The following is a 287,397-nucleotide window of genomic DNA, read 5'->3' as shown; positions in this document are numbered from 1 at the left end:
TTCTTTCTCTTTTTCAACTTCATTTTTCTCTCGCTTTCCGTTCCTTTCTCGCCTGCAAAGAGTATCACTCTCTATGGAGATGCTAGGTTTAGAAACAATTCCATTACTCTCACTCAAGAACAGAATTGCTCTGTCTCTAACTCTTCTTCTAATTCTGGGGTTGGAAGAGCTCTCTATCGATATCCAATTAGGTTTGTTGATCCAAAAACCAAAAAGATTGCATCTTTCTCCATCCAATTCTCCTTCTCCATAATCCCATCTCCAACATGCTCTTTTGGTGACGGTATAGCATTCTTGATCACTTCTAATCCCAAATCTTTTAGCCTCTATAATGGGTACATGGGTCTTCCCGCAGGAAGGGCCTTAAATCCAAAAGATTCATTCTTTGCTGTTGAATTTGATACAAGTCATGATCGTTCCCTTTTTGATATCAACAATAATCATATTGGAATTGATGTCAATAATACAGTTGTATCTTTTGCTTCTGTTGATGTTGTATCAGAAGGGATTGATCTTAGAAGTGGGAGAAAGATCAATTCTTGGATTGAGTACATAGATTCTGATAAGTTGATTCAGGTTTGGGTTAATTACTTGAAAATTAAGCCTCCAAAGCCTATTATTGTGTCTAAAGTTGATCTTTCTGAGTACTTTAAGGAGTTTATGCATGTTGGTTTCTCTGCTTCTAATGGGGAAGGCTCTGCTGTTCATGTAATTGATTATTGGCGATTCAATACTACTTTGAATACAACTGAAGAATATGTTTGTTTCGTGGATTCTGCGGAGGCTCCAAATAATAATGATGACCCAATTGTTTTTCATGATAGAACAGCAGAGACTTTGGTGTTGGCTATGGCTTGTTTAGTTGCATATGCATTCGCCATAACTGTCATTTACTTTGTAATAAGGCAAAAGAAGTGTAATCTTGGCAAAAGAAATCAAGAAGATCAAATTCCCATAGCGCAACGAGGACTAAAAAGATTTTCAATTGAAGACATAATGATAGCTACAGTGGGGTTTTCTCCTGATAAAATTATTAGAGAAGGAGGTTCAGCTACAATGTATAGGGGGTTTTTTCGAGATCTAGGAACTTTTGCAGTTAAGAGGTTCCAACTTGCAGATTGGTTTCGCCACCAATCCATTTCTAAGTTTGCAACAATGGCCTATTACTTAAGACACAATAACTTGGTTCAGCTTCGAGGGTGGTGCTATGAGGAAGAAGAATTAGTCTTTGTCTATGAATACTTACGTAATGGCAATCTTGACGGAATCCTTCATAATAATACGAGTTCTCCGATTGTCCTCTCATGGAAGCATAGGCTAAATATAGTTCTTGGAGTTGCTTCTGCTCTTTCGTATCTACACGAAGAATGCGAGGAAGTGTTAATTCATGGAGATGTGAGAACCAGCGGCATATTTCTTGATGAAAAATTCAATGCCAAACTTGGAGATTTTGGTGTAGCATACATCTACAAACATTGTCCAGTTACATTTGAAAAAACGGGATATAGTGCTCCTGAATATCTTGATTTTGGTATTCCTTCTGTTAAAACTGATGTTTACAGCTTTGGTGTGGTTGTGCTAGAGGTTGCCACAGGAAAAAAGCCTATTGAAGATGATGGTACTATGCTTGTTGATTGGGTACGGAGGTTATTATACCAAGGAAAACTTCTTCAGGCTGCTGATTCAAAATTAGAAGGGAAGTTTGATGAACTGGAGATGGAAAGGTTGCTAGGTGTAGGAATTGATTGTGTGCATCCACATCCGCAGTTTAGGCCAAAAGTTAGAGAAGCCGTTAATATTCTTATAGGCCAAGCAACAAATCCTGACGGTCCGGATACCAATGAAGGGTCATGGGTGTCTCCGAGTAGCCATTTCAGCAGTGGGACAAGCAGAGAAATTTGAATGCATGAAAGAGATTACAATCTGATTTTGCGAAGAAAATAAAAGTTGCTCCTTTTGTAAATTGTTAGTCTTTTGTCATTTTTTTTTTTTTTTGGTTCTTCAAGTTGGTTTTCTTTTTCAAGACAGTTTATAAAATGATGGGGATAGTTTTGAGATGTTCTTGAAGGATACCTGATGAGAAATGAAATCATTTTGTTTCGTTTGGTTTTTCAATTTTCACCTGTTTAAGTCTATCTGTTTGGTTTGAAGTATATTCCAGTTTGTATTCTTTTTTCCTAGTAACTTGTTCAAGTCCATTGAGTTTAAGCCCTTTACTAACATCTCATCAGATTTCATTAAGAACAAGAGCCATGAACTATTCAATGGATAAAGAGAAAAGAAAGAACTATTCTAATGATCGATCTTATGTAAGTGTACTGTAGTGTTCAAAATTCAAATCTTGGTGGGTCCAGCAAATTTTCATAGCTGACCTGGCACTTCCTAAATTGGAAACAAGCTGGAAGGGCGGTGTAAAAAAAAAAACAAAAACTAAAAAAGTACTGCCCTTTCGCTTTCGATATGCAAGTAGAAGGCAATCAAGAAAACAGAGAGATGCACGACCAGAAAATTGCTACTGCCCTACTGGGTGTGGTGTCTGAACAGTAGTGACAGTATAATTTAGACCCATTAAAGCCGAATGATTTGAATGTTTTAACCATTCAAGTTGATGTTTCTCTCAGTTTCTTTTTGTCATTTAAATTATTTTGTAGTTAACAAGTGCTTGACGGTTGATGGGTTTTCACGGCACATTATGTAGTTTGTTGCTGCCAAGTTAACGTTTTTATAGCTTTTCTTTGTCTGGTTTCTTGGAAACTAGTGTAAAATAGGGAAAGGTTTGGAGTCTTTTTCCCCTCGGATTTTAAAGAAATCCGTGAGAAAATTTTCTGTTGAGTTAATAACTCATTTTCTCGGGAATCAATCAGGGCTAGAAGAGTTTGTGTGTTTGCTGAGGAACTGAAGAAGAAAATGAAAGCAGCTGTAGCATAATGCTCCAGATTTGATCCCAAATGAAAAGGTAAAGTAGAACAAAATTGTTATTATTATTATTATTATTATTATTATTTTGAGAATGCTGAAAAAAAATTATTTTTAGATTTTTTGTGGGTGGAACTGTGAGCAAAAGGGTCTTATGCAGCTTCAAATAAAATTTTGGAAACTATGTAATAGATCTTAAACAACCTTAGATCCGTGTATAAGTTGTTTCCATGTAAGTCCTCGAGCTTCCTTAAGATTCTCTTCAAATATCACCATTTTAGCGATGCTTTAGTTAAGGGTAGCTATATTTGTGTGCCAAAAAGCATCTTTCCTTCTCAAAATATATATGTTGTCCAGTTATGTAAACAAAACAAAGAAGAATACCACCTAAATGCAGGTTGCTTTTGTAGTGTGGTTACCTCTTGAGAGATGTTAAAAAATCCTCTTTTTTGGAACTTCTATCGTCAAAGAAAGTCCCATTTTCTTGGAAGAATTTATAGACTTAGCGCTTGGAATAACCATTTTTGTTGAGCAAGATTTAGGGCTTGGAGTCACATACTTTGCAGTTTCTAAAATTTGTAACTATAGATATCCACATGTTAGTTCTTGTTCTTGTTTGTCTTGAAGGCATTATTTTCTCTAGACTGATGAAGATATTACCCTCTCTTTGCCCTGGGAAGGAGTTTCTCTCTTCCTTATCCTCTTCTATAGTGACATTTTATGATAGGAAGCTGTTCCTACAGTGTTTAATTGGTCCGTGCTTGCTTAGTGTATTACGTTAACTTTTTCTTTGTATTCTCTTGCAGCCAGTGAGGCCAACAACCTCTCCCACAACTTATATTTGTAAGTGATTTCTCAGTTAGGTACATTCATGGCTTTCAATCAATTTATACATGTGTAGTATGTTAGTTAGTTAGTTAGTTAGTTAGTTAGTGAACAAGTGTCAGGATACTAGAAGTTGCAGTCTTGACTTAAGCTTTATCTAGCTACAGTTGCACAAAGAACTGCTTCCAAAATGCTTCCCTTTGTCCAACTAAGGAGAAGTCAACGCTTGAAGGATATCCAACCAGATAAAAATAGTTCAAATTTGGAGAAGAATAAGCCCTCCAGAAAACCTAGAGGACCAAGAAAATTGATTTCAAAAGAGCAAGCCTTGCCGTTGCATGGGCCACATCAGGACAACCAACCTACTGAGGCAATTTGTGCTTGTTCCTTATTAAATCAGGAGAAAGATATGGCCTTTTGCACAAAATGTGGAAGGCAGAGGAAATTTATTAGCTCAAAGAATGAGAGAAATTGCAAGAAAATGAAACACAAGCATGCTAATTTTAACAACCTAGTGGGAGGTACAGGTGAACCATCAAACATCATAAATCAAGATTTTAATGTTATTGCAACACCATTTAAGGATCCTACCTCGATGTAAGTCAGTTATTCTCTTTCCTTCTTTCAGTTTTCGTAGAGAAAGACTTGTGAATTGTAGCTTTTGATATTTAGCATTGCTGATGTAATTCTATTTATATAATCCATATATTCTTCTTAACAGAGGCAGCATCTGTGTCAATTGTAAAAATATTGGTACAGTGAATAGACTTGCAGCTCATATTTCAAGTAAAGCTGGTGCTAAAATGTTTGAGGTGGCACAACAGCTACAACAATTGCTTCAATTAGAAATGGTTTCTAGGCTAGATGTATGGCCTGTCAGTTTTGATACCTTTCCTCCAACTGATAATGTTATTGACCTTTACATTCTTCCAGTGGACAGAAGGTGATGTTTCCTTTCTTCTTTTCATAGTGTGATGCTTTGCAGTCTTGTCTCTGTATTATTGAGTTTCTTTGTGACATATTTTCACTTTTTCTACAGAAGTGATGGAGTTTTTGATAGGTTGCTGAATTATATGACCGGGAAAGACATTGTTCTTAAAGCTGTAATTGGTGATGTCTCTGTCTTGGTTTTTACATCCCTTCAGCTTACATATAAATACTGGAGTGAGTGAAAGCACCCTTATATAATAATAACATATGACTCAAATACATGCTATTTTCATACGTTTGTCTCCCCCTTTTCTTGATTTATGACATACAAATCTAAATTATATTTTTTAATTGATTTAAATTCTTTACTTCTTTTTTTTTTTCCAATGATTTATACTAGGAACAACTTCTGGGAGGTATTATTTATGGGCTGTGTTTCTTGGAAAGAATGCTTTCTTTCATTCTTTCCAAATCAACTGGATGAACATAAATCCATCTACAACTGTGGTTGTTCCATTGCCTTGAATCTTGTAAATGAAGTGCATCCTATTACTGAGTGTGAGAGAAACGTATGCACCAACTCGGATACCAGACAAGGTTCTTACTAATTTTCCTTTACTCCAACAATATGGAATATATGTCAAAAATATATCCCCATTTGAATGTTGAATTAACTTGGGAATAAGATAAAGTTGAATTCTGTCATTTGTTATATATTATGTCCTTAAGTAATTATAATTAATTCATGTTATGGAAAATTTACAAAACACAAAGTAATTGATGATAAATAACAGATAGAAGTAATGCAAATTGTTTAAAATCATATAATAAACACACTGTAGAAAGCACCTTTCTTTCTTTTTTTTTTTTTTAATTTTTTTTATTTGCCGATGACTTTTCTTGAATTGAAAATAGAGGAGGACGAAAATTTAGATATGAGTCGGGAGTTTGTTCTCGCGAATGATGGCGGCAATTTTTAGTCAGAATCTACCTCCACCTTGGCTGGAATAGAATTTTTAGAGCAGCAAGCTAGAAGAGCAGTCAATGAAAGCGTTGCTGAAGAAGGAATTTGCGGAATTATTGCTGATTCCATCAGGCAAAAAATTGGTGCAATAGAAAGAACTTCTTCGGATAAATATCCTGAAGGCGCAAGCAAGGAAGTAATCAGTGAAGAGACTTCTAGTGGTGTAATTGATGCATGTGTTGCTCTTACTGCAATTCATATTGGCTCTGCAGAGAGCAGATATAGGGCTGATCAATCTTCTGCTGAAGGCATTTTTGCCTCTCGTTGTCCAGACAGGGAAGATGCTTTGGATGAACTTAGCAGGGATAAGTCTGATGTCCTTGAGGCACCTTCCATTATTTATTTACAAGAATTTGTTCCAAACACTGCACTTCAATCATGTACTAAGGAACAAGGTGCATACAGCCCAGACAGATTGAGCATTAATAGTGTTGGCACATCAGTTATTGACATGGCAAGTACTTTTGATGATCTAACCGGCACAGATGAAATCAGATCAGCAGATAACTGTTACGAACAGGTGGGTCCTTATTCTATAAATCCAAGGTTTGCACCAGTTCTTCGTGCCATAATGGACAAGCATGGCGACATTGCACAAGAATATCCTATCAAATGCAGCAAAATGCTTACTTTTGCACTGGAGAGGGTTTGTGAAGCTGTTCAGGATTTGAATACTGTGCGATTCATCAATCTTCGAAGAAGTCATCTTCAGTCCTTGCATTCTGCTATTACTGATGCTGAGCTTGTTAGATGTAAAATGGCTTCGCAACAGATATGAAGAACTTGTGGAAGCAGTTGATAAAATTAAGGACTACAAGAACCTGAAAGTTAACAGAAGAAAAGACGAAAAAACTTGCTGCACTTAAGAAAAAGGCTTTCTTATTGAAGAAAACTGAGATATTGAAGCTGCAATCTGAGATTGTAACACTAGAAAGTGAAGTTGCTGAAGTGGAAGCAAAGAGTGAAAGCATTACTGGTGCTATTAAAGATGTTACTGTCAAATGTAAGCATTTCCGTCACAACTCACTAATGGATGGTTTACTTCAGAACTCTTTTGCATAAATTTTTATGCTTTTCTAAGACTCTGAATCCTAGCTGAAAGTGAGCTTGGAGCATAATTAATTACATAAGTTATTGTAGCAATCCCTTCATTTCCGTCACAAGTCTTTTGCATAGGTTTTTTATTGTTGAAAACATTTTTTTTTATATTCATTGCCAAATAGGATACTTGAATTGTTACGATCAATTAATTAGAAAAATTAGTTATTTTTGAAAGTAATTCTGTTTTCCATCCTTTATTCATTAAGCAAATACATATTTATAGGCTATATAATCTTATAACTAATACTATAAATCAACAATACAATCGCAAATAATCATAACAGAATATCTTAGTCAATATTTACATATTTACTATCACACCCCCGCAGTCGTAGGGTTAGGAGGACGAATGCTAAGGCTAGTCCTGAAATCTTCAAATAAGACACGGGGTAAGCCCTTGGTGAAAATGTCGGCAATCTGAAACCGAGATGGAAGATGGCGTACACGGATTTCCCCTTTACTAACTTTCTCACGAATAAAATGAATATCAAGTTCAATATGTTTGGTTCGTTGATGTTGAACGGGATTACCAGACAGGTATATGGCACTGATATTATCGCAATGAACCAGTGTTGCTTTGTCGAGTGGTAAATGAAGCTCAAGCAACAAGTTACGAAGCCAACAAGATTCGGATACCACATTGGCAACCCCCTTGTACTCTGCCTCAGCACTAGATTTAGAGATAGTAGGCTGTCTTTTGGAGGACCATGAGAGTAAGTTGTCTCCGAGGAAAACACAATATCCGGATGTTGAACGTCTAGTGTCTGGGCAGCCGGCCCAATCAGCATCAGTGTATGCAATAAGAGAGTGTAAGGAGGAGGACCTTAGATGCAAACCATAAGCCAGTGTACCCTTGATGTACCGAATAACTCGTTTCAAGGCATTCATATGAAGCTCAGATGGGTTGTGCATAAAAAGACATAATTGTTGTACGGCATAAGAAATATCTGGCCTAGTAAATGTCAAGTACTGCAATGCGCCGGCCAGTTTACGATAAAGTTGAGGATCAAGGCATAATTTCCCATTAGCAGCACTCATTTTTCCATTAACGGCAACTGGCGTAAAAGAAAGCTTACATTGCTCCATTCCGGCACGTTGTAAGATCTCAGTTGCATATTTTTGTTGAGAGAGGAACAGACCATGTTTAGTGTGTGTAACACTAATGCCAAGAAAATAATGCAGTCGGCCCAAATCTTTCATTGCGAACTCTGTGCCTAGAAGGTGGATTATGTGCTGTCGAAGTTCACTAGAAGAGGCTGTAAGTATGATGTCATCAACATATAAGAGTAGATATGCAATATTATGACCATGCTTATAAATAAACAAAGAATGATCTACTATGCTATGTTAGAACCCAATCTTGACAAAATCTGTGAACCGCTGATACCAGGCACGTGGTGCCTGCTTCAAACCATAGAGTGATTTCTGTAACAAGCAGACATGATCTGGTTTGCTCAAGTCTCGAAAGCCCAACGGTTGGTGCATATACACGGTTTCAGTCAAATGCCCATGAAGAAAGGCGTTTTTGACGTCTAACTGATGTATCTGCCAAGATTTGGAAACTGCAATACTGAGCACAGTACGAATGGTGGCCGGTTTGACAACTGGACTAAATGTTTCTGCACAATCAATGCCTGCTTTTTGTGAGCGTCCATCACCTACAAGACGAGCTTTGTAGCGCTCAAAAGAACCATCAGAGTTAAATTTATGTCTAAAAATCCACATGGAACGAATGACATTCACATTTGATGGCCGAGGTACCAACACCCAAGTCTTATTCTGAATTAGAGCCTCATACTCATCAGTCATAGCATTTTTCCAATTCGAATCATTAAGTGCACGGGCTGGATTGGTTGGAAGAGGAGAAAGTGGTGTGTGATGAGTGTGAAAAGCGTGGCTGTACTTTGGATTAGGTTTGGTAATGCCCCGTTGACTGCGAGTAGTCATATTATGTATTCTTTGTGGCGGCACAACAGCTAGAGGGAGAGGGGAATGGTTTGGTTGTGCTAGCGGTGGGTCCAGGGCTGGAGCAGTGGGCGAAAGGTGAGGAGTAGTATTTGGTGGTGAAGTTGGTAGGTGTAGTGGCAAGTGGGCTGGTATGGATGACTGAGGTTGCGGCATAATAGGTGTAGTAGGTGCAGAATTATATATTTGCTGCAAGAGTACAGGAGATATTGGGGCATCCAAAAAATCATAATGAGAGGGGGAAGATGAATTAATATCAGAAAATGGAAAACTAGATTCATCAAATGTTACATGACGAGAAATAATTATTTTCTGTGTTTGAAGATCAAGACATTTGTATCCTCTATGGTTTTTAGGAAACCCAAGAAAGACAAATGGTGTAGAACGAGACTGTAACTTATTTAGAGAAGACAACGGAAGCAAAGGGAAACAAGAACACCCAAAAACCCGAAGGTTGGACAACGCTGGAACACGTTGATATAAAACATGTATAGGAGTAAGGAAATTCAGATTCTTGCACGGCAATATGTTCAAAATATATGTAGCCATATCAAGGGCATGATACCAAAAAGAGGCAGGAACAGACGAATGCAACAAAAGAGTATGAACTATATTGTTGACTGTTCGAATTTTGCGCTCAGATTTACCATTTTGAGACGAGGTATAAGGACAAGAAAACCGACGAACAATGCCATTCGTTAAACAGAAGTTCTGAAGGGTATGATTATCATATTCTCGTCCGTTATCACATTGTAATTGTTTAATGGAAGTGGAGAACTGTGTTTTAACAAAAGCATAAAATCGAATAAACGTAGACACAACCTGGGACTTATGAGACAACGGAAATTTCCACAAAAAGTTGGTATAATCATCTAAGAACAAGACATAATATTTATGACCACATGAACTTTGAACAGGTGAAGTCCATACATCACTATGGATTATTGCAAAAGGTTGAGAAGTGAAATTCAAAGAATCTGAAAATGGTAAACGTACACTTTTACCAAGTGGACAAGAATTACAAAATGAAAATTTTTCTTTATTACAACTAATGAGATTATTCTTTCGAAGTGAATGAAGAACATTCCCACCTGGATGGCCTAACCGCAAATGCCATAAATTTGGCGAAACAGAACACACAGAAGCAGACAAAGCAGACTAAACAGTAGGTGCAGAAATATTAAACGAATATAGATCACCAGTACTCTCACATCTCAGAATTTTGGTCCCCGTCGGATATGCCTTCACAGAAAATCCAAAAGGATCAAATTCAACAGACACCCAATTGTCAGTGGTAAACTTTCAAACAGAAACAAGATTCTTTATTATCTTAGGGGCATGTAGAACATTAGATAATTTTAAAGGATGTTTGGCTTTAGTTAGGGGTACGTGCCCTAATCCTCGAATTGGAATAACAGCACCATTACCAACAATTATACCATTATTGGGGCTCAATTGAGAATAAGAAGTGAGCGTACCTTGTTGAGAAGTCATGTGGCATGTTGCTCCTGAATCCATAAACCACTGCTCCTCAGGTTGGTGTAAAGGCATGGTGTGGAGTGCTTGATCAATGTCAGTGGGAGCATAACCAGTTGTTGATGAACCAGTAACAGAGGGATTGTAACCCGAAACAGATGGTGTAACAGTTGCGGCATGAAACGCCTGTGGTGAAACCTGAGACGGATGAGGACCCAACACCCCCGGAGATCGAATTTGCTGCGCTGGTCTGGAGACCCATGGTGTGGAAGGATATGGGCAAGGCGGTGGTGGCGCCATCTAGGGTTGAGGCGAACTCCAATTGCTCCAAACCGGGTATTGCCAATAGGATTGCTGCGGAAAAGAGAGGGGCACGAAAGACTGTTGTGGAAATCGTGAATTTGGGCGATAACTATTATTCGACCCATTGCTGCGATTATTTTGGCCCCTTTCTGTTTTCCCATGTGCCGCTTGCCTTTTGAAGAAGCCCTAGAATTTTCCCCATTAGGATGGGACCCACTGGACTCGGTATCCACCCTCATCAGCATAGCAGTATGCGAAGATGTATTATTTTCTTGCTTCAGCCGTTCTGCTTTCGTGGTCTCTTCTAACAGGAGCATCGATCGAACTTGGGAAAAGGAAGGCATGGGGTTTTTGTTCTGAACAACTGTTACGAAACTCTCGTAAGCTTCGGGAAGACCGGTTAGGAGTCGAAGAACAAGACGATGATCAGAAACTCGTTCACCGACATTTGCGAGTTGATCAGCCAACACTTTGAGACGCCGTGTATAAGTTTTAGCATCCGAAAAATCACGGAGATGAGTATTGGCAAACTCAGTCTCCAAATGAATGGCACGAGCAGTTTTATTATCCTGAAATAAATCAGCCAGATGAGTCCACGCATCCAAGGCAGTGTCATCAGGGCTTATAATAGTATTTAGAAGATCATTGGATATCGTACTATATATCCATTGTCGAACAACATTATCAATTCGACTCCAAGTGGCTTGTTCCTCTGCAGATCGAACAACCGGAGTTGTAACCGGTGTAATGTGATCATGGGTGAGGGTAGCTTTGGTATGAATAGTGAAGAGTGTTGCCCAATTGCTGTATTGAGCGGACTCATAATCAAGAGTTAGAGGAATGGCTGTTCTGATATTGGTAATAGTGGTGGCTGGATGCACCTTGTCAGCCATTGAAAGGAAAGAAAATAGTAAGAAAGAAAGCAGGGAAAGAAGAAGAAGGAGAAAGAAGGGTATCACCTAAAGCTCTGATACCATGAAAGTAATTTTGTTTTCCATCCTTTATTCATTAAGCAAATACATATTTATAGGCTATATAATCTTATAACTAATACTATAAATCAGCAATACAATCGCAAATAATCATAACAGAATATCTTAGTCAATATTTACATATTTACTATCAATTTTATTATATTATGCTAATAGTTATATTTTTTTTCTTACTCATTATGTAATATTTATGTTGCTAAAAAAATTATAATTATTATTTATTTAACAAATTTATTTTTTTCCTACGTCATAGAATCATATATTTTCTCAAATTAAATATTTTACTCTTGTTTATAAAAATATTTTTATTCAATACTCTCAATTTTCATAAGGTTAAAAATATTTTATGCAATCTCTTTTCTGCTTCCACGGGCGGTTTGCGAATAGTCCTCAGATTTATTTTCAAATCTGAATTATTGTCACTGAAATATTAGGATTTGTTGTTACCCATATTTTGAATATTTTGAGATTTTGTTCTCAGATTTTGTTCTGAGTTATTGTTATCACTAGTATGATGATTTTGTCTAGTGTCTTTTATTATTTGGATAGTTATGTAGAAAGAAGTGGAGATCTCTTTTCCAGTAGAAAGAAGTGCAAATTTCCTAATAGAAAGAAGAAATTTGAAGGTAATAAGATCGGACCTGTAGAAAGATCATAAAATCGAACAATGGCAATGAATAGTCACCAAGTAGAGCAAGCGATCGTCTATGGCACAAATATTATGCTATATCAACTCGATTAGATACTTTAAATCAAGATTGTATTCTTTATTTATTTATTTATTTTTTTTTGTATAAGTGGTTTATCATTAGACTTTCTATACAAAAATATAGAAATATATTAATTTGTATCTCATATCTGTTTACAATTTCCAATTAATAAAATTTCTAGTTTGATTTTTTTTAAAAAAAAAATATCTTTTGAAATGGATTAGCAGGAAATTTTGGAGTTCATATAATAATAATAATATTTAATTTTACAACTAGATATAAATCAAAAAGTAATTTTACTTATCAAAGAGTGTTTGGGATGAATATTTGTAAGGTAGAGGTTAATAAATTTTTAATTTCAGTTTGGTTGGTAAAGCCATAAACATCGTCTAAATAAGTATAATTCAAAAAAATAACTTGATTTCTATATATATAAAAAAAAAAAATGGAATGCATGAATTTAATTGGGGAATACATTCTAGAATCTCTAACACCACACAATGGCCCGTTTGAAGGGACTATTGTGGGGTCCCTCTGACATGTGGGACCCACACACATTTGAAACGAAAAAAAAAATATAAAATACGTTTTTGTTTTAGTGGTAGTCAAAGAGAGACTGTCGAACAAAGAAGAAAAAAAAAAGCACGTTTATTTTGTTATTCAAAGGACGGTGCCAAACAAAGAAAGAAAAAAAAAGGAAAAGTGGACGCGTGATTAACGCGTCCACTGCGTTATTTTCACTTCAAAGCGTACAAAAACAAAATAAAAAAAAAAACGAAGATTATAATTTTAGGAAAGGGTTTCTAAAATTGGGAAAGAGAGAAAATAGTAAGGATTGTAATTTTTGGGGTGTTTTTGTTAAACACTTAGAGTGCCATTATTTTTTATAATCTCTTTTGTACCTACTATTTTTAGTAGAAGAATTATTCAGAGTTTTTGTCCCCTGGACGTAGCCCATAGCAGTTGAAGGGTGAACCATGTAAATCTTGGTGTTCTTATTTTTCATATGGCATTTACGGTAATTATTTAATTTTTACCGTGATTATTATTTCTGGTGGATTCGATCGTCAATATCCAATACGTAATTATTGGAGTATTTTTCGCGGGCCCCACTCGAGATAAGTTATAATCCAACAACTGGTATCAGAGCCTGGTTGGTAAATTCTGTCAAAGTTACTATTCATGTGAATAGTAAATTTCGTGAATAGTCAAATTTTGTCAGATTCAGAATTCAACATGGCTAACGACGGGGCAATGATCAAATTGACGGATTCGAATTATTCAATGTGGAAATCTAGAATGGAGGACTACCTCAATTGCAAAGATCTGTATGATCCAATTGAAGGTGACAGTGCAAAGCCAGAAGAAATGAAAGAAAGGCAGTGGAAGAAATTAAAAAAGCAGACATTGGGTACAATACGTCAATGGATAGATGCTAGCCTGTACAACCATGTGAGAAATGAAAAAGATCCCCAAGTTCTCTGAAAGAAATTGGAGAATATGTACGAGGCTACGAATGCTCAAGGAAAAGTCTTCATGATGCGTAAAGTCATGAACTTGAAGCTATCAGAGGGACGATCAATTACACAACACCTGAACGATTTTGAAAGACTCGTAACTGAGTTAGCAGTTAGCGGTATGTCCTTAGAAGACGAGATGCAAGCATGCCTACTGTTGGGATCTCTACCGGATAGTTGGGATACTCTTGTGGTATCATTGAGTAACTCAGCTCCAAATGGTGTGGTAACGATGTCTATGGTAAAGAATAGACTACTTAATGAAGAATTATGAAGAAGAGATGTTGCCAGTACCAGTTCACAAGCCCTTGTCACAGAGAATAGGGGCCGGAGCAAGAGTAGAGGTCCAAGGCATGTAAAGTCAGGTGGTAGATCCAAGTCTAGAGAGATGAGAAAATGTTACCATTGCGGTAAGGAGGGTCATCTCAAAAGAAATTGTCGTTTATTCAAACAGGATAATGCAGACCGAAGACAGGAGAATGACAGAAATACATCTGCTACAGTCTCAGGAGTAGATGGTGAGGTGACTTTAGTCACTCATGATGCAGATTATTGTCATGTTGGAGATGCAAATACCGAGTGGATAGTAGACTCCGGTGCTTCATACCACTGTGTTCCAAAAAGGGAATACTTTTTCACTTATAAAGCAGGAGACTTTGGCACCATTAAAATGGGAAATAATAGTGTCTCGCAAGTGGTGGGAATCGGTGATATCTGCATAAAGACAAGTGTCGGGTGCACATTAACACTTAAAAATGTGCGACATATTCCCGATCTTCGGTTGAACCTGTTGTCTGTGAGTGTACTGGACAAGGAAGGCTATCACCATCATACAGGTGGCGGTAATTGGAAACTCACCAAAGGGTCTTTGGTGGTGGCGAGAGGAAAATTATGTTGCTCGCTGTATAAGACGCACACAATAATATGTGCGGGTCAACTGAATACAGTTGCAGATGATGCTTCACCAAATTTGTGGCATAGGCGGCTGGCGCATGTTAGTGAGAGAGGGTTGAATATGTTGGCTAAGAAGTCTCTCATACCATTAGCCAAAGGTAAAACAAACCCTTGTGATTATTGTTTATTTGGGAAGCAACATCGTGTCTCTTTTTTGAAAAGCTCTAGACGGAGAGACAACAAGTTGGAGTTGGTACACTCTGACGTATGTGGTCCCATGGAGGTAGAATCACTTAGAGGAAGTAGATATTTTCTTACATTCATTGATGATTTCTCACGGAAAACATGGATATATTTGTTGCGCACAAAAGACCAAGTATTCAAGCACTTTCAGCAATTCCATGCAATGGTGGAAAGGGAGACTGGTGTGGCATTGAAGTGTTTGCGCACGGATAATGGTGGTAAGTATATCTCTAAGGAGTTTAGAGATTATTGCAGTTAGCACGGTATCAGGCATGAAAAGACAGTTCCTGGTACGCCTCAACACAACGGCGTTGCTGAACGGATGAATCGCACCATTATTGAGAGAGTCAGATCCATGCTCAAAATGGCCAACTTACCTAAGCCATTTTGGGGAAAAGTTGTCAATACTGTTGTCTACCTAATCAACCGACTACCTTCAGCACCATTGGATTTTGATATCCCGGAGAAGGTCTGGACAGGTAGAAATATTTCATACTCTCACCTGAGGGTATTTGGCTGCAAGGCATTTATGCATTTTCCAAAGGAGCAGAGATCAAAGCTTGACGACAAGTCAGTTCCTTGCACTTTTGTTGGTTATAGAGACGAAGAGTTTGGCTACAGGTTGTGGGACCCAGTGAAAAAGAAAGTTGTCCGGAGCCGAGACGTAGTATTTTACGAGAATGAGATCGTGGCAAATACAACTTGTGAAGAATCCACAAGTGATGGTGTTGTTGATATTACACCAGAAAGCATTCCTACAGATGATGCCACAGGAGGAGGAATGCCAGAATCAGAACAAGAAGAAGAAGAAGAACCAGTCGTAGGGGATCAAGAGACAATTGAAGATGATAACAGTGATGCAGAGGGTGTTGAGCAGGGGGAGCCAGAGAACCCCATTCCATCAGAAGGAGTTGAACCTCAGTTAAGAAGGTCAACCAGAGAGCGCCAACCATCTACAAGGTACCCTAGTTCTGATTACATTTTGATTACTGATGAGGGGGAGCCAGAGAGCTTCCAAGATGTGCAATCTTGCAAAGATAGAGATTACTGGACAAAGGCCATGCAAGAAGAGATGAATTCTTTGAAAAAGAATGACACGTATGAGCTGGTGAAACTTCCAAAAGGGAAGAGAACACTCAAGAACAAATGGGTGTACAAACTGAGGAAAGATGATGGCAACCTAGTGAGATACAAAGCTCGATTGGTCGTTAAAGGTTTTACTCAAAAGAAAGGTATTGACTTTGATGAGATTTTTTCACCAGTTGTGAAAATGAGTTCTATTCGAGTTGTACTAGGTCCTGTAGCCAATTTGAATATTGAGTTAGAGCAGCTTGATGTAAAGACCGCATTTTTGCTTGGGGATCTAGAGGAAGAAATCTATATGGAACAACCAGAAGGTTTCAAGATCAAGGGAAAAGAGGACATGGTTTGTCGCTTGAAGAAGAGCTTGTACGGGTTGAAACAAGCACTGCGACAGTGGTATAAAAAGTTTGATTCTTTCATGGTGAATCAAGGATACAAAAGGACAGATACAGATCCTTGTGTATATGTTCAGAAATTCCCTGATGGTAAATTTATCATCCTTCTCTTATATGTTGATGATATGCTAATTGTTGGACCAGATGCACACATGATTAGCAGGTTAAAGAGAGATTTGTCAAAAGCATTTGACATGAAGGATTTGGGATCGGCAAGGCGAATTCACGGAATGGAGATTATTCGAGACAAAAAGTCCTGTTATGGTTATCGCAGGAAAAATATATTGAACGGGTTCTAGAGAGGTTCAATATAAAAAATGCTAAACCAGTTAGCACTCCGCTTGTTGCTCACTTCAAGTTGAGTAAGAAATACTACCCATCAACAGAGAAAGAAAAAGGAGATATGTCAAATGTTCCATATTCTTCAGCGGTCGGAAGTTTGATGTACGCAATGGTGTGTACGAGACCAGATATCGCTCATGCAGTTGGCGTTGTGAGCCGATTTCTGTCAAATCCCCAGAAGACACATTGGGAAGCAGTAAAGTGGATCTTCAGATACCTGAGAGGAACTTCAAAGTTATGTTTAACTTTTGGAGATGAAAAGTCTGCACTTGTTGGTTACACAGATGTAGATATGGCCGGTGATCTTGATGAAAGAAAATCTACATCAGGATACCTATTTACATTCTCAGGGGGAGCTATTTCATAGCAGCCAAGATTACAAAAATGTGTTTCGTTATCAACGACCGAAGCAGAGTACGTTGCAGCAACTGAAGCAGGAAAGGAAATGCTTTGGTTAAAATGATTTTTTCAAGAATTGGGTGTGCAACAGGAAGAATATATAGTTTATTGTGATAGTCAAAGTGCGTTAGACTTGAGCAAAAATACTATGTATCATGCACGGACGAAGCACATTGATGTAAGATATCATTGGCTTAGACTTGCCATTGAAGAGAAGCAGTTTCAGTTGCGAAAGATCCACACAGACAGAAATGCTGCAGATATATTGACAAAGGTCGTTCCGAAGGAGAAGTTCGAGCTATGTGTCAAAGCAGCATGGATGGAGAGTCCCACCATGTAGTCGGGAGGGGGAGAATTGTTGTGGGGTCCCTCCGACACGTGGGACCCACACACATTTGAAAAGAAAAAAATATATATAAAACATGTTTTTGTTTTGGTGGCAGTCAAAGAGAAACTGCCAAACAAAGAAGAAAAAAAAAAGCACGTTCATTTTGTTATTCAAAGGACGGTGCCAAACAAAGAAAGAAAAAAAAAAGAAAAAGTGGACGCGTGATTAACGCGTCCACTGCGTCCCCTTCTCCTATGAAAAGGAAAAGAATTTTCACTTCAAAGCGTACAAAAACAAAACAAAAAAAAAAAAAACGAAGATTATAATTTTAGGAAAGGGTTCCTAAAATTGGGAAAGAGAGAAAATAGTGAGGATTGTAATTTTTGGGGTGTTTTTGTTAAACACTTAGAGTGCCACTATTTTTTGTAATCTCTTTTGTATTTATTATTTTTAGTAGAAGAATTATTCGGAATTTTTGTCCCGTGAACGTAGCCCATAACAGTTGAAGGGTGAACCACGTAAATCTTGATGTTCTTATTTTTCATCTGGCATTTACGGTAATTATTTAATTTTTACCGTGATTATTATTTCTGGTGGATTCGATCGTCAATATCTAATACGTAATTATTGGAGCATTTTTCACGGCCCCACCTCGGGATAAATTATAATCCCAACAGGGACGACTGCTTTTATTGTCTTTGTTGTTAAAGGTCTGATTGGTGTTTACGGGACTATGGATTCTTGAAAATCATCCCAAATTCTGAAAAGAATTATATATTAATGTAATAGTTTTGTCCTAAATCTCTCGTCTCAAAAGTAATTATGTGATGGGATTCGCACTTTAATTGAAATCGATGCATATTATTTCAAGTTCCATTACATTCAATCATGTCCAAAAAAAATGGTATTTTTGTCCTATTTTTATTTAAAATTCTATATATTTCCTTTTTTTTATGAATTTCAAATCATGTTAATAAAAATTATTTCATCATTTTTACTTTTAGTTTTTCAATATGAAAAAAATAACACGCAGTTTCCTAGCCTGACACAGCTGGTTGGCGTATAAATTGAATCAATTAATTAAACATAAAGATTTTTTCCTCTATTGTTATTATTTAGGACAATAACGAGAATAGGTTAAGCCTCTATAATCATGAGCCAACCACTCTAAAGATCTAGAGGGAAGCAAGACCACAGTTAGAACAGCTGGTTTTAATTTTAAAATTGTTGATTCCGGTGATAAAAAAGGTGAAACCTAAACCGAACCTTTTTAAGGCTGTTCTGGAATTGACATTTTCGATTTTTTTCAAACTTTGAACCAAAATTAAATCATTTAGTTCAAATTTTTTAAAATGCTTTTTTTAGATTTGTAGCTTAAATAAATAAATATTACTAGTGGAAAAAACTAAATCAATTTAATAATAATTTTTAAAAGTTACTTTAAAAAATTATAATAAAATAAAAAATAATTTGGGAGTTTCTTTATGAAATTATATTTTACGGTTTTAAATCGGGACCATCGGTCTCGATTTCAAAAATTAAAAAATCAGAACCAAACTTTAAGTATACAGTTTCAGTTACAATTTAATGCCGATTTTAACTAATTCGATTATAATTCGATTCAAGTTTGAAATCAAATCATTGTTGTCCCTACCCGGAGGGGATCGTCCAACACGTGAAGCCCCAAAGACAAAGAAGATGCATACGAAGCTAGTTAGTCCCCACAATAGTTAGCCTCGCAATACACATGCAACAAAGACTTGCTTTTTATATTGTCTTTTAAAAACATTAGTCTTTTTTTTGACGTGCAGATTTTTATTTTTTATACTTTTTTAATTTTTTATCTATATAATATTAAAACATAAGTTTTTGTTTATATTAAAATAAATACAATTGGTTAATTTGTATTAGATTTTAGCTTATAAACTACTTACACTGTTATTTCTTATGTACTTGATTCTATTTTTATATAATAAGGTGGTCTCAAAATAAAGTTTTATCCAATTTTTATTCCTAATCCTTCAGTCTCTAATTTATAAATACAGATTCTTAAAACCCTGATAGGTGCTCAAAAAGAAAATCAAGTGATCACTCAATCCCTAACCATTGCCCTCAATCCCAAATCAATATCTATATACTGCTATAATGAATAATAATAATAATAATTTTTTTTACTGGTAGGTAAAAGAAAAGAAATTAGAAGATGATTTAAATTAATAATGTTAATCATTTAGCTATAATGGTAATATTACTTATCCAGTGCATTAGAGAAAAGAATATATGAACATGTACAACAACTCTTGAAACCCAAAACAGAAATATACAGTTGTAGTTTTTTCAATTTCATAAACACTATTTTCTTTTAAGTCAAACATATTTAGGATATTAAAGAAAAAATATCAAGAAAATTAAAAATGCTTAATCAGGAGGCTATCTATTTATTGCAGGGGAGAATCTCTTACTAAATTAAAGTGATAGTGGACGAATTAATTCACTAACGAAAAATAAAATAATAAATAATAAATTTTTATTAAGAATAAAACGATTTTAAGAACTCAACATATAATAAAAATAAATTATATTAAAAAATTACCAATTTAAATTTCAAAAATAACTCTAGAAATGCTATAATAATTAAATTTGATTTTGATGGACAAAAAAAAAAAGTTAAGTCAATAAATGAAAATTACAAAGCAAATCATGCTAAGAGCCAATATTGGTCAGTTAATGAGTTTATTCAAATATTTTGTTTCTCTATTGTTTTAAGTTGCAAATTTAAAATAAATAAATAAGTTAATTAAGTAATAAAAAAATTACATAAAAGAAACGTTATATCCTCTCCAAATAAGCCCACAATTTTTTCTACAACCATACAAAAAAAAAAAAAAAAGAGCATACTTTTTCTTCTCTTTTATTATATATATTTATTTATTTAAAAAATAATTTTTAGAAATTATATTAAATCAAATTAGCCTAAGAAGGGATAAAGTGCTCTAAGTGAGTATTTGATCCATCTATGAGGATCGAACCCTCGACCTTACCTAAAGAAAAGAGTGTTGAATCACTCATCCAAATACTTATTGTCGTAAAATGTAATTTTCGAATTGGTACGGCTAAAACTATTTTTGAATATTCTAAATTTCATTAAGGATGATATCGAAAATTTCATTATTCTCCCACATTTTCATATTTATATATAGTATAGATAATTATTTTTATTGCTTTTTAATTGATGGATTAACTTTTCATTGTTAACTTTTTGTTTTTTTTTTTCAAAGAAGTCTTCTTCGGTGCGTAGAAAAGTTCTGTTTTCCTTTTTTCTTTTTTTTTTTTTACAAGTAATTGGTGACTTTGTTTTTTGAAAAATCTTTCTAGGGAAAATATTTATCTTGAATGATATTTTTTAAATAATTAATTTTCTATTATTTGGTTGTATATTTAATTAGTTAAAAATATAAAAAGTTTTAATTTATGATATTAGAAAAATATTTATAATTATAGGAATTTTGTATTATAATAATTTAATATTAAATATAAAAAGTGAATACTTTTCAAAAAAATGCATAAAATCAAAAATGATAAATCATCATAATTATAGGTGATTGGTGATGGTGGCGGATCGTAACTGGTGATGAATTAATAAATTTTTGTTATAAATTAATAATAAATTTAACAATATCCAGAAAATATTCTCTTCTTTTGAAATAGAAAGTCATTTTCCTTTAAATGGCTTAGTTTTTTCTTTTGTTAGAAATATTTCAATAGTGGATAGTTGTGTATAGCAATTTAAAGTGAAAGTATTTAGTGAAAATAGTTATTTGATTAACTGTTAAATTTAAAATAATAAAACAGGAATATGTAGAGCTTGTTAATTTATAAAAAAATAATGGATCTAAGTGTAAAACAATTATCTATTAATTATTCTAAAATACTATATATTTCATTAGACATTATTTTAACCTCTAAAAGCTATTATATTGATTACATTGCGAAACAGACCATTTCCAAAATTTTGTTGTATCTAAGGAAAACTGTATCATCTTCAACAAACTGAATGAATTACTTTCCAATCTGATATGATTCAGTTACCAAATACTATTTGCAATATTACTTTAGTGCAATCTTAGACAATGCTTATTATGAAATAAAAATTATGAGTGTCTAAAAATTCTCTCTAGTCTCTGCAATATCTAAATTTTCATTTTTTATTTAACATATCTCTCTGTTTACTTTGCTCTAGTCTCTTGTGTACTAAAATTAGCTGTTGCTACAATACAAACTATATAATCCATAGAAAGGGGATTCATTCAATTATCGATACATTCGTTAAATTTGACAGTTTTTTAGTTTTCAAAAGAATTAAGAAAATGATTGAATAACTTAAATTTTAGAAATTTTGTCCTATAATTAATATAAAGGCTAAATGACAATAAAAAAAAAAACTTGAATTTTGATTGTTTTTACAATTTTAGCTTTTTTTTTTTTTTGGCTATTGTGCAATGAACTTATTTTTTCATTGTGATTATGGCCTCCATCATCTGTCTGTTATGAAGTTGTCGTGATATTGCCATTAGTGGAATCCATATTTTCACACAATAGCATCACAAGAGCAAAAAAAAAAAAAAAAAAAAAAAAATGCTAAATGATAAAAAAAAAAAAAAAAAAAACCTAAACTCTAGCTTTTTTGCAATTTGAACCAATTTTTCCTTTAAATTTTGACAATGTCAGTTATTTCATAATATTTGCATATACATACTTACCACAAAATTAATTATAGTTTAATCCTATAAAATTTAGATTTTCTTGATTAATTCTCCACAGTATAATCTATCACTCTACCATATACAATTTATAATTTAATTATATGTTTAATTCAAAATACGAAAATAACATTACAACATTATATTATATATTTTGCATTCTACCTAAATTAGAAAATTTTGAAATTAAAAATTAAATTATCGTAAAACAAACTAATTTACTATTAAATTAAATAAATTTTTAAATTAAATAATTTTCAAAAATCTAAATGAAATAAATAAGTTTATAGCATTATTTGCCAAAATAAAAAGAATTGACTAAATTGCATAAACAATCCAAGTTCATGCTCTTGTTAGTTATTTAAAGTTTTTTTGCCGAGCGGCACGATGATATACCGCTAATGACGTCACAACATGGATCCCACTAATGACAAAGCCAACAGGCAACAACTTTTAAGGCACAAGCACGAATAGGGGTGAGCAATTTCGGATATAACCGAAAATTCAAACCCAAATGAGTAATTTTGGTTTGGTTCGACTGTTAATAGCTCAATTTTGGTTTGGATCAGTTAGTTATAAATATTAATTTGATTTTTCGGTTATGGTGCGATTAATTTGATAAAAACTTCGGTTAATCCAAATTAACCAGATTATTTTTTTTAGGAAAAATTATTATTTCGTCCCTGATGTTTGTCATAATTATTTAAGTAGTCTCCGACATTTATACATATATTTATAACATGCCTGAAGTTTGCCGCCGTCATATTAATTGGTCCTTCCGTAAAAAAAAAATACACTTTTTCCGTTAATTTTGAGAAGAAAAGACGAAATTATCCTTTGAAAAAATAATTATTTTGTCCCTGAAGTTTGCCATAATTATTAAGTAGTCTCCGACATTTATACAAATATTATAACGTCACTGAGGTTTACTTCAGTCATATTAATTGGTCATTCCATAAAAAAATATACACTTTTTCCATTAATTTTGAGTGGAAAAGACGAAATTATCATTTATAAGTTTTCATTGACATTATTATTAATCCATTTCCTCTAAAATATCTAAAACTCACATTTTCACCATCTTCCTCAACCCGACGCGGTCTTCATTGCCACCACCGTATCAATGAAAACTATCATCTCTATAACTAAATCACCACCAAAACTAAAACCCAACATCCAAACTCAATCAAGTCATCATCACCCTTCATCCATTTATCTCTCTCTTCTTGATTAGAGGATTTAGGATAGTTTAGTGAAATAACCCGAATTTTTATTTTTAAAGATTTTTCATTTAAATTTAATAAACTGACAGCGTAGAAACTGTATGTAATTATTTAAATGCAAATTAATAATTTGTACAGTGATAAAACGAATCGAAAACCAATTGAAAATCGGCAAATCAAACGAAAACCAAGATTTGGGCTGAATCGAACCGGACTCGAATCGAATCAACCCAAACCATCTAGAAACATCTCCTTTCTTTTTTTTTGTTCTTCTTCAACGCTCATCTCCCTCACCATTTTTGCGCCATCAGTCCACCATCGACACTGCCATCAGCACACTGCCAGCGCCACCTCCTCTTCTTCTTCTTCTTTCTCTTCTTTTCTTTCTTTCCTTCTCCTTTCTCTTCTGCGTTTCTGCTACTGGTGAGAGAAAGCCACAACGAACTGCGACTCCACCAGGCCAGGACGGATCTTCATCGCGCCGCCGTCACCACTGCCGCTCGATCTCTCTCCCTTGCGTTCATTCTCAGGAAACCCAGTGGCTCCGCTAGTGATCCTCGGACAGGTTGCGTCTCCATCCCTCCCTCCTTTCTCTGTTTCAGGCGAGCGAAGCTCTCTGTGGAGCGCACTCACCTGGACTGGTTCGGTCGCGACTCCAGCCACCCAGATCGAGCCTCTGTCGCACCACCAGCGATCTTCTTCTTCTTCCAACAGGTCTGTTCCGCCTTGCATGTGGCCACAGTTCGGTTGCCGCTGCTCCAGCACGATTCCGGCCACCCACTTGCACCTCCAGCGCATGTAGCTTTGATCCGGCACGCGTAAACCTCCGATCTAGCGAAATCCGACAAGAAAAATTATACTTGGGGTATAAATCAATTTTTGCTAATTCTCAGAATTTATTTTAGTAATTTGGGTATAATTTAACTTAGTAATTTTAGTTAATTAAATTAATTTTAGTAATCTTGATTAGTTAATTTAATTTAGCAAGTTTGATCGGTTGAATTAATTTGATTTAGTGTTGATCCGTGGATTAATAAAAATATACTTGATTAATTAAAATTAAATTCTGGTAATAAATAAAATTGTTGGGAAATTATGATTCATGGAATTAAAGAAAAATTAACAAAATATTGTTGATGTGAATAAATGTGGAGAACGGGACTAATTGACTGGATTGATTGTCCGATGGATTGGGCTGTGAGAACCTGAAAAATAATTGAATGAGTTAATTGATGGATAGTTAAATTTTTAGGAGAAGTGTTGCTGAAATTTTGATAGAAAATAAAATTAATTATAGAAATTAAATTACTTATAGAGATTAAATTATTTATAGAAATTAAAAATATAGAATAAGATTATTAGAGTGATAAATAAATATTTTGTCTGATATAGTTATTTTTCGGTGCCATGCTTAAATTTCTTAGATCGCCCGAATCCGTCTAGTGCTTCTCCTGGACAGAATCAAAGCTAGAACTTTGATTTTCATCACTGTGAGTAATAATAAATAATGCATATCAGCATTGCATTTGCATAGCATTTACATATATCTTATATTGTGCATTTTATACATTCTATTATGTCACTGGTACCGTATAAATATATTTTACGATTGCACATTTGAATGAATTGTTTGATTAATTGTGTTATGACTATACTGTGCTTTATTCGTGTGGAATTGGGATGAAGTGGGTCACCACGGGTTTGTGAGACCGATACTGTGATATGGATCCGACTGATATACTGTTTACTGTAATATGGATCCGACTGATATACTGTTTACTGTGATATGGATCTGTAATATTGATATACTGTTTACTGTGATATAGATCCGTAATACTGATATACTGTTTACTGTGATATGGATCCGACTGACATACTGTTTACAGTGATATGGATCCGTATACTGATATACTGTTTATTGTGATATGGATCCTGAAACTGATAATCTGAGAGGATGGGTCGTGTGATAGTACGGCTCGTCGGGGGTTTCGGTGACTCCACTGATTAATTTCTACGTGATGTGATTATTTGAAGGTGATATTGTTTGTGGGTACTGATATGATGGCATATGAGTGACTGTTGCGTGTTCATTCAGTATACTAGGGTGCATTTTGTGTGACTGTATGTGGTGTGTATTATTTATTATTATTCACTGAGTTGCAAAACTCATCCCCCCCCCAACAAACCTCTCAGGTACTAGGAAGCAGCTGACTCGACTGAAGTTTTGCAATCTTCACCGCAGAGTTATAAATGTAAACTTTATATTTCTGATGTTTAATTTTGGATGTATAAATTATTCTATTATCAGATTATTATTGAACTCCGCAGTTATAGGGTTGTGTATTTAAATTAGGCCTTTCCGTTTGCACCATGCTATAAATTAATTAGTGTGTAATTAACTGTAGATGAACCAGTAAGCCCATATTGCGGATATGATTTATCGTGAATAGACCCTTGTTAAATTTTATGTATCCTTGAGATTGGGCCAAATGGTTGAATATTTCTATAAACTTATATCGTAACTCATATGGGCTCACTGTTCTTAAGAAATTGGGAGAGCTATATAGATAGATTGCATAATTTAGGCTTACTACGGGACTCGGGGGCCTTAAGCTTACCTGGGCCCTAGTGTCGGTCCGGCCCATGGAAACGGGTCCTGACATTTAGTCATTCTATTAAAAATTAACAGCAAAAAGTGTGTTTTTTGGACGGAAGGACCAAGTAATGTGATGGAAGAAACCTCAGGGACGTTATAAATATTTGTATAAATGGCGGGTACTACTTAAATAAAACTCAGCAACAAAATAATTATTTTCCCTTTTAGTTTTGTTGGTAATCTGGTTATGGAGATGATACTTGATAGAGACATAGTGGTGGCAATGAAGACCGCGTTGGGTTGAGGAAGATGGTGAAAATTTGAGTTTTAGGTATTTTAGAGGAAAGGGATTGACAATAATGTCAATGAAAACTTATAAAGGATAATTTCATCTTTTCCACTCAAAATTAACGGAAAAAGTGTATTTTTTTTTATGGAAGGACCAATTAATATGACGGAAGTAAACCTCAGGGACATTATAAAGATTTGTATAAATGTTAGGGACTACTTAATAATTATGGCAAACTTCAGGGACGAAAGAATTATTTTTTCAAAGGATAATTTCATCTTTTTCTCTCAAAATTAACTGAAAAAATGTATTTTTTTGATGGAAGGACTAATTAATATGACGGTGGCAAACCTCAAGGACGTTATAAATATGTGTATAAATGTCGAGGACTACTTAAATAATTATGGCAAACCTCAGGGACGAAATAATAATTTTTCCTTTTTTTATTCTATACAATTGTCTATAAATTTATAAACATACGTATATAATTGTTTTAAGACTGTAAATTGTAAATTTGGAGACAGAAACACATATATTGAAAAATTTTGAATTTGAATATTTTCTCGTAATACTAATTCCGTTATCCGAACGGTTGTGATTTTTTGTAATAAAAATGCATACCAATGGATTCAGTTATTTTTAGTTTTATTTTAAATATGGTTTGAATTGGATAATAGATTTATGAAATTCGTCTATATTCGGATTGAGTTATTCAGTTTAGATTATTTTGGATTAGCCGAATGCTCACCCTTACATACGAAGGGTATAATTGCAATCCAAAAAATAAATCCACGGTCACCAATTGTCAAAATTAAAATAATTAATTGAAATTACAAATACAACCAAAGTTGATGCTTTTTTATTATTTAGCCAAATATAAAATGTCATTATTTTCTTTTTCATTATTTTTTCGGTTAATGTTAAATTTTCAAACATATCCTCCAAAACTCTAGCTAGGTTGGGTATATTATTGAAGTCTATTTGGGATTATAGTTGGGTTTCATAAGTTTTTCCTGGATTTTTAATAAAATGAATTTATTTTGCGGAAAAAAAAAACTATCCTTCAAAAAAAAAAATATATATATATATATATATATATATATATATATATATATATATATATATAAAATAGGTATACTAATATGCCAAAATTTAGACGGAATTGATTTGAATGAAAATGATTTAAATTCTTTAAACAAAAGATTAAGTATTTGATAATATTATAAACCTGACGGGCTATAAACTTTTTTTTTTCTATAGACTTGCTTTCTAAATTATTTATTATTCGTATCGGCTTGCTTTTTTTTTTTTTTTATTTTCATTTTTAAATCAAATGAAGACTTGCTTTTGATATTGCGTTCTTAATTATTCATTTCATGACTGCTTGTTATTTACGTTTTAACATTAATTGGTGTGTCCATGTATGAGAGATCATGGCCATATTGATACTGGATTAATTTTATAATTATCCATGTAAAAGTATAAGTCGCCAAATTTTACAATTCTCGTGCATTAGGAGTTAGCAGCCATCATTGAATTTACTTTATTTTATTTTATTTTATTTTTGATAGTGCAGTGCTGTCCATAACTTTTTTTTTTTTTTTTTTTTAATCTATAAAAGCAGTAATTAAATGACTCTCATGACTCGGTAATATTATCAATTAGCAATCCTAATCATCTATTACTGCCCCAATTAGTTTTCAACTCCCATTCATTTCCATTTGATTTTTTCAAAACGTGATAATGCATGACAATTACTACTCCCTCCAATGTTTCTCTGTGTTTGTTTTGCTCCTTCTAATGGACGTGAGACCAGCTTTTGCAGTTGGAAATGATTCTGTTATGTGCAAAGAAAGGGAGAGACAAGCACTCCTTAACATCAAACATGACCTTATAGATTACTAGCGTTACCTCTCTTCTTGGGAAAGTGAAGAAGACAAAAGAGATTGTTGCAAATGGATGGGTGTCACTTGCATCGACCGAACAGGTCATGTTACAGAACTTGATCTTAGTTTCATGCATTTGAGAGGTAAGATGAGTCATTCCTTGCTTGAACTGAGACATCTAACTGACTTGGATTTAAGTTTTAATGATTTTGGCGGCACTCAGTTCCCAATTGATCATCAAACTGGTTCCCTCACCAATTTGATATTCTTCGAACTCTCAAATGCTAATTTTGGTGGAACCATCTCTTCTAATGACATTGGAAACAACAAGTGGGTTTATGGTCTTTCTTCTTTAATCAACCTAGATCTGAGTGGCATTCTACTGATTAACCCCAATGATTGATTGCCAATACTTAACAACAAGCTCGTTCACATTCATGAATTGTGGCTAAGTTCTAGAATCCTTCGGGAACTTGTCTGGATTGCACATTCTAGACCTATTAAGTAACAAGTTCAACGTACAACTTTTTGACTTGATCTAAAATCTATTCGGATCCACTGAGAGATCACTGGAGGAATTACACTTGGACAAAAATCAAATAACAGGTACAATACCAAATGATCTTGCAAGATTTTCATGTTTATCAATTCCATCACTTGGAAACAACCATTTGAATGGAAGCATAAACAAAAGCATTGCACATCTGTCTAAACTCGTAAGTTTGAATCTTAGTTGGAATTCATTGGATGGTGTCATTGAAGACCACTTTTCAACTCTATTAAAATTACAACTATTGGATTTATCAAATGATGTATTTTCTGAAATGCCTCCCAATTATTTTATGAATATGCAAACTTTAATGTTCTTGAATTTAAATAATAACAATTTGTCTAATGAAATTCCTCCTTTTATAGGATCTCTTACCAAATTTGAAACACTAAATTTAAGAAACAATAAATTATCAGGAAAGTTATCTTTTTCTTTAAAAAATTGTATTAATTTAAAATTCTTTGACCTAAGTGATAACAAAATATCAGAAAACATACCCATTTGGATTGGGAAAAATTTATCATCTTTGCAATATCTTAGCTTGAAATCCAATCAATTCTATGGAAGCATGCCTTTGCAACTGTGCCAATTGATAAATATTTAGACATTAGATCTCTCTATAAACAGTATAAATGGAACCATACCAAATTGCCTTAACAATTTAATAGCTATGGCTACGGGGAATTCCAATGAAACCATTAATCATGAATACTTGTACATCGCGTCGAGTGGCATTACAACTATTTTTTAGTAAATTGACGAGGCATTGATTTTTTGGAAGGGGATCAAGTATGAATTAGATAAAAATCTTGGAAGGTTGAGGATAATTGATTTTTTAAGTAACAAATTAGAATGAGAGATTTCAAGAAAAATAATCATCCTCGCAAGTCTTGAACAATTGAATTTGTCCAATAACAGGTTGAGTGGTGTAATTCCTGGTGAAATTGGTGGCATGAATAAATTAGAGTCACTCAATTTATCTCAGAATCAACTATCAGATAGACTTTCTGCAAGTATGTCTCATTTGAATTTCCTGAATGCCATAAATTTGTTACATAATAATTTTTCCGGAAGGATTCCATCAAGTGCTCAACTCCAGTCCTTCAGTGCTTCTGCATTTAGTTATCATCCAGCATTTTGTGGACTCCCACTTCCACAAAAGTGTATGGGAGATGATATTCAAGATTCTTCCAATGGTGATGAAAGAGATAGCGAAGAAGATGAATTCAAGAAATCACTCTATTTTGGAATGGGGCTTGGATTCTTTGTATGGTTCAGGGGAGTTTTTGGTACTTTACTGATGAAGAACTCTTGTAGACATTCCTTTTGCAAGTTTCTGGATGAATGGAGAGATTGGTTTTGCATGCTAATAATAGTGTGTACTTGATGAAGAGATTGGTACAAATCAAGGTAAGATCTTTTCCTCTTTCTATTAAAATTTTTACCATTGACAATAATTAAATTTATATCATATGGACATACTTTCTTTTCTTTTCTTTTCTTTTCTTTTCTTTTTTTTTTTTTTTTTGACAATTCTGGATGCTGATTATGAAACATTAATTTTTGTGCAATTGTTGTACTATGAAGCATTAATTTAGATTGAAATTTTGGAATATAAAATTTAAAACGAAATGCATTATAAAAAATTGTTGTATGAAAATAAAATGGAATTGTAAAATAAATTCCATGTTCTAAAATTTTAATCTTAAATTTTTATTTATTTTTAAAATATAATATATTAAATTGAATGATATATATATGCAATAATATAATTTAATTTGAATCATGATACTTAATGGAGTAAACTAATATTTGAGATTTGGTAAATTAACAATTCAACCCATTTTTCAAAGTTAAATTATTTAAATGGTATTAAGATACACTGGCGAAGCTAGGATCCTAAAGTTAGTGAGGACACATATGTATAATATATATTTTTTAGTATAAGAAATTTAAAAATAAATTGAATTATGTAATAAAAATCTACAATTTTCATTCACAATACAAAAAACAATTATTAAGCAACTATTAAGATATAATCACATTTTTTTAAGATTAAGATATAATCACATTTATAAAATACCTATTATCTCAAAAATAAGTTAACTATTTATTACACTGTATAAAGTACATATTAAATATGATAAGAATATAATATATGTTTAATTATTATTTTTAATAAATTTTTTAATTTGATCGGTTATAATTATTTACTACAATTAACTTATTATTATTATTTACAAAATTGAAAATTGATTAGTAAGTTAGTAATTGAATTGGTGCTGCTGCAGGCGGCCATTTCCAATTTGTGGACAAAATGAGACCGGCTGTCTTTTGACAATAGCTAAGGTAATAATTAATTTAATTTTTCTTTGTAATTAAATTTACATTTAATTCATGATTCACTGTACTAATTATCTTTTCTTTTGACCTTGTTTCTCCTCCGTTTGTTGATATGGCTAACAGGAGTTGCTGCTTCTCAAGCGTGCGTTTGGGTTAATGTCAAAAAAAAAAAAAAAAAAAAAAGCGTGCGTTTGGGTCGGTTGTTTAAGTTCATTTCGTTGTTGTTCTTCATTTTGCTTATGCATGTGTTTATTTGTCCTAACGTACGTTCTCTTCTATGATTATAGAATAGTACCGTATTAAAATAACATTAAGATTAAAATATTATTTGATATTTTCGCATACTAAATAAAAATAATATTCCAAAATAGAAAATGTATTTTAACAGTACAAAAAATAATTAGTTATATAAAAGAAATTAATAATAGAGAAATTGAAAGATTATTTAAAATCATTCTAAATATAAAAAAATAACCATAAAACTGCAAAACTAATTAAAATAAAAAATAAAAAATAAAAATGTACTTTAAAAACTACATAACCATAGAATAGCTTCAAAAAATTGATCACGGGGATGTACTTCGTAAGTGCACAAATCGTATAAGTAATATAGAAAATATTATTGTCTTCACCGGATTAAATTGTTGATTATTAAACTATTATGTTTTCAATTATCTAGAATTCTAAAGAGCGCAATAGATAAACTAAAATTAAATAATTAATTAAAATATAAATAAAAATAAACAACTATAAAATATATGAACTAATATAATCTAAATTCTAGTCTTGGCAGGGTGAAGCTAGCATTTAGAAAGAAGGGTTAAACCATTATAAAACTTTATTAAAAAGATATTGTAGAGAGCTGGAGGGGCTAGTGTCTTAAAAGCTCCTGTAGTCAAGGTTCAAACTTTGATGTTGCTAAGAATATATATATATATATATATATATAGGAGGGAGCAATTGCCCCTCTTTTGTAGCACGTAGCTTCGCCCTTGGCTATTGGGAGTTGGTATCACATTAGCTAACAGAGGGCCGTTGCAAATATAAATTTTCCACTTTGCATTTGATAGATGATAATAATTAATAATTGCATGCTGGTAATAATGGTTTTCAAATTGACTGGAAGAGGCTTTTAAGATGATTGATGTGGTATCGGTTAGCACCTTAAACGTCTTCACCCATTATTTTCCAAACTTATCAGTACCTGCTTCGTGAAGGTAAGGCTCCACGTCCACTTCCAATTTACATTGATGAAGGACCAGTAGAAGAGGCTATAAATTTCTCAGGGAGACACTTAACTTTATGTCGCATGTTATCTTATGCTTCTTCATGCCAACGAAGAGGGTTAATTTGGCTCTCTGAAGACCATGTTTAATGCCTTCTCTTCAACAAATGACCCACTTGATTACAATATGATCTGGTATCAACAAGCAGTGTTGGAAGCAGTGGGCATTTCTCTTCGAATGATCTTCAAGTTTTAAAAAAAATGGAAAAAAACAGAAAAAGCTAAATATATAAATAACAAAACGGCAAATTAAAAAAAAAAAGGGCAAATGCACTTCAAAAGCTCTAATTTTATGTATTGTCGGTGTCTATTTTGAAGCTTCTATTTTTTATATATTTACTAGTTTTTTTTATGATGTGCATTGTGCATTTATTATACTCGTTATTTATATATATTTAATTTTTTTATTTACATAATATTAAAGTATAAGTTTTTATTTAGATTAAAATAAATAAAATATTTGTTTACATTACACTTTTCCCTAAAAACTACTTGTAATACTATTTCTATGTAATTCTATTTTATATAATGAAGTTATTTCAAAATGAAGTTCAACCTAACCTTTGAACCTAATTTCAGCTCCTATATATATTCTTGAAACCTTAATAGGTGTCTAAAAAGTAAATCAAGTCATCACTCAATTCTCAACTCTCTGTCCTCCAACCCTAAATCAACATCTATATATATTTATAAGGGAAAAGGAAAAAAGATACAAAAAAAATATTACTACTAGGTAAAAGAAAATAAATGAAAAACTGATTCAAATTGTTTAAAAATAACACCAACCAGAATAATAGTTGTAATCACTTTGATTACAATGACAGTATTATCTACTTAATGCATTAGAGAAAGAAAAATTATATAAATGGATTCTTGAGACCAAAAAAAAAATATATAGTTTTAGTTTTTTCCTAGTTTTTCAAGTACTATTTTCTTTTGAGTCAAACAGATTTAGGATATAAAAAAAAAATGTCAATAAATTAAAAATGTTTAATCATCAAGAGACGGTAGTGAAAGCGATAGTAGTTACAAATTGATTCAGTAACCAAAAAGAAAATAAAAAATAAAAAATTATTTTCAGAACTCAAAATATAATAAAAAACAAATTACTCCAATTTGAATCTTAAAAATTAGCCCCTTCTTCAATCGGGAAGGCAATAATTTAATGAAATTTGAGTTTGATGAATGAAAATAATAAAAAAAGACTAAAGTCAAGCCAATGAAAGATATCCAATCAAATTATATAAATATAAAGAAAAATAATATTAAAATAGAAGAATATATTTTTTCTTTTTTATCCATCTCCTAAAATAAAATATTTTAAATCACAATCAAATAATAAAATCAAACATTTAAAAAATAACTTTGAAAAGTTAAAAATTTAAAAATTTTCAAATGCCTTATTATCATATACATTTATTTAAATAAAATAAATTCAAAAAATTTAAAACTTACAAATTTTAAAAGGCTTAATTATCTACACTATTTATTTAAAAATTAGATTTAATACAAAATATCCAATAAAATCAAAGAAAATTTGAAAATATTAATTTTATATAAACTTAATTTTTTTAAAAAATAAAAATATAGAAATTTAGGAATAAATATTTTTTAAAAATAAATTAAAAAAATTAAATTTCACAGGCTTAACTATGTGTAGATTTATATTTAAAAATAAATTTATAAAGAAATCCAATAAAAATTGTAGAAATTGAAAAAAAAAATTCAAAAATCATTCTTAATCAAAATATTTTAAATTACAATCAAATATTTTATATTTATAAAGATTTTTCCTTATTCTTATCTCTCTTAATCAAAATATTTAAAATTACATTAGATCTTATAAATATTTTTTGAGATAAAATTTTTAATTGGCTATGAGTAATGTTATTTTAGAATATTTTAAACTTCACCAGGATATTTGAAACACCCTGAATTTTTATTTTCAAAACTTTGGAATTTTTATTAAATCAAAAACCCGAATTTTTGGATAGTATGGGTTGTTAAGACCGAGCAAGTTTAACTTGAGCCTGAATTTGAATTGGGCCCAAGCCCAATAACAGACTGTCCGGAAATTTTGATGAAATAAAAGGGAACTCTACGATATAAACTAATTATCCTAAATTAATTTATTATTATCATTATTTGTTGTACTATTAGAAAGTAAATTGAAGCGATGTTTTATGATCCAACTAAATAATTGGATAAATTAAACCGGACCTAAAAATCAATTAACTATGTCGAAACCACACGAATAATCGAAAAATCGAGCGAAAAACTCAAAAACCAAACGAAATGAGACCAAATCACTGAATCGGACCGAACCGGTTTGAATCGAACCGGACCGGCCCATTTCCTTTCTTTTCTTTTTCTTTTCTTTTCTTCCTTCTCCTTCTGCAGTAGCGTGACCACCTACTCCTCCTCCTCCTCCCTCTTCTTCGATCTCCTTCCTCCGGCCACCAAATTCGGCAAATGAATACTCTAAAAACATCTACTCAACGCGAGGAAGAAGATTATAGCGTAGATTTGAATTGAAATTGTGTCTATTTTGAAGGGGAAGAACCTGAAGTTTTGGACACCCTTTTTCCGGCGATTCACGCCGTTTCAGGCAAGCCTAGGGCTCAAGGTGAGTACCAAATGACTCCTCTCTTCTTCCTCTTTCATTTGATGGCCTCCTCGTCGACTGTAATGGCCGGAATCGGAAAACCCAAAATGGGTATCACCGAACCTTTCCGATCAATTTTCGGCCAAATAGTTCGTACCCACCTTGATTTGAATACATATTAATGATCTTCTCATCGAAACGAATAAAATGATATATTGTTTATTAATTTTGGTGATGATTTAAATTTCCGGCCACCGTGCACGGCGGTCGGCGGCGGCGGTTTGGTGACCGGCCGGCGGCACTCCGGCGAGGCCCCGAGAGACAGAATCCTCTTCTCTTCGCGCTGATCATGGAATCGTCGCCCGATTCCCAATGGGTATGTTCTAAGACTCAATTCTTAATTTTTATATATATAAAAAGAATTAATTGACTAATGAATTTAATCGAGTTATTAAATAGACTAAATTGAATAACAAGAAATTAACTTATTGAATTAACTAAATAAAAAAAAATATAAAATAAAATAAAATAAAAATAAAATAAATATATATATATATATATATATATATATATATATATATGAACATTTATAGTCCTTTGTAAATAAATTAGATTGATTAGTGTGCGTATTTGGATAGCGAACATGATTTGTTAACTGGTTTAGGACTTTAGAATAAACTAATTGTAAATTAGTTTAGAACATTGTCAAATAAATTACATGATTATTATTATGACTAGGTGATTTGAGGAGAAAGAATAAATTAGAATTAGTTAATTAGTTAATTAGATAACCATTAGATCAAAACTAGCCGATTGTGCATAAGAGAAGTAAGGCGAATTTTAGTTGGTTAACGGCTAGAATCAAAATTTGATAAATTAAGACTTGGGAGGCCTAGTCATTTTCGATATCGATATAAAAATCAAATTTTAATAGGTAGTAGTTATAATTAGTTATGGCTAAAATATGTTTTAGCTGTTTAACAAATTAGTTACCGTAAAACTAATAATTTAATTAATAAATGATCTTATATGGATATTATTAGAATTAGTTTGTAAATTGTTAGTTGAGTGTTGATATTGTTGTTATGGAAGGAGGATGGGATTTTAAATTGATTGATTGCCCGACGGATGGGCTGTGTGCATTGATTGAGAAAGAGATAATGATATTGTGATATTTGAGCAGGTAGATAGTCCAATTTTTAGGGAAGGTGCTGCCGAAATTTTGATAGAAATTAGACTAAATTTTAATTAACAACATAATTAATAAGTTTATTTAGATCAGTTCTATAAATTGGTACATAATAAATATAGTGCTTTGATTATTTATTATCTTTATTATTCATTTAATTATTTACATATTTATTTATTTATTTTCATTATTATTGTTAATATTGCTATTTATTTTATTATTGTTGTTTATTGTTAATACTATTTATTTATTTATTTATTTATTTATTTGCATTGATTTTGGATGTTTGATTAATTGTGTTGTGATAATGCTATGCTTTGTTTGTGTGGAATTGGGATGAAGTGGGTCACCATGGGTTTGTGAGACCGTTACCGTTATGTGGATCCTGATTACCGTTACCGTTATATATACCGTTACCGTTACATGGATCCATTACAGTTAGCCGGGTAAATGGGAGATCGGCGCCCCCGTGTGCACCTACCGTTACCGTTACCGTTAACCACAGGTTGGCTTCTCGTCGTTGCGCACCGGACAGTCTAGATTTGATCGCTGCCCGCAGGGTGGCCTCCTGTTGTGAGCGCTTGATGATCTAGATTGGATGGAGACCACCGGGTTGCCTCCTGTTGGTATGAAAAAGAAAAGAGAGGATAGAAAAACAATGAGAGGGCTGGTCAAGTGAGGATTAGACCGGTCGGCCAGTATGGGGGATCGGCTCCCTGGTGCACACGTGAGAGGATGAGCCATGTGGGAGGACGGCTCATCGGGGGTTTCGGTGACTCCACTGACCAATTTCCACGTGATGTGATTATATGAAGATGTTAATAATTGTGAGTGCTGGTGATATGCCAATTGTGTGACTGGCTGTGTGAACATATAACTAGTCGGATGACTAGATTGATATATTTATACATTTGTGTGAATGCGTGTGTTGTGCAATAATTATTATTCTTTAACAAACTCACATCTCTTTTGTTTAAATCTTTCAGGAAGTAGCTCTTTCTAAGTCCCAGCTATAACTCTACTCTTTCACTGTTAGAAAAGAGTTCTCTAATTTTAGTATCGATCTATTAAATAGATAAATGTCCGAAGACTTATCTGTATTCATTTGTTAGTGAACTCCGCAGTTATAGGATTTGTATATTTTTAGTCGTATATTATTATAGATGAAATCATTCTGTGAGCATATATTATAAATATTGTATTGTAAGCAGGGTAATTTGTAAATGTTTAAGATGTTTTAAATTTGGGCCGAGGTTTAATAGAATCTTGCGGTTTATTTTCCAATCAGTATGGGCTGAATGTTAAAAAAATTATATTGAGATAGTAAATTTTTAGTGTTTCAGGCTTACTACGGGCCTCGGGGGCCTTAAGCTTACCTGGGCCCTAGTGCCGGTCCGGCCCATGGATTCGGGTCGTGACAATATTATTGAAAATCACATTTTTCCTCCGTATTCTATAGTTATATATAGTATCAATAAATTAAATATAAATTTTTTTGAATAATTAAAAATAAATAAATTAAATAGAATAGGTTAAATGAACTAATAAATATTTATTAAAATTAATTTGATAAAATTTTAAAATATTTATTAGGCGAACTAAAAAATATTAAAATTTCTTATGCATGTGCATGCACCATTAAAAAATTTAAGAGTGTAGAATTTTTAAAAAACTAATGAAAAAATATTTAAATTTCAAAAACTTAAAAGTCATAATTATCTATTTATTTATAAATTATTCAAATATTAAGTGTGTATAGTATTTAAAACTTTAAAATATAAAATTTTTAAAAACTAAAAAAAATCTCTAAAATTCAAAAATTGAAAATTATAATTAATTATTTATATATTAATTATTCAAATATTATATATATATATATATATATATATGTATATAATTAATTAATTTTTTTTCGATTGACTATAAAATATTTCAGGATATCTTGAAAATTTATTAAAATGTTTTAGGAAATTTTATTATTTCTCTCGAAATCCTATTATATCCACATTTTACTTTGATTCAAGGTTGAGATACATAGATATTGTTACGTGCTCAGAAATTTATTAATTATATATTTAGATATTGTTATAAATTATTCACCTAAAGAATGCTTAATTCTTCTCAAGGATTTATAATAAACTCAATAATATAACCATCTCAATATAGGAATCAGTTTATATACCAATTTCAAGAGCAAAGATTCGAAATTGCTAATCACATTCGCCTAAACAGTAGCTGGATATATAAATTTCTGCAATAGCTCAAGTATTAGCAATAATAATTGCTGTCATAATCATTCTACACTCATTCTTTAACTAAGATTACCTTTAATCACACTAATATATTCACCAAAATATGTTTTAAATAAAGATAGAAAGAAATTAATTTAAAATTTCTAAAATATTTATATGAACAGTAGTATCTAAGGCTTTATTCTACACTAATTCAATTAATACATCAAATCCTATAATTATACTCAATGAATTCATGAAAAATATACCTAAAACGACCCAAAAATCTTTTTTAAAAATTTTACATTTAAAAATTTAATTGTAAATTTTAACCGATGAAATTTAGTAAAAATATTTTATTATTGCTAAACCAGATCAGTAAATCAATTTTAATTTTTCAAAAATCAAGTCAATTCACTAAATTGGACCAAATCGGTTCGAATCGAACCTGAAAGTCTAGAAACCCAGATTTTTATTTCTTCTCTCTTCATCTTCTTCTTCTTCCTTTTCTCTCCAGCGCCGCTGCCTTCCTCGCCATCGCCCTGCCACTGCCTCTCGATCTCAGTCTCTCTCTTTCTTGCGTCGTCCCCAGCGAGCTCGACGGCGTCTGCGACCTCCGTTCTGATCGCTGCTCGACTCCAGCCACAGCCTGACGCCACGCCTCCTGCTGCTCGCGACTCCAGTGTGCACCACGGCCTCCGGCGAGCGCAGCAAAGGTAAGCTGCTATTCCCCTTCGATCGACAGCTTCTGTCAATGCTTCCTTTGCTCCTCTTTGATTTTCCAGTGAATTCTACAGTTGGATAAGCCACATTTCGACCCTCTTAGATTTATTTTATGAGTTCTATGTCTCAGCTGAAGGATTTGAAGCATAAACTGATTTAGTATAGAATCTGAAACTCCTAGCTTCCATTTCTGCAGATTAGCTTAGAAAATCTTGATAAAAAAAAAAAGTTGCTAATGAAAGCTATAATCTGAGTTTCTATATGAGGGTGAGTACATTACTTTGTTTGCATCAAATCTCTGTATGGAGTGAGGGATTTAGTAGCATGGCAGCAACTATATTTAGTCATTTGTTCAAATTACTGCATTAATGAGATATAAAACACTCGGTGAACTATACTTGATCCTTTTCTACAAGTATTTAACCTATTACATAGTTTATTTGGGAAAATTGTTAGTAGAATTATGGATGAGAAGAAGCTAGGTTCCTGGATATTGTTCATGCTACTCTATTTAGGGAAAATGATTATTTTTAAAAAAAAAAAAACTGGTTTAAGTTATTAACTAATCTAATGAATAATTTAGCATGAACAAAATGATTGTAGTTTGGAAATCGATATAATATGGTTGTGGTACCGTTTATATGCAAATTTGAGAAATTAGACAGATTTTGATATAGTACCAGCTAACCTAATCATTTGTTAGGAATTAGTGCATTGGCTTGAAATATATGATATTATGAATCAAGTTTTTGTTGGGGAAGGAGTTAATGGGCAAGAAATGTATGGGTTTTAATAAGGAATTCTGATTATTAACTGCATCTTTTGCAAGTCACATATTTTGTGGGTTAGAAAATGAATGCTATAGTTATGTTAATAGAACATAAAGGAATTGGTGGTATTTTAGTTATTAATAAGCTAGCCATGTTTAATCTTGCTATTTAAGAAGTGTTGAAGCTGTATGGGAATCTTCATAAGAAATAAATTATAAATCGATTTCTTGCAAAAATAAGGATAAAGAAACTTATGGATTTCTTGCTAGCTTGGGTTTGAAATTTAAGGTCTGTTGGTGAATTGTAGCAGCCAGGTTGGAGAATTTCTTGAATTTTTGATTGAGTTCAATTAATAATAGTGCTGTGAACCCATTCTCTTCATTTGGTAGTAATCTTAGTAGTGTTTAATGATGGATGTTAGAAAATGGGAGAATCATGAAAAAGGTAACAAATAACTTGATTAATTGTTTAAATTTTCTTATGATAAGAAGAAAGGATCCGGCATATTGAAATTTTGATAAACAACAATTGAGCATATTCATGCAAGCTTTGATAAGGAGGTTATGATTTTCTTATCATGATAACAACTATACTATTTGTTTCCATGATTTGACAGTACTTAGATTTGATAGGAAGGTTGTATATTTATCATAATCGGGAAATGAATTAATTAGCATAGAGGTTATGGGTTTTAGTCAGAAGATTTCATTTCCTTGAATTAACAGCAGTCATATATATATATATATATATATATATATATATATATTTTTTCCAATATATCAGAGTTTTGATAATGTTGAGATTAGAAATGGCATGTTATATGAATTCAGGAGCAATCTAAAATACGGGTTATGAATTTCGAGTAAGAATTTGATTTCCTCTTCGATTGGTAGTAATTAGATGTAGTAATGCCATAGTTTTATTTGGAACAAGTAACAGGTTGATGTATTCTTGTTCTTTTCATGTTACTTTGAGCTCATTAGTTGTATTCGTCCTTGTTAAACAATTCAAGTTGGTGTCTACAAACCCTGGGTCTCAGACTTTAGCCTCCTATACCAAAACAAAGCAGAAATTTATACAATAATAGTTAGAATGTGGACAAGAGAAAAGATGTGGATGAAAAATGATTTTAATATAAGAAAACTTCGATTTCTACAGATTGGCAATAGTGATCTTGAGTTTTTGTGCTGTTTTAGAAGGACAAATATATATAAATCAGTGCACTTTCAAGATTCTATGCTAGTTGAATTATAAATGCTTATTTATGATTGATAGACGGTTAAAATGGGTTCCTCACCTATACTTGTGCTTGGTGAGGACGATGATACACAGATTATTAGGTTGTGTCTGGGATCTTAGGTATATAAGGATAAAGAAAAGAAAAGAAAGAGTGAATTATTGTTGGTATATGATTGTTTCACTTATTTGTACATATGGACAATTTAAACTAATAGGATCTGGAGGATAGGTAAATATTTATTTCCATTTGTTTATTATTGTATCGTGATTAAATATTGATACTATTACTTGGTATGGAGGAAGGGAAATCAATTTGTTAGATTGCCCAATGGATGGGCTGTAGGGGTAATAGTTGATAGATAATAGATATATAATATTGCTGATATCTAAACAAGTAGAAAATTTTACTTTTAGGAGAGCTCCTGACGAAATTTCGGTAGAATTTTGAATAATCATATTTAATAAAAGATTGTTAGCTTATTTAGAATGATTTCTTATTCGTATTAGGCCACATTATACATGTTATTTGTTGTATATAGGCCCAAATTTTGAATTAATTTGAGATATTGAAGTTGGGGCCAGAGAAAAGCAATCACTGGACTTATATGTAAAATAATGTATACTTATTAGAAATCCATTTGATGTGCGCAGACTTTGTAAGGCTTACTATGAGTCTTAATAGCCTTAAGTTTACTTGGATCTTAGCGCCGGTCCGACCCATGACAACGGTCCCGACGATACCGACGATACCGAAAAAGGTCAACAATCAATTTACCTAGTTATGGAATCAAAGTCTGGTTTTACCGTTCTTAACTTGGCTGGAGAAAGGAGCCGCGACATGCGACGAAGAGCTGGCGACGAAAAGAGAGCTGACTTCGCCGGCTGGTGGCTTATCTTGCCGGAAAAGCAAGAAGAAGCGACTGAAGGTGGCTGTGTTGATCAGCGTAGCATAGCCCAGCACCTCCCCTAGTAGCGCTAATCGAGACTGGGACCGAACAAGAGAGAGAGAGAGAGAGAGAGAGAGAGAGAAGGTGGCGGCGAGGCGGTGGTGACATGGAGAGGGTCCGATCGGCAAGGCTAGGGGTGATGTCGTCGGAAAAAGGAGACCAAGGGGATGGGGAGAGCTGCTACCGGCGCTGATGGGAAGGAGAGCAAATTTGTGTTAGGACAGAATGGATATTTTCCATAATCTAGGGTTTTCTAGTAAGATCTAGGATGGTTTGGATTTGATTTGGGTTGGGTTTAATCCAAATCATGATTTTAGCTTGGTTTTTCTACTGGTTTGTTGATTTATTTAGGTTTGAATTGGTTTAGAAAATTTGGTCTAGCAATATAAAATGCATTTACATTAAATAATTTCATAGGGTATTAATTAATTAATTTAAATATAATAATATTCTATAATATTATTGGGTTAGAAGTAAGAATTAAAATTTTAAATGAAAAATCTTGAAAATAAATTTCCGGAACGTTTCATCTTCGTATTGATTGCTGTGGGGAAATTTGATATTGAGGTGATATTGTAATTTTTAACCTTAAATCAGATTTGTCAATGGATAAAGAGTTGAGATATTGCTATTGATGATTCAAGTAGGTGATGGGTTGCCAAATGAGCAATCTGGCTTTGGTATTCACTCTCATTTCAGATTTGGGTGGGTTCGGGTTTTTTTCTTCATTCATGTGAAACGCAGAGTTTCACTTAACCCTCCCCTGGTTAAGTGAACTCAACTCAACATCCGTCTCTGTGTGTCAAGGATATTATTATTATATTGCTTAATTTTGATCAAAACCAAATTGGGGCTCAATGTTGACAAAAATTGAAAATAGGGTGCCTGAAGGATTAAGTTATATTAAGGTGAAATTGTGTTAAGGATATGAATGATTGTTTACCCGTCTATGTTGTAACAGCCCTTCAATATTCATCCTATTCACAAACATTCCTTCTTCTTTTATTATAAACCTATTGTTTAAAAAAAAAAATGAATATGAATCAAATCAACAAAGACAAAAATACCAAATACGTTATCTTTCTTGCTTTCAAATTTTTCTTCGTACTGCAATTCTAAATGGAGCTGGGCAGTTCTTAGTAGCTTGCACGGGTCGTTATCTTTCTTGCTTTCAAATTTTTCTTCGTACTGCAATTCTAAATGGAGCTGGGCAGTTCTTAGTAGCTTGCACGGGTCATTTTGCAGGGGTGCTAAAACCTCACATCGTAGAGGCCATCGGCCTTAGGAAATCAGATTGCCTGGGACTGGTTCAAGCAGTAACTACTAGTTTTGAATCTTATTCAGATTGGGCATCAGTGATAGCAGAGATTAAACAGCTGCTTTCTCAAATACCATCTTGTGAATTAGTCTGGGTTAGGAGGCAAGGCAATAAGCGTGCACATGCTCTTGCTCGTCTGGCATATTTATATCTTTGTTTCTATCTATGGGACTCGACTCCTCAATGTATTAACGAACTTATTTCTCATGATTTATTATAACTATATGATATTATTTACTATCAAAAAAAAAAAAAATTGTTAACGGGAATGAAAACCTTCAAGATTATGTAATTTTTCATCCCTGCTTTCAAATTTAAACTATTTAATTTTCAATTTGAAAATATAGGTTTTTTCATAGTCTTCGGATATGTACATGAACATCACTGTCTGTTGAACAACTTATGAGTTGATGTATCCAATAACTTTTCAGCTATATCATTAAAAAAAACAGAACAGCTTTTATTAATTCTATCCTTAACTTTGACATGTATTTCATATCAATAATATAACAAAATATATAAAACATATAACAAAAACTCATAAATAAAAGTAAAATAAAAAAATTGCAAGAGATGCAATTATAAACGGGTTTGGATATAAATAATTAAATGAATACTTAAACGGATATGAGATGAATACATAAAGTAAAATTTTAGGGTATTCGTCTGGTCCGATCTGTTTAAAAAGGATATAAGTAGTTATAAACGGTTTAAAAACGGATATAGATAGTGAAATTACTATTTGTAATGGATACGGACAAAATATATGTATAAATCTTTGAGTACTCACTATCCGTTAGCCGATATCCATTATTAGTAAAAAATATATTTTAAAAAAGTTTTGATTTCGATGGTTTAAGATTCTCATATATCTCATCCATTACGAGTTTAAAATTTGCGGATACGAGTACTAAAATAGATAATTAAACCGGTTTAAAACGGATACGGATAATAAGATTTTACATATATATGGATACGGATAGTTTAATATGGATAGTTTAAAATTTGCAGGTACCTGCTTTGCTTCTATCCCTAACGGCGTGACTGTCTCCCATCCCTACATCAAACTAGACAAATCTAACCAACGTAAACGCTCTGTCGTTTAATAATACGGCAAACCAAGAAAAACTTTGCGGTGGCAGTTACCCCGTCTTAGTGCCCCCGCCGTTTCTTTTTTATTTTTTTCCTTTCTTTTTTCCTTATCACGCGCTGTCGGTGTATACGCTCTGCGCCTCCAAAGACGACCATTCGTTTTTCTCCACAGAGAAAAACAAAATAAAATCAGGGCGAAAAAATTTAGTTTAAGAAACCCTAATTGTTAAACACTCTGATTTAAAAAGAATATTTTCGTAATTAAACACTCTAATTTCTCTGACATAATCTTTTGTGTTTTTTCTTGGGCTCTGTAAACGTATCTGATCATATTAAGACACCACTGTCGTGGTTTGAATTATTCCTCTTCGTCTTCTTTGAACTGAGGTCGTTAGATGAGTTCAGTTGCTGTCGCTTTACTTGATGGGTTCCTTTCGCTTTCGCTAGAGAACTTTGGAGGGATTTATGCTGGGTCCTTTGCTTCCTCTTCACTATGGTGAGTTAGTATTTTCTCTTTCTCACTTTTCTTTTCTTTTTCCGCTTATTTTTCTTTTTGAATTTGGGGAAAGTTGGGTACTTCTGATCAATGGGTTTTGAGTAATGTGTTCTGCGTGCATTTCGTGGTTAGATTTTTTTTTTTTTGTAATTATTTTTTTATTTGAGGCTCTTATTCGCTCGAGAGAAATTTTGGAGCAAAGTAATTTGTATATTACTAGAGTCAAATGAGAATATATGTGTATATTTGGACTTCAAATTTAGTCATTTAGTCGTTTCCCTTTTGTTTGACTTGTTGCTTCGCGAGATTTAGGGCAAACATGCTCCGAAAGGAGCAACTTTTTTGGCCCATATGTATGGAAGTTAATTTTGTTGTTCTAGAAATTTCTTCATGCTTTGTGAAAGTTCTGAAAGGGAGACAAATTTGGCCTATTTTTTATGTAAGTTGATACTGATACTATTGAAAGGATCTTGTCTGCTTGGTGTGTAATTGCTATAGTATGAGGTTGTGTGATTAACCTTACTAAGTGGCATTTTAGCTGACTATACATATTTTGTTCTCAATTATGTGCTTATCCTCAGACAAAATCTATTATACTGACTTCCCTCTCAGTTTCTTCCTAAATACCACTGTGGATAAACGAATACATACTTGTAATGTGTTTGCTTGATGTTTGTGGCATTTCCACCTATCAGTTATTCAGCTTCGGTAGTTTAGTTTGAGTTGCTTGCTTTTCTTATTGTTCTCTTCATACTTCATATGTTTTCACATTTTTTTATAAGCATAAGCAACCTATATAAAACTTTTGGTCTAAGAAAGGTTGAAACATAAAGATTTGCCATTCTGCTGGAGAGCAAACATTAGTATGCTTCACTGGGAAAACGATTTTACGTTTAATTCGTTTAGAAAAAGTGGTCTTTTTTGCTTGATACTATTAGTTTGTGGGTGCTTCAATGATATTGATGCTGAATTGGTAAGCTTGAACTTAGTTGTTGGTTGTATGCATATAGATGACCCTGAGTTGGTTAAGTTGGGATGAAATTCAAATCAATTTATACTTCCAATCTATGTGCACTCCTCTTGTTGTTTTTTTCTTTACTAATCCAATATGTCATGTTCTTCAGTGTGCATGTAAATAATAAAACTCATCATTCAACACCACATTATGTTACTACCTTGCTGTGAAGCAAGAGATATGTCATGTGCTATCTTTCCTTGTTACTGGGTGAAACCACTAGGATCTGAATGAGGGACTTTATAGAAATGTTATTTCTTAGAATGGAGTAACTTTGGCTGCATGTGATGTGGGTGCGTGGCCATTACCTATTTTATGTCAACCGTTTATGAAATTTCATAAACACATTGCAGTAACCTACACATTTGGTGTTGCAGATGACTATTTGTCAAACATGTGGTGACAGAGGCTTCTCCAATGCCTTAATTTTTTGTCACGAATGCCAGGTTTACGCTGTGCATCGGTAAGTAGCACTGTTGGCCATTTGATCTGTTTGTGCTATTAGCCAGAGCAGTGATGCTGGGTGATAGGTTTCACAATGACATGAAGTAAGCTGGTCTGATTATATTATTTGCCCTTTCTTTTACCCCAGCTATTGCTTAGATGTATTGCCAGCAACTTTTGATGAATATGTGGTCTGGTTATGTGAGGATTGTGAATCAAAGACTCTACAACTGTCCTTTCCTGATGAGCGTAGCCCTTTCCAAGTCAGGGAAAATGACTTTGAAAGTTTTGGAAGTGTTCAAGTGAAGAAAAAGAAAAATGTCAAGAAAAAATTGAAAAAGAAATCCAAGAGAAAAGACAATACTCAACGAGGTAACTCAGCAGTTATAGGACATGGAAAAAGCTCCTCTCTTCAACCTCAAGAGGTGCATTGCTCAGAGAATAGTGAGAGAGATCAAGAATTTGTAAGGCAAGATGTATTGAATGACTGCAACTTTGATGAAGCGGTCGAATCTCTTCAGAGTAAAAACTCTCAACTGGATCTTGGAGACTTTAAACCAGTTGAGATGAGTTGCTGTGAGGATGGAGAGATAGATGAGAAGCATGGAAGACAGGATCTTTTGGGTGAAGCCGACTTCCTTGAAGAGGGAGAATTTCTTAAAACTGAAAAATCTCTAGTAGCTGTACCCCTGAAGGCTAGTTCTTTGTATGAGGAGATCAATCAGAAGCTTGTAAGGCAGAACATTCTGCATGATGATTTTGTCTATGAAGACGCTAAAAGACTGAATGGTTTAAATAAGAGATGTGTCCACGAAGATAGCAATCCTCCTAAAATAAATGACAATCAACTGGCTAGATTTGATATCCATCCACTTGCAGTGGACTACAGCATGGATGGAGAGAAAGATAATAACCTTGGGAGATGGAATAATTTGGATGAAGGCAGTTGTTGCGAGGAGGCTGAACCTGAAAACCGTCAGCTAGTTATTTGTGATCCCTCAAACATTTTAGAACAGAATTTTGCTGTCCGTGCACAGCCAATAATAGATCAAATTTGGAGGTAAGATGCCCCCCAACCCCCCACCTAAAAAAAAAAATCTCTCTTTTCTCAAAAATTATTTTGGTAAATGAGAGTTGGTTTGTTTGTTTAACAGGGGAAGCTTGAGCGTTTTGGGTAAACATTTTGGTACAGTTGGACTTGTTGCTCATTTATCTAACTTGGCAGGCTCTAGTGTATATGAGGAAGCAAAATCATTTCCAACATTGCTTTCACCAGAATTACGACCGAGGTCTGCTATCTGGCCTAAAAGTTTTGCAAATAAAGGACCAAGTGATGAGAATATCGCTCTTTTCTTTTTTCCTGACAATGACAGGTGGCAGTTTCAACATATATTCAATACCTTTATGTCTTGGTTTTCTCTTTTCAGTTCCTTCTAAAGATTTGTCTGCTGTTATATTAGGAATGAAAAGAAATATGACAGCTTAGTGAATGACATGATCCACCATGACCGAGCCATGAGAGCTGTTCTTCAAAATGCAGAACTCCTGATTTTCACTTCTACCACACTGCCAATAGATTTTTGGAGTAAGGCCAATAATTTATTTGCCGAAAAGTTCTTCTGCCTCTATATTTTCAAAGATCATGGATTTAATCTTCCTCTTCACAAATTCATTTGCAGGATTCAAAGCGAAATTTTTCTTGTGGGGAGTATTCAAGGGAAAGCAGCCACTGCGCAAAGCTGGTGATGCAGCTTCTGTGGAGGAGAAAAGCCTCGTCAAGACCTTAACTTGTGATAGACACAAGAGTCCTGTTAGTCCATTAAGCAATGGTAGTTATGGATGTGGCTCTATTTCTTCTGCACTTTGTCCATCAACACTTTGAGCTGTTAATATAATATATATGGTGGCTAGTTTCTGCTAGTGGCAATGCCCATTTCAACTGTACAAAGGATAATAAAACTTGTCAATCGTCATTCAGCTATTTTTTGTGGGGAGGTGTTGCTGTCTTGCTATTATTGTGGAATTAAGAGTAAGGTAACATTTTTGTTACAAATTAAAATTTAAGAATACTGAAGTTTTTTGGTGTTATGTGGAGGTACCATGGGTGAAATCAACCCTCAATAAGTACATAATCGTGGTTGAATGTATTTTGGCATTAATTAAATCAGCTTTATCATTTTCTTTTAAATCAAAGCTTAAAATTAAGCTACGCATGACAAGGGTTGGATTCTAAATAGGAGTTAGAATTGAAATTAAATCTATTAAAATCAAAATCGAATCAAATCATTGTCAATTATAAATCTTGGTTTCAAAATGCTCCTTCTGTTTCATTTTGTTTGTCCCATTTTATTTGCTTGTTATTCCTTTTCTGGATGTCTCAAAATGTTTGCAAAGTTATTAAATTTGTATGTATAAATAATTAATTTTCTCATAATAACGTTTATAAAAGAGTTTTTAGTATTTTAATGTGTTATTAAGCATAAAGAAAAGCAAAATAATTTTTATTGACTAAATTCTCAATATACCACACAAATAAAATGGGACGGAGAAAGTATAAAAAAATTGGTGGATTGTGGTTTGCTTCTCTTTTCTTTTTGGTGAAACCAAACTTCCTTCTTAGTTTAACACAATATAAACTATGTTCCTGTTGATCTATTTATTTTTAGTTACCTATATAAATTAACTGAAAAAATTAACAATAATTTCCTCTTTTTTTTTTAGAAGAAAATGAAAATTCATTAATTAATCAAAGCATCCAGCATAATAAAAGATTCAACATGATCTGGAAGAACATTCCAAACCTTAAAACAAGCTTCTAAATAAGCGACCTTAGCCAAGCTATGAGCAGTCTTGTTAGCATGTCGACAAACCCAAGCAATACCAATCACATTTGCTTTGAGAAAAGGCCCTTACAGTCAGCAGCCAAGGCCCCAAATTCAGATATGTCAGTAAGTAGAATCTTGAATAGCAGTAACTATTTCCTGCGCATTAACGTCCAACATAACTGGACCAAGCTGCTGATGTTTCAACTAAGATAATACCTCCCTCAGACCCAATACTTCAGCAAAACGTGGGGACCGGATTCCTGGGATAAAACCAGAAACTACAGTCACTACATGGCCAAAACTATTTTTGAACACTGCTGCAAACCCCGCCGCATTACCATCTTGAGTAAATGCAGCATCTAGATTACCCCTAATAACTCCATGGATTGGGGCCTGCCACAACTTAGAAGTACGAACAGTGTTACCATGAGCCTCCCTTAACCGTGCTACAGCTCTCCAATCCATCAAAAGGTTTGCTGCCAAATTACAAATGACCGAAGCATCAACCTGCACCTACTGCCAGATATGTTTATTTCTAAAATACCATTTGTACCAAAGCAAAAATACTCAATTCAGCTAGTTTTTCAAGTCATAGAACCTTCGATACACCCAAAAACAAGTCACTAAAATCAATAAAAGGCATATTCAACTAGTGCAACCCATAAAAAGACAGACATGCAGATGCAGAAGAACACACCACCAAAGCATGAAACAAAGATTCAGGTAACCCAACAAACATCACAATATGCACAAACATCACAATCCCTCAGCACAAAGAATGAAAAGGTAAGGAGAAAGGGGGTCTCCTTGCCTAATACCCCTTTCTGGGATGATCGGTCCAACCTGAGTCCCGTTATACACCATCGAATACCGCAGAGAAGAAACACATAACAACATCCACTGTACCCATTCGTCACAAAAACCTATACGTCTCATAACTGCCTCCAAATACCCCCAATGGTCTCTGTTGTAAGCTTTGCTAATATCAATCTTCAGAGTAACTGACCCTCTTTTTCCGTTCACTCTCCTTTTCATAGAATGAATTAATTCAAAAGCAATAATAAGGTTGTATTCCACGCATCAATTGTTAAGCTCTCAGAAATTTGAGGTGTAATAAATTATAAATTAGTCTTTTTTGGTTTAATTGAAAATATTTATATTGGTGGAGAGATAATTATAGTTGGATTAAGATAATGGAATCCTAGTTTATTCGTTAGTTAAAGTTTGTTTTGGGATCTACTACCTTTTATTTTAGTTTTTTAGTGTATATTATTATTGTATATTAATAGTGCCCATGTAGAAATCTGCAGAACATAAACCAAAAAAAGGAAAAAAAAAAAAAAAAAAGAAGACCTTAAGTCTGCAATCACGATGTCGGTAAGAGAATGATAAATAGTTATAATTGAATGAGATATTATATTATCTATTGCATATATGTTGGGTAGATATTGTTTCTTGAGTAGGAAGTTTGATCCTTTTATATATATAGGTAGAAAGATTTTGATTAAAATTGTAGTTGGAATCCTTATTGGATACGTATTTGTGAAGAAATAAGAATAAAATCTCCTAATCCTATTCTGATTATATCTGAATTATAATATTTGGTCTTAAAATATAATTAGTCTTATATGTAAATTACAGCTAAATCTCTGATAAATATTTTTATTCTATCAAATATATTAATAATAGCAGAAAATAATGAATTAATAATAGCACGTGTTTGAAGAAAAATTAGATGATGCAATTTGATAGGACTGAAAATTGAATATATTTGTTGATGACAACAAATTTTATTAGATGAATGAATTATTTCTATCCATTGACATATGGATTTTTCTTCACCTTATTAGAAGGATTGAAATTTTAGGAACAAAAGTATAAAAATACAAAATATATTTTTTTATAAATATTTTAGTATTATATGAATGATTTAGTTTTAATCAAACTTAAGAAATAAATTTAATATTATATTATATACAAGTGAAAGACTATATGTGACTCAGCCTTACCGCGTGATATCTTAAATTACTTAAGTATAAAAATCAAATAATCAACAAAAGATCAAAGCCTTAAATAAATTTAGCTGAATAACTAAGTCTGATTGACACATTCTACTGTATAATAAAAAGAAATTATACAGTAGAGAGAGATAATTAGAAATTTAGTGTTGACAAAGTTACTTGAATGTTTCCATATGCATGTTTGTCAGGCTGACATAAGGTATGCATAATGATGGGTTTAATTAATTAATTAATTAAATATTAATCCAGGCTGTTAATGTCATGACAACCAAAATCTAACTTTAGTTTTTAATAATTACGACAACTTGATTAGTATAATAATCTCAATTCAATCTTCCAAGGCCTGGTTTTTCTTCCCTTTCCCTGTTCTTATTTAACCACTCCCATTTAGGCTTTTTCAATAATATATAATAAGGCTGCAAAAAAATTGGAGTTCTTTTGTCGTCTTGTGGCCCCAAATAAAATGCATCTCTTGAAACTCCAGGTTTGGAGCACTAATGCTTTGTCGTTTTGGGCAGAAAAAAATAAAAGAAATATTTATGATTATAGATTGTGTGAAAAAAATGTTTCTTTGGGAATAATCATACCGACCCATTCATCCACGTCTGCATGATATATTTAAAAGTATTGTTTTTAATCTAAATTTAATTTTGATTAATAAGAAAAGAAAGTTATTTTATTTTTATTAATTTAATTAACTCCATTGAATATGCTGATTAAAAATGGGTTAAATTTAAAGGATTAATATATACAATAATTTCTTTTTAATTTATTTTGGAATATGGACATGATATCATGTTAAAATAAATTTCATTGAAATCAAGGTCAATGGTTAAAAGCAGGCCAAGCTAGCTGCCCTAAAAGATGGGTTTGGTTGAATCTTTTAATCCAAAAACAACGTTAATTGTTAATTACTCGTAATTTAATTTATTTGCATTATTTATCTAGTAGGAAGTTTTGATTTCTTTTTCTGCAATTATAGATGGAACAGAATATATATCAAGGCACATCACTCTTTTGTCGTATCTCACTATCTTTGTATAATTTATCTTATATATTATGTCCAATAACTAAAAGGAAAGAATTTAAATTAATCCTAAGTTTAATCAAATTAGCACATGATTAAGAATCTTGTATTCAAAAACTAATTATTAGGTCCTTAATTTGTAATTGCATTAGTACTTTAGCCCTTCTGTTTTGAAATCCTTTTTTTATAAAGGCTAATTTCTTTTTTTCTTTTTAATTAATTGACAGTCAAAAGAGCCTATTTTAAACGAAATGGACAAAATATTAACAAAATTATAACTTAAGAATCTCTAGTTACATATTTGAAAATATAAACTTTATATAATAATTTTATTATAATTTAGAGACGAATTTATTTGTTTTTCTTACTAAAATGTCAAAAGAAAAGAAATAAAAAGACACAATTTCTTTCCTTTTAAATTGAAAAAATAGCTTAACCTACCTTCTCATGACACCATAATTGATGTAGTTCTATTGCTATCTTTATATGAATGATGGTCATAATTCTTTCTTAATGTAAATACTATATAGGAATAAGGCTTATGAATAATAAAATTAGAATTAGTAGATAATCTTGGTTGGATTTGTTTTGAATTAAAGGTAATTAATTAATTCAAATTTATCATTTTGTTTTAAATAAATTCTCAAAACATATTCTTTTAATTTCATCAAATTTGTCAGCTTTTGACTTTTTACAAAAATAAAGAAAACTATAGAATCACCTCAATTATTCTAATTTCTCAAAGTGATAAATATTTATGAACAAAAAACTTATTTTAATATTTACATTATGAATTTGTATTGTTGAATTGTTGAATACAATGTGAAAAATTTGGATCTATTTAATCCATGTGATTGGGCAAAATTTAATTAATTAACAACCTAATATATAAATCTGGGTAGCTGCCGAAGCTACATTGATATTGACAAACTTTTGCTCACAAAATGTTACATTTTCATAGTATTGAAAGACTCAAACATAAGAAAATTGGAATAGAAGGTCAACAAATTGAGGAACCAAAATGTTATTATTGTTTTAAATTACATGCCATAGGGTACATGACAAAAGAATGGTATCAGAAAAATTAAAAAAAAAATTAAAAAAAGGTCCTTAACAAAGTACAATAGAGCAAAAACTTGCCAATCAATGGACCCACTAAAATTAAAATTAGAAGAAAAAAAAAAAAAAAACATAATGCCATTAACAAGTCTCCAACTTGCTAACCTACCAAAAGAAAAAAGATCATCAAATTTCCACTATTTGCACTATTACCCCTCCTCTTCTTCTCTTCTTCTCTGTCATCTCTCCACCATGAAGTATGAAGAAGATGATAATAAAAACCAAAAAACAATATAACTAACAAGAAAATATATAAAACAAAAGAAAACCCTAATCATTTCTAAAATGTATTCCTTAAAAAATCAAAAATCGAAATTGAAATTGAAATTGAAATTATTGAATAAGTCTATAGATGGAGTTGGAGAAGCCATTAAGCGAGGAGATAGGAAAGTGGAAGGACTAGGCATGAAACTTCCTTCCATAAAATTTCTATTATGAAGAACCGGACTCAAGTCATGGAAGAAGCTAACCATATTTGGATCCGATTGCGGAGAAAAAAAATTCTGATGTATTGGAGGAAGCGAAGCCGGCCCCGGTGATAAAATCCCAGGTGGAAGCAAATTACCTGTTGGTGTTGATGATAATAATGATCTTTCCATTACTTGACTCATTTCAATTCCTTCCAAGAAACTCATATCACCAGTGAATGTCTGTTTAATATTATTCTCTTTAGGTGACTTAGCTTTTTCTATCGTTGCATACCTCGCTGCCGGCGATATTGCACCACCGTCATCGTTAAAGGGATTAGGAGGTGTATAAGTAGTAGCAGTGGAGTTCGAAGAAGAGGAAGAAGAGCCAGTTAGGCGTTGAACTAGAGTCATGAAGTCATTAGGGTTTGTATGAATAACTTTTGGTGAAACTGTGTAGATTATTATAGGTTGCCGTGGCTGCTGGTAGTGATGGTGTGGTTGTTGCTGTGATGGTTGTGGTGCTACGGGTGGTTTCTTGATTTTGTGAGAATCTTTACGGACTTTTAAAGCTGGTGGTCTTGGACCCTGAAGTTCTTTTCTTGGAGATCTGGCCACTGGGAAATCTGAAGAATCCATTCTTGATTTTGAATCTTGATTTAGACGGAAGATATTGCTAAAGGGAGAAGAAGAAGAAGAAGAAGAAGAAGAAGAAGAAGGAGATGGCGAGGATGAGGACAACAAAAGCATTATATTGCTTTGAATAATCTGAAAGGAGTTTTTATAAGGGGATTGAGATGGATAGAAATATTTAAAGAGAGAACAAGTCAAGGGAAATGAAAATAGTAAAATAATTAATATTATAAGAGAATAAAAAAATAGAAAAGAAAAGAGTAAAGTAATAAGAGTACCTGTAAAGTGATATTTTAGTAAGACATGGCCGGTTTCGTGTTGTGCTATTAATGTTTGTTTGAACATGTCCCAAACTCTCAAGTCATAAGCATTTCTTGAATGTATATCTGGAAAGAGTCATATGCCACGTCCACGAGGGACGATCACTTAGAATGTCCATTTAAGCAAATTAAGGTGTACAATATATATTCTCTCCGTCTCATTTTATTTGCATAATTTGATAAAATATGTATATTAAAAATTTAGTCGATAAAAATTATTTTGCTTTATTTTATCCTTAACTCATTAAAATATTAATAATGCAGATTCGAGTCTGGCAAGCCCATAAACAAAGGCAAATCATTATCTCCAGAGTACTCCGTATTCATCAAAGTTCAAATTCAGCGCCTCTAAGTAAGATATTTTAATTGGTGAAAGGATTTATTTCTTATTTTGACGAAAATTAAATCTTTAATACTAGATTAAAAAATAGTTTAATATTTTTAAATGAAAATTTAATACTTATAACTTTTCATAAAAAAATTAATAGGACTCTTAAGTTATTAATCTCTACCCTTCAAAATTATCATTAACTTATCGTAATTTCTACTTTCGTTTGGACTAACATTTATGTTGATGCATTTATATAAAATGTATATAAAATATAAAAACAAATAAAAATAAAATACGTTTTACTTTTTTAGAATTTATAACATATGTTTATTTATTTATTTATTTATTTTACAATCAATCAAAACTTTTGTATCACGAAAGATCCAAGAAATCCATTACTCAAATGAAGAAAAAAAACCAAATTTATGGAAATAAAAATTTAAATTTACGGAGCAAGAATAAATATATACACAAATAAGATCTAACTACCTCATATTAAATATTTTTATTATGATTTCTTTGTATTTTATAGTATCTATTTTGATTTTGCAAAATCACTGGTATCCGGACCCTATTGTCAAGGATAGATTGATCCGGCTCGGGGGTTAGTTACAATTAAAACTGTTCGCCCCTTCCCTCGCTGCAAATGTATTTAGTGAATATCAAATCTAAGAATTCTGCCCACATGCCAACCTGAGTTGCCAACTGAGCCACAACCCGTAAGTTATAGTATCTATTTTTATTAATTTAAAATTTAATCCATTTAATTATTCATTTTTTTGTTAGCTAATTTTAAAGAAAAATTAAATAAATATCATTTTAGACTAATGCGAATTTTTACTTTTGTACAGTAAATATATAGACAATAATACTGGAAAAATCCTATTATTTTCACTTAACTGAAAATTAAAGAAAATAAGAAATCTGTATCATCTATACAAATTAATTCAATAACCTAACATGCTCAATTGAATATGAAAATAATAAAAAAATTCAGTAACTATTTGTTTCAGATCCAAAATAATAAAATAAAATCTCCTCAAATTTTAATAATAAGTTTCATAGTATCATCATCAATGTAAAAATTTAAAAGAGAGGCCATGCATATGTACATAAAATTGACAAACTAACAAAAAAAAAAAAAAAATTCCATTTTCAATTTCTAAAGTTGCTTGCAGTAGAATAGCATAATGCGAAGGACCATTTGGCCCCATCAAGAGGCGTAATTACATATATATAATATTATTCTACTTTTACATTGGAAAAAAAAATGTGAAATATAAGTAGAGTGTGTTATATTTTTTAAATGAATAATTATAATTAGATGTATGCTTGGATTTATTATATAAGTTCACACATGAATGATTGAATTATGCAAGATTCTAGGACTAAAAATAGTTTTTATGTGTGTGAGTGACCCAATGATGATGTGAGTTGTGACTCCTCTAACACTAAATAAATAAATAAACTAAATAAATTTTTGTTAAAAAAATAAAAAAATAAAAAAAATAAAAATAAAAGAAAGAAGAGAGGCTTCTCTAACTCTAACTTCCAAGGTGAATGATGGAGGTATGAGTCATGGTGCAAGTTGACATGGAGGCCCATCACACTTGTGAAATTTTGTTTCTAACCCAATCAACAATTGCTGCACCACCAAAGAAAAACTTTTGCATTTAATGACATTTATGTGGTCATTGGCTTTGCCTGCAATTTTTTTTAATTATTAGAAGAAATTAGTGGGATTCCGCACGTTGTTCCGATTTAATATATACTCTTTTATTTTAAGGAAATTTCCTTTTTGAGCGTAACTTTTATATAGAGAAATATGATTGCAGAATACCATCGGTGATGATGATAGAAATTCTTTTTTCTTGCCAATTATTAATAATATGGTTCGAGAATATATCGGGGAATTATATTTCTAAAAGTATGGAGAATAAAGAGAATCTATTTTTAAAATTCCAATAAGAAAATTTTGATTTGAAGTTTCTATAAATATCTAATTTAAATTGATTAAATTTGATATGACCGAATATTTATCTTTTTAAAAATTATATATTTAGTATATAATGAAAATGATAATAGTAATAATAATATGAATGATTATATCAAGGAATGATGCGTCTCTACTAAAAAAAAAAACAAGAGAGGGATAAGGATTAATTTGGTCTTACGTGACTTGAACAAATTACAATGATTACTTAAATAATCATTTAAAGTTGATCTTTGTAATTAAAGGACACTTAAGAGAGAGCTTAATTAATTATGTTATTCATCCATCTAACGGCGTCATTTCGAATAGCATCCTACTAATAATCTCAAAGAAAGGGAGTTCATGATGAATAAATTATATCATAAAAAAGCCTTCAATATGCATACATCTTAGGCTAAATTGGATTATTTCATAAATGTAAAATAATTATATTTTTTATGTAACGAAAATTTATAAAGAAATGAAAACTCTTAATTTTTTATAGTATGAGAAAATTCAATTATTGACTATTGGCTAATGACAAGTGGCATAAAATATTATTTTATTAATTGATTTAGAAGGAAAAATGACTAAAATTTATAGTTGAAATATTCAAAAATAAAAATTACGATTTAATAGAAATTTGCAGGGTGTACAAGAATGAAAAGTCTAAAATACTCCTAATTTACTTTTGTATTTCCCGTTAATATGGTACTACAATAGATTTTATTTTATTTTATTTTCCGTTAAAAAGAGAGTATTAAAATTTTAAAAAATGATTAAATTGTTATAAGTAAATGAGAGAATAAAAAAAAATATAACATTATAAAATGGAAGAGATCGAGAGTATATATAATTAAATTAAAAAATGATACGTGTAATAAATTTATTATGGACTTATTAATTCGTAGAAAAAAAGAAATTAAAGAGTTTTATCATTAGAAATAAGAAATAAGAAATAAAGAGTTTGATCATTAATTCAATAAACATTATTATTGTATTATTAACAAATAATTGGCATCTAAAATATTAAGTAGAAAAAAAGAAAAGAAAAGGTATCATGATCTATAATAAAAAAAATGAAATGAAGAATTTTTAAATTAAACATATTATTGGCTATTAGGTATTGGAAAAAGAAAATGAAGAGTAATTTTAGAAGATAGTTTTTTTAAATAAGGAGAACTAAATTAAAAAAAAAAAGTTTTAAGAAATAAAATATTGGTTTGTAACCTTTGTTTTGGAATCAACGGCTAATGCATTATGGATGGAGGCGGGATGGAGATTACATAGTTTCCAGTCTTGTCTCAAAATCAAGATATCAAAATTAGAGTTTCAGTCTGACCTATTTTAAGAGACGGGATGAAATGAAATGAATCAAATCAAGGTCAAAGATTTTTAATATTTTAATAAATTATTCAATTAAAATAAAACCTACATTAAAAACCTATTCAATTAATTAATTCATTTTATATGTAGAAGAATCTATAAATAATTTTGCTTCATATTTTTACAATAATAAGTGTTTGATATCGTAAAAAAAAAAAAAAAAACTGCAATTACACCGATGAAATTAATTTTTATGAATATGATTTGACATTCAAAAAAGAATATAATTGAAATTTAGATAAAATGATATAACGGAAATAGCCGTCTCTTAAATAGATCTTGAATTAATATGGATTATTTTAATAGAAGAATCGGGAGACTATGGCCTCAGGTAGGATTCTCCCTTGTCAACCAATATCCTAGGTGCGGCTTTTCCCCCAAAGTTCGAGATTTCGAACCTCCAACCCTATGACTGATCCACTAATCCCCGAAGTCATCTGGCAACTTTTCAAACCATGATGTACCTTCAAACTAATTTTGAAGATCTTATGTGCAAGGCCTTCCCAATCACACTCAAAGGGGCAACCCAAGAGTGGTATTAGACTCTTAAAACAGGATCCATCCAATCGTTCTCCCAATTGGCTACCACATTCTGAGGTTGGTTCATCACAAGTGTGCCATCCAGGAAAATCTCGTCTAATCTGATAAGGATCTGGACCTCTAATTTCGCCCCAAAAGCTAGCTCATAGGGGAAGGACTGAACCCAGCCTTATACACTAGCCCAGGATGTACTCCACGGGCGATGTGGGACGCGTCATCCCCACTCCTATAAGACTTGACTGCCTCAGTCAGCGTTCTGACGAACCCCATGAGACACCGACCCTACGGAGCCAGAGCTCTGATACCAAATGATAAGGATCTAGACCCCTAACTTTGCCCTAAAAGCTAGCTCGTAAGGGAAGGACTGAACCTAGCCTTATACATTAGCCCAAGATGTACTCCGTGGGCGATGTGGGATGCATCATAATCTAATAGATCTAAAGAGAGAAGATGACGAGACATTGAGATAATATGTCTCCATATTCCAAAGAACGGTGATACAGATTAAGAACTTGAATGATGAAGTTGCCATTAGTGCCATGGCGAAGAATTTCAAATATAACAAGCAATTCGAGAGTTCGAGTATAGACCCTCCTCTAACTTTTCCTGCACTCATGGCACAAGCTCACAAATATACAAATCTGGATGAAGCCTATGAAGCTCAATATCAAAGATCACAGGAGGAAGAAAAATCTCAAGCATAGAAGACACCTTTCTCCAATCAGGAGACGTTCACCTAAGAGAAGATCATCTCTCGCCTCTCCGGTATCCATGAGCTAGCTACACTATTAAAGCACCCTACTTAAGAAAAGATAGATCACAATAAGACCAAGAGTTCAACCCCTTAAACAACCCAGCTCAGAAGTATAGTCCTGGGTTAGGGATCATTGAAATAAGGTTCAACTCATCATGTACCTAACTCTAAAATTTCACTTTAGTAATAATGAGGTTGTTGCAATAAAGGGAGATCGAAAGATGGCTCGGGAAGCATACACGATTGCACTCAAAGGGATACCCCTCTCTACCCATAATGTGGATGTCAAATGACAATAAATACACAATGTCAGAAGAGCATCATCCTTTTGACATACCTAGAGAAAGCTCGGAGCTAAACCCAGCACCTGGGGGCAAACTCACCAAATGGGAGGTGGAGCCGGAAAGATATATGACCTTGGGTGCCGAACTACCCATAAAAGTACATACAAGCTTAAGAAAATTCATGGAGCCGAACTACTTCGGACATGAAATTCAGATAATCTAAAGAAGGCTTACTGTATTTCCACTCAATAAGATGTAAAGTGACTTTAAATTAAGATAATAAAGAGACCTCAGTTTTTTTTCACTTAATACACCATGGCTTATAAAGAAAAGAGAGGCATGATGTATTAATTTTTTTCCTGAAGGATCTTACTTAGAAATTTTTGCTATTCCTTTACTTATTTTATAACCAAGTCCATAATTTCAGACATACTCAGTTCTCCAGTTCGGATTTAAGCAGTCCATAACCAAGTCCATCAGTTTGGACATACTCGATTCCATCATTACGGACATACTTGGTTCTCCATTCGGACTTAAGCAGTCCATATCCAAGTCCATCAGTTCGGACTTAAGCGGTCCTACACCTAAGTCCATTAGTTTGGACATACATAGTTCGTCAATTCGGACCCAAGTGTTCCTATACCTAAGTCCATCAGTTCGGACATACATAGTTCTCCAGTTTGGAACTAAGCGGTCCTATACCTAAGTCTATTAGTTTGGATATACATAGTTCTCGAATTTGGACTTAAGCAGTCCTTTAATTAAGTCCATCAGTTCAGACATACATCGTTCTTCAGTTCGACTTAAGCGGTCCTTTGATTAAGTCCATTAGTTCGAACATACATAGTTTGTCAGTTCGGACCTAAGCGGTTTTATACCTAAGTCCATGAGTTTGGACATATATAATTCGCCAGCTCAAACCTAAGCGGTCCTATACCTTAGTCTATGAGTTCTGACATACATAGTTCTCCAGTTTGGACTTAAGCAGTCCTTTGGTTAAGTCCATGAGTTCAGACACACATATTCCTCCAGTTCGGACTTAAGCGATCCTTTGATTAAGTCCATGAGTTCGGACATACATAGTTTGCCAGCTCGGACCTAAGCGGTTCTATACCTAAGTCCATCAGTTTGGACATACATAATTCTCCAGTTCGGACTCAAGCTGTCCTTAGATTAAGTCCATTAGTTCGGACATACATAGTTCGCCAGTTCGAACCTAAGCAGTCCTATACCTAAGTTAATCAGTTCGGACCTAAGCAGTCCTATACTTAAGTGAATCAGTTCGGACATACACAGTCCTCTAGTTCGGACTTAAGCGGTTCTTTGATTAAGTCTATTAGTTCGGACATACATAGTATGCTAGTTCGGACCTAAGCGGTCTTACACCTAAGTCCATCAGTTCGGACATACATAGTTCTCCAATTCGGACTTAAGATCCTTTAACTAAGTTCATCAGTTCGGACATACATAGTTCTCCAGCTCGAACTTAAGTGGTCCTTAGATTAAGTCCATTAGTTCGGATATACATAATTTGCCAGTTCGGACCTAAGCGGTCTTATAACTAAGTCCATTAGTTCAGATATATATAGTTTGCCAGCTCAGACCTAAGCGGTCTTATACTTACATCCATCAACTCAGACATACATAGTTCTCTAATTCGGACTTAAGCAGTCCTTTGATTAGGTCCATTAGTTTGGACATACATAGTTCGCTAGTTCGAACATAAGCGGTCCTATACCTAAGTCCGTCAGTTCGGACATACATAGTTCGCTAGTTCGGACATAAGCGGTCCTATACCTAAGTCCATCAGTTCGGACATACATAGTCTTCTAGTTTGGACTTAAGTGGTCCTATACCTATGTCCATTAGTTCGGACATACATAGTTCGCCACTTTGGACCTAAGTAGTCTTATACCTAAGTTTTTAGTTGGGACATACATAATTCGCCAATTCGAACCTAAGCAGTCCTATACTTAAGTCCATCAGTTTAGACATATATAATTCTCAAATTCGGACTTAAGAGGTCCTTTAACTAAGTCCATCAGTTCGGACATACATAATTCTCCAATTCGGACTTAAGCGGTTCTTTGATTAAATTCATTAGTTCGAACATACATAGTTCGCTAATTCGGACCAAAGCGGTCATATACCTAAGTCCATGAGTTTAGACATACATAGTTCGTCAGCTTGGACCTAAGCAGTCTTATACCTAAGTCCATCAGCTCGAACATCCATAGTTTTTAAGGTCGGACTTAAGCAGTCATTTAATTAAGTCCACCAGCTCGAACATCCATAGTTTTTAAGTTCGGACTTAAGCAGTCATTTAATTAAGTCCACCAGCTCGGACTTAAGCGATCCTTTAGTTCGGCTCGGATTTAAGCAGTCCTCCAGCTAAGACTTAAGCAGTCCTTTAGTTAAAACTCTCCTCTTAACTCATAAAATTTCAAGTTAAGGCAATTTAAACAAGTTCACACTTAGGGATGATAAGGACAACCTTGCTTTGACAATTGACATACACCACTCCGGTCCCAATGGAAACCACTTCATTAGAAACACTTAGAAATTGAAATTATGCCAACATTCAAAATCATACAAAGAGGATAAATAAAAGAGTTCTTCATTAAATAAACTGCAAGGAAGTGACTCTTAAGGTTCTCTTTAGGTAGACGAACCATCACCCTGTTTCTCCCAAACAGAACCACTGTTGAACTAACTAGAATAGGCAAGGAACTCCATGCTCAAAAAGTATCTATAATAATTAGTAATCACAGTATAAAAAATAAAGTATACACATATAATATAACACATGACAACATCTTCTGGACATAAACGACCAAATAACTAAGGGGAACTACTGATAATATACAATAATAAAATATATAAAAGAAAAATATAAAAAGATATTAGACTCCTAAATAAACTCTAATTAACAGATAAATTATGATTCTTATTATCCTTATCCAATTATAATTATCTCTTTATCAATAAAAATATTCTCGATTAAGCCTAGAAGGGACGAATTCTGAATTCTCCAAACCCTCAATTTCTGAGAGTTTAGCAAGTGAAAAATAAGAATGAAAAGAAAATTAATAATTCATCATTTATTTTCCTCCATTATTTTAATTCCTCTTCTTTTCAAACAGAGTTTAAAGGTTTTAATAAAATGGCACACTTCTTTAATTATTATTTCTAAGAGTGTAAACTATATATAAATATTTCCATCTGATTCTTCAAAAATTTTAAAAGCAGTTAGAAATATTTTTTATTAGGGTAAATTATTTATTTCTTGAAGTTCTCGTGAATTTTTTTGAATAAACTCGTAGATTTAATGTATGTATATAGTGTGGATCTAGTATAATTCATGACTTAAGTTAAATATTTAACGAATGCAATTTTATGAATTGACATATTTAATAAATTAAAATAAAAGTTAAGAATGTTACAAGATTTTTCATGAAGGTATATAGATGGATTTTTATATATTTACGTGGAAATTAAGTTTTCTTTTTAGAAGAAAAAAGAAAATTTTTGCGTTTAGGGGTCTAGAAGGGAGTTGATGTGGCGCATAAATTTCGAAATGAAAAAGACTTGGCAATGAGTTGAAGTGTTGAACCCACATTTCGTTGAACAAGTTGCTCCACTTTTTCCCCATTTCTAGACAAAAATTCCAACTTCCGAAGTTTCTATTTGCTCCAATTAGGACTTAGGAGTCAATTATCTCTGGTTTAGTCAAGAATTGAAAGTCAAAAACATTCTGAAAATTAGGAAGAGCAAAAGCCTTTAAAAAATTTCATAAGTTTATAAATTAGAGGTAATTACTAGTAATTCAAGGATTAAAAAATAGGGAGTAATAAGTTTATTCATATTTAGAAAATATCTCTTTTAAAAAAGAAAGTTTGTTTTCCTTTAAAATAATTTAAGGTTATTTGTCATTATTATAGGTTTTTTTTTATTTTTGTTGTTCAAAAACTAAAAATATTTTATAGCTTTTTTCATTTTTATTTCTTATAAAGTGTTTATTTGTTTTCTACAAATTTTGGTGGAGAAAAGTTTTTATTAACAACTTTCCATGTAACCATTAATAAATTTTGGTGGAGAACAAAACAAGTTATATTTAATGTTTGATATACGTAATAGAGAGAAAATAGGAGAGTGGGTTTCAAAATGTAATAAAATTCTGTAAACCATAATTCATGGTTTCATATAATTTTTTTTTTATTTATAACGTGACGTTTAATGAATTAAAAAAAGAAAATATCAGAATTTTGACAAGAAAATTAATGCCAGAATTTCAATTCTTAAATTATGAGACAGGTATAGATTATTAGTTAGTGACCACAACTTTTTCATCTCAATTTTTTATTTTCTAAGTGATCAGTTTCAGTATTTGTTATAGGCCTCGTCCCAGAGGCAATGGACAAATGTGCATGCATGCAATAAATATACGTGTGCATACGTACACTAATTAGGTTTTAATACTCCTAAACGTTTAAAATTCGTCTGAAACAATATTACGTACACTCAACTGGTTTTCACATGTGCTGTGTCAGATTTGATGGCCTTATAGCAAAAGTTTGAATAACGAAAAAAAGATATTATATGTATTGAATGATCCTATTGCTAGAGTTCAAAAACTTTGGTAATAGTAGGATTTGGCATCTTCAGAATGACTTTTAAAATAATCCATGTGGAGTCTAAAATGAATTAATCTCTTATTGAACTATTAAAGAACAGAAAAAAATATCTTTAACAGTAAAAAAAATAAAAATAAATATTTATAATGCGTCAAAGGTCTAAAATTTCTTGATTGCTTTAAACCTGAACCTCTAAAAAATTCTCATAATTGTAATAATATAAGAAGGGAGGGATTTAAAATAAAAATCACTTTGTACCCTTAAAAGTCAAAAATTTAAATTTTCAGTATATGGAAATATAATTTTTTGATTATATACAGAACCAGAATAAATAACCCAAAAAAATATATATATATGAATCCAAGGTTTGACTAGCCCAAGTATCATTAATATAAACTTTAGGTGCATTTAACCAAAGATACAGCAACCATTCTTGAAATGGTATGATCAGTGGGTGTCTGTCTCTCTCTCTCTCTCTCTCTCTCTCTATCTCTCTCTCTCTCTATATATATATATATATATATATAGCAGTTTGACTTTCAGTTGTGCCAGTCAATAGTCAATACATGCATCCTTTCTTAGCTGGCTTATTTTCACTCAAGGTCCCTCAAGTTATGGGTAATTTCTTTAAAGTCCTTCATCTTAAAATTCTCTCAATTTTAGTGTTTTGTAACGCAAAATCGACTCAACTGAGTTTCCCACTAAAAATAATTGAAAACCTGACATGACACTATCGCGGGACCCACTTTTTCACAAGTGACATCTAACGTGTTAAAAGAAATCAAATTTAACTGCATGACAGGATTCCACGTGGACGTATATGTCCACACCCAATTGAGCTGAGTTGGAAATTCCAGAATTAGCAATATAAAATAAAAAATTCACATATATGTCTACATGGAATCCAATCATTTAGTTGAGTTGTAAAATCTTTTTCTCCACATCAGATGCCACATATGAAAAAGTAAGACCCATCATAATGTCATGTCACATTGAGACGCATCAGATAAAAATAAACCTTTGGCACCTTAAGGCGGCTGTTATTTTGTTATCTGAATAATTAGTACTACTAATTTGTTCCTTTTAAATGGTTGGTTGATAAGTTCGTTCCTCAAAATAAAAAAGTTATCATTTTGGTTATTATTGGACCGTTTAGTATTCTTGACTTAATTGCATTAATAAATCTATTGAAAATAAATTAATTAGAAGTATATAGTACAATTTTATTTATCTGTTAATTACGTACCCATCGGTACAAGTAACGTAATTAAGGGAAACAATTTGGAATTCTTGCAATGTAATTAAGCTTAAGCATGTTTGAAATTTTTGGAAAAGATTACTTTTGATTTTTTGTTTTTTTTTTTTTTTCAAGAAGAAACTGATTCCACAAGATTCAACCTCTACCCCGATTGACAACTTGCATTGACAATGTATTATAGGATTTGGACATGCAGTCATTATCCAGGCTAGTTAATTGACCATACCTAAACAATATTAAACTTTCTTTTTTGTTTACGTTAGTTTGCTCAATAATATATATTTTTTGAATTATTAAGGTCTCTTCTCATCTCTTATTTACTGTTTGATAACAAATTAATATTTTAACACGAAGAACACTAGCCCCATGATTCGATTTTACCATAAGTGTGGGATCTAGTGTGCACTACCCATTGGTCCAAACTGTTTTGAATTAAGATTTATAAAAATTTTTTTATCGATAAAATACTTATGTTTAGAGACTATTAATATATAATAGAATGTATTTTATTTATTATTTATTTTGTAAAAATATGAAATTAGAATGAACTAAGATGATCCTTTAAAAAAAAAAAAAGGAAAAGAAAAGGTCTCTTTGATTTTAACTTTTGAGTCATTTTCTTGACCATTAATCTTTAAATTAATGAAGCATTAATAGAAAATTGCTTAGGGTTGATGGATGTATAATTCAAGTCAAGCTACGAGTTGAAGACATTTCAAGTAGACATGGTCTCTCTGCTACTATCAATTTGTTCTAGTACAATAAGGGACTTTGTCTCAGCTTCACTCATTCTAATTGTTAAATTAATAATTTTTAAAATTTTCCTTATTCAGTTTTATGTCTTTCTAGATTGAATATTTAACGTGTGTGTATAAGCAAATTAACGTGGACTTAGTATATTTTTGAAGAGCGAAAACTAATAAATATTTTAATCAATAGAAAGGAAAGACTTAGACATTTATTAGTGATTTTTTAAAATTAACTGTTCTCACTTTATTCTTTCTTTTTTTTTCAGGAAACGGTCAAAAATACTTTCGTTGAACTCATAAACCGAGTCTAAGTAAATCGATCCTATTATTTTAAATATTTTAGAGGAATCATAGTTGGATAAAGAAAATGAGAACTGTAAAAGAGGATAGTTCAAATATTTTTCATGCAAACCGAAATAAATTTAAGAATAATTTTTTCTGAAAAAATAAACCTAAATTATATACTAATACGAGCCTAAATAAAATTGTAAAATAAGCCCAAAAATAAAAAATCAGAAGAGATAACAAAAAAGAACACGTGATTTTTAATTTCTCAGCCTCCTCCCAGTGCCGGATATAGCATGGACCAAGCCCACAGATATATCATGGACCAGAGCCTGGGCTTAATTTAACATATTCGGGTTTGACCAATTACAAATCCATAAATCCGGTTCATCATATGTTATAACCCAAGACCCGAAAGAACATCCAAACTTTTTTACTAATCTTGCCCTAAGCTCAATGTGTTTAGTGTTTATGTACAAATCTAATGAATTTTCAACAAAAAGACCCTGAGCATGGGTTAGAGTAGAGCTATAAACGAGTCTATCCGAGTTAAACTCTATTTAACTCGATTCAAACTTGAAAAATCAAGTTTGAACTTGAATTGTTGAATGTGTATGTTTTATTTTTTTTTTTAAAAAAAAGAGAAAATTGTATCGTTTACAAATTTGAGTTCAAGCTCGAGATTAAATTGTTAAATAAACTCAATAAATAAATTTGATTTAACTCGTTAATAAGTTTAACAAATTATTGTTAAGTTTATTGAATAAGTTTGAATGCGCTTTTTCTAAACCAAGTTTCAAGTAACTCATGAATAGCTTAATTGATTCACAATTCTAAATTAGAAAAGAGGCTTGGCACAACAAAATCTGATAGTTACCAGATTGAGAGCGATTGGCAATTACACAAATTTTTATTAATTAGAAAAATGCAGTTTTATTAAAAAAATTTGCATAGCAAAAATAATATCACGACGATTATAGTTATAGGAGTAAAAAAGAGTTTATTGGTAAAAAAACAAGAGAGAGAAGAGAATGGTCTACACGTCATTCATATTACACGCTTCAAGGAAAATTTTTAAAAATTTCAAATTAATTTTCGTTTTCTTTTTTTTTATTTATTAATATTGAAAAAGAGAATTCAAATTTGAATCTATTACCAGACCCTATATAAACTTACCACTAGACTATATTTTGGTGTACTCACAATCACGTGTATTCGACGGCTTATATTGGTTTTAATTACATCACCTTGAGTATTTGTGGACCGAAAGGTTCGATTGTTCTAGAATGGCAATATTCACATTAAAAACTATTTTTCAAATTATTTAATCGGTTATTAATTGCAGTTTTTAATAAATTGGCACAATCAGTTAAAGCATGTAATATAAATGTTATAAAGAATAGTTAAAAATTCAAAATTCTTTAATTTTTTTTTTTTTAAAAAAGGCTTATGCAGGAGATATAAATTTCGAGGCGAGACTCTCAACTTTTTCTATGCTTTTAAAAGTTACTAGTATTAGAATTCGCGCGATGCACGGAGCAATATTTAAGAATGAAATAAATTTTAATAACTTCGATATGAACACAATACGAAAATTAGACGATTGACACGAATACGATATTTTTAACCCGCTTAATATCATAAACATGTTAAGTGGGACGTGTTGACTTTTATACAATTCGTGTAACCTGCTTAATATTATATAAATAAGTTAAGTGGATGTGTTGACCTATATATGACTCACTTAACTTGCTTATAATATTTTTAACTGTTAACCTATTTAACTCCAATCATATTTAAAAATAAATTTTCACACGTAAAATTCATAAATTCTTCAAGATTTATAATTATAATAAAAAATAATACAACAATAAAATTTAAATAGGTTTTAGTTGGAGTATTTATATATAACATTAGAATTACTTCATTACTCTTAAATAAACGAGTCACTCGTTTAACCCACGTGTCAATCTGCGACACAACACGTTTATATTCGTGTCATACATGGGTGACTTGTTTATGACACGAACTCGTTTAACCTCAATCCTATCTCATTTATCTCACGTGTTAGGCAAATTGTGTTCATGTGTCATGACCTATTTTGACACCCCTTAGTATGATCTGTATAAAAAATTGCATACACACTATTAATGCATTTTTCAGTAGTGATAATAATTTTGAGAATTTAAATATTTATATTGAAATAAGAAATTAAGTATTTTTATTTTATGTTTACGATTTATTATAAATAATTGTTTATTTATTTGAAATATTAATATATTATACTTATTTAGTATAGTGTGTCCTAAGCGTGTGGAGCTCCTACTTTTTTTAAAATTATCATATGGCGTACGTTCCCGCATGATGAAATATTTTTTTAATATATTGTTTGTATCTTTTTTTATTAATGAATTATCAAAAAAATAAGAAGGGACTAAATTTTCTTTCGGAAAAACTTTTGTTACTTATTTTTTTTTGAATATAAAAGAAAAATAAAATAAAATTTTCTCTACAAATTTATTTTTATAGTTTTTTATTTTCCTTCTATTTTGAAGAGAAAATTATCGAAATTCTTTTCCCTTATATTCCTTTCTTATTTCCAAATAAAATAATTTTTCTTATTAATATTAATTTAATTTTTTTCTCTTATATGATATTATCTGAAAATATAATTATTTTTTTTCTTTATAATTCCCATGATGGGCAGGATAATATTAAAAGATGAAATAATATTTTATAACATCATTCAAAAATAGTAAAATTATATAATAAAATGATAAATTGTATCTTATTGAGATATACTGAAAAGTTGCGATGCTAATATATGTTATCTTAAATATCACGCGAAGCTTTTCATAAGGTATGGAATAGCAAAACTCATGCATGTTATGACCTACATAAAAAAAATACATACACACTATTAATACATCTATTAATACATTTTTAAATAGTGGTAATAATTTTGAGAATTTAACTATTGAAATAATAAATTATGTTTTTTTATTTTATGTTTATAATTTATTATAAATGATTGTTTATTTATTGAAAATATTAATGTATTACTTATCTAGTATAGTATGTCCTAAGCATATGAATGTCCTACTTTTTAAAAATTGTCGTATCTTTATGTTTCCATATCTCGTATCCTGTATCCATGCAACCTAGCTCCTGGTATATGAGACTACTCCTTACACCAAACTAATCGACCAATGTTTTTTTTATTACCAATAAAAATAAAATATTTTTTGTTAATTTGTTTTTGTGTCATTGCAATATGATATTAAGTATTTTTTTTATTTTATGTTTATGATTTATTATAAATGATTATTTATTTATTTGAAATATTAATGTATTACTTATTTAGTGTACTATGTCCTACATTTTTTAAAAATTGTCGTATCCCGTTTCTATGTAACATAGCTCCTAGTACATGAAACTATTCTATACACCAAGCTAATCAACTAAGGTTTTTTTATTATCAATAAAAAATGAAGTGTTTTTTTTAATTTGTTTTTATGTCATTGAAATAAGAATTATTTTATTTTGTGTTTATAATTTATTAGAAATGATTGTTTATTTATTTGAAATATTAATATATTATTTATTCAGTGTATTGTGTCCTAAGCGTGTGGATGTCCTACCTTTCTTAAAAAATTATCGCATCTCATACGTTCTTGTATTTCTTATCCTGGTATATGAGACTACTCCATACACTAAGCTAATCAATTAACATTTTTTTTTTATTATCAATAAAAATGAAGTGTTTTTTTTCTTAATTTGCTTTTGTGTCATTGAAATAAGAAATTTAGTATTTTTATTTTATATTTATTATAAATGATTGTTTATTTATTATCATATATCTCGTACGTTCCGTATCTCGTATCTTATATCCGTGCAACCTAGCTCCTTGTATAAATTAAGTATTTCTCATTTTATGGTTTGGGTTATTTATATTTTAATTAAATTTTAATTTAATTTAATTATCTTGACGAGATGTAACTAATAGATATTATCATGACAAAAACATTATCTAAAAATATAAAACAATTTATCTTCTTACAATTGTTGTCCTTATACCTTATTTTCCTACAACTGTGCTAAATAATTATTGTCCTCCTCATACTTGGCCATTTTAGAAGTTTACACTTGACTTCCATATAATACAAACTATTCTGTTTATATATATATATATATATATATATATATATATATATAGATTAGGAGTAAAAAATTTTCAAATAAACATACATTTCCTACATTTTTATGTATTCTAAGTAGAAAAAAGTTAAAAGAAATATTCTCTTAACTCAGAATATAAATTTTTTTTTTCTCATTGGATCATATATATTAGTATTTTTTTTATAAAATCATTAAATTAAATAGTTGATGAGCATTGACAAGAGGTTAGATCAATTGAAAATAGTCTATAATTTCGAGAAAAAAAAAAAAACCTGTAAGGTTAGATTAAACTTGAAGTCTTTGTCTATCGAGAGGCTTAACCTAAATATTAATCTCAACCGGAACTGAAAACACACACACAAATTACAGGTGAGTTGAATATAGTTTAACTTTGGTTGGAAGGTTGGATATGAAAAACTCAAGAAATTTAATATTTCTCTTTTAATTTGATGAAAAAATGTTTCTTTCTATAGGTAGTTATTAACAAGTATAACGAGTAATTAAAATTTCTTCATATATGTGCTGGACAAAAAAATTTCTTGATACGTTGAAATGGCATTGTGGTGAAGCACGTTCGATGTTTTTAGTTGACAAGAGTCCGACACCCGGCAGTCCTAAATTAAATATATTTTTTATCTATTTATTTTAAATTCATAATAAATAAAACAGAAGTCCAAATATTTGAAATAAGTAGTATAATTTTTTACTATAAAATTTATTTATTTTTGTCTAAATATAAGAATATAATTAATCTGTAATTCAAAATTAATTAATTAAAACAACATAAATTCCAAAATTTCTTAATTTTAAAGTACAGTAATACTTAATAAATAATTACAATCAGTAAAATAACATAAGAATAATATAAACTGAATTTAGATAATATATATAATTATTTATATAATATTTGTATTAATTAATATATATAATTTATATATAATTCTAAAGTATTGCAATTAATGAAATTAATTTCTAGGCAATTTTCAATTTTTGTTGTCATAATAAAAATTGACACCCACTCTCTAATCGAAATTAGTCAAAGTCTATTTTTCATATTTCAGCTGTCTGTGTTTATTGTTGTTATTCATACAATTATATATATTAATTGAGCTTTTCATTCTGCGTTAGTAATTTTAATTTAATTTATATTTTCTTAGAAATATTTTAGGAAGGATGGTTATTGTCACGATCCAAAACCATGGATCGGACCGGCACTAGAACCCAGGTAAACATAAGGCCACCAAGGCCTATAGTAAACTTGAACCACTAAACTTAGTCACATTAGATTGGAGCACAGGACCAGTTAGCCCATATTATTTTATATAGCAAATCTTATGATCATATTATATGCAGATCGAAATCCAGTATTTTAAATATTTCATAACTCCGGCTTAATTACATTACACAATATCTATAATATGAGCTAACCGGTCCGTACATGTACATATAGATATGTAAATCATCAACCTAAAGTTATCACTTAACATGATCACTCTCATACAAAATTGAACTTATCATAATCCTATAATAGGAGTTTCACAATTCTACAACTGCGGAGTTCAATATCAAACAGAAATGAATGAGTTCTTGTATAACACTCACAATTTAAGTAATTATTGGAATTAGGAAATTTCTTTTCTAGCTCTGTAATGAAGGAAACAGAGTTTTAGTCGGGACAAGGAAGAATCTACTTCCTAAAAAATTAAATAAAATAAATGTGAGTTTAATAATGAATAATAACTATTGTATGACATAGATATTCGCACGAAATACTTCCTAAAATACTAAAATGAATACTTGTTCGATCAAACACATAGCACAACATCAACACTCACATGCAAGTACACCTTCACATAATCAAACAAGTGGAGATTGTCTATGGCGTCACCAAAACCCCGATGAGCTGTCCTCACACATGGCTCATCCTCTCATGATGTGTATACCAGGGAATCGATCCTCTATACATGGCCGATCGGTCTAATCCTCATTTGACTAGCCCTCTCAATTTTTTATACTCTCTTGTCTTTTCCATACCAACAGGCGGCTACTTTGTGGTTTTTCATATCATATATCATCAGATACACACGGGGGCGCCGATCTCCCCATATATGACCGACAGTATCGAAGACCGCCCTCACAAATCCATAGTGACCCACTTCGTCCCAATTCCACGCAAATAAGGCATATCATCATCACAACACATTTAATCAAGCATTGCATTTAGATGCAAGCACATTATATAAACAAACCTTGTTATGCAAATATTCAAATATACACATCTATAAACCAAGTATAAAATAATGAATGTTTATGCAAATAATAATAATAATAATAATAAAATAAGTAGGAAATTGTAACATTATATAGTAATGTATATATGCATGATGCAAATGATAATCCACTACTTATTACTGCTCATAGTAATAGATGAGAGAAAAAGAACTCTAGTTTTGATTCTGATTCATAGAAGTAGTGGACGAATTCAGAAAATCTATATGCAATAAAATTGAAAGGGACAAAAGAATCAAATAAAGAATTCCTTTCAAATAAGAATAAGGAATTATCTTGATTAAATCTAACAATGCTTTTATTAAATATACTAAATCAAGATTCTGTTGAAATTTTAGCAGAACCTCTCCTGAAAATATGACTAACTACCTGCTTAAATATCAGCATTATTATATATCTATCAATCATTACACACATATCCCATCTATCGGGTAATCAAATAAATTAATTTTTCTTCCTCCATACCAAGTAATAGTATAAATATTTAATCACAATATAAAACTTTAGTTATTAACTATCTAAGTTTTAAGCATCATCATTGGTCATTTACTACTTACACAAAAATATCCTTATCTTTGCTATCTAAGCTTAAGCCAATAAATAAAATAACAAATAAATGAAAATAAACATTTACCTAACCTCCACATCCTACTGGTTTAAAGTATCCATATATATATACCCATAACAATCACATACCAACTATAATTCACACTTTCTTTTCTTTTCCTTATCATTATATAACTAAGACCCCGAATACAACTTAATAATATGTGAATCATCATCCTCGCCAAGCAAAATTATAGGTAACGAACCCATTTTAATCGTCTCTCAATCATAAATAAGCATTTATACATAAACCATTATGGAATCTTGAAAGTATGCTCATTTACGTATATTTATCCTTCTAAAACAACACAAAACTCAAGGTAATTGCTGTCAATCCATAAAAATTAGAGTTTTTCTATATTAAAATCATGGATCATAACAACTAACCAATTCCTAGCAAGAATTAAATTTTCAACTTCAATTGTACCATGTCAAACAATAACCTATAGAAATAATTGAAAATAGATGCTGCTTTTTACCAAAAATTTCTCAGTACTCATTAAACTTTGTCATTAGTACTTCTACACTCACAACAAATTATGAAGAGCACATTCGTTCCATCAACATAAACCTGGTTCAAGCAAAAACCCGTGATTTTGGCTAGCTAGGGGCTACCACTTTATCAAAGAAACCTTAAGTTTTTGGTTCAACTCACACATTATACGATGGTTAACCCATTTCCAATCAAGAACTCAATTTACAATTTCATTTGCTTCATATCACAGCTTTAGTTCAAGAAATCAACTAAAATGGCTACTACCAACCTAAGAAAATCAAGGTTTCTCGATTAAAATCCATACTATAAACATTAGTTGACTCATTTACAAACAAAAACTTAATTTATCATGTGAAATGCCTCATATCAAAGCAAAAATTTTGAGCATATAGCTAGGTTTGCGCTGCCATATCACCATCATTCTAATTTCTTTCATAGAATTTGCAATAAACACCCTAACTTACACATTTCCTTGTAAAATGCAGTTATAGTGTCAATTAATAGTCAAAAATCAGATTTTCCCGACTTTTAGTTGTGTGAATAGTGTTTCAAGAACCTAGCATTTCTCATTCATGATTCTACCAACCCTTTCCTCAAATCAACTTTTAGCTGCCCCTTCTTTTTTTCTTTTCTCGCTAATCGCTAACTTCGGTTGATCGGAGATGGAGAAACGGCACTCGCAAGGTGCTAGGGACGAGGTGGATTGGCCAATTAAGGTTTGGTGTCGCCGGAAATGAGAGAGAAGTGTTGAAGGTGAGTTTTGTGTCGATCGAAAAGGAAGAAATTGCATCAATTCTCTCTCTCTCGTTTGCAACACTATGACATGCTAGAAATGGAAAGTGTGGTGGCCGGATATGAAATAAAAACCAAACTCGCGGGAGTTATTAGCGCTAGAATTAGCAACAGATATAAAATTAGTCACAATTCCGTCTCTAAATATGTCGCATATTGGTCGCAAATCTGTCTACTAATATTGAATCTCTATTACTTCAACATTTATTGCAACTGGTCGCAACATGACGCAATTTTGCTATCGAAATAGGGCAGTCGCAAAACTGTGTTTTTTTTTTCTAGTGCAATTTATTGGATTAAAAAAAATCATTAATAGCAAATGAAAAAAATTAGACTTGACCAATTTGTTGAATGCTGACATTTTTCAAAACTAAATTTAAGAAAAAAATAAGAAGGAACTAAATTTTTTTTCAAAAAAAACTTATGTTATGTTTCTTGGATATAAAAGAAAAATAAAATTAATTTTTCTTTACAAATATATTTTTATAGTTTTTTATTTTCCTTATAATTTGAAGAAAATTATCGGATTCCTTTTCTCTTATATTCCTTTCTTATTTCCAAATAAAATAGTTTTTGCTTATTAAAATTAGTTTGGTTTTCTTTTCTTTTTTCCTCTTATATGACATTCTAAAAATATAAAACAATTTATTTTCTTACAATTACTATCATCACAACTTATCTTCTTACAATTATGCTCAATAACTCATACTTGACAATTTAAGAGACTTACACTTGGCTGTCATCTAATATAGACTTCTCTACTTTTATATATTATATAGATATATAGATCTCAATGATTGCGATGCTAATTACATTCATTTAGGCTCCATTTATTTTCGTAAAATAGCTTGTAGGAAAATAATTTGCTGAAAAATATTTTTCAAATGACTTATTTTCTGTTATTCGGTTATAATATTGAAAATTAGCTAAAAATATTAAAGTCTTTATCTCATAAGACCATAAAAAATATTAATAATAATAGAAATTTTATAATTTAAAAACTTTATTGTTAAATATGAAAAGAACGAAAAAAATATAAATTATGAAAGTCAAGAAAATATTTTCCATTGACTTATTTTTTTCTGAGTACCCCAAACAATGAAAAATTGTAGAAAATATTTTCCTGCAAGTTATTTTATGAAAACAACGGAGCAATATTTTTTTAAGCCTTAATGTCTTTTTGGAACACATTTAAGCAATATTTTTTTTAAGAATTAAATTAAAATAAATATTTAGTATCCAACTTTAACATTTTAACGTTTTACCTTTCTGATAATTTAAACGAAAATTTCCAAAGGCAGCCAAACTATAAATTGATTAAGTGCATTTTAAAAAATAAAATAAAACAAATTGAGCATGATTTTTCTTCTTCAAGAATAAGACATATAATCTTGTCCATCACTCTTTTTTGTGGATAACAAACTAGAGTTGGAAAACAACAATTGAACTACATGACAAAAGTTACCTATTCCTTTATCATGTCTTAAATGTGTACTAAAAATCATATATATATATATATATATATATATATATATATATATATATATTTTTTGTCTTATTTTATGAACTGATTAGGGGAAAGAAAGAAATGCTAATATGAGTTTCAATATTGTAAATTCGTAATCTGGCTCTATTATGTTTTTTGCTTCTTCATTTAGTTATTGGTGAAAGAATGGAAAGTTATAACTTAAAACTCATAACCTTGTTTGCAAGAAATCCAATTAGAGTGGCGAAATATATAAATTCGTTTACCTAAATTTGAGGTATTTCTAAACTTATGAATTTTCATAATATAACGCATCTCGCAATATAAACAATGATAGTTTTTAGAATTTCGGTTTTTATATTTAAACTACTGATTTGTTATATGGTTAATAAAACTTCTAAAATAAAAATTTTCATAGTTTTAACTATTTGAATAAATGTTTAATTCATTCAGTTTTAATAGTCAATAATAAACAAAATCATTTGTAAGTTAAAATATTTAATAATTAACTATAATTTTATAAATTTAAGAATTTAATAGGTTAAAGAAAAAAAATCATGAAATTGAACAATGTAGAAAAAGTAAGGTCATCATCCAATTATGAGATCTTAATGGTTGAAGAAAGCGATATGACCAAAGGACGTAGCTGCAAGACTGGCTAGTTACCTATATTTGGGCAGGAAGGCAAGTACATGTTATCATATATATGTATATACCCTAATAATCAGGGCACCGCCCAATGTCTGGTGTCTTCTTACTTCTCATGGATGTGGCTATTAGCAACCGACAAGAATTTTCCATAATTTTGTCAGCCTTGAAATATTTTGAATTCAAATAATTTTGTTTATCAAAATTCAAAACAATTATCAAAATTCAAATAACTCTAAGATCATCTTAGGTTCACTTTGAAATTAAATGGAATGTAATTTTTGAAATAGGATTTTATTTTTGAAATAGGATTATGTAATGGGATGTTATTAGGATAATTGACTTGTGAAGAAGTAGACAACTAAGGTAGCTTTGTTATTACTGTGGTTTTCAGTTTTTCGTTTAATTTTGGTAAAAAAAAAAAAAAAGAAAATATATTTATTTTAAAAGTGTTTAAATTTACTTTTTAATTTTTTTAAAAAACTGTTTCAAAAATAAAAAATAATGTTTTATGAAATTACAAATGGTAATTTATTTATTTATTTTTGTTACGCTTCCCTTTTTCATACTTCTCTTTCTTACATGTCTCTTCTACAACTCTATCTCCTACATGTCTCTTCTTTTAGATAGATTTTTTGTATTTCAATAAAAAATGATATCCTTTTAAATGATAGGCTGATAAAGCTAAAATAATTATTGAATTTTTTATTTAAAAGATAATGAAAATAAGTAAATTCTAACTTAAATCGAATAAAATTGACTTAGAAGCTAACATTGAATTAATTTATTAGATTTTGTATCTTTAATTTAAAAATAAAAATTATGCTACGTTAAAAGACATGCAAAAAGTTAGGATTTTTAAGTCAAACTTAAGCTTATGAGTAAGATACATTTGAACATTAATTTTTTTTCAATTATATAAATTTAAAGGTTTAATGACTAAAATATCTACACTTTAGCGTTATTTTTAATTTTATCAATTTTATGCATTTAATTTTTGTAGCAATTATAATCTGTGTCCAAGAATTTTTAGGAGGTTGCTGATGTAGCTGTTAATGACCCCATACATTGCCATCTCAGCACCACGTGAACACACTACATCATTGGTTCAAAAAGGCTTAATGACAAAAAAAAAATCTTGAACTTCACCTATTTTTCAAAATTTTTTTCCCAATGCTTTAAATTTTGTCCATTAGTTGGTTTATACACCTAAAAATTTCGAAACATAAGAGATTTGATGTGAATAATAAAAAAGAATTATAATTAATAAAATTAAATATGAATTCACTTATTAATATGATCCAAGTTATGAATTAAACCAATAATTTTAAAATTAATTACTTAATTACATGCTAATATGGTCATTCCATTGCAATTTGACGGGAAGCCATCATAGATCTAAAAAAAGTGGATATATTGTTTTAACAACACATGGTTCCTTCTTTCCTATTGGGGGTAGACTGCTGAACAAAAAGGTTGAAGAAGACAACTCTGGTTTGCCTTTATGGTACAGAGAAAAAAATATGGCCAAAAATCAAAAGTACCTCACCCACCTTGCCAAGGAGGTACAGTTTGTAATAACTTATCTGTATTAACATCAATTTTTTATGTCACTCTATCATGGAAAAAGACAAAACAATAAATACATTTTTTGAAAGGAGAGAGAGGGGCATTCAAAAGGGTCGATTGATCCTAGCAAACCAAAATTTTTACTGATGCGTCACAAAATACAAATTATTATTTTATTTTAAAATATAAATTATTTTTAGTATTTTAAAAAATAATAAATAATAATTTTTAAATGTTACTATTATTTACAGTGGATATAATAAATATCTTCATATGTTATTCTGGGTTTTGAGATAATAGATAATTTAGTTAAAGTATCTTTGATTTTATTATAATTTAGAAGAATTAATTACTTCCTTAATACTCATAAAAAAACCTTAAACGACTTATGTTTTAGAAGAAGGAAAATACTTAAAATGTTTTAGAATTGGACGGCACAATGATGAGATCGATTTGCAATCACCTAAATTTTTATAGTGAAAAAATTAAGATATAATTATAAATGTGTGATTATTTTCCAAACCACTTATTATCGAATATTAATCTATAATTATTAATTTTTATGTTATTCATCATTTATACTAAATATTATTATATGTTCAACATAATAAAAATATCTAAACATAAATTATAATGATTTAAATATTATAATAATTTTGAAGCTTTTTCATCATTCACATTAAATATAAAAATATTTGTTCATTTTAATGTATTTTGATATTTCTATAATTAAATTATAATTTTTGTATTGTTTTATTAATTAAGTAAATTATTAATTATAAATTATAGAAAAATTTTTCAAAATTGACAAAATTATATTAAAGTAGATTTTTCAAAAGAAATTTGGACTTTTTTGATAGGTGTTATTTTTATAGTATTTTTAATATAGTTTTTGTTAGGATTTTTAGTAGTTTTAATCATTTTAATTAGTTTTTATTCAGGTTTAGTTATGTTTTTGTTCAAAGCCTCCTTGAAACATAACTCACTTGATCTTAAGGAAATTTGTAGGATTTTGATACAAAAAAGAGCAAAATAAAGTAAAACTCTCAAAGGCTAGCACGCCCTGAATGTGCAACTCAGTACGTCCGGGCAGGATTCAAGGAAATCAAGTTGGAGACTCAGAGCCTAGCACGCCTTGGCCATGTTATCTAGGACACCCGTGCCATAGAATGATATCGATTCAAGGGCGGCCCGTGCTGCATCCATCCCGGTAACTCAGAGCCTAGCATGCCCTAGCCGTGCAAACCAGCACGCCCGTGCCACAGATTCTCCTTCAAACTCAGGCTCCAGCACGCCCGGCCTATGTAGCGTGGCACACCCCTGCTGAAGATCAAGTTTTGCTTTGAGCTGAGAATGCCAACCCAGTCCCTACCACTTGCATGGGCCCACATAAGATACTTTCCTAACATGCCAATCAAGTTTAAATCCTATTTAGATGCATGAGAGAGTCCTAATTGAGAAGAAATTAAAAGCCTAAAGAGTCTTCTATCTCCAAAAGATTTCCTACTCAATAAAGACTCTATTTTCTAAACGAAGTCGGAGTTTTCCCTAGAATGTCTATATAAAGAGTGGAATCCATTCATTGTATATTTCATCTCTTATTCTATTATTTTCTACATAGTTCTCTCTCTTTAAGATTTCAAGCATTCAAGTTGGTATCAAGTTTCAAAAAAGCCGCTCAAGCCAATCGTTGACTAGTTTTTATTTCTAAACCCTCTTTTTGTTTATTATTCTTTAAGGGATTATTTACAAGTTTAACTGAGTTTTATTTAATTACTATGTCGAACTAAACTCTCATACTAGGGATTTGATATAACTTAATTTTGATTTCAATTTATAATATCAGATTTGTTTTTCTTTGTTCAAAGTATAATTTATTATTGAACTTAATGCTTCCAGGTAAAGTTTTTCTCTAGATTGATTTATTTCATTAATCACTTTCGGGAGAAGGGTTTTATATATAAAAAAGGTAATAAATTACGTGGAATAATAGCTTGATGCGGAAGTTATATTGACTTATGGGGGGTTTCATAAGTTAACGACATTAGATTATGAATTAATAAACAAACCATAAAACTTAATGATTTAATTCATGTTTGATTGCACTATTGGAAGATAGGTAATTAAACCGGGTTAAAATAGCTAACAATACATTGGAAGAGCTTGTTAGTGATTTTAGGGTTGTTTCTCCTACTTGAACAATTAAAACTGATTAACAAACTAATAAAATAAATTGGATAGAATTAAGTGAAATCAAAATCCCTAATAGTTTTTAATCCTTAGTTTTTTTTCATCGAATTGCCTTACTTGATTTCTTTTATTTCTCTTTTACTCATTTAGAATTTCGTTAAAATAATTCTCCTTATTGTCGTCTAAATAATAGTAAGTTAACAAAATTTTAGTACTTGGTATACAATTCTTGTGGGGTGATACTTTATTCATTTTTTATTACTTGTCGCGATTCCGTACACTTGTGAAAAAGCCTGTCATATTTGTTTGTAACCTTTGAATAAAAAAAAAAGGTTTGCAGGTTGTAAATTTGAATTCACGACTTTACAAATTATTCATTTACCTTAACCATTTGCTCTACTAAATTTGAATAACATTAAGTTTGTGTGTTTTATTTTAAACTCTGAATCTTCCGTTTGTGAAAAAAGACCAAGATCAAATAGGAATGAATCAATGGTTGGTTCACAGATTAATTGATCTGATCAGTCAGTTTGGTCTGATTTTAAAAGCATAATTATATTTATGTCAATTTTAGTCCATATTACTATAATTATAATAAAGTACGATTTACTTACATCCATATATAAACTTATATATATATATATATATATAAAACGTGTAAATTCAATAAAGTTAATTTGTACGGACGAATTAACTATAAATTTTAGTATAAATTTTTTAAATAATTGCAATTTTACTCTAAATTAACCTTTATATTCTGAATACCATTAATTTATACAATTGTGTCCAGGTTTATTTTTAAAATGTAATTTTATACTAAAAGTAAATATGAAATAACTTATCATCAGTTGCTATTGCACTTTAGAAGTAAAGTAAAGTTGGGATTTTTATTTAAAAAAATGTAAAAAAAAGGCCTTATTTATGTCAGGGTATTGATTTCTGTTTACTAAGAAACATAAGAAAATATTGTAAGTTTATGATAGTTTTTTCAAAATGATAATTAATTATTAGCCTCATTTGTTTTTTCACATTATTGCTCATTTTCTTCTTCTTCAATTTATTTTGTGACAATATTCAATGGTAGAAAATTTTGTAATAAAATAGATTTGCACTTTTTTTTTGGACTAGAAATGCTGATACAATGATATAAATAATTATAACTTGATTATAGTATCCTTTTAATTTTATGAAATTAATATGAAATCACTTCAATGCTAACTTTAGCATTGAATTGAAGACAAATATTGAAATTTCTTTTTTATTTTTAACAATAAGAGGTAATTACAAGTCAGTTTTGTACACCTATTAAATTCAACTCTCCAATCTATATATATATATATATATATATATATAAGCTCTCCGTTATATGGAAGTCAAGTGTAAACCTCTGAAATTGCCAAGTGTGAGGAGGATAATAATTATTTATCACGATCGTAAGAAGATGAATTGTTTTATATTTTCTAAAAGGTTTGATCAGTTATTACAAATTAAAAAACTAAAAATAGGAAAGTAGATTCCAACAATTAATCTGTCACGTAAGTTTTACAAATTTGATTCATGTGCAAGCACGTTTGTGACATCTCGACCCGGCAAAGCGATCCTAAGAGGGTGGGTAGAGCGAAGCTCGTAGCTAGCTTCTAGGATGACAAGCTAGCTAGGGTAGTGGAATGCGGGACACAGGAATGAATCGAATCATATATCGAAAAGGGGGAAACTAATCATTAGAGGCGCCTTTTGGTGGAATGGCTGGACAGTTGGAAGAACTTTAGGGTTAAGCGTGCTCGCTTAACATAAATCTCAGGATGGGTGATCTCTTGGGAAGTTTTTCATTTCACCTGCGGGACAAAACCGTGCCGGTCTTGCCATCTTGTATGGGCGATTTGGCTTGATCCAAAGCGGACAATTCCTCTGGTGATTAGAGTCGGGCGTGACAACGTTTGTCCAAGTTTTTTTTTTTTTTTTAATTTTCTAAAATCAAATTAATTTTCTTTCCTTGTATATCCAAAAAAAAATAAGTAACAAAAGTACGAAATTTACACATTTAGGACACATTGCATTAAATAAGTACAACACATTAATATTTTAAATAAATAAATAATCATTTATAACAAATCATAAACATAAAATAAAAAATAATTAATTTCTTATTTGAATCTAATTAGTTAAATTCTTAAAATTATTTCACTATTGAAAAATACATTAATAGTGTGTGTGCATTTTTTTATGCATGTCATATTAGGGGTGTCAAAATGGGTCATGACACGCGAACACGATTTGCTTAACACGCGAAATAAATGGATGAGGGTTGATGCTAAATAGGTTCGTGTTATAAATGAGTCACCCATTTATGACACGAATATAAACGTGTTGTGTCGCAGGTTGACACGCAGGTTAGGCGAGTGACTTATTTATTTAAGAGTAAAGAGATAATTTTAGTATTAGATATAAATCCTCCAATGAAAACCTATTTAAATTTTATTATTGTATTACTTTTTTATTTTAGCTATAAATATTAAAGAATTTATGCATTTTATGTATGAAAATTTATTTTTAAATACGATTGGAGTTAAATAGGTTAAAATTTAAAAATATTATAAGTATGTTAAGTGGATCGTACACAGGTCAACACGACCCACTTAACATGTTTATGACATTAAATGAGTCATACGGGTTGTATATGGGTCAAAACGATCCATTTTACCTGTTTATGATATTAGGCCAAATTGCGAAGTATAAGGAGTTAGCATAATTGTAAGAAGATAAGTTGTAATAACAACAATTGTAAGTAGATAAGTTGTTTTATATTTTCAGATAATGTCATATAGGAGGAAAAAAGAAAAGAAAACTAAACTAATATTAATAAGCTAAAACTATTATATTTGGAAATAAGAAAGGAATATAAAGTAAAAGAATTCCAATAATTTTCTCTTCAAATTAAAAGTAAAATAAAAAAACTATAAAAATAAATTTGTAGAGAAAATTAATTTTATTTTTCTTTTATCTCCAAAAAAAAAGTAACGTAAGTAAGACATTTTCACGCTTAGGGCACACTGCACTAAATAAGTATAACACATTAATATTTCAAATAAATAAACAATCATTTATAATAAATCATAAACATCAAGTAAAAAAATATTTAATTTTTTATTTCAATATAATTAGTTAAATTCTCAAAATTATTATAACTATTGAAAATTAAATTAATAGCGTGTCTGCATTTTTTATGCAGGTCCTAGAGGTATCAAAATGAGTCATGACACGCGAACGATTCGCTTAACATGCGAAATAAATGGGTTAAGGTTGAGGTTAAACGGCTTCGTGTCATAAACGAATCACACATTTATGACACAAATATAAACATATTGTATAACGGGTTGACACTTGGGTTAAGCGAGTAACTCATTTATTTAAGAGTAAAAATGTAATTTTGATGTTAGATATAATACTCCAAAAAAAATCTATTTAAATTTTATTATTGTATTACTTTTTATTTTATTTTATTATGAATCTTGAAGAATTTATGTATTTTATGAATGAAAATTTATTTTTAAATACGATTGGAGTTGAACAGATTAAAATTTAAAAATATTATAAGCATGTTAAGTGGGTCGTATATAGGTCAACACGACCCACTTAACCTGTTTATGATATTAAGCGGGTTACAAGAGTTATATATGGGTCAACACGGCCTCATTAACCTGCTTATGATATTAGGTGGGTTAAACGTGTCGTGTTCAATCACCTGCCTAATTTTCATGTCGCTCATGTCGATAAATTTACACAATTATTAAATTGATCGTATTCGTGTTGACCCTAAACGTGTCGCGTGTTAGGCGAATCCATGTTGAACTTGACACGTCAACCCATTTTGACACCTTTAGGTCATACCATGCATGATTTTTACTATTACATATTTTGGTAAAGGCTTTGCAAGATACTTAAGAAGATACATTTTAATATTGCAATTTTTTTATCATATCTCAATAAAATACAATTTTATAATGCATTTTACGATCATTTATTATTTTTGAATGATATTATAATATATTATTTCATCATTTAATATTACTCTGCGCATCGCGCGGGTTCTAACATTAGTTTAGTTTAGTGAAAAACAACCTATTAAAAAAAAAAAAAAAGGTTAGATCCCTGTTTGATACCAAAACATGACATTTTACAAAACGGCTCATTTCGTGCCCTAAACCTCATCGTGATTTACAATTAAAATCGATTTTTTCAATTGATTTTTGTTATTCCACGTTAATGTGGGATAAAAGAATTTAAACTATACATAGGATTTGGATAAACTTCCTCTCCTTGAACTAGGACTTTTAGATGAGTTAGGTACAGTCGATTTTATCAACATAGTACAAGAGCTTACCCTTAATATATTTGTACGGAAACTTCACCCTCCTTCCTTCCTTTGAACTAACATTTTAAGTAGTAAAGTTAATTTTAGCTATGACTCCATACTTTATAAGCCAATTTAAGTATTTATTTACTTATAAAGTTATAATCTTTTATTTAAAATATATTTGACGGACTTAAAAGCCAACTTAACACCATCTAAAATAGTTGTCTACATATGTTACTATTAGGGCTACATCATATGCGGTAAAAGTTGGGGGCATATTATATATAAGTTAGCAGCTAGCTTGAAGCCTGCCATCTTAATATATAATACTTCATATCTCTGCTGTGCACTTACACTGCCTCACTGTTTTCAATTCCATTTTTCAAGTAATTACAACATTTTCTTCCTTCTGCCAGTTACAGATTTATATCAGTCTTCTTGCAGAATATTAATATAAACCAAATCTCTTTCTTTTTCTCTTGAGTCAGTCTTGGCACTAATGGAGGAAGTGAACAAAGAACTAGGATATGGTTGCAAATCCTCAAGTACAGTAAATCCAGAAGATAATAACAATGGCGAAAGTGGAAAAACTGAACAAAAGATGCAGAACTTGGAGATGGAGACTGATAATTCTCCAAAAGGAAACCTTATGTGCAAAACAAAGTCATTTAGTGCAAGTTTCTTGATCAATATAGATGATCTTGTTGATAATGTTTCTACTACTGGAAGCTTTGACAAGACAGGTTTAATTATTTTCCTTCTTAATTATTAATGACTAAAGGGAATTCTTCTCTTGCAATTTGCATTTATGATGTTAATAACATTAATATATTTTCTTGTCACCCTTTAATGCAGGAAATGCTGCAATGGGTCAAAGTCCTTCAGATCATCAGGAGGACCCAGATTCTTGCAAGTTGAAGAAAATGCAGGTTGAACCTACATTACCTATAGCTCTCAAGGTAATTTGATTAATAATAACGGTTTAAACGCAGTTAAGCTATTAGCCACAGTGACTATAATTTTAAATAAAAATGATAAAATCGCTATCTACATATGTATTTTTCAACTTTCTGCAGTTTCAAGAAGTGAAATACAAGGTGTATTCAGATAAGTATGTACTTCATGGAATTAGTGGTTCAGCCCACCCAGGTGAGGTTCTAGCTCTTATGGGACCATCAGGAGGTGGCAAAACGAGTCTGCTCAATCTTCTTAGTGGAAGGGTCAAATTCACCAGTGGTTCTATAGCTTATAATGGTAGACCATATACCAAATCCCTTAAGCGGAGGTATTTTATGTTTCTGTACATCAGAATTTCTTTCTGGGAATCAGATTTTCAAGATTTAAAACCCTGACTTATTACCAATGGAGGTGGGGCACTCGACTATTGAGCTATTATTCTAACAGTAGGCAGTCGCGGGCCTGGGGCCATGACATAAATTAAATGTCAAATTAAGAAAAAAATTATCGTAGAGTGTTCCCAGCCCATTGAACCTGGTTGATGAGAAAGGAAGTTTCCATCATTACTAGACTAGGTTAATTTATGATCAGTTAATATGTATTATAATGGCAAAAATGGGATAATTAATGGGTGACTAATTGTTTGATTTTGTGAAACAGGATTGGCTTTGTGACACAAGATGATGTTCTGTTTCCCCACCTTACAGTTAAAGAAACTCTCACTTATGCTGCTTTGCTTCGTCTTCCTAATATCTTAACTAGAGAACAGAAAAAAGAAAGAGCAATGAAAGTTATAACTGAACTAGGCCTTGAAAGGTGATTATTTTCTCTCATTTTTTTCTGGATCCTTAAAAATTCTTTCTCAGTCACTTTCAGATATTCTGTAATCTGAACCCCTTGCCCACTTGGTAATTAAAAGATGGTGCAACTAGCTTAAAATTGACTGCCTTCAAAGGTGGATAATGAACATTGAAAGATAATTACAGCGAAGTAATTTAGCCTGCTGTATAGATACAGTTAAATTTTTTGTACTATTGCAGAAAGCCATGAGTATTAAGCTCTGCATATTTCCTGTTCAATAGGTCAATAAACTCAACTTTTGCTTTGCTAATTTTGGCAATGTTAACAAAAATTATGATTATTGTTGTTGACGATCGGTTCTGTTTGAAAACATTAATTAACAGTAATTTGTATCGTTCCTAGGAGCCAAAATTCAGTAATTGGTGGCAAGTTTGTGAGAGGAATATCTGGAGGTGAGAGAAAAAGGGTCTGCATTGGTCATGAAATTCTCCTGAACCCATCACTTCTTTTCCTGGATGAACCTACATCAGGTCTAGACTCAACAACCGCGCTTCGAATTGTTCAGATTCTGCAGAACATGGCCAAGGTAGTAAAAAACTTCTTTTTATTTTGTGCATAGAAAATTCTTGCCTAATGTCAATTGTACAAAATCTTGGAGGCAATTACAAATAAGATTAATTACTTAATGTACTTGTGTTTTTTGTTCTAGACTGGCAAAACAATTGTGACTACAATACATCAACCTTCCAGTAGGCTCTTTGGTAAGTTCGACAGGCTCATTCTATTGGGAAAAGGAAGTTCCTTGTACTTTGGAAAAGCATCAGAAGCAATGTCGTATTTCTCTTCAATTGGTTGCCATCCAGTAATAGCCATGAACCCAGCAGAATTTCTGATTGACCTGGCAAATGGAAACATAAATGATAAACCATTTCCTTCAGAGTTGGAAGAAAAATTCCTACTCGAAAGTGGATCATTAGAGAGAAAAAAGGAAGGACGTTCCTATACTGATATCCATGAGGTCAATGAGTATGCAAGTATTTTTCCTTAGCAATTGATGAATATGTACTATGATCTGAATAGTAATCTCACTTGAGAATTTCTTTCTTGCAGTATCTTCTAAAGGCTTATGAAAAGAATGTTGAATCATCAATTAAGAAAACAAAATCTGTACAGGCTATTACAATAGACCGTGAGATGGAGTTTCCTGGAAAGATGAATCCAAGGGAATGGGAAGCAACTTGGGGGGAGCAATTTTCAGTTCTTGTTAGCAGGAGCTTTAAAGAGAGACGCCATCAGTACTTCAGTTTTATGCGCATAACGCAAGTTGTAGCCACTGCAATAATCATAGGCTTGCTTTGGTGGCATTCTGGTTCGTCCCTTCAGCAGGCTGAAGATCAGGCAAGTAGTACATAAACACACTGTAATATAGTCAAATATATTTTTAGTACAAATTTCGAGCTGAAACAGTAGTTAATTACATTTCATTACATTTGATAATACCAAACATAGCCTATTCATAGTAACAAGGTGTCGGCTGGAGTGCTAAATGATTTCAAACCCGGTAAGGCTGTGAACACAAGTTGGATCTCCAGGAAGAAGCGCACTTTTCTGGGAGGACCAAAACCTTAACATAGCCTATTTAATATTTTGCTATTTGAAACATCAATATACTTCTTATGCTTTTCTTTTTCTTTTTTCGGTGTTATCAATGGATTAAGCAGGCAGGGCTGTTATTCTTTATTTCAGTATTTTGGGGGTTCTTTCCTCTATTTACTGCAATATTCACGTTCCCACAAGAAAAAGTTATGCTAGCTAAAGAAAGAGCAGTTGGAATGTACAGACTCAGCGCATACTTCGCTGCAAGAAACATTAGCGATCTTCCTTTGGATCTAATACTGCCAACAATATTCCTTGTCACAGTATATTTCATGGTTGGTTTAAAATTAAGCTTTGCTGCGTTTTCTTTGACAATGCTTACCGTTTTTCTAAGCATTGTAGCTGCTCAGGTACTACTGGAATTAGCCTTCTGTAAATGGAAAATTCATGTCTTCATTTTCTAGATTAGTGTATATATACATACACCAATTCATAATTTTTCACTTTCAGGGTCTTGGACTCACTATAGGTGCAGCATTTATGGATATAAAGAAAGCAACAACACTAGCTTCAATCACTATTATGACTTTTATGTTATCTGGCGGATTCTTTCTTCAGGTAAGAGAATTACTTGGTGAAAGATATATGGCTATGCTCTTATTTATCAGATTATGATTTGTATATATATATAATTATTGAAAAATGCAGGAAGTTCCATCCTTTATGTCATGGGTACGCTACATTTCTTTCAACTATCACACTTACAGGTTACTGTTGAGGATACAGTATCCTTGTTCATCAGATTCAGATTCTGAACCAAGTTACTGTCAATCTCCTTTTATCACCAACTTAAGACTAGATCGCGGTGCAAAAGAAGTGGTGGCGATGATGGTGATGATAGTTGCATATCGCTTGCTAGCATACGTATTTCTAAGGAAAATGAAATTAAGCAAAATGGCTTAGATACAGTTGTTTATGTAATTTAACAGTGTTTTTGGGATTTTCTACGAGTATTCCCAGAGTGTTTAGGGGTTCATAGCTGCGCGTCTCATAATTTAATAGTGTTTCTAAAATATATTTGCTTATCCTTGATTTGGTGTCAACTTTCAAAGTTAATTATCTTGAATTGAAGTCCTAAAATGTTGGAACTTCCTTTGCCTTTGTTACCTGATATAAATAATTAGGGAAATACTTACTTATAATTGGTATATGAGTCTATCTGTATAATAAACTAATTACAAATAATATTTTATTTAAACGAGGATATTTCTAACTATACGCTGGAAAAAAAAATATAAAACAGTAAATTTTTAAAATACCTTAGCAAGAAATTTCCCTGACATAAATAATTAGGCATGCAAATTCCTTGTACCTTCTAATGTGTGAATATGAAATAGAATTTATTAATTGAACCTATTTAAATAAAATTACTAGTTTTGGCCTCAAACATTTATTTATTAACAGTGAGTCCCTTTAACTTTTATTTTTATCAAAATTAAACTCTTTTTTAAATAAAAGCAAATGGAAATCGAAGTCACTAACACATTGTCTTCCTTTTCCCAACTGAACAAGACCCGATTTAATAGAGTACTGGCTAAACATTTCATGATCTCAATTAAATAAAGGTTTAGTTTTAATAAAAATAAAACTTGAAGGGTTTAATATCAACAATGGAAAATTAAAGGGCTTAATGAATAAAACTTGACAAATTTGGGGGTTTAAAAATACATTTTGTCTAAAATCATACACCTTTGGTCTCATAATTTTTGTCGTACTTTTCTTTTTCATTAGTCCCAAATTGTTATATTTTTTCATATTTTAGAAGTGAATATTATTTGAAGTTTACTATTTTACCCTTATTTAATATGTTTTTTTATCAACAAATATAATAGTCAAACTACTATATTGTCATTAATTAAATCTTGATATAAACAAAATTGACGTATCAACCTTTTAATCTTCCAATAAAGCTCTATTTAATGGAATATTTGATTAATTTCAAAAACAACTTAATATGAATTATTTAATTTTTATGGATACTATCATAAGGCTATCTTAGAAAAAAAATGAAATAAAAATTATATTTTAACTATATTAACTAAATGTTGTTAATTCATATGTAAGTCAAACCTGAATACAAATTATAGAATGGAGGGAACATTTCTTAACGGCTCTAATCTTTGATTATGTCATGTATAACCTTAATGATTGGTACTATCATGAAATTTTTAGGACACATTTGATTGCATGTGGCCTATTTGCCAAGAAGTACACTTACAAGGAAATTCTAGAAGTAAATTTGAATGCATTTGATACGCAAAACAACTTGTTGATAAATAAATTGCTCTCACATTATAAAAGACAATAATATTCGTAACATAAATTTAAGTGTATTTAGATAATAGGACAATTAGTAAATTCATTATACTTAATTAAGAAGGTGCGAATTTTTAGTCATGTGTGATAAACTTATTTTATTTGCATAAAAAAATTTGAATAATCTATTTTCCGAAAATTGTAATTGATAATGTAAATAAAGTACATTCATTTTATGGACACCTAAAAAGTTACGTTTTCCTAAAATAGTTATTCTCAATTAAATATCACCTGCCTCAAAATAATAACAATTAATTTAATTTGTTACAATCACGGTTATTCACTGTTACGATGTGTGTATAAATATAGCGAGCTGATTTTCACCAAGCATGCTCAAGCAAACTCACTAGATTTCAGAATCGGTATTGTTAAATTTTTCTTTTTCTCATATTATTCCATATTTATGTTTTAAAAACTCGAAATTGCACTAATTATATTTCTTGTCAATAAATATTTTTATTTCATATCATTGAATACTTAATTTAAGAAAAATAATTTAGATATTCATAAATTAATATTTTATTTAAAAAGTAGTTGTAACCAATTTATATATGTGAAAACTTTCACGAAATGATATTTTTATAATCTCTTATGGAACCTTATTTTAATAAACTTTCTCTCACTCCATCCAAACAAAACCTAAGGATGATTAGCACAAGTCTTATTACGTATCTATTGACTTGGAAATGTTGAACAATGCCAATCAGTCTATATATATATATATTTGAATAATTAAGTATGTTGATGACAGTCAATCTAATCTATTCTGTAAAAAATTGTATGTTTTTTTTATTTTTTTTATTTAAGGCAATTGTATGGTTAAACTCCTTGTTTTCTTGATTTGTTTTTGGAATTGCTCACAAGTCCTTTTCCTTTTTCCTTTTTCCTTTTTTAATTTCCACGGCAACAGAAGTATCAAACTCCATTCACACGTATAGTTTAGCCGTATAATTTGACATTATAGCGTACGTAAAGAGGAAAATCTTAAGAAAAAAAACTTAAAAAGACATTTAAAAGAGAAATAATAATTTATTAGAAATAAAGAATGACTCTATCTAGCACCAAAATGGATACAGATAAACGACATTCTAAAACTTGGGGTAATAATCTTTTATTCAGTACCAATCTGTTTATTCACACATACATATTTATATATATGATCGTAAGTTTACTTAATTATATCATCCTCTTCCATTAGGTTTTTTATTGTATCCTCCACGTCCATCAGGTTTTTCATTATATCCACTTCGACCAGTCGGATTTTCATTGTTAGGTTTTTTATTGTATCCTCCGCGTCCATCAGGTTTTTCATTATATCCACTTCGACCAGTCGGATTTTCATTGTATGCTCCTCGTCCATCAGGGTATTCATTATATCCACTTCTACCGGTTGTAGTTTCAGCTAACAGAGTTCTTCGTCCTAACAATTAAAAAATGAAATTAATCCAATAATTAGTAATCATCACTTTTATTTTTTTTTTTTTTCTTTATAAAACCATAAGTATGATTGTCACTTGTAATCTACAAGGCTTTTAAAATAGTAATAATAAAGAAATTGAAATAATATTGCATTGAAATGGAATAACAAACTTGAAAAAAAAAATCAAGAAAGAATTAAATAGCTTGACACTTTACAACTATATATATATCATGCAAATTAGAAATATTTTTAAAAATAAATAAATAAATAAATGCTTGGTAAGTCTAAGTGAACAAACCAAGATTAAGTTGTAATCCATCATTGAGCATAGCATTTGCCACTTGAGAAGACAAAAGCAAAATAGTGGCAACAAAAAAAGCCATAGCCATGGCTTTTTTGGCCTGGGAAAAGGCTGTTTTTGCCATCTAAACTTTAAAGAAAGTAGTGATTATATATTATAGATTGCAGGAAATAAAAATTATGTGATAGCTATAAGTATATAACTTGTGCTTTTATAGTAAATCTGGACCCCTTTTTCTTATGACTTTGGTTAAGAGAAGATAAGATAGTAATCCTAATCCTATCGGTTAAGATAAGATAGTAAATCTGGACCTCTTTTTCTTATGACTTTGGTTAAGATAAGATAAGATATGATAAAGTATTATACTAATCATAAGCCGGTCAATTTCATCCTCCTTATTTGTTAATAGTAATTTATAATAACTTAATTAGTTAAATTAGTCCTTAAACTTTTTAATTGTGAAATACATGCTTAATATTCTTCAGTCTAAATAATTAACTTCTGATTTTTAATTTTTTAGCTAATTAAATCTAAATCTATCGGTTATGAAAATATCTAAATCTATTGCACGACTCAAATTGAAAAGCAGATACCTTGAAGTTTAAGGTAACAAAATATGAATAAAAAAGCAATAAAACATTTACATAAAATTATAATAGCTGGATCTTAATTTCATTTTTGAGTTTCTAAGATTTTTAATTTATGGACAGTTGCTTTTAATTTAATCGGATCATATATTTTTTCTTTTTTCTTTTGAAGTATTGGGATAGGAAATTCAAACCTCGATCTATTTTCAGATTATATATGCACTTAGCATCAGGCTAGGTCTTGATGTGCTATATTTTTTCTTTTTTATTTTCTTTAGATAATGGATTGTTTAAATGAAAAAAAAAATGAATATACAGTGGATATGCGAGTTATGAGATGCATTTGAACTCAATAAGCCCAAAATTAGACCAAAAAGAATGTATCAAATCTGATTGTCAATTGAGAAAATACAATATCAATTTGATATACATGTTGTGGCGGTGCCCACTCAAGTGGGATCCACACACATTTTAATAAAGAAAAGTCAGCAAAGGAGGAGAAAATAAAGAAGTCAGGCGGCCGTGAAACGTGCAAATTGGAAGTGGTAGCCAATTTGCATTGGTATTGTACAGCTCGTTCAATACGCGTTGCCTCAACACAAAACACACGGTAGAAAAAAAAAATGTAGAGAGAGTGATCTAGTTTTAGGAAGGGTTTTCTAAAACTAGGGGAGAGAAAAATAATGAGTAAATTATTATGGGGTGTTTTTGAAAAACACTTTAAGTGCTACTATTTTTGTGTTACTCTCTTTGTAAGCCTACTATTTTTAATAGTGAAAGAATGATTCGGAGTTTGTCCCGTGGACGTAGCCCTAACAGTTAAGGGTGAACCACATAAATTTCTACGTGTCACAATTTTGATTATTCTGCTGCGTTAATTTTCTCTTAATTGGTTATGAGAGCCCAACAAGTGGTATCAGAGTTGAGGCCTAACAAGTGGTATCAGAGCCAATGGCTCAACAACTGGTATCAGAGCCTAAGGCCCAACAACTGGTATTAGAGTCAAAGGTTTCGACACGTCTAGCCGGTCAGATAGCGGTACCGGATCCGTGGATATATTTTGAAAACAAATAAACCACGACAAAGAGAAAATTACGATGAGTCCATTGGTGCTTTCCGGTCAGAAAGACGTTTCAGAATCGAATTAGTGATGAATAGTAAAATAATAACTCAAAGTTGATTGTGAACAGTACTATTGGCGTCAATGTTGCTGAGTCCGTTTCAAGTAAGCCCAGTACTATTCACATATAGTACTTTTCCCGTGTACAGTTACTATTCACGCATACAGTTACTATTCGCGTATACTGTTACTATTGTTCATGTATACGGTTTATGTTGGTGATGATTTTCTATGCAAGTCAAAATGGACAAGCAAAATTATCAGTCTAAATGGTGCAAATTACCATATATGGAGAAATAAAATGTGAGATCTCCTTATAGTAATCAAAATGCATTTGCCAGTGTTTAGTTTAACTAAACCGGAAGACAAGACTGATGAGGAATAGGCTTTTGAGCAGGCGTCCAAATCTCGATTGGCAGATTTGATGATGAAGGTTTTTGTAGCACCTTCAGAAATGGTCAATGGAAGCTCACAAAATGTTCATTTGTGGTAGCCAAAGACCCAAAGTGGTACGTGATGCATGCGAAACTCTCCAAGACTTTTTGAATGTAGCGAAGAATGATAGTACAGTTGAATTGTGGCATAAACGACTAGACCACATGAGTGAGAAAACTCTGGCAAGAAAGAACGTAGTACCTGGATTGGATAAAGTTCACCTAGACAAGTGTCCTGATTGTATGACAGAAAAGCAAAATAGAGTAGCTTTCAAGATTACCCCTCCTTCTAGAAAGAAGAATGTCAAATTTGATTCATTCAGATTTGTGTGGACCATTGACGATGTCATATGGTGGAAATCGATATTTTGTGACATTTATCGATGACCATTCTAGGAAGACCTAGGTATACACATTGAAGTCTTCTACCTAGTTGAGAGACAGATAGGTAAGAAGCTGAAGTGTATCAGGACAGATAATGGTGGAGAATACACTGGGCCATTTGATGCTTTCTGTAAAGAGCATGGCATTCGACATCAAATGACACCTCCCAAGACACCGCAACTGAACAGTTTGGCTAAGAGGATGAACAGAACTTTGATGGAGAGAGTCAGATGTTTACTCTCACATGCAAAGTTGTCTAAAAGATTTTGGGATGAAGCTTTACTCACAGCAGTTTATCGTTCACCCTGTTTCCCTCTACAACATGATACTGCAGAGAGATTATGGTTAGGAAAGGATGTTTCCTATAATCATTTACGGGTGTTTGATTACAAAGCCTTCGTGCATATCTCGAAGGATGAACTGTCTAAGCTTGATGTCAAAACTAGACAGTGTGTATTCATTGGCTATGGCCAAGACCAATTTGGCTATAAGTTTTATGACCTAATCCAGAAGATTATCATAAGAAGTCATGATGTTGTATTTGTTGAAGATCAGACTATTGAAGATATTGAAGCAGAGTGCCAATAGATCTGATGAAGACTCAACAGACATAAAGAGAGTCCCTCCAATCGAGCGCAGACAAATTGGAGATGAAGAAAACATTCCACAAGAACAAGTGCCAGAGTTAGAAAATCTAGAAGTTCCTAATGAAAATGAATCAGATGAAGATTATGGTGTTCATGTTCAACCACCAGCATCGGAAGGTTCTCAAACATTAAGAAGATCTAGTAGAGTCTGATAACCATCTACTAGATATCCAGTCAATGAGTATGTACGGATGACTAACGAGGGAGAACCTAAAAGCTTTGAAGAAGCTATGGAAAATGAACACAAGAGGAACTAGATTGAAGCCATGCAAGATGAAATGAAGTCCTTGCATGAGAATAAAACATTTGAGCTGGTGAAGTTGCCCAGAGGCAAAAAAGCTTTGAAGAACAAGTGGGTGTTCAGGATCAAGTAAGAAGAACACAACTCCCAAACACGATTCAAAGATAGACTGGTTGTGAAAGGATTCAATCAAAGAAACGGTATTGAATTTTGATCTTTTCACCAGTTGTGAAAATGACATCCATTCGAACAGTGTTCGGAACGGCCGCCAGTTTTTTGAACTGGAAATCGAGCAAATGGATAGAAAGACTACCTTCCTACATAGAGATTTGGAAGAAGAAATATACATGGAGCAGCTAGAGGGTTTCGTAGAAAAAGAAGATTGTGTTTGCAAACTGAAGAAGAGCCTGTACGGCTTGAAGCAGGCACTGAGACAGTGGTACAAGAAGTTTGAGTCTATTATGGGGGAGCAAGGCTACAGAAAGACTACTTCAGATCACTGTGTTTCTATGAAGAAATTCTCTAATGATGACTATATTGTTTTTGCTCTATGTGGTTGATATGTTGATTGTTGGTCAGAATTCTAGCTTGAAAAAACAACTAAGTAAGTCTTTTGCTATGAAAGACTTAGGACCAGCTAAGCAGATTCTTTGGCATGAAGATTACAAGAAATTGAACAGCCAAGAAATTATGGTTGTCACAAGAGAAGTACATTGAGAGAGTACCTCAAAGGTTTAGAATGAAAAACGCTAAAGCGATTAGTTGTCCTCTTACTAATCACTTTAAATTGAGTTCTAAACAGTGCCCTTCTACGAATGGAGAGAAGGAGGAAATGGAAGAGATTTCATACGCTTCAGTAGTTGGAAGCTTGATGAATGCCATGGTTTGTACACGGCCAGATATTGCTCACTCAGTTGGAGTAGTAAGTTAGTTTCTTTCAAATCCTGGAAAGGAACATTGGACTGCAGTGAAATGGATTTTTAGGATACCCAATCACATTTGCAGGGGGAGTCGTGTCGTGGCAGTCAAGATTACTGAAGCGGGCAAGGAGTTGCTGTGGATGAAGAAATTCTTGAATGAACTCGGAATTCATCAAGAACGATATCAGATATTTTGTGACAGTCAAAGCTCAATTCACCTTGGAAAGAATTCCTCCTTCCATTCAAGATCAAAACACATTGATAATAGGGATGTGTTGGAGATGAAGTTGTTACAGCTTGAGAAGATCCATACAGAAGAAAATGGATCAGTCATGTTGACGAAGATTCTTTCAAAGGAGAAGTTCGAATACTGTCGATTAGGTGCAGGGACGATGAATGCTAATGTCCCCACTTGAGTGTGCAGGGGGAGATTTATTGTGTCGGTGCCCACTCAAGTGGGACCCACTTACATTTTAATAAAGAAAAGTCAGCAAAGGGAGGAGGAAATAAAGAAGTCAAGCGGCAGCCGTGAAATGTGCAAATTGGAAGTGGTAGCCAATTTGCTTGGTATTGTACAGCTTGTTCAATACGTGTTTCCTTTTCCTATAAATAGGAGAATTTTGCCTCAACACAAAACACACAGCAGAAAGAAAAAAATATATATATAGAGAGAGTGATCTAGTTTTAGGAAGAGTTTCCTAAAACTACGGGAGAAAAAAATAGTGAGAAAATTATTATGGGGTATTTTTTGGGAAACACTTTGAGTGCCACTATTTTTCTATTACTCTCTTTATGTACCTACTATTTTTAATAGTAGAAAAATTATTCGGAGTTTGTCCCATGGACGTAGCCCTAAATAGTTAAGGGTGAACCACGTAAATTTTTGTATGTCGCAATTTTAATTATTTCGCTGTATTAATTTTCTCTTAATTGGTTGTGAGAGCCCAACAAGTGATATTAGAGCTGAAGCCTAACAATTGGTATCAGAGCTGATGTCCAACAATATATAGCTTATGACATAGATTATCCATACATATATCTTGCCTAAAATTTTTTATTTTTTTAGTTTGTCGGGGACCACGGTCCCCTTGGGCCCTTATGGATAGGGGTGGCCATATTACGGTTCTGGGAATCGGAACCGGTGGTTCGGAACTAGTCCAAACCGGAATCGAAACAGTGGGAACCGGAACCGGTACGAACCGGAATTGAAACCGGAGATTTTCGGTTTGGTTCTGATTTCAGTTTTATTGGAACCGCAAACCGGCGGTTCCACAAACTGGTCGAAACCAGATGGAACCGCCGGTTCTCCGGCCGGTTAGAACCGACGGTTCTAACCGTTAGAAACTATCAGATTTAATTTTTTTTATTTTGTTGTGAAATCTCTTAATTACCCCTCCCAACAACCATAAACGGCTACATAATAGCTAGTTTCAAGGGTATTTTTGGAAAAAATAATTTTTTGGATTTATTATAAATACCTCATTTCATTCCATTTACAAATTACTCACAAAAAAATCTCTACTCTCTCTACACTATACTAGACTCTATTCTATATTATTCTTCTCTACTCGACAATCTCTCTTATTATTCTCTCTAATTTTTTTTATTCAATTTTCCAAATTATATCTTATTATCATATAATGGCAAGTGGAGGAAACTCAAATTCGGGTAAGGGCAAGGGAAAGATTGGAGAAACACAATATTCATCTATCCCTACCAACAACATCTTTGATTTCACTCCCAAACATTTTAATTTCGAGGGATATCCAAATGAAAATTTGGAAATTCCAACTCAAGAATCTGAATTTAAAAATGAGCAATTAGAAGAAGAGGAAGAGCAAGAGCAAGAGCAACGTGCACAAATTGTTGAAAAACAAGACAAAGTTCCGATATATTCGCCATTCATTTCACTAAAAAATTCAAAGGTGAGAAAATGTTCGATTGAATTTGCAATTATTGTAGAAAATCTTATAAATTTAAACAATCAGGCAGCTATGGATCATTTTGGAAGCATTTGGAGACAAAACATCCAACAAAAATAGGAGTTGATCGGTCACAAATACAAATTTCCGGGTACGCATTTTCTAACCTTTCTTTATTTCAATATTCAGAAAAAATATAAAAAGAAGAATTAGCAAAAATGATTTCTATGGAACATTTATCTTTTAGTTTTGGTGAAAAAGTATGTCTTAATAAATATTGTCAAAAAGCTTTAAATCCTTCTGCTAAAAGAGTGCCAAGAAATACTGTAAAACGAACTATTATTTCTTTATATAATAAAGGAAAAAAAGAGTTAGAGCTTTTATTTTCTCAAATGAAAATTCATGTTTCAATTTGTTGTGATATTTGGAGTGATCATTGGCAAATGCATTCTTATATGGGCATTACATGTCATTAGATTGATGATGATTGGAAAATTCAAAAAAGAATTATTGCATTTCGTGCTTTTGATGATAAACATACTACAAATAATATTTATAGAATAATTGTTTCAATTTTAGATGCATACAAGTTGACAAAAAAAAAATTTTCAATTTCATTTGATAATGCTTCTGCTAATACTAAATCAATTATTGAACTTAAAAATATTTGTGAACCAAATATTGGTGGAAAATTTTTTCATATAAGATGTGCATGCCATGTTTTAAATTTATATGTACAAGATGGTTTAAAAATTCTTGAATCTTTTATTTCTCCAATTAAAAAAGCTATTTCAGATTTATGGGGACATCCCCAAGTGATGAAAAGTTGGGCTAAATTTTGTAAGGAAAATAATAAAAGACCAAAATATTTTCCAAAGGATGTCCCAACTCGTTGGAATTCAACATATGAATTATTAAACGAGTCTTTTTCTTATAAAGAATTATTATGCTTTTTTGTTACTAATAATATTGAAGATATTAATTTATATCCACAAAATTGGGATATTTGTGCAAAAATTTTAGATATTTCAAATATTTTTAATCATGCTACCTATAAATTTAGTGGGGTTTATTATCCCACATTTCATTTATTTTTACCTTTGTGTATTAGTATTGTTAGTGCACTCCAAGAATTTGAAAATGATTGTATATTAAAATATTATATTTTTTCAATGAAAAAAAATGGTTATCTTATTTTAAAAATATACTACCCATTTATCTTGTTGCTATTGTATTTGATCCTAAATATAAAATTGATGTTTTATGTGAATATTTGACTATTTATTATGAAGTATTAAATCTTGATATAGAAAATAATGTTAATATAAATGTAGTATTGCATGAAGTTAAACAAAATATTATGCAATTATATAGTGAATTTGTTCAATTTTCTAGTTCATCTACTTCTAATTCTTCTCAATCTAATATTCAACAATTTCCTAGTTCATCTACTTCTAATTCTTCTCAATCTAATATTCAACAATTTCCAACACAAAGGGTAAGTGGTGTTGGTGTTGCTGAACAGGTTTTACTACAAAAACAAAAAAGACCAAGGGAATCCAGTTCTTTTTCTGAATTTGATAATTATCTAACTACTTCTTTTGAGTTTGGTGATGATTATGCAGATACTAATTTTCCAATTTTAGATTGGTGGAGTCGTCACGCCAATACTTTTCCAATACTTTCTTTAATTGCAAAACAAGTTTTAGCAGCTCCGATCTCCACTGTTGCGGTTGAACAAGCTTTTAGTCAAAGAGGAATCATACTTGATGAAACACGATCCCGTATGACACCCGATTCATTAGAAGCACAATCATGTGTGGATGATTGGAGCAAGGCCGAACTAAAAGCATAAGAAAATCTAAAAGAAAATAAAGATTTATATAATTTATATGATGGGTCCTCAACGGGAACATCAACCGGTAGTGCAAATAGCGAATAAGGTAAAAGGGATGAAATTGGTATAAGGTAAGTAAGAATTATGTGGGCTTTGATTCCTCTAAACCCCAAGAGGATACGCAGACAACTTAATTTTTTTTTTTTTTTAAATTAAGTTCAAGCCCTTTTTTTTAAAAAAAAAATTATGTTCAAACTTGTTTAAACAAAAAATAAATTCAATTGAAGACTTTTTTTTTAAAAAAATAAATAAGTTCAAGTCTTTAAAAAAATAAATTTAATTGAAGCATTTTTTTTAATTTTTTAGGTGTATTTTTTTTAGAAATAACTTTCACAAATTTTTTAAATTTTGAAAACCGGTGTTCAAAATTTAAAATTTAAAATTATGCGATTTGCCGGAAAACTGATCGGAACCGTCGGTTTTGAAACCGTCGATGAACCGAAACCGGAATCAGAATTAGAAATTTTCGGTTCGGTTCCGGTTCCGAAACCGTGGCCACCCTTACTTATGGAGCTCCACCCCTGATAATTCGGATGCTGCTTATTCCCATGATGTTGTTAGCTAGCCTTTGATTTCATTCTTATTTTATAAAAAGAAATTTTCAAATTTAGCAATTAACTTTTTAAATTTACTAGTTAATATATATGTAATCTGAATTGGGTAGTTCGGAGATAAAAAGCACTTACAGGATTAATCATCATGGCTTAAGTTATGGGTTCGGTCCTCGTAACGCAAACTCTTCCTGGGTCAGCCCCTTTACTTCTAAGGGTGAGCGGGGATTAATCAAATTTGTGAACCCTTAAAAGGACACAGGCCTGGATACCTCGTGCCAGGCATAACCACAGTTCGGTTCTAAATCGGAACCGAATCGTGATCAACCGTTTAAGGTTCTAAACCATAACCGAAATCGGCAGTTTAAGGTTCGGTTGCGGTTCTTTATATTTGAAAATAAAAACCGGTGGTTCCGGTTCACGCTTCACACATGCTTTTTAATTGTTAAATTAATTTTATTTTTCATTATTAAATGTAGTAACTTTACCATCATCTTAAAATTTATTAATATAAATATAACTTGTAAATTATAAGTTGAAAAAGAGAAAAAAAAAATTGCTCCTCATTTAAATATTTTTAATTTAAATCTTTTACCCTTTATAACATAGATTTTTTACATATAAATTAAACAATATTTATTTAAGATTTATTTTTGACTCTTAAATAAAATAAAAAAATATTTTTCTCCCTTACAACGGTAAAAAAACAGCAATTTGAAGGGTATTTTTGAAATAAAAATTTATATTGTAATTTTTTTAAGTCCTAATTTAGATAGAAAAACGTTTTGCCCCTTTATAACGGTTAAAAAAGGTTACTTGAAAAGTATACTTTGAAATAAAAAATTCATTTATGATAATTTTTTGTTAATTGTTAAATAAAATTAAAGGACATTTTTATCCTTTATAACGGTAAACAAACGGAAAATTTGAAATTTATTTTTATAAATAAAAATTTATATGTGAACTATAAATACCTTAATAATCTTTTTTTTTTCACAATATCAATTTTTTTGCTAAACTCCATTGAATTTCTTCTATCATTTCTTTTCTTCTCATATAAATTAAGTACAAGTCCTTTTTTTTTTTTTTTGACATGTCTCTCAATTTAAATTTATAAAAATTAAATACTAGTAAAGAATTTTAAATTTATGTTTTGTGTAGTTATAAATTTTTAAATTTTAAAACTATTAATTTACTCTTTTAGTCTTTTTTTAATTTAATACTATTATTTGTTATTAATTTTCTTATTTAGCTAAAAAAACTAAAAAGGTTAAAAAAAAGTTATCTAAATTCAGCTCCAAATTGGAACCGAACCAGAACCGACAATTTTAAAACCGTCTAAAAGTTGTTCAGTTCGATTTTGATTCTACTTTTTTGAAACCGAAATCCACGATTTTAGAACCGAAACCAGCATTCTGAAACCGTGGTAATGCCTACCTCGTGCAAGCATTAAAAAAAAAAGTTAATATATACATACATATAACAATTTAAGAGTATCTCAATATGGAAACCAGCGTTCTGAAACCGTGGTAATGCCTACTTCGTGCAAGTATTAAAAAAAAAAAAAAAGTTAATATATACATACATATAACAGTTTAAGAGTATCTCAATATGTTTAGATCTAACTTCTGAACGTATTGTTTGGATAGTTGGGCCTATGGATCCATTAATCTGGACCGTTTTTTTTTTTTTCCCAACTCTCAAAGATTCACTTCCTTTTTGAAAATTTTTCTAAGGGTTAAATAAGGATAAGGACATAAGTTATTTACATACCCTACTTGGGAAAAGGCAAGTTAATGGATGATAAAGGTAAATAAAGGCAAACCTTGCTCTCCTTTACCCTTCTACATCTCAATTTGGGATGCGAAGAGGGAGATATGAGAGATTTAAATTAATTACTAATGAAGAATAGGCCTTGTTTCCCTCTCTACCTTTCCATTAATTCACCCTTTTTTGAACGCGCAAATTTTTTTACAGCAACACTCATTCTTTACCTTTCTCGCTTTTTACCCCTTTTTATTCTTCCATTAATTACTTTTTCCTCAACTTATCTTACCTAAACAAAATATTAGGGTACAAAGAGTCTCAAGGTTAAGTTACCCGAACTGAAGGGGATAATCTTATGAACTGAAAATGTGTTCTAAGCTTATGAGATTTTCAAACTATCTTTTAAATTATTTTCCAATAAGGCTAAAGTATTGTTTTTGTATGTCATTTCTAATTAATTTTCCTAATATTAAACCGACGAGGAAAAAAAAAACGGTATTCAAATTGTTTTTCTTATCGTAATACTTAATTCAAATGAAATGGTAACGTACGCTTCAAGTGTAATTATAACAAAAATCAATTAATAAAATAACTTAAAAGCTCATATAACAAAATCACTAAACATAAACATAAAATATTATTACTCCAAATTACTATTATCATTATGATTTTCTCCATTATTGAAATTGAAGTTTAAATCAAATATTGGAAATTAAAATTAAAATTTCAAAATTTATAATTATACAAGTTTGACTAATTCAAATTAATATATGAAAACTAGAGTGGAATTATTTTGCATTACACTAATTTATATACATAATTTACTCCAAGTAACGTAATTTATTAAAAGTTCCATACTATAATTTTAAAAAAATACTGAACTTTTTATATCTTTTTCAATACAGGATCAGATTTGAGTTTATAATTGTAATACTCATATCCTACCCATACCCAAAATAAAACTTTCACGTTTTACCCATACCTTACTCAAACCTAGTCAAAACCATAAAATTCAGGTTTGACTCGAGTTGGGCTGATTTTGCCATCCCTAGCATTTACTACTAGATTAGTATTGATGTATTGAGGTTAAATTTAAAATACAATATTTTTAATTTTTTTCAGATTATCGTTAACAAGATTTCACATTTCTGATTTTTCCTTTTATATATATATATATATATATAATTGAAAATTTGTTCGCTTAATATTGAGCTTTTTTAACAAATAAAGCTAGATAAATTAAACCTTCATTTGGAATAATAAATTCAAATTTTTGTGTTTGATATAAAAAAATAAAAATTTAAATCTTTAAATTCGATTGTATGGATTTCAATATAATTAAATCACATTCTATAAAAAAAGGATAAAATTTTCAAATAATTCAACAAACTTAAATAACTCAAAGTTTTATGACAGACTATCCACATTCCTAGCCTTCTAAAATTATTAATTCTAAAGGTATTTTAGGAAATAAAGAAGCAAATGAATTTTCAATTTTTGTATATATTCTAAACATGAAAATTTTTTTATTAATAAATTTTATTTCTAAGAATTTCATATTTTAAATTCATTTATACCAACGAAGGGTTAGAGCTGAAAAATGAGTCACCAAATTAACTAGAAAGTGCATTTAATTTTCTTTTATGTTAGAACATGGATTTTTCGTGAGTTATACTTGCTAGAAATAACGAATGGTGAGCATGATCTAATTTAGTTCAGTTTGAAAAAATTTTCAAATAAAATCAAAAATTGTAATTCTAGTTTCATAACTTTACAATTTAAAGTAAATCAAATCGCAATAAAGTTTTTTTTTTTTTTTTTTGTGCAATTTGATATGCTGTTTGCTACCATTAAAAATGCTTATACATCAATCAATAAAATTGTATAGGCGTCATGGGTATATAATGATAAATTTTCAATAAAGATAAAGAAAATGTAAATGTCCCTCATTCTAAATTTCAAATCAAATTTCAATTTGGAACGAAATTTTGAAATACAAAATTCAAAATGGACCTTTAATGATGTGAGTTAAAGGTTTTTTTTTTTTTTTAAAAAAAATCAAAATAGAATTTCATTAATTGAAAACTGTATATAGATATGGGATACAAATCAACATGTTTCTATATTTTTGTATAGGAAGCCTAATAATAAACCACTTATATAAAGAATAAAAAAATATAATCATGATTTGAAGTATCTGATCGAGTTTACAAAACATAATATTTGTACCATAGGCGATCACTTGCTCCACTTGGTCGCTATTCATGAGCACTGTTTGACTCAATGATCTTTCTACAATTCCGATCTGATTACCTTCAAATTTCTTCGTTCTATTGAAGAAGAGATTTGCACTTCTTTCTGCATAACTATGCAAATAATAAAAGACGTTAGATAAAATCATCATAATGATGGAAAAATAATGACTCAGAACTAGATCTGAGAATAAAATCTCAATATATGAGCAACAATAAATCACAATATATGTGCAACAATAACTCAGATCTGTTATAAATCCGAGGATTATTTACAAAAAATCAAACAAAAAAAGGAAAGGGGTGACCACCAGTCTTGAGTTAAAGGTTTTCATATAATCAAATTTGAACATTTTATTATAATTTAAGAAAATTAATTACTTTTTTTTATCATGGTGTAAAAATGACAGAAATATGTGAATGGAGAGAGTAACATATTTTATTCCTCCATCATTAATATTTTTTATTTTCCATAAATAGTCTTATAATCTTTTTGAGTATAAGACTAATTTCGTTTCGGCATTTGTTGCTAATAATCTTTTCCACAGATACGCTAATACTCTTTTTGACTAATAAATACCATGGTGGAGCTAGAAATAAAAGCTAATAGCAAAAAAAATTTTCCAAAATTTAGGATGTGAAAGTGGAAATTCACTATTTTATAAATAAAATAAAAAATTCAATATTTTGGGACATAATTTTTTTAAAGAAAAAAAAAATTAGATTACGGAGACAAAGATCATCCCTAGTACCCCTTCCTCTGTCTCTTTTTTTTGAAAAATATAATTCATTAATTATAATATCAAATATTACAAATATTCAAATAGGTCATACATGAAATTTTCTATTAGAAGTTAATAGAGTTCGCTGATTTTTTAATAAAAATCAAAAGAATTATATATATTCTTTTGAATAATAAAATAAAAAAAAAAGATAATATTACATCCTTCCACTCGAAGATGATATTGACAAAAGATGTAAATCTTGGTAATAAAAACTAGTCATTTAATTGATTTGGATAACAAAATAATAACTCTTCTAGATCTTTTATATCTGGATTATTTTTTTAAGTACTTGCTACATATAATGTACACATACGAGTTCCTATTACTATACATCAATAGAGGAATATGTTATACTACCAGACCATATGAATCAAAAATCAACATCTGCAAAAATAAAATCTAAAGTTTTCAACCAAATAAAATCAAATATTACACTTTTATTTAATAATAAACTCTCACAAAGAGGTAACCAAACTCTCATAAAGAAGGAAAAAAAAATCTAAATGTGGAGAAAAACAACAATAACAAAAGCCAAAACAGATCTATTATAGTAAAAAGAGATCTAAATTTATTAAAATTGAATAAAAGATTAAAAGAAAGAAAGTAGAAGTCAAATTGAAGAAATAATAAAAGGTAGAGACAACTGCTGATCAACAGCACCGTAAAGTAAAATTAGGGTTAGACAGTTAAAAAGAAAAGAGAGAATTTAAATTCAATATAACAATCACTCAGTGATCCTTCCTCTATTATTGGATAAATGCAGAAAACTAAATGCCGGACCCATAACATTATCATGACAATTAAGCAAGCAAAAAGCACATGTAATTAATTTTTTTAGACATTTAACACATTAAACATGATTTTTTCCAATTAGTGAAATTTGATGGTACAAAATATAAAACACTATATATATGCTTCCTAATATAGAAATTGCATGTAGAAAGGTGAGTTTATGGTTAGGTATACAAAATGGTAAGTGATGAAGTGACGATAACAAATTTATTACTTAGAAGAAATTGTTAGTAACCATAGAAACCACAAAATTGAAATCTTTCCCACCACATGAGATGGATCTTCCAAACTTGCATGAAAAAGACATCAAACGAAACCCCACCACGTGATTCCAATGTTTAATTAAACTCTTCCTGAGGTATAGATTACCAAGTGAAAGCTGCCCATACCTGATTACTATAACTAGATATTTTTCTCTTACAGTCGTTGCTTAGTTTTTTGGAGAGAAATAAGATATGGTCTTGTGTGTGAAAACGTTGTTGAATCTTCTTCAGAAAGAGAAATTGGTAAGTATGATAGGGATGAAAGGAAGGGGATAATTGCACCCCCTTCAATTTTTTTTTTTTTTTTTAATTCCCTTACCAATGTTGATTTTCGATTCTGTCCGATGAAAAAATTCAATCATCTTTCAACCATTTTGCCCCTTCTCCTTTGTAAAATTTTGATTTAATTAAATTTTATACTATTTTATCGCTCTACTATTAGAGCCTAGCTTAGTCTTATGATTTATCAATTTCTTTTAATTAATTTTGTTTTTCTTTTGTATATAAAAAATTAATTAAATAAAGCTAAATTTATTTATGCAACATTAAATATACTCCCTAAGATTTTTTCACACAAATTAAGGAGAAAAATAAATATATTAAATTTTAACGAAAATAGAGGTCAAAAGCACTATACTTTCTTTCTTGCAAATATAACAATTCACGTGGTTTAAGTAAATTTAAGATAGGATTTAAGTTTAACATAAACTATTAATATTACTGGTGACTGAAGGGTAAATTAGGAAAGAAGATATTTAATGAAATGTTAGAATCATAAACTCATTTATTTAGAAATATAAAAAAAAAACCCTAAAATGACAAATATTAAGAAATAGAGGAAGTATCTAAAATTGAATTTTGAAATCTGACTTTAACAAGAATTTCCAATCAGAAGACCAATTAGCCTAATTTTTTTGTTGGACTGAGTGAAAAATGATAATATGTTTAAGGAGAGAGAAAACTAAAGATTAATAGTTTTTTTTTTTTTTTCTGAAAATTCCTGTTAAAATATCAAGGGAAAATTACTATGTAGTCCCTCGATTTTAATCAAATACACTACTCAATCCTCACTTTTTAAAAATATATTAGTATACTCCTAGCTTTTAGACCCGTCCAACTCTTTAGTCCTTCTGTCTCTTTTTGTATATTCTTCCGTCATTCAAAAGAGAAAAAGCTGGACAGAAGTGAGATAATTATTTTAAATGGCAAAAATACCCTTAACACACATGGAAATGATAAAGAAAGAAAAGAAATTGCAAAGAAATTAATTTTTAAAGAAAAAGCAAATTAGAATGAAAAGAAATATGAAAATAAATAAAAAAAAAGAGGTAAGTTAACATAAATAAAGTTATCATCTAAAGCAAATTTTATGGAACACCAGAGAAAATTTGAAGAATCAAAGATGGAGCAAATTTTAAAGATTTATAGGCATAAAATGACTTTGGTAAAGATAAGATAACAGAATTTGAAAAATTGAAATTTTTAAATTTTTGAAAATAAATAAAAAGCAAAAATAGAGCAAATTGAGTAAGTCTAACTATAGAAATATAAATTGTAAAAGGGAAAATAAATTTAATATTTAAGAATTTACTAGTTGTGGTTCAGTTGGCAACGCGACAGTAGCAGAGTTAGAAATATTTTCTAATGGGGTCATTTTATTTAATTTGATTTTTAGTGGATCAATTAGATTAGAAACTCCAAATTTTTCACTTACTGTATACTTTTTTTAATTTTTTTATCACTTTAATACTATTTTATAAATATTTTTTAAAAAATTGGATGGGTCAATGGACCCTGCTTCACATAATATGGCACCGCCCTTAAACACAGACTAGACATATAGAAAGAGCTTTCGAATTCGATCTCCACTAAAGACATCTGTAGGGAAGGGTGAGAAGCCTTAACTATCTTAAGTTGGATTTGACGGTTCTTAATAATGGAGTCTGAATATCAGTAATTTAAAAAAGAAAAATCGATGTTTAAGAAATGTCTCCAGCTCTTATAAATAAATAAAAAACAATACTGTAGGTACTTTGTCCATGAGGCAAAAATCATTTTCAAACCTGCATTTTTCGGCCACAGTCAAGACCATAACATTTTTTTTTTTTTTTTGGGAAAAACTTTCCATTTACATAAGTTTAAAACAAGCAATCCACAGGCAAAAAAAAAAAAAAAAAAAGGGAGTTTTTTTTTTTTCTTCCTTCTAACGCCACCCTTCAAAAAAAGAAAAAAAAAAGAAAAAAAAAGCGATAAATTTCTAACCAAAAAAAAAAAAAAAAAGAAAAACTAGACTAGAATTTTTGCATTATCCTCAGAATTTTAATTTTCAGAAGTTAAAGAAGAAAAGAATAATGCTTTGAACCCTCAACAAAAAAAAAAATAATAATAATAATGCTTTGTCCTTTATTAGGTGGAGTAGCAGATCATCTAATTTATAATCTAAATGAAAAATAAAACTGATGGATAAATCACGAAACAGAAGCCACAAAAACACGTATGCGTGATATACAGGTAAACCATAGAGGCACATAAAACATAAATCTAAGTTATGGAATCATAAATATCTCTTAAGCAAAACAAATCAACATTGATTTCGAATATTCTTCACGTAATAGCTCTTGCGCCAACAACTCATGCTCTATCAAAAACACAATGTTTTTTTTTTTTTAGTCTTCCGTTGTTTGACCTAAGCTATTTCTTTTAGACTGTTTGTATGGACAGACGATTATAGATATGAAAGATGAAAATAATAGAGACTAACGTTTAAATTTAGCCTAAATGTCTCTTATATATTTTCTAATTAAAATTAATTTTAATAAAAATAAGAATATATATATATATAACACAGCCACAACAGGGACCTACATGAATGAAATTAATAAGGCTAGCTTATAATAATAATATATCTATACAACCTATAAAATATTATTATAATAAATTATGAATTCTACTAAAAATTCATAATTGAACTCTTATTAATTTCGAATTTCCTAACATTAAAATATATAAACTTCTCGTGTTAAGATTACAAATACATGTCTATTTAATTTAATTGACAATTTAATTCCTCAAGAATTTCACTAAACTTATTTCATGTGTCAGATACAAAATCCATTCTCAAGGTTTTACCCAATAAAAACTTATAAGTTTCTCAAGGAATATCATTAATCCCTATACCGAGACACGAACTCTATCAATGAATTAATATTTCACAAATGCACATTATTATTATCCAATTCACAAGTTTATTACTCCATAATGAAACTTACTCTTTTAATGAATCAAACAATAGACAACGTCCAGTGTTAATAACAATCAAATCAAGATTAAGAGTTATATATATATATATATAAAATGATGAGCTAGAGAATTTATTTTATTTAGTCAATATAAAAATACTAATTCTCTACTTGATTCGGTTCAATACATACAATATGCAGCAACACAAGAAGTTGAATTTAATCATTTTCATAATTAAGATAAATTATATATAATCATGTGTTATAATCATATCAATGGTTTGTCAGCTCCATCTTAGATTATAAACAAACTTTATATCTCATATGAATAAAATAATTTAATCTTTTACGTATAGAATAATATCTATACATCAAATCATCCACTAGTATAAAATAAAAGACAACACTTAATTATAAATATACCATAAATGATTTATTAAATGTAATATCTCACTTTCATCGACAAGAAATAATTGCTACACTATTACAAAGGCATGGTTAATAGTATAAAGTCAATCAAAAACTTAATTAAAATGAAATGAAAACCTCTATTTTAGAAAGAGGAGGTTTGATTACTATGGAAGAACTGCATATCATAAATCGGCAATTTGGATCCAGGAAAAGAGCAAATTGATTTGTATATCACCAAATCGATGCTTCTCTTCTTCCCATTTATTTATCGGTATTCTTATTCTTTCTTTTAATGATAATACTAATGCTAATATTTCAGTTTAGCTTTTGCCTTATTTCTAAAAATGGATATTTAGATCAGAATCAATAATCTCAGGATATGGAAGAGAAGATGAGAGGTTGAAGACGAGGGACAACTGTGTTGTGAAAGAGAACAGTAAAGAGAGAAAAGAGAGGGTGAACAGAGAAGGGATGATAAAAACTTCTTGGTTTTAGTTTAAATAGGGGGTATTTTTGTCTTTTTTTATGCAAATTAACGGTAAAAACCACAAAAATGGATAGAGTGAGTAAAAAATATGACAGAATCAAAAGTAAAGGATATGATCATATATTTTAGAAAAAGTGAGAATCAAATAGCATATATGATCAAAATAGAGGGACTAAATAGTAATTCTCCCTAAAATAAATTCATTTCACAAATTCAACATTACTCCCCAATTAATTACTAATCCTTCTTTCTACGGTCAAACCCTTCTTATTTGCTTCTTAGGTATAAACCATTTCTTAAATACCGGTTGGAGGAGGAATACAAATGATTGCTTGCACTTAAGTAGGCAAAAATGAATACTCTTAATAAAGTATTAATTATCATGGACTTGCTCACATGGAATCTATTTTGACCATTTAAGTGAGGGATTTAAGAACGAAAATCAAGAATGACGTGTAACCGTTGGATACTGGATGGTCAAATTAATTATAGTTTGACTAATCACCGTAGATTATGAATAAAAAAAATAATCAAGACATGGAATGGACGGAAAGCATGCGACGTAAGAGGGTTATGCACGTGCAGTGCAACATACCCTCCACGCCATAGCTTTTCTAAATTAAAATCTTTTCTTCGGAAAGTACCGATTAATTGCTATCACAGCATTTTTTTTTTTTTTTTTTTTTTTTTTTGTGAATCCTAGGAGTAAGGTACACTGTACTAAGTCCCATTCATGCGAGTCCATGCACCTGCCGACTTTTTTTTAACTACATTTTTATTTTGTGAATTACCAAATTGCCCATGTCTAAATTACTATTAAGCAGTTAATACTATTACATAAAAAAAAAATGCTATTTTGTCATTATATTCCTTACCAATTTGTTACTACTATATCGTATAACCTAAACCAATACTATAACACCACATTAAGCAGTAAGATAAAGGGATATATCAGTCATTTAAACAGCCACACTAGCGATCGAAAAAAAACGAAACAATGACAACTAAGAAGCCTTTGACTTTTCAACTTCAATCACTCTCATGACGTACCCTACTAAGAAATGCCACGTGAGGCAATTGAGCCACGATCAATCCGCCTATTAAATGGTTGAGTTGAGTACACCTCAAATTCCATTCACATCCTCCCACTCCCACATTCACATACGCACTTTGTTTTTTAAATCAAACCCGACATCGAGCTCATGCCGGTTCGGTTCATTAAAAGAACTCTTATATTTATATACACATTCATGTTTTTTAATCAATTGTTAAATCGAGTCGGTTTATCAAAGAGTTTAAATTGAATATTGTATTTATATCAAATTTCACTAAAAGCACTTTTAATAAAGATTTAAATTTTGATTTTTTGTTTAAAGAGAAAAGAATGTCAAACCACTGATTTTAACATATTTATTTATGCTATATATGATCACGTTTGTTTTTTTCATCAAATCAAATTGAATCAATTAATTAAAATGACCTAACCGATTGGTTCGATCTGACCTAAAAAACGCTGCAACACACGCACAATACACGACACACGCCAACATCAAGCCAACCCCTACCTTTCTTGGTCCAGACGGCTGGCAACCGCCCACGTTTATATCCAACACCGCACCTACGAACCCCTCCACATTTCTAGTCCCCACACACATGCTCTTGCACTAACTCTCACACACAAAACATACACTTCTTTCTTTCTCTTCTCAATCATAAATATAAATATGTTTACTGATGACCAAATGATGTTTCATCAGTATTCTTCTCGGCCATTGCCAATGGAAAGAAAGTGGAAATCCCATGTTGAGCTTGCTCCTAATTGCCCTCGTTGCGCCTCTACTAATACTAAATTTTGTTATTACAACAATTACAGTTTGTCTCAGCCTAGATATTTCTGTAAAGCTTGTAGACGGTATTGGACTAAAGGTGGTTCTTTAAGAAATGTTCCGGTTGGTGGTGGTTGTCGCAAGACTCGCAGAGCTAAGGCTGTTAGGGCTTCGCAGACTGATCGTGTTGTTTCTTTGAATAATTATAGCAGGGATTTAACCTCTTCTAGCGTTGACTCATTCACCCAAGAAAATCAAACCAGTAATGGGTCCGATATAGATTTAGCTGTTGTTTTCGCTAAGTTCTTGAATCAAGATTCAAGTGTTAACCCCAATGAGTTCTCGAATTCTTTAACTGTTGAAAAGGAGAAGGTGTCGGATCTGATCCAAGAATCTGATGATTTTCTTGAAGGTTTACCTCCAGTCTTGCTTGTAGAAGATGGGCAACAAGAAAATCAAGATAGTATTCAAGAATTTATAGAAAGTCCTGAAATGGATGCATTTGGGTTGCAAACCTTTCTTGGAGATCAAGAAATGGTTCACGAAGCTTTGTGGTCTGATCAAGAAGCTGCAACTTTATCAAATGTTCTTACATGGGAAAGTACTTTATTACAACAACAGCAACAACAAGAACGAACACAAGAATTTGATTCTTTTACAGTGGAAGATCAGTTAAAGGCTTCGGCTGCCAATCTTATGAGCGATATTAATTCTTGGTATTCGTTTGATCCGTCCGGATTTGAGATTTTCTCAAGACCTTAATTAATGCATATCAATTATACTCTTATTATTTATTCTATATATTTTGTAATTCCGGTTGAGGTAGAGACTTGATTTTTAGTTTTTCACTGTTACGTTCCCAGTAAAAAAGCCATATGGGTACAGATTAATTTACATATTAAATCATATATAATGCAATGAAATCATGTATATTGATGCAATTTATTCTATCTTTTCACCCATCAATTTGATTTTGATAATGAAAGCAAAATATTATTAAATAATATTAGTTTGTCTACTTATTTTGCTCTGCTGCTATGCTTTTTAGAGTTTCAAATTGTAATCAGTGCATGTTAAATAGTGGTAATTGCTACTTACTGATTTGGTTTTTCCAAATTAGTATATAAGGAAATTTTTGTTATTAAATTGTTGACCTTTGAACTAGTTTAGATATATGTAAGACAGTAAGAGCATGTTGAACAGAATATAATAATAGTGTATGGCTTGTTCGTTCAATTATAGAAAAGAGTTAGATATTTCCTTTCAGAAATTTATTCTTAAGACTTAATCCGTCAACAATGAATTGCTTAATATATAAATGAGTTTCAACTCAGCATTAACAAATTAATTAATTGTTTTCTCCTTCAAGACATATTAATTTCCTTAATTTAAATTTGAAATCATTACTGTTGCCTGTTGGGAAGACTTTAATTATCTAAATATCACATCAATCTAAGTTCCAAAATATGTGAAAAAAAATTAGTTAACCTAAACTTTGAAAAAAAAAAAAATTTCGTAATACCGAATTTTAAAATTGATCTTGTGACTCCCTTAATTTCACTTTTTTTAATAATTATATATCTCTTTATATTAAAAATATAAATTTTCATACTTTTGACTTTTATAGTAAAATATTAATTTGATATATGGTTATTACAACTTTTAAAATAATAATATTTATATATTTTAATTATCCAATAAGCGTTTAATCGATATAATTTATAAATTAAAGAATTCAATTAGTCAAAATATATTATTTTTAAAAATTATAATATTTAATAAGTCAAAGTAAAAATTGAGAGTACTATAAATTTTTTATAAATTACAAAAGTGAATTTATTTATCTAGCCAAAGAAAAAATTACAATATTTGTGGGGTTTCAAATATAATCAACAACTAACACTAATACTCTCTTCACTTTGTTAATCTTCGAAATTGAAAGTCAATCATATTGATAATACGAGACAAGATGGGCCACAATCCTGTGGCTAAGGTGGATCATAGTTGAAAATGGAAAATCATATCAAATCATATGAAATAGCTTTGTGATGATGATCAAAAAGATGAGTCCATATTTTTAGATTGAAGATTCCAGCAGATCCTTCAATTGAGATAAGAGTTGGCAGTGGTCTATTCAATGATGTTAAAGCCATCACATGCTATGACGTTTCTCACATGTCATCTCTGTTTCAAGACCATTTCAAGATCAGGAAATAGATTTTTATACAGAATTACTAATTAAGCACCGGGCAGTGATATGACCATTGCACCTAAATCCATCAATTCATCTGATGCGCATTTGTACTCAAATTATTTCAAAGCATGTGATGGCTTCAAATCTGCAACATTTAAATTAGCTGGTAACATTTCTGACTTAATCAAAACTTTACCTTTATTGATCATTGGTAACATTTTCATTTTTACCGAATATTTTTAATTTAAACCATTAGATAAATAATTATTAGTCAAGAGTTAATAGCTAACAACTAATATTATCATACATACCTTAATTGCAATTTAATTTAATTTTTTTTTATATTTTAACTACGAGATGTCTAAGCCTATATCTATTTACTGATGCATATATTCTGGCTATTCTTTGTTTGCTGCGAGACGCATGAAAGCTGAGTCATGTAATTTGATTTTGTATTTTATTCCTAAGGATTAATTAAACTTTTTAACCTTGATGTGAGTGTCAAAGTGGATATTACTATGGCAAATCTTGGGAAATTTTCATCTTTTAGTGATTAACACCAATTAAGGTTGAATAATTTAGGAGTTGTCTAGCCCAAGATGTTTAGTTTCGTTGGTTGGGCTTTCTCCCAAACTGATTTTGTTCCTAATCACAATGTATATATATCCACTACGAGACAACTTATAAATTAGTGGATTTAAGATAAATACAGCAATTAAAAACTTTACTTTAAAAAAAAAAACACTTTCCACCGTTGTCAAAGAATGTACGATGTACCTTAACTCAAATATATGTTCTTTTATAAAAAAAAAAAAAAAAAGATTCTACTATTTTTCCTTGGCCAATCTTGGATTTTATGAAAACCAAATTTATTTATTAATTTATTAATGATAATTTATGCAAAATGAAAATTTTTTTAAAATGATAAATCAATAATTGAATAAACTGAATACATAGTTTAACGTATGAACTTTAATAAAAAATTTTGTAGTACTTTAAATTTTATGATTGACCTTTTAGCACTTTAAAGTTGACCTTTTGTAATAATTTCACACATCTTTATACTAAAAACAATAGTTTTAAAGGTTTTTGTGTTTTATATGCAAAATATTAATTTAATATGTGGATAATACAACTTGTGAAATAATAATTTCTACATTTTTTAACTATCTAATAGCGTTTAATCAATCTAATTTTATAAACTAAGGTGTTCAATGAGTCAAATAAACTGTTTAACATATCTAATTTTATAAATTGAAGTGTTTAATAAATCAAAATAAAAATTGATAATACCATAAAATTCTATGTGAAAAGTAAAAAGGTAGAGCGTTGAGCGTAAACCTTAGGCTAGTATTATACATTTCCATTAGGTAAAGTGTTGCTCTCCTTTCAAGAATTCAGCTGAATATAAGTGAAATAAAGAGAAAATTAGTGGTAGACTTTTTATGCTTTTTTTTTTTTTTAATAATTAGTTGCCTTTTAGGTGGGTTGGGCTATCAAATGGAAAGTTTAGATTTGGGCTTGATCTCTATCAACTCCACTAAAATGACACTTGGGTTTGGTGATTTTTTGATAGATGTGGTAGGTGCCACATCCAATCGAAGTGTTAGTGTTACTTTCTATAGATTAGAATATTTGTCTAACTGCTCAATAGCTAACATTTACACCAAGTACATATATGTGTGGACCACTCGAGATGGCCCGGTGGTAAAGGCATTCAGGTCAGCGTTCGCCTGTTTGATTTAGATTTGATTTTCCACGGTAACATCTCGCTATATATGATGTTTAAATATTGGCTCTCTTACCAAGAGTTATGGGCTATTTTAAGTCGAGTTCTACTGTCGTAGGTGAGAACTGCAACGCTAAGATCCTGCAGAAATGGAGCATCATCTCCCATCAGTGCTCGGAGAGGGGAGAGGAGGGGTCGGTGCACCCTATAAAAATGTCTTAAATCGTCTATAGAAGTATTTTAAATCGGGACATCAACACCTGACCGGTGGCCTGAGCCGACGAAGACATCGAATAAATTTTTACTCTTTTTAGGTTGACAAAAAAAAGGTAAATATACGTGTGGTTGTAAGGTGACCCCAAATGCATAAATTTTACCTTCTACTTATTATATGATATTTTTAATTTTTAAAATTACACTTTGTTAAATATTTTTAATTTATAAAATTTTTTTATTGACGACTTTAATTTATAAAATTAAATGATTAAACATTTATTAAATAGATGAAAAACAACCAAATATATAAACTCGCTCTTGTATTCATAAAATACCTATAATACCTTCAACTTTTACTTTGACCAATTAAATATTTTACTTTAAAATAATCATTACTGAATAATGCTCAAACTTATAGAATTAAATCGATTAAATGATTATTGGATAATTGAAGATAGTTAAAAGATGTAAAATTTATTGTTCAAAAAGTCATATTAACTATATATCATATTAATATTTTGCATACAAAAGTTAATATCCTAAAAATTATTGTTGCTAATATGGAGAGTTGTGCAACATATCAAAATTCATAATTTCAAAGAGTACAATGGATCATCCGCAAAATTTAAAGTGTAATATATTTTTTTGATAATTGTACAAGAATAAATTTATGTATATTTTTTTGATAAAACGTGCAAGGATAAGTTACACTAATTTGGTGGAAGTAGCCTTAATAATTTGATTTAAAAAAAAAAAAAAAAGATAAACAGTGAATTATCTTGACAATGACGGAGCTTTAAAATTTGAACTTAATAATTGCTGTATAATGCTTAATCTTTAGTGTTTAACAGCATGGCCCAAGGTGGTGGAGGTCACCAATAAGTTACAACACCAACATCAAATATAATGGTTTTGATTGGAAAAAATAAATGTAAAATGTTTGAAAAATGCCTAATGATTTGAGATCCCATGCTTTGCCTTCAACAGAAGCACATAAGTGGCCCTTTACTTAATAGGGTATTGGGACAGTTTTAATTCTTTATATTGACCTATAATTTCAACTTTCAAGTCCTTTTTTCCCCCTTTTGCTTTAACTAATGCTCTTTATACTCTTTGTACTTGGAGAAATTAGTGTAGTGTGTTGGTACTTGCTGGTGACTTGAAGCTTGTCTGAAATCTTTTCTGCATACTCCTATCAATTAATTGATTTTGTTGCTCTTAATCTCTACTTAAGACTCTAATTATGCCACTTTTTATTATTGGCAAAACACTTAACCTTCCATCTACAATCTATAGCTCATCTGATTAAATCTTCATTTGAGATAGCATATATTCAATGTATTTAATATGAATTAATAAATATATCGAGCAATTAAATAGACTGAGCACAGCTTAAATTTCATTTTAAATTATTAAAATAAAAATAAATTTTGTTGATTTAAATATAACTAAGCCAGCTAACTTTTAATTTTTACATATCAATAAACGCATTTCGTATTTCATATAGTGATTTACCCTTTGTTCGAAATTAAATAATTTTGAATTGAATTACAAATGACCATCTACATAATCCAGCAATATCTTCACTCTAAATTAACATATATACAGTTCTAAATCCTTAAATCCATTAAAGAGCAAATGAAATTTATTTTTATTAAAAATAATAAATGGTATTAAGAATTAAATCCAAAATTTTTAATTTCAGGTACCTCAGCGTTAAACTTCATTTCCAAGTAGCAAACCACACAAATTTGGGGAAATAACTTTGCTAATAATTTGTAATTTAATAATATTTTACTTCACCTCATAAAGGAAAGAATGGTCAGTGTCAAAATATCAAATCAAACGAAATAAATAATAAAAAAAATTTGGGAAATATAGTTGTGCCCACTGCTACTAGTGATGGTTGGGGAATAAGTCGGCCCACCTTCCACAATATATTCCAAGCAAGGGCCATAGCCTCAGCCTCTGTTTTTCTCTTAACAGCTAATCAAAGTTGCTTCCATCTTCAAATCAATTGAAAGATCCCTTCTTATGTTACTTCTCTTTCTCTTCCTTCTTTCTTTTGCATTTGTTTGTTCTTTTCATTTCTAAAATGCCTTTCATGTCCTCTTGTAGGGTCATCTCTTAGGATTTTGTGTGTCACACATATCTTACAAAGATTTTCTAGATGAATGAATAAATGTTAGTGTGTTTGTCATGGTTTTCATTTATAAACTTATCCATAAATTTATTAGATATTGTAATTTGGAAGTTAAATTGAACAATTTTCATTTTTCTATGTGTTCTTTTTGTAAAAAAAATGATTTATTTGGAATCTATTAAGCCATTTATTTCCCATCCATAAATCAAGAAATTTAGAAATTGTATATAAAATTGAATTAAACTAAAAATTTGATTTATTTGATTCGATTATTTAATTTATTCAATTATTTTGTAAAAATTGAATAGACCGATAGTGCTTTTTAAATATCTATCGGTAAATATAAAATGATAAGCGTAGATGTAGCAAAAAAATAGAAAGATAAGACTGAGTTGAAATACATATTCTTTAAATATTTATGAGACTGTCATAGTTTGAAAAAATCAATCAAATTGATTCAGTTGAGTCAATCTACTATTTTACATAATTTATTATATTTCGATTTTAATAAAAAATTTAAAATTTTTAAATTCAAAATATTTTTTTTGTTGAATCTAAAAATAAGTCCAAACATGCTCAAAATAATTGAAATCGAATTAATTCGGTTCCATTTTGTGTCTATTTAATTTCGATTCAATTTATATTTAAAAATATTCACTTTATTCAACATATATTCATTCGGTTCCAAACCGAACGCTATTCCCTTCTATTTTTTCATCCCCCCTCACAGTATCATGTGAAATCTTAGCCTACGACCAATTTATCAAATTCATTAATAATTTATTTATTAATTTTTACTTATAATGAATTAGATTTATCTTAACATAAAATGATGAAAGTCATATTGATTAGTTCACTTTTTTCGTTATATATTATTTACTCCTTTTATATTTATTTAATATGGACTCGCATACTTCTGCATTATCTTTTTTCTTGATTTGGAATGGTAATTTAGAAGAGCTATATATGAAAAACTCTAAAAAAATATAACTCGCTTTATAACTGTGTTTAGTGATCTTCAGTTCAAGTAAAATTCAGTTTGATTCATAATGTATTTTGAAAATTCAGTCAAATCAATTCGGTTATTGAACCATTCTTAGACCCTGTGAACGAACCAAACAACCAACGCACTGCTTATCCTAAGACTATGCTTAGTATGATGTAATCAACAATTTAATAGAATGAGAATTATATTACATGATTAATTACATTGTTTGGTTAGATTTTTTTTTTTTTTTGGAAAATGTAATGTAATTGAGATTACATGTGTAATTTTCTTTACTTAAATTGATGTAATATTCATTATATCAAAAAACACATGTATTTGTCCATTGTATCAAACACATGTAATACCAATTACATCAAGTTACTCCAATAAAAACTTTACAATTCAAGGCTATTTAATACTACTACCTCACCACCACAACCACAATCACCGTTCCACCACCATCGCTCGACCAATCCGACCACCACCACTACCACCATCACTGCTCCACCATCCATACCACCATCTCCACCACCACACGACCAATACCACTCTGCCGCCGTCGTCGAGCCACAACTATCACCACCATTCCACCACCTCAACCACCATCACCACCACTAGTATCGCTCCATCACCTCAACCACCATCACCACCACTGATCCACTACCACTCCCACCACCACCACTCCACCACCACTGCTCTACCACCTCAATCACTATCGCTCCACCACTCAATCACCACCACACCACCATCACTATTGCACCACCACATCACCACCATCCCCACTGCTCCACTGCCTCCACCTTAACAACCATCATCAGCACAATTGCTCTACCACCACTACCACAACCATCATATAATAAAATTATATTTTTAGTGTTTAATATGCAACGCGGAATAAAAATTATATTTTATTTTTTTATTTTATTATAGGAATAGGAAAAATAGAATGAAAAATCACCTAAAAGATCAAAATACCCATCATTTTATATTGTAATTTAATTTTTTTAACGAAAATATATGAAAAAATTAATTTATAATGACTTTAACTTTTATTTTGTTACATTATATTTTTTTGACTTACCTTCTTTTAATTTTTTAGTTCAAATAAATTTATAAATCTAAACGGACTTTAATAACTTAATAATAAATAGCTTTTGATTTCGATATTCTTTTATATTAATAATGATGTGGTGATAGTGGAGTAGTGTTTGAGGTGATGGTGATAGAGTTGTAGTTATGATGGTGGTGGTGGTAACGGTTTGATTGGTGGTGGTAGCGGTAGTGTTTTAATTACATTATATTTTTATAAACAAACATAGAAATGGAATGGTGATTACATTCCATAAATTTTCTCAATTACATTACCAAATATATTAATGGAATCTTAATTACATTCTATTCCATTACAATTTTCATTGCATTACATCTTTGATTACATTATAAACATTGCATGATACCCAACTAAACATAGCCTAAAGAAAGTTATTCCCCTTTAATCACTCATCTTCCTTTTTTTTTTTTTTTTTTATTATTAAACAAATAATGAATGGAACAAAAGTGTGCAAGCTAATATTCTTCCAATTGAATTGAAAAGACAGTCATTATTTATAAAGAATTATGACCTCAACTAATCAACCTTTCTTTAAAATGGAAACATCAACTTACTTTTTACTTTTCTGGATTGAATTAGTTGTTTGCTAATTGTATTATATAATAGGAATAATCTTCAATTTATTCTCAATATAACTTACAGAAAAATTTAAATTTTGAATCGATTTTGGTAGAAAATTTCAAAAGATGGATATTAGAAAAGACAGTTATCTGATTTTCTTTTATTTGATTTCAAATACGTTGTTCGTTTTCATTTAAGAATCTAATCAATTTTAGATAAAATCTATTCCACTGAGCAAATTAAGTATTATTCACTACATAATTGAAAAATAATAATTATACGCTTCTAATGTATTTTTCTTTAAAATTATATATAAAGTTAAGAATATTTTTTCAAAATTAATTATTTCTTTATGGTGAATTTAAGAATATAATCTTTTTGAATAGAAAGGGTCATTGTCTAGTCTAGTCTAATAGAACTCCAATAAGAAAAAATTATTAGCTTGAAATTTAGGTCATTAGCCCATTAATTCCCTCACTTTTGGCATTCCCTTATAAAGACTAAAGAGTGCAAATTAAGGGAAAAAGAAATGTCTTAAAATCTAACTTTCAGATGGAATGTATAAATCTGGCAAAATCTATATATATAGTTACTTGGATTAATCTTATCTAATGTTTTTTATTTCCTTTTTGGTGCCCAAAAGAATGTTGTCGAGGGAAGACAGTGACCTCCCACGTAATCAGAAACAGGAACTCAAATTTCTCTAGGTTGCACTACAACTTCTGGGCCCATAATAATAACTAATTAATTAATTAATTTTATAACAATGTTATTATTGTAATAATTAAATTTTGCTTAAATATTGGGATTTAGGCAAGAAAAATAGGCATCACCACGGTTTTAAAACTGCCGGTTTAGATTTTAAAACTGCCGATTTCAGTTTTAAAAAAGGTGGAACCAAAATCGAACCGCTTTTATACAGTTTAAAAACCACCAGTTCCGGTTCGTTTCCAATTTAGATAATTTTTTTTAACCTTTTAATTTTTTTAGCTAAATAAGAAAATTAATAACAAATACAGTATTAAATTAAAAAAAGGCTAAAAGAGTAAATTAATAGTTTTAAATTTTATTAAAAAATTATAACTGCACAAAACATAAATTTAAAATTCTTTACTAGTATTTAATTTCTATAAATTTAAATTGAGACATGTCAAAAAAGTAGACTTGTACTTAATTTATATTAGGAGAAAAGAAATGATTGTCTATACACTTATACATTTGGTTTGATATTTTGATACTTAAATATTCAATACCTAGGAAATTAAATTTATATCTTTTTTTTTTTTTAATTTGGAAAAAGAGAGTTTTTCATCATTAAAATTTCCATATAAAAGAATTTAGTTGATATTAACTAATAAAAAAATTCCAAGTATTATGTAGGATCTAGAACTTGGGCACGAGTGTTTCTCACGCATCATGAAATAGAAAATAGATTAATTAGGAATGGCAAGTGAAATGATGGGTTTATATCTTCCTGAGTGCAGTATGTAAATCACATAATTATGATAAGACAATCAATAATTAGATTGATCAACTTCAACTATTGCACACCTTAATTACAACTTTGATGACTGAGACCCTCATATATATATAAATTGGTAAAAAAGAAAAAATTATGTAAATGGTAAATTCTTTATGATTTTACCTTTGAAACTCAAATTCACATTCACAGTCATTGAGAATAATTATTCATCCAAAAATATACTAGAAATACTTTTATAAGAAGTTCAAACATAAACTTTCGTATTACATTCCAAATCATATTTCAAAGTTTACTTTAAAAATTATAATTGAAAGTCTAAAAAATTGGATTATTTACTATTAATATTAGACATTTGACTCTACTTCTAATATTTAAACATCATTGGGATAATCACGAATTGTCATTTACGATTTTATGGTATATAATTTTTTTTTTAATTTCATTTATATTTAATCAAATAAGAGAGGTGAACTTATTACAGTTTGTACAAGTTAACCCATGATACTATTTACCATCCACTTTTTTTTCTGTATGAATACTGTAAAATACACAGAGGTGCATGTATGTATAAAAGCTTCAAATGACAATAATAATGGAAGCAAAAACCTTATATCCAATGATGAAAATCTATACAGAATACATAGAAAAGGGTTTCTACCAAAAAAAAAAAAAAAAAAAAAAAATTTGCAGAGGTGAGAAAAAGGTCAATACTGTACCAAGAAAGAAGAGTTCATATGATAAATGCCAAATTTGTATTAGCTTTATATTGAATAAATGAGAAGGTTCATGCATGGGGAAGGACAAACATCCTCCTCATACAAGGCATGGCTCTATTAAATATATAATTTTTTTTTTTTTTTTTTTTTAGGTTACCCTTTAGAGAAAGATCATTGGCCTACTTTCATGATAAGAGGGACGTTGGTTTTTCCCTTCATATAAATTGATTTTGAGATTTCACCATAATATTATAAATATTAGAGAAAAAATGTTGTGGTGTCCACCTCCCTTTTGGTGTGCTCTTTCCTTTGTCCTTTCCATAGTCTCAATTGCTGTGCATTTTAACTCTAAAGATGAGCGATCATTGTACCTGAACCACTGAAAAAAGAAAAATTGCTATCAGAAATTTATCATGCAAAAATTACAGAATAATAAATGTTAATACACAATCAACTTGTAAATTAATTAATTATTTATTTTTCAAAAGAAATGAAAAAAAATTAATTATTAGTACTTTCCATGCGTATAATCTAAATCTTTCATATGGTCTTATCTATCTATAGCCTTTGATATTTTCCCTTTTCCAATACTTTCCATAGCAAAATTCCAAATACAATTATATACAATAACATCATTTTCAAACACGATAGTCTTCTGTTTGGAATTTTTCCACAACATAGCATCTTATCCTTATAACCGGATTAACATGTTTGTATAATTTTATAAATACTTCAACTACTTTTAAGGTAGTAGTTCAATGGTTAAGTGTCTGTCTCGTAGAAAATCCAATATTCAAACCCTATAAGCCTTTTCCTTTTCATGAATTCCAGAAAAAATAAATAAATACTCGTTGTAAAGAAAAAGCTCATACATAAAAGAAAACTCATATGTAAAAAATAAAAATTTTAGACATTGCAAATTAACCATAGTAAATCTCCCAATCTACCCCAGTAAAAAAAATAGTAATGATATTCATGAAAAGGTGAAAGATTCAAGATTATAGTCTATGTTCTGTCAGTAAATATGGATTAAACCAAGGGCATTTCAGTAACCCAATCTCATAAAAGAGAACACTCAAAGAAATTTTTGGAGCGTACTGGAATATGTGCTATAATTAAAAGAGATAGCACAGTAGAAGAGAGTGCTAACCTCATTATGTCAAGCAATGCAATAACTATTTTTCTCTTGTTTCTCAACATCTCTCTTTTTCCAGCCATCTCCGCATTGAACCAAGAAGGCCACTCTCTACTTTCATGGCTTTCAACTTTTAATTCTTCTTTCTCAGCTATTTTTTTCTCTTCTTGGGATCCAACCCATCAAAATCCATGCAAATGGGAGTATGTGAAGTGCTCTAAAGATGGTTTTATCTCAGAAATAACAATAACCTCCATTAAGCTTCCTACCAGCTTCCCTACCCAGCTCTTGTCCTTTAATCATCTCACTACTCTTGTTATTACCAATGGCAATCTCACAGGTGAAATTCCAGCTTCCATAGGAAACCTGCCTTCATTGATCAACTTGAACCTCAGTTTCAATGCGTTAACAGGAAATATCCCAGCAGAAATTGGCAAACTATCAGAATTGCAATCACTTTCACTAAGTACAAATCTTCTACATGGGGAGATTCCTGCAGAAATAGGAAACTGTACGAAACTTAGACAGCTTGAACTGTTTGATAATGAGCTCTCTGGGCATATTCCTGCAGAAATAGGTCAATTATTAGCTTTGGAAAGTTTTCGCGCTGGTGGAAACCCAGAAATTCATGGTGAAATCCCAATGCAGATATCAAACTGCAAACAGCTAGTTTACCTGGGTCTTGCAGACACTGGGATTTCGGGACAGATTCCGAGAAGTTTAGGGGAATTGAAGTTTCTCAAGACTCTTTCAATTTATACGGCTAACCTCACTGGTGACATCCCAGCAGAAATTGGTAATTGCTCAGCTTTAGAAGACCTATTTCTATATGGAAATCAACTTTCAGGCAAGATTCCTGAAGAATTGGCTTTGTTAAAAAACCTAAAAAGGTTGCTGTTATGGCAGAACAATCTAACTGGGACCATTCCAGGAGTTTTAGGGAACTGTTCAGATTTGAAAATGATTGATCTCTCAATGAATGCTCTTACTGGTGTGATTCCCGAGTCTCTAGCCAAATTAGTACCATTGGAGGAGCTTCTTTTGTCTTATAATTACCTTTCAGGAGAAATACCACTTGTTCTTGGAAACCTTTCTCATTTGAAGCAGCTTGAACTGGATAACAACAGATTCTCTGGTGAGATTCCAACTACCATTGGTCAACTGAAGGAGCTTTCATTGTTTTATGCCTGGCAGAACCACCTCCATGGAAGCATACCTGCAGAGCTAGCCAACTGTGAGAAACTTCAAGCAATTGATCTTTCACACAACTTCCTTACTGGGTCAGTTCCACATTCTCTCTTTCATCTCAAGAACTTAAACCAATTGCTTCTGTTATCAAATGGACTTTCAGGTGAAATTCCATCTGACATTGGCAACTGCATTGGTTTGTACCGTTTGCGATTAGGATCAAATAACTTCACTGGTCAAATTCCACCAGAAATAGGGTTACTACGCAACTTGAGCTTCCTCGAATTGTCAGATAATCAATTCACTGGAGAAATTCCTCGTGAAATCGGCCATTGCACACATCTAGAAATGGTTGATTTCCATGGCAATAGAGTCCAAGGCATCATCCCAACAACCTTTGAATTCCTTGTTAATCTAAATGTTTTAGACCTTTCAATGAACTCTTTATCAGGCACCATACCAGACAACTTGGGCAGGCTAACATCCTTGAACAAACTGGTAATTAGTGAAAACCATATTGCTGGTTTAATTCCCAAGTCACTTGGCCTATGTAAGGATCTGCAGTTGTTAGATATGAGCAGCAACAGACTTATCGGTTCAATCCCAGACGAGATTGGTCAATTGCAAGGACTAGATATCCTCCTGAATTTAAGTAGGAATTTTTTAACAGGTTCAATTCCACAAAGCTTTGCAAACTTCTCAAAACTTGCCAACTTAGATCTCTCTCACAACAAACTCACAGGGACACTCACAGTATTGGGCAGTCTGGACAATCTCGTTTCGCTGAATGTCTCATACAACAAATTTTCAGGATTCCTTCCTGACACAAAGTTCTTCCACGATCTTCCTGCCACAGCATATGCTGGTAATAGAGAGCTCTGCATTAACAGAAACAAGTGTTCCTTAACTGGAAATAGCCATAGAAAGAACACCCAAAAACTCATCATGTGTACTCTTCTCAGCTTAACTGTGACAATGTTGGTTGTGCTTGTGGGAGTGCTTGTATTTATCAAAATTCATCGAGATGCATTTGATAGGAAGGATGAAGAAAACATATTGAGTTGGGAATTGACCCCATTTCAAAAGCTTAACTTTTCTGTCAGTGATGTTGTAACAAGGCTCTCAGATTCAAACATCATTGGAAAAGGTTGTTCAGGGATGGTTTACCGCGTTGAGACACCATTGAAACAGGTTATTGCTGTAAAAAAGCTCTGGCCAGTAAAGAATGGTGAGACTCCAGAGAGAGACTGGTTTGCTGCTGAAGTTAGAACTCTTGGATCAATAAGACATAAGAATATAGTCAGGCTTCTGGGATGTTGTAACAACGGAAAAACCAGATTGCTTTTGTTCGACTATATCAGTAATGGGAGTTTAGCTGGATTGCTCCATGAGAAGAAGCTATTCTTGGACTGGGATGCAAGATACAATATCATATTAGGTGCAGCTCATGGCCTGGAATATCTTCACCATGATTGTACTCCTCCAATTGTACATCGAGACATCAAGGCGAATAATATCCTGGTCGGACCGCACTTTGAAGCTTTTCTAGCAGATTTTGGACTTGCAAAGCTTTTTGATTCTGCAGAATGTTCAAAAGCTTCTAATACAGTTGCTGGTTCTTATGGATACATTGCTCCCGGTGAGTACAAGCAATTCAAGTTCTTCCAAACATACGGTTGGAAATGTTCAAAAATTTTGAATTAATCCCAAAACATATACATGCTTGTCATAATGTGTACATTTTCAAATTGCAGAATACGGATACAGTTTCAGAATCACTGAGAAGAGTGATGTGTACAGCTATGGTGTAGTTCTTCTAGAAGTGTTAACAGGGAAAGAACCAACCGATAATCAGATTCCTGAAGGTGCCCACATTGTCACGTGGGTTAACAAGGAATTCCGAGAGAGAAAAAGAGAATTCACAACAATTCTAGACCAGCAGCTACTTCTTCGATCAGGAACGCAACTTCAAGAAATGCTTCAGGTGCTTGGAGTGGCCCTCCTCTGTGTGAACCCTTCCCCAGAGGAACGACCAACAATGAAAGATGTAACTGCACTGCTGAAGGAGATCAGACATGAAAATGAAGATTTTGAAAAATCACATTGCCTCAGCAAAGGAGAAGGCACTAATCCAAAAACAGCACTTCACTCTTCTAGTTTCTCCAGATCATCTGAACCTCTAATTAAATCACCTTCCTGAATCCATAAATCGACAAAAAGCTTGCATATTAGTTCATTGATTATTTTTCAAGCAACAAAATAATATTTGTATAGATCGATATATGTTGTTGTTTTAGGAGTTGAGATTCAATTTCTTCTACACTAATTCAAGTTTGGTTTCCGTCAGTTCAGGGACTAACACGCATTCTTTAGTTCACACTGTGATTTCTCTCCAAAGCAAAGGAAAGTTGCAGAGTGCACATAATTTCACGTGCCAGTTCTACCAAAGTGAAATCCTGTAGTTTAAAAATAATAGAATAAGACAGCCGGATAAATCCTTATAAGGCGTTTTATATTCACACAAATTCTTTATTCACTTTCCTACAGGTCAGAACATTCAAAACTGCTAGATTTTCACATGCCCCACAAAGAATGAGACCAATATGCCATTTAGCTTCAAGCCTTCATTCTACAAAAGTAATAGAAAAGAAAAAAGAAAAAAGAACAATTAAACCCATTTGTCAAAATAATAAATTGTAAACTAAAATTCATCTTCAATCAGAATCCTCTTGAATCCTTATAACCCACCTAGACCAAGATACTATCATAAAGTATGTTTATAAGAAACTAAAAAGAAACCGTCATTTTGTTGATACAAAAACCTGCTTCTATCAACAGCATTGGTCACAGAAAGTAAACAATAATTAAAAAGTGCTACAGTACAAAATAGCAATAAACAGGACCCGTTATCAAATGCAGTTTTCAAACTGGGGACCAAGAGAAAAGACATTCAGCTTTTGAACCCTATTGGATGTCCATAGGGAGCTGGGCCAATGAAAAGCTATGGTTGTGACACCAATATTTTCTTGGCATAAGCCAAAATAAATCAATAAATTATGAAGATGCAGAAGGACCACCGTTTTCCCCACAAGACCACCCAACATCAATCTTAGTAAAGATAAAGAAATCTCATGCTCCATGTTCTTGACAAGATACGTTGTTTCTAGTCATGTGATATCAAACCATCTCAGGCCCACAGATAGCTTTAAGAACCCTATCAAGCTCTGATGGCTAAGAACAAAAGCAACCATCAAATACAAGTTATCGGTTCTATGGAACTTCTCATTCAAGAAATTTAAATTCAAACAATAAGTGTAACATACAGTAACAATTCAGGGAAAAAATAACTAGCAACAGATCCTGGTGTTAATACATAGCCTTTTTTCCTCAATAGTTGCTTGTCTTCCGAAGGATGTCTGTGTCACAATGAATATATCCGTGTTAACAATGCCTCCTAAACAATGATTGCAAGGGAGCAGTGACTGGTACTAATATAGATACAATAGGCATGTTCATTTATTGCCATGTTGTATGCTAGAATAACATTCGATTTTCAGTCATCCAATTGTCTATTTATACTTTTAACTTCTGAAACTGTACAAATATTGGCTTCTTACAGTGAAACAGTTGAAAAATAAAGATGGAAATGTTATTTCAGATTTTCAATAGAATGTGAAGGCGAATACCATATAGTTTACCCTTTACACCTCAGACAATCAAACCCAAGAACTAAACAAACCTACCTAATTAATATAATTAAGTTGAAGCCAATCACGCTTAGTGGTCCCATTCATCAATTACCAAAGTTATAGACCACTTAAAATCTGAGGTCTCCATCCATCTGTCTTTCACAGTCTACCATCTCCCCAATGAATTTCATACAACATTGCTCAAACTCTACTTCAAGCACCCACTAAGAAAGCAACAGTCAAAAACTAACCAGGTCTACATGCCAGCGCCAACAGGTGTTACAACTTCACCTAATTCTACAATATTCATGAGCTTAGTATCAATTCCTTACCATCCATATAAACAATTAGTATTATGAAATTTTTAGGCTTTCTCATGCAGCACAGAGAAATATGCATATGGAAATTCCCATACTCTATTTCAGCTCTCTTGTATCTTTATTTATCAAACATTTGTTTTGGAACGTTGATAGAGGAGTCAGTTAAGAAAATATACTATTGTTTAAAAAAGAAATTGAAACGCAATTTTCACATTATAGATGTTTTTCTAATAAAAGAAATTATCGATGTTCAAGTTTGTAGTTTATTTAATGACATCTTCCAAGACATTCATCTACTTCATATAAAAAAGGTAAACCTATGTGCAAAGTATCGCACTTTTGTGGGCTCTAAGGAGCGTTGATGTGTGCACCTGCAGTCTTCCCCCCTGCTTTTGCAGAGAGGCTGTTTACGTAGCTTGAACCCATGACCTCCAGGTCACGAGTGGAGTAACTTTATCATTACACCAAAGTTCATATCTGATTGGCTTTAGCTTAGATCTTCTGGGGTTTTGGCACTCAGAAGTTATGAATTTAAATAAATTTCTTCTACTCTAGTTCCTTTTGTACGTATTCCAAAAGCATAACTGCACATGTTCCATTTCTCTTCTCTTTTTATCCACTACAACACCTGCTCAGAAAGAACAGGAACAAAGACCATAAGATGGTAAAAATGTTACCCCCCCCCCCCAAAATTTATTTCCCGATATGTTACTAATATTTCAAACAATACCTATTCTTGTTTTGTACTGCTCTGTCTTCAGCAAAATACGAAGGAGATGCACAAAATTATAGAATTTACATTACATAAATATTGTAGTTTGAAAGAATGTAAAACATATATTAATACATATCCAATTGAACATTCCCTCTAAAAAAATTTTTTAAAGAAAAAGCTGAAACATTCATGAGTTAAACTACCCCAATCTCTTCTGCTCTTGATGGAATCCGAATAATGAACATGACACTTATAACATGATAAAAAGTGATATATCAGAACAAAGAACGAATGACAAAGTTAGCAAACAAGTTCACATTTTAAGATTATCAATATGGTTATCAACTCAAGAAATACAATGTACCTGAAAACAAAATTTGGATTGGAAGATATGATCTTTAGGCTGAGTATCGAAGGTCACATTCCTGCTCCAGGATGCCATTTTATGCTACATCCAATACTTTTGCAGAAAGAAACAATGGCCTTAGACATGCAACCATGGTAGGATAAACTTCAAGATATCTGATAAAAAAAAAGATATACAATACCTTGGTTTCTGTATTGATGAAACTGGCTGGCCAGTAAGAACACAATCTATTGCCAAACTTAGGTCCCTTTAAAACATATTGTTGAAGCAGTTTAGTAAATTACACGATAAGATGTGTGTGTATATGTACACACAAATATATAAATTGAGATATTAGTTGAAATGAAATATGCAACCAAATACACCAACCTTCCAGTGATAGGCACATTATTACTGGGTCGGGAATCATCAAACTGCCCATGATAAACTAGCTCAAATGGTCTTCGGCCATCCTGGAACACTAAATCAATTTAGTTCCATGTTTAAAAAGTTGAATTAGATTCTTATGAGCACTATAGCCCTTAAGACTCACTAGCGGACTAGTGTAGTTCCTACTCTCCACCTCGGGTCCACGCAAATGTCCCCTCCACATGGAGCGGGCAAATCTCCAATACATATGGGAGTTATGATCCATGAGCATTGGCGGGCTTAAGCCTAAGCAGAGGTTAATTAACTGCTTGGACACCCCAATGAATCGAACCCAGCAATAATGGATTTCAATTAGTTCTCAGTAGCAAAAGAGGGTCAGGGAGGAAAAAATATTGTAACTAATCCCTTCAACCTGGCACGAAAGACTTAAGCAGTTATTGAAGATTATCATTTATGAGCACCTTTTTAAACAGGAAAAACTCTGGCGTGCAAACTGCTCCAAAATCTCGAGCAACTTCTTGTGACTGGAGTCAAGCAATTTCAAAGTCGTTAAGAGAATTCTACAAATTTCAAGAAAAAAAATGAGCTTTACAACAAAAAGTAGTCATATCACATGTTTATTGTAGGATCATAATATGTGCTCACTGCCCATCTGTGTACCATTTTTTTTTTCCGGAAGGGGGGGAAGGAGGTGGATGAAAAGTTGAGTAATAAATATTTCTATTTCAGTCGTTTGCACAATCAGTTTGGAAGATCCAATAGAATTATATCCTATCTCCACTTTAACCATATGCATTCTTAAATTATGTTCTCATAATCCCAACAATAGATTAGTATTTATATTAGAAATGTATTGTGAGTTCTACCAAACTTCTCATTCATCTTATTGTTGATTTCTTATATAAAAGACATGCAAAAGATAGGCATACAGAATCAATAATAGCACCAAAAACTATATATCTTTTATCAATCAAAGTCAACACTATCTAACTTAACAGCAGATTTGAATTCCTCACCTTGAAAAAATGCCTCTCAACTGTTTGCTGAAAAGATAGATTTTGGGATTCCATCAATGACAGGGACCTTATTTACAGATCTATGTAAAAAATAAGAAAAAAATATAGAAGATCTGCCACATCTAACAGGCACTCGGCCAAATTTTCCACAAAAGAAACAACTTTTACAACGCTCAAACAGAACAGTTTTATCCTGTATAATTCTCGAACAAAAACCTAGATGAAAGTTGATAATATCCCCTAAGGCAGCATACCATCCACATGTCATGTGCAAGGTTACTACTATCTGCTGTTGCCCATTAATTAATTTCAATGGAGCATATTCGCTTTACAAAACCACAAGAATAGCTTCATTTCCAGAACAAAGAATTTTACAACCTATGGATATAAAAACAGAGCAGATGTTCAACAGAGACAATTTAGATGTCTTGTGTTATCTCTTTTTCCTAATTGATGTTTCACAAAATGAAGACTCCAAACTTCCAAAATGTATCTCATCTTCCAAACCTTTCTTGAAGACTTCGAACACCAACGTGAGACAAAAAAAAAAATAATAATAATAATAAAAAAAAAAAGGAATGAGAGAGAAACCCCTAAAATGGTATGATATAAGCCACAAATATCTGGAATAGATTGCAGATGAGCAACAATGAGGAGATGATTCTCCAACTTCAACTAGAGTACATATTAAAATGGTAATCATACTAGATTAACTTCCATAATATATCATTAGTCACCACGAGAGAGATTGTACAAGGCAGTAGTTAAACAAGCAGTTAATATTTACTAAAATAGAACTTCAAGAATCCACATCAAATACAGATTTCTGATTCCAGTTGCCCCGCTATTGTAAAAATACCTAAGCCAGTCCCATGGGAGTAGATCTTTTCAAAGCAACACCATTTTGATTTGACCACCCTATCAGCCAACCACTTTATTGTTATCAATGACCTTCAAATCCTAAACTGCCTTTTCATAGCCAGTAACTCATCGGAACTGCATGAGTTCACTAGGGTCAACCACACCCCGCCAAAATCAGCATTAAATGCCTTGGTAACAGGACCAAGAAATGTAACACCAACATTCAAAAAATTCAATGGGTCTAACAATCTCTACCTGCTCCACTTACACTCCATGCAATCAGAATCCAAAGCAGGCCTTCCCAAATGCCTGAAAAACTGCTAGTAGGGTTGACTTATTCACCAAACATGAATACCTGAATACAGATTCTAAATTCCTATGATTTTGCTATTGACAAACATTTTGGACTTCAATAAACTGATTCCACATCAAATGCAACAGAAGTGACGAAAAACAATTTACAACATTACTTAGTATCACCTTTAACTTCTTTAGACCTGCTTCTACTCTGCATATGATCATAAACAAATGTCACAAAAAAATATAAAGTTCTAGATATCAGAATGTTAGAACTTACTTCAATGGTCAAGCAATTCAACAAATGTAGCATCAACCATACAGAAAAAAAAAAATCTACTACATTCTGCAATAACCAATCATTAATTTCTCACTCACACCAGAAAAAATTTCATCTAATTATGGGTTTCATTTTTCCTTCCATTCCCTCTCCATAAAAATAAGAGATCCTTATGTCAAACAATAATACCAAATAATTACTTAGAGAATTCCCTACCAGCAATTACATGACACAAATCAGACACCAGAGTTGACATCGCTAATCTGATTCATTTACACTTGAATAGTATTGAAGAGAAACGTGGGAGGAAAAAATTTTAAGAGCAAGGATCAGGATCTTTAGTGTACCTCATCATAGAGATAAGGAAATGAGTAATTACGTAATTTAGCCTCTTCTGCCATGAAATCTGGTCCATCCTGCGAAGAGCAGTTCTATTCTGACAAATCATACAATGCCTTCAATAGTGTTAATCTCAAACAATGCAGTCAATAAAACCTGAGGGTGAGTAGCCACAGAATTTGAAGATATGGCAATTACAGCAAGTCCTTTCTGCAGCATGATACAATAAAATTTAAATATGTTAATTCTACAGTCATTTGCAAATTTATGCATATTTCAACAGGAAAATGATGCAAACCCACAAGAAGTAAAAGGATTCAGCGACCTTCATATAGAAATTTGTGAGCTTCACTATATCCTTCTTCAAGTGTATAACAAATGGACAATGATTGCAGATGAACATAACCTGCACCAAGGCACCAAGACATCCTTAAAAAAAATCAGGAACTCAAAGTGCTCTTGTTGCAAGTGAATTGAAACAATATAGTAATTCCTTGTCTTGGTCAAAGCCAAACAGAGAAGTTGCCTAAAGAAACTTGAAATGGTTATCATGGCATCATGCATTAATGGCCCACAGCTTCACAGGCCCAGTTGTAAATGAAGGTAAATTAGTTAAAGTTAGTCCCTCCTTCTTTTATGACCTTAATCATAAGCTATAATAACAAGCTTCTTTGAGTCTTTCACTGGGCCATTATTATAAAAATTAATTTAAATACTTTGAGCCCAAAGTTTTGAGCTAATTCACAGATTACAATTAGATTAGATGAATGTGAATGTGATTAACCTAAAATGTCAGCTAATACATTAATACAGTTTGGTTTAGGAGTGCTAATCAGATGATCAACTTAGCTTGCAGAAATTACATGTGGTTTGGTTATCCAAACCATCCCTCTAGATGCTAAGTTTACTGGGTGGAACTACAAACAAGATAAAATATTACTGAATACATTAGTAGGATGGTGGAAATAACACTAGACACCAATTAAAAATTATTTGTGCAAGGAGAAACCAGGATGGTTGGACATGTCCAACATAGACCATTAGGTGCATTGCTATTGACAACCGAACATATCCAAGTTATAGTAGTGAATAACATGTGGTGCAAATAGAGGGGCAAGGGTTAAATTGTTAACAAGGATTTAGCATCAACAGACCTCCATTTAAATATAACTATAATAGAAGTATAATTTGTAAATATAGTTGCAAACTAAGTAAAATATCCATGTAGCAACCCAAGTAAATGAGATATTTGATATAAGCTGGAGTGTCAATATACTCTATGGTCAGTCAAGCTATAGTACAAGTATTAGTTTGTGCCATTTTGCAGTTTTCAGTAAGGAAAGACACATTAAACTAACTATAATCATGACAATTTGGAAATGGCAATACGACAATGACCACAATTTCAAACCTTATCAACCAAAAGTTTTGGATGCCTTCTTAAATTGAATTAACTACTAAGGTATTTAGCAATCATTTCTGAATAATGAAAAAGAATAAATAGCATACAATGCGTTAACAGACAAAATTTTTGCGGTAATTAATGAAAAAGAGTAATGTTTGTCCAAGTAATTAACATAAATACTCCTAAAATATGGAGTATTATAACACCTTGAAAACCTTAAGGCTCATTTGTAATTCTCACTCCTATGTGAAGAGAGTATGTAATTCTTCTTCAAGGATAGGACAAAGAAGGGAAATCCCACAGAAAGTTTGGTACTCTTCCATCTTCAACATGAAGAGAGATCCATACCCCAGAAATAAGCCTTCTGCCCTCATTGATTGCTGTTATGGTTGACAGGTTCTGCTCTTACATGCATGCCTTATGACATAAAATTGTTCCTGCTTAGGGTTTGGACACACTTAAAGTTGTGTTATGTTCAGTGTTCGCTATCATGTTAATTGATTTCCCATTTTTAAGTGATGATTCACAATTATTGACAACCCAAGAATGTTAAAAATCATATATGAGACTCCAGAAAGTCTAGAAAGAGAATGACATTTTCTCAAGTCATGGACCAGAAGTCTAGCCTAAAACATTGATCCAAAACAAAATTAAAAAAAAAAAACACAAACATAAATTAATCAGCAAAAGAAATTCTAAATATTGAAAATTGCACCATTTGAGACCCCAAAAAACCAAAAAAAAAAAAAAAAGAATTCGACTTGGCTTAATTCTACTACGAATTTATGGGGGGCGGACGGACAAGGCAAGAAGCAAAAATTTATAAATTACAATGTCTTTTCTTTTTCTTTATTCAATCGTCATCGAAAAGGAATATGCAACATTGGAAGATGAACATTAAGCAAAAGCAAAAGACAGCAAATTAACATATTCCCACAAAATAACAAACAAAAACAATCTATGAAAGTTCAAATATGAACTCACCAATAAAGCAGGATACGACTCAAAATCGTCCAGTTTCCACGTTTTCCCAGTAAGAGGCTCTGGAAGCTATAATTCACAACACCAAGTAACCCCATGGTTAGAAAAGAACACTCATACAAATAAAAAAATGAACTCTCAAGCAGCCATTAAGATAAATACACATAAGAGTTTATACACACCTCAAAATTGGGCGGTCTGAAGCCTAAGAACACACCTTGAGACTCAGTCCTGGCAGCTCGAATTAGGAGCTTCCTGGCGGGTAAAGTTGTGTTCTTTCTGCACCCGAGCTGCAGAAAATTAAAATCCATCTTCGAGGATACCCATCTGGACAAGAACTTTGTACTTGTTATTGCTAACGTGCGCTGAAAAGGCAGTGAACGTGCGCCTCCTGCTGTGGACGCCACACTTTGAACAGTGGCAGCCATCGTAAGGTCGCTGATTGAATTCTGTTGGAAAAACAACAGAGGAGCTTGTGGGCCTCAAGGCTATGATAACGGTAAAAGAGTCATTTCATAAAATGCACGAGGGTGTTACTGTAAATTGGTTGAATCTTATAACCTAGAAACGAATGTGCTTGTTTGTTACCGTACTAGCTGGCTTATACTGTAATTTTACGGTGTATTTATTTGGATAGCAATTTAGAAAGGAAAGAAAATATTAAAAGAAAGGATTAAGGATAAATCTGTTCTCTAAATTTCGACATAATTGCACTCAAAAATTAAAAAACTCATTTTTTTAAGAAAATATTTTTTATTTTAATTAATAAAAAAATTACTTAAAAATTAAAATTAGAAAATAAATTTTTTTAAATATATAATAATTATAAAAATAAACAGTATTTGATTTAAAAATAATTTAACAAATATTTGATTTGTAAAAAATTATAGAATTATAAAAAGATTTGATTATATCGAATATTATATTGAAATATTTAGTTAGAAAAATATTTATTATTTTTTAATTATATTTGATTTATATTTAATTTTTTTTAATCATATTTGATTCGTATCAAATAATTTATTTTTTGGGCAAAAATTGGGTAATTTGTACTTTTGATACAAGTTTAAGGGGTAATTTGTATAAAAAATTAATTTTTGAACAAATTACGTATTGCGCTCAATTTCAAGAAGTAAATTGAGCCTTATTCCTAAAAGGAACTACAAAGAAAAATATAATAAAATTTCTGGACTCATGTTTAGATATTTAAGACGAAAATAAAGAGGAAAGAATAGTAAAATTACGAGTTTAATTTTTATTTTAAAAAATATAATAAATAAGAGTAAATTGTAATTTTAATTAATTTTTTCCGATTTTCCTCTCACATTGGAGAGAAAATGGTATATGAATCTAATTTGAAGAAATTCGGCAAAGGCATTTAACAGATTTACATACTATGCAGCAGGGGACCAACTTTTCTTTTTTATTTTTTTTATTGATTTTTAGAATTTCAGAAGTTGAATTCTCAACCTGTTCTGGGTTCAGCTCCTTTAAATCAAAATGACAGAACGCAATGGTGGTGTCCTCCAATTGCTGCTTAGTATAAAGTTAATGGTGAAAAAAACAAACAACGGAGCTACAACATCGCATATACATAATATACGGACAAACCACAGAAATATATAAAACATAAATAAAAGTTATGAAATTATAAATACCTCTTAAGCAAAGGAAATCAACGCTAATTTCGACTTTACTTTCACACAATAGTCTTTATGCAGTGACAACTCCGGCTTTATCGAAAACACACTGTTTTTTTCTGCAATCTTTTGTTGTATGACCTAAGTTATTTTTTTAGAATTGTCTGTGTGGGTAAATGGCTATTGAGAGGGAAAAAACGAAAATAATAAAGATTAATGTCTAAGTTTAACTTAAACGTCTCTTATATATTTTTTCAATTAAAATTAACATTAGTAAAACCAATATATATATATATATATCTCACATTTTGCAATATGAACATTAAATCTAATTAAACTCTTAACTAGTTCTAAATAAAATAAACAATCAAGTGGTGATTTGATTGATTTTCTCATTTATGTAAGAAGTGGAAGGTCTCGAATTTGAATTCTCTCTATCACAGTTATTTTTTACCAATTTTGTGAGTTAAGGGAAGGCTACCTCTATTTTGTAGTACACAGTATTATTCAAAATTCACCTGCAGTGTTCTGCAAAATGAAAACTTCACCAGAGATGTAAACGCGGAAGCCATGGGAGTTGGAGTTCGTTGCGGCAAGTTCTTAATAAGTCCGATTGGAGCTGAGGTTGAAGCATCGATGAGCAGAGTTTCATTGACTTTAGAGATGGCATTATGCCTCTTATGCTCGAGTCAGATTCGTTAATTTTGATCCAACACAAAATAATATTTTATTTGGGCCTCCTCACTGAATTTTCTGGCAACGTCATTAAACACATAAAACTTGCCTCCATTTCTACTGGAGCCAATCACCTTTCTCCTTGTTATATATTTATATTGCTCATACGTTTGCTGATTGCTTTGTGAAAGAAAATTTTATGTTTATAAAGAAATTTTGTAACTCAACTTCCTTTTTCAAAAATTAAAACGAGAAATATGGAGCTTTGAAATTATGCTCATAAAGAAAAAATTAAGATTTTTAAGAGTTTGTAGAAGTTTGGGAAACTGATTATCAGGAAGCTGGGAGGAGAACCGATTACAAATGGGGGCCTGATTGGGTTTTCTATAGCAACACGAGTTAGTAAGTGGGGATTCACGCAATTTGATCCATTCTTCAGTTTTAATTTTGTTGTCATTGTAAAAATTTTTATATCCATGTTTCTTTTTTTTTTTTTTTTTTTTTTGTTTAAGTATTATATTCTTTTCAAAGAAATAGTATTCTTTTTTCAAATTAGAGGCTAATGTATTGAAATAACACTGTGAATTACTGGAAGAATTTATAAGTTTATAATAAGTTTATCAATATGTGGAAAATGTTTTACGCTCTCGAAAATGAAAAGTTATTTTCCTTAAAGGTGAATTAATTTTTCTTTAACCAGAAAAATTTTTTCCGTTGACTTATTTTCCTGAATGCTCCAAATAATAGAAAATTGTAGAAAATATTTTTCTAAAAATTATTTTACGAAAACAAAAAGAATCTAAGTCATTTTGATTAATTCATCTTTCTCATAATGTGTTATTTGTTCAATTTATGTTTATCCAACGTGAAATTACCCATATACTTCAACAAATCTGTATTAATATATTAAAATTATGATGTCTTGTGTAATGATATAACGAAATGAAAGCTCAGAATTAGAGAATTAACCAAAGATAATAATTTTTTTTAAGACATGGCAAGCTCGTCCGTTAAAGGTATGAATGCAATAGATTCTCTATTTGTCAATGTCAAACAGTCAAAGAACCTCCTAGATACAGTTCTAACAATTATATTATTTATATATATACATATTGATTTCTTTGTATATCATGTATAATGAATTTACTCTTATCAAATCTATATAAGTAATGTAGGATTAATAGATTTAACAAAATTGGATAATTATAATTATAACAATAAATTAGCAAAGTTAATTTAGCTAAAATAATAAAATTAGATTTGTGTCAATTATACATGTAAATATTGGATTAGTAGACGCGTGCTACAATATAATAATTGTCTCGTCGTGACAAACAATTTGTTAGCCTTCCCCTTATTAAATTGGTAAAGTTCTTATGATCGAAAAAATTTAAATTCAAAATTTCTTACTCTTTAAAATTAGTGAGAAGACCAACAAGACTATATTTAATTGACCGTAAAATCTCTCATTTAATTAAAATAAAAACACTTAAATTGCTCATCTCTATCTCTTTTCATCGGTCACTGGGTTTCTAAATCTAAATGATCGACCTTTCCACCAGTATGATAATCTTGAATGTGCTAACCAATCAGTTTGACCAAGTTAGAATGAACAAGATTACCAGAAAATTCACTAGATGTTATATAAAATAAATATAATGGATATTTTATTATATTGTTTGTAAAATTATTTTATCAAGCGAATTTTAGAAAATAAAATTAAGTAATTTTTAATCTTTAATTTATTTCAAATATGATAACTCGAAATTAAATTGAATTACATATTTAAATTAAACATAAAAAATTCATTTGTGAATAAATCTACATAAAATTCAAATGAATTCAATATTTTAAATTCATTAAATTATAAAATATTGGTCATATTTGATATGTCATGAAAATGAAATGAGAATAGCAATGGATGTGTAAATCTAATAAATTTTATAAAAAATGTATACCCCAAATAAATAAAATTTATTATTTAAACCAAATATTTTATTATTGTTTATATTAATTTTTGGTATTCACATTTATTAATAACAACAATAGGATAATTTCAAGGTCTTGAATTTGATACGAACTACGTATATTTTAATTGAGTCTTTCAAGAGATGGCAAAAAGAATGACATGATCATAATTAAATTATACTATTTCCTTATGCTAATATTATTAAAACCTAGATCATCATACTCATCCCTAATTTAATGTTTAGCAAACAACGACCATGACAATTTGGAATAAATTAACACAAAAAGATGGTATACTAAGATATAGCCTAATATAAATGCACATACGATTCAGCGATAGATCCGGGTTCAAATCCCTTTCCTAATACTCAAAAATCAAAATCATAAAAAGATGTTTAAGGAGTTTCCATAATTCCATTTGTATAAAATACTTCCTACTTGGTATATATCATATATTGTTCTAGAAATAACTCTTTTAAAAAAAAAAAAAAAATTTCATGTATAGAATGGCGAATATGATTTTTTACTCCCGAATTGTTGGTAAAAATCCAATCCTTCAAAGTGAAAGTGCTATAATTTTGACTTTATATAAAAAGGAACTTATCAATTATTAGAATTAAAAATTGTGTTAGAATAGATACATTTATTAATCGATGTATTTAACTTTTTTTAATATATCTTAAAATTTAATGATTAATAAACTTATTATTATTTCTTAAAAAAATAACCCTACCTTCAAACTCAAGACATCTCGTTTATTATATAAGTGAGAAGACCAATAAAACTAACACTTAATTGGTCTTGAAGTCTCTTTTTTTTTTTTTTATGTAAACCATTGGTATTCAGACCCATTATCAGATACCGCCTAATCTAATTCGGAACTTAGTCAGTCAAATTAGAGGTTTGGAATTAGAGAATTAGTATTATTCAACATTTGAGCTCTACACTGCTAATGATCCTAGATTCAATCTGGCGCGTTGTAAACGGGAAAAAAAAAAAAAAAAAAATTGAAAGAGGTTCCTATTTTGACTTTTGACAGTATTTTGAAGAAATTAGTCTCTATCTTCCAAGTTAAGGATATTCTGGTACATTGAAATAAAAAAAGAAAATACTAGTAATTTAAAATATTGTTTAATTATATACTATGAAACTGTTATAATTTTAATATATGAAATTCACCTTAAAAACATTTTCCTTAAATTTTGAATCAATATGTTCTTTTCCTAATAATTGCTCAAACAATAAACTCAAATATACTAAATTAAAAATCAATTATTAGTAGTTCTTTTCCTAATAATTATAATCGAAATGATAAAAATTTTGCATGCCTGTGAATTGTACAAATTCAATTGACTAAGGAAGGCCATAATGACCAAAAAATGTGGCTGGCACGCACCTACTCTACTATCTTATTCAAATTTTCTTTTCAGTAACGAAAATATTCCATTGACAAGATTGAGACTTTAGCTTCTCTCCAGAAAGTTATAATATGAGTAGCTTAGGTCTATGATCCTGTGGTAGGTCCCCTTGGAAAGTAAAAACGTGATCCTCCTTTCCTTTGCCTAATTGATTAATAAAAGGAAAAATTATAATTATATCTCTGTATTTTATCAAAATTAATTATTTTATTTTTGTATTTTCTAAAATATATTATTATAGTCTTATGTTTTAGATTTTTTGCATTTTTAAAGAAAAAGTCAAAAGAAAATCTAACGATCTAAAGAGAGAGAAATTTTTTTTTCACCAAAACACTCTCTTCTTCTTCCTCTCTTCTCTTCCGGTAAACATTACGGTTTCTCTATAACACCTTATGTGCCTCCATAACCACTATCACCTATATCTAAGAATCTCTCAATGGATTTCTATTTTAGAAACATTTATTTTTTGCAGAAATTTGAGATGAAGCTTAGAAAAGTATAAATGGAAGTGACAATATGTAAAGGAGTTTGGATATGGAGACAATATAAACTTGACAATTTCTTTTTAGGCAATTGCAAGAGTATCTAATAGTTGAATTGCTTGTGTTGGAACAATTTATTGTAGCTTTTTACCACATAAAGTTGTTGTGCATGAATCAATAAGCAAAAACCAAGAATAATACCAATTATACAATTTCTCTCTCTAGTTTATCTCTCTAAAATAAGAAAAAGAATAATAAGAAGAAGAAACTAATATAGTTATAGAAATCCTTATTCTTCCTTATTGTTATTGTTGAAATAATAATAAGATTATGATTTTTCTATTTAGAGAGAAAAAATGAATAAGTTTTCCTCTCTCTAAAAACGTTTTGGCGTTTAGAATTTTGATATCAATTTTACTCAGTAATTAAAAAGAAAAATAAATTTAAAACTTGAGTTTCCCCATAAGATTCTAATAATTTTGGTGTTGGGTTGAAAGATTTTGAGATAACCCAGTTTTCCGACCACTATGGATAGCAGCACTGACGATATTCTAACGAGACAAAAAATGGTTTCAAAACAAAACTGATTTTGTCTTTTGGTTAGGGTCATTGAAGTCATTTCATAGCAATTTAACATTTAAAAGTGCATAAAATGGACGGAAGGAGAACAATGTTTAACGGACTAAAAACATGAAGGTATATTAGTATATTTAAAAAAAATACAAATGTAGAGTAGTTAATTTTGTCAAAATATAGGGGTACGATTATAATTTTCCTTAATAAAGAGCTTTCTAAATTCTAAAGTGTCGAACTTATATCCACATTGAAATAATATAAAGTTTGATAACAATTTTTGATAATTTTAGTTTTATTATATCTTAAAGAAGAGTTTGGATAATTAGTGAATCTTGAAGCCAATCGCGTCTGATCTTGTTGGTTTTTCTATCTCTTGTAAAAAATGTAGAGAGTGAGAGGTCTTGAATATTGAGCTTCCCATGTTAAAAAAAAAAAAAATATATATATATATATATATATATATATATATATATATATATATATATATATATATATATATATATATATATATGAAGGATGAAGCCAATGTATTTTAAACCATTATTTGACAAGTATATATGTCAAAAGGATTTTATACTCAAATATGAAAATCTTTTAAAATTGGGGGTTTGGAATGCACACCATTGATCAATTTTTCAATATATTACAATTATTAAAAATAGTCTTTAATCTTCTTCTTCCTTTTTTTTTTTTTTTAAATGTGCATTCATGGCTCATGAGGAATACTGTTAGATAAAATCCTTCCAACAGTAGCGCATTCGAACTTTGAATTCCTTACCTTCCAAATAATATTTATTTGGACATACAATTCATTTTTAGCTGATTCAACCGTCTGTTAATATGTAAATAAATATAAATTTATGTTCCAACATTACCTGTTTTTCAATTTCAGAAAAATAAAATATTTATTTGTTGGATAAATCTAATTTTAGCATATGTCAATCTAATTACAGATTGAATATTCAAAGAGGACAAAAGTTGTTGGATCCAGTTTATGAACTCACCCTGGATTAAACTAATGGATTAAAGTAATTACAATAGTAAATGATCAGAAATATTCTATTTTTTTTAAAAATATTTTCTTTAGTTTAATCTATATCAACTAATAAGTTGTTAACAAGAGAACTTTTTTCGAAAAAAAAGAAGAACAAACAAGAGAGAATTTAGTTAGAGATGTAATATGTGAAGTAATTAAAACTTTATAATTAACAAGCATTGCCGTTAACCTTATCTCTATGGCCAACATGATGATAAATATTCCCAAGTAGGGAAAGCTACACAATTATGATCTGTGTTGTAATTAAAGGAGGACCCACAATATATCTTCAATGTACAGTGATAGAAAACCATATAATGATCAAAAAATGGACGGTTGAGATTAATCTGATGTTCACATTCAAATTCATAGAATATTAGTTTGTTTATAACAATTAAATTTCTTATAGCAGTTAGATAACTCCAAGGTCAAATGCAATGTCACCATCCATGTGTTAGAAAATAAAATGAATAAAAAAATTATCTGATGTAATAATACATTAAAAATTAGAGCTGTGAGTTCAAGTTCAAGCTACAGAAGTTACATGTTACCCAATATCAGAATCTTTCATGTTTTTTGAAGTAAACAATATGAAGACTTGCAAAAAATTTTCTTTATAGATAGATTTCTATTGGATCAAACCTTGTTCTAGTTACATAATCAGAATCTATTAAAGAAACCCAGTCGTTGTCTATATATAGAAAATCAATAGAATCTTAGGAAATATGAAGAGGAGAAGAGAAATGGAGAGAGGGTCAGAGATAAAATCTGCCATTGAAGAGCTTTCTTTGCTGATCCAACTCAAAAACAGTGGTGATAATCATCATCTTGAAGTTTCTAGTATACCCACAAGGCCATTTTTATATGTCTGCAATTTAGTAATTCAAGTTCTTGGTCAGTTTCTTTGTTCATCTTCTCTTTTATCATTAATCTTTCCATTTATGACTTCTAATTAACTAATATCACTACCTTGACTTTCTGGTTTTTGTTTTGTTCTTATGAAGATAAGATAGGCCCAACAATGGCAGTTCTGAGACAAGACATAAACCAGAATGTTCAGGTGAGGAAAAGAAAAATCTTTAATTCTTCTTATATTTTCTCATTTATCTTCAAATATTCTTGACTAATTTTTCTATCATGACAAAAACACCCCTATGATATTTCATTTCAAATACTTAGCTTTGTTGTCTTCATTCTTTCAATCAGTAAATGGTCATTTCTGTCCATGTCTTGAATTTGTCATTTTCTTGCTGAAAGAAAATAACTTTTTCCTTTCTTTTTTTTTTTTTTTTAATTTTCTTTTCTTGTACTTTTCTACAGAGATTAGAAATGCACTGTGATTCTGATCCTTCTTTATACTCAAATCTGGCTGAGATTTTGAAGAAAGAGGCTGACGAAGGCATTGCAAGAAAGGGAAACAGCTGTAGCAAAGCCTTTGTTTGGCTTACCAGGTGTGTGCATGTTAGAACATGGGTTCTGTTTAGTGTAATATAATTAAATAAAAAATTAAATCACATGCATAATCCTAATCCTAATCCTAATCCTTTGACAGGTTTAATGGACGTATGGAAATAATAAAATCAATGGACATTATTTAATATACTTGTATTCTTGACCTCTATCGATTATCTTTTTTTTTTTTTTTTAACAATATTTTTTCAGAAAGGAAAAAACTTTGAAGTATATGATGCATGGAAACTTCTATTCATGAAAGTTGAGTGTTTCCAAAACTCGAAAATGTTTGTGTGTATCCATTTTTCTATATAAAACACTGAAACGGTTTAAAATTACTTTTTAAATGTCGTTTCCTGTATTATTTTCACGTTTTTGTGTTTCCTCGTTTCCGTTTCGGTGCAGCATAGCTTTTAGCTAAACATTGTTCATGAACATAATTGGCAAATAGTAATCAATCAAATCAACAAATTATGCAAACTATTTAGCTGATCAATGTCAATTTAAGTCAAAATGAAATCTGTTTTGCATCCCAGATCCTTGGATTTTACAGTTGCTTTGTTGCAAAGATTAGTGAAGGATCCTGATCAAGAAATGGAGAAAGCTGTGGAAGATTCTTACAGTATCACTTTGAAGCCATGGCATGGATGGATTTCATCTGCTGCTTTTAAAGTAATTATACATTCCTTTCTTAATCCTATCTGCTTCTGGCATTCTTTTTTCCCTCTAAATTAACAAAATTGAACTTGAAATACAAGTGAAGAAATACTGAACATCAAGAATAAAAAGAGTTGGAAGATGCATATACCATGTTATGAATCATGACAAGCTAACGTATTCTTGATAGCTGAATATATAACTTCACCTCTGAACTTTGATTCTTTTATTTTATGGCACTCTTGACTCTTATTTTGACCCATTAAACACTTTAATTTTTTAAACTACACTTATCAATTTTCAAAATTATTTTATTGAACACTTCAACTTGTAAAATTAGATCAAATAAACACTCATTAAAAAGTTGAAATTTATAAAAATTATTATTCCAAAAGTCTTGCTCACTACATATTAAGTCGATATTTTACGGATAAAAGCTAAAACCTCTAAAAATTATTGTTATTAGTGTAGAAAGGTGTGTATTTTACTAAAATTTACAAGTTTAAGTGAATTATAGATTATATGCAAAGTTCAGAATGGCCTAAGGTTAAAGTTGCAAAGTTTATGGGTGAATTTATATAGTCAAATGATTCTTGATTAAATATTGAACTAAGGGATAGTTGTTTGCAGGTAGCTCTGAAATTAATTCCTGATACCAAGACCTTCATTAATCTTCTTAAGCCAAGAGATGAAAAAATTGAAAAACTTACAGAGGATATAGACACCTTCATTTCAGTCATTTTGCCTATTCTAGAAGAAATTCACTCTATTCTGGTGAGTTCAAGTTCATATCACTAACGTTTCACTGTCTATGTTTCTGTTTCTTAGTTAGTTGTTTAAACCTTTTCTCTCATTTGAATTTTGCAGATATTGTACAGGTTGGATAAGTTGAAGTCTACATAGGGAAGATAATGTGGAAAGAAAGCACAAAACACTACATGTACAAAGTTTTGACTTATACATAACCTCAAGTTTCTGCTTCATTTTCTTTTCATATGCATATTTGGGAATAGCTGCGTGAGCTATATTGAGAATTCACTGCAGTACGAGCTAATTTTCTGTTCGTTCGAACATATCATGTACATACAAAAATATGTTAACCACGTACTTTGCTGTGAATAATATGTGCAGAGATTACAGCAATTCATTTTCTTGAGGCTTGACAATTAATGTATCAAGCTTCCTTTACATGATACCTAGAACATAAAATTGAAAGTAAGAAAGTGAAGGAGAAATTTATCCTCAAAAACTTTGTTTAAACTCACTGTTATTATCATAGAACATTGTCTGAATCAAGGAGATGAAGAAGGTTTATGAATCTTTCAAAAGATGCCATTTTTATCTAAACCCAAATTAATGCTATTTGAATTTGGAGAATTAGGTGGTGGATGATGAAGGGCAATGAGAGCTGCAACTAGACCTGCATTGCTAGCTATGTTTGGCTCTGTGAACCGTGGTTTGTCTCTTTCATCCAAGAAGTTGTCAAATTGGTCTGGTCCTGCAACCATGGCTCCATAAAGAATATTAGGGTTTTGATCTTTGGATTTGAACCATCTCTCTCCTTCTTCACAAGTATAGTACTGACCGTCCCAAGGGATTGATGCAGCCCTATGGTGAACATGGGTTGGATATTTGTCCCCGTACCCTACCATGTAACTCATCTTCATAGGATTATCACCTAAAATATAATTTACCTGGAAAAAAAAAAAAAAAAAAAAAAAAAAAAACAGAATAAGATCAGTTCCAATTCTAGAGCCTGCTATATTCAACAACTTCATGCTTGCCTGAGACATGGCGAAAATTCGCAACATTTCCAGGGAAAAATCATCAGTACTGCAACTTAAACCTGAACTAAGTAGAAGTTGAAGATAGTCACTGTACAATTTACTGAGAAAAGATGCTGTTGCAGCAAACTGGATTGGTTTACCATTATTAGGACTTAACAGGATCAATCCACCTATATCAAGAAATGATTGATAAATCATGAATGATTTGGATATCCAAGAAATACTATCTATTCTTTATGTAAAAACCTTTACCTGGTGTCCTGTTTGAAGTATCATGAGAAAGATAAGAGCAGATGAGCGAATGAGTCATGTTGGATGCTAATCCTAAACCATTCTGATAGCCCATGTCATGAAAGTAGAGAAGTCTTGTTAGCAAAACCTGCAAATGTTTCTTCAAGGTTATTATATATACGGTGTTCACAGATCAAATTCACAAAATAAGTCTTTTCTTTCCATAAAGAATACCGCAGTAGAAGTAAGCTTGTTGTTCCAATAGAAAATTCCTTTCTCTGGTACTATTTCCTCTTCTTTGGCTGCACTAAAATGATCAGTAGCATATCTAAAATAAAAATTATTGCCAGTAGCAAAGAACAACCAAGTTCCTCCCCAAACTAGTTCATCTTTATAACCAGATGAATTGTAAAACCTTCTTGCCTCTCCTCCACAATCATCAACGCTTGTGTAAGTTCCATGTTTATGATCTGTGTCGTTTTTAGTCACAACCTCGAACAAAATTTCCGCTGAGTTGATTAGTTGAGCTGAATAAGCATTATCTTCTTTAAATACTATTGATGCTGCTGATAATGCTGCAACGATTTCTCCTGCTAGATCAGACGCTGCAGCGGCACCGCAAGATGAAACAGGCCTTTTGTAGTTCATGTCTTCAGGTCTTTGCCAGCAACTTATATCATTATCACCTTCACTGCCATTACCACCACTTCCAACCTAAAATTTGGAGCAAAGAATTGAAATATGCCTTACTAACTTATATTTCCATGCAAGACCAATTAGAGTATGTTGGTATTGAAGTTGAAAATATACATTTTTTTTTTCTGAAAAAGCAACATTTTAGAAATTGTTGGATTTTTTTTTCTATGTTTATAGAATATGAAGTTTACCTTAAAAGCAAAATTTGACAACCTGTAATCAATATTTTCAACATAATTTTCTCAACAACAGCTCAAACAACAATACTGTATGGACCCTTATATGGATAGGATTACCTGGGAATATAGTGTAAAGGGATCTGAAGTCGAATTGGGTGGAACAAAAACTTCGAGCAAGTAATCACTGCCCCACCTGATAATGTCTCTGACATGATCAAGCTCACCAATATCAGCATATTTCTCATGATACTCAATTACAGTCCAACTCAAAAGAGTTATGGTATAAGCAGTAGGGAAACTGAATTTGATATTATTGCCAGAATCATAAAAGCCACCCACAAGACGACCCGGAATGGAATCCCCGTCCTGCAAACCTGAATTTCCACGGAATTTAACAGGACTATTGCTCTGATAATTCCCAGCTGCAGAATGAATGTTTCAATTAAAGTATAGAAAAGTGAAAAGCACAGACAGAATTAGAAACTGAAAACTGAAAACAAAATACTACATTTTTGTGCATCGAAAAACATCAAAGCTTGGTTCAAGGCAAGTGTGAGATTCTTTGAACTTCGATGGTGCTTATGCTTTTGGGGCAAGAAGTGAACTAATAGAATAACTGCTACGACAAGAAAAACGATAGCAAGTGAAATGTAAAGAAACCTTTTGAAGTACTGTTTATCTGTGATAACAAGTTCATATTCAATTGATTTAGAATACTGAGATGAGAGTGAATCACAGGCAGTATTAGATTTTGGAACTAAATGGAAGTCAAGTTCTATGGAAGCCCATTTACTTGCTGAAGGGAGTAACCTGCCTGCCTCAGAAATTGAGTGAACATATTTAACAGGATACTGTTCTATACCAGAAGTACTTGAACTTGACATGGATCGTGAAGTAGGTGTTTGATTCCAAAGAAAATCTTTTTGTGGGAAAGAAAATTGCTAAGAGAAAAAAATTCCAGTTCTTGAAATTTATGAGCTTGTCACTTGTTATATTAAAAGAACAGAATTAAAAATATTCCAGATGGTATGGAGAATCTAGAAATGTAATTGGAAGGATTAGAAATACCTAAAGAGAACCTTATCAACGGTAATTCCAATGCATGTTCTTGTCTGTAATGTATTTTAGTTTGTACTTAGTAGTAAATAAAGAGACAGAGTACCTTGACTGTTAATGCCGTAATGGTAAAGAACAAAGGCTTGCGAAGATTTAATTTTCATGCCAAAATGGTTTAATACATAAATTCACACTTGTGTTTTTCACCAAAAAGCATGACTATCCTCAATTTTCATTTTGACTTATTAAATGTTTCAATTTAGAAAATTGCATCTATTAAACAATTTAATTAAATTATTGAATATCTCAAACTATAAAATTAGGATTAAACATTTATTTTTATTTCTTATAACACCCTTAACATAATAATTTAACAAAAATAGAAAACAAATACCAATTATATTTATTATGTACAATATAATAACTTGTTATTTTTTTTATTAAAATTTAAATAATAAATTTCATATAAATAAGTATACTAATATTCCATGCTAATTAATTAATTATATAAGCAGTAACATTCATCATAATAATTATTTTTAATTGATGTAAAAAATTTTGTTGATTTAAATAATTAATTTAGAAATTAAAAAAATTAAGAATGTCACTATTGTTTTTAATTGAATTTGAAAATAATTATTGAAGTTTTTATAGTTTCATAGTAATAATAACTAGCGTTATTACTAGACTTAAAAAAAATAGTCATCACTGGTTTGAAATTTTCCAAAAAAAAAAAAAAAAAAACAAAAAGGAAAAGAAAATATAAAGTAACATCATTATTGCATTAGAAAAAAATAACATTGTTATAATTTGGAATTTTTCAAAGTAAATAGACACAAAGGGAAAAAAAAAACAAAAATAGTTGAGTTTATAATGGAGGGTAATTTCGTCAATAAACATTTCAATGAAGAGACAGAATACCTTGACTGTTTATGCCGTAATGGTAAAGAACAATGGCTTGCAAAGATTTAATTTTCATGCCAAAATGGTTTAATAAATAAATTCACACTTGTGCTTTTCACCAAAAAGCGTGACATCCTCAATTTTCATTTTGACTTATTAAATGTTCCAATTTAGAAAATTGTACCTATTAAATAATTTAATTAAATTATTAAATATCTCAACCTATAAAATTAGATAGATTAAAGACTTGTTACATAATTGAAAAGTGTGAAAATTATTATTCCATAAACTACAATAACCACATGTCAAATCAATATTTTGCATATAAAAGTTAAAAAGCTTAAGAATTTATTATTTCTAATTTGATAATGTGTTTGATTATTAAGAAATAGAAGTTCAAACTTTTTTTTTAATTAAATTTCGTGGATTAAATTATGAATTCAGTCTCACAAAATCAAACAAGTTTGCCTTTTCTTTATTTTAAAATTGCAAATAAAATAATCCATATGTTCAAAAATATATATATAATAATCCCTAAAACAAAGAACTTAATTTTTACGAAGAGGCTGTTGGATTGGTATAAATAGATTAAGATTTCCACTTTGAAGTTAATCTCATTGTATTGGTATAAATACATTAAGTTTTCTTTTTGAAGTTAAATCTCCGACCAACTTTGCTTGCAAAATTAAAGTTTAGAAACCTGAGTTCCTAATATTTAGAGGATTTTAACTGAATATCATTCTGCTAAAGCAAAACCTGTAAATCCCATTTTTCTCCGGTATTGAGAAAATGTTTTCTTGGCTAACTAACAAACTTTCTACTAATCTTAATCGAGAAAGTCTCCTATCAATATCAGTGTGGGCAGAAAATTTTTGAGTCTTATGGAAAGGTTTCTCTTTGTGATTGGAGGATCCTTTACTGCCCGTTTGGAAAAAATAAATTATAGTTGTAGAATTTATTTGTAAATGAATTACAAGTAGAATTTATTTATAAATGAACTCCAAGTAGAATTCATTTATAAATGAATTTATCATGTTTGGTATGTTAAATTTAAAATAAGAAATTCAATTGAATTCCACGAAATTATGTTTGATAAATTTTTAAATAAAAATTCATTTGTTTTTATTTCTTGTAACACCCTTGATATAATAATTTAACAAAAATAGAAAACAAATACCAATTATATTTATTATGTACAATATAATAACTTGTTATTTTTTATTAAAATTTAAATAATAAATTTCATATAAATAAGTACGCTAATATTCCATGCTAATTAATTAATTATATAAACAGTAACACTCATCATAATAATTATTTTTAATTGATGTAAAAATTTTGTTGATTTAAATAATTAATTTAGAAATTAAAAAAAATTAAGAATGTCACTATTGTTTTTAATTGAATTTGAAAATAATTATTGAAGTTTTTATAGTTTCATAGTAATAATAAATAACGTTATCACTAGACTTCAAAAAAAAATAGTCATTACTAGTTTGGAATTTTCAAAAAAGAAAAAGACAAAAAGGAAAAGAAAATATAAACTAACATCATTATTGGATTAGAAAAAAACAACATTGTTATAGTTTGGAATTTTTCAAAGAAAATAGACACAAAGGGAAAAAAAACAAAAATAGTTTGAGTTTATAGTGGAGGGTAATTCCGTCAATAAATATTTCAATGATCAATTTTTTGGAATTCATTTACAAATTCTATTAATTTTAATAGAATTTAAATTAGGTATACCCAATTTCATAAAATTCAATTCATAAAATTTAAATTTATATTTTTTTTCGTTCCAAACACAACATTTTAGATTTCTAAATAAATTTCACAAAATTGGTGAAATTTGTTTCTTCCAAACGGGATTTTAGCCGCATTGGACTTTGGAGGATAGTTCACAAGATGGGCTCACTTGGGCTTCAAATGGGCCTACTGTGCTTCGAAATTACGTAACAGAAAACCGCTAGTCGTCGTCTCCTTCTCCACCAGCAATAAAAGCCTAGAAATATGTAACAAAACCATCATAAACTGCAACTTCACGAACACTCTGTAAAGTCTGAATCTTGTAAACATTACACATAATTTCTGCATTAAACACCCAACAATTTCATATTTTTGTTAGTGAGTTCTTTTTCTCTACTCAATTCTCATACTTGTATTTCCAAATTGAATTTCGCCACACCATTGACTTCTACTGGGTATGTATTTTTTTTTTTCTTTTATCAATATATGAGCTTTATCCATTGATCGACTGAAATCCGGATAGCTGTTCTTTGCTTATTTTATTCAAATTCTCTTATGGGTACATTTTTAAATTTGTAGTATTCCGTTGGCCTTTAAATCCAAATCTGCATGTTGTTGTTATGTTCACGATTCAATTGCTTTAGATTTATATATAAATATTCAAATTCCCATCTGGGAATGCTTGATTTCCTTTAATATCACAGCCTATTAGCTGGATTTGCTTTATAATGAACATATATGGAAATAGTCCCAAATCTTTCAATGCGTATCCAAGAGGGGAATTTGATTTAGAATCAGGAACCATCAAAAGGACCCGAAAGTCGAAAAACTCCTCATTTTACCCTTTCAAAATGCTCAAATCTTTGGCTAACCGGCTTCATTACTATTACAAGTTGCGCCCACTTCTTGTATTTATACTGTCCTTGTTTTTGGGGATCACTATTCTCATTGTTCTGTCTCTTTATGAAACCCGGTACCGAACCATGATCAGTTACTCAAAATTGAATGTGGATTCAAATGATTATCCTTTTGCAAAGCTTAAGAATCTTATAATGGTTGCTGGGCATTCAGTGTATACCAGTAGTAGTTGTGGGAAAGTTGATAAGGAGGATTCTTGGTTTTTGGAGTCTTACCAGAGAAATCCAGGTCAGGCTGCTACTTTTGTGACTCATATACAAGAGGGAGTTGAAATTGCAGCAAAAGATGATGGGGCATTGCTTTTGTTTAGTGGTGGTGAAACTCGAAAAGATGCTGGTCCTCGCAGTGAAGCACAGAGTTATTGGACTATTGCTGAATCAAAAGGATGGTTTGGTGAGTTAGTCTGCTTCTTTCACCTACTGTGATGTCTTTTGTTATATATTACTAGTAGAATTTAGAAATGGTTTATAGTATTTGGACTACCAATCTACTTTTGAGTCTTTATAGATGACAATCATGGAGCTCTTTAACAGAGAGAATTCTATTGTATATGTTGATTGCATGATTCATTTTTCACTCATTAGACCTAAATAAAGTTGTTGCTTACCTATGCAAGGTTTTAGGTTTCTTGTCTTGCAATTTTGGATCTCCATATGGTGACATGCAAATTCCATTGATAAATTTTTCACATTTTACTTGGGTGCCAGCATTGAGCTAGAATTTCATAATGAACTCTAAGAAGTCAATTTCCAAATTTCCAATTATCACATGGAATGGTATTACAATTATTGAGGATGTGAAAGAATCAAATATAAAAAAATGTAATTAAATAACAGGCAACCCCCAAGTTAGTGATGTTTCTTGCTTCATTAGTTCTAAAGCTACAGTTGAGAACTCTTTAGCTATTATGTAATTTCCATAATGGTTTATCAGATCAATAGAAGAATATGTAGTTTTATATGCATTTTAGTAGAAAGATGCCATTGATTGAAGTAAATCTCAGACAACAAGTGTATGATGCTCTCTTGATGTAAAGGAATCTACAGTTTGTCTCTATTTATTGCATCTGATATTCTCTATTATGTACTCCAAAACATGAAACTTGGCCACGAGTCATCCAAGTTTTCTGAGACTATGGGAAACATTTAATTATTGCTACTTTGTCCAACATATTGTAGCTTATGAGAGGCTAACCAATTATTCCTTTACTTATTTTAGTTATCAAGCAAGTATTAAGACTTCTAATTGGGCAAAGATTAGGTTAAATTGCAATACATTTCTATTTGAAAGTTTTGGAAGTTGCTGAAAGCTTAAACTTGTTGCTATTGTTTTAGCATTAGGTTAGAGCAGTCTAACAAACTGGCCAGGTAATTGGACCTGTCATTTTATATTAATGCAATTGTGTGATTTAACTCAATATTTCATTTTATGAATCATTATTGAGCTCGGTGGCACACTACTACATCCCTTTTGGTATTACTATGCAAGTAACACATTTTGGGCTAAAATTTGACGTAATCTTGTTAGCATATGGATGTAGCTACTTGCAATATCTGAAACCGATTCTGGGAAGGCTTCAAAGGTGAGCTATTTCCATTGTGCCAATAAAATTATTTTTGCCCATAAATCTGCTACTTGCAATAGAAATAGCGAACAAGCCCTTTAATCAATGTTTTTTATTTGTTTATTGACATGAAAATGGATTTCTGACTTTAAAATCCATGAGCATACTTTTTCTGGGAAAACAAATATACGTACCTGAATGGCCGAAACAGTAATCAAACAGTGATCACAAAACCAGTTTATTACCTTTGTACTCTGATGCCAGTGTTATATGAGTGTAAGCAAACAGTTATGGCCTTTGGATTACTTGGATTTCTTGTACGGATGTGTCTTCACTGTCAAAAACTTGTACATCTCTTTTTTAATTTTGGCATAAAATTTGACTTCCTATTGCCTAGCCCAACATCAGTTTTCTGCTGCCTGATGCATTCATTGTCTGAACCAGTATTCGCATCCCTCTGAACCACAACTTTTGGTATTAATAGTGAGGGTGTTTATCTGCATGAAGGCTTGAAACTGCTCAATCTTGATTTTTAAAATGTTATTTAAATGGGTAATTGTCAGGCAATGAAGAAAATGTGAGATGGAGGGCGTTGACAGAAGAGCACGCAAGAGATAGCTTTGAGAATCTTCTTTTTAGTGTGTGCCGGTTCCGAGAGCTTACTGGCACATATCCTGAGAATATAACTGTAAGTCAATTGAGTTCAAAGGTTTTTGTTTCTTTTGTTTGGAGCTAGTTCCAGTACAAATTATTGTTTTGTGCTTCACAAGAGAAGCAATAAAAGAAATATTTAGTCTGTTATATTACAATGTAACAGCATAGCACCTACTGGAAAGAGAGGGATCTTCCATTTGAATCCTACTTCTGTGTTAAATGAAAAACAAGGAGCATTTTTTGACGATAAGTCTACTATATGTATTGCCAAAAAACAAAAATAAGCGTACAACAACTTGATTCTTTTTTCTTGTCGTGTTATATTTTGTTTTTAATTTCACTGAACTTGGGGCCAGATTGTTAGTTATGATTTCAAGAAAGACCGATTCTCACACCTGCATCGCTCTGCAATTGGCTTTCCGGAGCCAAGATTCTTTTACTCTGGCACCCCGGCTTCATCAACTTCCAAAGAAGCAGCTATGAGAGGTGAGGCATTGGTGAGGGCTCAATTTCGAGAAGATCCATATGGATGTCGAGGAACACTCCGGCGTAAGAAACTTGGGCGTGATCCCTTTCATCGGACAATCCCTTATCCAAATGGTTGCCCTGAAATTGAAGGTTTATTCAGATATTGTGGGGCAGCTCCTTATCCAGGTTCCCTCCCTTGGACTTAGCAGTATTAACCATATATACGTTGTCTTAATCCATATTATAGGTATAGGATAAGCCAGCTAGAAAGCTCATATTGCCAATGCTTGACTGCTTTATAATGTATCTTCCCCAGTAACATTAAAAATAACCCTATCTTTTTAACTTTCAGTTCAATGCAGCTGTATTTTTCACCGGAAAGAAAATCTTTTTTTCTTGTCGGTGAATTATAGATGGTCATTTTGGTTATCTTTGCTGGGAATTTTGATTTCAAAATCAAGGAAGCCATGCAAGATGTATTATTTACATTTAATGGTGTAAGAATTTTACCTAAGTTAGCATTTGGCACTGCGCAAAATCCAACTCAATTCTACTGAAATCAAAATAGGCTAAAAAATGGCAGGTAACCCTCAGAATTGCAATTCTTAATCCTTACATATAATTTTTTTGTTATTTATAATAATTTGTAACACAATTAATTTGATATATATTAATATTTAGTTACTTAATAAATAAAATGAATAATATGTTAAATATTATTAAATATTTATTAAAAAAATTTATTATTGATATTGTATTTTTATCCGTAATTTATTTAATATTATATATTAATACTAAAATGTTATGTTTTTAATTGTTAATTATATATTATTTTTTATAATATATATTACACTTTGTTTATTTATTTACTTCTAAGTAGACAGATTTATCGTGAAATTAAAAATAACAAGTTGGAAATTATAGTGAAACCTGGAACAATGATTCAATTCTAAAAACATTATTGTTATAATTTTAGTTCATTTCCGATTGTGATTTAGAAGATAGATGGATTTTGGCCTTGTTAAGTATAATTAGTTATTTTAATAGTTGTCGGTTGTTCTAATAGTTGTCAAGTGTTTTATTAGTGCTTCGTTATATTTTAATGTTTCATAATCCAATTTCTCAAACTATAAACTCTAGTATGGATATTACGGTACCGAACACTATAAATAATCCGCTCTCAAACTATAAACACTAATATAAATGTTATGACATCAAAACCTATTAAACTATAAACACTAGTATAAATGTTATTGTATCGAAACTTATAAATGATAAATCAAAATATTAAACACTATATAAAAAATTATTGTCAAATAGACCTTAGGAGCAATGAGGTATTGAACACTATAAATAATCCACTTTCTCAAATTATAAGCACTAATACAAATGCTAGTGTATTGAAAACTATAAATAATAAGTCAAAACATTAAACATTGTATCAAAAGCTGTTGTCGAGTTAGGCCATAGCAGGAATGAGGCATCGAACACTATAAATAATAAGTCAAAATACTATGTGCTATGTGCCATATGAAAAGCTGTTACCGAATATGTTTTAGTAAGAATGAATTTGGCCACTCAGTGCCGCGAGAGTAGAAGTGCCCATATTACGGTCACGAAAACCGGAACCGGAAATTTTCGGTTCGGTTCCAATTTCAGTTTTGTTGGAACCGCAAACCGGCGGTTCCACAAACCGGTTGGAATCGCCAGTTCGAACCGGCGGTTTTAGCCGTTAGAAACTGTTAGTTTTTTTTTTTTTAATTTTGTTGTGAAATCTCTTAAATTTTTAAATTTTGCTTTGATTCCTCTAAACCCTAAGAGGATACGAAGGCAACTTAATTTTTTTTTTTAAAAAAAAATTAAGTTCAAGCCCTTTTTTTTTTAAATTATGTTCAAACTTTTTAAATAAAAAATAAATTCAATTGAAGACTTTTTTTTTTAAAAAAAATAAATAAGTTCAAGTCTTTAAAAAAATAAATTTAATTGAAGCATTTTTTAATTTTTTAGGTGTATTTTTTTTAGAAATAACTTTCACAAATTTTTAAAATTTTGAAAACCAGTCTTCAAAATTTTAAATTTAAAATTATGTGATTTGCCGGAAAACCGGTCGAAAAACCGATTGGAACCGTTGGTTTTAAAACCGTCGACGAACCGGAACCGAAATCGGAACCGTTCGGTCCAAACCGGAACCGTGGCCACCCTTACGCGAGAGTCACAATCCTATTATAATGTGATTTTTGCAAATAAAATATAAAACCTAAAACCTCATAAAAAAAAAAATAGTATGGAGCACAGAAAATAAAAATTAGAGTATATTTTCTAAGAATATGAACAATGGAAGGTCATGAGTCAATTTAATGATGGCTAGCCATATTGTGGTCGATAATGAATAAAAGAAAAGAAAAAAAAACAATAATATTATATTATGACTCTTACAAACAAGAAATTATTGAGCACAAAACAAAGAAAAATGCTTAATTTTCATGGTTGGCTGCTGCTCAGGTCCACAGGTACCAAATTCAGTGGACAATATATTAGGAAAATGATTAGTGTCAACGAGGTAATATTGTTATTTTAATGGCTTATTTTGTGTGTATCACTTTCGCAATTCACGGTACGGAGAAAAAAAAAACTTTTATTAAAAAAAAACTAAAGATCTGAAATGAAAGGTAGAGAACAAAAGAAAAATTTTATTATTACTGGTCAAAAGCAGCTGAACCCAATACAGAAAATCATTTCAAATATCAGACAAGACAGAGTTATGAGCTATCCTGTACCCTTCAAGAAAGGACAGCTTGAAGCAGCTTCAATTGTTGAATCATCTATGGCGCCACCTTTCATGAGGCCTCCAAGCAATTCGAAACCATTCATAAAGATCTCTACCTTCACAATTTTTTCATGTTCATCCACCTGTTTTATCACACAAAACAGACTCAATTAATTATAATCAAGATAGTATTAGATAAATAAATAAATAAATAAGACAACTGTTAGAGGATTAATTAAACCTCAAAAATGGCCGTCCCATAAATTTCCACCAGTTCTCCAGTGGGAGCATAGCCCTTGAAAGGACCTTCCATGTAACCCCAATGCCTAAACTTGAAAGCAATAACAGGTGGCCCTGAATAAACTTGAAGAACCTCTATTGCAAATCCTCTTGGGAAAGTTGTTATAAAAGCCACATGAGCTGTATCCACAGTTTCTTTTTCATAGTCATAGGCCCTATACTTCGCTGGTAATGAGGTACGCAAAAAGGTATTGTATCCTCCTCCAAGCTTCATCTTTCCTTCCAAAGTTACAGGTTTCATTCCTACACTCCATAACAAATTCATTAGACACACATGACAGACAAATTATTCAATTGATCAGAATTTTTCTCAACAATGATCTTTGAGATGGTCGATGCACGGAGAGGTTGTCTCCATGCCTCGAATACATGACCTCCAGGTCAGAACGGTTACTCTAAAGCCACCGTCTAACCCACAACCTGAAAACAACTTCAAAATCATTGAACATATTGGGTTTTAATTACCATTTAGGCTATAAGTATACTTCTTTGGATCAATTGACTTATAATCATCGAAGCAAGTCTTGTGAAACACTTCCATTTCCCATGTCTTCAGCAAGTTCTGCACTTTTTCTTCCAATGAACCTGGAGGCCATACCTTTCGTCAAAAAAAATATAATGAGCAAGTTAATAGAATTTCTACAAAATGGAAATTCATATAATCTGATCACTGACACAACACAAACACAATATATATATATAAAACCTTAGTTCTGCCTTCTTCAAAGAGTTTGTCAACGACATCATAATTTGGAGGAGCACCAAATCTCCATTTGGTATTCTTCTCTCCCTCTCCATGTAAGTAAGAACGATATTTGTCTCCCTTAACAACTAAATCTGATGCTGCCATTTTTTTATGAAGAAGAAATTAAGTTTCAGTTTTCTTTCTGCAAGAAGGGAGTTTATATAGAGTACTTTAAGTGTAGTAGTTGATACATTGAACTTAACCGTTGCCACGTGTTATGACCAGAAAAGTCAACATTCAAATGCTGTTTTTAATCTCATATGGAATAAATATAACTTGTTAAAAGTCTATATGCGATTTACTAATCTCTTATTAAATTAATAAATAATTTTTTTAATATAATAGGTTTACGAGCATCTAAACTAGAGTGCTAGAATTTTTTTTTTGCAAAATAACACAATGACATATTGTGTCTTAGAATAAAAAAAAATATAAAAAATTATGATTTTCTTTTTATAAAAAGAAGAGATTCAAGATAATAAAAATTTTAAAACAAAAAAAAAAAAAAGAAAGAAAAGAAAGACATTAATTGAGTGGCGTGGATACAGTTAGAGTAAAATTGTTTATTTAAAATTTTTGACAAAATATTTTACAAGTTTAAATTAATAAAAAATTATTTATTAAAACATTGAATCAATAAAAAATAGACTTTAGATATTAAAATTTAAAAATTGGCAAAATGCATATACCAATTCCATTGAAAAATAATAATTCGAAGCTGGAGTTTATTAGTTTATAATAATTTCTAACGAACGCACAAGAGAATATTTAAATAATGGATACTTGTCAAATAAGTTAAGAGTTAATTATATTCGTAGTACAAATTATTAATGTAATTTATTCGTTAGAGTTAAGTATTCAATCGATTGAAAGATGCTCTTCGTGGGGTGCTGTTTTGAAAGTCAATACATAAAATTTATATATAATACCTGACATCTGTCATAATTGGTATTGCATGATTTCTTTTAGAGCTTTTGACATCGTATCGGGAGAGTTTGAGACAAGACACTCGATTTGGATTTCTACGGTTAAATTCATCTTTATATTATAAAAAAAAAAAAAAATTTATGGCACTTCAAACTCAATTTTAGTAACATTTTATATCTCTCTTCATTAGTAAGAATTTGTTTTTATGTTTTTATTTTTTTTACATGCAAAATGATAATTTGAATTGTAATTAGTACAAATTTTAGAACAACATTTTAATCTAATTTTATAAATTGAACATTTACAAAATAATTTTACAAATTAAAAGTGTTTAATAAATATAATTTTATAAATATTTAATAAATTAAAGCAAAAATTGAAAACACTATAAGACTTCTTATATAGATTACGCAAATTTATGCATTCAACCGAGTGATGTCTAGGCAACAGTAAACCTCACCGTTAAATTTTCAAATGCTATTAATCTCGTACATTTGAGCTTTCGTAATAGCTTCTAAATCTCTATTTATTTCTGGTCATATAATATTTAAAAAATAAAACATTTAATTTGTTAATGAATGGTGAATTTTTCTTTTTCTATATTTTGTTTTCTTTTGTTGAAAAATAAAATTCAAGATTTCTACTAATTAATTAATCACAATTCCACATTCTTTCAAGAAGGAGAGTACCAATTCTCCGTATATTAATTTTATACCTGGCGAGCTCCTAGTATCCATATTATTGACTTGCAGAAATAAGAAAAAGATCAGACAAAGGTGCCTCAGAATTGCAGAATAACAGCAAGGCTTTAAAAGCCATTCAGTCCCGAAAGATGGTTATTTGGTGTTATGATTTCATCATTGGCAACTTTCCACAACTAAGTTTAAACTGATAATTAGCAAGTAAAAATGTATGTCTCATGGCCAGTCCCAATAGGTAATAGCAGCAACGCCGCTCCCAAAGGCGATGGAATATGAGACCTGCCGTCGACGGAGAAGCTTTCACAAGGAAAGCTCCATCAACGTCTCCAGCATTTGTTTTTGACGTTTACTTAGGGATTTACAAACATACAACTGTTTGCCCCATAATAAGCAATGATTTCAGTATTGAAATCACGTCAACAATTCAACTCTGAAAATCACAAATATAACCAAACAGATAAAATTGAAATTTGATACGCTTGCCACAACAACCAATCGACAAGTTACGCAATCGGTGACGCCATTAAAACGGCGTAAGGAATACAAGACCTTCATATCTAGAGGAGGAGCTCCACCGAAATAGGAGGAACTCATTAATTTTGGCAATAAGCTGACAAATTCAAACCAAATTTTCTCCTCCGCATTTCATCAAGCACCTTGTAAGCGTCACCTAAATCCCACCTCCAGAATTTATTCGCTTTATGTAAAATATTGAAAAAAGAACAATTGCAGAGAGATTTGGGAACCATCAGAAACCAAAAGATATCCCCAAAAGCAATAACAATTGCCATACGGTCCGCATCATGGTTCAAGTCTTCCGATTCATGGAAGACTCCATCATTTGGTTGCTGATATCTCTACTGCTAGATTTCAAATTCAATCCCAAAAATATGAAAAAAAATGAAAAGAAGAGAGGGCTCAGATGTGTATATGGGTATGAGAAATTTATCAGCACATGATAATCAGAGTGGTGCATGACTTTCTCAATCGCTTCATCACTGCTCTCCCAACAAAATTATCAAATTCAAACCTAGACTTCCATCTAATTTTTCAAACAAAAAAAAAAAAATATATATATATATATATATAAAATCGACAAGTGCAGAACTAAAATATAGAGAGGAGGAGGCTGCCTAACATCACCTGAAAGAGAGGAGAGACGCTTTGGAGAGGCTACGCTGCTCAACATATAGAGTGCTGAACAGTTATAAGCATCTAACCCTAGTCTGCTTCTGTTCAATTTGTCATTTTTACCCTCCATGTTTATTTAATATTCCGCACAAACATATGCCGGCTCCGTGTTCGACAGATCAAAAGGAATTAAGGCTCTTCTAAGCCCCTGGGCTAAAAGCCCAATGCTCGAACGAGAACAGAACCCAATTGTTTCTCGAAAATTAAACTTCCTGCCTACCACTTTAAGAGTAACAAAAGTCATTTTACTTTGTTTCCACTGCCTGTTCATTAGGATTTAGGATTTTAAGAGTATTTTAATTAAAAATTTTAATTTTATCAAATTTATTTTTACTTTTCTTTTCTATCGTTATTTTAATTGCAGTTAAATTAAAATTTACTACACATATAATTAAAATTTTTACATTATATCAAGACATAAAAATAAAATAAAAGTACTATTCTAATGGTGGTGATTTAATATGAAGTACAATTAGCATTGACTTTATAGTAAAATTAAATGAGAGTTCTAATTTTAAGTAGAATTTAAACTTTTTATTGTATATTTTGAAAAAATCAATGTACTGCAATTATTTTCTTAATTCTTATAAAAAGATGAAATATTGCTATTAAAGTGTAAAGGAGAAAGTAGGCCTGATCTTTAATTTCAATACGAATTTTTTTGAATAATTACAATTTCACTCTAAATTGACATTTGTTCTCCAGACACCTTGAACTTATCAACCTAGTTGCAAACTTGCAATTACACCCTAATTTGAATTAACATCCAACTAATTATTTTTGCATCTTAAAATTGATTCAATTTTAAAATCAAATACTTCAATCAATATTTAGATTTAATTTTATTATTTATTGTTTAAATACTTGGTATGGAGTCCATTTTCTTACATTATTTTAATCAAAACTTCAACCTTAACTTCAACCTTAGTTTACTTTGTGCAATTGCAATAAATTGACAAGTTGAAGATGTTATGATTCGCTTTTAGGGTGCAAGCTTAAAGTAAATTAGGGTGAATTGCAATTAGATTGATAAATTCAGAATGTTCAAGTAAATTATAATTATTTGAAAAGTTCGAAGTGAAATTCAAGGTTAGCCCTAGAGAATAATACTGACCCAAAATGAATTAATATGACATTAAATTATCATTAGGGAAAACCGAATAACTTAACAGCAATATTCAAACATTATTAGATCCAAGAAATGAAGATTAAAAGCAGCAGGCTAGGCTCCAAACAACTTTTAAGTACTTGACTCGTAATCTTAATCACTAATTTCATTAGTAAACATGATTAGTTTCGTGGTCTTTAAATCCGAACAATTAGCATTTAACATTTAATGAAATTCATGGACCAACATATTATAACAATACATTTTTTAGATACGAGGTCTAAGGAAGCCACCATATCCATTGTGCTTCCAAATTTACAACGGACTTTCAGGTTTCAGAGTAAGTTCTCCTAACTCTAAACTTTTGTTACATTCCTTTCAGACTCTGCTGCGTACGTCGATGATAGTATCTGTAGTATCTTCTCTATACATTTTCAGTTAGAAAAATGTCGAGCATTAGTTTCACTGTCACAACTTCTGCACCTTGAAACAAATTGTAACGTGAGGAAGTGGACTGACACTGATGATGGTCTAAGGTGACAGCAAATTGAAATGCCATTTGGAAGGTTACTCTTTGACATTATGTGCCTGTTCTTGCCCTTGATAAATTGACTTTAGATTGATGTGAATTTCTCTTGCCACTAGACAAACTGCTGTCGCTAATGCTTCCCTCGAGAAGGTTCTCATGAGCTTCGGAAAACTCCCTATTCCATGAATTTAAGGGGACAAGATAATTGTCATCCTTAGAGCTCTTCTTTCGCTCCTCATGGCGTTTCACATTTTCAGAGATTTGATGGAAGGTTTTGTTTATTTTTGCAATTCCCCTTTCAACTGGTTCCACAACATGAGACACTGTATACTTCATGTCATCCACAATCTGAAAACACAAAAAAGCATGAGTCAGGATGAAGGAAGAAAGGAAGTGAAGCGACAAAGTTCCTGAAAGGTGTAAAAGCTCAATCCTCTCTTATTCTCATAATGCCAACATTACAAGAAACTGTAAGTTGAGCAAATAATAATTCAAATCGATTAGAGAAAGTATCTCACAATTTCACCACTACCAAAGACCACATCACGAACACTCTGGGGGAAATTCAATCGCTTTTCTATGTCATCTTGCCGAGCTAGGCGTATCCGACTGTATCTTTCACAATCCTGGACCTCTTCTGGATCTGGAGGTGATCCTATAGATGCATAGTCAGTCATCACAGCTACATTACGAACACATCTCTCTCCACGCTTGTATGGCACAGCAGGAAAGACATATAAATGCAGTACAGCTGCAATTCCCATCTGCTTCAACAAATGCAATATTAGATAGCTCCTTCAACTTTCAAAAATCATATGCAACAATTTAATCAATATGGATCAATAAGAAGGTATTATACTAAAGGAGGCATTATAATGAGAAGATTTAATGCAGCACCAGTAATTTGTTAATAGATATATAAAGATTTACTGAAGCATGTTTCCTCTATGATAGAATAAACCCTAGCATAGTGTCTTTGGTAGTTTCAGACTCGCCTAGAAGAATAATCAAATCAGCAGTCATCAACTGACAGCTCATTGACACAATAACTCACGATGCCCATTTGACACAATAATAGACACATATTTAGGACAACATGATTTGTCAGCCTGTGCATGTACTTTGTAAATAGTTATTTGAATAAAGATGAACAATCGAATAAAACAACTAATATAACATTAACATCAGATTTGCTGTTTCTTTCCCAAGTATGTTAATTGTTCTCCTTCCCACTCAGCTAAGAAAAACCATGAGAATATTTACCTGCAATCTACTTTTAAATTCAACAAGTGACAGAAATGTAATATAAGTATCTCTATGGGTGTAATCATACAAGACTCATATATGCTAAATATCATATCATACAAAAGAAATTGAATACAGATGCAAGTGAAAGTTGCACGGAACTACATAAATGAACTAGTGTCTTTGAAAAGAATATTAGCAATTATAAACACAATAGTCAGTTACACACCTCTATGCAGATTATGTAATCTTGTATACGTGTTTTCAGCTCCTTAGCTAAAGAACCTCTGAAGGCACCCATGGAGAAAAGAAATGCAACGGCAACACCTTGCCACCATGTTAGGAAAACAATTGACTTGAATGTCAGAAACTTGGCTAATGGTTTAATAGGTGCTAACTTGTCTTTAATGACAGAATAAAACTGCACAAGGCAATATAAGGCCCAGCTTTGACTGAAATTAAGAACAACTGCCAGGTATGGATAGCTGCAAATAAATCCCATTCAGGTCACAAGTGAATCATAATTATCAACAATAAGCTTATTTTCTAATGGTGTCCTATTACATAGTGGTTGTGGAAAAACTATTGAAACACTATAAACTAGACATCGAACTACTTTTCTGGCTGTCCACGTAGATAGCAAGGCCTTTATGATTAGAAAAAAAGAAACTAAAAAAAATGTCACGAGATAAAGACAATGTGAAAAACTGAAAATAATGAATGAGGATATTTTACCCATATTTCCACTCAAATTTCCCTTCTCCGTATACCCCAAAAGCTTCAAGAATCATTGCTATGAGTGCACAGATCATCTTCAATATCATCTGGATAGTAAATATCTAATGAGTGCTTTTACTTGTTGATTTCATAAAACCGAAAATGATTCAATTTAACAAACAACCACATACATATTGCACAATGCCCACTTTCACAGCATGATAGAAGTCAGGACCTAGTTGCCAATCCCTCAGAAAGCAATTTAATGGAAATGGATGCTCCACAACTCCATAAGCATATGACTCCTCCTCCAAAAGAGGTGTATTAGAAGTGACCAACATCTGACTTTCCATGAATTGAATTGTACTTTCCTCACCACCTTAAAGCAGCAAAATGTTGTCTAACAAAATTAAGGGAGAGCCAAAATTTATAAAGATTGGAGGCTATCAGGACTAGTTAAATAAACTAAGATTGAAATACCTAAGCAGGCTATAAGATATCTCTCAAAGCAATACAAGGCAAAAGCTTCATAACAATCCCTAATTGCTTCCCAGTTGAATGCAGCACTGGAATCCAGCAAAGATAAAAACTGCCAAAGAAAAAATTGATTCACAAGTAGTCCATAGCTAGAAGAAAAAAAGCTTACAATCGATAAGAATTAAGATATTACCAGACCAACAAGTTAGATAGGATAAGCCTGTCATATAGCTTTCAAGATAAACTAATCAAGTTCTCAAATGAAATTGAAGCTACAAGAGCATAAATAGATATTTATGGAAGATTTTTAAGCGGTCCTATCATATCCTGCATCATGTAAAAGACAAAATAACCTTTGTAGCAAGCAAAAGTCAGCAACTCCACAAAAAATAATAATCCATATTGACCTTTAGACTCCTCTAAAGTAGCACAACAGAAAGGTTCAAGGAATTCAGAAATGGTTTCCCACAGTGTCTAGGAAATGAACGCCCATCTAACATTCAAAATCCAACATGTACAATTCACACAAAAAATGTTCACATTATAGCTAGATACCTTGTGAGGTCAATTTCTAAAATCATATACACAGGCAGACTCCAATACATCTAAGTCTGTCAACAGCTTGTAGGATTTGCTGGGTAAATAGGTCATCCTCCCCAAAGCTTCCAAGTATTTTCAGTTGTAAATAAAGAATGGGCATGTTTCCAAATTATTAGAGAATATCAGCATGTCATTGAGTCTCTATTGGTGGTAAAGCATCATCTATGTCATTGTCATTGGCTCATTGCCATATTTCATACATTCTTTTTTAAGCCATTTCCTTCCAACATAATAGTTTCCCATATATGTGGCCACATCAAATATTCAATTAACATAAAATAAGAATAATTAAGGCCATTAATCAATACCAAGCTTGATTAAATAATGCTACCACACTAGCTTTTTTTAATATGGCATATGTTAATTCAATGTTGAGTTTGTGCTCATTATGTGGCTACAGTAACATTTCTTAGTAAAAATAAGGAACCAACATAATTCCACAAGGCATTTTTATTACTTTTTACCAAAAAATTAACACCAGAAAAAAGTGCCTAACTCCTTGCCATGGATAGTGCAAGCTAGATAATCAATGTTGAGTCTGTAAATACAAGCAAAAGAAAAAGGGGCATATTTGGGGGGATGTTACACAGAGAGAGAGAGAGAGAGAGAGAGAAAACAGGTTGCTTTATCATACCGACTCAAGAGAATAAACAGGAACCATCAGAATGAGTCCAATAAGGAATTTTTGCTCCTGAAAAAAAAAAAAAAGAAACAAGTGCTATCAAGTTCACGGGATAAAATTAAGTGAAAATACAAGCTCTTACTATCCAAGCCACATTAAGTACTACAAGGAAACTAGCAAATACATAGGGTAGCACCTAAACATAAAGTAAAAGGAAACTTAAAATTTTAAGAAGAAATGAATTAATACACGAACAAACCTCGGGCTGGTTGTAAGCTGCTAAGTGCTCAAAGATAAGGTACATGGATAGCACAAGAGCAACAAGTACAAAAATGCTAGCACTGAAGATTGGCCAGCTCATGCTAATTGAATCAGCACCCAGATTTAATATCCAAGCTTTCCCTGACTGGCTGGTGGACTCTACGAGGGTGAAAAGGAAAAACAGAGAATAAAAGGCTCCTCTCCATCCCATGGAGCACAATCATATACTGAACGCTATTGAACAAGTCAATATTTTGTCTGGCTTGATAGAAAGTAAACTGCTACTACGTTTAAATATTAACGTCACTGTAGCATATTCTACACTCCAAAATGCTTTCTTTCAATCAGTTTTCAGCTGTATTCAATTGACCTTGCAAAGTAATTAACTGTAATGGGTGTACAAACTGCTGGGCAGGTGCAGGTGGAGGAAGTTATGCAAATATTATGGTGCCTGGAAAGACATAACAACAACAAAACATAAATAACAAACCAATAGACAAGTAAAAATACTAAAAAAATCTCAATTGTGTTCAAGTAATTTGAAAGCAGAAACGTATGCTAATTCAAAAGAATATTTGCAAAATCATTCTAATAAAAAAAGAAACAAGGAGTAAAGATGATATTGCTAAGGGCAGGAAACTCTCCGACAGAGTTGGTTCTTGTCCTGGGATCATTATAGGGTTTATCTCTAGCATTAACAATTCAGAAGTTGTTTTCAAATTTTAATCACAGTTCTAGACACAGCTATTCTCATTCTCTATAGCAGATATCTAATTCACTGCAAGCATTGCATTTGACTCCGATGAAGCAGAAAGGCTCAGCAACTAAGAATTCAAAGGGCAAAAAGAAAAAGAATTTTCTCGCAGAGCTATTTTCTTATGATTCTAAACATAACTAAGTCAGACGCAACTTCTTAAATTCTAATAATTTCTAAACTCAATATCAAAAACAAACAACACATATTTAGCAGAAAAAGTCCAAACATCATAACAAAATCGGAAAAATAAACACACAAAACCCTAGAATATATGGCGAAAGCCTGCATTACCAAAGACGATGCAGAACAAGCACAAATAACCAAGTTGTATTGTAAGAAAAGGACGTTGAGTTTAATCGTGTGATTAAGGGTTCGAACCTGCTTATCAAAGCTTTCCCGAGAAATTTTTCCTGAGAAAAGGAAAGAAAATAAAATTCCTCTGCGGATTTTTGGTTAATAATAATAATAAAGGAAAGGAAACTGATTTTTGCTTAGGCGGTTGGCAAAACTATCAACGGAGGTTTGTTTCTTGCAGTGTCCGAAAATGCTAGTGTCACAGCGATTAGCGACATGTATGTTCTGTAACCACAGGCGAAACTAAAGCCGTCGATTGAAAATTGATCTGGTTCTTAGAATTTCACACCGATGGCAGTCAGTTTGGCTCTTCTGCTTATCGATCAGGTGTCGGTGATGTGTCGCAGTGATGATCTTGTTTTGTGACAGGTTGGTGGTTTTAGAACGCTGAAGCTTTTTTTTTTTTTTAATACAAAATATTTTCTTTTCCCTACGAAGGCGTGTGTACTTCGATTCGGGTGTGGGTCTGAATTCATTATAACACGTCAGCAACGACCAGTAGGTTTAGGTAGTTAAATGAGTACCGATCTGACAGTAGGCTTGATCTTGATTTAAATCGAATTTAAATGGATTAAAATTGACACTAGATCATATTAATGATTCTTAATTATAAATTCATAATCGAAATTGTATACTTAAAGATCAGTTTCGATTTTTTATTTTTTTTAAATCGAATTTAACTATTATTTTTATTCTGTAATATTTGTCACGTTTGAAATTTCACATTTTAAAAAAAAATAATTAAATTTATCTAAATTACAATAAATTATCGAATAAATTCACCAAATATTACCTTTAATTTAATATTAATTTCTCTTAAAAAATATTAAATCAAAATAATAATTATTGGTTATATGCAAAGGATAAATATGAAAAAAACATTCATTACTTCTTAAAATTATAAATATTACAAATATTTTAAAATAAATTATTTTCTCAAATATAAATATTACGAATCAAAAATAGTATTTTGATTTAAAATTATCGGTTTCAATTTAAAACCGGAAAAAACACGTCGTAAAATCCTGTTTATGCCTACCTGCCAGCCAACGCAAAGCGTATCATGACCCGAGTTTAGTATATGGGTCGAGTAATTCCGAGAGGTTGGACAAAACATTATGGGCCAAGTGACATGGAGGATTGGCCCAATATTATACATATTTCTTGAGACTTGTTTGCTCTTAGCATTTCACCGAGTGAAATTTTCTTATCTACCCAAGCGGTCTTATATAATAAGCCAATAAAAAAAAAAGATTTTTTTAAAAAATATTATTGTTTTTTTTTAATTTATGATAAAAAATATCCTAATTTAAATCAAAAACATTCTTTATAATTGATTTAATATATAAATAAACACATATACGGTAAAAAATATCCTCATTTAAACCAAAATACTTTTTACAATTAATTTAGTATATAAATAAAACACATACATAGAATATAAATAAGTTTTTCCTTTCAACAAGTTTAGTTATTTGCACCGAATTGCGGACTTGTTATAGCTTTCTTTTTTTAATTTAATTGAAGTCTATGTTATTAGTATATAATTATTTTTTACTAATATAAATAATATGGTATATTACTAAGAGAAAAAAATAATTAATAGTAATTTAATTTTGTTTGCTTATATTAATTTTTATTTAAATTTAAATTCTATTAGCTAAATTAAGAAATTATATTATATAATAAATAAAGTATATATTAAACATGTAAGAATATAATATCATTAAAGATTTTAATTTTTTTAGTTGAACAATAAAGGTGATTTAAATTTAATTGGTCATACTAAATTCCTATTTAAATATAAATTCTATTGGATAAAATTATAAATTATATTATATACTAAATAAGATACATGTTAAATATGGTAAGAATAAAATATATTTAATGATTTTAATTTTATTAATTGAAAGGCAAATAATTTGATTTGATTGTTTATAATTATTTTACAAAAAATAAATATAATCATTATTATTTATTAAATAATATATTATAGATTTATTGTTCGATATGAAATAAAAAATGAAACTCACAAGAAATATATATAAAATATAAAATTGCAATATAATACGTTATGTTAGCAAATCATAAGCACGTTAAAATAAATTTCTTTTCTCAAAAAAGCGAATATAAAATTAATTATATGCTCACGAAGTTTTTGCAAAAAATAAAAAAGCACAAAAGTTATAAATGACACTCTAAAATAATGATTAATATATTAATTATTATAATAATTATCTATCTATAATATATGATACTTATAATATAAATTCAAAGTGTAATAAGTCAAGTCAAGTTAATTCTTATTCTTAGAAAATTTTTATTTTTTATTATTTTATTATTTCACAAAATGTTTTTTTTTTTTTTTTTTGTGAATGCTCTTGAATCTTTAGTAATATAAATTGTTCATAAATTTATAATTTATAATAAAAAATCAATAAAAACATATAAATTAATAGAAAATAATATATATAAAAATTAAATTATATTTATAAAACAACATGCAACGCACGTTTGAGAAAAGTAGTATATATATATATATATTAAACGAAGAGAAATATAGAAAGAAAATATGAAGAATATAAGGAAAGTATTTTATTTTACTATTCTTAAACTAAATAATGTTTATCCACTCGGTATATAAATAGTTAGTATATAATGGTTAATTTAAATTAAGAAAAAATTAGAAATACTTATTTTTTTAAGTAATTTAACTTTTTTTTAGTGGAAAAACTAATAGTAACCTTATACATGCTTAATAATTTTATTGCATTGGCGGAATTATCTATGGACTATGGTCTTGTCGGATAATCGTTTTTCAGTTAGCTTTTAGCATTCTGACAAAGTTAAAACTATATTTATTAATTGTATTATTTAATAATATAACTTTAATAATAATTTTTAGAAACTAAGGGAGTTTTTTAAAACGTAAAAATTATGACGTTTTATGTGGAATAGTGAGTAATTAAATGTTTTTTGACAATCATACTCATTATTTTTTCTTCGTAATTCAACTAATTAAGAAGGTAACATCATTTTTTTTTGTCACTTTAAAGGGGTGTCAAAATGGGTTAGTGTGTCGAGTTCGACATGGATTCGTTTAAGACGCATTATGATTAGCGTCAATATGAACACAATTCATTTAATAATCGTGTCAAATTTGTCAACATGAACATGATACCTGTAATTTGCCTAATATCATAAGCAAGTTAAATGGGTCGTGTTGACCCACATACGTCTTGCGTAACCTGCCTAATATCATAAGCAGATTAAGTAAGTCGTATTGACCTATATATAACTCATTTAACTTGTTTATGATATATTTAAGTTTACCTATTTAACTCATATTATTTTTAAAAATAAATTTGCACATATAAAATACATAAATTCTTCAAGATTCATAACTAAAATAAAAAAATTAATATGACAATAAAGTTTAAATAGATTTTAGTTGAGGTATTTATATTTGATACAAAAAGTACCTTTTTACTCTTAAATAAATAGATCACTCACTTAACCTGCGTGTCAATCTGTGACACGACACATTTATATTCGGTGTCGTAAATGGGTGACATGTTTATAATACAAACTCATTTAACTTTAACCCTAACTTATTTATTTTGCTTGTCAAACAAATTGTGTTTTCGTATTATATAACATATTTTAATATCCCTAAATTAAACATCTAACTAAATAACTGTGTTTATCAAACACTTATAATTAAAACTATTATATAAACAACTACCAGTTAAAAGCTAATAACTAACCACTACAAAATAAGTAGCAACTACTGAAATAATTAAACAATTAACATTTTCTAATGCACCATAAACAAATAAAAAAGTGTGTTTTAAAAATTTATTATTATTATTTTTTAAATGAATGGTTAACAATATCTCGTTGAATAAAAAATTAATTTTAATTGATTGAACATACAGATACAGACAGGCTCATATGTGGGGCGTGGATTTGATATATAGATAGACTCACGAACCATGCATAGATAATTCTTTCGGGTGTATGCATATTTTTATAGGCTATTCACCCCACATTAGCAAGCCATTTTCTTCTAAACTTTGCCTTTCGTGCTTTCAAGTTACATTACTATCAAAAAAAAAAAAAAAAAAAAAAAAAAAGAAATTACACTACACTCGGTCCTTTGTCCAAGTCTTTGTCCGTATGGACACCTGTCCAGCCAGATATTCCTTGCACATATTTTCATAGTACCTTCCAAGGAATATCTTCTTCACAACCCTCGCTCATCTTCTCCTCACTGTCGTTTTGTTTCCGCACTTCATACGGTTAACTAGAGGAGGACCCTCCACAAAAGAAGAACTCAGATTTTCAAGAATCATGCTGCTTTTTTTTGTGCAACCTTTCTAAGGGTTGGAAGTCTGAATGCTACTAATAATGTCCGAAGAATGGTCTCCCAAACCCACGCATAAGAATCTGAGTTAATTACACAAATGCCCCTGCCCTTCTCCCAATACATACTAAGGTTTTTCATCAAACTGCCCAAACTGATCTCAAACTGTAATTTTGAAAATTGATAATTTGGTTTAATTTTATAAAATTTAAAAATCCAACTTTTGATTTAGTTTACATTTTTGGAGTTAAAATTGCCCAACTATAAATATAAACTTTTTTAAATTCAATTCATTTTTTTTTCAGAAATTTCATTTGCATTGATTAATTTATATTGAATAATAATTATAGAATTAGTTTATGTTAGATAATAATTAAATGAACTCAATTAAGTAAATTATATAATTTTTTTATAAAAAATTCAAATGTTAAAGATTCATGGAAAATTAGATTAATGTATATATACGGGAGCAAAACTATATTATTTATAATTTTTTAGTAATAAATATAAAAAAATAAATTTAAATTTTATATTTACAAATTGCTTAATTAACATTTTATTGAATATATAACCATTTTTTTAAGCCGTGCTAAGAACAAACATATAAAAAATTAATTTAAAAGTTTTCAATAACTATTTAAGATAACGTATTCTTTTCTTTTTTTTTTTAACAAGATAAACGAGAAAATTTAATTTCCCTTTTTTCAAATCCCTGAGCTATCAAACCGAATTAAATCATAGCCATAATTTTGATTAATTGAAATTTTTTATGGTTTGACTTAATTTTAATTCTGTTCAAACCGTGACTTTAGATTTGATTGAATTATTGTGTTTAATCTGAAATTCTACGCAGAACAGCCTATTACATACTACGCAGCACGTGACACTCTGCTAGTTGAAATTTACATAAATGGTCGTTTTAATCTCAGTCGGATAAGCTACCTAATGACACAGACAAAACCAAACCACGTCACTATGTAAGGTCCCAGTTGCAGTTCTAAGTCATGCATGGCCATGTAAATGTCTTATCAATATCAAAATCTCTCTCTCTCTCTCTCTCTCTCTCTCTCTCTCTCTCTCTATATATATATATATATATATATATATGTATGGATATATATGTAAATGCAGATAAATGGATGATGATGATGATACAATGACAACACATTAACCTTTCTTTTCTAAGTGACATCGACCATTAATTGGTTGCTTCAACGAAAATAGTACTTTAGAAACACAATTCCAGTACACCACAGCAATATCGCTAGTGAATTGTGATACACAATCTTGTTGACTTTTAGGATGACTTACCTTAACACATAAACAGATAAACTAAAAGGAAAAGCAAAGCACTGCTATTCTATTTATATTTCATCCTCTCTTTATAGAGAAAAAAAGAAAAAGAAAAAGAAAAAGAAAATGAGTAGCATTAGCGAAGAATTGATGATTGATCAACTGGTTCGAGACTATTATGAATCTGAATCATCAGCTACACCATCAAATTTCCTTTCATCTTCAAAACCTTTCCATCAATCCATTTTGCAGGTCTTTTTTTTTATACAATCATTTCTTTTCTTTTCTTGGTAGTCTTTTGATCCTTGGTCTTGATTCTATTTATTTTAAATTTTCTTTAATTGTTGGGAATCTTGATAACCATTTCTTGTTTCTTAATTTCTTGGTGTATCTTTATTTACAGGATATTCTTTTGGAGGCAACTGATTTTGAGACTCAAATCCTTGAAAAAGTTTTGATGTATATTAGAAACATGGGAGAACCCAATAGTTTAAAGAAATGGGTCCTGGTAAGGTTGCAAATGGATGGTTATAAAGCTTCTCTTTGCAAGAATTCTTCGGTTAATCTTTCCACTTTTGGTCACTCTAAAGGTACCTCTCTCTCTCTCTCTCTCTCTCTCTCTCTCTCTCTCTCTCTCTCTCGATTAGTTGTATCTTTCTTGAATTATCTTGACAATTTCTTCTTTGTTCTTAGTTTTTCAGTTTGCAGGTGATTATGAGTATATAGAAGTGATGATGATGGAGAAGAAGAATGGCAATAAGCTAACAAGGGTTATAGTGGATATGGATTTTAGGTCTCAATTTGAGTTGGCAAGGCCTACACAAACCTATAAAGAACTTATCAATACTACTGTTCCTTCAATCTTTGTTGGAACTGAAGATAGGGTTAAAAGGACAATATCTATTTTATGTTCAGCTGCAAAAGATTCATTTAAAGAGAAAGGTCTACATTTTCCTCCTTGGAGAAAAGCAAAGCACATGCAATTAAAATGGTTTTCCAAGAATTGCAAGAAAATCTCTGACTTGTCCAGTACTGAAATGGGTATGGAAGAAGATGTGGAGAAAGATAATATTAATACTACCGTTACTGCTAAATGTTGCCCTTCCATATTTTAGTTGAAGGCCTCCTGCAATTATGATGCTTTGTTAGAGAAGGAGAGATCTAGAGAGAGAGAGAGATGGGTTTTGGCTTGTTCAACTCAACGCAATTTTGTTTGATTTGGTTTGCTTTTCATTTCTATTTTCATAACTTGATTTTGGGTCAATTTTATTTTGGAAGACCTAATTAAGTTTTTTTTTTTTTTTTTTTTTTGTCCTATATGTAATAAACCTTATTATTAATATTGTCAACAACCTTTTCTTTAATCTCTTTGTCTAATTTTATTTATTTTGAATTGTGCTAATTAAAAAATATATTTGAATACCAATTTCCCATTTCTTAATTTTTTTTTCTTTTTCTAATTTAGCTCTAATGGTGAATGCAAATAAGAGATCTTTAGTGCTAGAAATGATTCTAAGTTGAGAGATAATCTAAAATTCACTGATAAGACTTGCTATTTCCTTACAATTAATACTTATATTGTTAATTATTACAAGTCCTTTTTAATTAGTAAGATAATATTATTAATATATAATGACTAAATCAAATGATTAAGTATTAATCAAGAGAATATAATTATATAAGACAAAAAAACCAGTGGGATTAGAAGGAAACAGCGCCACGTAAACGTACTAATTATGCATTTATTAAAGTTAATAATCAAAGATAAGAATGCCAACGTGGTAATTACACGCATTGATAATTAAATATTACTATCCCAAACCATGTTATCATCATCCAGAAGTAAACTTTTTACCTACACAATTGAAAAAAAAAAAAATGTTTTTAATAGATATATTGTTTTGTTTTTTTTCCAGTGTATGATCAAAAATATTTCGTCTCTATATAAATTTTAACTATTTTTCATGTCAAGACTTCATCAAAAATATTTTGTTTTAACTTAAATCTAACCGTGTTTTTCCTGTCAAGACATAATTAATACATATACTACTTAACAATAGTTTCATATTTAAATTTCTTTTTTTTTAATATTTAAAAAAAAGAAAAAATAAAAGTCTCAAAGCATTATTCTTACTACTCGGATAAGCATTATATGTAGTTTGCTAACTTGTAGAATATAAATTTATTGAGAAAATGAGATCATTTTTATCAATTTAGATATATTTGTGTATTTCTTTTAAAGTGAGAATAAAAAATAATTTTTTCTAATAAAAATAAATAAATCTATGAGAGGAACTTTACAGAGTCAAATATGGATGCTACGTAAGAATGATACACGAACGCAAAACTCTTTTTTTTTTTTTTTTTTTTTTTGCCCAAATGTATAGACTTATAATTTTAATTATTATTTATCTCAATATCCATAAGTTAAATATGTACACTACGATAAGACAAAAGAAGATATTGAAAAAAATAATAAAAAAAAAGAGTTCTCGAACTCATATTTTGTCCTTATCTGTTAACATTCTCTATATTTAATTTTGAGTTATGACTTCGTACAGCAGCTGGAGATGGATTTTTTAAGTCATTAAAAAACCTAAATAATAATTTGTTTTTAATTTTCTATATGAGGCATGGCCCAGGGAATAAAAGACCAATCCAGATGTCAAAAACTTTGTGCACTTGGCACTAATCTACTGCCTCTTGATGGACTTAGCGAAATATATACAACCTTTATTTATGAACTGAGTTATCTACTTAATATTCTTATATAAAAAACAAGTAAAAGATATATATACTAACAACTATAGTAATTTATAAAATGTTTATTAATAAAAAAAATATTATTGAATAGTAATATAATGTTATTTATATGTAAAATTTTAATAAAATTATGTACATTAAATTATAATATCTTAATAATTGACTTTAATTTTTTTCATAAAATATATCAAACAAAATTATATATATATATATATATATATATAATTTATTAAAAATAAAAAAGTTATTAATTGAATAGAATGCTAATAATGTTATGATTAAAAATTTTTAAAGCTATTTATCAACATCACTGGTAAACGTCTAATAATAATTAAAATTAAATCTTAATTTAAAATATAACTCATGGAGAATATAAAATCTAGATAGATTTTAATAAAATAGAATATGACTCATATAAAATATCACTAATGAACTTATACACATAATTATAACTGGACCTTAGTTAGATGTCTTTTTATTTTTTTATTAGTACCATCATATATATTAGTATATTTATACTTAGAAGTCTAGTGTATATAGTTTAAGGATTACAACAACCAATAATTAATTATAACCTACTTATTATTGTTTAATAAAAAATATTAAACTTAATACTTTTCATAATATTTTATTATTACATTTAATATAACATTGAAATATAATTATAGCGCTTTAATTAATAATTAGTTGTTTTATTTTTTTGGTATCTTTCGTTTCACTTCGCAGACAGCAACCCGAACCCTAACCGCTGCTTCTTACCATCTTGCATCTAAAGTGCAAAGCACATGACAGAATTTCACAACATCGTCTTTGCTTTCACACACATTTTATTGTATATTTATTGGTGTGGATTTTGATTATTTGACGAGAAGAAATGGCAAATCTAGAAGATATTATAATTTAATGTACGTAATTTTAATAAAATTTTACTTATGGATAAAATTATATTCGTTAATAAATATTTATAAATTATTATAATTGCTAATGTATATATATTATTTATTTATTTATTATATAAATTATTAAGTAACTTGGTAGTAGTAAGGTAGCTTACTAGATAAATAAATGTTATGAGTTTAATATTGTTAAATAACATAAAATCATTGTTTCTTGTCCCTGGCATCATTTTCCACCCAAATTCAAAAGAGGTGATTGCTGAAGATTCTTGCTGTGACAGGCTCGGCATCAGCCATTTATCATTGCTCTTATAAATATAAGCAGTTGTAAAATAAAGAGTTGAATCCTTTTTAACTTGTATAATCCTAACCATTCCTCCTACAAAATTTGTCAGTGGAGAGTTGAGGAGATTTGACAGTAATAATCATAGCAGCTGCAAATTACAACTTCGCTCGACTGATAGAGAATCTAAGCTGCCAAACGTTATAAATTCTGCAGCCGCTGCTCTGTGATGTTATCCGTGTGAATGACATTTGATCTCCTCAATTCTAACAAAGAGAAAAGTAACCAAAATTTGTCTGATAGTGTGAATATGGGGGCAGAGAATAGGTAGAAAGAGATGATGAAGATTGCCATTAATGGAGTGGCTGATAGCTTTCTATTGGTAGTTTTGTACCAAATATGCAGTAGCTGTTGTTACTTCCTGTAATCAGACAAGTGGTTACAGATTTCATCATTCAAATTTGTAGGTTGCTCCGCCTACCTATACCTGGCAGGTTTTGCTTACACAAATGTAGCCAAGAAATATAGATCTTTCTTCTTGGTAACAGTGCTTCAACTTCTGCTTACTTCCGTCAATTTACTTTGTTAAACACAGCCCAACGCATAAATTGACCATGACCTTCATTTAAAAAACATGCGGGGCAACTTTAATTTTTATATTGAGCTATTAAATAATTTATTTATAAAATTATATTAATTAAATATTTCAATTTATAAAATTATTTTATTAAACATTTAAATTTATAAAATTAAATTGATTAAACACTTATTTGATAATTAAAAATTATTACCACAAATATTATGCTATGTTTCAAGTGAATATTGTATATAAATACTAAAAACACAAAAATTGTTATTGTTAATATGAAGGGTACAGTGTTACTAAAATTTGTAATTTTAAAGAATAATAGATCCTTGCAAAGTTTGGATTTACAAAATTTTTATAGTAACATACATGGACAAATTTATTGATGGTCCTTAAGACACAGTCAAGGTACACATGCATAGCACATGCATGCATACATAATATATGGTCCATAATATCATGTACGCCGATGACTTCTTCCCAATCACAGCTTGGTACTGGAAGACAATAACTGTCTACGTGGCATGCTGAAATTTTCCAAGAAATGTTGCCTTCCTTGCAGAACGACGAATGAGGCCAAAGTTGAAAATTGAAACAATAGAAAGTCAAGAAACAAGAATTTGATTGTAAACGTCAATTAGTGTTCACCTCATCCTTCTTTACCGCATGAGCGCAGTGTAACTTCAAAGAAATTTAGGTTTCTAATTTATTTGTGAAATTACATTTCTCTCCTCTTTTTCCTTTTTCTTTTTTGAAAAAAAGCATTACAAATTTTTGCTGTCGCCATGGAAGGGATGTTTGTCCAAAATTGGTTAAAAGTTGGAATATTGAGTTTCTTGCAAGGCTGTATAAGGATCGGAAAGGTAATCACTCGTCTTTACAGCATGATTTGACAGGGTTTTAGGCTTTCTCTGACTCTTCACTTTTGTAACTACTCCCCATGCAGGTGGGTGAATATTAAACCTGCTGCTAATGCAGTAACAATGGGTTGACATCTCTTATCAATCTATTGTAGCAACCTAAGTCGCTGTTTTACCATTTCTAGTCATTTGATCATAGTCTCTGTAAAGCCACAAACAAATATCTACATGGTTCTCGAATAGCTGCATATGGTTGGGCGAGAGGGATGAGCTTCAAACCACGTTAGTGCTCGATCTAGCTATCCTCTGAGCTTCTTCAAGGTCCTTCAGAAACCTACATTTTCCGATCATAGCAAAAGAAATGACTCAGTTAAGTGAGAAAAAAAATTTTACAAAACTTGAGGATAATGTAGCTCCCTTTTAAACCTAAATACAATCCCTCAAAGCAAAGAGAGACTAAATAGTTGGGTTACGAAATGCAGCCATGGAAAATTATTTAGGATGCAAGATTATTCTGTCATGAAACATAAAGGCAAGATTGATAAAGGAGGAACATTGCAAGCACAGCAATTTTTAACTTCTTTTCAGGTTATTACATATATATCCACTTCTTATCACAACAATAAGCATTATACCTCTTTGAATTAAGAACGACAGAACCACCAAGCATGAAACGAATTCCAGAATTGCTGGCATTTTGCAAAGCAACAGAGCGAGCCTCCTCATATGTTGTCCCACCAACAACAAAAATAATTACATCCTGTGGCCTGCACAAAAAGGTATTGAATCCAAATATTGGTTAGTTTTCCATTTTATAATACACAACTGGCTTTCATTCTCCCACCAAGACAATTATATTTAATTCCATAACATAACAATATTAAAAGTGTGTTTAGCATTGCCCTTTGAGCTGCTGTTAGGAAAAAGCATTTATAAAGGTCTTTTTAAGGTGATTTTCACATATACTTGTCATAAAAACTATGAAACAGCTAAACAGCACTCCGGAATTGTTTTTTCCAATATCATCTAAATGGGATTTTTTCTGGAAAAGCAGTTTCAACCATGATGCAGATCTAATCTTTTGAGTATTTATGACAACTGAGAAAGACACAGAATTAGGGCAGTTCAAGAGGCAGAAAATAAGCAATAAATTGAAAACTTAAACAAGACACACTACTGTCTTCTAGTCAAGTCATAAATAAATAATCCAGTTGATGGGATCAACTGCTAGTGAGTGCCAAATTAGTGTAAAGTGCCCTAATGCCAGCATCTGATGCAGTATATTATGCAAGACATCAAGGTGCTGAGTCATTGCACACAATACGGTTAAGATAACCTTTTAATAACATACAAAGGGTTAAGTGACAATTGTCCCATCCAAGTGTTCAAGCACTCTTGAAAGCTAACTTCATTTGATGCACAGGCTATTATACTTGGCCTAACTGGATGGCTCAGTCACAATTAGATATGCCTCTAACAATTAGGCCCGAAGTTGGTGACCTTTAACATGACCATTATAATTTTCTCTTGCATTTTTCTTCAAGATTCTGGTTAAACCATTAGAAATCATGAAAGAACTGTTATTTACAATCCCTTCAGATCTCTCTAGCTGTGTGTTTGTGGTTGAATGAAGAATACTAAGATGATGTGCTAACCATGTCTACTGACAACATAAATATGATACAAGTGCAGAAAAAGAAATAAAGATATCAAACATTTTAAATTATTGAATTGACTAATTAATCATCAGCTTATGCTTGACTTAGAAAAGTACATAGAATTGCTAAGTTTGGCATCAATTTGCGAATCTAACGCCTACAGCCCATCAATACAATTTGTCAGTTGATATTACCTACCTCCCCTGTTGATAGTGATTTCCAACAAAAGGGTAATCCACATCTCTCATCCGCCCTTTGATTATGCTTTCCATGGTTTGGAACTGAAGAGGCTGGTGCTGGGTGTATACATTTTCAACGCCCTACACAAAAGGTGGAAAAAACAAAATTTTGAGGCAACTAGATCTAAATTCTGAAGGAGATCGAGTGTGTGTACAACTGATTTTTCATCTCAAACCTTCAATCCACGGGCCATGTTACGAGCAATATTCAAAAGATCCCGGTTCCCATAAAGATCCCCAGTTCGCTTATCCACACCGGCTTGCTTCAGGAGGAATTGGACAAGCTGCCATTTCATGTTTATCAATTATGTCAAAACCAAGTAATGATCATTGATCAATAATTCATTTGATCTAGAAACTGTAGAAGACATAAGATCTCTTCATATAATTGTAGCCTGACTAAGATGCATAAGGTATAGAAGTCTAACAACAATTCTAAGCAAAATAAAGCATCTTAAGTTAATGAGACAGTCAAATTCAATGTGTTTGAACTGTATTCCCCAACTGCCCAAAAGCAGCTAAAATTAATGAGTAAATTTCATCAACGGTAAAATCTTATCTTCCTATGAGGGACAAAGCCAAAATGTAAATAGAAGGGGGGCAAACTATATAACACATAAGTGAAGGAGGGCAAAGTGGTTGGAGTGCTTTGGAAAAAGTGGAGAAAGGAGGGATCGAACTTTGAGTAGCTTCATTCCTGCCTGTTATCATTAATGAATAACATACCTGATGATTCTGATCATTGATGGCCCCTAATATGCATCAGTAAACATTTTACTTGTATGATACCCAGGGTTTTATTTTGTAAAGAGAATATAAACACAAACCAAAATATGCAGATAGGTAAATCCAGAATTGATAGTTACCCCAGGCTTGTACTTGGGAGATCGAGAAGCCAGTTTGTTGAAAAGCTGCATTAATTGAACAGGACTCTCCTTCTCATAACGCAGAGCATATAACATCACCAGGCGTAGACGGTCAATATCAGATAGACTTTCATTGTTTAACAGATTAGTCACAGCCTGCAAAAATGTAATTAAGAAAGGTCAGTCAATATTCACCATTTGCATATTGTTTCCAATTTGTAGCTGCAAAATGAACGTTAATAAGTTGATCTCAATGAAATTAGATACCAGGCCTAAATAGATCTGCAGGCAAGTAATCATTGGTCTAGTATAAAAATATCTATTGCTTTACTTGTGTTTACAAGAAGGTAAATTTTCTGTTTGTATCCTTAATAGAACATAAAGTTCTTTCAATCACCCAAGTGATATTGTGTATTATATTTCTTCAGGAACCTAAAATCCATTACCTCCTATCAAGTAAGGCTACAAACACATTCTTGACTTTCAAATTCCAGGTATCCTCTAATAACTTCGGTCTTCTTTTCAATTTCCCACTGAACGCGTCAAGCTTTTATATAGTTTTCAAAATGTTTAATTTTAAATCTACCAAAAAAATCAAACATTTATACACGTTTTCAAGTTTGGCCAACTAACTCCTTGTTAAAAAATTATTGAAACTGGCTCCTGCATATAAGCATTGTGTTTGTGGTCATATGTAACAGTGACTTTCACTTAAATCCATGCAGAAAGCACACAAAAAACAAATAGATGATTCATATGCATAACCTCAAAAGCAGCGCCCTGCCCACCATTACAAGCCAACTCCTGTTCTGTTTCTGAAACTAGCATGAGTTTTCGCTCTTCAACTATCTTGCTCATTTCTGTTACCAATGTCACATGCTTGGAAACATTGCCATGCATTTTACGGTACTCGGGGTAATTGTCAACAAATTTGGCCATATCCTCTGCGGAAATTCAAAGCATTTACAGATTTATTGGTAAAACAAGTTAATAAGCTAGTTGAAACTAACAAAATTTCCAATGATCTCTGAACATTGCCAAAAACGAACCTATTGTCTGGAGGTTCTGGTTACTCTTTGCAACTTGTTGAAATTCATCCACCATCCGCTTGATATTCATTCCAATATCTCCAAAATTTTCATACATGTTAGCTTTGAAAAATGCATCTTGCTCTGATGATAGCACAACCTCCTGCAAGTATGGACAACAGAAAGTTGATACTTTAAACCACCAAAATTTAGTAATAACTGAGGTAAAAGTGTAAATCAAATCAACCTGCTGATCTTTCGGGAATTTTCCAATACTTCTCAAATCTACTTTGTTGTCCTGAATTCCTATTAATTCATGAACCATAGCCTGCAAAATAAAAGAGGATAATCACGGAGCTGCACTATCAGTGTAACACCAAAATCATTTGAGAACAATATTCCACATATGAACTGCCAAAAATCACATATCAGAGTCACAGCAATAGTTACCTGATAGGTCCACTGATTCAGCAAAGGTGTCACAGGGTCATCCCTTCGATCAACTATAAGCAACAGAGGAGAAACTTCTGTTCGCCTGAAATCAAAGAGGCCACTTTCCTGCTGGTACATCAACTTCTGTAATACCACAAATTAAAAAAGATATCAGATTCTGTGATATCGAAATTCAAGGCACATGCATGGTGCCTTCAACACCACTGGGAAATAATTGCAGTAATATGGTATGATTTACATAGATACATATAAATTTACACGTATATGAATCTGGATGCAAATATAATGCAAAAAATCAGCTTTAACAAATCCTGACACAATTTATGCATTGAAACAGTCTGTTATAAGAACAGAATATTTTGTGTCCACGCATATATCCTTCACCTGATTCTAAGAAATGAAACTGGAAAATTATCAATGAGAACCTGTAGTTTCAACTCGAGAAAATGGTTTTCATAGCAGCTCAAGAAATGTTTGTATGCAAATTGCATCCATGTCACATCTTTAGTCTAAAATTTTACTTACTGCAGTTTCCTGTGCTATCCTTTTTGCAATATCAGAGGTTCTCTGATATCGAATAACAGGTCTTCGCTTCAATGCCAAAAAAACTGTTGCAATACCATCAACGACTCTATCGCAGAAATGTTGCAAGCCAGAAGGATCCACAACTGCTGGGAGCATATAAAAGTGATTTGAAGGAATATTCAATGTGAAATGATATGGATCAACTGCAACAAAGTCTGCATAAAATTCCTGCAAATTTAATAGGACAATTACATCCAAATTTAATCCCAGATCAAGGACTGAATAAATAATGTGGCATTTTGCAACAGCTAATTAACAGTCTGCATATGATTTTGCTGGAACTACTGTAGAATTGAAAAAGTACAAAATGATAATTAAACCAACACTTTGTATTTCTGCATCTCTTATTTCATAGCCTTCATCATCATGCAACATTCCAATAGCTTTGAATGGCAATTGTCTTTGACACATCGTCAGAGGAGCATAAAAAGTTGTTAAAAATGCTCCATCAGGTGCAGGAATCTAAATCCGTCCAAGCAGAAATTGATCATTTTCTTTCAGGGAGCTTAAACTAGATTTCTCGTGCATGTCAACTCTGCAACCTAAATATCAGGTAAAGTGGCTAGCAGGGCCAAGCCTGATCACTATGCTGGGGCGTTGAGATCAACTAAGATATAGGAGCCAACACTCAAGATGTGTCAAAGCAGTGAGCCACTTCTCTCCATTAGTCATTGCAAAGGATTGTAGCTTCATATTAACTTACAAGTTTCTCCAATCACTGATTATAGTCCAGGAATTCACATATTAAAGGATATTTTTCTCCTTACTTATGTCAAAGGCTCCACTCTACGAATTACTAACATGCTCAAATACCTTTTGAACAGGATTCCTCTCCTCAAGCACTTGCCATCTCATTTCTTTATAGGTAGTCAAATTTAATGTTGGCATTGCATAATTACATCAAATTCGCAGTAACCTAATTGTTCCTACATCTTTTTAAGATATATTATACTATAAAATGCTGTTACTCACTTACTTCAACAGAAGCATGATCCCTGGGTTTTGGGAGAGAAAGAAAAAGGAAGGAGGCTGGGGGATTGAACCAAAGTTGCTTGCGGACTAAATTTCCAGTATGACCATTACAGGAGACTTAGTTCTTTGGTTGTGCTTACTGTAATTTTCTTGCATGACAGTTGATTCAACCATGTCAAGTTAACATATATCAAGCATGCATACAGGCGTAGACGTACTAGTAGAAACACATACACTAGAGGGAAAAAAGCTACAGATAAGAAAGAACTGAGAAGATATTTAATAAAATAGACAAACATATAATTTCATATAAGCAGAAGCGTCAATAGCAAGTTACCTGAACTTGCTGTACAACTTCCTGCTCATCTGAATCAGCTAAAATATGAATCTGAGTATCCTTCAACATGTTGGAGAAAACTGTAAATGGAGCATGTAGATAAAGTGAATTTGGCCCAACAACCAACAATTATGAATAAAACTTTAGATATTAAGGGATCAAAATGAAACTGTGTCACAAGAGCTTACATAGGTGATACTCCCCAAATCTAGGATTAGCCAGTTGGCGACGTAAGTGCTGAATATTCTCCGATGTAGGGCGAAGGAAGTAAACTGCTTTCAAATGCGACATTGATTCTTTCGACTTGGAAATGGAATCTACCAATTCTACCAAAAAAACTTCCTTCTGAAGAAGCTCTGATTGTGAATACACAACACTTACAACACTAACCTGAAACTCATAAACAACATAAAAAAACCCCATCATGTTAGCATTTTATACACAAATGATATTTGCTAAGCAAGTTAATAGTAAAGGTTAAAAAAAATCAGCAATCAATTCATAAAAGTTCAAGGCCAGCGCAAGCAAGAATGGCATAGCTATTCTATAATGCACATTATCTGGTGCACGTCTAAAAATTCTTACTAAGAGCAAGCAACAAGGGTTTTGTGGGGGATACCATGAAGAAAGACATTCTTGATACCAGAAAACTGTTTAATTTGAGACTTGCAGTGTCAATTTAAGGAAATAACAGTTCCCCAGAATGCCATTTGACAGTTCCATACAATTTTTGCTTCTTTCCACATCATATTGATTCCAGAAAGCCTAAGAACTTAAGAACTACCATTTCTAAACCTTCAATTATTTATGCAGATCAGTCTCTGTTTTAAACACAATTCTCTATGAACTCGGTTTTGAATAGCAACCAATTCCCATATTGTGCCTGATAATTTGCTTTGGTTCCTTAATTGCAACATTATCAACTAAGTTTTTAAGTGAATTAAGCAAATTATTAAGAGAAAATAACAAAAACAAAGACAAAGGATAAATCTATTAAGAAATTAATGAAGATGAATGAAAAAGAGATTACCGTTTGGGAATCGAGAATGAGAACTTTCATGCCGGAAATGTCCTGCAGCATCCGGTTTATGTAATCTCGTACTGCCGATACCAGAACCATCTTGCGGGACCAGGGTCGATTAACCGTTTAGATCTACGGGCGTGCTTTTCCTGATGATGATTGCTATTAGGACGTATTTGTATGTTTTATTCGAACTTCAAAGTGAAGCTGAGGAAGACCAAGACCATGTCAGATCTGCGAAGAGGGAAACTGGAATGGTAGAAACGAGACCGATAAAATAGAGAAAGCACAAGGATCAAAACGCACCGTTTATTTATACAGTGTGTGGCGCCATTTGACGCGCCAACAATTTGCTGCCAGCATGAACCTATAATCTATACATTTTAAATACACTAGCAGCTGGATCAATTGCATTAAAATTGAAAATCGAACTGGCTATGAATATAGACGAATGAAATTTACAAGTTATCAAGGGTTATACAAGATTTTATAACAGATCCATCAGATAAAAAAAATAGAGAACTCACAATCGCGAAAGACAGTATTATCGCCTCGCTGTGAGAGAACAAAGAACTGAGAGATCATGATTAATAGCTGCTGCTTTTTCTTCCTTAAGGTTTCCTTTCTCTCTGTCTCTGTGAACTAAGCTTCGGCGATTTGTTCTTGTTGTTTGTAATCTGAAAGTGTAAATGCCCAAAACGAAAACAAAAACAGTATTTGTAATTATAATTCGTAATTTAATAAATTTAACAGGAAAACGACCATTCTTCGGTCGCTAATGTGCTGTCGTTTGACTATTGCTTGCAAAATGGTCACAACCATCACGGATACGGACATGATAATTTAAAAGTTTACCCAACTAAAACCACTTGATTATGATAATTTTCATGTACTAAAAATAACCATCTGATTGTCACAAGGTCAGCCCCTTACAATTTCTTTCCTTTCCCGAACCACCAAGAACCCATTTCTGGGTTTTTCCTCTCCAAGACCTTCAATTTTATACAAAGTTTGCAAAATTTGGTGGAGAAATTGTGAAATTGAGTTCAAAATGAGAGGAGGGGCTGTTCTTGCATCGACCAGCTATGGGTGATGAAGGCGAGAGCATTCTCTCTCTAGACTCTACAGGTCAATTTGTGGTTCGATTAGATTCGGTCCGGTTAGTGCCGATTCGACTTTTTTTCACCGGTTTCATTCGGTTTTCTCATGGTTTGATCCTTATTCAATTATCTCTCTATCAATATAATTAAAATATTAATGAAAAATTCCTCATTAGCTAGAATTTCAATTGTTTGGCTTTTTGATTTAATTTAAATTCAATGGATTTTTGGAAATAATATATATATATATATTTTTGAAAGTAAAACGGAAAAAATGCATTAAGAAACATGATAATAAGAATACAAGCATCCAGGAATAGAATCCCATACACTTAAGCTAGCATAAAAATAGGGCACTCAAGCTGAACTATGAGCTCATATGTTTACTTGCCTTTGAAGCTAACGAACAGAAATGTCGCTTCAACGACTAAGAACACACCTACAATCATTAACAAGCTTATCAAAATCCGATAAATCAGTACAGGTAGAGTGAAGATAATAGACCAGATGCTGACAATCACTGAAAATACATCCACCAGCGTCCATATTCTGCTCAATTCAAACAGGAGTTGTCCGCAAAGGCATCGCTTCTACTAAAGGTGGATCGTCATGAAGGTGAAAAGAACTAGATATGGCTTTAATAAACAGACCTTCTTGACTCTCAGACACCTGACATGCATTGTGCGGGAAACAAAGAACCATCCACAAATGCAAAACCAAGTTACAGCAGCATTATTAAGCATATAACTAGTTAAATGTCGACCTTGAAGAGTACTACAAGAAGCCATAGATGGGTCACCAAGCAATAACAAACTGTGATTATTAGGATTAGAGGTATCAGATGCTCTTTGCAAGGAACTACAATATCTATGATCCTGCATGGCTTGATTAACACAACGTGAAAAATCAGCAAGAGTAAGAAAATTAGTGATGCCAAATGCTTTGGCTGTTAGAGAACCATAATTTCCATGCAACAATCACAAACGTAGCAGTTCTCTCTGAATCTGAAGACTAAATCACCTGAGAATAGAATTGCTTAAAAGAACAAGGCTAGTTAAGAATTGAAAAATTGAATGTTCCCATGCTTCAATAGCCTTAGGACACTACAAAAGAATGTGATCCAAATCCTCCACCCTATTACAAAAAATACAAAGCATATCAACATCAACCCCCTTATTGAAATAAATTACTTTTTATTGGTAATATGCCTTTCAATGATCTCCATATAAAATCTTTAGCTTTTGGAGGAACTTGGATATGCCATTATTTATGCCAAAAAAAATTATCATGAACCATAGAAACATAATTCCTTAATAATTTAAGACGTAAATAATAGCAAGATTTAACACTAAAAATGGGGTATTTCATATTCAGATAAACAATTAGAAAAATCTTCTAGATTAGATCTTCAGCAACAACAACCCACAAAAGGAAAAACATGAATGTATATGATTCTACATTATTTTTATTTTATTTTATGTAAACAGGACAATGAATTATAGAGATATAGACTGAGGATTATTATTTTTATTTAGGGTACTGACTCTTAAATCTATCGATAACTACCATATGCAGATATTCACCAACCTTATCCTATATAACTAACCTAACTGCTTCATGTTATAATCTATTTTATTTTATCAGTTAAATTCTTACGTGGATTGCATGCAACTATTAAAATTTTAGGAGTGTTATTTTATTGAAATATTGAACATATTAAACTCTAGTAATGATCATAATAAAATATAATTAAATTAATTTTACACTAACTACAATAGTTTTTCACATGTTAATTAGAAGAGTTATCATATTTAACATAATTAATAAGTCAAGTAGAATAGCTTATTAAAACTTTTTTCCTCTCAAAAAAAAATTTTAATCAGTTATTCAGTTAGGTATTCTTTTTTTTAAAAAAAAAAAAAAAAAAAGCAAAACCAATATTTTTTTAATAAAAAAAACAAATTGATTCTGTTGGTCAATTTAATTGAGCAAAATCGAATAATCTTTGATTTGATTCAATTTTTTGGTTTGAAGCGAACTCTCTGCGTGCCCTTACCGTAGGCTATGGGTTATTTTGATTAGCCAAAAGTAGTTATTCAATGTACTACTCCATTAGTTTCAGTTGAACGACAAAACCTGTTTATACAAAACCAATTAGCTTTAAGTCCATCACTCATTTTATTATAAGTTTTTTTATTTCATTATTATTTAACTTGAGATTCATTTCCTAACGAATATTATTGGCTAAATAATTGTAATTTAAGCTATAAATTTTAAATATAAAAATTATAAAAATAATGATAAATTTAAAATATTCAAATGATTAGTTAGTTAAATGCACCCTTAATTTACACGCATTATCCAATTTATTTATTTGTAAACCACCTGTATCCGGATCATATTATGAGTATCGACTAAATTCGGTTTAAAATTTAGTGACAGTTAAAGCTCTTCATCTCTCTCTGGAGGTGTGTTTAATGGGATCAAACCTGAAAGCTTTTTCCACATGCGCAGCCTGCGTTACCAACTGAACCACAATCCATAGGTATCCAATTTATTTATTAATAGTATATATATTTAATTTTTTTAAAAAAATAAATATTATAATTTCATTAAAAAAATGTCAATCAATATAAATAGCCAATACAAATTATATACTAATCAAAAATGATATAATTAAATTAATCAATAGATCAAATTAATTGTAAGATATAGATTTAAAATTTTTATTGGTATCTTCACGTGGATTCATGTGTCAGGACAATAGATATGAAATTATATAAGGAAGGTGAAATTAGATGTTAGCAAAGCAACTGCGAAACCATGTCGGGTCAAAATTATTTATTAGTAGGATTTAAATGTTAAGCTATTCGAGTAATGCTTTATAAAATGTTAAAAGTTAAACGTTATATGAGTTAATAAAACGCTATTTTATACTAATTCAAATATTATGTTACTAAAACACTATAAAAAATAACATTTAGTGTTTTGACTAATAAAAAAGCTAAAAGCTACTTAAAAAACTATACTATTATTGAACACAATCTTCGTCTCATTTAGATTTTCGGTTGCCTATCTTAATATGTGATACCTAATTATATTAGTATTTTCTATTCAAATACTAGGAAAAAAAAAATTAAAAATTCAAATACCAAAGGTAATATTTTCATAATAGCATGTATTCCCAATCATGTCTTCTTGACAAGAGATGCCACTACTCGAGCTTAACTTTGAAATTTTGAACTAAAAGCAGCCAAGTTCGTGTATCGTCCTTCATTATTATCGTTTTTAATAATATGTTTAATCCTTTTTATTTCTTTTTTTTAATCTTTTTCGTTAAATCTTCCTTTTGTTATATCACTTATCAATGGAAATCTTTGTGGTACTTTGTTTTCAACAAATTAAATTTTACTTTGTCATCGCTTCTACCTGTAGATTGATGGAAATACATAGATTGTGAAATTTATGAAATTTCATTTTTTAATATTTAGCTGGACAACAAGATTTATGTATTTAAAGGGTGTTTTTGGAACAAATATAAAATTTAAATTCATTATTAATAAAAAGTTGATAGAATTAAAAAATTTCACCTATAAACCAACATTTCTTTTTTTATAAAATGATAAAATTGAAGCTATGACAATGAAATTTATTAATTTCATAAATGTATTTTTTTTTTCTCAATTAAATAAAAGAGTATAATAAATTGACGAAATTATTTAAATTTTATTGTGTCAATATGCATAATGCATAAATTTGCCAAGTTTACGCTTTTAGACTTAATTATGCACAAGGAAGGCATTTATTTGTTTATTTTTTACATAAAAAAATTTCCTTGACTGAAAACGCAATGACCGCGTATCTGTCTTGGACACAAGAAAATTAATAATTTACCAAATCCTGTGAGCAGCAAGTCTCGTTGGTTTTTCTTCACCCTCTCCTCTTTCTGCGCTTCTTGCAATCTTGTACCGAAGACTAACTTTCGTTTGGCATTTCAAATTCCATTGTTACAGAAAAAATGAAGTAAAATCAATCAGATACAGATACTGCCTTCCTTAAATTTCAACTAAATCTCGAACAAGATGAGAGGATCCTCTTCTCCTAGTCCGGTGGAACCCAGGCACCGACTCTCTACTTCAACGTTAGTATCTCTCTCTTACGCTGTGTTTTACTTCTGCTATGATCTAATTCGAAATTAGAATGAGCGTGAAGCACTTGATTTCTGTCCATTAGCTATAAGCTCACTTGAGAACCAGCATTGTTTGATCATATAGTCAAACACTCCATTTAACTGAGATCTACTTGTTTGTGGTGTGATTTTAATTTAAAAGAGCAAATTCAAAGCTTACTTTCTAATTTTTTCTGGCTTGAACCATTTTCAATTCAGTAATTTTAAGTAAAATAGTTTGTTTCTAGTTCAACCTATGGTGAATTGATTGCACATCATGAATTTTTATTTCTGTTTGTAGGATTGATTTGATATTGTAGTTTTATGAAACGTTGTTGTTGCCTCTGTAAGTGATTTCCAATGATGACTTTGGTTTTAGCTCTTTGAGCTTCTGTTAACTGATTTTGATCTAATTAGAATGGTTTATTGTCAACAGGGAAGAGACGAACAGAAGAAAATTCTTGAGAGATAGAAGTCTTAGAGATGTTGAAAAGGCTTTCCAGGTTCCAATTCAATATAGGAATTTGAACTGCAAGATAGCTACACTGAAATTTGTGCTGGTTGTTATTGTATTGGGAAGTTTAGTCACGCTTTTCCACTCTCCAGTAGTTTATATTGCAGATCATCCTTCCACCTCTGGATCTAGGTATTCTTTATTGCCTACTTATCTTGCTTTACTTGATTATTCTGGCAATATTTTTCTGTATAGTTTCTGTTAGGTAGTTTATTGTTTTGTATTAATTTCATCGTGACATGGAGGTCTTCGTAAACATTTCATTTTTTCCCTTTTCCAGCAATCAGTAATTTAATCAATCTGATCATGGTCATAGTGATATACTGGTGCTGTATTAAGAAAATTGCTTGCCCTTTCCATTTTCAAAATGGGTGAAGTCACACTTCGCTTTTGTGCAGTAACTTGAAGGAAAAGTTTATTTCATGCAGGCAAAGTCTTGCAGACCTATGGATAAAAGAGGATCCTTCTGCAGATCCTCGTTACATATCAACTGCAGATGTTGACTGGGACCAGATTTCAGACTTGATTGACAGACTAAATGACAGTAGTGAATATCAGGGAATTGGTTTGTTAAACTTTAATGAGAGTGAGATTGATAATTGGAAGCAGCTTTTAACCGATATTGAGCATGTTGTCCTACACCTCAACCCTCTAGGACAAAACATAACTTGGGAATCCCTTTACCCTGAATGGATAGATGAAGAAGAAGCATTTGAGGTTCCCACTTGTCCTTCAGTGCCTAAACTTAAAATTCCTGGAAAACCACGTCTTGATATTATTGCTGTCAAGCTTCCATGCCCCAAGTCAGGGAAGTGGTCAAGAGATGTGGCTCGTTTGCATCTGCAGCTTGCAGCAGCAAGTCTTGCTGCATCTGCCAAAAGTTATCATCCTGTTCGTGTGCTTTTGGTGACTGACTGCTTCCCAGCCCCAAATCTGTTCACTTGCAAAGAACTGATTTTGCGAGAAGGGAATTTATGGCTGTATCAACCCAATCTCAATATGTTGCGTGAAAAGCTACAGCTCCCAGTAGGGTCATGTGAACTCGCAGTTCCTCTCAAGGCTAAAGGTCAGTTTTCAAAACTCACTTTTACTCAATGTTGTCTGTTTTTGTTATTTCTTATTAAGTTTGTGGTGTATTGGAAATCAGTTGGTCTGATTTTTTCTATCCTGTTTTCCTTATGCTGATAGAATCTGTTGTTCGTTGAAATTAATTTTTATTTAGTTAATTATTTGGTCTAGTGCATTAGTCACTTATACCTGCAAGCACATAATGCGGACACTAGCAAGATGGGGGCAAATAAACAAAAATAGACTGCTTAGCACAACATTTTTATAAAGTGAACCACCTGAGATCAAATTGACTACTTAATGGATTTTCTAAGTTTGTGATCCCAAGCATCTGAATGGTTTTTAGGAATTATAATGATCTTTTCAACATGAAATGCCAAAGAAACCAACTAAATGTTTCTTCAACAGAGAATTTTTATTCAGAAAGAGCACATAGGGAAGCATATGCAACAATCCTGCACTCTGCACATGTATATGTTTGTGGGGCAATTGTTGCTGCCCAGAGTATCCGCATGGCTGGTTCAACACGGGATCTTGTGATACTTGTTGATGAAACAATTGGCGAGTATCATAGAGGAGGCTTAGAGGCTGCAGGGTGGAAGGTCCATACAATCAAGAGAATCAGGAACCCGAAAGCTGAACAGGATGCTTACAATGAATGGAATTATAGTAAATTTCGTCTCTGGCAGTTGACAGACTACGACAAGATCATTTTCATTGATGCTGACCTGCTTATATTGAGAAATATTGATTTCTTGTTTGAGATGCCAGAAATAACTGCTATAGGGAATAATGCTACCCTGTTCAACTCTGGAGTGATGGTGGTTGAACCTTCAAATTGTACGTTCCAGCTGTTAATGGACCACATCAATGAGATTGAGTCATACAATGGTGGTGACCAGGGCTATCTGAATGAAATTTTCACATGGTGGCACCGGATTCCCAAACACATGAACTTCTTGAAACACTTCTGGGAAGGGGACGAGGAGGAGAAGAAACAAATGAAAATTCGTCTTTTCGGAGCTGATCCTCCAGTCCTTTATGTTATCCACTATCTGGGTTATAAACCATGGCTATGCTTCCGGGACTATGACTGCAACTGGAATGTGGACATTTTGCAGGAGTTTGCTAGTGATGTTGCACACAAAACCTGGTGGAAGGTCCATGATGCCATGCCAGAAAACTTACATAAGTACTGCTTGCTTAGGTCCAAACAGAAAGCAGCATTGGAGTGGGACCGAAGGCAGGCCGAGAAAGCTAATTACACAGACGGTCATTGGAAAATCAAGATAAAAGACAAACGTTTAGAAACTTGCTTCGAAGATTTTTGCTTCTGGGAGAGCATGTTATGGCACTGGGGTGAAAAGAATTGGACAGACAATGCAACTGTTACTCCATCACCTCCTCCTCCTGCTATTACCACCAAATCTCTTTCATCTTTGTGATAGGTTATTCTTTTCTACTTACAATTTACAAATATAGATGGCCGCACAGAATTTTGAGTTATGTTTTTAGTAACTATGTCAACATATAGATAGATATTGATGTTATTAGAATGTGCATCTTCATCTCTTCTGCAAGTTTTCCTGGCTAGCCAAATGAAGATACCATATACGCTGAGCTAAACTAATTGCTCCAACATCCTTTTCTTGTGGGTGCTAAAACTAGTTGCCTTATTTAGTGCTAATCTGCCATACCAAATTTGAGGGGTACTTGCCAAAATATTATATATATATATATATATATATATATATATATATAGTATACAGCAGCATTTAAAAACATGTGTTGCACGTTGTTATTCCTTGTAGTTACTCATTATTTATATTTTTATCCTTTTAGATGTGATTTATTGTGGTTTCTTTTTGAAATTATAATAAAGATGATAATAAGATATTAAGAAAAAAAAAGAATATTTTAGATACTTTTTATTTAATATTTTGCTGTAAATATAATGGTATGTATTTTATGTAACACGAACAACTACAAATATAAAATTCTAAAAATGATAAATAACTTTAAAAATTAAGAATATAGAATATAATATAGAATAATGTAGCAATTGTATTTGGAAAAGAAAAGCAAAAGCAGCATTTAATATGTGATAATTACACAATTATGGAAGAAAAAATAAAAATAAACCTTATAATTTTTTTTTCTTTATATATTCCTTTATATCAATATTTTTTTTGAAAAATTACTATTATGTCCTAATATGATGGTCAAAAATAAAAAAAAAAGATTTATTATAGTTTACAAATTTCAATTTTATTATAGAGTAAGAAAATATTTACTCAACAATTGACTTCCATTTTATTTCTCAATGGTTATTATAATGTTATCCTAATAAAAAAATAATTAATTATTGGTTGACAACTCAACGTTCTTTTTTACATCAATAAAAAAATCCACTTTCGCATAACACCCTATTTGTATTTTCGGCTTACCACGTAAGCTAGAGATACTCAATTGAAAATTTTTTTGGATTAAAACATTTGGGGTGTGTTTACTTGTAGAAAATTGAGTAATTTTTGAGAAAAATTTCTTAGAAAATTGGAAAATATAATTTTATATTCAAATCAGTTAGTTTTCTAATTAGAAGCAGGTTTTCAGTTTTCCAAAATTTAACTAAGGTTTAGAAAACAACTTTAAATTATTTTCTACGGTTTTTCTTTATAGCAAAAAATATGTTTTCCAACTGTTTTCTATTTTATAAAATGACATTTTCATAAATCACTTTATAATCTATAAATAATTTTTTCTATAAAATATTTTTATTGAATAAATAAAATATTTAAATAACATAAAAAATTATTTTATGCTTTAATATATAATTAATTTTATTATTACAGATATATTATATACTTTATCTTTAAAAAATTTTACAAAATAATAAAAATTGATATTATTATTATTATTATAAATAATCGATAAAAAAATTTAATAAAAAATTTCTAAAGTTAGTTTATAATATTTTATTTTAATTATGAAAGTTAGAAATGATATTTGTAAAGTTTTTAAATTATAATATAATTTTTATATTATTACTAAAATGAACGCATTTTCCATTTTTTATTTTCTAATTTTCATTTTTTAAGAAAACTTTTTCTGTAAGTAAACACACTAGTAATTGTAAACATTTTCTACTGAGACATCAAAATATAATTTTTCTTTAAAAAAAAGTTGAGACATTAAATTTGTAATTAAGCATTTATGTTTTTATCCAATAAATTACACTCCCTCCGTCTCATTTTATTTATATAGTTTGACAAATCACGCATATTAAGAATTTAGTCAATAAAAATTACTTTGCCTCTTTTTACGATCAGTTCATTAAGAATTTAATAAACAATCATAAATATTATTATGAGAAAACTAATTGTTTAAATATATAAGCAAATAAAATGAAACGGAAAGAATATGACTTATTGAATAAGTTTAGAAAATAAATTTTTTTTCCTTTAGATAAAATTTGACTTCAAATTTAGATAAGCAATTTATTGATTAAATTTAGACAAATAAATTTATAAATGAATAAACTAAAAGTACAATAATACCTAACTATCTGTACACAAAATACTGATTTTCTGTTCTACAGTTATTCTAACCTATTAAAATGGTATGTATCTTCTACTGCTGAAATACTGAATTGCTGAAAAATGAAAATCCACTTTTTGTCATGTCTTTCCCACTTTCATTTATTATTATTAATTTTTTTTAATCGCAAAACACAATTCGTGAAAGAGGAGTCCAAGGTAAAATCATTTCAATTTGAAAACAAGTTTATTTCTCAATTAAACGACGCCATTTTATGGAACGCAATTTTATCATTTCTTCGGCTTGGAACCCAGACCATGACAAGCAGCTTAAAAGGCTCTACGAGCTTCTACATCTTCGCTGCTACATTTTCTGTGAATTGCTTTCCTTCTTCAGACTTCTGCATTTAAGGAGACGAAAACAGGGAAAAAAAAAAATAGATGAAAATTTATTTTTTGCGAAACCGGAAAAATGGATTTGATTAAAGTCCCTATAATTTCAACAATTCCACCAACGAAGAGCTTCTTACACAGGCCTTCTCTTTCAAACCACAACTTCCCATTCCCAATTTTGGCACAACCATTTCCTGCAATTCAAATCAAATCCTATCCACTTCAGGCCAAGAAGAGAAACTCGCAGTCGGAGCCAGTTCTCAAGCCAACCATAATTGAAGAAGTATCCGAGGAGGATGAAGATGAAGAAGAGCAGCTTTTCCTTGATGAGCTTGAAGACGGTAATCAATTACTCATTTTCTTTCTTTTGCTCACTGCTTGAAAAGTATATATTTTTTCTTTTTTTATAAGCATTTCTTGCTCCTAAGAAGTTTGAAATTAGAACTGATTGTAAGTTCAGACATAACTTGCTTTTGAATGATCTTTCTAGTTCAGTAATATTCTTAGTAAATTTGCTATAGTTAGTAGCTGTTTGTAAAATGGAATATTTTGGCAACTTCTGGGTTAAACTGAGATGTTTACGGGGTTTTAGTTCTACTAATGAAATAGATGCAGCGGATGATATACTCATATCTCTCTCGTTTTTTTACAAGTGCGTCGTGTCTAAATGAAATCTTCATTGTTTAGAGGCATTGATGGATACTGAAGATGAGGATTTGGAGGATGAGTTCTTGGAAGACGAAGCTGAACTCTATGTAAGTTTTTGTGAGGATGAGTTATTTGTATGAATTTTTTTTTTTTTTTTTTTTTTTTTAATTTCACAGGTTGAAATTAGACAATTTGCTTACTGTTTTCATCTTTTCTAAAAAGGTTGGAGATGGGACTGCCGGAGGTGGAATTGCTCTTGCTGGGACATGGTGGGATAAAGAAGCATTAAGGATAGCTGAGGAAGTTTGTGAATCCTTTGATGGTGAATTGAAAATATATGCATTTAAGACATTGTCAAATCTCACTATTCAAGTGCGCATTGAGAGGCTTACAAATAAGTAAGCACTATTTGATTCAGTGTATGAGAAATGCTATTGAATTTGTTACAGTTACTGCACACCATGATTGCATTTCCTACACAATTTTTTCTAAGTTTTAATATCTCAGTACATTTTTTGTCTGCTATGAATCAGTTACTGAGCATGTATTGAATGGTGCAAAATGACAACAACTGGATTAATAAAGATGTACTTGAACTTCAATTATGCCTCAATCTTCATCAAAGTAGATTTGAAATTCGGTGAGCTGTTTAAATTAAATAGTAAGTCTTAAATTAGAACAATAATGTTATGAACATTAAATAGGAATTTAGATGGATGAGACATCTGAGACAGATTTCAGTCACAATAGTGTTGGTATATGTCCCTCATTATCTCTCTGAATAAGTGTTTTGTTTTCCCTTCCTGCTTATCAGCTTATGCTTGACCTTAGAGTTATCCTTCTTTTCAATTGTTTGCCCTTTCACATGGCGCTACCAAAATGGTGTTAACATAACTGGCCTTTTAAATAGAATTATCAGTCAATTCAATTATCTCTCAGAAAATTTAGAATCTGAACTTTCTTAATGGTAATTTCTTATGCTATGAATGAAAACCTTGTTTAATTCTATCTAATTTTTTATAACAAAGGGTTCTGTTGAACTCTGAACTAGAATGTAACGTAATGAATGCTTTTCTGAAAATAAGCTGCTTGCTTGAGTCAAAATTTTTTTTTATCCTATCAGGTTTTGTTTTGGGAAAATATTTCCTGGAAGTTCCACTTAATATCTTTGGTCGATTGTTCCTGTTATTGTACTAAACTGTATACTGTATTTCACAACTTCTGTATAGCACTTGCAATGAGTTGAGATGCAATTCTGAACATGATTGGTATTTTTATTTAGTTGTGTGGTTCAAATGTCTGTATTTTGCACTTGGCATTAGATGTGTTACAAAAGACTCTGGTGATAGGAAGTGATGTGATGTACTCTCAATTAGATAGTTCATTTGTCTCCTTAGGTCTACACATCTTTAGTGCGTTGACATTAAAATTTTTGTAACCAATTTATATAAATAATGAGATGGCTCACTGATTTTTAGGACTGCAATTAAAGCATGTGCTAATGGTGGATGGGAAAATCAGAAATGCAGTTATATTGTTGGTTGTCTGTTGTTTTTACTTGGAAATCTTATGTTAACTAACCTTTTCTAGTACCTCTTCCCATTAGTAGTTTGTTTTCTACAAGCTGCATAAAGTATATCCTACTGCGTATAAGGAATACTTGTTGGGATCTAATTTCAGAATTATGCATTTCAGGTCTGGTTCTCCCAATATGGAAGATATTGAAGCTTTTTCGACAACCTATAGATCACGGTTGGATGAGGCCGAGGTTGCTAAAACTATAGCAAATAATATAGCTTTAGAGGTAATGATTGCCACCTCTCTCTCTTATATTTACACACACACACACACACACACGGTTTTGAAACTGCATTTGTAGGAGGTACTCCTTAGAATTTAGACACATCCTAAATGAAATTTCATATTTTAGTGTATGCCAAATTAATTTCATGTTTTATGTGCTAATGGTGTATGTGTATGTTATTTTTCTTTTTTGACTCATCCGAGAAGGGTTAGGTGTTGAACTTGTTCCCATCTTGGAATAATTGCTAGTTAACAATTGAATAAAGCTGGTTGGCTTGCTGATGGTATCTAATAGAAAGATTGAGTAGCTTAATTTGGGTATTGGACCTTGATTTGATCTTTAGAAGTTTCACATTCTTGGTTGATCTGTTATGGCTAATGCTTTACAGCTGAAGCTTAAATGACGTTTGCCTTCTATTGGTTATTTTAACTTTTAAGTATAAAAGTTGTGTTTTACCTCAGGTATCATCTCCTGGTGTTGAAAGGGTGGTTCGAATTCCTGAAGAGCTGGATCGCTTCAATGATCGGCCCATGTATGTGAAATATGTCAGTGACGCTGCTACTTTGGATTCATCTTCAGAAAGTGATGGCATTTTCAGGCTCATTTCTTTTGATATGGAAACAAAATGTTGCACCTGGGGTTTGGCAGATGTACGGATAAACAGAGAAAAAGCTGGGAAGGGAAGACCACTTAGCAAAAAGCAAAGAGAGTGGCGCTTGAACACACCCTTTCATTCCTTGCTATTAGTTCGACTGTATTCTGAAATCTGAGTGTATACTTTTTGTTCTATCTTCTTTTTTTTTTTTTTCATCCCTGAGACCATGCATACCTGTACTGTAGGGAACTTCAGTAATAATAATTCATCTAGCATAGTAACAGCTATTGGCAACAAATGAAGTGCCGTCCCCAACTGGCTGTGTCTGGCATACCATTCTGTATGTGAAGTGATGAAATGTAATATATTGTACTATACGTATTTAAAAAAAAAAAAAAAAACTGTTATAAAAAAAAAGATTTTTTGCACAAATAAGCCTGGAAAAAAGGACTTATTTTACAGATGCGTAGAAGAGTAACATGAAATAATAGCTGCCTTATTATGCATTTGGATGGTTCTATCCCGGACCTGTTGTGGCTCGCATCATCCGATTTGAAAGTATGTTCCACAGGCAAGTTTCCTTCATTATGATTATTCTATTCAGCTGCATATGACTGTTGGTTGACCTAGTAATGATAGTTTCGTTTTTCTTCTTACAAACTGATGCTCTTTTAAGTCATCACATTTAGTATCTTGCTTACCTTTCGAAGTGAGTTTTTTTCTAGATTTTTTTTCCCCTATGGAATTCTACTATTGGCCTTCATTCATAGTTTGATTGACAGTTGGATTAGTTACTTACATAACCAGTCAAGTGCAAAGAGTGTTGCCTAGGAAACTAATGCAAGCCAAAATGTACTTTCTCACCAGCTTGAACTATTAACTACTTAATCCTTTGAAGTAATCATGGTTCTTAGGAGTTTGACATTAGCCTGGCTAATCAAAATGTACTCTCTCTCACTCACTCACACACTCACACACACACCCACACAGAGTCTCACATGTGGGTGCGCGCATGTTTATGAACAGAATCAGTTATTCTTTTGTTCTTACTCTGGACCAAAGTTTCTTTTCAATAAATGGCAGCAAACAGAGTAGGAATGTTGGGGACCAGAAAGTGGTTGCTAATTTATTCAGCTTATAAGATCCACAATTATACATTGCGCATGTGCTATTCCTATAACTTTTTCTTTTTTAAAGGAGAAAAGCTTAGCTCGTCTGCAGATTCATTTAGACACAAGACTTGAATTAGAAGTTAGCTCACAAACTGACATTTCTGCTTCAACATGCCCCACAAATTATAACCCCCCATATGCCTCCTCTGGTTATGGTTTTCTCCTTCTTAACCTCTATACTTTATCTCAGTCATTGAAAAAGAAGAAAAAACTGTTGTGGGATCCCTCGAACATGTGGGACCCACACAAGTTTGAAGAAAGAAAAAAAAAATAAAGTAACAAACACGTTTTGTTTTGGGTAGTCAATGAAGGCTGCGAAAGAAAGAGAAAAAATGTGTTATTTGAAAAAGAAGAAAAGTTGTCAATCTTCTTTGACAAAGTATAAAGACGTGAATGATGATTTATACACGACTCATTCACTGAACTGCATATAAAAGGAGGCAGACGAAGTTCATTTAAATGTACAAAAATAAAAGATTAGAAATACATAATTAAGTGTAAACAATTTTAAGAAAGGGTTACTAAAATTGGAAAAGAGAGAAAATAGTGAAGATTATAATTTTTGGGAAACACTTAAAGTACCACTATTTTAGTAATCTCTTTTGTACCTACTATTTTTAGTCGAAGAATTATTCGGAGTTTTTGTCCCGTGGACGTAGCCCATAACAGTTGAAGAGTGAACCACGTAAATCTCGGTGTCCTTATTTTTCATCTGACATTTACGGTAATTATTTAATTTTTACCGTGGTTATTATTTCTGGTAATTATTGGAGCATTTTTCCGCGGGCCCCACTCGGGATCAGTTATAATCCCAACAACTGGTATCAGAGCCTTTGGTTGGTAAATTCTGTCAGTTTTCTACAAAGTTATTCACGTGAATAGTGAATTTCGTGAATGGTAAAATTTTGTCAGATTCAGAATTCGACATGGCTAACGATGGGGCAATGATCAAATTGATGGATTCGAATTATTCAATGTGAAAATCTAGAATGGAGGACTACCTCAATTGCAAAGATCTGTACGATCCAATTGAAGGTGACAGTGCAAAGCCAGAAGAAATGAAAGAAAGGCAGTGGGAGAAATTAAAAAAGCAGACATTGGGTACAATACGCCAATGGATAGATGCTAGCCTATACAACCACGTGAGAAATGAAAAAGATCCCCAAGTTCTCTGGAAGAAATTAGAGAATATGTTCGAGGCTATGAATGCTCAAGGAAAAGTCTTCATGATTCGTAAAGTCATGAACTTGAAGCTGTCAGAGGGACGATCAATTACACAACACCTGAACGATTTTGAAGGACTCGTAACTGAGTTAGCAGTTAGCGGTATGTCCTTAGATGACGAGATGCAAGCATGCTTACTGTTGGGATCTCTACCGGATAGTTGGGATACTCTTGTGGTATCATTGAGTAACTCAGCTCCAAATGGTGTGGTAACAATGTCTATGGTAAAGAATAGACTACTTAATGAAGAACTACGAAGAAGAGACGTTGCCAGTACCAGTTCACAAGCCCTTGTCACAGAGAATAGGGGCCGGAGCAAGAGTAGAGGTCCAAGGCATGAAAAGTCAGGTGGTAGATCCAAGTCCAGAGAGATGAGAAAGTGTTACCATGCGGTAAGGAGGGTCATCTCAAAAGAAATTGTCGTTTACTCAAACAGGATAATGCAAATCGAAGACAAGAGAATGACAGAAATACATCTGCTACAGTCTCAGGAGAAGATAGTGAGGTGACTTTAGTCACTCATGATGCAGATTGCTATCATGTTGGAGATGCAGATACCGAGTGGATAGTAGACTCCGGTGCTTCGTACCACTGTGTTCCAAAAAGAGAATACTTTTTCACTTATAAAGCAGGAGATTTTGGCACTATTAGAATGAGAAATAATAGTGTCTCGCAAGTGGTGGGAATCAGTGATATCTGCATAAAGACAAGTGTTGGGTGCACATTAACACTTAAAAATGTGAGACATATTCCCGATCTTCGGTTGAACCTGTTGTCTGTGAGTGTAATGGACAAGGAAGGCTATCACCAGCATACAGGTGACGGTAATTGGAAACTCACCAAAGAGTCTTTGGTGGTGGCGAGAGGAAAATTATGTTGCTCGCTGTATAAGACGCACGCAATAATATATATGGGTCAACTGAATACAGTTGCAGATGATGCTTCACCAAATTTCTGGTATAGGCGGCTGGCGCACGTTAGTGAGAAAGGGTTGAATATGTTGGCTAAGAAGTCCCTCATCCCTTTAGCCCAAGGTAAAATAAACCCTTGTGATCATTGTTTATTTGGAAAGCAACATCGTATCTCATTTCAGAAAAGCTCTAGACGGAGAGACAAGTTGGAGTTGGTATACTCTGACGTATGTGGTCCCATGGAAGTAGAATCACTTGGAGGAAGTAGGTATTTTCTAACCTTCATTGATGATTTCTCTCAAAAAACATGGATATATTTGTTGCGCACAAAAGACCAAGTATTCAAGCACTTTCAGCAATTCCATGCGATGGTGGAAAGGGAGATTGGAGTGGCATTGAAGTGTTTGCGCACGGATAATGGTGGTGAATACATCTCTAAGGAGTTTAGAGATTATTGTAGTCAGCACGGTATCAGGCATGAAAAGATAGTTCCTGGTACGCCTCAACACAATGGCGTTGCTGAACGGATGAATCGCACCATTGTTGAAAGAGTCAGATCCATGCTCAAAATGGCCAACTTACCTAAGCCATTTTAGGGAGAAGTTGTCAATACTGCTGTCTACCTAATCAACCGACTACCTTCAGCACTTTTGGATTTTGATATCCCGGAGAAGGTCTGAACAGGTAGAAATATTTCATACTCTCACTTGAGGGTATTTGGCTACAAGGCATTTATGCATGTTCCTTAGGAGCAGAGATCAAAGCTTGATGACAAGTCAGTTCCTTGCACTTTTGTTGGTTATGGAGACGAAGAGTTTGGCTATAGGTTATGGGACCCAGTGAAAAAAAAGTTGTCAGGAGCCGAAACGTAGTATTCCACGAGAATGAGATCGTGGCAGATACAACTTGTGAAGAATCCACAAGTGATGGTGTTGTTGATATTACACCAGGAAGCATTCCTATAGATGATGCCACAGTAGGAGGAATGCCAGAATCAGAATGAGAAGAAGAAGAAGAGCCAATCATAGAGGATCAAAAGACAATTGTAGATGATAACAGTGATGCAGAGGGTGTTGAGTAGGGGGAGCCAGAGAACCCCATTCCACCAGAAGGAGTTGAACCTCAGTTAAGAAGGTCAACCAGAGAACGTCAACCATCTACAAGGTACCCTAGTTCTGATTACATTTTGATTACTGATGAGGGGGAGCCAGAGAGCTTCCAAGATGTGCAATCTTGCAAAGACAGAGATTGCTGGACAAAGGCCATGCAAGAAGAGATGAATTCTTTGAAAAAGAATGATATATATGAGCTGGTGAAACTTCCAAAAGGGAAGAGAATACTCAAGAACAAATGGGTGTATAAATTGAAGAAAGATGATGGCAACCTAGTGAGATACAAAGCTCAATTGGTCGTCAAAGGCTTTACTCAAAAGAAAGGTATTGACTTTGATGAGATTTTTTCACCAGTTGTGAAAATGAGTTCTATTCGAGTTGTGCTAAGTCTTGTAGCCAATTTGAATCTTGAGTTGGAGCAGCTTGATGTAAAGACCGCATTCTTGCATGGGGATCTAGAAGAAGAAATCTATATGGAACAACCAGAAGGTTTCAAGGTCAAGGGAAAAGAGGACATGGTTTGTCGCTTGAAGAAGAGCTTGTATGGGTTGAAACAAGCACTGCGACAATGGTATAAAAGGTTTGATTCTTTCATGGTGAATCAAAGATACAAAAGGACAGATGCAGATCCTTGTGTATATGTCCAAAAATTCCCTGATGGTAAATTTATCATCCTTTTCTTATATGTTGATGATATGCTAATCGTTGGACCAGATGCACACATGATTAGCAAGTTAAAGAGTGATTTGTCAAAAGCATTTAACATGAAGGATTTGGGATCAGCAAGGCGAATTCTCGGAATGGAGATTATCCAAGATAGAAAGTCCTGCAGGTTATGGTTATCGCAGGAAAAATATATTGAACGAGTTCTAGAGAGGTTCAATATGAAGAATGCTAAACCAGTTAGCACTCCGCTTGCTGCTCACTTCAAGTTGAGTAAGAAATCCTACCCATCAACAAAGAAAGAAAAAGGAGATATGTCAAATGTTCCATATTCTTCAGCTGTCGGAAGTTTGATGTACGCAATGGTGTGTACGAGACTAGATATCGCTCATGCAGTTGGAGTTGTGAGCCGATTTTTGTCAAATCCCCAGAAGACACATTGGGAAGCAGTGAAGTGGATTTTCAGATACCTGAGAGGAACTTCAAAGTTATGTTTAACTTTTGGAGGTGAAAAGACTGCACTTGTTGGCTACACAGATGCAGATATGGCCGGTGATCTTGATGAAAGAAAATCTACATCATGATATCTATTTACATTCTCAGGGGGAGCTATTTCATGGCAATCAAGATTACAAATATGTGTTTTGTTATCAACGACCGAAGCAGAGTACGTTGCAGCAATGGAAGCAGGAAAGGAAATGCTTTGGTTCAAGCGATTCTTTCAAGAATTGGGTGTGCAACAGGAAGAATATATAGTTTATTGTGATAGTCAAAGTGCGTTAGACTTAAGCAAAAATATTATGTATCATGCACGAACGAAGCACATTGATATAAGATATCATTGGCTTAGACTTGCCCTTGAAGAGAACCAGTTCCAGTTGCGAAAAATCCACATAGACAGAAATGCTGCGGATATACTGACAAAGGTCGTTCCGAAAGAGAAGTTCGAACTGTGTGTAAAAGCGGTAGGAATGGAGAGTCCCACCATGTAGTCGGGAGGGGGAGAATTGTTGTGGGATCCCTCCAAGATGTGGGACCCACACAAGTTTGAAGAAAGAAAAAAAAAAAAGCAACAAACACGTTTTGTTTTGGGCAGTCAATGAAGGCTGTGAAAGAAAGAGAAAAATGTGTTATTTGAAAAAGAAGAAAAGTTGGCAATCTTCTTTGACAAAGTATAAAGATGTGAATGAGTTATACACGACTCATTCACTGAACTGCCTATAAAAAGAGGCAGACGAATGTTCATTTAAATGTACAAAAATAAAAGATTAGAAATACACAATTAAGTGTAAAGAATTTTAGGAAAGGGGTTCCTAAAATTGGGAAAGAGAGAAAATAGTGAGGATTATAATTTTTGGGATGTTTTTGGGAAACACTTAGAGTACCACTATTTTTGTAATCTCTTTTGTACCTACTATTTTTAGTGGAAGAATTATTCGTAGTTTTTGTCCCGTGGATGTAGCCCATAACAGTTGAAGGGTAAACCACGTATATCTCGGTGTCCTTATTTTTCATCTGGCATTTACAGTAATTATTTAATTTTTACCGTGGTTATTATTTCTGGTGAATTCGATCGTTAATATCCAATACGTAATTATTATAACATTTTTTTACGGGCCTCACTCAAAATCAGTTATAATCCCAACAAAAACTTATTCAGAATGACCTGTAGATTTAGTTTTGTTCTCTCACAACTTTGGTTTTTCAACTTCTATTGACTTACAATACTTTGACAAGTGACTGTGACATTAGTTTGTATTGTTGTGTGAAAGGTAAAAAATAAGAAGAGGAAATTAAAGAAATGAGCATTTATGATCAAATATTCAAATTTTGAAGTTGTGGTTTTAGAATTTGCATAATTGTTTATTGTAGTAGTTGAGCTAATTTACTGACTTTTGAGACTGCAAAATTATGATGTTCATCAATAGTGTTTGTCTGTGACAGATTTCCTTTTTATGTTATATCTATTAGTTTATTATCCACTTGATTTACTTTTTTGCCTTTAATTTTTCTATTCCTTTTCTTCTTCCCCCGTAAGTAGAGCTGTGGAAACAAGATGAAGTGATATCTGCACTATGCTAACTAATCATTAATCAACCAATAACTTTCTAGGATTCCTGTCAGCATATCTAACAGGGTAAATTACTTTCTAACACCCCTGAGCTTGCCATAATTAGCACATTGGTCCCTGCCGTTTTAAAATTAGCATTTTCAGTACTTGAAATAAATTATGAATTTTTCACTACAGTTTAATCTTCATTTACCCTCTTGCTGATTTTCAAATTATGCATAATTTTGCTGGGTTTTGGCTTTATTCCACTTTTTAGGGCCATTAAAGATAAAGGAGCATACATTAAATGTTCTTGACTCCTTGTGTCATTTTTCATGTGCTCATTTTCTGAAATTGCAGTTATTGTTGGTAGTGGATTAGTGGGGTCAGTTGGTGCCCCTACTTGTGCTTATTTTGGGCCTTATATAAATAAATTGCCTCACTATGTTTATCTGCATAATCTGTTTACATTTACAATTATATTTTCAGTATGATATCAACTGTTAATAAGTTTTTGAGCAATGTTAAATTGCTCAAATTGAGTTTAACTTAACTAGAATTTTTATAAATAAAATATTCATAGTGTCTTTAATAATTTTTTTTTGGTTAGATAAGAGATATTAAATTTGAATTTTAAATTCACACTCTCTCTCTTAATTTAATTATGAGAATATGACAAAACTCCAAATCCCAAATAAAGTGCTTCTCGACACAAAAAACCATTGCATTTTTCCCTTCTATATTCCATCATTTCTCACCCTCATGCAATATGGGGGCACCTAAGTAAACGTACATTAGAAGATTCATGTTGTGTCAAACACAATTTGAGCCAAACATCTTTATTATACGCTGGCATTAAGCGTTTGTTCACTTGTATTGGACTTAATACAAGTTGTGTTAAAAATATTTTCGATGTCAGAAATCATCAATTGCCCAATTTTATAAGGACTAGGGAGTAAACATTTAAACATTCGTAACATCTGAGGTTACCATTTGGCTTTACCAAAAAAGTTCATGTGTAAATAATCAAACAGGAAAATTTGTTAAAGGTACTCTCTGGGAAGTCTAAATACTTTTTGTTATGTTTCTAAGGTAGTTTTATTTTTACTTAATAATGCCTAAGGTTGAGTATGCAATTTGTGATTTATTTTTTACTCATTGCTCGTTGGTGCTATGTTATTTCCTTATTGGGAGACTCTTTAGTCTTATACTTAGCTTATAATTCTTTTGAATCTTTTGTCAAATCATAATAAATCACAGTATGTAATGATAAAAATTTGATTAAATCTTATAATGTAATTTTTTTTCTCTCATTTTATTGATTAATATTTGAATTTTGTGCAAAATTATGTGGAATCATTCTTGTTTTTTATGATCTTCTAGCCTTTTTTTTTTTCTTTTAATAATCTCGTTCTTTGGCTTTGAAATAAAGAATGATATATTAACTAATAGGGTATAAAAAACTTTTAAAAATTAGATGGAGAAATCATTTATGTCGATGGATGCAACCGGATATTGGTTTGAAAAGTAGTACTACTTGGATAATTTCATCAAATTTCAAGAATCATGTAATTATTTTCTCTTTATTTGATTTAATTGTACAAGTATTTTTTTTTTAGAAATTTGAATTAATTTGATTTGAATGTTTCAATTAATTTAAAAATTTTATTTTAATTTGATTTAATTTCTTATTAAAAATTTTGATTATCACAATATCATAAAAATTCAAAATAGTATAAAGCAGAAAGTTGAGAGTCAAAGTTCACTTTGATGACCAGATTTGAGCCCCGCGCGTGCATACAAAAATTAAAAAGTGGGCTCCACTACCAATGACAAAAAATTTGTATTCTTAGGCCTTTTCCTTTTCCGTTTTTCCTTTTCTTTTGTCTTTATTTTCCATTTCAAAATTATATTTTATCTTATTCAAAATTACACATTCCTCGTCATCCTCTGACTTTCAGCTTTTTCCGAGCGTTTTATGGTTTTAATTAATTAATTAATCATACTAGAAATCCAGCGTGGATATTTGGTTATTGAATCTTTTTCCTTTTTTAAATTTTACCTTACTGAACAAAGTTTTTTCTTTATTGTCTTATGTAATCACTTAATTGTTATTTTTTTATTATTTTTTTTTTTCATAATCCTCATCTTTTAGGAAACAATACTTAAAAATATTATCAATCTAATTACTAACCCTACTCTTATTTTTACCAATTGTACAATACTATTTATTTATATTTTTTTTCAGTAAAAAATTACTCAGACTCTTAAATTTGCCAATTGTCAATATTAAATTTCTTAAAATTTTTAAGTGCATATAATTTATATATAGATAAGTCTTTTCCATTTTTAAAAGCCACTATGATCTAAATGTCCATTCTTTATATTATTTTAAAATCGATTTTTACCATTAATTTATTATATTTCACATCAAGATACTGTCAATTTAAAGATATTCATACTCTCCCCCTCGGGAAAAAAAAAATCATACTCTCATTTTTATGGTCATTATATTTTTCTCCGATAAAAACACACAGCTATCAATATAGGCAAATCTTTTTTCCATTTTTAAATGGTGAAATAATATTGTTTTTTTATTGAAAAATCCAACGAGATAATTTGACTTTCCGCTCTATATAAATAAGTGGAAAGACCGATCGCATAAAAATTTTTAGCTAACATTTCAATCTTCCTTTTTATATAATAGATATTAACTAGTAATCTCTTATCCTGTTTTTTGAGGGTACTAATCTATTATACTTTACATCAACGGTAAAGCCAAAAAAATTCTTTATTATATAAAAAATACTTCTCCATATATTCTTTTGACTTATTTGATTCTGAGTTTCTTTCTTATCGGTTACCAATCTTTGGAAGATACCGAATGAATCTTTTTCAAAAACTTAAACATTAGCATTTGTTATTTTCGCAATATATCTCTCTGTAAAAGATCCTTACCCCAGTAGTATCTGCTAGCCCGCAGCAACTTCTCAACGTCTCTCTTTCCGTCTGAGTAGGCTGTATATAAGTATACATGCATACGGTAAATTCTATATGTAAAAAATTTCAGATCTTGGCTATGAGTACAATGAAGAGGCAGCCTTTTAGTTAAAGCAAGCTTCAGAATTCACGTGCCTGTTGAATCAGAATTTGTTTCATAATAGCAGATAAAGTACTTAACACACATATACATTGCATGCATACAGTTTTATCAGTATCAGGAATTCGCTCTTTTTCTCATTCCATTTTTGACTCTTCTCTGGGTTTTTCTGTTTTATGGTACATATAAATTATTACACATAGAGGAGTTTTTTTTTTTTTGGAATGGATAAAGGGTGTGGGTCTTCTACGACTGTAATTATCATGGGGTTTCGTGAGATGGGTAAGTGCTGGTTTAATGTGGCTTTGAGTGGTGTGTTGTCTTTTGGGTTTTTGGTGAGTTTTGTGGTGGAGGGTTACCCAATTAAGGATCTGGTGGTGAATTTGCCTGGCCAACCAAAAGTTGCGTTTAGGCAATTTTCTGGGTACGTTGATGTGGATGTCAAGAATGGGAGAAGCTTGTTTTACTATTTCGTTGAGGCTGATAAGGACCCTGACAAGAAACCCCTTACACTTTGGCTCAATGGAGGTTAGTCTTGCTTCTTTTTCTTTCTCTGGTTAAATTTTTTTATATACTTTTGATTAATTATAGTGTTTGTTGGCTGTTTTGTCTGGGAAATGGTTAATGAGATTCTTCTATTTTATTTCTTTTCACTAACTTTATAGTTCTAGGTGTTTTCTTTCTTTTCTTTTTGTCTCTTTTTTTTTTTTTTTTTACTGTGCTTGTTTGTATTGTTGGGTTTGTCTTTCTATTTTGCCTTCTTTCTAAGTTGGAGATTCATTTTCTCTTTCCTCTTCTTTCTTTTTCCTTTTTTTTTCTCCAAAACAAATGGAATGCCAAATTCTGAATTTTGTTCTATGGAACATTAATTTACATGTTTAATATGCTATAATCTTTATCTAATTCTCTTGAATAATTAGGTTTGCTTTGTACATTTAGAAGAAACTAACTTGAAATTCAAAGAAAATTCTTCTCTGATTCCATGAAAGTAGCTTTGTTTCAAAATTTGCTTTGCATTTACTTCTTTATTTCTGCACAAATTCTCTGCTTAATTGAGATACACTGCAGAAGAATTTTGCCGAAAGTACATCGCAAAAAATTCTTGCAATTTCCAAAATTTTAATGGTACATTGAATTTTATTCAAAATTAGCCATGAAACAGCCATATTCAAACCAAAGATCATTATTTTACTGCTTTTGTGGTAAATCCTGGCAAAGATAATTGTTTTAAAAAAAATGCCTCTCTTTTATGAAAAACTAGTTCTTTTAAAATACATGGGTATACTCCTGTAATTCTAATTATAGGAGGAGAAGGATTCATTTGTCAACAATTAACAGTGACATTCCATGCTCAGGTCCTGGTTGTTCCTCCATTGGTGGAGGTGCATTCACAGAATTGGGCCCTTTTTATCCTAAAGGGGATGGTAGAGGCCTTCGAAGAAATTCAATGTCCTGGAACAGAGGTAGCATAAAGCTAGCTAACAATTCAATTGGAGTATCTATTGTTAATGCTTTCAATTTGCACTTACTTTCTGTTTTCAAATTTTTGCAGCATCAAACCTCCTCTTTGTTGAGTCTCCTGCAGGAGTAGGATGGTCATACTCAAATACAAGTACTGATTACACTACAGGGGATGCCAAAACTGGTATAAGAAATATTTTAATAACTGCATTAATTTCATTTCAACTTATTTGTGTGATTAAAGAAATATATGAGTATGATGAGATGCAGATATAATGGTTTTTGGCTTATGGTTTATAATTTGATTGATCTAAGATTCTAAGTATCATTTCTTATTCTTTGCAGCCAAGGATATGCATATGTTCTTATTAAAATGGTACGAGAAGTTCCCAGAATTTAAATCACGTGAACTATTTCTTACAGGGGAGAGCTATGCAGGTGTGACAGAGAGCATTGGCATTTCATTTTTTTTTTCCCTTTTTCTATCTCTTTTACTCTCGAGGAAAAGTATTTCCAAAAGCAACTTTAACTTCATTTTTTAAAAAGAAGAATAGGTTATTGAAGAAGTTAGAAGTTAAGTTCATGACAACTACTTTTGGTGAAGGAGAGACAAGAAGTTCTAAAGTTTTCCATGAAATGCAACTTTACTTATTGTACCATTTCTTCATTCCACTGCCAACATAATTACATTTGTGACCATTCCTTCTTACATCAGTTTTAGTAGATACCTTATGTGGATGAGTATTTTCATGTAGGGCATTACATTCCACAGCTGGCTGAGGTTCTTCTGGATCATAATTCACATTCAAAGGGTTTCAAGTTTAATATTAAAGGAGTTGCTGTAAGGGAAACTTAATTGCATTTTCTAGTGATTCTATGGTATCTTGTGCTTCTTATATATAGATGTATATTTTTTGAGCTATCGTTTACCTGTTCTCCCTGGTTCCGTTTGCTTCTTGTTAGATTGGTAACCCACTCCTTAGACTTGATCGGGATATTCCAGCAACATATGAATTCTTTTGGTCTCATGGGATGATCTCTGATGAGATTGGCCTCAAGGTCATGAATGAATGTCAATTTGATGACTACATCTTTGCAAATCCACATAATGTAACAGAGTCATGCAATGAAGCCATAGAGCAGGCATATAATATAGTTGGTGAATACGTAAATAATTATGATGTGATTCTGGACGTTTGTTATCCATCTATAGTTCAGCAAGAATTGCGATTGAGGAAACTGGTATGCTCTCTTTTATCATCTACTTTCTTGCATTATCATTCCTGAATGGAAGTTCATATTCGTGATCCACCCATTCATTAAAATTTTCATTTTAAAAATTATGCAGGCAACCAAATTAAGTGTCGGAGTTGATGTGTGTATGACCTATGAAAGAGCTTTCTATTTCAACCTGCCTGCTGTTCAGAAGGCTCTTCATGCTAATCGAACTAACTTACCATATAGATGGACCATGTGCAGTAGGTAAGAGAAATACTTGAATTGTGCTTGTAAGCAGCTTAAGGAGAAAAGGGTATCTTAAAGCAAATAACTTTTTTACTCCCTTAGTTTAATAATCTAACCTCTGTTATTGCTATTTCAACTTGTCGGACATCTCATACAGTAACTTCTAAGTAAAGTCTACTACTGACTTTTTAGTGATGTTACTTATGGCAAACAATACAAGTCTTTGTTTAGGTTTGGCGTAATATCAAAATTGTCTCATTAATATATATGCATATTGATTCACAGCGTAACTAATTTTTGCATCTTGGTTCATTGGACAGTGTTTTAGATTACAGTGATACCGATGGTAATGAGGACATACTTCCCATTCTCAAAAAGATTATTCAAAATGATATTCCAGTTTGGGTGTTCAGGTAAGTTCTATATTGTACAGGATGTATAAATTGCATGCGTCTTCTGTATTATTACGTAGCTCGTTCATCAACATGAATATTAGTGAATTAATCAATGCAGTGGTGATCAAGATTCTGTGGTACCCCTTTTGGGCTCAAGAACACTTGTCCGCGAACTAGCTCATGATCTAAACTTCAAGATCACAGTCCCTTATGGAGCTTGGTTTCACAAAGGCCAGGTACTTGGGCACTAGTGCAATTTCACTGTTTTTCCTTTTTGCATTTGCCTATTTATTAAATGTCCTGCTGTTCTCTGTTTTTCTCACGTTGAACAGGTTGGAGGTTGGGCAACAGAATATGGAAATTTATTGACTTTTGCCACAGTAAGGGGTGCTGCTCATATGGTACCTTATGCACAGCCATCGAGAGCTTTGCATCTATTCAGCTCGTTTGTGCGTGGCCGGAGATTGCCTAATAGGACACATATTTCGATAGACGATTAAGAATTGTTCCATCATTTGTTACAGCATGATAAAGTTTCATGTTCTTTAATATATCACAATTCTGAAAACAATAAGAGGAAGTGATAAGGGGGTCTCAATCAATAATAATATTTGAAAGAGGAGGGATTTTCAATTTTAGTTAGGGATTTTATCTTGATTTAGTTTCTGGTGCTTGTATCTAATTGAAATGGGAAGATCATACTCATAATGGATTTGATAAGAGTTAAACTGTAGTTTCCAGTTTTCCAGTTTCATAGTCTAGTTAAGATAATGTTTGAATTGAACTGAAGGATAGGAAGTTTCTGCTTTAGCTTCAAGAACATCCTTTTCCAAGTTATTATTGAGTTTGTGCATTTCAAGCTTGTTTCCTTTGTCAAATATGATGTGCCTGGATTTCGATTAGCATGGTAATACAATTCTTATTCTCTCACTACACAATCAACTATTGGATTGAGGAGATTGAAATCCATACAAATTATTTGTCAAAATTCATCAAATAGAAAATGAAGCTTTTTTATTCAATGGGAAGCCATGGGGCTGAAAGGACATTATAGACTATACAATAAAGATAAGGATAACCTGTTTCTTTATTCGCCAAATTATCAAATTGGTGAAGATTATTCTTATAATTGAGATATCTCATTCGGCCAATGAGAAGACTGATCAAATTATATTTGTTTTGACAAACCTAATTTTATGAAATGTTAATTAATAATTAACAAAAAAAAAAAAAAAAAAAAAGGAATATAGAGCTTTGTTTGGAATCATATATGTACAGAATCATAGATGTAAAGTTCATTTGTAAATGAATTTTAAGTGTAATTCATTTTTATAAATGAATTTCTCATAATTGGTATTGCTATAATTTAATATAAGAAATTCAATTGAATGTTATAAAATTATGTTTAAAATAAATTCTTAATAAAAATTCATTTGTTTTTATTTCCCTCGACATATAATTTAACAAACACCAATTATATTTTATTATATCAAATATAATAATCTAGTTTTTTTTATTTAAATATAAATAAATACACTCACATTCCACCCTTATCAATTAGTTAATCATATATATATATATATAGGATTTCGTGATATATATTATAGTTACAAAATTTTCGATAATAGTTGTAACTAAATTAAATTTTATGCGACTAAGAGTACAATTTTAATATATGATAATTTATTAGGGCACATTTAATAAATTTAATCAAATTTAATTATGCCATTTATTGAATATTAGTTTACGTGGCATAATTAAAAAAAATATGAAAGTATTGTTTTTAACCTATCCGACACTTATTATTATTATTATTATTATTATTATTATACCAGAGCATAAGAAGTTTCAATAATTGTTTCCAAATACAAGAATAAAAAAGATGCCAAAAGCAAACAAATAAAAATTTACTCTCAATAGTTAATTCAAGTAAATTAAAATATAATCCCTCAAAACAAAAAATAAATTAAAAGGCCTAACCAATAATTTCACCGCAAATTTTATGAGTAGTTATAATTTCACTTAAATCGACTTTTGTACTCTGGACATTTTAAACTTAATTATATCATAATTTTATTAATTGCACCCTAAAAATGAATTACAATACCTTAAACTCGTCGATTTGTTGTAATTAAAACCTAAGAATAAACTAAAGTTGAAATTTTGATTAAAATAATATAAAAAATGGACTTTATAACCAATATAAGTGTTTTAAACAATAAATAATAAAATCAAACCCAAGTATTTATATAATAAACAAAAAAAATCAAGATTGTGTCTTTGATTTTAAAATTAAACTAATTTTAAAATGTAAAAATAATGACTTGGATACTAATGAAGGTTAGACTTGTTAGGACGACGAACAAATATGTTGATTCTTAAACAGTGCCGTTGTAGCCAATATTTAATTTCCTACAAGAGAAGAAAAATAATAAATTGAGGGTCAAAAGAGGCAAAATGATAAATTCTTTCTTTTAATTCAAATATTATATATTGCATCAAACTAAGTTTGGATTGACTATCAAGTCCATTTTATATTATTTTAATTATAATTTCAACTTTAATTTGTTTTTAGGGTGAATTGCAACAAATTAATAAATTTAGGATGCTCTAATTCACTTTTCGAATGCAATTGCATCTTAAAAATAAATCAGGGCGTAATTCCAATTAAGTTAATAAATTTACAGTGAAATTTGTTAGTTAGACCTAAATTAAAATATAGGTTGTTTCCTGACGTGGATTTACTACTTTTAGGCATATACACAATTATTTACTAAAACTATATTGTTTTAGAGAAATATTATTTTTAAAGCATTTTTCTTTTTTTTTTTCAATAATAAACGATGGGTGTACTTATGTTTTTCTAAAAAAAATTTAAATTTCATATGGTTTTTAATTTTGGATAAAATTAACGAGTTAAATAAGTAAATAATTGAAAAGCTCATTTTAGAGGAAGATGATGATTTTATCATAAAAAAAGTCGGATTATTTAATTTCTTAAAATTTATTTATAAATTTCATCTATTTTTGGGAATTTATTAATTCTGTCAAATTTTATAAAATGCATTTATTTCAAATAAAATGTAAAGTTATAAATAAAAAATTTATAGCTTCAATTAATATTTTAAAAATAAAATTAAAATGATTTAAATTCTCATTAATAAAAAATAATTAGCTAATATATGAAAGCATTGACATGTATGATCTGTTAATAGACTCAATTGGAGTCCCCTATAAAAACAATGACTTGAGATTTCTTGTGAACTTTTTTTTAAAAAAAAAAATCAAATTAAGGTGTAAATACAAGAAATATATGAATTCCTATCATTTAAATAAGAATCATCACCTGTTTTCGCAATGACAATGCATGGTTGTCGTTGAGAAAAAAGAGTAGAAAAGACAAAAGAAAAAAGAAAATCACCTCTTGGAATTTTAATTAGGGTTAATTGTAATAATCCTCCTCTTAATTTTCCTATGGAGCATATAATTGACTCACAAATCAAAATTTATCTATGCTTGATCATTGGCCAGCGGCTGAATAGTTGCTGCATGAATTAGCTTCGGGAGTTCTGCTCGTTCGTTCTCATCGCTCATAAGGCATATTCCAATCGTCTCTATTCTCAACTGTACCATTTTATTTCACTAACTGAATTGACGAAGTCATGTTAGAATCATCCCAGTGTCAATGCCTCTCAAATTCTTCTTCAGAACGTCTCCCACCTCAAACCCACATTCTTGCCACTTCAAACTCACATTTTCTACCATTCCATACGACTCTGCTCACTTTAATCAAAATCCTAAGCTCCAAACATACACCAGTATCTTGCAGGCCTGCCTGCGGAAATGTAATCAGGTCAAAACCCACCACGTGTTCGATGAAACGACTCAAAGACTATCGCTTTTTTCAAAAAATAGCAGAATTATCCATGCGCAAAGCTTAAAACTTGGGTTTTGTTCAAAAGGGTCTCTAGGAAATGTCATCCTTGACCTTTACGCTAAGTGTGGCAATGTGGATTTTGCTGAGAAGGTGTTTAATAGGCTTGAAAATAAGGAGATATTGGCTTGCAACTCTATGCTGTCAATGTATTCTAAATATGGATTTCTGGATATGGTTGTCAAGTCTTATAGCTCATTGTGGAGTCGTGGGGTGTGGCCTAATGAGTTCACTTTTGCTATTGTTTTATCGGCTTGTGGGAGATTGGAGAGTGTTAAAAGTGGTCGACTAGTTCATTGTAATGTTGTTAAAATGGGCCTTGAGTCGAGTTCTTTTTGTGAGGGTGCTCTTATTGATATGTATGCTAAGTGCAATAGCATGAATGACTGTAGAAGGGTATTTGATGGAGGAGTGGATTTGGATACAGTTTCTTGGACATCAATGATGGCTGGCTATGTTAAAGCTGGTTTGCCTGAGGAAGCATTAAAAGTCTTTGATGAGATGAAGAAAGTTGGCCGCAAACCTGATCAGGTGGCATTTGTTACTGTTATAAATGCATGTGTCGGTCTAGGAAGGCTTGATGATGCATCTGATTTATTCTCCCAGATGCCTAACCCCAATGTTGTGGCATGGAATGTGATGATTTCAGGGCATGCTCAGAGAGGTTACGAGGTGAAAGCTATTGAGATTTTTCATAATATGAGAAAATATGGTGTTAAATCCACAAGATCCACATTAGGAAGTGTACTGAGTGCAATTGCAAGTTTAACTGCCCATGACTTTGGTTTGCTAGTTCATGCAGAGGCAATTAAACAGGGGTTAGACTCTAATGTTTATGTTGGAAGTTCGTTGATTAGTATGTATGCCAAGTGTAAGAAGATTGAAGCTGCAAAAAAAGTTTTTGATGCTTTAGATGAGCGGAATGTAGTCTTGTGGAATGCTATGCTCGGAGGTTATGCACAAACTGGATGTGCCAATGAAGTCTTGGAATTGTTCTTTAATATGAAGAGTTGTGGTTTTCGTCCAGATGAGTTTACCTATACCAGTATTTTGAGTGCATGTGCTTGCTTGGGATATCTGGATGGGGGTCGGCAGTTGCATTCATTAATTATCAAGAATAAATTTGCCTTAAACTTATTTGTTGGAAATGCATTGATTGATATGTATGCTAAATCTGGGGTTCTTGATGATGCAAGGCAACAATTTGAGCTTATGAGGAATAGAGACAATGTTTCCTGGAATGCAATTATTGTTGGATATGTGCAGGAAGAAGATGAGGTTGAGGCATTCCTTATGTTTCAGAAAATGCATTTGCTTAGGATTCTACCAGATGAAGTGTCAATGTCCAGTATATTGAGTGCATGCGCAAATATTAGAGGTCTTGAGCAAGGGAAACAGATACATTGTTTATCTGTCAAAACTGGTCTAGAAACAAGCCTTTATGCTGGAAGCTCCCTTATTGACATGTATGCTAAGTGTGGCGCTGTAAGCTCTGCCCATAAAATTCTTGCATGCATGACTGAGCGGAGCGTGGTCTCCATGAATGCACTTATTGCAGGATATGCTTCTATTAATTTACAAGAGGCAACAATTCTATTTAAAGAGATGCAAGCCAAAGAATTGAATCCATCGGAAATAACTTTTGTCAGCCTTTTAGATGCTTGCATTGGAGCTCAACATTTGAATCTAGGAAGGCAAATCCACTCTCTTATTTTAAAGGGGGGCCTTCAGAATGATGATGAATTCTTGGGTGTCTCACTCTTGGGCATGTATATGAACTCCCTAAGAAAAACAGACGCAAGTATTCTCTTCTCAGAGTTTTCAAATCCGAAAAGCACTATATTGTGGACTGCTATGATTTCAGGACTCACTCAAAATGATTGCAGTGATGAGGCTTTGCAGTTCTACCAAGAGATGCGTAGCTATGGTGCCTTACCTGACCAAGCTGCATTTGTCAGTGTGCTTAGAGCATGTGCTATCTTATCTTCTATGAGAGATGGTACGGAGATTCACTCAGTCATTTTCCGTACTGGTTTTGATTTGGATGAATTAACATGTAGTGCCCTTGTGGACATGTATGCTAAATGTGGGGATGTAAGGAGTTCCATGCAAGTTTTTGAGGAAATGCATAGTAAAAATGATGTCATTTCTTGGAACTCAATGATCGTTGGATTTGCAAAAAATGGCTATGCAGAAGACGCATTAAGAGTCTTTGATGTGATGAAGCAAACACATGTTAGACCTGATGATGTCACATTTCTAGGTGCTCTCACTGCATGTAGTCATGCAGGGAGGGTATCAGAAGGCCGTCGCATATTTGATAGTATGGTTAACTATTATAGGATTCAGCCTAGAGTGGATCATAGTGCCTGCATGGTTGATCTTCTTGGAAGGTGGGGTTTTCTCCAAGAAGCTGAAGAGTTCATCTATAGGCTTAATTTTGAACCTAATGCCATGATTTGGGCTACGATGCTTGGGGCTTGTAGAATACATGGGGATGAAATAAGAGGTCAACGAGCTGCTGAAAAACTCATTGAGCTTGAACCTCAAAATTCTTCACCCTATGTGCTTCTTTCTAACATATATGCTGCATCAGGAAACTGGGATGATGTCAATACCTTAAGGAGGGCAATGAGAGAGAAAGGAGTGAAGAAGTTACCTGGATGTAGTTGGATTGTAGTGGGACAGAAGACAAATATTTTTGTTGCAGGAGACAAGTCTCACTCTAGTTCTGAAAAAATTGATGTAGTTCTAGGAGATCTGACAGCACTTATGAAAGAAGATAGTTATGTTACTGTAATTGATTATTTTGTCCATGACGTATTGTGAAACTTTCCTTTGTCAAATAGTCAGTCCCTTTCTCTGCCGCGTCAGGTAGAGATGAAGTTTAGACTAAGCTTATGCCAAAATAGTGGATGATAAATTGATGGATTAGAGAATGTAGAAGCTGTCACTGAGGCACATCCTGACTGGGAGGCATAGAAATGAACATGTAAGACTCTTTTGAGGTCTAAATCTGCATGAAGTGGCTAGTGAGTTATATAGTGGAGGCTTGGTCAACCAGACGTTGGGTCAAGCTGGTTTCCTGAATGTGTTGCAATGTCTGTTTATTGTCGACATCAATATTTGGAAGAGCCTTTTTTTTTGGTGGGGGGCTTAATGGAGGTTATTCCTTCTCAGTTTTTGAAGAATCACATTTTTAAATTATTTAGATCATAATATTTATCTGGCTGTTTAATTTAACTAAGTTTTGCATTCTATTTAAGAATTTCTTTTGCAGAAGTTGTGTACACTCAGCAGCATTTCTGCAGGCACAGTCTTGAATATGAAGGTTGAGAACTAACAAGCAATATCCATCCTGGTCAAGTGTTTGCCTCACAGTAAATAGTTGAACCTTTTTATCTTTGAAAGATTTGACACTGCTGATCAAAGGTGAAATTTCGATGAAAAAGTTGATGGGCTTTTTAGTAATTTTATTCTTTTGTTTTGGTTGAGAAATCAATGTCCAAACCAATTTACTTAATGGCCCCCATGACTAATTTTTCAGAATTATAGTTTGTACCTAAATGCACCTTTGCGTGTGCTTGTGCGTAATGCCCATTGCAGCCAATTGAAAATGAATCAAACGTCAATCTCTTGTTCTTGTAATATGTTAGGGATAATGTTGTCACTGGATCTATCTTTTTCATGTTTTAATATATTTTTCAGATCCAGTCGAGGTTTTTCATAATTGTTAATTTGGAGAAAATATGAGAATTTATAAATTTGGGTATGATTCACATACATAAACATTAGATTTATATATCTCGTGATTGTTTAAATAAATGAAATATGAAATTCATGGATTTTATAAAATTTATGAAAACTTTTGTTGGATTTTACATTTATTGTGAAATTTTATATTTTATTATTTGGTTGAAAAATAAATTTACAAATTTAAAAATTTTAGAATGAAATTAAGTGATTTACATTTATTCATTAATAAAATTTAATATGAAAATAAACATATTCCTAAAATTTAATTTAAATTTCTATCTCCTGAAACTGGAGCAATCAAGTGTAATCGAAAATAGACGAGCTTGAAGGAGTATGATGATTCATTGGTTAAGGAGAAACTCCATTTGTATGATCTTTGACTTTCTTTTGTTGAACTGACCATATTGGAACACGTGGTAAACATAATATGGTCTTACTCTAGAGTGCGTATCTGATCCAAGCTTTATTAATTCACCGACAGCTTCTTTTTTGGTGTTTGCGTAAAGCCATGAGATAATGTCCAAACCAACCTAACCATTAATGCACATCACTGTTTATGTCTGAACTGACTAAAGTGTCCTTACCTTGCAACTATAATTCCCACTGTTCTGTAAAACAGGTCCCTTTAGCTGTAGCTACCAGAGATTCCACATACCACAAAAGCTTTGGTTTACTGCAATACCCATTTGAGAAGCTGTAAGTTTCTCTTTATTGAGTGCCTGAAAGTGCAAACAATAAATTTTTTTTTCACTTGCTTGAGGCCATGCTTGTTAAAGATTCTCTATTTGCTCATGTGGCATTCAAATCAATTGTTTGACTTACGATTTTAATGAAGTTCTGATCTGGTTGTGCTTAGAAGGAGTATCAGTGTTGATTTGAGTTCTGGAGGTCAATTTTGGTTCTGTTTACTTATTTGGAATTTATCCGTAATAACTAATTAATTGAAGTTGTTTATGTCTATGCATTGTGGACAAAGATGATTGAGACGGTTGGTGGTTTCAATCAAAGTTCATTTGGCCATTTGAGGCCCTTTGGAACAAGGGTTTACAGTTTTGGCAAGAGAATTGTAAAGCACCATTGTAAATTCTGGAGCTTTCCACCATTCAATGGTTTTATTTTAGTTGGTTCGTCGTTGTTATTCCTTTTAGCCATGGCGTTTGCATATTTGTTTCTTTTCCCTAGATTTCAGCCAGTTATTGATGGTTATGAGATTCCTATCTCCAATGGTGCAGTTAATGAATGCAATGTTTTCAAAGGAAGTTGGGTTCAAGATGAAAGTTACCCTCTATATAATGCCTCGGAATGCCCTTTTGCAGAGCGTGGATTTAATTGCTTAGCTAATGGGAGAAGAGATACAGGTTATACAAAATGGAGGTGGAAGCCCAAGAATTGTGATATCCCAAGGTTTAATGTGCATCAAATTCTTGAAAAACTGCGCGGCAACAGGATTGTGTTTGTTGGCGATTCATTGAGTAGAACGCAGTGGGAATCTTTGATATGTATGCTCATGACAGGTGTGGAGGATAAAAAGAGTGTTTATGAAGTCAATGGGAATCAGATCACTAAACAAATTAGATTTTTAGGTGTAAGGTTCAGTTCATTTGATTTGAGAATTGATTTTTACCGATCAGTTTTCCTAGTGCAACCTGGTCCAATGCCTAGGCGAGCTCCTAAGAGGGTTAAATCAACACTTAGACTTGACAAGTTGGATGATATTAGCCATGAGTGGATTGATTCTGATGTCTTAATATTTAATTCAGGGCACTGGTGGACACCAAGTAAATTGTTTGAAATGTAAGTTATCTGCTTTCCTGACTGATTCTGTGCATTTGTTGATCTTGCTTGTAATGGACCTTGGCTGCATTTAATTTGAAGAACTGTGATTGAAACTACCAGTGCCTTATTAATTCTAATAAATAATTTGATACATAGACCTGTCATTAATTTTTTCATTTTCTATTCCGTATTTAGCTTCTCTTCTCATTAGTTCCATTGCATGACAAACCTTACAGTCATTCTCATATCATACAATCTTTTGCAATTTCACCAGTTAAAAGGATGACTTCTTTACATTCCAAAAATTTGGAAAGGTTTTTACAATCATAGCATATTGTTAATTAAGTACATAGATTTCTGTTGCATACTGTACGTGTGTGACTGGTTGAGGAACTAGGAGTTTGCTTGTTAAACTTTGGTACTTATTAAAATAAATAATAAGTATTTTTTTTCTCGACCCAACTAGAACACAATCTGTTTTGAATTCGGTTTGTCTTAGATAAAGCTGGGCGAGGATACAAAGTTATTTACTGCAGCTCATGCTATTATTGCAACTCATGCTCGATTATTTTCATGTCAGTCTAACTATATGAATCTTCTTAATGAATATTGTCCAGTTACGTATTTACTATTTAGTGGCATAAAGTTGGTAATTTTTAGCTGTTTTTCTGTTTGCTGTAAGTCAGTGCACTTGGTCCCATTAAAGTTGATATAGAGGTTGGAGTAAGTAATAGCTATGAGAAGAGAAATAGCTTTAAGATAAGATAGTGGTGGATTGGACCGAATTGCTACTATTTCTACTAGTAAAAGTATCCTTCATAGTTCTTATCCTTTGTGGATGTTGACATGAGATCTCTAAATGAACATAACAAATAACTTGTCATCAAGAACTTGGAAATAACAGTTGTACGTCACTTGCCTATGTTTCTAGAGTTTGATGGCATTCTCTATTAAGACAAATTATCTCCATGTTTTATTCTTTATTATCTTCTATTCAACCAATTTTCATGGACATGATAATATATGCATCTGGAGTACTAGGGAATGGCATGCTTGGTCAATGCTGTAGTCTCGCTAGTGAACTTCCTACATGTTTAAACCTAGAGATTCATTTCCCTCTATCTTTTGCAAATTTCAGTAGGCTTTTGGCAAACTATTGTGCTTCTAACATCTTTTTCAGACAGGGGCTGTTATTTTCAGATTGGTGGTTCACTGAAGCTAGGAATGCCTATCACTGCTGGCTTGAAAACAGCATTAAACACTTGGGCATCCTGGGCTGAGACTGTCATCAATGCAAATAGAACAAGTATATTTTTCCGGACTTTTGAGTCTTCACATTGGAGGTGTGCTATTCACCATTTCTTTTGGCTTCTGTTTGTGTATGTATTCGTCTTTAGTATCATTACTCATAAATCTGATTCGTCTTCAGTTATAATGTTCTTGGTGCTGCTCTGGATAGTTTTCTAGAATGTTGGATGTTGTACCCTTATTCATTAGTCTTGCATGCCTCTTCTTCCTGGTGATAATTTATCACATAGACTATGGTTTTTATTGCAAACTATTTTACTAAAATTTCATTGCAAACTATTTTACTAAAATTTCGGCAGAACCTTGAGAAGATACCAAATGCATATATAATTTCTGCCATTTATGAACTGATATATCAATGAAACTATTATTTTGTTTTTATTTTTATTTTTGAGCATTGGGGAGAAGGGGAAATTGAACTTTGGTTTGTGCCTATGTCATGTATACACTTATCTCTAGACTATGTCTATTTGTGCATGAATTTTTATTGTTAGCAAGAACTGGAGCAATATCTTCCGTGTGGATCAGATATAACTGGGTGCCTGATGTTGATTAAAATGAAAAAATGAATTATTTTTGGTTCATTTGTAAGAACAGTGTTTGAATGCCCTCAGTTAGAATCTGTTCCGTGCCAATGCCTTAAGTGAACCACTTGGAAGACCATTACTGGATATGTTATAGTTAATCCTTAATATGAGGCGAAGAGACCTATGGAGCAATGGCTGAGAGAATTGCCACAGTAGATTGCACCTTTTCTGTACTATAACTTCCAGTTTAAGATGGTCTTGCATGCGAACATGCTACCTTATGGACAATGTTCTGTATGAAAATGCTAATTCATATTGTCATCAAAATATTCTGTCAAATTATTCTTGAATTTTTCATGATGGAGCCAACAAGCTGATACACATATGGGTAAAATCTCATCGTTCTTTATATCTTTTGTTTTGAAGTTAATGACAGAGCATTCTATTTTTTCATAAAAAGGAAGAGAGACTATCTAGTCAAGCAAGGTGGCCTATTGCACCTGATACACTTATCGTGTGTGGAGTAGTCGTAGTTTGAGTGTGACTTGCAATAAGTTTTTTGTGTTATGTTCACTTAGGGCCTTAAGGGTTTGCCTGCTGTCTTTTCTGTTGCTATTGGCCTTCATTTGACATTATTCAGTTACTGGAAGGAATAAATTGTGCCCCTGTTGAATCATTTCTGCCTAAAGCATAATTTTATCTAAAGATTATCAGATTTACTGAGAAGTCTGCAAAAGTTGACTAATAGTATTGGTTATATCTATAACAGTGGCCGGAACCGTCTTTCTTGCAAATTGACAAGGCGCCCTTCGCCAAAAACTGGAGGCAAAGACCGGAGTCCAGTTTCAGACATAATACTCAAGGTTGTGAAGAAAATGACAACTACAGTAACAGTTCTTCATGTAACACCTATGGGGGCATTCCGGAGTGATGCACATGTTGGTAGCTGGAGTGACAATCCATCTGTGCCTGATTGCAGTCACTGGTGTCTGCCTGGAGTACCTGATACGTGGAATGAAATTCTATTGTCGTATTTGCTGTCAAAAAAATGAGTCCTCCATTCCATAATAATGAAGCAGCAAGTTTGCCTCTTGTCTTACATGTCTACCCATCAAGTCCATTCTGATGTAATTTCGAAGGAGCAAGATTTACCAGAAAGAGAAGTTCGAGAAATATTGACCTGATAATACTTCATATATAGTTATTTTAGCTAGAAATGAACATTCTTGAATGCTGTTAAAATTTGCTGCTTAATTGTTGAGGTTGCATTTCTTGATGTTAAAAAAAAGAAAAGGCTTAATTTCCAGGGCTTGAAATATAAAATCTGCAACAATTGAATTGTTATCAGAAATTCTAATTTCATTCCTTTTCTTTATTTTTTGTTTTCAGAAATTCTTTGAAATGGTTTATGAGAATATTTTGTTGAGACAGAAAAGATGTGACATTAATGTGTTTGGATCTGTGTTGTGACATTTGTTTTCACATGTTTTATTTATGTTAGGCATGGCGTAGAGGAAAATGAAATTGATAGCTTGAAGATTTCATACTTCACATAATTTTGTTGATTTTTTCCTTTGTTTAAAGTAAAAGGAAAAGGGAAAACAAAATAACAAACGTAAGAATATTCGTCTTCGATACAAGTTTGTTGCATCACTTCACTTTGTAAAAATTAACAACGTTAATTCAATAAGGTTATGAGTTCAAATATGCGTTTAAAAAAAAAAAAAAAAATCAACAAGAAGAAGAAGAAGAATGCACCCTTTTTGTGAAGCATAAACTATAGATGTAACCAACCTTAGAAATTAAATAATGCAAGTTGTATTCGTATGTATTCCCCCCTTAACATGAAGTCATGAACTATAGAATTAGAAAATCTTACGAAAGAGAAGTGTTTTCCAATGCAAACAACCAAATGTCTAACAAATCTTAGAATGAGAGTCAAGTCACTAAAAACTTGTTTATGAATTTTAACGATAAAAAATAATCCAAACCTCTCACTACAAATAGGCTTTAGCCCAACACCATTATTTACCAATTCACTTCATAAATATCTAAAATACACTTATTTTCTTGAAACTAATATAGTAATGGCCTCCCCAAATAACTTTCCCTTCCCCTATTCCTCTCCTCCACCACCAACCCACCCTTTCCAGCCCCCGCCACGACCTCCTGTACGTCCACCGCCACCACCACCACCACCACCACCACCTCCTCCACCTCATGTACGGCCATCACCACCGCCACCAGCACCATCACCTAGCAACAACAGTACAACAACAATAGTAATTGTGTTTGTTTCATTTGGTGGAGTTTTCTTTCTTGCATTTCTTGCAGCTTGTCTTTGTTGCTTCCTCAAGAAAAAGAAGAAGAAGAAGGAAATAAAAGAAACTGAACTTATCCATGTAGATGAACACAAAAAAATTAAGGAAGCCATTGTAGAAGGTCCTCATGGACCTCAAGCTATAGTGCTAGAGATTGAAGATGATGTGCATGTCGATGAAGTTATCAAGAAGGAAGAAAAGGTGGGTCAAGTTAAAGGTAGCAAGTCCTTGGAGATGGATGCACCCTCTACTTCTGCTTCTTATCATCGCCAACTTGAACGCAAGGCCTAATTATCTATACTTAAATTATTTATTATTCAATTATTAATTTAATTACAATGTCTATGATAAATGTGCCCTTTTGAAAATGTCGAATATGAATTGAAATAAAATTTATGTCAAACTGTGTTATACGTTTAACTATATATAAATTTCCATGATAACAATAATAATAATGAATATTGATAATAATTAAAAAAACTAATAGAAAATCAAATCAAATCAAACCGACTCATTTCAATCAGATTTGGATAATTATTTTAGAAATTTGGTGACAAATCAATTTAGATATAAAAAACTGTTTGATTTTGAATTTTGGTTCAATTATTATATATAATTAACCAAATTTAGTTTAAGTTCATAATAGCTAATTTGATTTGAAATAATCAAATCAAAATGGTTCAGTTCGGTAGGAATACTACTGAGTTCCAAATTAGTACCATCAAAATATATTCAAAAGACTGAAACTGAGTTAATTATTCTTATTTAATTCAGGTAACTGAATACTTGTTCTAAGTAGAAAAGATTCGATTCCTTTAAATAAAAAGTCCAGTGTTTCATTCCGTGGATGAAAAAATTCTCTCCCGAATTTAACTCACAATGAGCAGAAGTAGTCCAATCTAGTAAGCTGAGGACACGTATGATCTACAGTCTAACACAAATACGCATAATAGTATAATTTTAAATATTAACCAGCTTAAATTCATCAGTTGTAGCCATGACCAGCCTCCTCCTTTGGATATGATTTCCTGTACTACCATTGATTTCAGTAACCAAAATTTATTGATTTCTAAAATCTAATCAATAGAATTAATTAAAGGAGAACACACACATAAATATGTACAAGACTTCAATATATTATCATCATCTTCATCTTTCAGTTGTTTTCATTCAAAGCTGTTGTTTCTTTCTTCCATTTTTCTTCATCTAATCATCAAATTTCTTCGATCTCATTACTGGATCAATAAATGAAAGCAGGAGAAAAGAACCATTCCTTTCAAGCTTTGGAAAAATTGACAAACAGCTAAACACCTTATTATTTCTGATCTAATGTCAAGATCTAGACAGGAGGAGTCAGCGCCAAATACAATGAACTACAACATCAAGTGTATAAATTTTATTCAAACGCCAAAAATGAATCTGGTCACGACCAGAACTCTTTGATGACCAATTAAGTAATATCGACAAGGAACAAACTTCATTTTTGGAAAAACTGAAGAACTAAAGGAAGCATTACTCAAATTAATGGTAGTACAAGAAACCATTCCCAAAGGAGGGTGCTGGTCATGGCTACGAGAGTACGAGGACAGTGAGATTGTTTGAAAATATTTTTTTGGAAACAAACCAAGCCTATAATTTCTTATTAAGATATATCAATCAGGTGGTGGTCTGATTGATCTTCTTATTTATATGAGGAGTGAGAGAAGGCTACTCATAAAAACATCTAATACAAAGCTTCTACAATAGGGCGTTAATTTAAAATTTTAATTAGTTTAAAACTTCTCAATAAAAGATCTTATTAAATTTTTTATTCTTATTAAATTTATAATTATTTATGCATACTATTAAAATATTTTTTAATAAATTTTATTTTATTTTTAACCAATAATATTTAGATTTAAATAGAGAACTAATCTAACCAATCAAATCAAAATTAACTTGATTTTTTTAACCAAAAGAAGTTAATATTTTAAAATACTTTTATTAATTTATAAGTTTAGTAAAGTTATTTTTAGGAATCCTAATATTCTCTCATTCTCACTTATATATATATATATAAGTAGTTGTAGCCTTATGCTTCTTGCACGTGTGTTCATAAATTATTTGAAAAATTATTATTATTACCGAAAATAAAAGAATAAGTATAATTAAATCCTATCTTTTACTTGGAAAATAGTTGATTATTTGAGATTAAAAAAAACATAAACATAAATATTTAAAAATAATTACACATATATATATGATAAAAAAAATAAAACAATGTGAATGCTATAAGAACAATGATTAAAGATTGAAAATAGCAGAACAGACTCTTAACTTGTGTACAACAGTTGTGTGCCTTGTTGCTTTTCTAGAGTTATTTAAATACCCTCAATTGTTATACTTGTGGAATCAACTTTGTCCTTTCTTTTTATTTTTTATTTTTTTTTTCAAATTTCGATGCTACAGCTACTTGCAGAAAATACGAGCGGAGGAGCTTAATTCCTAAACAAGTAAATCTGAGTTCAATCCAAGGCCTTATAAGTTTATATATAAAAAGAAAATTCACTTGGAAAAGATACCCGCAAACTTTAGAAAAAATCAAATATTGAACCGAACCAAATTATTTTCGGTCTTTGATTTGGTTATTCAGTTTTGGTTTAAAATCTTCAATAATATCAGCTTCTAGTCAGATTAGTTATTTCAGAATTTTTATTTTCTGAGTAAAATTGAACTATGTTACTGAGCGTTTAATTTAGTTTGATTTTTCTAATTTATTTATGTTTGACAAAGAGAATCTATTTTTGATTTTCGGTTTTCGCTATTCCTACCTGAATCAGTGTCTTGTTACATAAATGTTTTTAGACATTTAAACCAAATCGTTACCAAATATTAATACTAATAGATACAGAAACAAAGATAAATAATAGTAGTTACAGCAATGTCTTGAATAAATGTATTGTAAAACTTAAACCTAAAGTCATTATTTTTGGTCCACCTAATTTTTCACTAATTCTATAGATTCTGCTATGTAAATTCAGTTATTATAGGGATACTTGTTATTAAAAATTATGAAAAACAAAATCTTTGAAATATAAATGTTTATGAGCTAAAAGTTGGTCTTGGTTTTAGTTTCAGAAAACAAAAAAAAAAAAAAATGTTGGACTTGGGTTTAGTTGATCAAATTAGTAAATAAAAATTTCGATATTACCAATGAAATCTTTCTTTTCAAAACCCACAGGTTTTCCTTTCCTTTACACACAAAACCACTGCACCCATTGTTTTTTAATTTCTATATTATCATCACCATTTTCGTGTATATATATATATATAGAACGTGCGCTCTAATGCTTCTGCTATAACAGTTTCACTCGACAATAAGCACTCAAGTGTTAAAATGCTAGCCGCCCACTACCTCAATACATGGATACCACACACCCACCACCACCGTCTCACCGTCAAAAGCAGCCGTCTACCATCTATCACCGCCGTGGCTGCTCCACCGCCACCTCTATTGAAGCACCAAAAGACCCATTCAATGCCGCCTGAAAAGATTGAAATATTTAAATCTTTAGAAACTTGGGCCACAGACAATGTGCTTCCACTTCTTAAACCAGTAGAAAATTGCTGGCAACCACAAAACTGGCTGCCTGACCCCACAGTACCATTTGATGAATTCACTGATCAAGTGCGGGCCCTACGTGATCGGACGGCTGAACTTCCTGATGATTACTTTGTAGTGCTGGTGGGTGATATGATCACTGAGGATGCATTGCCTACATATCAGACCATGATTAATACGCTAGACGGCGTTAGAGACGAGACTGGAGCAAGCCGAAACCCATGGGCATTGTGGACTCGGGCCTGGACTGCTGAGGAGAACCGACACGGTGATTTGCTGAGGACTTACTTGTACTTGTCGGGTCGGGTTGATATGTTGATGATTGAGCGGACCGTGCAGTATTTGATTGGAGCTGGCATGGTAATTTTTCTATTAATAATCTCTTATGCAAAAAATAAATTATTCTTTAGTTACTACATAATAACCATGTCTAGATATTTAAATTTGCTTTTTCATTAATTGATTCAATTTGGTTTATAATTTTAAATATTTTAAATATTTTTAATTTTCAGTTTAGTATATAAAGTAAGTTTTAACTTCTTGTTTGAAATAAATGAATTACCATAAAATTTTGTGAAATTTATTTTACAAATTCAAATTTTTGTATTTGGTATAAATTTAAATTTATGAATTTGAATACAATTAACTAAATTTTATAAAAAAAACGTGAAATTTTTGATGAATTTCGTAAATTTTAAACCATGTTTATATTTGTAGCCTCTATAATTATTATGTCAGTAGTTTTTTAAAAAATAAATGTAAATAATTTTCAAAAATAAATATAAATAATTTTAAATTTTAAATGTATTTAGTTACTAATGAATTTTATTTAAAATTATTTTTAAATGGCATTTATTTAGAGTTATTCTAAAAATTTAGCTGAATTGAATGAGTTGGGTTTTGAACATAATTGGATTTAGCTTGATTCAGAACATTTATTTTAAAATTTAATTAAACATTTATATGTTCCATTCAATAGAAAACATTATTAAAAAAATATTTAATATTTAGGACCCAGGATCAGAAAACAATCCGTACTTGGGCTTTGTTTACACGTCATTTCAAGAGAGAGCCACATTTGTATCACACGGCAATACGGCGCGTTTAGCTAAGGACAGAGGTGATCCAGTACTGGCGCGTATATGCGGTACCATAGCAGCGGACGAGAAGCGTCACGAAAACGCGTACTCTAAGATCGTCGAAAAGCTTCTTGAGGTAGACCCCACAGGAGCAGTGGTAGCGATTGGAGATATGATGCGGAAGAAAATCACGATGCCGGCCCACTTGATGTACGATGGGCAGGACCCGCATTTGTTTGATCATTTCTCGGCCGTGGCTCAGCGGCTTGGAGTATATACGGCTGGTGATTATGCTGATATTATGGAGTTTTTGATCGGACGGTGGAGATTGGAGAAGCTGGAAGGATTGACGGATGAGGGTAGACGTGCACAGGATTTTGTGTGCGGATTAGCACCTAGGATTAGGAAGTTGCAGGAGCGAGCTGAAGAGAAGGCCAAGAAGTTAGGCCCGCAAGGAGTGAAATTTAGCTGGATTTTCAATAGGGAGGTTGCCTTGTAAAATTAGCGAGTCTTGCTTTCTTTTCTTTTCTTTTTTTTTTTTTAAATATGTTTTCTTTTTCTTTTTTTAGTTGAAAAATATTCCTAAATTAAATTTTTATTAGCCTTTTTCTGATGTTCTCGGAAAGCAAATTCGTTATTATGTTTATATGAAGCAAGCAATGTATAAAAAAAAAAAAAATGGTAATTGATTAGTAGTTTAGAGACTGTTTGGTATTGTTATGTTTTTTATTTTCAATTTTAGTTTTCCTCATTTTATATTGAACATTTAATATTTCAAAATAGGTTAATAGATTTTTTTTTTTTTCATTTGAGAATTTCCATTTTTAATCTTCTATTCTCCTTAAGAAAAAGATGGTTTTTCTTCTTTTTCTTTTTCTTTCTTTTTTTTTTTTTAAGAAGAAAAGGTGGATACAGTATAAGGAAAATTTGCTAAATTAAAAAAAAAAAATAAAAAAGACTGAATACATTATTTTCTCAATCTTATAATTTTACTACAGTGAACATGTAAATTTTGCTAATATTTTTTATACTTGCTAGTTACATGGAAGAAAGATAACACACATGATGATGTGTCAAAGACAAAGTAAAATTTTAAAAGTGATTTGCGACGTCAGTTCTCATTTGCCACCTTGATTATCATTCACCACGTAAGTTTCTCTATAATTGCTTCTTCTTCTCTCATCCACTCACGCAGCAATTGTCATTTCACTTTCAGCCATGCCCATCCCATGTTCTGCATCTTCAATTAATTTTTATAGTTTTCGTATTAAAAACAACAGCAATTTCCATAATTATTTACTAAAAAGCTATAAATAAAAAACCTAAGCCATAATAATTCACTGAGCATCCTTTAATGGTACAAACGAACTTAGATATTTATATAATTACCCTAAGTTTGCTTTAAGTAATAAACATATAGGTATATACAAAACATTTAAAAAATATTTATGATTATGTATTTATTATATGTAAGGAAAATGTTATTATGTCTAGTTAACGTTACAGTTAGGGAGAAAATATAATGAAATGATCGAATTGAATTGTTATAAGGTTACTTGGCTAGCGGAAAAACAATTTTTTCTATGTTTTTGCAAGCAGTATGATTAATATATTCTCAAAAAAAAAAAAAAAAAAATAGCAATATGATTAATATATAATTTGATGAGACTTTTATATATTATTACACTTTGAATTTGAATTTTGGTATTGAGTGAATAATACAAAATAATGCTAAAATGGTAATCAAACTAAAAGTTTAATAATCCAAAAGAGGTTTAGTTTTCTTTATCAATTTGGGTTGGATTATATGTCTAGAAATTTATACTATTCTTTACAAGTTATTTAATCTAGGTTGTTTTCGACAACAACTTTCTAAATAGCTTTTAATTAAAACGTTAAACGCTATTTAAAAAGTTGTTTGGTACTATAATATTCAAACTAACTTTTAAAAATTATAGCGTTTTGTAAGAGTTAACTCATGTAATGTTTAGCTTTTATCGTTTCATGAAAAACTACTCAAACAACTAATAGTTAAACTCTACTAAAATAATTAACAGGTACTAAAATAATTAATTTTACCGAACAGATTCTTAGTGGTTGCAATAAGTTTTCGATAGCTAGCAGTTGAATCACCACATAATAACAAATATCTAAGGGCCAAACTTTAAGATATTGCTCTAAATACTAAATTTATTAAACAACACTAATTAGGATATTAGAGTCTACATTCTAAAGATGATTTCTAATCCCTCACCCAAAAGAACCATTTTCTCTGTGTATAAGGTTATTTAAAGAATATCAAAAAAGAAAAAAAAAATCAACATGTAGAGTAATGAATTAAAAATTTGTAATTACATTCAATCATACTGTATGAAACAAAAAATTTGTAATTACACTCGATTATATTCTATCAAACAAAATTTAGAAGAAGAGAAGTGAAGAGCAAAGAGCAAAACGAAATGAAGAATAGTTGATAGCCTCCAAGTCTAAAATGTTGTCGTTTTAGGTTAGAATTGATAGGAGGGGGTTGTTCAATGGAATTCCTAATGAATCCTGAGGAAGGTCACAATTGCTATTAAAAACTAAATTGTGTATTAATCGGAAAAATTAAAAGAATGGATTACAATTGTTAAAGCAATGAAGTTCAGAATTTATTTGACAATTAGACCTTAAGCTAAATAAAAAGTTTAAAATGTAAAAATAGCTAAAAATCAACGAAATCGACTCAATTTAATTTAATATCTATACGTTATTCAAATTGATTCGATTTTCATTTTAAAAAATTTTGATTTGTTCAATTTATTCTAGTTCACATCAAACTAACTAAACCGAAAGAGACCTCTATCTTAATTATATATACTTGATTGATTGAAGCTCATAATGTATGGAATCGGATTATACATATATATACATATAGAAAAAGCTTTATACCTTATTTTATTTATTTTTATAGATGGAGGTGAAGGGGATGGTTCTGTAGGGAAATTAAAGCGTATTAATATCTGTATGACCAACTTGATGCATAAATATCATTGATGGTGACAAGTCAATTGTAATCATACTATATAGTTGACTTTTCACCAAAACAACTCTTCTCTACAACCAAACCATCATTAAATTAAGATACAATTATATATGGTGAGACTTTTTTTATTATTTTTTTTTCTCGGATATAAGTGGAAATACCTTCGTTTTAATAAAAGTTTTATTTGAGATTTACCTTTTTTTTTTCTCTGATTTTTTTTTCTCGAATATAGTTAAAAATACATTCGTTTTAATAAAAATTTTATTTTAACACCGTTAAAGTTTATGGTTGAATAAACCTTAGTGTCACTAAAAATAATTGTATAAGATTTTTATGTGGATAAATAAAACTTTAAGAGTTTAATAACTAAAAGTTACAAACTTGAAATCGTTCTGGACGTTTTTTGATTTTAAAATATTAGATTTGACGTCGTAAAATTTTATGGTTAATTACGTCGTTCACTGAAAATAATAGTACAAGAATTTTATATGGACAAATAAAATTTTACGGGTTCAATAGCTAAAAGTTGTAAAGTTGAGGGGCTTTTGGATGTGTTTAGTTTGTTTTTTTTTTTTTTTTTTTCCCTTTACATACACACTACAAGAAAAAAACCTGAATAGAAACGGAAAATTCCGTTTCTAAATAGTTAAAGTTGTTGCTAAATTGATTTACAGACGGATCATAAACGGAAATTATCCTTCACAACTTGGGTCGTTACTAAAGAGGTTTATAAACAGATATATGCAATCCAGTAAATCGTTTCCAAATCGTGACGTCTTCGATACGAATTTCATGTCCAATTTGTTTCTATTTTGTTGCTAAATCCGTTTATAATCCGTCTCTATCCGTATCTAATTTCCATATCTATAATGGTATTCGGACGTGTTTTGTTGCTAATCCGTTTCTAAATCCTTTGATGCGTTTAGATAGTTTGTTCCTAGATCTATTTTTAATTTTATATTTATTTTTTTGAAACTAACTCAAAATAAAAAAAAAAACACTAAATGTAAAATTTGCAAAATTTTTTTAATATATATATGTCCATACTATATATAAATATGAGAATAGGGAGGGATAATGAAATTTTTTATAGCGCCCTTAATGCAATTTAGATATCATAAAATAACGTTAGTTATATTCAATTAGAAAATTACATTTTATTAGTTGATTGAATATAATTTATAATAATTATTTTTTGAATAAATACATATAGATAATTGAGCATTTCAAAATTTTAAATTTATTATTTTTAAATTTATTTTGTAATAAAAATATATATGATAACAAGACATTTAATATTTAATATTTTATTTTTAAATATTTGACTTTTTTTTATTATATTTTTTAATATTTTATTTACAAGAGAGATAAAAAAAATTTTATTAATATTTTTTTATATCTTTATGATTTGATTGCATATATATTTTTTTAAAAATTTTGAAATAGAATTTACATAATATTTTATTTAGGAGAAAAAAAAAAGAAAAAATTGTATTCTTTTTATTAATATTTAATATTTTTTATTAGATTTGTATAATTTGATTGGATATACTTTTTTAAAAATAAATTTTCAAATAGAATATACATAAAATGTTATTTAGGAGACAGATAAAAAAGAAAAAGTATATTCTTTTAATTAATATTTCTCTTTATGTTTGTATGATTTGATTGACTATATATTTTTTTAAAAATAAATTTTCAAATAGATTATATGTAATTAAGCCTTTTAAATTTTATTTTTAAATAAAATAACCACACGTGTGTGCGAGATGGTGATAAGTGTAAATTTTATAGTGTTTTTAATATAGTTTTTGTTAGAATTTTAGTAAGTTTTTATTACCTTAATTGATTTTTAATCACTTTTAGTATAATTGTGTTCAAAAGCTTCCTTGATATTTAATCCGCTTGATCTAAGAGAGAATTGTAGGAATTTGGCAAAGAAAAGAAACCTAGAATACAAGGCACTCAGCTTCTAGCACGCCTAGGCCGTGCTAGAAGGCACAACCGTGCTAGAAGCCAAAGAAACCAAAGAAGAGACAGAAGAGAGCACGGCCAGGGTGTGTCAAAAGGCACAGCCGTGCTACAATGAGGCCAGGGCGTGTCAAGCATAGCACGCCCATGACAGCTCTAGGCAGACTTCCAGAGCAAAGCACGCCCTGCCTGTGCTTTATAGCACGCCTGTGCCTCAGTGTTTCACCAGCCCGTGCTACCTAGCACACCCCGTGCTTAACTAACCAGACTTCCAGACTAAAGCACACCTAGCCCGTGCCATGAAGCACGCCTGTGCTGCGCAGGCGGAACCAGCGTGAATTTAATACGCAAATCAAGCTGTTCTCACATGGGCCGACTTCAGGGAGTTTCCTAAACACACTAAATAAGACCTGGACCTATTCTAGGAGAAAAAGGAGTCCTAATCAAGAAGAAATCAAGAGCCTAAACAGTCATGATCTCCTATAAAGGATTTTGCACTAAATAAGGATTCTATTTCCTAAAAGGAGTCAGACTTGCCTTCAGGACCTCTATATAAAGAAAGGAACTTCTCATAGCAAGGGATCTCGTTTTTTTATGCAATTCTTCACATAATTCTCTCTCTCAAAAAAGACTTCAAGCATCTAATAATTGTGCCAAGATTCAAGGAAGCCATCAACATAGTTGTGATACAGTTTTTATTATAAACTCTCATCTTGTTTCTTTCTTTAACTATTGTCTTTAATTATGATGGATGATTCAAGAATGAGTGAGTTTAATTTAACTACTATGTCTAGCTAAATTCTTATACTAGGGATTTGATGTAATTTAATTCGATTCCAGCTTATACTATTAGATTTATTTTTCTTTGTTCTTGTTATAACTTATTATTGTGCTTAAGGCCTCCAGGCAGAAAATTTCCCCTGGATTGATTTATTTCAATAATCACATTCGGGAGAAGGGTTATTGATATGAAAAAGGTAATAATTTACTTGAGAATAATAACTTGATGTGGAAACTATATGGTTTGACTCAAGGGGGGTTTTCATAAGTTAATAAATTATTAAGTTGTGAATTCACAAAACAACCATAAAACCTAATGATCTGATTTATGTTTAATTTCACTATTAAGATAGGTAATTAAATTGGATTAGAATGGCTAACAATAAATCCGGAGAGCTTGTTAGTAACCTTAGGGTTGTTTCTCCTACTTGAACAATTAAACTTGATTAATGAACTAATAGAATAAGCTGGATAGAATTGAATGAAATCAAATTCCCTAGTATCTTAATCCTTTGATTTCTTTTCACCTGAATTTTGTGTTTGATTTCTTTTGTTTTTACTTTAAATTTTATTTACTTTATAGCGAATTCCTTTTATCATCGTCTAAATAATAATAGGTTAACATAATTTTGGTAATTGATAAACAATCCCTGTGGATACGATACTTTCTTACTCTATATTACTTGTTGCGATTTCGTACACTTGCGAAAATAAGCTGTCAAGTTTTTGGCGCCGTTGCCAGGGATTGGCGTATCAATATCAATACGAATTACCCTGTTATTAATTTAGACACTCTTTCGTGTTTAATTAATTTTCTTCTAAGAATTATTCCAGGTGTTTTATGCAAAGAAGATCGAGGAGAACTGAACCTCTAGTCTTTGATCCGGAAATTGAACGAACTTGTCGTAGGCACAACGCTGCAAGAAAAACACGGGAAATAAAACCCGAACAAGAAGCAGACATGGCAACGAAAACGAAAACGAAAACATAAATGAGAACATAGTCGGGCCACCACTTCAACATCCGGTCCGTACCTTAAGGGACTATACAACACCTAATCTGAATGGGACAACCTCAAGTATTACTAGACCTAGGGTAGAAGCTAATAATTTTGAGATTAAACCCGCAATTATCCAAATGCTTTCTACCTCGATCCAATATGGGGGCTTACCTAGTGAAGATCCTAATGCTCACATCACCAATTTTCCGGAAATTTGTGACACTTTCAAACAAAACGGTGTTTCTGAAGATGCAATCAAATTAAGACTTTTTCCATTCACTCTTAGGGATAAGGCTAGATCATGGTTACAATCGTGTCCCGCTGGAAGTTTTACAACATGGGATGAATTAGCTCAAAAATTTCTAGCGAAATTCTTTCCATCCTCAAAAACCACCAAGTTGCGCAATGAGATAATGACATTTGCTCATCATGATCAAGAGAGCTTGTATGAAGCTTGGGAAAGATTCAAGGACTTGTTAAGAAAGTGCCCACATCACAGTTTGCCCAAGTGGTTACAGGTACAAACTTTCTATAATGCATTATCTCCTAACATCAAAATTACTTTAGATGCAGCTGCAGGTGGATCCTTTGAAAAGAAAGGAATTGATGAAGCATATGAGTTGATAGAGGAGATGGCAAGTAACAGCCACTATCAAAATAATACCGAAAGAAGAAGAACCGCAGGAGTCTATGAAATTGACGCCATTACAGCACTTAATGCCAAGGTAGATAACATGGTAAGGAAATTGGACATGTTAACTACTAATTCTGTAAAGTCTGTTATGCAAGTATGTGATAGGTGCAATGGACAACATGGAATTGGGGAATGCATCATGGACTCTTTAAATCCACAAACTTTGGAGCAAGTGAACTATGTGATGAATCAAGGAAGAAAGAATTACCCTTATTCAAATTCATATGATAACAGGTTAAGGAATCATCCTAATCTATCTTATGGTAATCCTAACAATGCCTTGAATGCACCCCCAGGTTTCCACCCTCCAGAAAAGAAATCTCATGATGACCTCCTCACTGCTCTCTCCAAATCACACATGGAATTCATGAATGAAACCAGGGAGAACCATAAAATCCAGCAGGCTGCAATCAGGAATTTGGAGATTCAGCTAGGGCAATTTGCAAACATGATGGCATCTCGACCTCAAGGTGCGTTACCTAGCAATACTGAAAAGAATCCAAAAGAACAAGTGCAGGCTATCACCTTGAGAAGTGGCAAACAATTAGATGAACCACCAAAGAAAGAAAAGGAAGTAAAAGAACAACCAAAGGTGCCTATCATTGACTTAGAGGAGAAAGAAAAGGTAAAACCATATGTTCCCCCTGTTCCCTTTCCACAAAGATTAAAGAAAGCACAAGATGATAAGAGCTTCCTCAAATTTCTGGATGTGTTTAAGAAGCTTCAAATCAATATTCCATTTGCTGAAGCTCTTGCTCAAATGCCTAGCTATGCTAAATTCCTAAAAGATATTTTGAGCAAGAAACGAAAAATTGATGATCAGGGAACGGTAATGTTAACCGAGGAGTGCAGTGCAATTATCCAAAACAAACTGCCTCCAAAGTTAAAAGATCCAGGAAGTTTTTCTATCCCTTGTAACATTGGTAATCTTGACTTTGAAAAAGCTTTGGCAGATTTAGGTGCTAGCATTAACCTTATGTCCTATGAAGTTTTTAAGATGCTAGGTATGGGAGAGCTCAAACCAACAAGGATGTCTTTGCAATTAGAGGATCGGTCAATTAAATATCCTAGAGGGATTGTAGAAGACGTGCTTGTAAAGGTAGGTACATTCATCTTTCCTGTTGATTTTGTTATCCTTGACATTGATGAAGATAGGGAAGGATCTCTAATCCTGGGACGACCTTTTCTTGCAACTGCAAGAGCATTAATAGATGTCTATGAAGGTAAGTTGACTCTAAGAGTTGGACAGGAAGAGATTGTGTTTGATGTACTTAAATCTTGTAAACTTCCTATGGATCATGGAGACTGTTTTAGAATTGATGTTATTGATGAATGTGTGAAGACCACTTTGCATGTTGAAAATAACATTAATGAATCAAGCATCTTGAATGAAAAAGAAAAGGAATCACCTAAGCATGAACTGAAACAACTTCCACCTCATCTAAAACATGCATTCTTAGGTGAAGACCACTCTTTTCCTGTTATTATTTCTTCTCACTTAACACTTGATCAAGAGGAAAGGTTGTTGCAGGTTCTACGTAGGCACAAGAAAGCATTAGGATGGTCTATTTCGGATTTACAAGGAATAAGCCCAAGTGTGTGCATGCATAAAATCTTGATGGAAGAAGACTACAAACCTTCAATCGAACATCAAAGGCGATTAAACCCGAACATGAAGGAGGTAGTCAAGGCTGAAATTATCAAGCTCCTAGATGTCGGCATCATTTATCCAATTTCAGACAGTAATTGGGTAAGTCCTGTCCAAGTTGTTCCAAAGAAGGGAGGTATGACTGTTATTTCTAATGAAAACAATGAATTAATCCCCACAAGAACAGTCACAGGTTGGTGTGTATGTATAGATTACAGAAAACTAAACAAAGCAACACGCAAAGATCACTTTCCCCTTCCCTTTATTGATCAAATGCTTGAAAGACTTGCAGGTTATCCGTTTTATTGTTTCTTAGATGGCTATTCAGGATACTTCCAAATACCTATAGCCCCCGAAGACCAAGAGAAAACCACATTCACCTGTCCTTATAGCACTTTTGCCTACAGGAGAATGCCTTTTGGGCTATGCAATGCCCCTGCAACCTTTCAAAGGTGCATGATGTCCATCTTTTCAGATATGGTAGAAAAATTTATTGAGATATTCATGGATGACTTTTCTGTGTTTGGTTCTTCCTTCGATGCATGTCTTCATAATTTATCTCTAGTAATGCAACGATGTGAAGATACTAACCTTGTGTTAAATTGGGAAAAATGTCACTTCATGGTGAGTGAAGGTATTGTCTTAGGGCATAAAATCTCTCAAAAAGGGATTGAAGTAGACAAGGCAAAAATTGAGGTAATTGAAAAACTACCTCCTCCTAACACAGTGAAAGGTATAAGAAGTTTTCTTGGGCATGCAGGGTTTTACAGGAGATTCATAAAAGATTTCTCCAAAATCACTAAACCTCTTTGCAATTTGTTAGTTAAAGATGTTCCATTTGATTTTGACAAAGAATGTTTAGATGCTTTTAACAGGTTGAAGAAGGAGTTAATCTCAGCCCCGATCATCACTACACCAGATTAGACTTTACCTTTTGAGCTTATGTGTGATGCTAGTGATCATGCTGTAGGAGCTGTTCTTGGACAAAGAAAAGACAAAAAGTTGCATGTTATTTATTATGCAAGTCGCACATTGAATGATGCGCAATTAAACTATGCAACTACGGAAAAAGAATTACTAAGTATTGTTTTTGCTTTTGACAAATTCAGGGCATATCTAATTGGAGCTAAAACAATAGTCTACACAGATCACTCCGCCATTAAATACTTGCTGGAAAAGAAAGATGCAAAACCGAGACTCATTCGTTGGGTACTTCTATTGCAAGAGTTTGACCTAGAAATTCGCGACAAAAAGGGGACCGAGAACCTCGTTGCTGACCATCTTTCCAGGCTTGAATTGGGGGAAGAAGACACAAGCGAGCTACAAATCAATGAAAGCTTTCCTCATGAGCAACTTCTTCTAGTAGCAAATGCTCAAACCCCCTGGTACGCTGACATAGTTAATTATCTTGTTTGCAAAATTCCTCCTCCCAATTTTTCTTACCAACAAAGAAAAAAATTTTTTCATGATATTAAATTCTACTATTGGGAGGAGCCATTTTTGTTCAAATATTGCAGTGATCAGCTATTTAGGAGATGTATACCGGAAACTGAAATAGAAAGTGTCCTTAAATTCTGCCATTCAATGGAATGTGGAGGTCACTTTGGAGCAAGCAAAACAGCTGCGCGTATACTAGAAAGTGGTTTGTATTGGCCTAATCTCTTTAAAGATGCTTATAATTATGTTCATCTTTGTGATCATTGTCAAAGGTTAGGTAATATTTCGAAGAGACATGAAATGCCCCTAAATAGCATCCTTGAAGTCGAAATCTTCGATGTATGGGGTCTGGACTTCATGGGACCTTTTCCACCATCATATTCAAATCAATACATTCTAGTGGCGGTGGATTATGTGTCAAAATGGGCAGAGGCTGTTGCTCTTCCAAATAACGATGCCAAAAGTGTAATAAGCTTCATCAAGAAAAACATTTTTACAAGGCATGGTACTCCTAGGGCAATAATCACGGACGGAGGTAAGCATTTTTGCAATAAATATTTAGACTCCCTTCTTGCAAAATATGGTGTCACTCATCGTGTAGGTACTCCATATCATCCTCAAATAAGTGGACAAGTAGAGGTCACTAACAGGGAAATTAAGAAGATCCTTGAAACCACTGTTGGACAATCACGAAAGGATTGGTCCAAAAAGCTAGACGATGCTCTATGGGCCTACAGAACGGCATTCAAAACGCCTATAGGTATGTCTCCATATCGCATGGTGTATGGTAAGGCTTGTCATCTTCCTGTAGAGTTAGAACATAAGGCGTTTTGGGCCATTCAATTTCTCAACTTTAATGCCAAGGAGGTGGGACAAAAACGCTTGTTACAGCTAAACATGATGGATGAATTGCGCCTCCATGCTTATGAAAGTGCTAAAATATACAAAGATCGCACTAAACAATGGCACGATAAGCGCATTATCATGAGGGATCTAAAAGTAGGCCAGCAGGTGTTGCTCTATAACTCTAGGCTCCGGTTATTCCCTGGCAAGTTGCGCTCTAGATGGTCTGGACCATTCACAATCAAGGAAATCTTTCCTCATGGCGCGATTGAAATAGTGGATGGTAAGTCGAATCGAAGTTTCAAGGTAAATGCTCAACGTTTGAGAAGCTATAATAATGAAAACTTTGAACCCATCAAGAGTACAATTGGTCTTGCTTAGCCTAAACTAAGATAAGTGCGTCGAACTTAACGACGTTAAACAAAAGTGCTTATGGGAGACAACCCATCTATTTTTCTTGCTTAATTTTCATCCATTTATTTATTTTTATCCCTTATTTTATTTGTCAATTCCCCATATTTTCTCCATGAGTGTGCTTTTGTTTTATTTAGAGTTTTTGTAGGGAAAAGTAGAAATCCAGAACAGAGCACGCCCTAGCCGTGCTGGGTGACATGCCCCTTGCCATGAGGAGAGAAGCCAGCACACCTAGGCGTACCCCAAAGCACGCCCGTGCCATTTTCCAGGGTGCATCCACTCAAAGGTCAGAGAAGAGCACCCCTAAGGCGTGCTCAATAGCACGCCCGTGCTACTGAAAAGAGGAAAAGATCACTTGAGAGGCAGGGACAAGCACGCCCAAGGCGTGCCATATAGCACGCCCAAGGCGTGCCATATAGCACGCCCGTGCTATCCATAGGCACTTTTCAATTCGAGAGGCAGAGAAGAGCACGCCCCAGGCGTGCCCACCAACACGCCCGTGCCATGAGGAGAGGAGCCAGCACGCTCAGGCGTGCCATAGAAAAAGGCCAAATACCCTTGAAGGTCAGAGAAGCGCACGCCCTAGGCGTGCTAATTGGCACGCCCGTGCTACTTGTGCAATAATCATCACTCAAAGGGTCAGAGAGGAGCATGCCCTAGCCGTGCTCCATAGCACGCCCGTGCCAGGTACGCCTTTTCTTTGTTTTGCAGGTCAGTGCAGAGCACGCCCAGGACGTGCTAATAAGCACGGCCGTGCCACGATCAGACCCAATTATTAATTGGCGCCCCTATTTAAAGAGCACGCTTCCAAACTCTCTCTTTTCCATCCCGCACGCCCTAGTCGTCACCTCTTTTCTCCCAAACTTTCTCTTTTCTTCTCCCTTTTCTCTCAAATCAAACACTCTCCACCCAAAATTTTCACATAATCATCTCCAACAATGCCTCCTAGATACAAACGCAGCAGACCCGCATCCTCCGTTGCTGCTCGGAAGCGTACAACTACGCGATCCTCCACGGCTCCTCAACCTCCTTCACCTCCTGCACTTCCATTCGAGTTTGCCTCATCCGATCAACAAGAAAGGTACACAAAATTATCTCTTCGGCCTATTTTACCGAATAGATTTATTGATGAGACTGCTCTAGCACAAGTGGGTGTTAGGGATATTGTGTTAGAACCACTTAAAAGAATAGGGTGGGGGCAATTTCTTGATATGAAGGACTTAGTTTATGCACCTCTAACTCTAGAATTTCTAAGTTCCTATCACGCTTTTATTCCATTTTTGCCTAATTCACCACCAAGCAGGGTTAACTTTAGGCTTCTTAGTCAAGACTTTGAACTAACTGTGAATGAAATTAGCCACATTTTTAGGTTTCCCACAGATAATAGCCAGATACGAGTATTTAGTGATTTTAATGCACACAATGCTTAGAAAAATTTGACAAGTGAAGTGAGTTATAATCCTAGATATTCAAAAGCATCCAAATTAAAAAAACCTTCCTTGCGATACATTCATAAACTCTTGTCTAATACCATTTTTGGAAGAAGTGAGAGCGACGGGGTGCTGAGTTTGAATGAATTGTATTTTCTATGGGCTATTGAAAATGGGGTCTCATTGAATGTTGGTTATTGGCTCTGCCAAAAATTTGGGAGGGTGGCTGGAGCCGACAAAGGGGCTATAATGGTGGGGTGTTTTGTGACCCGGATTGCTAGATACCTGCAGGTTTGGAACCCGGCTAGGCCAATTTATGATAGTGTAGGTGGGGGGCGTGGTACTAGACTGGATCTAGATGTTATGATCCACATGAAGTTGATTGAAAAAGTCGGGGATGCATACCGGGTAGTGGGCGCTTCAAAGGTTAATACTGATAATGCAGCAGCAGAGGCAGCAGGTGGTGCTAACATGGAAGAGGATAATCCTCCTCCTTTTCCCTCTTCTTTTGGTGCAGGTACTTCTGGTGCTGGCCCATCGTTCCAAGGCACATCCAACATGTCAAATGATGAAGTCCTTGCAAGAATGATGTCTCGGATGGACCTCTTTGACACACGTCTTAATGGGATGGAAATGATGATCGCAGACCGTTTCCAGTCCATCGAGATTATAAGTGGCAGTCTTGATTCTCGGATGGACACCATGCAAGGCCAACTACAGACCATCCTCCAGCTTCTGTAGCCACCCCCACCACCGGAAAATTGATGGATTTCTTTTCTTTTCTTTTCTTTTGTTTTATTTCTGTTTATTTTTCCAATACATTGTCTTGGTTGCTTTCATTTTAGTTTATTTGCTATTTGACTTTTTATGACTTTTTCGTAGTTTGTTTGTTCTTAATCTTTAGTTACTCTTTTAGCTAAGACACATTCCACAACCATTCCATTGTATTGTTCAATACAATGTTGGTAAGTTTTTTTTCTCTCTTACTGCTCTCCTTCTAGTAATGCAATAAGTTTGGGGAATCTGTGCACATTGGGGACAATGTGATTGATTGAATTGGGGGAAGGGAAATTTGGCTAAAATTTTATTTTTGTTTAACATGTTGGAATGATTACTAGTAAGCTTGAAGGTCCTCATGTCTAGTAATGAGTGTTAAATATAGTTGATTCTCAATTCTAGCATATTTAAGTTTTGAATTTGAATTTTTGATTCAATCATGTTCATTGATCTAAACTATTTGTTTCTAGATTTTTAAACACTGATTTTTTATGAAAGTTATGATATAAAGGTGTGTGTTTTACTCTAGAGTATTTTAAACCTTGGCATTCCTAGAACAAAATTAGAACTCCCTTCGAGGCGAAAAAAAAATAATTAAATGTTTACTTTTTTTGAAAGAAATGATTTAGGCAATTTTTGTTGACCCTCATATAGCCTAGACCACCTAAATAAAAATATATGACCTTTGAAACCCACTTTGAAGCCTTAAACCGTACAAATTTTTTTTTTTTCACCCTCAATAAACCGAGCCATTAAAGCCAAATTCAAATCTCCTACCCTAAGTACAAAGGATTGTATGACTAAAAGATTTGACTTTTAATTAGAATATAGCAACAAAAGAGGGAAAAATTCGTCAATCAATACTAGCAAATAAAGAAAAGAAGAAAGAATGAAGAAAGAGGCACATGAAAAGCAGTCAAAAGAATGCAAGAAGAATGGAAAAAGCAAGGAAGAAAAGTGCAAAAATATTAAGAAAAGACCTTGCACAAGATGCCTCTAGCTAGTAAGAAAGATTCAAAACAGACACTCCCTAGAACTAGTAAAAGTTTAATTAAAATAGAATCTTGAAGATTATACATTCTTTTGTACTCTTTGACTACCCTTTTATCCCTTCTTTTGATTAAGCAAAAATTTGCACCAAGAAAGCCCCATTACAACCCAAAATAAAGACCTTTTGATCTTTTAATCGTATACATTTAAATCGTGGAGAAAGGATGACTAATTTTGCATATGGGAATGCCACTGTTACACTATCAATTGTCTTATTTTTGAAAGGTTGAAAATTCTTTAGATAATTCATGTCCTGTTCATCATAAATTGAATAAATATTAGTGTTGACAAACTCTTTAAACTTATATTTTACTCAATGAATATGCTTTATTCAAAAGTAAAAGTCGAACTTAAGTATGAATAGCATGGAGAACGATTGAGTTTATTCACTTGTTTTCTAATCATGATATCTTAAAAGATTATGGAAATCATCTCCAACCATGTTAAACTAGTGTCGTCAAATTATTTTTTCTTTTAATTTTTGTTGCTTGAGGACAAGCAATGATTTAAGTTTGGGGAATTTTGATAAGTGCAAATTTTATAGTGTTTTTAATATAGTTTTTGTTAGAATTTTAGTAAGTTTTTATTACCTTAATTGATTTTTAATCACTTTTAGTATAATTGTGTTCAAAAGCTTCCTTGATATTTAATCCGCTTGATCTAAGAGAGAATTGTAGGAATTTGGCAAAGAAAAGAAACCTAGAATACAAGGCACTCAGCTTCTAGCACGCCCAGGCCGTGCTAGAAGGCACAACCGTGCTAGAAGCCAAAGAAACCAAAGAAGAGACAGAAGAGAGCACGGCCAGGGTGTGTCAAAAGGCACGGCCGTGCTACAATGAGGCCAGGGCGTGTCAAGCATAGCACGCCCATGGCAGCTCTAGGCAGACTTCCAGAGCAAAGCACGCCCTGCCTGTGCTTTATAGCACGCCCGTGCCTTAGTGTTTCACCAGCCCGTGCTACCTAGCACACCCCGTGCTTAACTAGCCAGACTTCCAGACTAAAGCACACCCAGCCCGTGCCATGAAGCACGCCTGTGCTGCGCAGGCGGAACCAGCGTGAATTTAATACGCAAATCAAGCTGTTCTCACATGGGCCGACTTCAGGGAGTTTCCTAAACACACTAAACAAGACCTGGACCTATTCTAGGAGAAAAAGGAGTCCTAATCAAGAAGAAATCAAGAGCCTAAACAGTCATGATCTCCTATAAAGGATTTTGCACTAAATAAGGATTCTATTTCCTAAAAGGAGTCAGACTTGCCTTCAGGACCTCTATATAAAGAAAGGAACTTCTCATAGCAAGGGATCTCGTTTTTTTATGCAATTCTTCACATAATTCTCTCTCTCAAAAAAGACTTTAAGCATCTAATAATTGTGCCAAGATTCAAGGAAGCCATCAACATAGTTGTGATACAGTTTTTATTCTAAACTCTCATCTTGTTTCTTTCTTTAACTATTGTCTTTAATTATGATGGATGATTCAAGAATGAGTGAGTTTAATTTATCTACTATGTCTAGCTAAATTCTTATACTAGGGATTTGATGTAATTTAATTCGATTCCAGCTTATACTATTAGATTTATTTTTCTTTGTTCTTGTTATAACTTATTATTGTGCTTAAGGCCTCCAGGCAGAAAATTTCCCTTGGATTGATTTATTTCAATAATCACATTTGGGAGAAGGGTTATTGATATGAAAAAGGTAATAATTTACTTGAGAATAATAACTTGATGTGGAAACTATATGGTTTGACTCAAGGGGGGGTTTTCATAAGTTAATAAATTATTAAGTTGTGAATTCACAAAACAACCATAAAACCTAATGATCTGATTTATGTTTAATTTCACTATTAAGATAGGTAATTAAATTGGATTAGAATAGCTAACAATAAATCCGGAGAGCTTGTTAGTAACCTTAGGGTTGTTTCTCCTACTTGAACAATTAAACTTGATTAATGAACTAATAGAATAAGCTGGATAGAATTGAATGAAATCAAATTCCCTAGTATCTTAATCCTTTGATTTCTTTTCACCTGAATTTTGTGTTTGATTTCTTTTGTTTTTACTTTAAATTTTATTTACTTTATAGCGAATTCCTTTTATCATCGTCTAAATAATAATAGGTTAACATAATTTTGGTAATTGATAAACAATCCCTGTGGATACGATACTTTCTTACTCTATATTACTTGTTGCGATTTCGTACACTTGCGAAAATAAGCTGTCAGATGGCAAACAATTAAAAATTTTAATTTAAAAAATATATATAATATTTTATTATTTTATCTATATATTTATTTACAATGAAACGTTTTTTGTTAAGTGAGATTATAGTATTGTGCATATATAAGTTTAATGAATTTTAGATAAGCAACTATATAAATTAAACAAAAATATGTGTGTATACACTAACCATCTCATATGAAATGTTGTTTTAATATTATAAAAATCTAAATAATATAAAATAATAACTATAATCAATATTTGATATAAAAATAGAAATGAGTATAAATAATAAGTAAAAAAAACTAGGGAATGATTGTAATTTTTTTTTTCTATGTAGTTATAAAAAAATTGAGGGTGTATTTGGATAGGATAGAATGTTTAATTTATGTAATCTTTTTTTATTAATTAATTAATTAATTTATTTATTTTAAATTTGCAACATAGAACAATAAAGAAACAAAATACTTGAATAAACTCATTAACTGATCAATATTAGATCATAGCATGATTTTCTTTGTAATTTTCATTTATTGACTTGGCTTTAGTCTATATATATATATATATTTTATCCATTAACATCAAATTTCATTAAATTATGACCTTTTTAGTTGAAAGAGTTGATTTTTTTTATATTCAAATTGGTAATTTTTAATATAACTTGTTTCTTGTTATATGTTAAGTTCTGAAAAGAGTTTTATTATGAATAATAATTTTTTATTTTTTTTTTCATTAATGTATTTATAACTATTATCATTTTGATTTTGTAAGAGATTTATATCTCTCTTGCAATAAATAAATGATCTATTTATTATTAAATATTTTTAATTTTCTTGATATTTTTTCTCTTATATTCCAAATCTTGACTTGAAAGAAACTAATGTTTAGAAAACTGAAAAGAAACTAGAACTATATATTTTTGTTTTTGGTCACTTTCTAGGATTTCAAGAGTTTGTGTATATGTGTATATATTCTTTTTTTTTTTCATGCACTGGGTAAGTAATATTACCTCTATAATGATTAACATTATCAATTCAAATTATTTTCTCATTTTTTTTATCTAGTAGTAAAAAATATAAATTATTTTTATTATAATTATATATAAATATTGATTTTGAGGTTGACGGCAAAGGTTAAGAATTGAATGATGGCTTGATTTTCTTTTTGAGCAACTATTATGATTTTAATAATTTGCATTTATAAATTGGAGACTGAAGGTTAAGTCTAGAGATTGAGTTGAATTTTATTTTGAGATCATTTTATTATATAAAAATAAAATTAAGTAAATAAAAAGTAGTATTACAAGTAGTTTTTACGGAAAAGTGTAATACGAATTAACCAATTGTATTTATTTTAATATAAACAAAACTTATGCTTTAATATTATATAGATAAAAAATTAAAAAAGTACAAAAAATGAGTATATAACGGGTATAGTCAATGTGTAACCTATGTCATAAAAAAGACTAGAAAATAATTTTATTAGTTGATTGGATATAATTTATTAAAATTATTTTTAAATAAATACATATAGATTATTAAGCATTTGAAATTTTGAAATTTTATTTTTTAATAAATATATATATGATGATGAGATTTTTGAAAATTTTATATTTTTATTTTTCAAATTTATTTAAAACTTTACAACCAATTCCCTTTTATTTCTTAAAATATAGTGTCAGCATAAAATAATCCAACAACTCATTGTATAACCACCATAACCATACAGTTCCTATATGAGGTATCAAAATAATTGATAGAAACAAACAAGAAATTCAAACATATAAACATATAGTAATCTTGTGTTTTGGATTCACCTTGCTTGGATGCTGCTTATATTGGGAAATGTTTTTGCTTGGAAAAAGAGAAAGCAATAGCACCACTTAAGAATTTAATAGAAAACACCAAGAAAATTGAAAGATATTGAAAGCTGCAATTTTCTCTATCTATTATTTAATATAAACCGTCTATTAGTCGTATATGTATTTATTATTAGACTATTTTTTTGTATGCATGTAAACCGTTGGATTTAATTATAATAATTAATACTTGCTACTTATAAGTTTGGTTAATAATATATTAATAATATTTTTATTTTTATTTAATTGTTATTATTAAATATAAAATTATTTTTATGAATAAAATAAAATTTTCAATTCAAAATTTTAAAATGTATAAATTAAAAGCTTTGATTCTTTCATTAAAAAATGGATTTAATTTTTTCTCTAATATTCTAAATAAATTAACTATAAAAAATAATTTTAATATTATTATTATTAAAGTGATATGACCTTAATTAATTACTTAAACTCTCGCTTAATTAACATAATGTTATGTATATGGACAATTTATTTATGTATCTTTCACTTTATAAGTTTTAATGGAAGATATTATAAAAATAAAACAGTAAATTTTTATTTATTAAATAAGTAATATACATAAATTAAAGTCGTACTTAACAAGTCATCAATAACTTCAAATTCAAATCACCTATTTACCATATATAGTTATCAATCAATTCAACGATCGATTTGTCATGAATCAATTCAACCTGTTTCTTAAATTGCAAACTCTATTCAGTTATGGTTCATTTTCCGGAGACTTTTCTCAGCTGGGCCAGCTGCTAGGATCAACATATGCAAAAACACCTAGTACAGAGAGGAAGACAATAAATGTTGTCGTAACATGTGGTTGCAACTACCCATAAAAAGAGAATTGTCTCTTTTGTTCAAGTTACCAAAAAGTCTTTCAAATCTTTCCAACAAAAAAGGAGGTGTTGCCTTTATTATTAGTTAATGCTTCATCTTGTCATGAGAAATTTGCTACCATTGTTCCCTACAACATTTTATCTTTCTATACAATGAATGTAGTTTATTTCAGTTTTCACACTAGATGAGAATTAGTTGGGAAAAAAAAAAAGATAGGGTAATCAGATTTTGCTCAAATAATATATAAGTAAGGACTTTAATTTTCAAATTTAATCTATTTCATCTCTACATTATAAAGTCCAATGTTAACTAAGTAACTGTAAAATATCGAAGGTACTAAAAATAATTAATTACTTATCTAGTTCTTATGGTTTGCTGAAATATACTAGTAAGAACCTCAATTTTTATAATTTTGCATTACCTAGTCCACTATATAGGAATTATCATTTACGTTGTTTTTGATATTTTATAACCATTTAACAGAAAATTAACCGTTAAATCTTATAGTGTAACAAAATTTTAATATAATGATTAAATAGTGTAATTTGGAAAAATAAGTCCTTGCGAGTGTATTTGATAAAAATTTAGGGATTATATAGTAATTACCCAAAAGAATCTATTACCAAAATTTAGAATTTTGATTTCTTGTATTATAAAGACTTTATCATTAAACCAATAATAAATTTTAATTTAATTTTGTATTAAATTAAAATTTTTTATCAGCAAATTCAATTTATTTTCTTAATATGCCAGGAAAATCTTAACTTATCCAAGCAATTATCCCAAGCCAATAGGCTTTCCAATCCACCCAAACTTAGCATGAAAAAATTAAATGAAAAAATCTGAAAGAAATATACAGAAATAGATGAAAGAGAATCGATCATAGTGTTTCTTCTTGAGATAAGAATAGAAACAAGTATATCAACATTCGAATGAAAGAACACAAAAGCTATAAACTTAAAATCATACCACAAAAGGTTCCATGGCATCAATATCCTTTTTAGCTAAACAATCTATAAATCGATTGCATTATCTGTTTACATGCTCAAAATTCACTTTGACCAAATAAAATATTCAAGAATCAAATTTATTAAAACGAATACACCATTGTCAATATCATTTATCTATATGAGAGACCTAACAAATGACATTTTTAGTGTTTGATTCAATAATTAAAGATAGAAAATTATAGTTAGAATGACAAAACATCTCAACTGTCTTCAAAATTTTCAATACTTCAGCTTCATTACAGTCAAAAATTCCCACTAATAGAGATACAACTCACCAAGCTTAGAGAATTTCTCAAAACCCCATCAAGACAAGCCAGCCTGATTTTCCTGCGCAGTCCCATCAACGTGGGAAGTTCTTACTAGGAGTGGGAGAGTTCTAGATGTGTCACCGTCCAATTAGAAACATATATCAAACTATGCATGCCAAATTAAAAATTAATTAATATGCCTTTACTTAATTTGATTAGGTTTTATCACTCTCCTCTTTTTTTTAGTACATCTAATAAATTACAAACGTGTAAAGAAAAATTTAAACTTTTAATGTCTTATATTCTAAAACAGACACTTAGCAATTAAATTATTAATCTAATGATGATTTTTTCTCTCCCTTTGAATGTGTAGAAGAAAAGTTTTAAAAATTTCCATCTACTATTATGATTGAGGTTTTTATGTTTTATCAATTTGAAGTTGCAAGAAGCAGTGTTACCTACAATTTCAAATATAAGCCTAAATATCAAAATATAGAAAATGAGGAAAAAAATTTGTTTATTATAAATATGCCCCTAGCTACTCTCTATATGTGTTTTTTAGAAAAAAAAAATGAATAACTAAGAATTATTATTATTTATAAAATGACCTAATTATGCTACTGGTTACTGAACTCGTCACTGAATTTTATTTTGTTGACCATAAAACTCCAATATTAATTTGTTGGACAAGCTAGATCATATAGACTACTTGAACACGAGGGCAACATAAAAGCTACTTTCTACGTTCTACTTTAATAGCAATATTTACTCTTTTTACAAAAATTAAAAAAATAATTAGAATTTATTGATTTTTTAAAAAAATATAAAGTATAATGTCTAAATTGACATTCTTAAATGTAAATATAAAAATAAATTACACTAATAAATATGGATAAAGTTGAAAAAAATAATTAATATAGTCTAAAAATTCTAAATGAGTACTTAAAGTGGAACAAAATAAAATATTTATTTGTTGCTGTTAAAATGGAATTGATGGAGTAATGTGAAAGTAGCCAAAAAAAAATCCACCTTTCTAAATAATTAAGAGCACCAGGTCCAAGCTCAATAGTATGCAGCCTTTCCAAGACTAATTGGCTTAACTTCACTTATCATTTCTAAAGTTATCATTAATAGACAATGAGAGGTTGGGTGATGAATTTCCAGAGCTAAACATGTGAATGCCAAATTAAGTTTTTTGGTTTGGACTAAATCACCCTTTCTACATTTCATTTTTTCTACTTATCCTACAATTAAAACCCTAATTTTCCATTTTCGAAAACTCATTTTGATTTCTCCCATAATCCAATTAACAACAACAAGCTTTGGATTTCATTTAAGCGAATTCGTTTTCCTACAACTAAATCTTCTATTCTTGAGCCAATACTTTTATATATTTTATAATTGAATTCTAATTGCGATGCTTTTTAAATTATGTAACCTGTAGTTGAATATGGAATCGTTATTTTAATTTATTTCTCAAAGTCTTGTCTTTGCTTGTAATCGTTTAGACGGGATATTCAAAGTGATTATTTTGATTTGTTTAAATTTCAATTTATAATATAAACATCAATTTGTATAATAATAAAAACCTAACATATCAAAAATTTTAAATTCTAATGATAAAAAGATGTTGAAGATGGCACCTAGAATTAAAATTCTTGCTCTTAACTATTTCAATAGCCCATAAAACAGAGATATTTATTTTTTATTCAAGAGGAAATATAAATAGAGAAATAAAAATTAAAAAAAAAAGAATTGAAGTGACAAGTGAGAAAATGAGGGGAAAAATAAAAATTGTGTTATGGTATAGATTAAATCTCATGGCTTATGCACTATAATGATTAAGAAAAAGATATTATTTTCAATTTTTGTGGAAAGGCCAAAATAAATAAATAAATATAGATAGATAAAATATTAGAGAGAAGAGTACATAAAATGTAGTACATTTATATATAATAATAGCTTCATGAACAAAACTAAGATTGGTAACTATAATATACATTCCAATTTGAGCACATTGGAATGTATATGATGTTTTTTTTTTTTTTTTTTTTTTTTTTTTTTTTTTTTTTTTTTTCCATTTTCCCTATGTTTGAGAAACCTTAAATGGCATGCATGCATTGTTTGCTTTATCTACTAGTATCACCAAGTTATTGTTAATAAGCAGTTGGTGTGAGCCTTTATGAGAGTAGCTGCCCTGGGTCCAACCAACCAACCAACCCATACCTATCAAATTTACTTCATTTTTCCCTCTTTCAAATGGCATCTTTGATTAGTTTCTATCACTAGTTCAATTAGTGTTTTTACTTCTTTATTTTTTTTATCTTAGGAGTGGTTTACTCAAACTAAGTTTAGAGTTGATAGAGTTTAAGTGATAAAATTTAATTTGATTAATTATTACAAAATGTGTGTCTATTTTCGTTTGATAGAGCTACTTTTAGGAACAGATCCATTGCAAAAACTGCAATTTTATAAAGAAGCAATTAAACTAATAACAACTACTATATGTCCACATTAACTACTAAGTTTGTGTCAATTAGACCTTCATGATCAGCTTGATTCTTTTTCTATTCGCTCTATTTGTTTCCATAAAACAACTTGTAGAAAAATATTTTTCCATAAATTTTCATAGTTTAGGGCATATTTGGAAAAATAAGTGAACGAAAAATATTTTCTTAGTCAAAGGAAAACTAAGCATTTTAAGGAAAATTCTCATTTTCAAGAGAGGAAAATATTTTTCGGATATTGACAAACTTATTATAATTTTATAAATTCATATTTTTTAATTTTTTAATCATCGGAAACCACTACTTCCAGTCATCATTCACCACCACCCATCACCAACAATTTTCATAATTTACCATTTTTTTACATTTTTCTTATATTTAATAATAAAATTTTTAAAATACAAAATTTCTATTATTATAAATTTTTTTACAATCTTTAGAAGTTTCTTTTTTTATCAACAAATAGATTTCTTAATATTATTAAAAAAGAGAAAACTGGAAAAAATTTAACTAATTCAGGAATCTAACCCAAGCCAATAAGATTCTCCAATACACCTAAACTAAGACCTGAATCAGTTAAATAAAATCTGAAATGTAATATAATTAAAATGTATTTTTTATTATAAAAGTATTAGAACAATCGTTTGATATTATGTCTTACAAATTACTATTCACATGTGTAAATTTTTGATAGAATATCAATAATGTTGTTATATTTAAGCAAATGTTTTGTATTAACTACAAGTATCCTCAATCTACTGAATTATAATTAAATCCTATTCAGATCAGGTCAATCCATTAAGGTTAAGAGCGCCGAGACGAACTACTACTGTTAATTACAACAACAACAACTTTAATTAGTTGCAAAGGTTTTACGCAGCAGATCATAGAATTTGATACGGAATCGCTACCACTCAACCATAGATCTTAAGAAAGCATGGAAAACACCTAAGTTTCTCACATTAATGGAACCACACGTTGAGATGAAATCTGAAATTCCAGCATATGGCATGCCCTGGCCATACTAGAGCCTAACTTTGGCGTAATAAGTTAGCCCATTTTTGTTAGTTTTGAGTTGTAATGTTGTTAATGGGTTGGGCCACAATAAATTGGGCCACCCTTTTAATTTTTATCCTTAGTTGGTTTGGATTAATTATTCCTTATCCTTAGTTGGTTTGGATTAATTATTCCTTATCCTTAATTTGTTTGGATTAGTTAGTCCTTATCCTTAGTTGGTTTGGATTAATTATTCCTTATCCTTAGTTAGTTTGGATTAATTATTCCTTATCCTAGATTTATTTAGATTTAGCTAATCTTTAGTTGATTTGGATTAGTTAACCAAATCCTTAAGTTGTTTAGATTTGCTAGTCATATCCTTAGTTGGTTTAGATTTGCTAAATCCTACTCCTTAGCTAACTCTAAATCCTTTAAGGATCTGGACCTCTTAAATTAGTATAAATAGCTTATTATTTTGTAATTATTCACATTATTATTCAATCAATGAAATAGAATTTCTTCTTCATGCTTTGGCGTGTTCTTGCTTTAGAGAGAGTGTGAGATTGCATTCTTCTAATTGCATCAAGAATCAAGGTAAACTTATTAATTCTTTTGTGGCGTTTATCTTATTCTTTTACTCTATTATTGATGTTCTTGCTTCTTTAAGCTTTGGCTGCCATAGAGGGGAGATTATTTAGATCTTTGATCTCTTCCAAAACTTGTCATAGAGTTCATGAAATTAATTTCCATAAGGTTCCGCATCAGTTTGGTATCAGAGCCAAAGATTAAGGTAAATTCTTATTTATCTTAGTTCTAGGGTTTGTATTTATTTGTTTTCTTGTTCTTCTTGTTCTTGTGTTTGTTTTCTTCTTCATTTTATTTCTTGTGTTTGTTTCTTGTTTTGCTTAGTTTAAATTCGAGTTTGCTTCAATTAAACTTATTAATTTCGTTCTTGTTCAAGTCTGGAAGTTTAGATCTTAGATCTTATTGATTAAAAAAAAAAAAGAGTAAGAAAATTCGTCCACCGTTAAAGAAGCTTGATTGTTGTGTGGATTTTGTTCCTAATTCTTAGGGATTTGACCATAATTTGTGGGAGTTGTTCCTAAATTTTAGGGATTTTACCTTATTTTGTGAGATTTATTCCTAATCCTTAGGGATTTGACCATATTTTGAGATATTTGTTCCTAATTCTTAGGGATTCTACCTTATTTTGTGGGATTTGACCATATTTTGTGGGATTAGTTCCTAATCTTTAGAGATTTGACCTTATATTATGGGATTGGGTTTATCCACTATAATCTTGTGATAAAATCTAATCTTAACTAATTTGTGGATAAGATAACAAGAATTAGTTGACCATATATTTTGAGATTAAGCAAATCTACTACAATCCTTGTCAAATCTAAGAATCCTACCTAAATTGGGTTGCATTGAAAAAGGGTTTATGTCACGCCCCGACTCTAATCACCAGAGGAATTGTCCGCTTTGGTGTAGTCCACGGACGCCCTACACCTCAGTGTAGTCCCCGCACGCCCTACACCTCACGGTTTTGTCCCACAGGTGAAATGAGAAACTTCCCAGGAGGTCACCCATCCTGAGATTTCTATTAAGCGAGCACGCTTAACCCTGGAGTTCTTCCAACTCTCCAGCCATTCCACCGAAAGGCGACTGTAATGATCAATTTCCCCCTTTTCGATATATGATTCGATTCATTCCTGTGTCCCGCATTCCACTACCCTAGCTAGCCTGCCATTCCCCCGATCGCTTTACCGGGTCGGGATGTCACAGTTTAATACAGCACGCCCGTGCTTCACCTCAAGCACACCCGTGCTAGGGCCTGACCTTCAGTTATTGGACTAAGCATTACACGCACGCCCGTGCTTCCATCTAGCACGCCCGTGCTCGGTTCTGACCCTATTAAAAATATTGTTTTCTTTTGGATTTTCTTTGATTGCTTGCTTTGTTTTGGGTAGAATTAATTAGGTCCATATTTGGTTTGCTTTGTAGTAAGCTGAATTCATACATTATATCATGAAATTGTCTTTTAAATTCTAGTTTCTTTGTTTTTGTGTGAACTTTCTATTGCTTCTATTACATTGATAGGGTGTGTTTGCTTGTTTACTACACTCTAATTGATAATTATAGTAGTGCATTACTTATATTCTTGTGCTACTATCCATCTCGTTTTGCGTCTTCTTTCTAGGATTTGTGCTTGCTTTTATTGTTAAGATTTATTCCTTGTTTCTAAACGTGCTTTTGAGTTGAATTGGTTGGCCTAAGATTCTGAAGTTCAATTGGAGGAATTGCAATGAGTGATCAAAGGAGTGTAAACACGTGAGGGAGTGATTTATCAATAACCCAAATCTTTTGTGTTTTCTCTTTGAATATTAACAATGACTTTGAGCAAATCTGGAGAGGGTAATGGGGATGAAAGTCAAATAGAGGACCCTCAATTGAAACTTTTCATGGAAGCAATCCGAGGACAATTTAGAACTTTCAATAATCTTGTCCAAGACATGAGGGGAGAATTGCAAGAAATAAAAGCAGCCCGAAGCTCTAATGCAACAAGAGCTCATCAACGTACTCCTAGATTTCAAGCCCATAATGAAGAGGAGGCTAGAAACAATGTTGGTAAGGTTGATAGGCACTTTGAATCCATCAAGATGAAGATTCCAGAATTTTATGGTAAAAACAACGCTGAAGAATACCTTGAATGGGAAAGAAAGGTAGAACAAATCTTTGAATGCCATAATTATTCTCAAGAAAAGAAATCTCACCTTGCAGCTATCAAATTCAAGGGTTATGCTATGTTTTGGTGGGAACAATTGCTATTAAATAGAAAAAGAAAAGGAATGCAACCTGTACCACCATGGGAGATCATGAAGGAGTTGATGCACCAAAAATTTGTCCCTACTCATTACTTTAGGGATTTGAACAATAAGTCAGGAAGGGTGCAAGGAAGGAAAAATGTGGATTACCTCAATAGGTATTCATTCACAAAGGATGGATGGATGACTGGCCTAAGATCATGTTCCTCAAAAGAAGCGTGTGAAGACCAATATGGAAATCAAAAGATGAGTTTTGAGACTATCAATAAAGAAAAAGAGTGTAAAAATAAAATAAGTGAAAATATACTGAGTAAAAATAAAAAGAAAGAGGGAGAAGAAAAGGAAAGACAACTTCAACCTATAATTGTACCTTTGTGCAAAGAAATTTGTTTGACCATCAATGATCCTAACCCATCTTTGCCAAGTGTGTTTGTTGATCCTTTGCAAGAATTTGAAGATGTGTTTCCAGAAGAGGATTGCCAATCTTCAATTGAGGATAAAAAGATGGTTCTTGATCCATTATCACCTCAAGAAGTATATGAAGATCAAAGGAAGATAATTGAGAGAGAAAGAGAGGTTTCGGCCTTGAGGAAAAATGAGAATGAGATTTCAAAAGAACCAAAGTGTGAAAAGAGTGAAGAAAAAGAGGAGGAAGAAGCCACAGAACAAACAAAACAAAATGATGGCCCATTAGAGAGTGAAACTTTAAGATTGAGAGAACAAAAGAGTGAAAAGAGTAAGGAGGAAGGGAAAGAGGCCACAAAAATAACAAAACAAATTAATGGCCCAATTATGAGTGAAAAAGAGAAACAAATTATGTATGTGAGAAAGAGAGAGATCCAAAACAGTGTGAGTAAAGGTAGACCGGTCCTAATGATTCGGTTTAAGGAGTTTTTGCGTAATTTGACTAACATTGACACTTCTTCTCCACCTTCTAGTTCTGTTTCTTTGTTGCAGGGATTCCCTAATGGTAAGAAGAAGCCTACATTGATGAAGGAGATGCACGCTAAGGCTAGGGTTCATATGAACATGAAGAACAAAGGCTATGCCAACCGTGCCAACAAGAGAAGAAGGCATGATGTGTTTAAACCTGGAGATTGGGTTTGGGTACATTTTCGCAAGGAAAAGTTTTCCAACCAAGGAAAGATTAAGCTTGATGAACGTGGAGATGGACCATTCAAGTCGTGGAGCACGTTGATGACAACACCTACAAGATAGGCTTACCAGGTGAGTATGGTGTTTCCATTACTTTCAATGTTAGTGATTTGTCTCCTTTTGACATGGATGCAGATTTGAGGACAAATTTTTTCGAGGAAAGGGGGAATGATACGATTCCGCTATCACTCATCCATGGAACTCAAGGGAGCAAGGAGAACAACATGAAAAATCCATTAGTGCTACCTAGTGGATCAATTACAAGAAGTCATGCAAAGAAATATGGAGCAACCATGGAGATCAAGAGAGCATGGATACCTCAACTTCTAATTAAGATTCGAGGACGAATCTTTTCGAGGAAAGTGGAATGATACGGAATCGCTACCACTCAACCATAGATCTCAAGGAAGCATGAAGAACACCTAAGTTTCTCACATTAATGGAACCACATGTTGAGATGGAATCTGAAATTCCAGCATATGGCATGCCCTGGCCATACTAGAGCCTAACTTTGGCGTAATAAGTTAGCCCATTTTTGTTAGTTTTGAGTTGTAATGTTGTTTTGGGCCACAATAAATTGGGCCACCCTTTTAATTTTTATCCTTAGTTGGTTTGGATTAATTATTCCTTATCCTTAGTTGGTTTGGATTAATTATTCCTTATCCTTAATTTGTTTGGATTAGTTAGTCCTTATCCCTAGTTGGTTTGGATTAATTCCTTATCCTTAGTTGGTTTGGATTAATTATTCCTTATCCTAGATTTATTTAGATTTAGCTAATCTTTAGTTGATTTGGATTAGTTAACCAAATCCTTAAGTTGTTTAGATTTGCTAGTCATATCTTTAGTTGGTTTAGATTTGCTAAATCCTACTAAGGTTTGGATTAATTATTCCTTATCCTAGATTTATTTAGATTTAGCTAATCTTTAGTTGATTTGGATTAGTTAACCAAATCCTTAAGTTGTTTAGATTTGCTAGTCATATCTTTAGTCGGTTTAGATTTGCTAAATCCTACTCCTTAGATAAGTCTAAATCCTTTAAGAATCTGGACCTCTTAGATTAGTATAAATAGCTTGTTATTTTGTAATTATTCACATTATTATTCAATCAATGAAATAGAATTTCTTCTTCATGCTTTGGCGTGTTCTTGCTTTAGAGAGAGTGTGAGATTGCATTCTAATTACATCAAGAATCAAGGTAAACTTATCAATTCTTTTGTGGCATTTATCTTATTCTTTTACTCTATTATTGGTGTTCTTTTTGGGTGCCATAGAGGGGAGTTTATTTAAATCTTTGATCTCTTCCAAAACTTGTCATAGAGTTCATGAAATTAATTTTCATAGGGTTCCGCGTCAGAATTGCCGTTAATTCTTATAAACATCAAAAAAAGTTTCATTTAATGGTATGATCTGCAATATCCTGTTAAAAAGGGATAATTTATTGGAGGACGAAAAATATATTTAACTATTTTACATTAGATTACATTTATAGTTTAACAAATGTAGTCCTAAACAATATTAATTAGTTGTTCGTGAAGCAAAGGCCAAAAGGAGTTTAGACAGACAGAAGAATGACTTAGTCTGTGCAGCTTGCAGATATGACAGGCACTGAACATACAGCTCGTAGGGCATGTGAGTCAGCAATTTAAAGATTGGAGACAGAAACTTGCCCATGCATGAATAGTTCTTGTTAAGTCATACAAGCTTTTATGATGAAATTAATGTTCAAACCAAGCTTTTGCTACAATTTGCTACATGATGCCCATACTTTCAGTAAATTATCCTAACGAAATTTATGTCATATATGAAGATGGACAGTTATTGGTTGTTCATATCTAATCATACATATCTTCATCTTAATCCCTTTTCTTTTGATCTTCTCTATATATATATATATAGAGAGAGAGAGAGAGAGCAATTCATCTCTTCATTTGATAGCAACTTCTGTTTCTATTTCAAATATTAGGTTACAATGTGGCCACTGGGTCTTTTTATTGTGGCATTTTTTGTAATGTACATTGGGAATTGGGTTTATAAATGGAGAAATCCTCCTTGTAATGGAACCCTCCCTCCTGGTTCTATGGGTTTCCCACTCATTGGAGAGACCATTCAATTCTTTATTCCTAGCAAGTCTTTAGACATGCCTCCTTTTGTCAAGAACAGAATTAAGAAGTAAGTCTCAAAGTTAAATATACTTAATCCTAAACTTCAAATTTTCCTCTTTTTGGGTTACAAATTATAATGTGTTTAACTGCTTTATATATATATGTGTGTGTGTGTCTAGATATGGGCCAATGTTCAAAACCAGCTTGGCAGGTAGACCAGTTGTGGTATCATCAGATGCTGATTTCAATTATTTCATACTTCAACAAGAAGGGAAGTTGGTAGAGTTATGGTATCTTGATTCATTTGCTGAGCTTCTTGGCCAAAATGGTTCTCTTAAAGAGGGTTTTATTGGATATATTCACAAGCACCTAAAGAAAGTAATTTCAGAGCACTTTGGTCCCGAGAGACTTAAGGGAAAGCTCCTTCCTCAATTGGAAGAAATGGTTAACCATTCCTTGCAGGCTTGGACGATGCAGGAATCTGTGGAAGTCAAACATGAATGTTCTAAGGTGTGTCAATGTATAATAAGTAAATTGCTATTTTTTTTTTTTTTCTAATTAGATACTTGCACTCTTATTTTGCACTAACTGTCGTTATTAGATTTCTTGGGTGTATAGACCAGCTGTAGTTAAGTCTTGTTACTATGTATAATGAATTTTTTTGGCCTTTCAGATGATATTGGATTTCACTTCAAAGCTGCTATTTAGTTATGATAGTGAAAAACAAGGGAAAAGTCTAAGTGAAACATTTGCAAGCTTTATACAAGGCCTGTTTTCTTTTCCTTTGAATATACCTGGAACTGCCTTCCACAAGTGCATGCAGGTAGTTTAAATATTGGAACATATTTCTTTTTTTTTTCCTTAAATTTCTTGCTTATTTTATGATTCCAATTACTCTGTTTTTCCATGGTTAGAATCAAAAGAAAATCTTGAAAACAATAAGGAAAACGATAGAGGAGAGAAGAGCATGTCCAGGAACAAGAAGAGAAGATTTCCTTGGTCGTCTAATAGAAGAAATGAAAGCAGAGAATTTGTTGAATGATGATCTTGTTTCTTTTGTTATCTTTGCACTTCTACTTGCCACCTCTGAAACTGTTCCTTCAACTCTTACTCTGGCCATTAAGCTACTGACTGAGCATCCTCTTGTCATGCAAGAACTAGTGGTATGTATACCTGTACTCTTCAAGCAAACCAACAAAATTATTTGGGAATCACTGTGATTAACCTATCAGCCGTTGTCTGTTTATATGTCATTATTCAGAAGGAAAACGAGGAGATCATATGTAACAGGGAAAATAAAGAAACTGGATTAACATGGAAGGAATACAAGTCGATGACTTTCACAATGCATGTGAGTTTTCAAGAATATAACTATTTATTCACATGTTCATTATTATGTTCTTGACACTCATTTGGATTTGCAGGTTATCAATGAAGCACTTAGGATGAGCGGATCTGTAGGGATTTTAAGAAGAACAATTGAAGATATTGACATAAATGGTATCTGTTTTTCTTTAATATATATAGCTAATACATTCATGGTCTTCGAGGTTAGCATTTAGTTGATTCAGTTTCGAGTCGAATTGAATTACTATAAATTGAACCAAACCGATTACTATTCAGCATACTTAGCTTGCTTTCCTCATTTCTTTGTATAATAATTAATATGTAAAATGCAAATTTCACAGGATATACAATTCCAAAAGGATGGACAATTATGATAGTTCCATCTTCTCTTCACTTGAATCCAGATATATATAAAGACCCGCTTGCATTCAATCCTTGGCGATGGAAGGTAGGAGCTTAAATTTGAATTAACTATAATAAACCAAAAAAAAAAAAAAATTCAACTTTTCTCTTTGAACTACTAAAAAAAATCAACAAACAGGATTTGGGACCAAACGTTCGTGCCAAAAATTTTATCCCGTTCGGTGGAGGAATGAGATCTTGCGGTGGAGCTGAGTTCAGTAAAGTGTTGGTGGCAGTGTTTCTTCATGCCTTCGTAACCAAATATAGGTAAATTTTTAATTGTATCATTTAAATTTTACAAACCTAATCACTAAATAAATTTTTTCTTTTTGGGAAAAATTATAATTCTACCCAAATCATTTTAAAAAATTATTTTATCATAACCTTGTACATAAGTTATAATTATATGCATTTGACGAAAATTACTCATCATTTTTAACAATTGAGAAGAAATTGATTAAGAGTTATAATAGATTTAAGTATGGATACAAATGCTCGGAAAAAATAATAAGTGGTGGGTTGTTGGAAAACGTTTTTTTTTAAAAAAAAAAAAAGAAGAGAAACAGTAATTTTTGATTTTTTTTTTTTATGGGAATGAATTTTTTTTTTAATAAAGAGGATAATATGTTTTATTCCATTAACTATAAGGAGTTTGATGTCTTAACATCATTAAATTCGTTTTGAAGTGACATTTATATAGGCTAACATGTAGTATTGAAAGTTTGACATGTCAGTGCACATCACACATTAGTTGTATTAAGGCACTATAACGTATTAACAGAATGAAATGCAAATCTCTTTTAATAGATTTTTCTAGCTTATTTTTCATTTCAATTTTTGACCATTGAAGTTAAATTAAAACCTATTTTTAAAAATTAGAAAGGTTTGGATACAATTGTAATTTTTTTTAAAAAAAACAAAGCTTTTTTTAACCATTAGGCTAATTTTTATATCTGAGAGATAATAGGTATCTAAATCTTATATTTATGTCACCTACACAATGAAAAATTGAAATTAATTGCCCTTCCCTCACAATTATGCTGGGTACAGTCGCTATATGCACTAAATAATTTTCTGAAACTAATGTTAGGGTTTGGATGTGTCAGGTTGACCAATGTGAAGGAAGGGGAAATTGTTAGAACTCCAATGTTGGGATTTGGAAATGGGCATTACATTAAAGTCTCAAAAAAGCCAGAAATGGAGACAGAAAATTGAGCGTGTCAAATGTAATGTAGATAGTGCAAAAATTAGCAAATACTAAAATAAATGTGTGATTCCAATTGGTAATTTTATTTGTACTGAAAAATTAAATCTCTTGTGAATTAGTGTTTAATACAAGGACTATGCATATGTACAAGTACAACTATAATTAAGAGAATGGATGTATCATTTATGGTGTATATTATCATGGCTGTGTGTTCGACTACAGCTTTTTAAATAACGTTTATAATTAAGAGAACGGAAGTGTCATTTATGGAGAATATGATAGTGACTGTGTTCGGTAATAATTTTTTAAATAGCTGTAACGTTTTTGCCAGTCAAAATATTACACACTACTTAAAAAGTTATTCGATAACATAACGTTTGACTAGGTTTTAGAAATTACGATAGCGTGTTTAGCTTTTACCATTTTATGAAAAACTATTTCAACCGCTAACTATTAAACATTACTAAAACAACTAAGAACTTCTAAAACAGTTAACAACTACCAAAACACCTAATTTTGCCAAACAAACCTGATATAAAAATCGCTATTAAAACAGCTAACAACTACCAAAACTAACTTTGCCGAATAGATCCAATGTAAGAATTGGAACATAAGTGATGCTAAGATTAAGATTGCCTAATGTCCATGTTTCTTGTAATATTAATTAAGCTGGTCAGCTTTCTGTTCTGGCTATACTGTGGTATGTTTTGGGATTATATGCTTCCTACTTTGGCTCTACTTTTAGGTAAAACTTCCACTGGTTTGTAACTTCATGAGATTTTGAAATCTCAATGGCAAACAAGTCTTGAGGTCAGGTATGATGTGTGTTGTTCTGGGTTGTGCATAGCATAGAACTCTCTTTCATACATTGACACAAACAATTAAAAACCATTGACAATAGCAAATTCTAGGGGTGTGCAAAGTCGGGTTAGAATGGAAATTACATAAATTTCAGTTCTATTCCAAAATATTGGGACATGAAAAATGGAGTCTCAATCTCATCCCAATAGATACGTAGTCTCGTCTCATCCCGTTTCATTTTCTGGGACGGGACGAGAGTTCAAATTTATAGGATAGAATGTGTCGGATCGAGAATCAATCGGAATTTTCCGTAAACTTACTAAATTAGTTTTCATCTAAATTACTATTTTCATCATTGAGTTAAAATAAATAAATTCAATCATTTATGGTCTACTATTAAAGTTAATAATACAAGATTTTTAAGTAGTTATTTTCTAGTTAATAAAAACGTTAAATATAATAAAATAAAATAATGCAAAAATTATATACAATTTAATTTTACATGTATTTTATGAATTTTAACTCATTATTGTTCTCGTCACTATTATCTTTATGCTAATTTAAATTTGATACTTAATTTAATACTGAATGTCATCTTAAAAATAAAAATGATAGCATTAAGCACATCTAATAATCCTAATAAATTCTGGAAACTGTCGATCCCTGCTAAAGTGAAGCACTTTGCATTTAGAACCTGTCATGGTCAACTTCCAGTGCTGAGTGCGCTGTTGAGAAAGTAATTCTATTTTCTATATCTTTATCATAAAATATAACCACCAATTTATACAAGAATACTCACATAATTCTAGTCTAGGATTACGTATTTACATCCTTAATCTAGGTAACGGCTATAGACAAGGAAATCTGAACCATAAATACAAATTATCCTAATTATATAATAATTACTAATACCCCTCCTCAAGGTGGTGCATGTATATATGTCATGCCCAGCTTGTTCACAGATTCTTCAAAAACTTGCTTAGATACTCCTTTTGTTAAGACATCTGCAAGCTGTTGATTTGATCTCACAAATGGCAGTTCAATAACCTTACTCTCCAACTATTCCTTTATAAAAAATCGATCAATCTCTATGTGTTTGGTCCGATCATGTTGAATAGGGTTGAATGCAATTTCAATTGCTGATTTATTATCACAAAATAGTTTCATAGGAGTTTGTAACTCAAATTCGATATCCTTCAATAATTTCTTGATCCAAAGAAGTTCACATATACCCAATGCCATGCCTCTAAATTCAGCCTCAGCACTGGACCTTGAGACCACGGATTGCTTCTTACTACGCCAGGTTACCAAATTTCCGCCAACAAACATAAAGTAACTAGAAGTGGACCTCCTGTCATCTACACAACCTGCCCAATCAGCATTAGTGTGGCCTTCTACACAGAGGTGACCATGATTTCTAAATAAAACACCTTTTCCTGGACATCCTTTCAAATACCGAAGAATTCTTCTCAAAGCAGCTAGATGGGATTCACGCGGATCATGCATGTATTGGCTTACAATATTAACAGCAAATGTTATATCAGGTCTTATGTGTGCCAAATAAATTAGCTTACCAATAAGTTTTTGATACCTCTCTTTGTCAATTTTTGTATCACCATTAGTTCCCAAACATAATTTTAAATTTTGCTCAACTGGTGTGTCAACCGGACAGCAATCCATCATACCACTTTCTACTAGTAGGTCTAAGACATACTTCCTTTGTGACAAAAAAATCCCATCCTTGGACCTAGCCACTTCAATTCGCAAGAAGTACTTCAAATCCCCTAAATGTTTCATTTCAAATTCATTTGCCAGGTATTTTTGCACTCGATCGATTTCAACCTCGTCATCTCCTGTCAAAATCATGTCATCCACATTTATTATAAGAGCAGTAACAGAACTACCATTCTTTTTCATAAACAGTGTATGATCGGCATTACTTTGATAGAAACCAAAATTCAGCATTGCCTTCGTGAATTTCCTAAACCATGCTCGAGGAGATTGCTTAAGGCCGTAAAGGGCTTTGTTCAGCTCACAAACCTTATTACTCCCTTCATACTTCTTCACACCTGGAGGCAATTCCATATACACATCTTCTTCCAACTCACCATGTAGGAAGGCATTTTTTACATCGAATTGTAATAGGGGCCATTTCATGGTAGCAGCTAAGGATAACAGAATTCTTATAGTATTCAATTTTGCAACTGGGCAAATGTCTCCTGGTAGTCAATTCCATAGGATTGAGTAAAGCCCTTAGCGAATAACCTCGCCTTAAACCGTTCCACAGAACCATCGGCATTGTGCTTCACAACATAAACCCATTTACAACCCACAAGTTTTTTACCTTCGGGTAAATCACATAAGCTCCATGTGCCATTTTTTTCTAATGCTTGCATCTCCTCATCCATAGCTTTGGTCCACATAGAGTCTTCCAACGCCTCCTGCACATTCTTAGGAATAGAGACAGAGGAAAGTTTTGATACAAGCAGTGTATAAGACTTTGACAACCTATGAGTAGAGATGTAATTTGCAATTGGGTATTTAGATTTGGAAGAAATTTCTGGTTCATATTGTATGGGTGGCTTGCCTCTATTAATCCGATGGGGTACAGAATAGCCAACATTAGGCTCTGGTTCAGGTTCAATTATCTCAATTGTTTCAGATTCAGAAGTAATAGGTTCAGAATCAATTATCTGGTTTGGTGACGATAATTGTGGTTGAGCATCAGGAGGGAGAATACTATCAAGAGACTCGGCTTGATCAATGGATTCAATATTAATCATCCCTGCATTTTCACTTATTGGATTAACTAAACCTTGTCCCTCAGTAGTATTAAATTCTAGTTCAACACTAGATTCGGCTAGATTAGGAATCACAGTATCACAGCAATTAGAATTAAACAACATAATATCAGCATCAACTTCATCAGATTCAGTCCCCTCCTGAAGTGGAGGCACAATAGGTATATAAAAATAAAGTCGTTCATTAAAAACACAATCCCTAGAAATAAACATTCTCTTAGTCTCAGGATGGTAGGCTTTATATCCCTTAGTATGAGCACCATATCCTAAAAAAACACACTTTAAGGCTCTAGCATCAATTTTAGTTCTTAGTTGTGAATGAACATGAACATAGCAGACACATCCGAAAACTTTAGGAGGTAAATGCATAATAGAAGGAAGTTCATATTTTCAGAAAGTTTTCTCAAAGGAGTTTCAAAATTCAAAACTTTTGAAGGAGTTCTGTTTAACACATACACAACAATTAACATAGCTTCACCCCAAAAACAAATAGGCACATTGCTACTAACTAACAAGGAGCGAGTAATATTAAGAATATGTTGATTTTTTCTTTCGGCAGTCCCATTTTGCTGGGGTGAATAAGTACAAGTAGTTTGATGTATGATTCCTTTTTCGTTAAAAAATTGTTTTAAATCATTTGAAACATATTCCCCGCCATTGTCTGAACGTAAAACTTTAATAGTTTTATGAAACTGAGTTTGAATCATTGCAAAAAAATTTCAAATCACACAAGAAACCTCACTTTTTGTTTCATTAAAAAAATCCATGTAACACGACTATAATCATCAATAAAACTAATGAACCATCGCATTCCATTATAAGTTTTCTTGGGTGCAGGACCCCACACATCAGTGTGAACAAGATCAAAAGGCAACATTGACACAGAATTGGATTTAGGAAAAATATTTCTTTTATTCTTAGCAAGAATACAAGACTCACAAACAAATTTAGATAAAGACAATCCATCAAATAAAGAGGGAAACAAATGTTTAAGATAGCCAAAAGAAGGGTGACCTAATCTTTTATGCCAAAGCAAAATACTAAGCCTATTCTGATCAACTTTATTTTTGCTAGAATAGAGAACAACAGAAGTAGAAGAACCAGGAGAGTCATCAAGATAGTATAATCTGCCCTTTTGCCTACCACTGCCAATCGTCTCCAAACTCGTGTTGTCCTGAAATAGACATATGGAAGAAGAGAATGAGGCTGTACAATTTAAGGCAGCTGTAATTTGGCTAACAAAAAGTAAGTTACAATTTATGGTAGGAGCAAAAAGTACGTTTTCAAGAGTCAAATAATTAGAAATTGGAATATTACCAATTCCTTCTACCTTAGAGGTCTCACCATCAGCAAAAATTATAACTGTTTTTAAAACAGAGGCAGAAAAATTAATGAATTTATCTCTATCACAAGAGACGTGGTCAGATGCACCAGTATCTTCAGTCCAGTCTGTATTACTAAGAACAGCAGAAGAAATTTTAGACTTAGATATACCTGATTTCGCAGCAAGGCCAACAGCAACTTTCTCAACCTCCCTTTTATCATCGTTCTTCATCCTGGCCTTAGGATGCCATTCAGGAAATCCATGTATCCTGAAACACTTTTCAACAACATGATTGTCAGCATGACAGTGTGTACAGTATCGTAGCCCTTTGTCCTTTTTATTGATCATCTTCTTTGCAGCTAAAGTCATTACTTTTGCAAATCCTCCACCCATCATAGCCTCTTGTCTATTTGCCTCAGAACAAACAAGAGCATATGGACTTTGTAGACTAGGAAGAGGAGTAGTAGAAAGAATTCGCCCTCTAACTCCATCTAATCCTGCATCAAGACCAGCCAGAAACATATAAACACGTTGAGCATTTACCATTTTTTTTTGTAAGCCTCGATATCAGCAGCGCACTGCATCTGGCACATTTGAATAGCGTCGGATTCTTGCCATAGGCGTTGTAATTTTCCAAAAAATGCAATAACAGAACCTCCATTTTGGCGCAAATCAACGATTTCACAATGAAGCTTGTAAGCTCTGGAGGCATCTTCACTAACTGAATACGTCTCCTTTGCCACTTCCCAGATGTCCTTTGTCGTAGGCAAACGCAGAAACAAGGCTCTTGTTTCCTTGCTCATTGAATCTAGCAACCATGACTTAACGAGGCAATTTTCATCTCCCCAAGTCTCGTACGCCTCGGAATTTTCATCAGCTAGGGCAGATTTCACACCAGTGACATATCCCTACCTCTTGCATCCGTGTAGTTTATTTTGTGCATTAATGGACCATTCGGTGTAATTGGATCCATCAAGTTTCTCAGGAGTTAAAGCAGAATTGAGATCATTCATCAAATATGAAGATCCAGTAATAGCAGTGGGTGTTGATCCACTCTCATTGGAAGGCAAAACAGGGGTGTTTGACATAGTTTAAGGAAAATTAGGTTTTCAATTTTAGAGAAGAAAACGAATGATAAAAGAGCCAGGCTCTGATACCATGCCAAAATAGAGAAAGTAATTCTATTTTTTATATTTTTATCATAACATACAACCACCAATTTATACGAGAATACTCACATAATTCTAGCCTAGGATTACGTATTTACATCCTTAATCTAGGTAACAGTTATAGACAAGAAAATCTGAACCATAAATACAAATTATCCTAATTAAATAATAATTACTCATATTATCTTGGATGCGATTTGTTCTATTTGCAGAGAGGAGATCGAATCTGTTAGCCACAGTCTTCGGGACTGTGGTAAGGCCAAGCTTGTCTAGTGTTTGTGTCCAATTCGACTTGACAGTTCTCTCTTTGCTAATATTCATTTTATGGACTGGTGCATTGTTTTGGTTACAAAGTTTGATGTTCAGTAGGTTGAAGTCCTTTTGATGACTATGTGGTCTATTTGGAAGGCTCGTAACTCCCAAATTTTCCAAAAGAAGGTTATAATGGAGCTTCAGGTCGTAAATGTAGGATTGATGATGCTTTTTGATTATCAAAATGCCAACGCTACGCCGTCTCCTGTTGTGTCCAGTTGTACAGGTCCAACTAGATGGTGGCCACCTTCTGCAGATTTATTAAAAGTTAATGTTGATGCTTCGGTTTTTCAGCAGCAAGGGTGTGGTTTAGGGTTTGTTATCCGGAATTGTAGGGGTGAGGTTATGGCAACTAGCTGCAAACGACTTACAGTTCTTTCAGCAGAATATGCAGAAGTAGAGGCTGCAGTGTTTGGTACTCAGGATGCGTTGGAAATGGATTTTCACTCTATAATTCTAGAGTGTTGGGATTATAACTGATCCCTAGTAGGGCTCGTGGAAAAATATCAGTGGTAAAAGTAAAATAAAATTACTATTACCACATATATCTCCAATAATTTCGTATTGGATATTAACGATCGAATCCATCAGAAATAATAACCACAGTAAAAATTAAATAATTATCGTAAATGCCTGATGAAAAATAAAAACACCGAGATTTACATGGTTCACCCTTCAACTGTTATGGGCTACGTCCACGAGACAAAAACTCCAAATAATTCTTCCAATAAAAATAGGAGGTACAAAAGAGATTACAAAAATAGTGGCACTCTAAGTGTTTCCCAAAAAAACACCCCAAAAATTACAATCCTTACTATTTTCTCTCTTTCCCTATTTTAGGAACCTTTTCCTAAAATTCTCTACACTCAATTATGTATTCCTATTTTATGTTTTTGTTTTTGTACACTTTATTGAAGAAAAACCTTCTCCTATTTTTAGGAGAAGGGGACGCGTTAATTACGCGTCCACCAACTGGATGCGCTATTAATGCGTCCAAGATTTCAACAACTTCCTTTTTTTTTTCTTTGTACGCAACCTTGTTTGACCCTTAAAGAAAACGTGTTTTGATTCCTTTTTTTTTCTTTATTCAAACTTGTGTGGGTCCCACAACTACTCATTTTTTTTATTTTCAAATGTGTGTGGATCCCACATGTTGGAGGGATCCCACAACAATTCTCCCCCTCCCGACTACATGGTGGGACTCTCCATTCCTACCGCTTTGACACACAGTTCGAACTTCTCCTTCGGAACGACCTTTGTCAATATATCCACATCATTTCTGTCTGTGTGGATCTTTTGAAACTGAAATTGCTTCTCTTCAATGGCAGATCTAAGCCAATGATATCTTACATCAATTTGCTTCATTCGTGCATGATACATAGTATTTTTGCTCAAGTCTAACGCACTTTGACTATCACAATAAACTATATATTCTTCCTGCTGCACACCCAATTCTTGAAAGAATCACTTTAACCAAAGCATTTCCTTTCCTGCTTCCGTTGCTGCAACGTACTCTACTTCAGTCGTTGATAACGAAACACATTTCTGTAATCTTGACTGCCATGAAATAGCTCCCCCTGAGAATGTAAATAGGTATCCTGATGTAGATTTTCTTTTATCAAGATCACCGGCCATATCTGCATCTGTGTAGCCAACGAATGCAGTCTTGTCACCTCCAAAAGTTAAACATAACTTTGAAGTTCCTCTCAGATATCTGAAAATCCACTTTACTGCTTCCCAATATGTCTTCTGAGGATTTGAAAGAAATCGGCTCACAACGCCAACTGCATGAGCGATATCTGGTCTCGTACACACCATTGCGTACATCAAGCTTTCAACCGCTGAAGAATATGGAACATTTGACATATCTCCTTTTTCTTTCTTTGTTGATGGGTAGGATTTCTTACTCAACTTGAAGTGAGCGGCAAGCGGAGTGGTAACTGGTTTAGCATTCTTCATATTGAACCTCTCTAGAACTTGTTCAATATATTTTTCCTCCGATAACCATAACCTGTAGGACTTTCTGTCTCGAATAATCTCCATTCTGAGAATTCGCCTTGACGATCCCAAATCCTTCATGTCAAATGCTTTTGACAAATCACTTTTTAACCTACTAATCATGTGTGCATCTGGTCCAATGATTAGTATATCATCAACATATAAGAGAAGAATGATAAATTTACCATCAGGGAATTTTTGGACATATACACAAGGATATGCATTTGTCCTTTTGTATCCTTGATTCACCATGAAAGAATCAAACTTTTTATACTATTGTCGCGGTGCTTGTTTCAACCCGTACAAGCTCTTCTTCAAGCGACAAACCATGTCCTCTTTTCCCTTGACCTTGAAACCTTCTGGTTGTTCCATATAGATTTCTTCCATTAGATCCCCAAGCAAGAATGCGGTCTTTACATCAAGCTGCTCTAACTCAAGATTCAAACTGGCTACAAGACCTATCACAACTCGAATAGAACTCATTTTCACAACTGGTGAAAAAATCTCATCAAAGTCAATACCTTTCTTTTGAGTAAAGCCTTTGACGACCAATCGAGCTTTGTATCTCACTAGGTTGCCATCATCTTTCTTCAATTTGTACACCCATTTGTTCTTGACTGTTATCTTCCCTTTTGGAAGTTTTACTAGCTCATACGTTCATTTCTTTTCAAAGAATTCATTTCCTCTTGCATGCCCTTTGTCCAGCAATCTTTGTCTTTGCAAGATTGCACATCATGGAAGCTCTTTGGCTCCCCCTCATCAGTAATCAAAATGTAATCAGAACTACAGTACCTTGTAGATGGTTGGCGTTCTCTGGTTGACCTTCTTAACTAAGGTTCAACTCCTTCTGGTGGAATGGGGTTCTCTGGCTCCCCCTGCTCAACACCCTCTGCATCACTGTTATCATCTACAATTGTCTCTTGATCCCCTACGACTGGCTTTTCTTCTTCTTCTAGTTCTGATTCTGGCATTCCTCCTCCTGTGGCATCATCTGTAGGAATGCTTCCTGGTGTAATGTCAACAACACCATCACTTGTGGATTCTTCACAAGTTGTATCTGCCACGATCTCATTCTCGTGGAATACTACGTCTCGGCTCTGAAAAACTTTCTTTTTCACTGGGTCCCACAACCTATAGCCAAACTCTTCGTCTCCATAACCGACAAAAGTGCAAGGAACTGACTTGTCATCAAGCTTTGATCTCTGCTCCTTCGAAACATGCATAAATGCCTTGCAGCCAAATACCCTCAAGTGAGAGTATGAAATATTTCTACCAGTCCAGACCTTCTCTGGGATATCAAAATCCAATGGTGTTGAAGGTAGTCGATTGATTAGGTAGACAGTAGTATTGACAGCTTCTCCCCAAAATGGCTTAAGTAAGTTGGCCATTTTGAGCATGGATCTGACTCTGTCAATAATGGTGCGATTCATCCGTTCAGCAAAGCTGTGTTGAGGCGTACCAGGAACTGTCTTTTCATGCCTGATACCGTGCTGACTACAATAATCTCTAAACTCCTTAGAGATATATTCACCCCCATTATTCGTGTGCAAACACTTCAATGCCACTCCAATCTCCCTTTCCACCATCGCATGGAATTGCTGAAAGTGCTTGAATACTTGGTCTTCTGTGCGCAACAAATATATCTATGTTTTTTGTGAAAAATCATCAATGAAGGTAAGAAAATACCTACTTCCTCCAAGTGATTCTACCTCCATGGGACCACATACGTCAGAGTGTACCAACTCCAACTTGTTGTCTCTCCTTCTAGAGCTTTTCAAAAATGAGACACGATGTTGCTTCCCAAATAAACAATGATCACAAGGGTTTATTTTACCTTTGGCTAATGGTATGAGGGACTTCTTAGCCAACATATTCAACCCTTTCTCACTAACGTGCGCTAGCCGCCTATACCACAAATTTGGTGAAGCATCATCTGTAACTGTATTCAGTTGACCCGCACATATTATTGCGTGCGTCTTATACAGCGAGCAACATAATTTTCCTCTCGCCACCACTAAAGACCCTTTTATGAGTTTCCAATTACCATCACCTGTATAATGGTGATAGCCTTTCTTGTCCAGTACACTCACAGACAACAGGTTCAACCGAAGATCGGGAATATGTCTCACATTTTTAAGTGTTAATGTGCACCCGACACTTGTCTTTATGCAGATATCATCGACCACTTGCGAGATACTATTATTTCCCATTTTAATAGTGCCAAAGTCTCCTGCTTTATAAGTGGAAAAGTATTCCCTTTTTGGAACACAGTGGTATGAAGCACCGGAGTCTACTATCCACTCGGTATCTGCATCTCCAACATGACAGCAATCTACATCATGAGTGACTAAAGTCACCTCACCATCTTCTCCTGAGACTGTAGCAGATGTATTTCTGTCATTCTCCTGTCTTCGGTTTGCATGCTCCTGTTTGAGTAAATGATAATTTCTTTTAAGATGACTCTCCTTACCGCAATGGTAACATTTTCTCATCTCTCTGGACTTGGATCTACCACCTGACTTTATATGCCCTCGACCTGTACTTTTGCTCCGGCCCCTATTCTCTGTGACAAGGGCTTGTAAACTGGTACTAGCAACATCTCTTCTTCATAGTTCTTCATTAAGTAGTCTATTCTTTACCATAGACATCGTTACCACACCATTTAGAGCTGAGTTACTCAATGACACCATAAGAGTATCCCAACTATCCGGTAGAGATCCCAACAGTAGGCATGCTTGCATCTCGTCTTCTAAGGACATACCGCTAACTGCTAACTCAGTTACGAGTCCTTCGAAATCGTTCAGGTATTGTGTAATTGATCGTCCCTCTGACAGCTTCAAGTTCATGACTTTACGCATCATGAAGACTTTTCCTTGAGCATTCGTAGCCTCGTATATATTCTCTAATTTTTTTCAGAGAACTTAGGGATCTTTTTCATTTCTCACGTGATTGTACAGACTAGCATCTATCCATTGGCGTATTGTACCCAATGTCTGGTTTTTTAATTTCTCCCACTGCCTTTGTTTCATTTCTTCTGGCTTTGCACTGTCACCTTCAATTGGATCGTACAGATCTTTGCAATTGAGGTAGTCCTCCATTCTGGATTTCCACATTGAATAATTCGAATCCATTAAGTTGATCATTGCCCCGTCGTTAGCCATGTCAAATTCTATATCTGACAAAAATTTACTATTCACGAAATTCACTATTCACGTGAATAGTAATTTTGTAGAAACTGACAGAATTTACCAACCAAAGGCTCTGATACCAATTGTTGGGATTATAACTGATCCCGAGTGGGGCCCGCGGAAAAACATCGGTGGTAAAAGTAAAATAAAATTACTATTATCACATATACCTCCAATAATTTCATATTGGATATTAACGATCGAATCCACCAGAAATAATAACCACGGTAAAAATTAAATAATTACCGTAAATGCCAGATGAAAAATAAGAATACCGAGATTTACATGGTTCACCCTTCAACTGTTATGGGCTACGTCCACGGGACAAAAACTCCGAATAATTCTTCCACTAAAAATAGTAGATACAAAAGAGATTACAAAAATAGTGGCACTCTAAGTGTTTCCCAAAAAAACACCCCAAAAATTATAATCCTCACTATTTTCTCTCTTTTCCAATTTTAGGAACCTTTTCCTAAAATTCTCTACACTCAATTATGTATTCTTATTCTATATTTTTGTTTTTATACACTTTATTGAAGGAAAAACTTCTCCTATTTAGGAGAAGGATACGCGTTAATTATGCGTCCACCAACTGGATGCGCTATTAACGCGTCCAAGATTTCAACTTTTTTTTTCTCTTTGTACCCGACCTTGTTTGACATTTAAAAAAAAAAAAACGTGTTTTTGATTCTTTTTTTCCCCAAACTTGTGTGGGTCCCACGACCACTCATTTTCCTTTTTATGGATCCCACATGTTGGAGGGATCCACAACATGGAGTCTGATGCCATCTCTTTGGTTCAGCTGGTTAATTCTCAAAACGTCCCAGATACTGAATATGGGACTAGATTGCTGTCTTGACAGGCTTTTCTCTTCTTTTCAATGTTTTCATGTTCTCTTCTTTTCAATGTTTTCATGTTCGTAGGCTTAGCAATCAGATTACCCATGAACTGTCTAAGCTTGCTAAGTTTTCTTTAGATGTTTCTCTTTGGATGGAGTAGGTTCCTTCTTTTATTCATCCTTTGGTTTTGTTGGATTATTCCCTTTAATGAAAGCTATTTTCTCTTCTTAAAAAAAAATCCAATAACCATATTAATTAACGACAATATTTTCTATTATATTAATCGATCTTTCCATTTTCTATTTAATAAAAAAATTATCAAAAAGTCTTATTTTCTATTTAATAAACAAATTATCAAAAAGTCTTATGAAATTACAGAGGAAAAATCTGTGGTAAAAAATATGTTCAATTACTTAATTTATTTTATATTTAACAAATGTATATTATTTTCTTATTATTATTACTTCAGCAGTAATTAATATCATAAAAAAACTAAAATAAAAAAGATGAAATGATTTTATGGCCATAATTTAAAATGCATAAAAAAAGACAACTAAAATTTTTTTAAAAAATGAGATGAAAATACCGATTCCCATCCCATAAACTTTCAGTACGAAACTATTAAATTAATATCGCTCAAATTTTGACTTTGGAGACAGAAACTCAAAACCAAACTATTAAATTAATATCCATCGAAATAGAAAATTCAAGACCATTTTCAAAAATGGATCGGAATTCCCGCTGTCCGACCGCATACACTTGGCAAATTCACAGCAACTCTAGCTATTGGAATAAACCTCATATTTTGAAGGAGTGAAACAGAAAGAAAAGCCAAGAATTAACAACAAAGAAAAGGACACAATTTATCCACATTAAAAAACTTTTCCATAGGTTCAAAGCTGGGGACAAGCAAGCAAAGGCTACTTATTCATCTCTTCACAAACTTAAAAAGATCCTCATAGTAATAATAGTAACAAGCATTCCTGATAACATTGTCTCCAACGAACAGACATCATTTAGTTTTCTAGTGCTCCATGCTAATAATGCACCTCAAAGACTCTCCTTTCAACATATATTCAAATGCTTTGTTAATCTCAGAGAAAGAAACAGAGTGAGTGATGAACTTCTCCACTTCTAGCTCCTGCAGAACGAGAGAAAATAAAATTTACAACTTCGAAATATTTATAGTGGATAATGAATCTGTTTTGCAATTCGAAAAATCTTAAAAGTTACCTTTTTCATGTACTTCTCAACAACAGAAGGAAGATCGCTGCGAGGCTTGTAATTGCCAAAGAAGGTTCCTTTCAGAGTTCTCTCGTTCAACAGATTCATGGGATGAGTTTTGAATGCATCATCCTTGTTTGGGACTCCAACAAGTACAGCAACACCCCAACCCTAATAAGCAAAAGTAGTTTAAGAATTTCCATATATATATATATATATATATATATATATATATATATATTTCTCTTTTAAAAGAGTATATACTGCAAGTAAGCTAGGGGAAGTGCTTACATCATGAACACATTCAAATGCTGAGATCATGGCTTGGATACTTCCAGTGCATTCCACGCTCCGATCAACTCCCCCATCAGTCATTTCAGCAATTACCTAAATAAAAATTAAATTAATTGCAACATCAATACTTTGAACTCTTTTTAATAAGAAGATAATCACATTTATAAAATCAGCTTTCAACATTCAAACAAGTTTTCACGCAAAAAATTAAGGATTCCATGTTTTGGGTTTGTGGTACTAGTATTCGATTGTACATTGTCCATAGATTATGCAATTTAAGTACCAACAATTTAATAACTCGGTATAAAATGCCGAAATAGAACCAAGATAATGATCAATTGAGCACGCAATATAACAAGATTGCATCAGAACCCACCTGTTGAACAGGCTTGTCATGATCTTTTGGATTCACAAACTCAGTAACACCAAACTTCTTGGCTGCAAGAAGACAAACAAATTAAGAATCATTGTCAATTTAAGACCAACTGGAATCGAGATAGCGAGAAAAGCATGTTTTAGGTTTAATAGTAAAGTTGTTTTTCATGTAAATTCACTCTACCATCTTCAAATCGACTGGCATTCAAATCTACACCGATTATCCTTGAAGCTCCAGACATTCTTGCCCCTTCTGCAGCCTAAAAATCACATAGAAAGAGAGCATTAACTCCTAAAGGTCCTTTTGTGGTTGCTATAGAAACCCAAACATGGAAGCAAACAAGAACAACTTACAGCAAGGCCAACAGCGCCCAATCCAAAAATTGCAACAGACTGACCCTTTTTGGGTTTCGCAACGTTCAAAGTGGCACCAAGACCTTCATCAACAAAGGCCAAATTGATCATCAAAATCATTATCAAATTAATGTAGTCAGAATTGTCCAATCTTTATTGGTAATGGGGCCGTCTAATGGCTCCAAGGCTGTGAAATTACAAATTCAAATACCAGTAAGAGCCTAATTTAGGGAAAAAATAATGTGCATCAGTTTCGGTCAAAACCTGTAGAGATTCCACAACTGAGTACACAAACTTTGTCAAGAGGAGCATCAGGGTTGATCTTGGCAACACAACCGACATGAACAACAGTGTATTCACTGAAAGTAGAGGTGCCCAGAAAGTGGTAAATGGGCTTCCCTTGGATAGAGAACCTTGATTGGCCATCAGCAAGCATAACACCTCTATCGGTATTGATTCTGAGAAGGTCACACATGTTGCTCTCTTCTGATTTACAATGGCGGCACTCCCTGCATTCTCCAGTGAACACAGGAAGGACATGGTCACCTGGTTTTAGATCAGTCACACCAGGACCAACACTCTCCACAATTCTAAGCCCCAGCAAAATGAAACAAAACTAATCAACACATATTTTATTACAAAAGCCAAATAAACAGATTGTTAGAGATATACTAACCCACTAGCTTCATGACCAAAAATGCGAGGAAATAATGGCGATTGTCCCTGCGACGTAAAAAGAACATAAACATTTAAATTTAAAGCCATAATGTGAACATATACAGCTTCTAGCTTCAAGCCTCCAACAATCAATTAAATTGGAAAAAGTGCAGATTAATATTAAATATCTGACCTTTGCCTCCCAAAAGTAAACATCAGTGTGACATAATGAGGTGAAGAGGATCTTCAAACGAACTTCGTTAGCTTGTGGTGGTGCCACCTCCACTTCTTCAATCACCAGTGGTTTCCCTGCCTCCCATGCCACCGCGGCTACAATATCCCATTTAGACATTTAGACAAACAGTTCCAGTAATATCATAACAGATCACCCATTGTAATGTAAAACGAAAAAATATATATATTAACCAGACTAGTAAAACAAGTAGAAGATCAACATCCATGGAGAGAAATAAGTACAGAAAAGAAAAAGATAAAAAATTTACCAAAAACTCAAAAGACCCAAAAACGAAAAACAATACCCCAGATTAAAAAAATTAACCACTGATAAAGCGATTAATCGAATACCTTTGCAACGAATGACCTGACCGGCTGTGCTAGACATGGTTGCTTGCAGAGATCAGAAAATTAAGATGATAGAAAAATCCACTAGATTTTGATTTCTTGAATACGGGGAGCTCTAAGTATAGAAGTTGACAAAACTACTGGGTGCTATTTATAGTGGGAATCACAAGACAAATGTACGAGAATACCATTTCTTGGCCGTCAATTTTACCAGCGGTGGCTTCGAGGAGGGAAGTTCCAGTAAACTGTATGCGTTAGTGATTGTGGGCTACTACTGTACTCCGTGGTTTTGGTTACCAGTGGCGCCTAATGTTTTCGGGAACCGCCACGTGGAACTTGCTTATTACTCTCTTTATTATGATTTTTCAAGATTTTGAATATTTCCAAGGATAAAATGGTCAAACCAAATCCCATGTAATAGTCTTACGTTGTTTCTAAAATCAAACCGTTGCTATATTAGAATCCAAAAAATTACAATAATTAAAATTTAATTTTTTTTATCATTAACATATAGATAATATGAAAACAAAGTACGTAGTTGAAAAATAATATTTTATTAATTGGACTTTTATGTTATATTTTGAATTCTTTTGATAAATAAGAAAATTTTATTATTAAATTATTAATTTGTGCATTTATTTTAAAATTTAAAAATTTAATCTGTGCAATATCAAATAGGTAGATGAATAGACTTTTTTTTCAATTTTTTTTAAATTTTTTTAAAATTTTTATTAATGTCACATGATGATTCAAAAATGGACTAAATTTCTTTTTTAATTGTAATTGAGATGCCATCATAAAAAGTGTATAAAAATATCAAATTTAAAATAAAATTATAAAACTCTTAAAGTTCTTGATATTTTAATATCTCAGGCCCTAAAAAAATATTCTAACTTCATAACGAGTAGCATGCGGTCCTTTTATTTTTGTCGCATGGGAAGATTTATTGCACACGTATTTACTCGGGGACAATGATTATTCTACTATACTAAAATTGGAAGATTTGATCATGAAATTATTAATTTTAGTGATTTAAATATTTATTTTGTAACACAAATATTTAAAGAGGAAAAAAAATAAATTGATATTTGAATTTTAGTTACATTAATATTTCAAAAATTTTTATTTTCAAAAATTAATTATTAGATCATTAACTTATGATTCAATTAACAAGTCCGCTATTTTATTTAATATAATTTTTTTTAAACTGTCAACTTATTGAGAATTAAAGTCTAAATTATAGTCAAACTAACTATAAAATCTTTTGTAAATATTTTAATATCTATTTTTGGATGAAAATAAAATCATAATTCACATAACTCAGTTGGAAAAATTTTGTTAATTTAACAATAATTTAGGATCAATTATTATTTTTTCTAATTAAAGAAGTATTATAATTATTTTCAGAAAAGACATAAAGTCAAAGCATCACATGGTTCACGGGCATGGGTAAAAGTCATGTTTTGAATTGTTTTTAATTTCCAGAATATTCGTCGTCTTTTTCCTGCTTTTTGACTTTTTAAGGAGGAAGACGAGTTCTAATTTACGAGTCACTGGAGCGAAGCGGGATGGGAAGTCATTCCTTATCTCATCTCTTTGATCAAGGAAAATTTCACCTATTTTCACAAAAATTTTCTTTTTTAACTTGATTAATTTTTTTAATATAGATATTTTATTTGTATTTATTAATAAGCCGATGGATCGAATATAGATATTTTTTTAATATAGATATTTTATTTCTAATTAAAGAAGTATTATAATTATTGATTCTAGATAAAGAAAAATACCAAAATTGAAATTTGTGTTTGGCCTTTAACAACAAATTTGAGGATAAAAGTATAGTATAGAACAGGAAAATTGTGTACCTATGAAGAAGTATTTTCGTACCATTAGATTTCAATAACTTCTATATGAACTATTAGATTTGATTAAAATAAGAATACTTACCACTTGTAGATTAGGTTAACAATATATTAATAGTATATTTAAAAATAATATATTAATAGTATTTTTATTTTTTATTATTTTTTATGAATATAATAAAATTTTCAATTTTAATATTTCTAAGGACACGAAATAAAACTTCTGTTCTCTTATCCAATAAAAGATTTATTTTGTTTTTCTCTTTAATATCATAAATAAGCTAACTATTATTAAAAATAATTTAATATTATCACTATTAAAATGATACTATCAGTATTTTGTAACTTAAACTCTTATATTAGGAAAAAATGTGCATTGGCAACCCACAATTATATTTATTTTAAATGTTCTTATTATTTTATTTATATTATTTTTAACTAAGGTATAATTAAGGGCATCAAAATTATTTTAAAATTCTACATCATTATTAATTAAAAGGTATTGTTATTCTCTAAAAAAATATAGTTATACGTAAAATATAATTTTTGTTAGTAGAAATATGATATGAATTTTTATAATCTTTACAAAATTTTCAATTTCACAGCTCTTTCTATAGTATATACTATTATTTGTATTTTTTTAACATATAATATTTTTGTTATAAATAAAAATGTTATTGAACCATTTCTTTTATATTTAGAAAAGAATGATTAATCTAGAAAAATTAAAAAAAAATAATTTAAAAAAAGAGATAATCAACCTGCTATAGCAGGTTTACTTACCACATGTCATTAAATTATAAATTTGTATCTATACAGAAATAAGTGTTTATTTATATAGAATAGGAAA

The 287,397-nt window shown here is 31.7% G+C and overlaps 26 protein-coding genes, 3 long non-coding RNA genes, 3 other non-coding genes and 1 pseudogene across 68 annotated transcripts in view; 21 read left to right on the top strand and 12 right to left on the bottom strand.

Moving 5' to 3' along the window:
* Positions 1-2,198, top strand: part of LOC105629199 (Concanavalin A-like lectin protein kinase family protein) — a 2,351-nt gene extending 153 nt beyond the window's left edge. The window contains exon 1 of the mRNA XM_012210742.4: positions 1-2,198. This exon is cut by the window's left edge and continues 153 nt beyond it. Coding sequence (XP_012066132.1) covers positions 1-1,902 — 1,902 coding nt within the window. The 3' untranslated portion in view covers positions 1,903-2,198.
* A 241-nt stretch (positions 2,199-2,439) lies between these two features.
* Positions 2,440-6,868, top strand: LOC105629135 (uncharacterized). Of its 5 annotated transcripts, none has more exons than XM_020677394.3 (7): positions 2,440-2,774; positions 2,865-2,956; positions 3,723-4,338; positions 4,463-4,684; positions 4,781-4,905; positions 5,072-5,268; positions 5,587-6,868. In XM_020677394.3, exons 3-6 carry the CDS (start codon positions 3,932-3,934, stop codon positions 5,194-5,196), a joined length of 879 nt encoding a protein of 292 aa, XP_020533053.1. In that variant the 5' UTR covers positions 2,440-2,774; positions 2,865-2,956; positions 3,723-3,931; the 3' UTR covers positions 5,197-5,268; positions 5,587-6,868. The 5 variants fall into 5 exon arrangements, with proteins under 5 accessions (XP_020533053.1, XP_020533051.1, XP_012066055.1 ...); XM_020677392.3 differs by having other exon boundaries at positions 2,440-2,956; positions 3,723-3,759; positions 3,909-4,338; XM_012210665.4 differs by having other exon boundaries at positions 2,440-2,956; positions 3,723-3,759; positions 3,903-4,338.
* A 16,839-nt stretch (positions 6,869-23,707) lies between these two features.
* On the top strand, positions 23,708-25,897 carry LOC149493565 (uncharacterized). The gene is made up of 3 exons (XR_016322401.1): positions 23,708-24,291; positions 24,851-24,916; positions 25,620-25,897. It is a non-coding gene; the product is annotated as an uncharacterized LOC149493565 (long non-coding RNA).
* Positions 25,898-28,270: 2,373 nt separating this feature from the next.
* Positions 28,271-30,134, top strand: LOC149493564 (uncharacterized; annotated as a pseudogene).
* A 4,690-nt stretch (positions 30,135-34,824) lies between these two features.
* Positions 34,825-37,354, top strand: LOC149493563 (uncharacterized). The gene is made up of 2 exons (XR_016322739.1): positions 34,825-35,356; positions 37,156-37,354. It is a non-coding gene; the product is annotated as an uncharacterized LOC149493563 (long non-coding RNA).
* A 1,239-nt stretch (positions 37,355-38,593) lies between these two features.
* LOC149493562 (uncharacterized) lies at positions 38,594-42,488 on the top strand. Its single transcript, XR_016322548.1, has 2 exons — positions 38,594-39,116; positions 41,784-42,488. It is a non-coding gene; the product is annotated as an uncharacterized LOC149493562 (long non-coding RNA).
* A 2,156-nt stretch (positions 42,489-44,644) lies between these two features.
* Positions 44,645-48,532, top strand: LOC105629137 (RING/FYVE/PHD zinc finger superfamily protein). 2 transcript variants are annotated; one of them, XM_012210666.4, is made up of 6 exons: positions 44,645-44,985; positions 46,378-46,463; positions 46,593-47,504; positions 47,599-47,817; positions 47,905-48,029; positions 48,124-48,532. In XM_012210666.4, exons 1-6 carry the CDS (start codon positions 44,983-44,985, stop codon positions 48,324-48,326), a joined length of 1,548 nt encoding a protein of 515 aa, XP_012066056.1. In that variant the 5' UTR covers positions 44,645-44,982; the 3' UTR covers positions 48,327-48,532. The 2 variants fall into 2 exon arrangements, with proteins under 2 accessions (XP_012066056.1, XP_020533047.1); XM_020677388.3 differs by lacking the exon at positions 44,645-44,985 and adding an exon at positions 45,091-45,424.
* Positions 48,533-53,325: 4,793 nt separating this feature from the next.
* On the bottom strand, positions 53,326-54,700 carry LOC105629138 (VQ motif-containing protein). The gene has a single exon (XM_012210667.4). It carries the CDS (start codon positions 54,591-54,593, stop codon positions 53,739-53,741), a length of 855 nt encoding a protein of 284 aa, XP_012066057.2. The 5' UTR covers positions 54,594-54,700; the 3' UTR covers positions 53,326-53,738.
* A 31,147-nt stretch (positions 54,701-85,847) lies between these two features.
* LOC105629140 (ABC transporter G family member 22) lies at positions 85,848-90,103 on the top strand. Of its 3 annotated transcripts, XM_089726482.1 has the most exons (11): positions 85,848-85,984; positions 86,087-86,341; positions 86,454-86,557; positions 86,675-86,883; positions 87,216-87,371; positions 87,759-87,942; positions 88,066-88,386; positions 88,467-88,758; positions 89,082-89,362; positions 89,463-89,570; positions 89,661-90,103. In XM_089726482.1, the coding sequence occupies exons 2-11, from the start codon at positions 86,098-86,100 to the stop codon at positions 89,913-89,915; spliced, it is 2,154 nt and encodes a 717-aa protein (XP_089582608.1). In that variant the 5' UTR covers positions 85,848-85,984; positions 86,087-86,097; the 3' UTR covers positions 89,916-90,103. The 3 variants fall into 3 exon arrangements, with proteins under 3 accessions (XP_089582608.1, XP_089582607.1, XP_089582609.1); XM_089726481.1 differs by having other exon boundaries at positions 85,919-86,341; XM_089726483.1 differs by having other exon boundaries at positions 85,921-86,341; positions 88,066-88,374.
* A 2,234-nt stretch (positions 90,104-92,337) lies between these two features.
* Positions 92,338-93,231, bottom strand: LOC105629141 (uncharacterized). The gene is made up of 2 exons (XM_089725696.1): positions 93,047-93,231; positions 92,338-92,748 (listed from the first exon to the last, which is right to left on the bottom strand). Exons 1-2 carry the CDS (start codon positions 93,171-93,173, stop codon positions 92,510-92,512), a joined length of 366 nt encoding a protein of 121 aa, XP_089581822.1. The 5' UTR covers positions 93,174-93,231; the 3' UTR covers positions 92,338-92,509.
* Positions 93,232-112,994: 19,763 nt separating this feature from the next.
* LOC105629142 (Dof-type zinc finger DNA-binding family protein) lies at positions 112,995-114,578 on the top strand. The gene has a single exon (XM_012210670.3). The coding sequence runs from the start codon at positions 113,473-113,475 to the stop codon at positions 114,334-114,336; it is 864 nt and encodes a 287-aa protein (XP_012066060.1). The 5' UTR covers positions 112,995-113,472; the 3' UTR covers positions 114,337-114,578.
* An 11,236-nt stretch (positions 114,579-125,814) lies between these two features.
* Positions 125,815-129,384, top strand: LOC105629144 (uncharacterized). The gene is made up of 2 exons (XM_012210675.4): positions 125,815-128,677; positions 128,793-129,384. The coding sequence occupies exons 1-2, from the start codon at positions 125,872-125,874 to the stop codon at positions 129,236-129,238; spliced, it is 3,252 nt and encodes a 1,083-aa protein (XP_012066065.1). The 5' UTR covers positions 125,815-125,871; the 3' UTR covers positions 129,239-129,384.
* LOC105629143 (Thioredoxin superfamily protein) lies at positions 128,722-138,182 on the bottom strand. 19 transcript variants are annotated; one of them, XM_089725766.1, is made up of 13 exons: positions 137,860-138,180; positions 137,681-137,746; positions 135,617-135,697; positions 135,448-135,501; positions 135,300-135,383; positions 133,515-133,541; positions 132,960-133,022; positions 132,662-132,802; positions 132,499-132,581; positions 132,311-132,376; positions 132,127-132,222; positions 129,399-129,494; positions 128,722-129,234 (listed from the first exon to the last, which is right to left on the bottom strand). In XM_089725766.1, the coding sequence occupies exons 1-11, from the start codon at positions 138,103-138,105 to the stop codon at positions 132,180-132,182; spliced, it is 954 nt and encodes a 317-aa protein (XP_089581892.1). In that variant the 5' UTR covers positions 138,106-138,180; the 3' UTR covers positions 128,722-129,234; positions 129,399-129,494; positions 132,127-132,179. The 19 variants fall into 19 exon arrangements, with proteins under 19 accessions (XP_089581892.1, XP_089581890.1, XP_020533018.1 ...); XM_089725764.1 differs by lacking the exon at positions 129,399-129,494; XM_089725768.1 differs by lacking the exons at positions 128,722-129,234; positions 129,399-129,494 and adding an exon at positions 129,501-129,667.
* Positions 138,183-145,919: 7,737 nt separating this feature from the next.
* Positions 145,920-148,705, top strand: LOC105629145 (glycolipid transfer protein 3). The gene is made up of 6 exons (XM_012210676.4): positions 145,920-146,366; positions 146,477-146,532; positions 146,793-146,923; positions 147,461-147,596; positions 148,212-148,355; positions 148,449-148,705. The coding sequence occupies exons 1-6, from the start codon at positions 146,198-146,200 to the stop codon at positions 148,482-148,484; spliced, it is 672 nt and encodes a 223-aa protein (XP_012066066.1). The 5' UTR covers positions 145,920-146,197; the 3' UTR covers positions 148,485-148,705.
* Positions 148,706-148,790: 85 nt separating this feature from the next.
* On the bottom strand, positions 148,791-151,512 carry LOC105629202 (endoglucanase 9). Of its 2 annotated transcripts, none has more exons than XM_012210745.4 (6): positions 150,983-151,512; positions 150,592-150,896; positions 149,834-150,313; positions 149,621-149,747; positions 149,366-149,538; positions 148,791-149,275 (listed from the first exon to the last, which is right to left on the bottom strand). In XM_012210745.4, exons 1-6 carry the CDS (start codon positions 151,356-151,358, stop codon positions 148,904-148,906), a joined length of 1,833 nt encoding a protein of 610 aa, XP_012066135.1. In that variant the 5' UTR covers positions 151,359-151,512; the 3' UTR covers positions 148,791-148,903. The 2 variants fall into 2 exon arrangements, with proteins under 2 accessions (XP_012066135.1, XP_020533024.1); XM_020677365.3 differs by having other exon boundaries at positions 149,366-149,427.
* A 2,923-nt stretch (positions 151,513-154,435) lies between these two features.
* On the top strand, positions 154,436-158,212 carry LOC105629146 (uncharacterized protein C57A10.07). The gene is made up of 3 exons (XM_012210677.4): positions 154,436-155,490; positions 157,225-157,349; positions 157,672-158,212. The coding sequence occupies exons 1-3, from the start codon at positions 154,908-154,910 to the stop codon at positions 157,987-157,989; spliced, it is 1,026 nt and encodes a 341-aa protein (XP_012066067.1). The 5' UTR covers positions 154,436-154,907; the 3' UTR covers positions 157,990-158,212.
* Positions 158,213-160,453: 2,241 nt separating this feature from the next.
* On the bottom strand, positions 160,454-161,731 carry LOC105629147 (pathogen-related protein). Its single transcript, XM_012210678.4, has 4 exons — positions 161,557-161,731; positions 161,316-161,448; positions 160,792-161,093; positions 160,454-160,693 (listed from the first exon to the last, which is right to left on the bottom strand). Exons 1-4 carry the CDS (start codon positions 161,698-161,700, stop codon positions 160,550-160,552), a joined length of 723 nt encoding a protein of 240 aa, XP_012066068.1. The 5' UTR covers positions 161,701-161,731; the 3' UTR covers positions 160,454-160,549.
* Positions 161,732-163,298: 1,567 nt separating this feature from the next.
* Positions 163,299-163,389, bottom strand: LOC119370182 (small nucleolar RNA SNORD96 family). Its single transcript, XR_005177759.1, has one exon. It is a non-coding gene; the product is annotated as a small nucleolar RNA SNORD96 family (small nucleolar RNA).
* A 748-nt stretch (positions 163,390-164,137) lies between these two features.
* LOC119370176 (small nucleolar RNA Z221/R21b) lies at positions 164,138-164,227 on the bottom strand. The gene has a single exon (XR_005177752.1). It is a non-coding gene; the product is annotated as a small nucleolar RNA Z221/R21b (small nucleolar RNA).
* A 1,443-nt stretch (positions 164,228-165,670) lies between these two features.
* Positions 165,671-171,475, bottom strand: LOC105629148 (organic solute transporter ostalpha protein (DUF300)). Of its 2 annotated transcripts, none has more exons than XM_012210680.4 (9): positions 171,022-171,475; positions 169,972-170,424; positions 169,725-169,781; positions 168,494-168,602; positions 168,205-168,392; positions 168,032-168,120; positions 167,526-167,781; positions 166,570-166,815; positions 165,671-166,399 (listed from the first exon to the last, which is right to left on the bottom strand). In XM_012210680.4, exons 2-9 carry the CDS (start codon positions 170,182-170,184, stop codon positions 166,103-166,105), a joined length of 1,455 nt encoding a protein of 484 aa, XP_012066070.1. In that variant the 5' UTR covers positions 170,185-170,424; positions 171,022-171,475; the 3' UTR covers positions 165,671-166,102. The 2 variants fall into 2 exon arrangements, with proteins under 2 accessions (XP_012066070.1, XP_012066069.1); XM_012210679.4 differs by having other exon boundaries at positions 171,109-171,475.
* A 5,268-nt stretch (positions 171,476-176,743) lies between these two features.
* On the top strand, positions 176,744-178,107 carry LOC105629150 (uncharacterized). The gene is made up of 3 exons (XM_012210681.4): positions 176,744-176,995; positions 177,147-177,333; positions 177,437-178,107. The coding sequence occupies exons 1-3, from the start codon at positions 176,870-176,872 to the stop codon at positions 177,856-177,858; spliced, it is 735 nt and encodes a 244-aa protein (XP_012066071.1). The 5' UTR covers positions 176,744-176,869; the 3' UTR covers positions 177,859-178,107.
* A 3,972-nt stretch (positions 178,108-182,079) lies between these two features.
* Positions 182,080-190,338, bottom strand: VPS45 (vacuolar protein sorting 45). Of its 7 annotated transcripts, none has more exons than XM_037637668.2 (15): positions 189,818-190,338; positions 189,597-189,664; positions 189,300-189,524; positions 188,458-188,659; positions 188,270-188,349; positions 186,901-187,128; positions 186,373-186,498; positions 186,170-186,250; positions 185,944-186,085; positions 185,660-185,838; positions 184,895-185,050; positions 184,205-184,312; positions 183,988-184,109; positions 182,767-182,898; positions 182,080-182,465 (listed from the first exon to the last, which is right to left on the bottom strand). In XM_037637668.2, the coding sequence occupies exons 3-15, from the start codon at positions 189,387-189,389 to the stop codon at positions 182,405-182,407; spliced, it is 1,707 nt and encodes a 568-aa protein (XP_037493596.1). In that variant the 5' UTR covers positions 189,390-189,524; positions 189,597-189,664; positions 189,818-190,338; the 3' UTR covers positions 182,080-182,404. The 7 variants fall into 7 exon arrangements, with proteins under 7 accessions (XP_037493596.1, XP_089582216.1, XP_020533042.1 ...); XM_089726090.1 differs by having other exon boundaries at positions 189,300-189,497; XM_020677383.3 differs by having other exon boundaries at positions 189,597-189,657.
* A 3,905-nt stretch (positions 190,339-194,243) lies between these two features.
* Positions 194,244-197,720, top strand: PGSIP2 (plant glycogenin-like starch initiation protein 2). Of its 2 annotated transcripts, none has more exons than XM_012210685.4 (4): positions 194,244-194,531; positions 194,995-195,204; positions 195,471-196,138; positions 196,549-197,720. In XM_012210685.4, exons 1-4 carry the CDS (start codon positions 194,473-194,475, stop codon positions 197,583-197,585), a joined length of 1,974 nt encoding a protein of 657 aa, XP_012066075.1. In that variant the 5' UTR covers positions 194,244-194,472; the 3' UTR covers positions 197,586-197,720. The 2 variants fall into 2 exon arrangements, with proteins under 2 accessions (XP_012066075.1, XP_012066076.1); XM_012210686.4 differs by having other exon boundaries at positions 194,246-194,531; positions 195,501-196,138.
* Positions 197,721-199,987: 2,267 nt separating this feature from the next.
* Positions 199,988-203,431, top strand: LOC105629153 (uncharacterized). Its single transcript, XM_012210687.4, has 5 exons — positions 199,988-200,410; positions 200,757-200,824; positions 200,940-201,115; positions 202,413-202,521; positions 202,983-203,431. The coding sequence occupies exons 1-5, from the start codon at positions 200,149-200,151 to the stop codon at positions 203,289-203,291; spliced, it is 924 nt and encodes a 307-aa protein (XP_012066077.1). The 5' UTR covers positions 199,988-200,148; the 3' UTR covers positions 203,292-203,431.
* Positions 203,432-213,064: 9,633 nt separating this feature from the next.
* Positions 213,065-217,401, top strand: LOC105629154 (serine carboxypeptidase-like 42). Of its 2 annotated transcripts, none has more exons than XR_005177717.2 (10): positions 213,065-213,876; positions 214,704-214,811; positions 214,901-214,993; positions 215,155-215,247; positions 215,565-215,650; positions 215,773-216,051; positions 216,158-216,291; positions 216,594-216,686; positions 216,770-216,904; positions 217,001-217,219. XR_005177717.2 is itself a non-coding variant. In XM_012210688.4 (10 exons), the coding sequence occupies exons 1-10, from the start codon at positions 213,573-213,575 to the stop codon at positions 217,166-217,168; spliced, it is 1,476 nt and encodes a 491-aa protein (XP_012066078.1). In that variant the 5' UTR covers positions 213,072-213,572; the 3' UTR covers positions 217,169-217,401. The 2 variants fall into 2 exon arrangements, 1 of the variants encoding a protein (XP_012066078.1); XM_012210688.4 differs by having other exon boundaries at positions 213,072-213,876; positions 216,787-216,904; positions 217,001-217,401.
* A 2,618-nt stretch (positions 217,402-220,019) lies between these two features.
* On the top strand, positions 220,020-224,073 carry LOC105629155 (Pentatricopeptide repeat (PPR) superfamily protein). The gene has a single exon (XM_012210689.4). It carries the CDS (start codon positions 220,354-220,356, stop codon positions 223,429-223,431), a length of 3,078 nt encoding a protein of 1,025 aa, XP_012066079.1. The 5' UTR covers positions 220,020-220,353; the 3' UTR covers positions 223,432-224,073.
* An 800-nt stretch (positions 224,074-224,873) lies between these two features.
* Positions 224,874-229,344, top strand: LOC105629156 (protein trichome berefringence-like 7). 2 transcript variants are annotated; one of them, XM_020677384.3, is made up of 3 exons: positions 224,874-226,152; positions 227,319-227,513; positions 228,739-229,344. In XM_020677384.3, exons 1-3 carry the CDS (start codon positions 225,335-225,337, stop codon positions 229,019-229,021), a joined length of 1,296 nt encoding a protein of 431 aa, XP_020533043.1. In that variant the 5' UTR covers positions 224,874-225,334; the 3' UTR covers positions 229,022-229,344. The 2 variants fall into 2 exon arrangements, with proteins under 2 accessions (XP_020533043.1, XP_012066080.1); XM_012210690.3 differs by having other exon boundaries at positions 224,885-226,152; positions 227,319-227,477.
* Positions 229,345-229,989: 645 nt separating this feature from the next.
* Positions 229,990-230,693, top strand: LOC105629157 (uncharacterized). Its single transcript, XM_012210691.4, has one exon. It carries the CDS (start codon positions 230,057-230,059, stop codon positions 230,579-230,581), a length of 525 nt encoding a protein of 174 aa, XP_012066081.3. The 5' UTR covers positions 229,990-230,056; the 3' UTR covers positions 230,582-230,693.
* Positions 230,694-233,609: 2,916 nt separating this feature from the next.
* FTM1 (Plant stearoyl-acyl-carrier-protein desaturase family protein) lies at positions 233,610-235,684 on the top strand. Its single transcript, XM_012210693.4, has 2 exons — positions 233,610-234,251; positions 234,903-235,684. Exons 1-2 carry the CDS (start codon positions 233,667-233,669, stop codon positions 235,467-235,469), a joined length of 1,152 nt encoding a protein of 383 aa, XP_012066083.1. The 5' UTR covers positions 233,610-233,666; the 3' UTR covers positions 235,470-235,684.
* Positions 235,685-242,141: 6,457 nt separating this feature from the next.
* On the bottom strand, positions 242,142-242,247 carry LOC149493561 (small nucleolar RNA R71). The gene has a single exon (XR_016322782.1). It is a non-coding gene; the product is annotated as a small nucleolar RNA R71 (small nucleolar RNA).
* A 23,053-nt stretch (positions 242,248-265,300) lies between these two features.
* LOC105629159 (beta-amyrin 16-alpha-hydroxylase CYP87D16) lies at positions 265,301-268,960 on the top strand. The gene is made up of 9 exons (XM_012210694.4): positions 265,301-265,878; positions 265,991-266,321; positions 266,485-266,634; positions 266,726-266,974; positions 267,073-267,162; positions 267,236-267,311; positions 267,500-267,606; positions 267,700-267,827; positions 268,667-268,960. The coding sequence occupies exons 1-9, from the start codon at positions 265,679-265,681 to the stop codon at positions 268,773-268,775; spliced, it is 1,440 nt and encodes a 479-aa protein (XP_012066084.1). The 5' UTR covers positions 265,301-265,678; the 3' UTR covers positions 268,776-268,960.
* A 2,800-nt stretch (positions 268,961-271,760) lies between these two features.
* LOC149493560 (uncharacterized) lies at positions 271,761-274,781 on the bottom strand. Its single transcript, XM_089725940.1, has 5 exons — positions 274,613-274,781; positions 274,349-274,570; positions 273,649-274,190; positions 273,411-273,543; positions 271,761-272,635 (listed from the first exon to the last, which is right to left on the bottom strand). Exons 1-5 carry the CDS (start codon positions 274,779-274,781, stop codon positions 271,761-271,763), a joined length of 1,941 nt encoding a protein of 646 aa, XP_089582066.1.
* Positions 274,782-282,037: 7,256 nt separating this feature from the next.
* On the bottom strand, positions 282,038-284,853 carry ADH1 (alcohol dehydrogenase 1). The gene is made up of 10 exons (XM_089726004.1): positions 284,689-284,853; positions 284,297-284,433; positions 284,123-284,169; positions 283,711-284,036; positions 283,447-283,529; positions 283,277-283,352; positions 283,094-283,155; positions 282,715-282,810; positions 282,433-282,594; positions 282,038-282,340 (listed from the first exon to the last, which is right to left on the bottom strand). Exons 1-10 carry the CDS (start codon positions 284,723-284,725, stop codon positions 282,224-282,226), a joined length of 1,143 nt encoding a protein of 380 aa, XP_089582130.1. The 5' UTR covers positions 284,726-284,853; the 3' UTR covers positions 282,038-282,223.
* Between the last annotated feature and the right edge of the window lie 2,544 nt (positions 284,854-287,397).

The sequence above is a fragment of the Jatropha curcas genome, chromosome 9, assembly GCF_041381405.1.
Source record: "Jatropha curcas cultivar XTBG-Jc1 chromosome 9, XTBG_Jcur_1.0, whole genome shotgun sequence".
Classification (NCBI taxonomy): Eukaryota; Viridiplantae; Streptophyta; class Magnoliopsida; order Malpighiales; family Euphorbiaceae; genus Jatropha; species Jatropha curcas.
The sequence above is the reverse complement of the archived record's forward strand: the minus strand, read 5'-3'. Positions and strand labels throughout refer to the sequence as shown.

Excerpts from the sequence above, each read along its gene's own strand:
- LOC105629135 (XM_020677394.3), top strand. The coding sequence starts at position 3,932 with ATGCTTCCCTTTGTCCAACTAAGGAGAAGTCAACGCTTGAAGGATATC. Across the intron at positions 4,339-4,462 it reads TTTAAGGATCCTACCTCGAT|AGGCAGCATCTGTGTCAATT; the intron begins GTAAGTCAGTTA and ends TCTTCTTAACAG. Across the intron at positions 4,685-4,780 it reads ATTCTTCCAGTGGACAGAAG|AAGTGATGGAGTTTTTGATA; the intron begins GTGATGTTTCCT and ends CTTTTTCTACAG.
- LOC105629137 (XM_020677388.3), top strand. The coding sequence starts at position 45,305 with ATGCTCCGAAAGGAGCAACTTTTTTGGCCCATATGTATGGAAGTTAAT. Across the intron at positions 46,464-46,592 it reads CAGGTTTACGCTGTGCATCG|CTATTGCTTAGATGTATTGC; the intron begins GTAAGTAGCACT and ends CTTTTACCCCAG. Across the intron at positions 47,505-47,598 it reads ATAATAGATCAAATTTGGAG|GGGAAGCTTGAGCGTTTTGG; the intron begins GTAAGATGCCCC and ends TTTGTTTAACAG.
- LOC105629138 (XM_012210667.4), bottom strand. The coding sequence starts at position 54,593 with ATGCTTTTGTTGTCCTCATCCTCGCCATCTCCTTCTTCTTCTTCTTCT.
- LOC105629140 (XM_089726482.1), top strand. The coding sequence starts at position 86,098 with ATGGAGGAAGTGAACAAAGAACTAGGATATGGTTGCAAATCCTCAAGT. Across the intron at positions 86,884-87,215 it reads ACCAAATCCCTTAAGCGGAG|GATTGGCTTTGTGACACAAG; the intron begins GTATTTTATGTT and ends TTTGTGAAACAG. Across the intron at positions 87,372-87,758 it reads ACTGAACTAGGCCTTGAAAG|GAGCCAAAATTCAGTAATTG; the intron begins GTGATTATTTTC and ends TATCGTTCCTAG.
- LOC105629141 (XM_089725696.1), bottom strand. The coding sequence starts at position 93,173 with ATGGCAAAAACAGCCTTTTCCCAGGCCAAAAAAGCCATGGCTATGGCT. Across the intron at positions 92,749-93,046 it reads TGGATTACAACTTAATCTTG|GACGAAGAACTCTGTTAGCT; the intron begins GTTTGTTCACTT and ends TTTAATTGTTAG.
- LOC105629142 (XM_012210670.3), top strand. The coding sequence starts at position 113,473 with ATGTTTACTGATGACCAAATGATGTTTCATCAGTATTCTTCTCGGCCA.
- LOC105629144 (XM_012210675.4), top strand. The coding sequence starts at position 125,872 with ATGTCAAGCAATGCAATAACTATTTTTCTCTTGTTTCTCAACATCTCT. Across the intron at positions 128,678-128,792 it reads TTATGGATACATTGCTCCCG|AATACGGATACAGTTTCAGA; the intron begins GTGAGTACAAGC and ends TTCAAATTGCAG.
- LOC105629143 (XM_089725766.1), bottom strand. The coding sequence starts at position 138,105 with ATGGCTGCCACTGTTCAAAGTGTGGCGTCCACAGCAGGAGGCGCACGT. Across the intron at positions 137,747-137,859 it reads TCAGACCGCCCAATTTTGAG|CTTCCAGAGCCTCTTACTGG; the intron begins GTGTGTATAAAC and ends TGTGAATTATAG. Across the intron at positions 132,223-132,310 it reads TCATCAATACAGAAACCAAG|TATTGGATGTAGCATAAAAT; the intron begins GTATTGTATATC and ends TTTCTGCAAAAG.
- LOC105629145 (XM_012210676.4), top strand. The coding sequence starts at position 146,198 with ATGAAGAGGAGAAGAGAAATGGAGAGAGGGTCAGAGATAAAATCTGCC. Across the intron at positions 146,367-146,476 it reads TTTAGTAATTCAAGTTCTTG|ATAAGATAGGCCCAACAATG; the intron begins GTCAGTTTCTTT and ends GTTCTTATGAAG. Across the intron at positions 146,924-147,460 it reads GCCTTTGTTTGGCTTACCAG|ATCCTTGGATTTTACAGTTG; the intron begins GTGTGTGCATGT and ends TTTGCATCCCAG.
- LOC105629202 (XM_012210745.4), bottom strand. The coding sequence starts at position 151,358 with ATGTCAAGTTCAAGTACTTCTGGTATAGAACAGTATCCTGTTAAATAT. Across the intron at positions 150,897-150,982 it reads GTTTTTCGATGCACAAAAAT|CTGGGAATTATCAGAGCAAT; the intron begins GTAGTATTTTGT and ends TTCATTCTGCAG. Across the intron at positions 149,539-149,620 it reads TACTTCAAACAGGACACCAG|GTGGATTGATCCTGTTAAGT; the intron begins GTAAAGGTTTTT and ends TTCTTGATATAG.
- LOC105629146 (XM_012210677.4), top strand. The coding sequence starts at position 154,908 with ATGAACATATATGGAAATAGTCCCAAATCTTTCAATGCGTATCCAAGA. Across the intron at positions 155,491-157,224 it reads TGAATCAAAAGGATGGTTTG|GCAATGAAGAAAATGTGAGA; the intron begins GTGAGTTAGTCT and ends GGTAATTGTCAG. Across the intron at positions 157,350-157,671 it reads CATATCCTGAGAATATAACT|ATTGTTAGTTATGATTTCAA; the intron begins GTAAGTCAATTG and ends ACTTGGGGCCAG.
- LOC105629147 (XM_012210678.4), bottom strand. The coding sequence starts at position 161,700 with ATGGCAGCATCAGATTTAGTTGTTAAGGGAGACAAATATCGTTCTTAC. Across the intron at positions 161,449-161,556 it reads TTGAAGAAGGCAGAACTAAG|GTATGGCCTCCAGGTTCATT; the intron begins GTTTTATATATA and ends TTTTGACGAAAG. Across the intron at positions 161,094-161,315 it reads GTATACTTATAGCCTAAATG|GAATGAAACCTGTAACTTTG; the intron begins GTAATTAAAACC and ends TATGGAGTGTAG.
- LOC105629148 (XM_012210680.4), bottom strand. The coding sequence starts at position 170,184 with ATGGGATGGAGAGGAGCCTTTTATTCTCTGTTTTTCCTTTTCACCCTC. Across the intron at positions 168,121-168,204 it reads AAGTGGGCATTGTGCAATAT|ATGATATTGAAGATGATCTG; the intron begins GTATGTGGTTGT and ends TTTACTATCCAG. Across the intron at positions 166,400-166,569 it reads TCTTTGGTAGTGGTGAAATT|ATTGTGGATGACATGAAGTA; the intron begins GTGAGATACTTT and ends TTGTGTTTTCAG.
- LOC105629150 (XM_012210681.4), top strand. The coding sequence starts at position 176,870 with ATGAGTAGCATTAGCGAAGAATTGATGATTGATCAACTGGTTCGAGAC. Across the intron at positions 176,996-177,146 it reads TCCATCAATCCATTTTGCAG|GATATTCTTTTGGAGGCAAC; the intron begins GTCTTTTTTTTT and ends CTTTATTTACAG. Across the intron at positions 177,334-177,436 it reads CACTTTTGGTCACTCTAAAG|TTTTTCAGTTTGCAGGTGAT; the intron begins GTACCTCTCTCT and ends CTTTGTTCTTAG.
- VPS45 (XM_037637669.2), bottom strand. The coding sequence starts at position 189,389 with ATGGTTCTGGTATCGGCAGTACGAGATTACATAAACCGGATGCTGCAG. Across the intron at positions 185,839-185,943 it reads CCAGAACCTCCAGACAATAG|AGGATATGGCCAAATTTGTT; the intron begins GTTCGTTTTTGG and ends GAATTTCCGCAG. Across the intron at positions 182,466-182,766 it reads GTCGTTCTTAATTCAAAGAG|GTTTCTGAAGGACCTTGAAG; the intron begins GTATAATGCTTA and ends CGGAAAATGTAG.
- PGSIP2 (XM_012210685.4), top strand. The coding sequence starts at position 194,473 with ATGAGAGGATCCTCTTCTCCTAGTCCGGTGGAACCCAGGCACCGACTC. Across the intron at positions 194,532-194,994 it reads CACCGACTCTCTACTTCAAC|GGAAGAGACGAACAGAAGAA; the intron begins GTTAGTATCTCT and ends TATTGTCAACAG. Across the intron at positions 196,139-196,548 it reads AGTTCCTCTCAAGGCTAAAG|AGAATTTTTATTCAGAAAGA; the intron begins GTCAGTTTTCAA and ends TTTCTTCAACAG.
- LOC105629153 (XM_012210687.4), top strand. The coding sequence starts at position 200,149 with ATGGATTTGATTAAAGTCCCTATAATTTCAACAATTCCACCAACGAAG. Across the intron at positions 201,116-202,412 it reads ATTGAGAGGCTTACAAATAA|GTCTGGTTCTCCCAATATGG; the intron begins GTAAGCACTATT and ends TATGCATTTCAG. Across the intron at positions 202,522-202,982 it reads CAAATAATATAGCTTTAGAG|GTATCATCTCCTGGTGTTGA; the intron begins GTAATGATTGCC and ends GTTTTACCTCAG.
- LOC105629154 (XM_012210688.4), top strand. The coding sequence starts at position 213,573 with ATGGATAAAGGGTGTGGGTCTTCTACGACTGTAATTATCATGGGGTTT. Across the intron at positions 214,994-215,154 it reads TACAGGGGATGCCAAAACTG|CCAAGGATATGCATATGTTC; the intron begins GTATAAGAAATA and ends TATTCTTTGCAG. Across the intron at positions 216,292-216,593 it reads AGATGGACCATGTGCAGTAG|TGTTTTAGATTACAGTGATA; the intron begins GTAAGAGAAATA and ends TTCATTGGACAG.
- LOC105629155 (XM_012210689.4), top strand. The coding sequence starts at position 220,354 with ATGCCTCTCAAATTCTTCTTCAGAACGTCTCCCACCTCAAACCCACAT.
- LOC105629156 (XM_020677384.3), top strand. The coding sequence starts at position 225,335 with ATGATTGAGACGGTTGGTGGTTTCAATCAAAGTTCATTTGGCCATTTG. Across the intron at positions 226,153-227,318 it reads CCAAGTAAATTGTTTGAAAT|GGGCTGTTATTTTCAGATTG; the intron begins GTAAGTTATCTG and ends TTTTTCAGACAG. Across the intron at positions 227,514-228,738 it reads TTCTTTTGGCTTCTGTTTGT|TGGCCGGAACCGTCTTTCTT; the intron begins GTATGTATTCGT and ends TATCTATAACAG.
- LOC105629157 (XM_012210691.4), top strand. The coding sequence starts at position 230,057 with ATGGCCTCCCCAAATAACTTTCCCTTCCCCTATTCCTCTCCTCCACCA.
- FTM1 (XM_012210693.4), top strand. The coding sequence starts at position 233,667 with ATGCTAGCCGCCCACTACCTCAATACATGGATACCACACACCCACCAC. Across the intron at positions 234,252-234,902 it reads ATTTGATTGGAGCTGGCATG|GACCCAGGATCAGAAAACAA; the intron begins GTAATTTTTCTA and ends TTTAATATTTAG.
- LOC105629159 (XM_012210694.4), top strand. The coding sequence starts at position 265,679 with ATGTGGCCACTGGGTCTTTTTATTGTGGCATTTTTTGTAATGTACATT. Across the intron at positions 266,322-266,484 it reads TCAAACATGAATGTTCTAAG|ATGATATTGGATTTCACTTC; the intron begins GTGTGTCAATGT and ends TTGGCCTTTCAG. Across the intron at positions 267,607-267,699 it reads TCAATCCTTGGCGATGGAAG|GATTTGGGACCAAACGTTCG; the intron begins GTAGGAGCTTAA and ends ATCAACAAACAG.
- LOC149493560 (XM_089725940.1), bottom strand. The coding sequence starts at position 274,781 with ATGTCAAACACCCCTGTTTTGCCTTCCAATGAGAGTGGATCAACACCC. Across the intron at positions 274,191-274,348 it reads TGATTTGCGCCAAAATGGAG|GATTAGATGGAGTTAGAGGG; the intron begins GTTCTGTTATTG and ends GTCTTGATGCAG. Across the intron at positions 272,636-273,410 it reads AGTTGATCAGAATAGGCTTA|GATATGGTGCTCATACTAAG; the intron begins GTATTTTGCTTT and ends GTGTTTTTTTAG.
- ADH1 (XM_089726004.1), bottom strand. The coding sequence starts at position 284,725 with ATGTCTAGCACAGCCGGTCAGGTCATTCGTTGCAAAG. Across the intron at positions 284,170-284,296 it reads TTTACTTTTGGGAGGCAAAG|GGACAATCGCCATTATTTCC; the intron begins GTCAGATATTTA and ends TTTACGTCGCAG. Across the intron at positions 283,156-283,276 it reads TGCCAGTCGATTTGAAGATG|CCAAGAAGTTTGGTGTTACT; the intron begins GTAGAGTGAATT and ends GTCTTCTTGCAG.